At 35.7% G+C, this 233,026-nt stretch overlaps 26 protein-coding genes and 2 long non-coding RNA genes across 50 annotated transcripts in view; 14 read left to right on the top strand and 14 right to left on the bottom strand.

The window, feature by feature from the left end:
• LOC130993957 (cytochrome P450 71AU50-like) overlaps positions 1–1,427 on the bottom strand; it is a 2,109-nt gene extending 682 nt beyond the window's left edge. Inside the window, exons 1-2 of the mRNA XM_057919000.1 lie at positions 389–1,427; positions 1–90 (exon numbers count right to left, since the gene is read on the bottom strand). The exon at positions 1–90 is cut by the window's left edge and continues 682 nt beyond it. Coding sequence (XP_057774983.1) covers positions 1–90; positions 389–1,276 — 978 coding nt within the window. The 5' untranslated portion in view covers positions 1,277–1,427. The remainder of the gene's footprint in view (positions 91–388) is intronic.
• A 3,882-nt stretch (positions 1,428–5,309) lies between these two features.
• LOC130994704 (uncharacterized) lies at positions 5,310–7,174 on the top strand. The gene is made up of 3 exons (XR_009091889.1): positions 5,310–5,475; positions 6,525–6,604; positions 6,957–7,174. It is a non-coding gene; the product is annotated as an uncharacterized LOC130994704 (long non-coding RNA).
• A 4,335-nt stretch (positions 7,175–11,509) lies between these two features.
• LOC130994200 (acidic endochitinase-like) lies at positions 11,510–12,515 on the bottom strand. The gene has a single exon (XM_057919235.1). The coding sequence runs from the start codon at positions 12,483–12,485 to the stop codon at positions 11,598–11,600; it is 888 nt and encodes a 295-aa protein (XP_057775218.1). The 5' UTR covers positions 12,486–12,515; the 3' UTR covers positions 11,510–11,597.
• Positions 12,516–16,619: 4,104 nt separating this feature from the next.
• LOC130994694 (uncharacterized) lies at positions 16,620–18,140 on the top strand. The gene is made up of 2 exons (XR_009091884.1): positions 16,620–16,712; positions 16,746–18,140. It is a non-coding gene; the product is annotated as an uncharacterized LOC130994694 (long non-coding RNA).
• Positions 18,141–27,108: 8,968 nt separating this feature from the next.
• On the top strand, positions 27,109–34,674 carry LOC130993655 (E3 ubiquitin-protein ligase RKP). Of its 2 annotated transcripts, none has more exons than XM_057918640.1 (11): positions 27,109–27,427; positions 27,821–29,447; positions 29,819–30,649; positions 30,973–31,133; positions 31,568–31,706; positions 31,890–31,973; positions 32,555–32,836; positions 32,939–33,070; positions 33,158–33,357; positions 33,750–33,945; positions 34,033–34,674. In XM_057918640.1, exons 2-11 carry the CDS (start codon positions 27,945–27,947, stop codon positions 34,339–34,341), a joined length of 3,837 nt encoding a protein of 1,278 aa, XP_057774623.1. In that variant the 5' UTR covers positions 27,109–27,427; positions 27,821–27,944; the 3' UTR covers positions 34,342–34,674. The 2 variants fall into 2 exon arrangements, with proteins under 2 accessions (XP_057774623.1, XP_057774630.1); XM_057918647.1 differs by having other exon boundaries at positions 27,113–27,427; positions 27,716–29,447.
• A 9,435-nt stretch (positions 34,675–44,109) lies between these two features.
• LOC130994322 (uncharacterized) lies at positions 44,110–46,252 on the top strand. Of its 2 annotated transcripts, none has more exons than XM_057919369.1 (5): positions 44,110–44,627; positions 44,958–45,008; positions 45,270–45,403; positions 45,497–45,588; positions 45,682–46,252. In XM_057919369.1, the coding sequence occupies exons 1-5, from the start codon at positions 44,373–44,375 to the stop codon at positions 45,858–45,860; spliced, it is 711 nt and encodes a 236-aa protein (XP_057775352.1). In that variant the 5' UTR covers positions 44,110–44,372; the 3' UTR covers positions 45,861–46,252. The 2 variants fall into 2 exon arrangements, with proteins under 2 accessions (XP_057775352.1, XP_057775357.1); XM_057919374.1 differs by having other exon boundaries at positions 44,182–44,627; positions 45,693–46,252.
• A 275-nt stretch (positions 46,253–46,527) lies between these two features.
• Positions 46,528–48,231, bottom strand: LOC130994476 (uncharacterized). Its single transcript, XM_057919522.1, has 2 exons — positions 47,830–48,231; positions 46,528–46,883 (listed from the first exon to the last, which is right to left on the bottom strand). The coding sequence occupies exons 1-2, from the start codon at positions 48,043–48,045 to the stop codon at positions 46,662–46,664; spliced, it is 438 nt and encodes a 145-aa protein (XP_057775505.1). The 5' UTR covers positions 48,046–48,231; the 3' UTR covers positions 46,528–46,661.
• A 3,076-nt stretch (positions 48,232–51,307) lies between these two features.
• On the top strand, positions 51,308–52,527 carry LOC130994331 (protein MIZU-KUSSEI 1). Its single transcript, XM_057919381.1, has one exon. It carries the CDS (start codon positions 51,538–51,540, stop codon positions 52,240–52,242), a length of 705 nt encoding a protein of 234 aa, XP_057775364.1. The 5' UTR covers positions 51,308–51,537; the 3' UTR covers positions 52,243–52,527.
• A 5,327-nt stretch (positions 52,528–57,854) lies between these two features.
• LOC130994380 (stress enhanced protein 2, chloroplastic) lies at positions 57,855–59,413 on the top strand. Its single transcript, XM_057919427.1, has 2 exons — positions 57,855–58,248; positions 58,897–59,413. Exons 1-2 carry the CDS (start codon positions 57,958–57,960, stop codon positions 59,164–59,166), a joined length of 561 nt encoding a protein of 186 aa, XP_057775410.1. The 5' UTR covers positions 57,855–57,957; the 3' UTR covers positions 59,167–59,413.
• Positions 59,414–62,357: 2,944 nt separating this feature from the next.
• On the bottom strand, positions 62,358–62,794 carry LOC130994569 (monothiol glutaredoxin-S6-like). The gene has a single exon (XM_057919613.1). The coding sequence runs from the start codon at positions 62,722–62,724 to the stop codon at positions 62,413–62,415; it is 312 nt and encodes a 103-aa protein (XP_057775596.1). The 5' UTR covers positions 62,725–62,794; the 3' UTR covers positions 62,358–62,412.
• Positions 62,795–65,931: 3,137 nt separating this feature from the next.
• LOC130994184 (uncharacterized) lies at positions 65,932–69,259 on the bottom strand. The gene is made up of 10 exons (XM_057919219.1): positions 68,924–69,259; positions 68,299–68,394; positions 68,131–68,205; positions 67,935–68,003; positions 67,672–67,748; positions 67,425–67,513; positions 67,190–67,319; positions 67,013–67,103; positions 66,365–66,430; positions 65,932–66,265 (listed from the first exon to the last, which is right to left on the bottom strand). Exons 1-10 carry the CDS (start codon positions 69,077–69,079, stop codon positions 66,146–66,148), a joined length of 969 nt encoding a protein of 322 aa, XP_057775202.1. The 5' UTR covers positions 69,080–69,259; the 3' UTR covers positions 65,932–66,145.
• A 5,618-nt stretch (positions 69,260–74,877) lies between these two features.
• Positions 74,878–77,335, top strand: LOC130994100 (F-box/kelch-repeat protein SKIP6). Of its 2 annotated transcripts, none has more exons than XM_057919143.1 (2): positions 74,878–76,167; positions 76,865–77,335. In XM_057919143.1, exon 1 carries the CDS (start codon positions 74,990–74,992, stop codon positions 76,082–76,084), a length of 1,095 nt encoding a protein of 364 aa, XP_057775126.1. In that variant the 5' UTR covers positions 74,878–74,989; the 3' UTR covers positions 76,085–76,167; positions 76,865–77,335. The 2 variants fall into 2 exon arrangements, with proteins under 2 accessions (XP_057775126.1, XP_057775120.1); XM_057919137.1 differs by having other exon boundaries at positions 74,885–76,167; positions 76,861–77,335.
• Positions 77,336–77,473: 138 nt separating this feature from the next.
• LOC130994206 (shikimate kinase, chloroplastic) lies at positions 77,474–81,730 on the bottom strand. 9 transcript variants are annotated; one of them, XM_057919243.1, is made up of 12 exons: positions 81,529–81,590; positions 81,398–81,434; positions 80,502–80,846; positions 79,607–79,665; positions 79,387–79,441; positions 79,225–79,297; positions 78,919–79,006; positions 78,392–78,474; positions 78,171–78,300; positions 78,000–78,078; positions 77,848–77,912; positions 77,474–77,755 (listed from the first exon to the last, which is right to left on the bottom strand). In XM_057919243.1, exons 3-12 carry the CDS (start codon positions 80,710–80,712, stop codon positions 77,720–77,722), a joined length of 879 nt encoding a protein of 292 aa, XP_057775226.1. In that variant the 5' UTR covers positions 80,713–80,846; positions 81,398–81,434; positions 81,529–81,590; the 3' UTR covers positions 77,474–77,719. The 9 variants fall into 9 exon arrangements, with proteins under 9 accessions (XP_057775226.1, XP_057775243.1, XP_057775237.1 ...); XM_057919260.1 differs by having other exon boundaries at positions 80,502–80,794; XM_057919254.1 differs by adding an exon at positions 81,213–81,313 and having other exon boundaries at positions 81,398–81,589.
• A 7,775-nt stretch (positions 81,731–89,505) lies between these two features.
• LOC130993773 (ABC transporter F family member 5-like) lies at positions 89,506–93,803 on the top strand. The gene is made up of 9 exons (XM_057918813.1): positions 89,506–90,630; positions 91,499–91,840; positions 92,004–92,144; positions 92,343–92,522; positions 92,609–92,764; positions 92,877–92,978; positions 93,061–93,189; positions 93,286–93,390; positions 93,480–93,803. The coding sequence occupies exons 1-9, from the start codon at positions 89,728–89,730 to the stop codon at positions 93,573–93,575; spliced, it is 2,154 nt and encodes a 717-aa protein (XP_057774796.1). The 5' UTR covers positions 89,506–89,727; the 3' UTR covers positions 93,576–93,803.
• Positions 93,804–94,691: 888 nt separating this feature from the next.
• LOC130994272 (SH3 domain-containing protein C23A1.17-like) lies at positions 94,692–98,555 on the top strand. 4 transcript variants are annotated; one of them, XM_057919325.1, is made up of 3 exons: positions 94,717–94,991; positions 95,494–95,579; positions 97,100–98,555. In XM_057919325.1, the coding sequence occupies exon 3, from the start codon at positions 97,115–97,117 to the stop codon at positions 97,889–97,891; it is 777 nt and encodes a 258-aa protein (XP_057775308.1). In that variant the 5' UTR covers positions 94,717–94,991; positions 95,494–95,579; positions 97,100–97,114; the 3' UTR covers positions 97,892–98,555. The 4 variants fall into 4 exon arrangements, with proteins under 4 accessions (XP_057775300.1, XP_057775308.1, XP_057775311.1 ...); XM_057919317.1 differs by lacking the exon at positions 95,494–95,579 and having other exon boundaries at positions 94,692–94,991; XM_057919328.1 differs by lacking the exons at positions 94,717–94,991; positions 95,494–95,579 and adding an exon at positions 96,441–97,015.
• LOC130994165 (small GTPase LIP1-like) lies at positions 98,366–101,977 on the bottom strand. Its single transcript, XM_057919200.1, has 7 exons — positions 101,174–101,977; positions 100,169–100,260; positions 99,943–100,084; positions 99,460–99,764; positions 99,333–99,386; positions 99,128–99,255; positions 98,366–98,858 (listed from the first exon to the last, which is right to left on the bottom strand). The coding sequence occupies exons 1-7, from the start codon at positions 101,268–101,270 to the stop codon at positions 98,666–98,668; spliced, it is 1,011 nt and encodes a 336-aa protein (XP_057775183.1). The 5' UTR covers positions 101,271–101,977; the 3' UTR covers positions 98,366–98,665.
• A 661-nt stretch (positions 101,978–102,638) lies between these two features.
• Positions 102,639–105,524, bottom strand: LOC130994349 (probable WRKY transcription factor 51). Its single transcript, XM_057919399.1, has 3 exons — positions 105,221–105,524; positions 104,962–105,111; positions 102,639–102,970 (listed from the first exon to the last, which is right to left on the bottom strand). The coding sequence occupies exons 1-3, from the start codon at positions 105,487–105,489 to the stop codon at positions 102,808–102,810; spliced, it is 582 nt and encodes a 193-aa protein (XP_057775382.1). The 5' UTR covers positions 105,490–105,524; the 3' UTR covers positions 102,639–102,807.
• Positions 105,525–110,512: 4,988 nt separating this feature from the next.
• LOC130994169 (protein SLOW GREEN 1, chloroplastic) lies at positions 110,513–113,162 on the top strand. Its single transcript, XM_057919204.1, has 4 exons — positions 110,513–111,229; positions 111,791–111,937; positions 112,195–112,275; positions 112,650–113,162. The coding sequence occupies exons 1-4, from the start codon at positions 110,618–110,620 to the stop codon at positions 112,815–112,817; spliced, it is 1,008 nt and encodes a 335-aa protein (XP_057775187.1). The 5' UTR covers positions 110,513–110,617; the 3' UTR covers positions 112,818–113,162.
• Positions 113,163–113,463: 301 nt separating this feature from the next.
• LOC130993918 (violaxanthin de-epoxidase, chloroplastic) lies at positions 113,464–116,065 on the top strand. 2 transcript variants are annotated; one of them, XM_057918955.1, is made up of 2 exons: positions 113,464–113,879; positions 114,596–116,065. In XM_057918955.1, exons 1-2 carry the CDS (start codon positions 113,574–113,576, stop codon positions 115,910–115,912), a joined length of 1,623 nt encoding a protein of 540 aa, XP_057774938.1. In that variant the 5' UTR covers positions 113,464–113,573; the 3' UTR covers positions 115,913–116,065. The 2 variants fall into 2 exon arrangements, with proteins under 2 accessions (XP_057774938.1, XP_057774942.1); XM_057918959.1 differs by lacking the exon at positions 113,464–113,879 and adding an exon at positions 114,350–114,454.
• A 603-nt stretch (positions 116,066–116,668) lies between these two features.
• LOC130993935 (tRNA(His) guanylyltransferase 1-like) lies at positions 116,669–120,834 on the bottom strand. 5 transcript variants are annotated; one of them, XM_057918974.1, is made up of 14 exons: positions 120,626–120,834; positions 120,348–120,538; positions 120,133–120,264; positions 120,013–120,057; positions 119,478–119,647; positions 119,251–119,336; positions 119,061–119,171; positions 118,565–118,821; positions 118,296–118,427; positions 118,168–118,212; positions 117,920–118,089; positions 117,726–117,811; positions 117,160–117,273; positions 116,669–117,076 (listed from the first exon to the last, which is right to left on the bottom strand). In XM_057918974.1, the coding sequence occupies exons 2-14, from the start codon at positions 120,449–120,451 to the stop codon at positions 116,918–116,920; spliced, it is 1,611 nt and encodes a 536-aa protein (XP_057774957.1). In that variant the 5' UTR covers positions 120,452–120,538; positions 120,626–120,834; the 3' UTR covers positions 116,669–116,917. The 5 variants fall into 5 exon arrangements, with proteins under 5 accessions (XP_057774957.1, XP_057774965.1, XP_057774961.1 ...); XM_057918982.1 differs by having other exon boundaries at positions 120,377–120,538; XM_057918978.1 differs by having other exon boundaries at positions 120,348–120,540; positions 120,645–120,808.
• A 1,506-nt stretch (positions 120,835–122,340) lies between these two features.
• Positions 122,341–123,279, bottom strand: LOC131010081 (uncharacterized). The gene has a single exon (XM_057937475.1). The coding sequence runs from the start codon at positions 123,277–123,279 to the stop codon at positions 122,341–122,343; it is 939 nt and encodes a 312-aa protein (XP_057793458.1).
• A 2,824-nt stretch (positions 123,280–126,103) lies between these two features.
• On the bottom strand, positions 126,104–127,932 carry LOC130994004 (glucan endo-1,3-beta-glucosidase 8-like). Its single transcript, XM_057919043.1, has 3 exons — positions 127,374–127,932; positions 126,644–127,303; positions 126,104–126,575 (listed from the first exon to the last, which is right to left on the bottom strand). Exons 1-3 carry the CDS (start codon positions 127,715–127,717, stop codon positions 126,128–126,130), a joined length of 1,452 nt encoding a protein of 483 aa, XP_057775026.1. The 5' UTR covers positions 127,718–127,932; the 3' UTR covers positions 126,104–126,127.
• A 4,652-nt stretch (positions 127,933–132,584) lies between these two features.
• LOC130994175 (S-adenosylmethionine carrier 1, chloroplastic/mitochondrial) lies at positions 132,585–136,922 on the top strand. The gene is made up of 13 exons (XM_057919210.1): positions 132,585–132,680; positions 132,815–132,889; positions 133,303–133,407; positions 133,737–133,819; positions 134,241–134,317; positions 134,536–134,626; positions 134,754–134,807; positions 134,989–135,084; positions 135,332–135,421; positions 135,619–135,670; positions 136,166–136,227; positions 136,310–136,390; positions 136,632–136,922. Exons 2-13 carry the CDS (start codon positions 132,835–132,837, stop codon positions 136,755–136,757), a joined length of 972 nt encoding a protein of 323 aa, XP_057775193.1. The 5' UTR covers positions 132,585–132,680; positions 132,815–132,834; the 3' UTR covers positions 136,758–136,922.
• An 818-nt stretch (positions 136,923–137,740) lies between these two features.
• On the bottom strand, positions 137,741–157,470 carry LOC130993606 (uncharacterized). Of its 4 annotated transcripts, none has more exons than XM_057918544.1 (27): positions 157,330–157,429; positions 157,210–157,246; positions 156,665–156,853; positions 154,472–156,574; positions 153,726–153,801; positions 153,372–153,494; positions 151,823–152,078; positions 151,267–151,755; positions 151,006–151,191; positions 149,624–149,914; positions 148,269–148,916; positions 147,578–147,968; positions 147,319–147,461; positions 146,735–146,905; positions 146,328–146,540; positions 144,752–145,306; positions 144,593–144,652; positions 144,139–144,461; positions 143,526–143,955; positions 142,572–143,042; positions 141,911–142,027; positions 141,513–141,634; positions 140,680–141,388; positions 140,098–140,352; positions 139,656–139,838; positions 139,054–139,395; positions 137,741–138,956 (listed from the first exon to the last, which is right to left on the bottom strand). In XM_057918544.1, the coding sequence occupies exons 3-27, from the start codon at positions 156,843–156,845 to the stop codon at positions 138,207–138,209; spliced, it is 9,588 nt and encodes a 3,195-aa protein (XP_057774527.1). In that variant the 5' UTR covers positions 156,846–156,853; positions 157,210–157,246; positions 157,330–157,429; the 3' UTR covers positions 137,741–138,206. The 4 variants fall into 4 exon arrangements, with proteins under 4 accessions (XP_057774527.1, XP_057774546.1, XP_057774536.1 ...); XM_057918563.1 differs by having other exon boundaries at positions 154,472–156,571; XM_057918553.1 differs by lacking the exon at positions 157,210–157,246 and having other exon boundaries at positions 157,330–157,470.
• Positions 157,471–195,436: 37,966 nt separating this feature from the next.
• LOC131010072 (uncharacterized) lies at positions 195,437–197,149 on the top strand. The gene has a single exon (XM_057937467.1). It carries the CDS (start codon positions 195,437–195,439, stop codon positions 197,147–197,149), a length of 1,713 nt encoding a protein of 570 aa, XP_057793450.1.
• A 6,455-nt stretch (positions 197,150–203,604) lies between these two features.
• On the bottom strand, positions 203,605–207,783 carry LOC130993667 (systemin receptor SR160-like). The gene has a single exon (XM_057918658.1). The coding sequence runs from the start codon at positions 207,446–207,448 to the stop codon at positions 203,843–203,845; it is 3,606 nt and encodes a 1,201-aa protein (XP_057774641.1). The 5' UTR covers positions 207,449–207,783; the 3' UTR covers positions 203,605–203,842.
• A 20,805-nt stretch (positions 207,784–228,588) lies between these two features.
• On the top strand, positions 228,589–229,062 carry LOC131010054 (uncharacterized). The gene has a single exon (XM_057937450.1). The coding sequence runs from the start codon at positions 228,589–228,591 to the stop codon at positions 229,060–229,062; it is 474 nt and encodes a 157-aa protein (XP_057793433.1).
• An 823-nt stretch (positions 229,063–229,885) lies between these two features.
• Positions 229,886–232,204, bottom strand: LOC130994609 (UDP-rhamnose/UDP-galactose transporter 5-like). Its single transcript, XM_057919668.1, has 6 exons — positions 232,109–232,204; positions 231,491–231,626; positions 231,064–231,240; positions 230,766–230,974; positions 230,480–230,641; positions 229,886–230,400 (listed from the first exon to the last, which is right to left on the bottom strand). The coding sequence occupies exons 2-6, from the start codon at positions 231,618–231,620 to the stop codon at positions 230,068–230,070; spliced, it is 1,011 nt and encodes a 336-aa protein (XP_057775651.1). The 5' UTR covers positions 231,621–231,626; positions 232,109–232,204; the 3' UTR covers positions 229,886–230,067.
• Between the last annotated feature and the right edge of the window lie 822 nt (positions 232,205–233,026).

Raw genomic sequence — 233,026 nt, 5'->3', positions numbered from 1 at the left:
CTTCTTCATCACTGTCGGATTCTTCATCAATTCCGACATTATCCAATCCACAGCTGTCGATGTCGTGTCAATCCCTCCGATCAACATATCCTATAAGGAAGAAAAAAGAGAAAAAGGAACATTCTCATGATGATCGGCAATTATTATACTTTCTCCATCCATAAAAATGATAGTGTGTTTTGAGGGCTCACATTTTAATAAATAATTGAAAGATATTTAAATGATTGATTTTTTTTTTAATTATTAAGTGTGAATAAAATTTAAAATACAAGAAATAACTTTTTTTTTTTTAAATTACAAATTTTATGAATAGACAAAAAGAATAATAAAGAGAATATATAGTTCACTATATATAGCATTTGGAGAACCTCATACTATAATTTATTACCAAAAGCATGGCCTTGACATGTCGGCGGTCAAAGTCAAATCCAGCTGCTCCGGACTCCATGATGCCCATCATAACATCAACAAAATCCTTATCTTTTTTCTCCTTCTCTTCTTCGTTTTTCTTGACATGATCATCGATAATCATGTCAAGAAAACCATCAAACGTCGCGCTGAGTCTTTCAACGCGACGATTGAGCCCTTGAAGATCGAGCGGCGCCACCAACGGGAAATAATCCCCAAGATTAGGCTGCGCGGCCACACGTGTGGTCTCCTCAATCACATCCTTAAACCCTAATTCCTGATCCAAATCCCTATCCACAAACTTCCTCCCAAAAACCATCAAACAGTTCATATCCCCAACGAGGCCCGAAACCCTAGCGCTAACATCCACCACCTCCCCCTCCTCCGCAGCCCGCCGGAGCCCGTCCACCGCCCGCATGATCTCGGCCCGCCTCATGGGCTGAAACTCGTCGATCCTTAGCCCGCTGAGCAGCTCGAGCGTGCAGAGCTTGCGCATGTTGCGCCAGTACGGGCCGCAGGGCGCGAAGATGACGTCCCTGTGGCCGTACGTGAGGCGCGTCGTCGACAGGTAGTGGGGCCGGTCCGACAGAACGGCGTCGTGCGTCTTCAGCACCAGCTCCGCCGTGGCCGGAGACGACACGACCACAATCGGGAGCGAGCCGAGGCGCATGTGCATGATCTCGCCGTGCTCCTCAGCAAGGCGGCGGAAGTCTTGGTGGGGATTCTTGCCCAAGAGGTGGATGTGGCCGATTATGGGGAGCCCTCGCGGCCCCGGTGGAAGCCGTCGTGATTTCTTTTTTTTCTGGTTCCGCCACTCATAAAATAATGCGACTAATAATAACACTGCTAGTGACCAAAGCCACGCCATTTTTTGTACGTATTTTTTTTAGGTTAGTAGAGATGTGGAAGTGAAGAGTGTTAATACTTTATTGTGAAGATCTTGTATGTATTTAAAGAATTAAGTCGTAGACTCGTAGCGGTGGATTTTTATTTCATTTTCAATCTTGACTTCGTTGAGACTTTATTTATATAGTACTATTTCACCTAGTCAATAGTTAAGTCGTCGATTTTTTCTTATTTTAATTTCTTTTTTTCTTTTTTGTGTGGTTAACTTGATTTGTTGGCCGAATCATGCTTGTGGAAATGTAGTTCAAAACTGCAATAAATAATGTTGATTTTGGCGAAGACTTGGTCAAGATGAAAATAACGTCTAGCATTATAGTTTCTTGAATGAATATATGCATTGAGACTCATGGCAACAGATGATTGCTCAATACGAAATTAATGAAAATTAAAAGAAAAGGACTTGAATAGGAAAGATTTTTGAAGAAGGAGAGTCGTATAGAATTAATTAATTGTGGACTTCTATTTTCTCAATAAGACAGATTTAGAAAAACTGACTGTTTCCACTTTCCACCGACGAGAAGATTCTGAAAAAAATTGGACAGAGGAAGGCAGTTGTGTTCGATATTATTGTATGTTAAAATGAATACTTTATTTGTACAGCGTAATTTTTATAACAATTTCGGATAATTTTCTGATAATTTGTATGTTCGATATCAGAAATTTTATAACAATTTCTGATAATTTTTAATACAAAAGTATTCATTTTAACATACAGCGTACAAATAAATAATATTATATATAGTATGTATGTTGATTTTTTTTTATCAAGAAAAAGAATTTTATTGCCTTTGTGGTACCAGCGGTACCTCTCAACACTTACACAATAAGAGTTGAAATCTCTTGAGAACACCAAAGCGAAAGATTTTGCTCATGATTAAGCAAGTCAAAGATTTTGTCGGTCCAGCTCCACATTCGAGTCTTAATCTCAGCAATCAAACTTTTAACATCCCGCCTTTTACCTTCGAATCTACTATCATTGCGTACCTTAGTATGTATGTTGATATACAACACATATTTGTATTTACTAGCTGAGATCACGTGCGTTGCACGTATAATCTCTTATTTAGCATCTAAACAGTAATATATTTGAAAAAAATAAAATGATAACACTATTAATTGTTAATAATTGATTTTAATAAATATTTGCAAGTACGTATAAGAAAGTATACACAAAAAATGAACACAAAAGTTAATATATGTACAATTAGGACCCTCAAAATTATATGATACTCATTATATATAACTAATCTGCTTGAGAAAGATAAGAATAACAAAAGACACATTGCTCTCATCTTATATAGCACTACTAATTCTTTAAAAAATTTCTAAATCATAAAGCTGATTGTTATTTTGGCTAGCTACAATTATTATAGTTGCATATCATCCAAAAAGAGAGTTAATTATATGTCGTTCCTTCTTCAGAAGTGAAGAGGAATAATGTTATTAGGAAAGTCTTTTTTAGAATTCAATTCTTGATTCTATTGTATATTGTTATTCATTACTTTCCACTCAATTGCACTATAGACCTCTACGTCTTTTCGTAAGTAAACAAACAACATAATCAATATTAAAATTAGAGAGAACACCTTTGTACGCCTTTTTAACATTAGATTCTTTCTTCTTATTGTATTCTACGCTCATTTCCACATTTACATTGATTGTGTCCTAAAGCTCTTGACTAAGTCTCATACTTAAACCTAAATAATTTTATTTTTTACACTATGTATTTTAGATACACGATATCATTCTATTCTCATATCACATGTCAAATCTTAAGTATCTTATAACGGTCTATCCACCAAGATGAAATTATACAAATATTAAAATTAATACTCCCTTCGTCCCACTGTATCTGAGACTCTTTCTATTTTAGGCGTCCCACTGTAAGTGAAACTCTTTCCTTTTTGGGTAAAAGTTTTTCCCTTTAAACACCTTTTCACTTTTTCACATACACACAAAATACACCGTACCTTTCTTAATTCCCGTGCGCAAAAAAAAGGTCTCACTTACAGTGGGACGGAGGGAGTATCAATTATTTTGCTCAACATGAGTTCCACAACAACCGGTCCTTTTTGTAAAATTTATTTTCAACTTTTGTCTTATGTGAAGCTTTTTGCCATCCTACTGTAAAAGAATAGTTTTTTTTCTTGCTTTTTTAGTTTTCCTACTTTCATCTCTAAGACCTTTGTTATTACGCTTTATGTCACAGCCCAAAACCGTTTAGTTCCTTTGCAATTTTTATTTGAAAATTATTAAAGTTTCGAGTTATTAATATATATATATATATCTATGAGTCGAATTTATGAATATTGTCTAATCGCGCCCCTAGTTAAATAAATAAATTTAAAGATTTTGACTTTAGAAATAAAAGTTATATTCTCTCATATTTTTAAGGGTTAATTACGTGAAAAATCATGAACTTTGGGCCTATTTTCAAGTTTGCCATGAACTTTTTTTTTATCAAATTTTCCCTAAACTTAAGGGGCTGATCAATTTTGCCACGGTTTTTACCTCCGGTGAAGGTCCGGTCTTAGCTGGCGCCTACATGGCAATACAGAGCTGATATGGCGCCTACGTGGTAATACCGAGCTGATGTGGCGCCTACTTGGAAAAAAAAATAAACAAAAAATAGTCTCTCTTCGGCTTACCACCTTCGGAGTCTCTCTTCTCTTCCGGCGACTGCACCGCTGCCGCTCTGCCCCCCCTTTCTCTCTCGCCATCTGCCTCACTGAACCCGATGGAAACCGCCTCCACCTTCCTCCTCCTTGGCGACGGCGAGGCGTCGCCGCCTCCCTCTATCTCTCTCCCTCCGATTGACAGCAACCCAGCCGCCACCGGAGCCCTAGATCCCCAATTCCATTCGCCGAGCCCTTGCTCGACTTACCACCTTCGGAGTCTCTCTTCTCTTCAGGCGACTGCACCGCCGCCGCTCTGCCCCCCCTTTCTCTCGCCCTCTGCCTCACTGAACCCGGTGGAAACCGCCTCCACGCCGCCTCCACCTTTCTCCTCCTTGGCGACAGCAAGGCGCCGCCACCTCCCTCTATCTCTCTCCCTCCGATTGACAACAACCTAGCCGCCACCGGAGCCCTAGATCCCCAATTCCATTCGCTCAAAATCCTCTCTGAAAACTCTCTCCCTCGGCTCTCTTCTCAGGTTGACGGCAGCAAGGCAGCGGCCGTCGCCTTTCAGCCCCTTTCGCGTGGAGAAGACTCGAGGGAACTGGAGAAGACTCAAGGGAGGGCGGTGGAGGAAAGGCGGTGGATCTGTGATGGTGGTCAGGGAAGGCGGTGGAGGAAGAGGTGTGGTGGTGGGAGAGGGCAGCGGAGGGAGCTAGAGAAGACGCAGAGGCGGACGGTGGAGGAAAGGCGGCGGATCTGTGATGGTTGTTGGGGATGGCGATGGAGGAAGGGGTGTGGTGGTGGCCGGTGGGGGGGGCAGGAGCGGCGAAGGTGTATCGATCTCTGCTGGGTGTGTGTGTGTGAGAGAGAGAGAGAGAAAGAGAGACAATATACATGACAAAACGACGCCGTTTTATTAGTCGTCCGGCAATTCCACATCATTTTTTCGGTAACTTAAAATGTGCCGTGTCAGCTTTGAATTTGGGGATTTTCGAAAATCATGGCAAAATTGATCAGCCCCTTAAGTTTAGGGAAAATTTGATAAAAAAAAAAGTTCATGGCAAACTTGGAAATGGGCCCAAAGTTCATGATTTTTCGCATAATTAACCCTATTTTTAATGCAAATTTGGGTCTTAGATAAAATATTTATATAATTTTACGTGTTGGGCCTGATTGAATTCAACATGATTCTTCAGATCCATAAATATTTTCATATATCATCTCACAAATTTTCTGATTTATTAGTAATTTTAACAAAAAGGTGGAGATTTACGTGTTACTTGATGCTTCAGCCACATAATATGTCCACACACGTTTCATTTCCAGAATTTATTTAGCATATATTTTTGCTATCTGACTTTATCCAGCCCATTTTTCTATGAGATCAGCCAAATCAAATTCAGCTTGAAACTCCCATTATTTAGTTCATTCACCGCCTTCACCATTTCATTTTTCTGAAAATTTGACAACACGCAGCAAACTTTGATTCTCTGTCTTTTTTTTCCTTGATTTCCATTTGTTCTTTCCAGTGCAGGCATCAAAGGTAAACTTATTATTTTCAAAAACAAACAAAAGTTCCTTTTAATTCATTATGGCTATCTTCTTCAATTTTCTCCTATGCAGACACAATATATTGCCAGAAACTCTCACAATTTCTTGTTTTATGTTAAAAAAAAAAAAAATGTTTCTTTTGAAAAACCATTACATAGCATATGCATAATCAAAAGAAAAGGAAGGAATTAAAAGAATAATAGTAAGGGATTAGAAGAAAAGAAAAGAAAGGAATAGGGGAATCGTTGGCGAAAATTGTTGTTGCCGGAGAGGTGAGAGGGGGCGGCTGAATAGCGCCACCGCGCGCTGCATGCACCATGGCGGTCGGCGGAGAGAGGCAGGGGCAGTGGTGGCGCCGGATCTGGAAAGGGAGGTGGCAGGCCGATTAGCTGCTGCTGTTGCCGTGGTTGTTGTCGGCGAGAAGGAGATGAGAGGTGGGAGGTATAGACGGGGTGATGGCGCTGGCAGGTGGCGAAGGTCGCCGCCGGAAAAAGGAACGGCCGCAGCTGGCGCGGCGAAGATGGTGGCAAGGGAGGAGGAAGAGAGATGAGGGAAGAGAGCGAGAAGTGAGGGGTGAGAGGGAGATAGGAAGAAGGGGGAAGAGAAAGGAGGCCAGAGCCGCCGGCCTCCGGCGACTGGCTGCCGTCCGGTGGCGGCGGCAGGGGGAGACCGAGGGATAGAGGGAGAAGGGGAAATGGGGGCTGCGTGAGGTTGTGAAGTGTGGAGTTGTGTGTGTGATTTAAATTAGGGTGGAGATGTGGTATGGGCCTCATATATGATGAGTTAGAATGGGCTTGAGTTTGGGCTCAAGGGTGGGCTAAACCGCTAAAGCTTTAATTTATTATTGGGCTTGAAGTGTGGGCTAATTTTATTAATTAATTGGGTATGATTTTAAATTTAGATTTGAACTATTAAAACAAGGTATTTAAGTATTTTATAAGACCAATGGCTTTTAAAAGTTTTATGAAATTTTCTTTAATTTTAATTATTTTCAAGTACGTTTAGGCCCTTATATGTTATTATTTGAATTTATCTTACTAGGTGCGGCGCGGCTAGGACGTTACTTTTGACTTAAATTATTCAAGTTAGCATTCAAGTTGAGATTCAAGTTCAAAATTCAGGTGTGAGATTTATTTAAGTACATGATGTGGTTAATTGTTGTTCATTTTAATATCATGTGTTTGCAATATGTGAGTTAAATTATATATCGATAGGGGCCCGTTGAATGGGTCCAGGATGGAAAGATCCTTGGTATGCCACAATGCGATTAAATGTAAAAGTCATGGTTGCAACCAGTCGCCAGGGGCCGGCTGAATTGGTCCAGGACGGAAAGGTCCTTGGTATGCCACCGTGCGACTTGCAGTTATGAATGTTACGATCATATGCGTTACCATTTTATTAACATGGACAATAATTGCATGTTTTCCACACTGAGTGTACCCTGTATGCTCATCTCATACTTAACATTTTCAGGTTTTAAAGGCCGGAGACGCGTGGAAGGTCGCATGGCGAGTCAAATATTTTGAATTTAGTTTTACTTAAAAATGTTATTTTGAGCAAGGTATGTTTAAATAAAAATTTATTTCCTTATTTTCTCATTAAATATTTATTTATATTCATAGTTTTTCCGCGTGCGTTTCCATGTAAAGATAAATTGGATTTGGGTGTCACACTTTAACCCAAATATTTATGACAAGAATCATCTAAAGAAACAACAATAATAACTTATGATGGATTATGTTATATGTGAAAGATAAATTTCAATGGATGGATAGCTTGCTATTTTTGCATATATAATGTTAAGTTTTTTAAAGATCTCTTGGGGTAATCTTCAAATTTGAGTTTCAGGGCATAAAAGCATCTATTGAATAGAAAACAACTCAAGCAAATCTAGCTAAATGTACAACGTACGTGGATTAATTAATTGTCATGACTTATCTTGATAATATTTCATGAAGTCACAAAATAATGAACTAATGTTAGTCTACCTTAAAAAATTATGTGAATAAAAGTATAATATATAATTAAGAACATTTACTTTTCATATTGATAATATACACGATTGAGTATATTTATTAATCTTCATTATTAGGATTTCTCCAATCTTACTCCTTTCAATTGGATAAGAATCAAGCAAATTAGCTCAAACTATAGAAATTAATTATCAAAAACCTTGGGAGATATTCCAAAGTTTCAATCCATCTTAATAAACAATGAATTAATCTATATTTTTTGTATATCAGGCTATTCCTCATTAGTAAACACCCTCTTACACTATTAGAGTGCATTCTCTTTGGTTGTAAATTTATTATCGGAAAATGAGGTATAAACAAAATTTCACCATTTAAATCATTCATTTCTTTTCCCTCATTTCCTACAAAATAGAATTTGATCCTTACTCATTCTTCGTTTTCACTACAAAGGAGGGATAATATTATCCCTCAATTTTTAGTGTGATAATATCATCTCTTCTTTGTAGTGAAAATGAGGAATGAACAAGGGTCAAATTCTATTTTGTAGAAAATGAAAGAAATGAATGATTTAAAGGGTAGAATTTCCTATGCATTAATGTCTTCTTTCCAACCACTGTCATGAATATTTTTATGAATTGTCTTATTCCTAACAAATGTTATGCATATATATTCCTGTAACTTGGTGAAGCTATAAGGTAGCATGGGCCTCCTGAACGTAAAATTTAGAAAACTCCTACTTATTTATACTCACTAAATCCATTACACATATGTAATAAATCTTCAAAACGAATCATCCAAGAGCTTATAATTATTCAGAAATACTTAAGTATGAAGGCTAAAAATAAATGTATAACTCCACACAAAAGATTTTCTCAAACCAATTAATTAATTTAGGAAATTGAAAGTTAAAAAAATATTAATGGACTTGAGATTGGACCAAAATACATGATTACATAAGAAATGTACAATTATTAGTTAAAGCCATCATCGATTGAGTTTTGAGTATATCATAATAGTAATCCATATATACTTATTTTTTAGTTCATCTCATAGGCATCAGAATGAGTTGAAATATTTTGATATAACTTAAGGTTATTCCCAATATTCAATGAAATCATTAAGCTAAATAAAGTTTGTGAAATTAAGCTTTATCTAAATTTAATTACTTAATTTAGTGAAGCAAAATATTAACAAAGTGAAATATACAAATCGTACACATTTTCATATATCTTAATGGTAGTTAGTAGATTGGATGACATGTCGATGTCAATCCTTTGTTCTTAATGTATAAAAGATAATGGTATTTTTTTTTATAATAAGAACTATTCCCTCCGTCCCACGAATCTTGATACGTTTTCTTTTTTAGATCGTCCCACGAATCTCAACACGTTTTCATTTTGGGTAATAATTATTACTTTCTCTCTCCTACTTTATCACTTTTATTACTCTCTCTCTCTCTCTCATACTTTATCACTTTTATTATTTTCTCTCTCCTACTTTATCACTTTTATATTTTATTAACTACACACTAATCTACAACTCCTTAATTCCCGTGCCGAATCCAAACGTGTCAAGATTCGTGGGACGGAGGGAGTAATGGTTAGCTTATTCCCAACATAAATTGGAAAAAAAAATCCAGAACACAATAAATAATATTGAGATAGTTAATTGAAATAAAAAATTAATCCAAATTCTAAAATATTTTTAAATACAAATTTGACCCATTTCATATTTTTAGAATAATTGGATATACTGCAAGTGGTCATAACATCTATTATCTATAGTATATAAATTAAAATATGATATTAAAACAATATCAAAGTGCTAATATTCAAGATCCAATTCATTATATATACTGTATTATTTTATCTGAGTTTGGAATGATATTATGATGATAATTAGCTTACTTTTGTTAACTTATTCAAATCTTTATTTTGATGGGTAAATTATTTTTTCTTTTTGTGTACTAATTTAATGTGATCTATATTCGACACTTTTAATATATATTAATGTATAACATACAAATAATATCTAATAGTAGATGATAGATAGAATTTTAGTAAGAAATTAAAAGAATTAGAACTTAAATCAAAACCGTAGAAAATCAGTATAAAATAATTCAAGAATTCATTAATACTTAGTCAAATTTGCAAAGTAATTAGATCAATCATTTTAAATGACAATGATCCTTTATACATTGATGCATGTGCAACTTTTATATATTTATCTAATTAAAATTTCTCTGTGATTTAATTTTACTAATATTATTTCCATGAACGGGTAACAATACTATTATGTTATATTATTATATTACCAACTTATATTTCCCTTAATGCTTAATGCGTCTATGTTTTTTTTTTTTTGGATATATATGGTTTGAAAGTTATCATTTATATATAAATAGTGGGTGATTTGAAAGAGTATTTAAACTTATTTAGAATTGTCATAGGAACGAGATTCTTGTATGTTTGTGGTTAGGATAATATTAGTAATATGATATTACATTGTTGCCCTTAAAATAGATTTAAAAATAAGGACAAAATAGGCCAATCAAATTTTGTAAAATAAGACACTTTTATAATAGGTATAGATTGACTTAAATGCCCTTCTAACCTATTCATGAAACCAGTCGCAACGTAACGCGCCCCATATGCTCATGGGCACCCTTTCATGATGCTGTGGGATAACTTTCTGGTTTCAAGGGGCAAAGATGTCTTTTTAGGTAAGAGGCAACATGCTAAAGATACCCGGCCCCCATATATATACATATGCAACTTCTTAAACAATGTAGCGAAGATAATTGGTATATACATCTAATTGGTATTAATCAATGAAGATATTTAATAAGGAACGAGAGTTTGCAATCAACAAGCAATTTTCTTATGTTCAATAATAGTTATATACTTAAAAGATGAACAATTTTTTAGGTATTTCATATATTCTGTTTATACGTGTCTGGAATCAAGAACATCAAGATTAAATATTTTACTTCATACGATTGCTACGTACTCTTTTGGAATGCATACAACATTGGTATTTGAAGCTTCGAAATCACATCAAAGAGCCAAATTGTATGTCTAGGATCTATTGTGATAAAAATTACAAATTTTGGGCAATTAATGGTAACTAAATGTGACAGAAAATGGTCAAACGCATGGAGAGTTAAGATACCCGCCACTAATGTCCCCTTGGGATGGCCTAGTGGTTGGGGTGGTTGCCTGTTGTCCAAGAGGTCACAGGTTCGAATACTCTCGGCCACAATAACCACTAGGTGGGGTGTGTGTGTGGTTTGTATTATTTATAATGTAATTTCATCAAAAAAAAGATACCCGCCACTAATCTATTATCTATGCATGGGAATCTTGGTTCATAAACTTTTGTATTAAAAACTATCAGAAATTGTTATAAAATTTACATTTTAATCACTGCAACATCCATCTGGACCATCTTACAAATTACTTGATGCTGTCAATATTTGAGCTTTCACCTTACTTTTACTCCATGAATGACATGCATTTATGCTTTGTTTCTTGCATAATCAGACAAGCAACATTAAGTACTTTCAATAATATATAGGTTGCTAATTCTGGGACATTTAGGGGGGGGGGGGGGGGGGTGTAAAAATTTATTTATTTGGGAATAATATTTTTTTTAGAAAGAGCATTAATTAGTTTAAGATACTCCCTCCGTCCCACGAATTTTGACACGTATTCTTTTTTGGGCCATCCCACGAATCTTGACACATTTTCAAATGAGGTAATAATTAGTCAAAAAATAAGGGGTTTTAATTACATTCTCTTTCCTACTTTATCACTTTATTACTTTCTTTCTCCTACTTTATCACTTTTATATTACCTACACACTTAAAACACTAATCTACAACTCCTTAATTCTCGTGTCGGAACCAAACATGTCAAGATTCGTGGAACGGGGGCAGTATTTAAGAATATAAGAAAATAATTGAAGATTTATTATCATCGTGAAAAAAAGGAAAAGGGATGGTATTTGTAAATCACAAAGTTTTTATTCACAAGTGATAAATATACATACACGATCACAATAAAATAAAACATAAAAATCACACAACCAAACACATAATAGTAATAATACGCGACACAAATACTCAAACAACATCTTCAAATTAAACATGATTCTTAATGGATGAACTATATCCACTTTGATCATCATGGTACTTATCCCACAACATCACCCCACCATACTTAGCCGAGCCCTTTATCGCCGGAAGCACCTGCGAAGTAAGATCGCCGGCCGGAATGAATCCACTGCCGGCAGCAGAAGCCGAAGCCGGCAAGCCAAGAAATATCTCAGTGGCCTTAATCGAGCTCCATTGCTTCCACGCCGCCTCAAGATTCGCCATGCCAGACGAATATTGGCACGGCGGGTTGTTGTAAAACTGAACCCAAACATAGTCAAAAAGACCCGTTTGAAGGGCTTCCCCGATCCATGCATCGGGGAAGGGGCACTGAGGGGCAGCACTCAAGTATACTTTCTTGCCCCTCTTGCTATAGGCGGAGAGATACCGTGCTAGGTCATCCCAGTGCTGATTGGTCCCTCCCTCGATATCAAAGTCAACACCATCCAAAACCGCATCCCCTAGTGGTCGGGTGGATGAGCTCCCGCCTAAAAAATTGTCCCACAAATAAGTGGCTACTTGCCTGGCATCCTGAGCAGATGTCAGGTAGTAGCTGCCGGCCGCACCGCCTATCGAGAGAAGGACTTTGACGCCTTTAGCCTGACACGACTTGATGTCGGAGCTGAGGCCGGTGCAGCCACCGGCGGTGGGGTCACAGTGGCCGGCGAGATTGATCGCCGGAGTTTGCCCGTTGCCGAATGTTGCAAGAAATGCTAGGTTGACAAATTTGTAATTTCCCGAGGCACAAGTTTGTGCCAACGTGCCCTCTCCCCCATTTTGGCCCCAATAGATGGCTATTTTGCCTGCATGAGAGGGTGAAAAAAATAGACATGTGGAGATAAGTAACGCTAGTGAGATTCGTGATTGAAAGGCCATGATTTTGAATTTTGATTCGAGTCAAGCTTATTGTTTGTTTGATTTTTTGATTTAAGGTCATTAAGCCTTATATAGAAGGTGATCTCTTAAATGTGAACAAACTAGAGCTCAAAATTGAGAGGGGCGTGGCGTTGCAGTACCTCTTAACTAGTGCTAATTGTTGACTCCTTCTTAGTTTTGTAATATAAGTCGAATCACATTATGTTATTTTAATCAATACATGTGATTAATTTAATTATCTCATATATTTTAGATAACTAAATATAGAAAGAATTCAACCAAATGGTCAAAGAATATTAGTAGTAATTAACTGCAACGCCGCGGCGCCTATTCTATTTTGGAACTATAATTTCTCTACATGATTTAGAAGATTCTTGTTGATTGTTAGCAACTTAGTATTCTATTATGTTGTTATCTATGAACTAGAATATGTAAAATGATAGATCAGTTTGATCATACTTTGTTGCTATCTATGCAACGCATGTGATTATACATCAGATATGCAAAAATATATATGATGACAATTAATATACTCATAATTTTGTGTAAATTGCATAGAAAAATTGGCTTATAGAAATCTTGGACTTAAAACTTTAGAAACATTGATGCATGAAGACACGGGAAGTTATTAAACAATCAATTAATCATTTTGGGCCCTAATTCATGGGCCAACATAACTTGTTTTGGGCCTTGTAAGAAAGGAAGTGGAATATGAATTACTTGGGCCCATTAAATTTGAAGATGAACAAGAAAAGGAAGATTTCAGTAAAGCTTTCTCTTATGTGGATTCTCTTGTATTATTTGTGAACTATTATACATAATGAAATTTATTCAGAATTCATCTTCAAATGGTGCTTGTAAACTTCCCATAATAAGTAGAACTGCTCTCTCTCTCTCTCTCTCTCTCACACACACACACACACACACACACACACACACACATTGAAGAATGGCCATTGAATGAGCTTCACTTTCAATGGCATTAGGCAGCCAAAATGGAATAAACCTATCTCACTTTATCCACCACTCTTACACTGTGCTGTATGACTCACCTCTTGTTCATTCCACCAAAATATCTACCTTTTTAATTAGGTCTCAAATTTTAAAAAATATGGAGAATGTTTTTTTAGGGTCATCACTTTCCTACATTTAATACAACTATATTATTTTCTCTTTCAAGAAATTTCGTTCCTCAATTATATTGTTGACCTTTTCATGGTATTCCCCCATCTAGTTTTGATGGAATCCAAATAACTTTTTTATTAATCGTAACTCAGATACTAAGTACAAGCATATACTTGAAAGTTGAAACCTAACAAGAATTGTACAAAATTAATTAATCTAATATACTAATACACCCATCAGCATGAACTCGACCGGTATGCGATATTTTGATAGTTTATTGCTAATTGTGGTTAGATGGATATAATGCAAAATTAATTATATTTCCCGCATGAATTAATTAAATAGTTGATGTACAAAGTAAGATAGTCAAACATTATTTATATTTGTAATTAGCTCGTGAGATGTAATGAGAGCCATGTGAGGTAGAAAAGTAGGTTATTGACCTTTCTATTTTGGCTTCTGCACTTGTGTAAGGAAGCATATATAATTCATGTGGGATATTATATGCAAATTTAGAGAAATTTGATTGAAGTTTGATTGTGATTGATGCTTATCTTTTATGAAAAGGTTGATGCTTTTGTCACAAAAAAAAAAAAAACAAGTGTTGAACTTGTATTTGCCGTTGTTTTTTTATAATTTTGATCATTTAAAAGTCAATGACCTTTCCAATTCTGCTGGAATTTCAATGTCTAGTGTTTTATTTCTGTATTTTGATTAAGTAAGCTATTTAGTACTCCCTTCATTCCATCTGAAATGTCTCATTTTTTATTTTTAATTCAATTTAAAATAACTCAACCTAAAAAAAAATCCTTAATTTTAAATTGTCTCATTTGAAATATCTCACTTTACACTTTTATCATACAATTCTTAATCTTTGTGCTTTTTTTTTTGAGACATTTTAAATAAAATGGAGGAAATAACAATGTAGTTATGTTTAGCTCCATTAATGCAATTAACCCTCCCAATTCTCAAATGTCCACATAAGTAATTCAAACATGGAACTTCTGGTAACAAAAGTAAATTATCATTTAATCAGTTCCTATAAAAAATAATTAAAATAAAATGTTACTTCCTCCGTCCACAAATTCGTGTCTTAAGGGAAGGGGGGACGGGTTTTAAGCAAAATTGTATTTATTTATTTGTTGAGTGGAGAAGGAAATCCACAATTAATAAGTATAGTTGACTAATGACATTTTTTAAGATTAAAAGTGATGGGTCCCTCAATGACATATGTGTAAATAAATGTAAAATGTAAGGGTAGTAATTAAGAAAATAATTACTAAAAATAAGTAGGATACGAATTGATGAACGAACCAAAATGCTAAATTAGAATACGAATTAGTGGACGGATCGGATGGAATACTTCTTACAACCCATTTAGGAATTTAACCTAGAAGTTGAACCTTTTTTGCCTAATGCCATAAACACATAGGACACATCGAATACGATCATATTTATAACATTAAATATCATTAGATAATGCACATGTCACTGTTTTAATGCTCATTCAGTAGATAATACTTCTTCGCATACATACGGTACATTAGTTATTAGTTTACTTAAATCGTACATTATTCATAACAATCTAATAGTTTGTAGAATGACAATCTTACAAACCTTCATCAATACACATTAATTATTAATTTACTTAAATTATACATCTAGGATTCGTTGCTATCCATAATAAGTGTGTGATAGATATCTATAACACCATAATATGTTGTTTGTTTTATAAATTAAAGCTCTTTATAAATTCATAACTCGTTATCTATTATTCATGTTTTTTAGATTTTATATCACTCACATCTCAGTTAAAAATATTATACATTGTCATATACCACGTAACTGAGAGTCCTTAAAATAACATCTAGTAGATAGCAGAATGAAAATGATTGTCTTCGAAAACTACTTACCTTGACCAAAGTCCGATACAATCACATGCATTTGGTGGGTAGGGAATCGGATTCGGATCCTTCGGCAGATTCTGGATTATTACTCTTACTTAGCCTTATCCCAACAAACAAAACCCAAAAAATCAGCATCGACCCGTTACTGTGACCCGTCGACCCGACCCGATGGATCGGCCCAATCCCCTTCCGCCATTTCCGCAGCCACACGCTCCATCAACACGTGTCAATCCAATTCTATGCCGTCAGCAGCCACGCGCGAAGAAAAACGCCCAACCCCCGCTTGGGGGTTCCCTCCAGTTGCTTTCCTCCAGTTACGTCATTTTAGAACTGAAGCCGCCTTTCCCCTTAGCTTAGGACACCGCTCTTCAAATTGTGAAATTGAATGGTTGTTTGGAGTATCTAATAGGGAACTTATTATTAATTGAAACGTGTTCGTATCAAGGCCACACCTAAACACATGTGATTTAACTAAATCTGGAAAATTGTTGGGCTAGTTATGAAGATAACGTGGATAAATTTTACTACTATTTTTTTGTACTATATTTGTCCATATTTTATTATTCCTTCCCTCCATGCAAAAAATTATCACAATTTTTTTTTATTAGTACATAAAAAATTTATCACTTATATTTTATAATTATAAAGTTCACACAATTATACTCACATTTAAAGTGAGACTCTTAATGCATTAACAATTTCATTCAAGTTTTATTAAAACTCATGTCATCCATAATGTGACACAATTTTTTTGTGAACAGAAAAAATAGTACTCCCCCGTCCCATTATGCTTGTCCCATTTTTTTGGACACGATTATTAAAAAGAGTATGATTAGTATAGTAAAAATGTATAAAGGTGTGGGGCCATATTATTTGTAGTGTAAAATTATTATCAAATATAGAAACAAGACAAGATCAATGAGACAACCTTAAAAGAAAAACATGACAAAATTAATAGGACGGAGGGAGTAGTATATATATATATATATATATATATATATATATATATATATACTTTTACACATATAAAGAAAATCTTTTTCATATACATAAAAAATCAAATTATGTATATTATTTTTACATGTCTCCTTATTTGTGAAAGATATTATGGACTAGATTAGGATATATTTGATATATTCTAATACTAAGTAAGACAGTTCAAGTGTGAATTCCTTAGTCGTAATTGTTGACTCAAGTGTGAATTCCTTAGTCGTAATTGTTGACTAAGGAAGACAAGACAATTTAGAATTGTCTTCTTCGCTTATAAATAAGGGAGCTTGGTCTTACGAATCGATATATGAAAATATACGAAAACATTAGAAGAGAAAACACCTAGAGAGTACTATGGTTTCAATCAGAGATTTCCTAGCTGTCGAAGATTGAAACATGCATTGGGAATTGTTCCTGCATCGAATCGACATGCACGTGGATACCTCTAGTGATGGATTCAATTCGCGGGAATCGAGACACACGTTTACTACACAACGAGTAAGTTAATTTTATTGTTGTGTACGTTTGTAATCTCTACACATGAATCAATTGTAAATCTAGATCTAATCCTTGAATGTATATTCCGCTGCGTATCATTGGATGATGTCAAGGACAACCAACAGTGGTATCAGAGCCCAGGGCTCGATTTACAATTGCTATTGTGTTCTAATTGATTATGGGTTAATGAAATTAGATTTTAGAAATCTGATTTTGAAGTATGAATTTAGAATCGAATAATTCATTGAATTGGGATTGTTTTTCTTATGTTGCTGAGCAACGAAGAACATGTATTGGAATTAGAAATTTTCGAAATTTGATTTTGAGAATTGGTTTTCTGAATTTGGGTGAGAATTGCTGGGCATTCGAACCTATCGCTGGATCTGAGTCAACCTCCGCTGGAGGCGGTGACAGGCGGCTCGGGGCTCGCTGTTGTACTGCTCCCGACCGTCTTCCGCCGCGGGCGTTGCATCGCGGCTTCGAGCCGGCGTGCTTCTGTCCCTTCGAAACTGTTTCCCACCGCAAAAGCTTGAACGCCGGAGTGGTGCGGAAATGGTGGTTGAATGGCGAGCGGCGCGCGACGGGAGTACCACTGCCGGTGGAGTTCTTGCGCGGCGGAACTGCTCTGTTGCGGTAAGAACTCCGCTGCTTCCTCCGCTGAAAAGGCGCTTCCCTCCGACGCGGCTTCGAGCCGCTACCGGCGTGGAGAACTCGCACGGTCGGATCTGCAGAGGGCCGGCGACGACACCGCCTCGAAGCGGGGGCGAGGAGTTTATAGTCCTTCGCGATTCGCGTCAACGACCGGTGAGGGGCGTGCGACGCCACGTTTGACGTGGCCACTTCGCACGGCGTGACGTCTGGAGACGTCGCGAACCTCCTCCGACGTGGTTCCGGCCACCGGCGAGAGAAGCGATAGCAGCGGCGGCTGCAATCTGTGGAAGACAGCAAACCCTAACTGGGGTCTTGGGCTGGGCTGCAGATGTTTGGGCCTTGGGCTAGGCTTGTCAGCTCTATTAGTTGGGCTGCTACTGAATGGCTTAAGCTGGGTCTGCGAAATTTATTTAATTACAGCCCATCAAAGGTTGTAACAGTTTTATTATAAATAAATAAAAATCTGTTATTAATTTAGAATTAATAATATTATTCCCAATTTCAGAATTAAGTTTATTAATTAGATTAATAAATCTTGATTACTATTATTTTAGAAATAATAATAATCATTGTGTGTTTATATTAATTTGGAATTAATATAAATTAATTAGATTAATGAATTTTATTTAGTATTATTATTTTGAAATAATAATATTGAATGTATATTTATATTAATTTGGAATTGATATAAATTGACTAATTCATTAATTTGATTTATAAATCATGAATTATTATTATTGAAATAATAATATTTGATGAGTTTTTATATTAATTTTGAATTAATATATGAAATTATTATTTTTGAAATAATAATGTTGTATTAATTTGGAATTAATACAAATTGATTAACCCATATTTTAATTGGAGAATAAAATTTTAATTGGATTAAGGAATTTTATTCGTAGAGATTCTATGTTGTTTTGTGATAAGCATGCTATTTGATTTTATGCTTATTATTTAACTATAGTAGTTAGAGACCGCTTTAATGCTTGGGTAGGCGGCGCCCTGTATATGTAGTCCGCGTTACTATGTATGGGTAGGCGGCACCCAATACGTGTGGTCCGCATTTCGTATGCCTGGGTAGACGGCACCCAGTAATTGTGTTGCTATTTAATATTGGATATTAAATATAAGCAATTAATATCACATGCTAAATCCTCATTAAATATAAGTCTTTGTTTGAGCACAAAACGCGTCGTCCATCATAATTGTCTGAGCAACCCATCCTTTTCGATCAAAGAGTATTTACATAAAATTGTATGCTCTAATCTACAAGGCCAAGGCTCATTCATAGGTTGGCACCGTGTGATGGGGTTGACTTACTTAAATCATTTTGGAACGCAAAGCGACCAAGAATAATTTAAGGACGCAGATTAATTGGATTAATCAACCAAGAGTTGCAAAATTGTTGTTGCAATTGGCTTAGAGGCCTACTAAGTGATATTATTGTAGTCATCAGCAAAGCAGATGCTGCATAATATTGACTTGGATCTTGGACCACTAAGATTTATATTGATTATAAATCCGTATTTTATGTTGGGGGCATAAGATATGTTAAAATTAGTGGGAGCTAATCAAAACAAAATGCCTTGTTTGATTAGTAAAATAAATGTGACTTTTTGATTTGATTCATTTTACTGTTTTCTTTTATCTCTGTTTTATCTGCAACTGTTTTGTTATGTTTGTTGGATACGGTAAATTGACTAGGTCAAACTTTCTGGATTAACCGCGTAATTTGCGTTTGGTGCTAAGGCTAGACAGGATTGATTATGTCTTGGAGAAATCAATCCACATCATCCTTAATGTGACTTTAGAAACTTTCAAAATGTTTGACATTGAAAGTTATAAGAAACATATGGATGATGTAACTTCTGCTAAATATGTCATGATTGTGTCTATGAGTTTGGAACTGCATAAACAACGTGATCATATGTTTTCGATTGAGATGTTGATACACCTGAAGAGTGTTGATGCTTTAGAAGCTAAGACCATAAAGTATAAGATACTCATGGATCTCTTCAGGATTAATCTACATGGAGTAGACAAGGTCTCTATGAATGTCTTGAAAAGGATTGAGTTAATTGAGAGGATGGCCACGATTGGAACGAGACTATTCGATATTTATCTCAATCAACTTAATCTTGCAGTAATGATCCGTCTCATTTGTGAACTTCATAGTGAATTAAAAATGAACAATAGGACAGTGACACTGCCATGAGTTTCATGACATGTTAAGGAACGATTTTGAATCGTCTTCCACTAAGGACAAATAAGTTCTTATGATTAATGCTTCTGCCAATTCTAACCCAAAAGGAAAGAAAAGGTAAAAGAATGATCAAAGAACTAAATTTTGTATCCTAAGGTGGAAACCAAAAGAAGCAGAAGTTACCCAAAGATGAAATGCCTTTTTGTCAAGAAAAGGACACTGGAAGGAATAATGTTTGATGTTCAAAACATTGGATGTTTTGATAGCAGGATTTGGTATGTTTATCATTGAGGTGAACATGTCTACTAACAACTCATGCTCCTGGGTATTAGATACGAGTTATAGTTCACACATTTTTAAAATGTGTGTTGTCTAACTAAAAACAGGAGAGTGGGACCAAGGAAATTTGACTTACGCATTTGTTTTGAGCAATAGTTGCTGCTAAATGCATAATGTCTTATGGATTTGATCTATCTCTGGGTTTGTGGACATGTTAGATTGTTATTTTGTTCTTGGAATTACGAGGAATATAATTTACATTCTCGTGTTAGACATTGAAGTTTTTCTATCCATTTTACTTATAGAATTTATTCTACTTTGCTTAATGGAGATGAAAATATTTCACTTGAGAATACTTTATATTTGCTCAATACGAACAAAATATCCTCAGTGTGTAAAATAAACCATCACAAGCAATGCGAATAGTCCGACTTAACTTTGGCATGTAGGCTTGATCACTTAATGAGAAATGATTAACAAGATCGAGAAAGTTAGACTATCTCACACTTTTGACTTAAAGTCTTAAAGTGCTTGTGAAATCACATCTCAAGGTTAAAATGACCAGCGAGCCACTTTCTAGGAAAAGAATACAAGCTAAAGAAGTACTTGAGTTGATTCACATAGTGATATGTGGACCATTTCTACCTCAAGCACAAAGTGGATATTCGTACTTCACAACTTTCACAGATGATTTCTTAAGGTATAGAAATGTGTATCTTATGAAACACAAATCAGAAACTTTGAGAAATCTATGGAGTTTAAGTTAGAAGTCAAGAAACAACTTGGAGAAGTATTTAATCTCTAAGATTAGATCGAGAAAGAAATACTTAAGCCATGTGTTCGTCGATTGCTTGAAGTCATATGGAATCCATCCACAATGGACTCCTCTAGGGATACCTTATCTGAGTTGGGTATCCGAAAGGAGAAATCGAACATCATTAGATATGATTCGATCCATAATGAGCTTCTCAAAACTTTCAGTGTATCTTTGGGACCATGCCTTGTTTATTATTGCTTATATTCTGAACCAAGTTCCACTTGAATTAGTTGAGTAAATATCATATGATTGTGGTATTGAAAGAAGCATAGTTTTACACATATGTGAACCTTGGGTTACACTACATATGTAGAGAAAATGCTCACTGATTAGTTGGAATCAAAAGTGAGAAGTGTTACTTTGTGGGATATCCGAAGAAAACACGAGAATACTACTATTTTCTTGGAAAATATAAGTTCTCAGTTTTAGGATTGCGATGTTTCTTGAAAAGACTTGGTCTATAGAGAACAAGATCGTTATGACTTAGATCTTGACAAGATTTGAGAGCCACAAAGTCAACATGGAGGAAGAAAACTTGTTAGATGGTCTAAACAAGGATTTAGTGGGAGCTGTTCATGATCTTATTGGTACTGATGCACTACTTAGAGCGTCAGACACATCCAATAAGAGCAGTATTGAAGATTTTTGCAGAAATGCAATATTCTTCAATACGGGGGGAGATATGACATTGGATGTCGAAGATCCTTCATCATGATATAACGGATCAACTTCCTCAAGTTCTTCAAGTTCAGAATAACGAAGAGCCTGCACAAATGCAACGTCGTATAAGTTCTAAAGAACGTAAACCAACTAAATAATGTATCTATTGATCTAGGATCAAGATGATAAAGAATTTGGAATTGGTGATGAACTTAGAACCTATGCGAAACTATGATAGTCATAGATTCTTAGAAGTGGCAAGAAGCCATAAAATCTGAATGGACCGGTTAGACCATAAATAAGTTATCATTTGGGGTAATACCTAATTGATGCTAATGATAATGTGCAAACCTGCAAGGCAAGGTTAGTGGCAAAAGATTATAGTCAGTGCGAGAGCATTGATTATGATGAAATCTTTTCGCCAATTGCAAAAGTCAAGTCCATTGAGATGTTACTTGTTGTTATGAACTAAAACAAGCTTCTAGAATATGGAACAAATGTTTGACAAAGAAATCAAATCGTTTGATTTTGGTCAAAAGTAAAGAAAGTATTGTGTTTATAGGAAACACAAGAATGAGAACAAAATTTTCATCATCATTTATGTATGACATATTGAAAATGAAAATTATTGTACTCATGATGCAATCCATGAAAGACTAGTTATAAATTTCCTTCATGGTGAAGGATTTGAGTAAAGCCTATTATATCCTTGGGATCAAGATCTATTGAGTTTGAGCTAATAGATTGTTAGGCTATCAAAATCCACTTACATAGGCAAGATGTTAAGGCGATACTCCATGAATAAGTTCGAAAGGACATCTACCGATGGAATATAGCATCTATTTGTAAAGAAAGGATTGTCCTTCTAATGACAATGAGATTTAACGCACAAAGGATGATCCTAACGCTAGGGCAATAGGATGGTCATGAATGTCATGATTTTCACTACACAAGGTGTAGTCTGTGTGCTTAACATCGTTGACAGATTTTAAGAGATATTAGAAACAAAAGATTATGTTAGATCAAGTTCCCACATAAGAGGACATTGCTAATCATTTTGACCAATTGTTATGCATTGTGAATCATAACAAACACTTTGAGTGTTTGGGAATTGGATATCTTCGAGACTGGCTTTAGTCAGTGGGAGTAAAAGTAATATGTCTAGAAATAATCTGTGTTGAGACTTATTACTTGATCACATTTATGACATTTGATGTCACTAATGGCATTATGCATTTATTTGATTGATTACTTTGATTATTTGTTTTCATTCAATTAAATGTTCCCATGAGTTAATAATGTTGCTAATTTAGTGGGAGATTAGCAATAGAGTATAACTCTTAAAGAGCCCCAACTGAGGATCATCAAGATTGGGATATTGATGATATGTTATAAGTTGGCATGCGATCTGTATCACATTCTTAGAGAATATAGTTGTTCCCACGACTATGAGATATTAGATACTCGTGATAGATGCATGGATACTTTAGAGAGTATTGGCATACCCAACCAATATATCATTTGTTTTGGTGTCTATGATTATTGGTGTGTGGAGTTTGTGACAGTCCTTTGACTTGAGGGCAATGCTTATCTTACTTATTGAATGGTATACTTTGACCAAGTACAATGCTTGCACTCCAACCAAAGGGGTAGATACGGCTTGTGTTGGGTATATCGGGATATAAGGGAAGGTGGTAGTTGTGCCAAGATAGGATTCATTCATCGATTTACATTTCGAGAAGAACACTCAGTTTCTCTATATTACTTGACCGTTAAGTCACTGGCCAGTGCAATTGATATGTTCGAACTTTAAAAGTTGAACATGATCGATGGAGGTCATTTAATAAAGATGAGATAAATTGATAGAGCTATTAGAAAGACACAATGGCAAATTCTAGGCTCTATCAAGTGGTTCGTGAATGAAAGGATGTTACTATATCTTCGCATAAAGGTTTTGTTTACAGAATCCACGTAAACGTTATTCATATATCAAGTTCGCTACACAACGCAGTCTAGGAGTTTTGTGTAGACTTTAATTTGATTATCGACGATAATGGAGGCCTATTGGGTCACACTTTATGTGTATTGTTGATTCGCTTAAGAGTGCAAAGTTAGTGCTTGGTGTTTAATCTAATGCTAGTCCAAGTGGGAGATTGAAAGATATTATGGACTAGATTAGGATATATTTGATATATTCTAATACTAAGGAGATGATTGGTATGATGGAATGGAATGAGGGTGGAATGGAATGAGGTTAGGAATGGAATGAAGGGGGGAAAGGAATGGCAAACCTTGATGATTCCTTTGCTTGGTATGCATAAGGAATATAAGAGGAATGAAATTGTAATTCCTTGTTTGATTCCATTCCTATGATTGGTATCTAAAAATAAATTCTAGGAATGGAATGAAATTATTTTGTTTTACTAAATTAACATTTACATCATAACTAGCATTTGCACTTGTGCAACGCACGAATTTTTTTATATATTTTATTATATATAAAATTTATATTAATTTGATTTTTATATAAAAAATTCTAAATATAATAAAAAATATTGTAATTTAAGATAAATATTTTAGTTTAATATGAAAAAATAAAGAATAATTCACATTAATAATTTTATTATAATCACAAATTTGCCGCTCAATTTTGTTTGAAATCAATTTGAAATTGAGAACTCCATTTTTAATATAGTATAGATTTATCAAATTGGCATTATTTTGCATCTCTCATCTCTATTTTGTGTTATATTTGTAAGGACAAACCAAAATTTGCACTGGGGTAAAATCGGAAAGAAAAAAAAATTTCTTGCCACCCACAACCCCCCCCTATCTTTTTATTAAATTTTTCTTGCCACCCCCAACCCCCTTCCCCCAAATTTTTGTATATTTTACTCGCCACCCCCACACCTCCTCCCCCCCCCCTTTCCCAATTTTTTTAGGGTAAATTTGGTTTAAAACAATAATAAATTTTCAAATTTTGGTTTTTCCCACAAATATGGTTGAACATCGGTTCAAAACCGAACCGAACCGACCCGATTTATAAAAACTGAATCTTCTATTTTTCAAATCATAAAACACATGCTACTGTCATTTGACTCATTTCAAATAATTACAAAAAAAAGCGAAAAGAACAAGAAAAACATGTTGCTGCCTCACATCTCGAAATCTGAAGAGAAAAAAATCCATAAACATCAGCGATTCAATTTCACACATATCAGTCAATTCATAAAACAAGAAAAACATATATTAACAATTCATTCTTAAAACAAGAATGCTACTGCGTGGACGTGACGACGCAGATCGCGGGCTGCTGCTGTTGCGGAGGAGAGGCCGGGGAGCAGTCATCGTCGCCGACTCGCCGATAGGGTGCTGCTTGCTGCTGCTGTAAGACGGCGGTCTGCTGGCAAATGACGGGAGGACGCAGGTCGTGGGCTGGGCTACTGCTGTTGCATGGACCTGGCGAGATGGCGCCGGTCTTCTGGCGTGGCGACGGAGGGGAGGCCGGAGCGGAGAAGGAGTAGTTCTCTAGGGTTTCACTTTGAAAGTTCAGATTCTAGAATATGGGTGTGCGGCACAGCGGTAGTTCACTTTGAAATTGAGAACTCCATTTATTTTATTGCATGTTCAGGTTCACCAGCAAACGTTTCCCTAAGAACTGGATCTTGAGTTGCAATACCAATGAGACATGTGTCTTCGTGTCATTTCTGCATTATGATGGATGGGTGTGGGTGTGGGTGTGGGTGTGGGTGGCGAGTAAAATTTTTAAAAAAAAAATTGTGGGGGGTGGGGAGAAATTAAAAAAAAAAAAAAAAAAAAAATTGGAGGGTAGGGGTGGGTGGGTTGGGGTGGGGAGAAAAACAAAAAAAAATTGGGGGGAAAGGGAAAGGTGGGTGAGGTGTGGGGGTGACGAGAAAACTTAAAAAAAAAAAAATTGGAGGGTGGAATGGCGAGAATTTTTTTTAAAAAAATAAAAATATTTTTTTTTGGTAGAGGGGGTGGGGTGGGGTGGGGTGGATGGGGTGGGGTGGGGTGGGGTGGGGGTGCAAAATATATAAGGATAATTTTGTCAAAACCTAAATTTAGGTGAATTAGAAATGGAATGGAATGGAATGGAATGGGTAATACCATGTGGGAGGGAAGGAATGGTGATTCCTATATGTAAAGGAATGGTGATTCCCTTAAAAATGGTGATTCCTAAAATAAAACTATACCAAGCATAGGAATGGAATGGAGGTAGGAATCACCATTCCATTCCCACCTCCATTCCATCATACCAATCACCTCCTAAGTAAGTCAGTTCAAGTGTGAATTCCTTAGTCGTAATTGTTGACTCAAGTGTGAATTCCTTAGTCGTAATTGTTGACTAAGGAAGACAAGACAATTTAGAATTGTCTTCTTCGCTTATAAATAAGGGAGCTTGGTCTTACGAATCGATATATGAAAATATACGAAAACATTAGAAGAGAAAACACCTAGAGAGTACTATGGTTTCAATCAGAGATTTCCTAGCTGTCGAAGATTGAAACATGCATTGGGAATTGTTCCTGCATCGAATCGACATGCACGTGGATACCTCTAGTGATGGATTCAATTCGCGGGAATCGAGACACACGTTTACTACACAACGAGTAAGTTAATTTTATTGTTGTGTACGTTTGTAATCTCTACACATGAATCAATTGTAAATCTAGATCTAATCCTTGAATGTATATTCCGCTGCGTATCATTGGATGATGTCAAGGATAACCAACAATTTGCTCTTCCATAATAGTAGAAAATTGTTGATTTTAAAAAACTCTAAATAATGATTCATAAAAGGGAAATTAATATACATACAAAACTAAGGAAATGATATAATATTGGAACGGACAAAATGAAAAATAGATTTCACTTTTTGTAACAAATTGTGTAGTGATCAATCGTATATTCTATCTTTTTACAACCGTTCAGTTAATTCTTTCCTTACGAGTTTTAATCGTGAGAAGGATTAAATTTGCGGATTATGAGTAGATGAAAATTGTTATGAATTATATATGTAAATATATTAATATGCAGATAAATGGACCATTGAGTAAGTAAAAATAAGAATATTCCTTTTTATTAAGAAAAAAATAAAGTTATTCTAGTGAGTGTAGAGATGATTAAAAGAACTTTTATATCTATTGAACTTTGCAATATTTATATATTAATATAAAAAAACCCCTAAGAAAGATATACTAAACACAAAATGAAAAGTATTAACAAAAAGAGATGCTAAAAGAAGAGAGAACAAAAAACAGCTCCTTATGAATAAATCTAGAAGGTAAATGTATTTTTCTCCAAGCAAAGTACGAGTAAACCTACAAGTAGTAAAATAACCTTCTTAAATAAATTCTCACGCGACTTTCTTTTATGGAAAGAATTGAAAGGAACAGCAGGTAAATGGAACTGGAGGGGAATGCGACTCCGACCCCGTGAAAACCGTTGATTTTTGTACTCATTTTGTTTTATGATTGCTCTTTTTCCCAAGTTCTTGCGAACAGGAAAATTAAAGAGAAAAAGAAAACCCCAAAATAATTATGAAAAAAAATCAAAATTAAAATTCAACCCTTCATCTCTCTTTCTCTCTCAATCTAGCTTTGTTTCTCTCTCTGTCATTTTCCTTCATTTATAGTAATGGCGTCTGTCCAGAACCCTAGTATTCAGCAGCCGCCGTTTCTGTTCCCGGGAAGAAGATTCGTGCTAGCATAAACAAACCTTCTTAATTCTTCTTAATTTTCTCCGAGCTTCTGTTCTTTTATATGTAAAATTCGCTGACACAACACCTGTAAGTGCTTCAAAGCTCAATTTTAATTAATACTATAATATTATTGTATATGATTGGTATGAATATTTTAGCACAATTTTTTTTTGCTGGGTTTTGGATTTTGGGGATTTGGTGTTTATTTTGCCGATAGCGGGAGCAATTGGGTATAGGTCAGTAATTGATTTGATTAAGAGTTTTGTGTTGTGTGAGTTATTGGATTTTATACTAAAACGGTTAGGCAGCTTGGTAGTGGATTGGATGGTTTGTTCGGATGAATCACCTGAATTTCTTTCTATTTATCTTCTATAGGACTCTTAATAGTCGATGATTAAAGAGCTCTAGCTATTATTTGTTGAAGGGCAGTGTGCTGTAATCTCGAGAGAGTGACAGATTGATGTGGATTTTGTTTTCCAGGTTTAGGAAAGGCAACTGATTGCTGTAGTCAAGTTTGTTGTGGAAATATTCGGTGGTTCCGATATCCAGTATAAAGTGGGAGATTGGGCCTGGCTCGAGATTTTATAGCCTGCTATAGTTGGCAATGGCCGATGACGGCCTAGGTCTTGGTGGGCTTTCTTCAGGACTAGCTGTTGTATTGAACGGTGGGGATAAGAGAGAGGGTTCTGGGAAATCCCATTTAGTTTCATACTGTGAGGGTTTTGGTGACCAATCTGTGGAGCGGACACTGGAACATATTTTTGGTCTCCCTTACAGGGCGGTTAGTCAGTTGAGTTGCCCAATTGACATTGGTGCTGTTCGTTCCATAATAAAGAATGAATTTTATGAGAACCATCCAGAATTAAGAACTGTTGTACCTAGAAACAGTGATGGGGTATCTACAAGTTATGGAGATTCACAACTCCAGACTGTTGAGCTTGATGAATGTAGTATTTGTGGTGACGTTCGAATAGTAAAAAAGCCTTTGTTTGTTGAGAGTCATGCTTTATTTAGTAGCGCAAGGGCCAATGCATGTGTTTGGAGAGGAAAATGGATGTACGAAGTTACTCTTGAAACTTCTGGTGTACAGCAGATTGGTTGGGCTACTGTTGTTTGTCCCTTCACTGAGCATAAGGGTGTTGGGGATGCGGATGATTCTTATGCATATGATGGGAAAAGGGTTAGGAAATGGAATAAGGAAGCTGAGCTTTATGGTCAATCTTGGGTTGTTGGTGATGTGATTGGATGCTGTATAGATCTGGATTCTGATGAGATATTGTTTTACAGAAATGGAATCTCACTTGGGGTAGCATTTTGTGGCATTCGAAAGATGGTGCCTGGATTGGGTTACCATCCTGCCATTTCTCTATCTCAAGGTGAACGTTGTGAGTTAAATTTTGGTGGAGTTCCTTTCAAGTATCCAGTCAAAGGATTTCTTCCAATTCAAGCTCCTCCATCTTTAGAACCTCTTGCAAGTAATCTTTTGGACTGCTTTTCACGGTTGTTGCAACTAGAATGTGTGGAGAAGGCAGAAGCCAAAACTGTTGAGAAGTTGAGCAGACTGAAGCGGTTTGCTCCATTTGAAGACTTGTGGCGGCCTGTCTCTCAGGGAATCTGCGAAGAGTTACTCTCTGTTTTAAATTCTGAAAGTGGCAGTGCAGAGTATATTGGCCGTGGTCCCTTTTTCTCGTTTTTGATGGACGTCTTCAGGGTACATCCACCACATGACTATTTAACTTTGGATAGAGTACTTGATTCGATTCTTGAGTTAAATGTGTCAAAACTACTGTTTGAGCATGTGTTTGAGGCACTTTCATCAGGATGTAAAACAGCATCCTTGGTTCTTACAGAATGCCCTTATTCTGGGTCATACAGTTATCTTGCTCTGGCATGTCACTTACTGAGGAGAGAAGATCTAATGACTGTCTGGTGGATGTCTTCAGATTTTGAGTTCTCATTTGAGGGGTTACTTTCAAGGAAAGGCCCAAATAAACAGGATCTTCAATGTCTCATACCTTCTGTCTGGTGGCCTGGCTCATGTGAGGATTTATCTAATGAGAATAGCATGGCGCTGACAACTACAGCTTTATCTGAAGCTGTAAATATGGTATGTTTTTTTTTTTTTGTTCATATTGGCAAGTTCTATTTGTGATTTTATTGAATACCGTACTTGCTGAGTGGAGCCTTTTGCATCCGTGACTAAATTTTTTATATCTGTGAAAAAGTTCTGAAGGGGAGATGAGTCTTAATATCTACACTCCATCAGATCATGAATTATGTGATGAAATTTTTATCACTCAATTACTTTCCTGATTCTCTTTCTAGCTTTTAATTTTAAAGAAGTTTGTCTTGTAAGCTGAACTTACAATGATGGTTGTGAAGTGTCACTTTCTTCTTGATTCAACTTACTTAAGACAAATCTATCATGATTTTTCTGATACCTATTTTATTATTTTGGCGTGGCTAATGATACTTCAGATTGAGGAGAAGCAAAGGGATCTCTGTCGTTTGGTTATGCAATTCATACCACCTGTAGCTCCCCTGCAGTTGCCTGGCTCAGTTTTTAGGACATTCTTACAGAATATTTTACTGAAGAACAGGGGTGCAGACCGTAACATGCCACCTGCTGGAGTTTCAAACAACTCAGTCCTTGTCTCCTTATTTACCACCATCCTCCATTTTCTGTCAGAAGGCTTTGCTGTAAGGGACATCTATGGCTGGATTAAGGGATCTGGAACTGATTCTGGAGCTCATGTGGGTTTCCTTCACAGGGGTGGCCAGCAAAGTTTTCCTGCTGGCCTGTTTTTGAAGAACGATCCTCATCGGGTCGATATACCAAGGCTTGGAGGATCATATGGTCATTTGTCAAAGTTCAATCCTGTAAATGGTGATGAGGAAGAGGAAACTATTCGGTGGGAAGAAGGGTGCATGGATGATGGTGAAACCAGAGTAACACATTTGAGCAGACAGAAGCCTTGTTGTTGTTCTACTTATGATGCTGAATTATCAAACTTTGCTAAATATCCTGTGAGGTATTCCGCCAAAGGTTGTCGAGGAAGTGGCTGTTCTATTCCAGACAGATCTGCACATGTTACAGCTGAATGTAGTGCAAGCAATCTTAGTGATGAGATAGCTGATAAACCCAGCACCAGTGATCACTCTGATCCTGAGCTTGCTTTTCGACCTATGCAACAATTGAGGATATTACCTAGCACAAGCTCAATGTCTTCAGCTACTTTGAAAGAGGAGGAGCTTTTAGATGCTATGCTTTTGCTGTATCACTTGGGTCTTGCACCACACTTTAAGCAGGTCAGCAACAATATATTTTTGCTGCCAAACCCTCCTTCACCCCCACCCCAGGGGATTGAAACTTGAAAAATTGATGTTTGGTAACAGATTAGAATGTCTTCGATCAACTTCCCAAGTAAAGTAATGAAACCTAGATTGTTTAGAATACCTGCATGTAAATGTGATTATATTTAAATGCCTACTATTGTTCCTTTTCCCCTAGTCATGGAAGAAAGAAAAGCATGCAGGAGTCTGATAGGTGTTTAGATTACATAAGTATATTATGTGTATTTCACCTGCCAAAAAGACTAATAGGAGTTTTGGCTCAATTCATTGCATATTAGGTATCTTCTTTTATGTCTCGTCAATCGCAATCTGTTTCCCTCTTGGAGGAGTCAGATAGACAACTTAGAGAGAGCATTTATGGGGATCAAGTGAAGCGCTTGAAGGAAGCTCGTAGTGGTTATCGGGAAGAGGTTATGGATTGTGTCAGACATTGTGCCTGGTACTATTCCATTCATGAGTGTCAATAAATACAATATCTCATTACTAATTAGTTCTTTTGCTTTGTTTTACGACTCTTTTGTCATGTAATGAACTTATGTTTATGCTCCTAGAAGTCGTGGATAGCTAAGGATTCTCTGACCTTTTCAGAATAGTGCTTGAAGGCTCAACCTTCCATTGTATTTACATTATCTGTGCTGCTTTTCTGGATGCATGCAGTATGCTATGTAGTCTTGATGCTCTATTATTATCTGTGAATTATCTTAACATATGTTAAACTTGTCCACATGTAACTGTTTCCACATTCCCATTAATAAGTCGTTGAAATGCTTGTGGATATATATCTCTTTGTAGTTTTTCCCTTTTTCTTTTTATGTCCTGCTGTGCACAATTTTCAAGCTGTACTCAATATGCAAATCTGATCTTATTTAACAGGTATCGCCTTTCTCTCTTTTCTCGTTGGAAACAGAGGGGAATGTACGCAACGTGCATGTGGATTGTGCAATTACTTCTAATTCTTAGCAAAGTGGACTCCATGTTCATCTATATTCCTGAATTTTATCTTGAAACTCTGGTATTTTTCACCTCTCTCTACACGTGTAATGGAACATCTATTTCATGGGAGGAGAAAGTTATCATATATGTCTTTGGAGCTTTGACAAACTTACCAAAAATAAGTAGCAAAAGAACTATCTTTTTTTCCTGGCAAGAACTTATTGACTGTGTTTTGTTAATGTTATTTTGTTGTCTGTGGCAGGTTGATTGCTTTCATGTGCTGCGGAAGAGCGATCCTCCATTTGTTCCAGCTACAATTTTTATCAAGCAAGGGCTTGCATCTTTTGTATGTCAACTCCTCTTTCTTTTTCGATTTGACTATTTACATTGCTCCGGTATTCAGTTTGACCTCATAAAAGGCTGCATTACCTTCTATACTTAGTGGTTGCTGGCTTGCTGCATGGTTAAACAGAACTTCAAATTTTTTGTCAATCATTGCAGAAACTGTTATCATAATGTTTACTTGAACTTATTTCCATTAATGCTTTTCTCTAAGATTACTTATAGTCTTCTCATAATTTATCATTCACAGAAAGCTTACCTGCAATTCATTCATTTATTTCTTTCATTCCTTTTTCTTATTCTGAGGAGTTGTATCTATTGTCCTCTGGTTCTACAGGCAGTGTACTGTATACTCTTTTCATTAAGTGTAGTGGTGCCCTAGAAGTGGGATAACAAGACTAACTCAAAATTATGCAATTGTGAAGAAAAAGGATTGGAGCAGATTTCATATGTTTTTGTGATCCTAATATTGATTTTCTTATGTACCCAAAATAAGTTGCCCACTTTCGCTTCTAGGATATGGGGTGTATTATGGTTCGTTTATCATGGCTATTAACTGGAAATGATGAAGTTGTTTTTTATTAGGTCACTTTTGTTGTTACCCACTTCAATGATCCAAGAATATCTAGTGCGGAGCTAAGGGATCTTCTTCTCCAGTCTATATCTGTCTTGGTGCAGGAGAAGGAGTTTTTGGCTGCTTTTGAATGCAACGAAGCTGCTAGACAGAGGATGCCAAAAGCTTTGTTGTCTGCATTTGATAATAGATCCTGGATTCCAGTGACCAATATACTTCTTAGATTGTGCAAGGGTTCTGGTTTTGGGTTTTCAAAACGTGGCGAGTCATCATCCTCATCTATCCTATTTCAGGTGACGACTAAATTTTTCTTTCTTGCTACCAATTCAATACTGCCTGTTGCTTCAACATTTGTATTTAATGTGTGTGTGTGTGTTCTTTTTATAAACAAATAGCAATTACTGCGGGAAGCTTGCATCAGTGAAGACGTATTATTCTCGGCTTTTCTCAATCGTTTGTTTAATACTCTAAGCTGGGCCATGACTGAATTCTCTGTCTCAATACGGGAAATGCAAGAAAACTACAAGGTATGTTATGTTTTTGTAAGGAAACATCATACTCATTCTTCCTTCTTTTCTTGTGTTCATTGAAAGTGATTTTTGCATCATATTCAGCTGATGGAGTTCCAGCAAAGGAAATGCAGCGTAATATTTGACCTTTCCTGCAACCTTGCAAGGGTGTTAGAATTTTGTACTCGAGAAATACCGCAAGCATTTGTGTCTGGAATGGATACGAATTTAAGAAGGCTGGCTGAATTGATCGTCTTCATATTGACCCACTTAATTGGAGCAATTGATCCAGAAGTTCTTGACCAGTAAGTACGGGTTGATTTAATGTCTTGCCTCTCTCTTCATCCTTGCCCCGAGTGTCTGATTCATTGCTATCAAATGTGTTTGCTTCCACCTTCATTTGAAGAATGACACTTAAATATCTGCTTTCCTTCTCGCACTATATGGCCAGTAGGGCTTTGCGTTAGATAAAGTCTTCGTTCTTTTGTTGATGTAATGTATGTTCATAAATGGCATTACCTCAATGCTCTTTCGACAAGTACGAGACATTCTGAAAAAATGCGCATACTTTGGGATAGAAAGTGATATTTTCCCATTTCAATATATAAGAATAAGAATTAGGTAGGTTTCAGAAGTTGATATTGCTCATGTACCTTGACTACCTTCTGATCTCATCTTGTCGTGTTATCGGCTGCAGATCGCTCAGACGACCCGGGCAGTCCTCTGAGAAGCTCAACAGCGGCATGATTTTAGCACCACTTGCCGGCATCATACTAAATTTGCTGGATGTAAGTAGAGAGACGGACAACAACGATATTGTCACAATCTTTGCTAGCATGGACTGCGCGGATACCATCCTCTACGGGTTTCAGTACCTCCTCGAGTACAACTGGGTCGTTATCTTTACTCTCTGCTTGTTCATCTCTCCGACTGTACTCGTCGTTCATTTCTGACAGTGCTTACTTCTATGAATCTACCAGGTTGGCTCGATCAAGGGGGACGATTACATCGACCAACTGACAAAGCTAGAGAAGTTCTCGAGCCTCTTGATCTGTCAGACGGAGCTGCAAGCCCTCGAGAGGAGGGTGCGAGGAGCAGAGCCAGAAACTGACGACAGCACATGCTGCTGCATATGCTACACGAATCAAGCAGATGCTCAATTTTCGCCTTGCTCCCATGTTTCGTGCTATAGCTGCATATCCAGGCACCTTCTCAACTGCCAAAGATGCTTCTTCTGCAATGCAACCGTCGTGGAAGTCACCAAGCAAGGCGACGATGGTGCTGCCTGAAGATCTTCCTGCCGGAGCTCTCGTTCCAGCCAGCCGCCCGGTTGATACCATCTGCTGGTTATTTAGATTATTAGCCGATATAGGATACCGGAGGAGTAAATTGAATTGAATTGGGAAGGAACAGGAAAGGGAAGAAAATTTTATTATATTTGTTAGTTTTTGTATTTTGTTAGGATCCACTATATATTATATGGTCTAGTGTATATAATATGGGTATGCAAATGTGCAATAAAGCTTTATGGGATTTGAAATTTTTGTAGCCGGAGATGAGGGTCGAGGCCCCATTATTTTGTAAACTTTTGAGGTGGAAATCAAGGAAATCTTTCCAAGTTTCGTCTCTCTCTCTTTCTTTTATATATATATATATATATATTACGAAATTTTATTTGCGAATGTAATCTTATTTAACGGTCTATTTAGTTGTATGATTTCATCCAATATAAGGTTTAATCCCTGTATTCTGGATCCACAACTTGAAGATTGAAGTATCATAGAAATTTATTTAAGATAATTTGAATGGTTGAAAATTCGATAACCATCACTGAGTTAGGTATTCCAATTCAAACACATATTTATAGTTTTGTTGGAGGTGATGAGTCAGATATTTGTATTCAAGCACATTTTTAATAATAATATTATAATTTTAGTAATGTTTTTTTTCAATGTCTCGATGAAATATGATGTTCAAGAGAAGGCACATTACTTTCTTATCAATAAGAGCATCTCCAATGCTCAGGGCGAAGGGCCGAATCGACGCGATAAAACGGACGCACGGCGATGCATCCCCAGGTTGATATCTCGCCTCGGGTCGGAGAGGGTGATGTGTGGGGCGCGTTCCTCACACGCGTCATTTTTTTTTTTGAAAAGGAAAATTCGATAGTTGTTTGAAATTTAGACCGTTTTCGCCGTTTTCATTTTTTTTTTTAAATTTCTTGTGACCGTTTGGAATAAAACGGGTAGTAGCCATTTTTTTTCCCCTTTCTACCTCTATAAATACCCCTATTTATCTCCACCAATTTTCATATTCTCTCATTTTTCCCATTCTTCTCAAGTTATATATTTTTCCTTCAATTTTTTGGCAATGGATCGTGAGTTCGACGATTACCTAGAACAATGCGGCGGAGTTCGGGTGTGCCTACTACTCAATCAATGATGGGGTTTGCTCCATTTTCGCAAGCTTCAAACGTCTTTGGTTCGGGAACAAATCCAACTCCGACAAGGATACCCACCGTTCAAGAAGAAGAGCCGAAGGCGAAGCCTAAAGCCAAGGGGGTGCACACCAACTACACGAGCGAGGAGACAGAGCTCATATGCATATTGTGGGCGGAGGCTACCCACAATTCGATTTTAGGAACTTTCCAAAGGTTGCTCCAATATTGGGGCTCAATCGGTGAGAAATACAACACCCTCAAACCGCCGGGATCTCCTAGGCGTAAGTCGGATCATATCAAATCTCACTTCCAACGAGTCGCAAAGGAGGTGAGACTTTGGGCAGACTACTACAAAGCATGCAAGGATAATTGGGGTAGCGGGATGAGCGACAATCAAATCAGCGAAGCCGCCCAGATGAGGCTCACCACAAGAAGAGATTCAGTCATATCAAAGCTTGGATAGTTCTCCGCGATTGTCAAAAGTTCACGGCGCATGCCACTGATGTCCACTCTGCCAAGAAGTCGAAGGGATCCGACGTCGAGGCAACTACTACTTCATCGGATTCGAGCGTCACCACGAGGCCCCAAGGCACGAAAGCGGCAAAGCGCGATAAAGGCAAGGGCAAGAAGGGGGAAAGCATCTTCCACTTCCACACAGTCGTCTTACTCCGAGGCGCTTGAGAAAGTCGCCATCGAAATGAAGTAACATACGACCCAAATCGGTGGCATCGCCGAAGCCAAGAAGGCGCTCGCCACGGTGAAAAGGGAGGAGCTCAATTTAAAGATCCTCAACATGGGTACTTCGAAGATGAACGAAGCTCAATTGACATGGCACAACCATTTGATCCAAAAGGTGCTCAAGCGTCGGGGAATTATGTAGTTCAGGATTTTTAAATTATATATTTTAAAGTAATTTAAATTATGTAATTTTTAATTTTAATGTAATGTTTAATTTATTTTCAATGAAAATTAAACATTTTAGCAAAAAAATATTGAAATTAAAATTTTGATGGAAATGAGCATTTTATCACCAAGATAAGAATTGTATTGGAGAGGGAGGTGCTTAAGGTGGGGACCACCATTTTAGACCCAACTTAAGCACCTCCCATTGGAGATGCTCTAAATATTCCTATTTTAAAAGAGTATTACATGTTAATTTTTTATTTATTTATATTTAGAAAAGAGAACGATGTAATTTAAATTTTAAACCTTATTTTTTTAATAACTTTAAATTTCACTACTAATACTGAAGGTTTTCATCGTTCAAACGTCGAGTTAAAATGTTAAACTTTTTTATTACATGAAAAAAAAGTGCTAGCCTCTTGTAAAAAATTATATACCATTTCGTTACATAAGAAAATATCATATTTTCTATTTTTATTTGTCTCATAAGAAATTTCCACCTTTATTTTAGGATCCCACTTTTTATTTTTAACCATAATAATTGATTTTTATATAATTCTAACAATCAATTGTTACAACCGGGTACACGATCAAGATATTACAAAATATTTATTTTGAGAAAATACTACTCAAAATAATTGAAAAATTACAAAGTAAATAATTTGAGAAATTACAACTCAAATAATTTGATACAACTGAAATACACTGTATAAATAAATTATACTTATAAACAAAGTCGAGTCGAGATGAATCTCTTCCCGCAAGAAGATTATCGCCCCGGTAGTGCTCTTCGGTTAGGCGTATCTTCCCCAAAGGTAAAACGACTTCGTCTCGTTGGATGTAGCACCACAATCCGGCGAGCTCCGGCGAACTAAATAGGATCAAGAACTGAGCACAAGTGTTTGCAGAGAGTGTTGTATGTAAATGGCAGAATGCAGGATTTTGTAGTTGTTTTCTGGGTGGTTTCTGCATGCTCTCCACAAGCCTATTTATAGGCATGTGGTGAGTATGAATTCAATTCATTGAATTCAACTCCAGTGGCTGGAAGCTGTAAACGTTGAAGAGGTGGCCGGTGGGCGCAGCCATTGAAGAAAACTTAGCTGCAAAATTGAATACGCATGCAGAAGTCGTAGCATGCGTTCTTCTGCTGCTGCTTCTATTTTCTGCTGCTGCATGCTGATGTGGGCTGGGCAGTTGGGCCAAGAAAATAATTCTGTTGGGCCAAAAAATAAAAGCCCAATGGAGTTGGTCCAAAAAATAGTTTGGGCCCCAAACACCACCCCAAAGCACCAATTGCCAAGATCCAAGTCCTTGGCCGCGGCCCGTACCCGACCCGCCCGTCCGGCGGCGGCGACGACGTCGTCGTCCGTCCGATCGATCGTCGGCGGCGGCGCGCGTGTGTGTGTGCGCGCGAGGCTAGTACTTAGATCAAGCCCACTAGCAAGCCCACAAGTCAATTTATCAACTCCATGTGCTTTGCTATTCTTATACATGAAAAACATCTCTATGTTTTCCAATGTGGGATAACATAACATAAATGTTATTTTCCCTCTTCAAACATCCAAACTTTGACATACAATATCTCACTCATCGGAAATCGGTTTTGAGACTTCAAGTATATCACGTTGATCTACTCGAGATGTAGATTAACATCCAATCATTATTTTAATTAAATAATAAATATTTAATTAAATAATAATTTCCAGATATGGCTTTAAAACCATATTTCCAACAATCCCCCACATGAGTGAGAAAACAGTATGCGAAGTATGCAAACACTTAGCTCAGTCCTCTTAAGATACAACATTGCATTTGGAGAGGTAGCTTGTGGCTTTGAACCTGCCATAGTCAATATTATCGAGTATACCGGCGGCCTAGTGGATTGTGTTCCTTGAACTAGTCCTCCTCGGTGTATACTTAGTCAACAATATTGACACAATATTGCTTCAATCCTTATTCGTTCTCACGTTTGTGTCCATTACAGGCCTTGGAACACCTCTTTGGATTCATAAGTGTTTCAATCGAAGCGGCCCCACTTCACACTTACATAGGTAACTCTTAACTCAAGTATCCTGCTATACTTGTCCTCTTCGAGGAGTTCTAGAGTCATTAAAAGTCAAAGACTTAACCTCACCACGTGCAGGTTTCCGAACACTCACTGTTCTACAAGGAATAGGCAATTCGAGTGTTCAACACACGGATTTTCATAGCTTAGTTGTCCCATTGAACCAAGTTCTTGGGATCCTCCAGTCATCATGGTTGGGTTGCCACTATGATTATCCTTAATTTGTGGACTTCAAACCCATTCCCCCTAACAGTTTATACATCTGATCTCGATGGATACTTTTTGTCAAAGGATCCGCTATGTTATCAATTGATCTTATATAATCAATTGTGATAACTCCACTAGTGATCAGATGTCTCACGGTATTATGACGTCGACGAATATGTCTCGACTTACCGTTATACAAATGGTTTTGTGCTCGTCCGATAGCAGCTTGACTATCACAATGAATTATTACGGACGACACAGGTTTCGACCAACATGGAATATCTTCGAGGAAATTTCTAAGCCACTCGGCCTCTTCACCAGCTTTATCCAAAGCTATGAATTCTGATTCCATGGTCGATCTAGCAATACATGTTTGCTTCTTGGATTTCCAAGACACAGCACCACCCCCCACAGTGAATACATAACCGCTCGTTGAAAACGAGTCTTTGGCATCAGATATCCAATTTGCATCACAGTACCCTTCAAGTACAGAGGGCTCCCTAGTATAATGAATCGCATAGTTTTGAGTATATTTCAAATATCTCAAAACCCTTTCAAGAGCTTTCCAATGTTCATTACTAGGGTTAGCTGTAAAGCTGCTCAACTTGTTGACCGAGCATGCTATATCGGGACGAGTGCAATTTGTTAGATACAACAAGCTCCCAATAATCTTCGCATATTCTATCGCGTCAACAGGTTCTCCCTTGTGTACACTCAAATGCACACTAGGTTCCCATGGTGTCTTAGCTATTGGCTTGTCAAAAGCGTTGAATTTCTTTAACACTTTCTCAACGTAGTGAGATTGTGTTATAGTAATACCATCAGGTCTTCTTAGAATTTTAATTCCAAGGATAACATCAGCTAAGCCCATATCTTTCATGCTAAAATTTTTACTTAGCATGCCTTTGGTTTCTTGAATCACTCGGGAATTACTTCCCATGATGAGCATGTCATCTACATAAAGACAAACAATAACATATCCGTTATTAGAATTCTTAATGTAGACACATTTATCGCACTCATTGATTCTGAATCCATTTGACAACATTACACTGTCAAATTTTTAAATGCCATTGAAGCGGTGCTTGCTTCAACCCATATAAAGACCTTTGAAGTTTGCATACTTTGTGCTCTTGCCCAGGTACTACAAACCCTTCAGGTTGCTTCATATATATTTCATCTTCCAACTCGCCATACAAGAACGCAGTTTTCACATCCATTTGGTGAATCTCGAGATTGTGCAAGGCAGCAATAGCGAGAAGCATCCGAATAGATGTTAGTCTGGTCACAGGTGAATAGGTATCGAAGAAATCGTACCCTTCTTTCTGCCTGAAACCTTGAACGACAAGCCGGGCTTTGTACTTATCTATAGTACCATCAGATTTGTACTTCTTCTTTAGGATCCATTTGCATCCTAAAGCTTTACTTCCAGGTGGTAGATCCACTAACACCCAAGTATGATTCTGCATAATGGAATCAATCTCAATATCGATGGCTTCTTTCCAGAGAGCTGCATCTGAGCCAGACATAGCTTCTTTAATCGTCACCGGTTCGCCATCTAGCATCAAGACAACATAATCCGGTCCATAGACATTAGCTTTTCTAACTCTTTCCCCACGTCTCGGTTCTACATCCATAGGTTTAGACCTTGGTCTTTTCCTATTAGGTGGTACATGATTAGAACCCGTGGCATCATCTACTTGAGTAGAATTACTTGCTACTTCCATAGGTTTAGAACCTGTAGCATCACCATCAACTCCATCATTAGAGTTCGATGTACATTTAACCTTGTTAGGATAGATATTTTCAAAGAATATAGCATTCCTTGATTCTATCGTTGTACCAACATGTATATCAGGTATCTCCGATCTGTGCACTATAAAACGATAGGCACTGCTATTAAGTGCATGACCAATGAAGATACAATCCACCGTTTTAGGTCCTATTGTAACTTGCTTTGGTAAAGGCACTTCTACCTTGGCTAAACACCCCCACACTTTGAGGTATTTATACGAAGGTTTCCTTCCTTTCCATAGCTCATAGGGAGTTACATCTTTCCCTTTGAGTGGAATCTTGTTCAAGATATAGTTGGCCGTTAAGACAGCTTCCCCCCACATGTTCTGGGGTAATCCTGAACTAATCAACAAGGCATTCATCATCTCCTTAAGAGTTCGATTCTTGCGTTCAGCAACGCCGTTAGATTGTGGTGAATAAGGAGCCGTCGTTTGATGGATTATACCACTTTCGTTGCATAATTCAGCAAACGGAGCTACATATTCTCCACCTCTATCACTTCGAACCATCTTAATTCGACATCCAAGTTGATTCTCGGCTTCATTTTTGAAGTTTCTAAAAGCTTCAATAGCCTCATCTTTACTTTTCAATAAGTAAAGGTAACAATACTTTGTGCAATCGTCTATAAAGGTGATAAAGTACTTCTTGCCACCTCTAGTTTGCACGAACTTTAAATCACAAACATCGGTGTGAATAAGTTCCAATGGTTGAGTGCTCCTTTCTACCGATTTAAACGGTAACTTAGCCATTTTGGCTTCAACACAAACTTCACATTTTACTTGTGAGTTGTATTCATCAACTTTTAGTAAATTCATTTTTACTAATCTCTTTATAGCATTTAGATTAACATGTCCAAGTCTACAATGCCATAAATCTGAACACTCAATCAAGTAAGCAGAAGAGGTTGATGCATCTTTATTGATTTTAGCCTTGGCAGGCTTACAAGCTCTTACACCAAGTTTGAAAAGTCCTTCGGAGGCATAGCCTTTCCCTAGGAACTTTCCCCACTTGCGTATTACAACATAGTCAGATTTGAAAAACAATTCAAAATCCTTATTCGTAAGCCTAAAGCCCGAAATTAAATTCTTTCGGACAGTTGGAACGTGTAATACGTCTTTTAATGTGATCTCCACGCCCGACGTGAGTTGAAGAATCACATCTCCCATGCCAAGAACTTGGGATGTCCGTTCGCTAGCCTCCATTATCGTTTTGTTTTCCACTTCTTTGTAGTTGTGGAACAACTCACGATTTATGCATATATGGACGGTAGCGCCGGTGTCCACGAACCAAGCGTTCGGGTTGTCCACATGATTCACCTCGGAGATCATGGCAGCAAAGTCATCGTGGTTCCAATCGTCGAAGTCCTTCTCGACGTTGTTCACGTTGCCATTTGCTTTCTTCCGCTTTGGCTTGCGGCAATCCTTAGCCATGTGACCTTTTTTGTCACAATTATAACATACACCATCAAACTTTGATGGTTGATGTCCGCCTTGCTTCCATTTACCCTTATTATTAGGGTTAGGGCGACCACGTTTGTTGGAGGGTCCACCTTTCTCGGTGAGATTGGCCTTTGCCTCCATCGGAGTTTTTCCCTTTTGATCACGACTTCTCACGTGATCCTCCATTTGAAGCTTGGATATTAATATCGGCACGGACATCTCCGAGCGCTCATGCTTCAAAAGGTTTTGAAATTTCCTCCAACTAGGAGGTAATTTCTCTATGATGATTGCAACGAGCAATGCATCCGCCAAGGGCATCCCTTCGGCTTGAACCTCATGTGAAAGATTTTGGAATTCTTCCACTTGGTCCATCAATGGTCGGGAGTCAACCATTTTATATTCCAACCATTTGGCGACAATATACTTGGTAGTATTTGCCTTGTCCACTTGATATTTCAGATCAAGGGCCTCCCACAATTGTTTCGCGGTTTCATGAACCTTGAAAACACGGTAGAGCCGTTCGTCCAGAGACATGAGAACGGTGTTACGGCACAAGTAGTCGCCGCGACACCAGTTCAAATATCCGGTACGAATTTCTTGGCTTGTCTCCCCTTCCCCTTCACTCGGGGTTGGAGGTTTATCCTCCATTAAGAATCCGGCAAACCCCACGGTTGTGAGGTAGAATAGCATCTTCTCTTGCCAATATTTGAAGTTCTTGCCTGAGAACGTTGATGGTTTCTCGGCAAGACCAATAGTTCTAGATGTTGACGATGAAGCCCCCGTTGATACAAACGAGGAAAAAATTGACGACGTGGTTGAACCGATGGTTGCAGAGGTGGTGGAGCCATCCATATTGACGTCGGTGTGAGCCATTTCTCGAACGTGTATCAACGGCAGAGAAATAATCTTCTTGCGATTGTTACAACCGGGTACACGATCAAGATATTACAAAATATTTATTTTGAGAAAATACTACTCAAAATAATTGAAAAATTACAAAGTAAATAATTTGAGAAATTACAACTCAAATAATTTGATACAACTGAAATACACTGTATAAATAAATTATACTTATAAACAAAGTCGAGTCGAGATGAATCTCTTCCCGCAAGAAGATTATCGCCCCGGTAGTGCTCTTCGGTTAGGCGTATCTTCCCCAAAGGTAAAACGACTTCGTCTCGTTGGATGTAGCACCACAATCTGGCGAGCTCCGGCGAACTAAATAGGATCAAGAACTGAGCACAAGTGTTTGCAGAGAGTGTTGTATGTAAATGGCAGAATGCAGGATTTTGTAGTTGTTTTCTGGGTGGTTTCTGCATGCTCTCCACAAGCCTATTTATAGGCATGTGGTGAGTATGAATTCAATTCATTGAATTCAACTCCAGTGGCTGGAAGCTGTAAACGTTGAAGAGGTGGCCGGTGGGCGCAGCCATTGAAGAAAACTTAGCTGCAAAATTGAATACGCATGCAGAAGTCGTAGCATGCGTTCTTCTGCTGCTGCTTCTTTTTTCTGCTGCTGCATGCTGATGTGGGCTGGGCAGTTGGGCTTGGGAATTAAATTCTGTTGGGCCAAGAAAATAATTCTGTTGGGCCAAAAAATAAAAGCCCAATGGAGTTGGTCCAAAAAATAGTTTGGGCCCCAAACACCACCCCAAAGCACCAATTGCCAAGATCCAAGTCCTTGGCCGCGGCCCGTACCCGACCCGACCCGCCCGTCCGGCGGCGGCGGCGGCGACGTCGTCGTCCGTCCGATCGATCGTCGGCGGCGGCGCGCGAGGCTAGTACTTAGATCAAGCCCACTAGCAAGCCCACAAGTCAATTTATCAACTCCATGTGCTTTGCTATTCTTATACATGAAAAACATCTCTATGTTTTCCAATGTGGGATAACATAACATAAATGTTATTTTCCCTCTTCAAACATCCAAACTTTGACATACAATATCTCACTCATCGGAAATCGGTTTTGAGACTTCAAGTATATCACGTTGATCTACTCGAGATGTAGATTAACATCCAATCATTATTTTAATTAAATAATAAATATTTAATTAAATAATAATTTCCAGATATGGCTTTAAAACCATATTTCCAACATCAATTTAATCATAATCACTCAATTTTATTTAACACATTATTTATTAATTTTTTTAAAACTTGTATTATTTTATATGTGATATTATCTTACGGGACGGGGACGAGGGAGTACTAATCTTGGTCTGTCTACATTATGGATTTTCCTTCAGAAATTAAAATAAGTGTAAGCTTTGAAATTTTAAATCATAAAGTCGTATATGTATGAACGTATGTATTAATTCCGAAGGTTAATTATTGTGTCTGGAAGTCTGTATTTTGGTGCCATCTGTTGGAAACGGAGTGTGTTCGGAGACTGCGAGAACGAAAACTCCCACCCAAAACCAAAGTTAATACAGGGATATTTACAAACAATATACGGTACCTGTGTTGCTCGGAGATGTTGAATGCGTTGAGGTTGCAGGCCTCCAATCCGGCGGCGCTCCGTTCTAGCTCCGCCGCAGCTTCCTCTCCCCGCCGGCTGAGTCTCCGGCTGCCCGCCCCCCGCCGTTTTGCTTCTTTCACTCTTCTTTCCGTCGAGAATGCGACATCGGACCCCTCCGTTGCTCCACAACTCACCTCCACCGTCGGATCTCCCTCTCAGTGGGCCCTCTCTCACCGCCACATTCAATTCCTCAGTCTCACCGCCTGCGCCGTACTCTCTATCTCTCTCTCTATGCTCAGCTGTGTTTAATTTGGATGATTCTACCTGAATTTGGAATATATTGGCTAGAGCTACTCTGTTTATGATTGATTGATTCATTGCATTTTTATTGGAGATTGCTTACTGCATTATTCAGCTAACCAGATTAAACTGAGTAACTTTCCATGATGAATATATCCAGATTTTGAAAATTTAGGGTTCTTCATTCCTTATATGTTTCATCCTTTGTTTTTGTATATAGATATTTTCTTCAATTTCTTCATTTATGATACAAATGGTTGAAGATGGGGACATTAGCCCTAATTTGGTGTTCCTTCACAGGCAGCAGTTTCTGCTACATGGCTTTTCTGCGCTGCGATTCCAGCCCTACTGGTTAGTGATTTTTTTTCAAATTCTGTAAAAACTCTAATGAAAGTTTTAAGTTAATGAAGAAGGATCTTTTTGCCTCAAAAAAGAAGAAGAGGGATCTTTCAATTCTCAAATGGATATATTGGATTTAAGTATTGATCAATGGTTGAAAAACGCAATGATTTTCTTCATCTGCTAGGATTGGATCGTATGCTATTGCTATATTATCCTCTATTTTACCTGCATATGCTTTCTGATGATTAATGGTCATAAGGTTCATTGAAGGCCTTCAAGAGAGCTGCAGAGTCGCTGGAGAAGCTAATGGACGCCACAAGGGAGGAGCTGCCCGACACTATGGCTGCTGTTCGATTATCTGGGATGGAGATCAGCGACTTGACAATGGAGCTCAGTGACCTCGGGTTGGTGCCTCAACTTCGAGCTTCTTGAACTACAGAAAATCTTTTCTTTATGTTGTTATCATGCTTAGGGACTTTGTGTCCTTTCGTTTGCAGACAAGAAATAACACAGGGAGTTAGAAGCTCTACTCGCGCTGTTCGTTTGGCAGAGGAAAGATTGAGACGGTTGACAAGCATAAAACCAATAGGTTAGTATGTACATAATTTGCGTGTTTATATTCATTTTCTCATCTCAACTTCATTTTAAAGTGATGAATTCTTCTTAATCTTTACTTGAATAGTATCTGTGCAGGAGGTCGCCCCAATGAGAGCCCAGATAGGCGAGCCGGTTCTGGCTAGAACTGCACGGGGCATGAGGGAGAGCATTGTTAAAGGCCGTGGAGTCGTGCAGATGCTCTTCGCTCTAACCCGGTATTCTAAAATGCTCCTTAACTACTTCACTTCCCGTTCGAAGGCATAAATCCAGGTTCTGGTTTCATATGCTAGGGTGAATTTGAGGCCAATCAACCTTTGTACATACTCTTGGTGTTGAAAAATATGATTTTTTTTTTTGGTTGCAAGTCTTTTAGGAAGTGCTAGGTAGAGTTTTTGGAGCTCTTACAGAGCTTAAGAATGGAGGCTAGGCACAGTAGAGAACTCGTATTTGGCCTCCGTAGCATGCATCTCTCTTAACCTCTGATCTTTACGCAGCGGCTGGCAATTGTATGAGTTGATTTTATTGCTAATCAAGAGCTGAAAAAAGACAGATCTTAAATTCTGCAGGAGATTGTTAAGCCTTTGAGTTGTTAGGACTCTGATGAGTTATGTGTGTTTTTCTACTTTGAATTCTTCATATCTCAAAAATTTGTGAAATCATGGAGGGTTGAGTTTGCTTCCCTTCTCTGTCCTATGACGCACTCTATTTGTTGTTGAGGCCAACGGCCTAGGTACCATTGGCACGAGCGACTATATTGAGATAGTCTTGGTTCTTGCTGCATAGTATAGAGGCAAACTATGTCGTCTCATCCACTAAGCCATATCCCATGATTCACCTCATTCACTGAAGTTTTAGATGGGCTTCATGGAATGCCAAAAACTGCTGCACAGAGCAAAAGAATTGGACCTAGTAGATCTATGCTACAAACAAATGATAAAGCATCTTCTGCAATGCACAGAGTCACAAAACACAGTTTTAGAAACTAGTAATTTTGCACTAGATCCTGAGTGATTTTTCCTTGTGTGCATCTGTTTGCATACAAGAAAGGGGCTGCTCAAACCTAAGTCAATCACGTTTCTCATGTTGTTGGCTTATGGAGCTCTCGGAGCTAGAATCTAACCCGAAACACTTGAAAAGAGCTTGCTTCGCCATCCCAAAGTAGTTGCAAGGGTGGCTTGGATGTTGGAAAATGCTCAGAAACACGGTATCCTTTAGAGACAACTCATCCTCTTCTCTGCTTGACCCTCCACTGCTTCCTGCATCGCCTCCGGCCCTCTCGTCTTCCACCTGCCAGTTCAACCGATTTAGACGAGGGCGGCTAAAAAACCTGAGATTTGATCTCTATTGAGATATTCAAATGTTACAAATTTATCTCTCTCTCTCTCTCTCTCACACACACACACACACACACAGTGACACGGAGATTCCAAATGGGGAAAATCTGTGCTCCGAGTAAACTTCAAACTTCGTTTAAGTGTAATAATTCACAAATTATATAAAAGTTACCTTTCGCTTTAATCTTGATTCTTGACACAAGAGTTAAAAAAAAAATCAGACTCGAATAGTTTTGCGGGTCACTGAAGCATTCTCAAAATCAAATGTAGGGACACTATTTTCCATTCAATATTTGATAAAAAAAATCCAACCTTTTTCACCTTCATGTCTAAGACTCGAAGTAAATAATAAGAGGGCAAGTCATGTTACTGAATACTGATCAAGGAAAACCCCACCTACTCCACCCCCACCTACCTCACCCCTCAATCAAGATACTGTAGAATACAAGCAATTGCAAATTAATCTTCAAAGCAAGCAGCTAAGCACGACATAATAAAGCCAAAAAATATTCTACACCCTAAGAAATGTTCATATCATCGATAAACGGCTATTTGTATAAAATGATATGGAATTGATAAATAAATAGATCGATTGAACTTCTACTTTATTTATTAATTTATTTTCTGTAATTGAGCCTTGAACTTGCATTTGATCCAATTAGCTCAATATAACCTAATGCAAAGTCCAAGAATCCAACAGAAATAGAAGAAGTTCAAAATCCCAATTACGAAAATCATGAAAGTTCAAATGCATATTAAACTCTAGAGAGAGAGAGAGAGAGCGCGATTTTCTAAAAAGAAATCAGCCCCATTTTGATGTTATTTCCCCCAAAACGAAATGTAACAATAAATAATTATCCAAAACCAGATTAATGGGCAGGAAAACAAAACCAACCAACCGTAATTAATCCGTTTGGAGAAGTGGAGTTGTTCGGGGCGGCGTCGCCACCAACTGACGGCGCAGCGGCGGCGGAACTAGTAGAAGCGTCGTAAGTGAAGGCGGCGAAGCCAAAAAAGAGGCAGAAAACAAGAAGAATCGTAATAAGAAGTTGGATCCAAATTAGCCATGGGATTTTATAGCTCTCTATTATAAAATCTTCCCCAAAATCCACCATTTCTTCTAGTAAACGACCCCCGAGAATGTTCAGCTTCTAAATACGATTTTGAGAGGGAGAAATGGATTTGATCAGGAAAACGTAGAGAGAGAAAGAGTTGGTCTGTTGAAGGGCAGAAGAAGACGAGTGGCAAAACTGTCGTGTGGGAAACCAAATACAAATAAAGGGTCCGTTAATTTCAATAAAAGAGTGAAAATAGCTCATCCACCCCTATATTTGTTGTTATTCTCAACTAGGTACATTTTTTTTATTGTACTTCTACTTTATTGTGAATAGTAATTTAGTATATATACTATGACTAATTTACTACGTGGATTTACTTAAAATCAACCAGATTCAAGTTTCCATAAATATCTGAAAGGAACTTTTTGATAATTACCCAATACATTTGAACCAAAAGGAGAGCTCTTTCTATTGTGAAAAGAAAATTTTAATTATGAGTTGTAGATTTGAGGAAATTTTGTGTACGCTTATTGGTCTAACAGTGATGAGCTAAATGTCTAATATTTAAGTCCATTACTTTAAAAAAAATGTTACGAGGGGTAAAATGGGCTAATGAATACATTATACTATATTATAGATACAATTTGGGTTTCATTTTAATAAATTAGTAATCTCAATGTAAATCGTTCGCTTGAATTTCTTTTTCGTAGCATATACTTGAAATTCATGTCCTATATGTATCTCATGGGTATGCATTATTTTTACAATATGTTATATCATTAACTATAGGATAAATATAACTTTAACCCCCGAATTATTTTCGCAATATTAATTATAGTATTATTTATTACAGAAAATATTTTTAAAATTTTGAATTATTCATTTTGTATTAACCGTATCTTCAGTCCCCTTTTTTTTTACTTCAAAAAATTTACATGGTTCGTCTGATGTGTCATTGTGTATTTTAAAATTATTCTTTTAACTTACATGGCACAAAACAACCTCTCGTTTTGTGCTCTACTAATTAAAATAATTAACCTTTTGTATTATGTAAGTTAAAAACGTTGCCAGCATTAGGGCTGGAAAAATATACTGAAAACTCGGTATACCGGCCATACCGTACCGTAAAATACCGCAAAATACCGAATTTAAGGTATACCGGTTTTTTTGGTAAGGTATGATACCGTACCGAAGATTTACGGTAAGGTAAAGGTATGGATTTTCCAAATACCGGGGTATACCGGTGTATACCGATACCGCGATATATACCGAAAAAATCAATAAATACCGTATTAAAGGTATATACCGAAATACGGTATGATACCGTATTACTGGTATACCGAATATTACTGCATATACTGGTGATGCGGTATCATACCTTATTCTGGTATACCTTAATATTCGGTATATACCGGTAATAAGGTACAATACATTATTCTGATATACCGCAGTTGTCCGTATATATTGGTATACCGAAAATCGCGGTATATATCGTATCAAAATCTATAATTTTAAAATATATAATATTTATTTTTATGTTTATATTTTTAAAAATATTTATAAATTTTATAAAATGATGTATATAATCTATATTATGTGCATATATACAATTGTACATGAATTTATAAATATCATCAAATGATACAAAAATAAATAAAATATAGTATATAGTATAAGTCATACAATAAAATAAAATTGTTTATTTTGATATTATAGTATAGTTATAATATATAACTAAAATTATTGTTTTACAATAGATTATACATCTAACTTATACTCCTAGTTACATATATAATAGCATAGTTATAATATTAGTATTATATTATAAATAATATTATGTCTAACATATAAATTACATGTAACTTATAACATCTATATAATTTACTATATATTACATGAATGCATACAATGCGAATATAAATATCATCAAATGATATAAAAGTGAATAAAATATAATATAGTATGTAAGTTATATAATTTTATATAACTGAATTATTTATATTGATATCATAACACAGTTATAATATAATATTCGATATTATATAACTAAGATTATTGTACAGTTATAATATAATATTCTATATTATATAGCTAAGATTTTTGTTCTACAATAAATTATACATCTGACGTGTAACATCTATATATATATATATATATATAATAGCATAGCTATAATTAATATTGATATTATATTATAACTTAGATTACATACAACTTATAACATCTATATAGTATATACTATGTACTATATACTATATAACTTATAAATTTATAAATATCATCAAATGATACAAAAACAAATAAAATATAGTATATAGTATAAGTTATACAATAAAATAAAATTATTTATTTTGATATTATAGTATAGTTATAATATATAACTAAAATTATTATTTTACAATAAATTATACATCTAACTTATAATAGTTACATATATAATAGCATAGCTATAATATTAGTATTATATTATAAATAATATTACTTCTAACATATAAATTATATGTAACTTATCACATTTATATAATTTACTATATATTACATGAATGCATACAAGTATGCGAATATAAAGTACGGTATACAAATTGAATTTTTTCGATTTTGATAATACCGATTATTTTGGTATACCGTTAAAGTGCGGTATACCGTGAAAGTACGGTATACCGAAATTCGGTAAGGTATACCGAAATAAAGGTACGGTAAAGGTTTTGTATATTCTCCATACCGTACTTAAGGTATACCGAACTAAGGTATACCGTAGGTAAATGTAAGGTAAAGGTATGAATTTTCTCCATACCGGAGGTAAAGGTAAGGTATAAGGTATGATCGATTTAATAAGGTATACCGTACCGTGCCACCCCTAGCCAGCATCTGGAGCTAAAAAAATGGATCGGATGTACAAATACCATTGATACAAAATCGCAATACCATTGATACAAAATCACTAATTAATAATTATATTTCAAAATATAATTAATAATGTGCAAATAATTTGAAATTTAAATTAATATTACTTTAAATACATAATAAAATGGGGCATCCACTATAATGTGATTAACCTCAACCATGAAATACATGCATTTTATTGATGATTAATTTATATAGAATCATAATTATAATACTAGTCTCCCCATAGCTTCTTGATCCGAATACATTGGGTGACTTCTTCCCCAAAATCTAGTTCATTCCCTTCCTTACAAACTATATTTCATTTTCTATCCTCGTACCATACACACCACGTGTTGTCGATTCATAATCCCACGCAAACAATACAAATTTCATATGCATATATTATAACTTATACACTATTTAGAATCAAACATCTTTGATGGTCCAAATTCAACATAAAACAGAATTGCACAACGAAATCCACATTTTCATTTTCCAACTCCCCCCCATTTTTTCAATCTCCACCACAACATCTTCCATATCGCCTCCCATCCTCCGCCGTCCGCCGCCTCGATTTTGTCTCGTATCTAAAAAGAAGCAATTAATTAATCAATCTCCCATGGCACGGTCGGCATCACCATCTCATTGCTGATCTGGTGATGCATGGAGGACCCCGCCGCGCCGTCCGCCCCTTCTCCTCCGCCGCTGGCCGCCCTGACGCTCCTGCAGCCCTCCGGCAAGAAGAGGAACAAGCCGGGGCGAGTCCTCCGCGTGTTCCGTAACGTGTTCCGGTCGTTCCCGATCATCGCCCCCACGTGCCGCTTCCCGGCCCTCCCCGGTGGCGGCGGCCTCCCCGACATCCGCATCTCCGGCGGCAGCCGCGTGACGGGGACGCTCTTCGGGTACCGCAAGGGGCGCGTGAGCTTCTCCATCCAGGAGAACCCCCGCACGCTGCCGACGGCGGTGGTGGAGCTGGCCATGCAGACGCACGTGCTGCAGCGGGAGATGGGCGTCGGCATGGTCCGGATCGCCCTCGAGTGCGAGAAGCGGCCGGAGAAGGCGGCGGAGGAGCTGCTCGACGAGCCGCTATGGACCATGTTCTGCAACGGCAAGAAGAGCGGCTACGCCGTCAAGCGGGAGGCGAGCGAGGACGACCTGCAGGTCATGGAGCTGCTCCGAGCGGTGTCTATGGGCGCCGGGGTGCTGCCGGGCCGCTCCGAGTCCGAGGGCCCCGACGGCGAGATGGCCTACATGCGGGCCCACTTCGACCGCGTTGTCGGCTCCCACGACTCCGAGACGCTCTACATGGTCAGCCCCGACGGGAACACCGGCCCCGAGCTTAGTATTTTCTTTGTCAGGCTGGGATGAGCGTGTTTTAGTCTCGTATTTTATCGAAGAAAAAGGAGAAGAAGAACTTGTTAACAAATTGGGATCATTGATCAATTTGATTAGTGGATGAATGATTAATCTTGAGATCGAATGTTTAATTAGTTTGTTATTTCTACCTAGAGCTAATTATATTCTTTAATTATAATGGTATCTTTTCCCTTTTTTGTTCTTTGATTTTCCTTTCCTTTGGAGGGCAAACTTTTGATGAAAAATAGGATTGTAAAATTCTCTTATATCAATAAAAGTTCAAAGTTTATTTCCGAAGTGCCCAACTATTTTAATAAGAGTTCAACTATTTTTTTTTTATTTCCTCGTTATTTGTTTGGAATTTCAATTGATTCAAACTTTACATATACATTATCTCCCTTGTTCCGTGCATATATTCTATGACTGTGAGTAGAAGATGAAATTAAATATTATTTGTAAAGTATATAAAATTTTCTATATTATTTGTACATGATATATATGTGTATATAATTAAATTATTTATATATGCACTATTTTTAAAGTTTATAAAATTTTCTATATTATCTGTACATGATATGTGTATATATGCACTATATATGGGCTCTGATATGACAAAAACTTGTTCCATTTTCTTTAATAAAATCCAATAAGTTTTATATCAATCAACAATCATTATTTGTTAATAATAAGAATTTATTAATTTTTAACAGTTAGCGTGCATGCATCCAGATATATTAGAAAATGTCTCTAAAGAAAAAGTCACATTACATTAAGCCCCGGGGTAAGTTAGGGGCTGTTCCAACGTATCAAATGCTTCGTTTTTCAATTCAAAATTATGCACGCTTCACAAAGCATAACAAAGAAAATAGTAAGCGGTAGAAAAGAAACAGATGATGGACAGCTCCAACGACAAACACTGCAACAAATTGGGTCGATACCAACGGGAAAATTTCGTCGGTATCTTCCATTCTTATGTTGCTAAATATAATCACCGACGAAATACCGATGCCGATCGTCACCAAAACTGTCGTTAAAACAGTTGCCGGTGAAAATTTGTTTCCGTCGCTAAAACACCGACTTTGATGACGACGAAAAAGTCTTTGGCGACCACGGGTTGACGCCGTTCTCATCGGGAATCTTATGCGCCGTTGTCCGTCAGTAATGCCATCGTCAAGAGCGATGGTGAATCGTAGATGTGTTTTTCGTCGTGACATCGTTGGAGATTCCGTCGGCGGTTAACAACGGACTCCTTCCCGTCGGTAATGCCGTCGATGTCCGACACACTATCTTGTAGGCAAAATATAATTCAATTACTATATTTCATTTTCAATGATAAAACATTTCATTTGTTCATCAAATGAGTATTTATTTGGAGATAAAGCGGACTTTAAGTAATTAATTGTGTGTGAGGGGAGAATAAGATCTATCATTTTTTATTGTGAGTGAGTTGCGTCAAATCGGATCCCTTGTCCTCAATATCGTGTCCCACACCCACTCCATGTCCCAGCCAGGGTCGGCCCTGCTTTGTTTTTAGTGGGGCAATTGCCCTGGGCCCCAAAATATTGGGCCCAAGTATTAATACCCTAGTAAAAAAAAAAATTTACTAAGCCCATAACAGTGCAGCTGTGCAGCCCAGCAATTAGAAAAAAAAAATATTGTGCTAAGTTACTAACGGTAGGAAAAAGTGTGCAGCACCAACTAGATTTTTTTTTTATTTCACTAAGTTAGTAAATACTAAGTCTAACGGTAGGAAAAAGAAATACGCTCTCTCAGTGACTCTCACGGCGGTTCTAACTTCCACGACAGAAGGGCATAATTTAATTATAGGTGTGTTGTTCCAAGTTTTAGTTTAATTGCTTAATTTGATTTTGAAATTGTTGTGCATAAAATTGTTTGGAGTTGTGTGAAATTGTTAATTGTTATTGTTGCTTTGCATATAGAAATTTGATTAGTAAAAAACTACAATCTAAAGATATGCAAATTGATGTTGCAATAGTTATCTTGAAATGTTTGATTTCTTATTTTGAAAAATATAGAAAGGATGGTTTTCAATCTGCCTTGACATTAGCTAAGGAGCTTGCATCTAAGATGGAAATTGATCCTATTTTTCCACCAAAACGTATTATTCGTAGGAAGAAACAATTTGATGAAAGTTGTCAAGAAGAGATTCCATTATCTGATGAGGAGTCTTTTACACTACAAGAAAATGCGGCTCTAACGACCGAAATTTCGGTCGTTAAAACCCAAAAATCGGTCGTTAATATTATTAACGACCGATTTAACGACCGTTTTTTTCGGTCGTTGTTTGCATCGTCGCCCGAGTTTTAACGACCGTTTTTTCGGTCGTTAAATTTAACGACCGATTTTTTATTTTTAACGACCGAAATTTCGGTCGTTAAAAAGAGAAAAAAAATAAATAATATAAATAAAAAAAATTATTTTTTTTAATTTTTTTTAATTAACGACCGAAATTTTATTTTTAACGACCGAATTTTCGGTCGTTAAAAATAAATAAAAAAAAATATTTTTTTTTTCGAAAAAAATATATATATTTTTTTAAATCTCTTTGTATCCCACAAGTATTTTTAGTGTATTTCTAATGTATTTTGACCTTAATTGCATACCATTTGACGAACTTCCCAGTAGGTCACCCATCTTACTTGTGCTCTAAGTCAAGCACGCTTAACCTTGGAGTTCCTTTCGAGTAGTCACCAGTACAGAACACTCGTATTATTGATATATATAGTACCTATTAATTCATTTAAACTCTAATTCAATATAAAATATCATTAATCATTCATAACCTTATAATATGTCGAGATAATATAAAATATCATTAAACATTTACGATAAATATACGATCGAATTAAAAATAATAAAAAATTAATATTATCGTAATTAAATAAAGAAAAGAAAATATGAGTATGAAAAATAATAATCGTATACAACAATAATTCAGAAAATCTAATAAGTCTAATAATTTATTATAATAAATCTAATAATTTATTATTATTTGAAAATTAATAAAATAATTAAATTTGTAAAATAATTAAAAATAATATTAAATAGAAAATTAATTAAAAATAAATAAATAGAAATAGAAAAATAAAAATAAAATAATAATCGAAAAATAATAATTAAATAATTAATTATTTCTATAGAAAATAATAATTAAATAATAATCGAAAAATAATAATTAAATAATTAAAAATAATCTCTATAATTTGAAAATAATAATTAAATAGAAAATTAATAAAAAATAATTAAATATTTATATATAATCGAAAAATAAAAATTAATAAAAATATAAATGAACTTTAAAAATTTTTAAAATTTGAAAAATAATATTAACGACCGATTATTCGGTCGTTAATAAATAAAATAAATAAATAAATAAATTAAAATAAATAAAAAATAAATAAAAATAATTTTAACGACCGAAAAATTCGGTCTTTAAAAAAATAATTAAAAAAATATTTAAAAAATTAAAAATTAAAAAAATATAAAAAAATAATATTAACGACCGAATAATTCGGTCGTTAAAAATTAATTTTTTTTTTCGAAAAAAAAATTATTTTTTAAAAAAATATATTTTTTAATAAAAAAAATAAAAAAAAAATATATTAACGACCGAATTTTCGGTCGTTAAAATTAAAAAAATAATTAAAATAAAAAAAATAATTTTTACGACCGAAAATTCGGTCGTTAAGAAAAATTAAATATTAAAATATTAAAATAATAATTAACGACCGAATTTTCGGTCGTTAAAAAATAAAAAAAATAAAAAATAAAATCGGTCGTAAATCGGTCGTTAAGGCCGCAAAATTAACGACCGAAAATTTCGGTCGTTAAAGGCGCAGTTTCTTGTAGTGTTAGGATCAATTATTTTCTTATTATAGTGGATATTGCTATTTTATCTTTAAAGACTAGATTTGAACAATTGACAATTTTTGAAGATATTTTTGTTTCCTCATAAGATGTTATCTTTATGGGATAGTGATAAATTGCATAAGTGTTGTGTTAAGCTTCAAGATGCCCTGAAACATAATGATAAATTTGACATTGATGCTGAAAATTTATATTCTGAATTGCAAGTGCTACAAATGTGTTTACCATCTGAAACCAGGGGTGGATCCAGGATTCAATGTTAGGGGGGGCTGAATCTATTGGACTACGGTGCTAGAAAATATTTACACGGGGGTTCGGGGGCGGGAGCCCCCGAAGCAAATTTTTTTGAGCATTCCGTACACTTCATTTCATACATTTTTTCAACAATCACTTAATATAATAAGATAATTGTTCGCAATTCAATTAATTCAACATCAAGTAGATTGAAAGCATATAAAAACGTACTTTTATTCATTTTTCTTAAAAAAAAATTGTTTCATCTTCTAAACAAATAAACTAATTTTCATTGTTAGTAATTAGTAATTTTACTTTTACCTTTAGAATTGACTCAAATTTAACATTAAAAATTAACTAAGAAAGAAAAAATGATAAAAAATAATACTATAAATGTAACAACTCAATGTGTTGAGCAATTAATTGGATAGTTGGATACTATATATAATGTATTACTATATTTTTTCTTGTATTTTTTTATTTATATACACATATATATAGATATAAAACAAAATAATAAATATATATATCTCTATAATTTAAAAAAAAAAAAACTCAAAAATTGGGAGGGGGCTGAAGCCCCCCCTGGATCCGCCACTGTCTGAAACAAAGTCGCTTGGTGAGGTTCTTGAATTTGTTAAAGTTTCAGATTGCTTTCCTAATGTTTCTATTGCATATAGAATATTGTTGACTATACCAGTTACTGTAGCTTCAGCAGAAAGAAGTTTTTCAAAATTAAAATTGATAAAATCATATTTACGTTCTACTATGTCTCAAGAAAGGTTGAATGGATTAGCGATTTTGTGCATTGAACATGAGGTATTAGAAAAGCTTGATCTTGAAGAAATTATTGATGATTTTGCTTCTCAAAATGCTAGAAGATCTAAGCTATTTTTGTAATTATTTCATCATTGTTTTCTAGTTTATTGCATTTTATAGTTAATATTATAGGGGCCCTTTTTTTCCTTTTTGCCCAGGGCCCCCGGAATGTCAGGGCCGGCCCTGGTCCCAGCCCAATATTGATGAGTTGGATTATTAATTGATTATCAACATATTTCGTAGAATTAAAAGGGGTGCACTTCTGAAGAAAAAAAGTTACAAAACGACGTAATATTAGGCTGGGACATGGAGTGAAACACGATATTGAGAACAGGGGATCCGATCTGAAATTGCGTAGGACACATTTATCAAAAAGAAATACTTATTTGCTAAACAAACTAAAGCTAAGTAAAAATATGAGTGCTCGTTGGATGGGTGAAGGGGAGATAAAACGTTTTCATGCAATCACTAAATGAGTAGTCAAATTTATTTAGAAGGTAGGTATGTGAGAATGCGTCAAGTCTGAAAAAGGTAGATGACCACTTCCAAATTTCATGTGGGGCGCTTAATAAGTTATGGATATGCATAACTAAATAGGGTGGATTCAGACAAAATAAATTACTAATTATAAGAAGGCGACAACAACGTTAACGGCGAAGTAAAGCGCCACGTCAGTCCGCTGCCGCCTCATCTTTCCTTCGACGTGGACTCTTCATTCACCATTATATTCTTCTTCTAACACACACACTCACTACCTGAATCTTATCCAAGATTCTCAATTTCTCAATGGCCCTCGCTGGACCGCGGCCGCTCTTATGTCGCCTCGGCCCCGAGAAACCGGCGCCGCCGGAGCCCCAGAGGCTGAAGGTGCCGGAGACGGCGGAGGGAGGCGGCGCCAAGATCGTGCTGCAACCGAGAGTCTGCACTCTGCGGTCGTACGGCGGAGATCGCGGCGGCGTGATCAGGGCCGGCGGCGGAGAGGATCAAGTGTCGCGCTTCTTCGAGGTTCTGTCGGATTATGTGGAGAGTTCCAAGAAAAGCCATGATTTTGAGACCATGTCTGGTCGTCTTGCCATGGTAATAACTCTTTTAATTTCTCAATATATATAAATTCTCTCTAGTTTACTTATTTTTATGTTTAAAGATTTGAGTACTGCATGTCGGAACTCATCTGTTCGTCCGAGAGAGAGAGATCAGTTGTGACGAAGAGATAATTTCTGATTAGAAGTTTTGAGATGTCGAAATCGATCAGATCTAGTTACAAAGTTTTGACTACTATATTGCCAGGTGGGATTAAGTGGAATCGAAATTTTAGTTTGAGTTAAATCTCTAAAAGTTAAAAATTCATGTATTTTTGAATAAAATAATAATAGTAATAATAATAATAATAGTGAAAAATCGAACTTTAGGTATAATTATAGTATTTGTAGATGAATTAACCCCTCGATTCAAACTTTGATTTATAAATTTTTAAGTCTAATTTTGATAAGTAAAAAAAAAAGTCTAATTTTGATTTGTTCCGAATATTATACTCGCGTCAAAACATATACTGTAGATATATAAGGCAAAGACCCACTAACAATGGTCAACAGTCAATTCAAAATCTGCATTTGTTTAGAAACTGATAATTAAATATACTAGTACTATTGAAAACTTTGTCCGATGTTAGATTCAACGGAATCTTGTTAATTTGTAGATTCTTTCTTTTCCTTTTTCTTTTTCAAGGTTGTATTTGCAGCAACAGTAGGAGTGGAGATTGTGACAGGGAATTCAGTGTTGAGGAAGATGGATTTGGTAGGGATTGAGGAAGCCGGCGGCGTTTGCGCGGCGGCGGTGGCCAGCGCCGCCGTCTTCGCGTGGTTTTCAAGCAACCGTAATAGAGTGGGCCGGATCTTCACCGTCGGCGCTAACACCTTCATCGACTCGCTCATTGATAATATCATCGATGGTTTATTTTATGATTCCAACTTCGATGATTGGTCCGATGAAATTTGAGTGATGATTTATGTCATGTTATTTTTCATGTTTCACTATAGTAAAACTCTTTAGGTACACATTGTGTTATAGTGTACAAATGTAATAAAATAATAATAGAAAAATTATATACTAGTTGTAAATATTTAGTTTGTAGAAAAATATGTGGGAGGAGGATTAACGACAACCTTGTAAAAATAAGACTATTTGGTGTGTATTATGGTATAATTATTTAATTAAGTAGAAATGCATACAGCAGCATTTTAAAGTTTTGGATATTTATTTTTGAATCAAAGACTTCTCACAAATGAAAGGCGAGAAGCGGGATTGAATTCAAGACTTCTTACAAATGAGAGTTTTTGAATGCCCTAACTTTACCACTTGAGCTAGGCCTCATTGGCAATGCATGCATGTATGATATTAAAATTGCAGTTAGAAAGTGTTGCAATTATTGCATGCGTGGAGTGGTTATATGCTCTATAATTAATTAAGTAGTTTTAATCCTTTTTATCTAAGTGTTTATTACTATTATTATTATTTTTAGAATTTTCTAATTTTAGCTCCGATCCTGATCAATTATTTTCCTGAATCCGTCCATATATATATATAGGTCATTAATCCTTCATTTGATGTTTCAAAATTACTCCCTCCGTCCCAATAATGAAGACACACTTCATTTGGGCACGGAGTTTAAGGTAAGGTAGTTTAGCATCATTAGTGTATTTGATTAAGGAATTGATAAGGCTTTATTAACTTTCAACTCTCTCTCATCTTCTCTGATCACCACCGCCGACCACCGTCGCCGATTCCCTCTGCTATGCCGCCGAAAAATCAAACCCAGAAAATTAAATGCACGCCTATTTCAAAAGTCAGAGATTCTCTCGGCAGAATCGCCGCCGCCCATCATCGCCGACCACAACTCTTCTTCTTCCCTCTGCTACGCCACCCAAAATTGAACCCCTTTCCCACTAATCTATCTCTTTCGCTCAAAACACACACTCACAGTCACAGATCCTTCGGCCAAAAATCGAACCCCTTTCCTTTCGCTGCTGCTCTTTCTCTTCATAGCTCTGCCGCACCTGCAAACCCTAGCCCCCAGATCCGCCGCCGTGCAAACCCTAGTCCACCGGCGAGGAGGGAGAGAACGAAGGAGAGGAGGCAAACGATTCCGTCGGAGGAAGCGAAGCCACCGCTGTTGTGCAGTCGAAAGGAGAAGAGAGGGGGGTGGGTGACGACCGAACAGGGGGGTGGGTGACGGCTGTTCGGCCGGAGCAGAAGAAGCAGGCGGCGGCTGCACCACTGAAGCGACGTCTTCGTCGGGCGAGAGAGAGAGAGAGAGAGAGAGAAGGAGAGAGAGAGAGAGGGCGAGATGGGGATGGATACCGCCGGCCTTCGTCGGGAGGTGTTGCGGTCAGGGCGGCGCCGGCGGCGAGAGAGCCGAGAGAGAGAGAGGGTGTCGATTCTGGGAGAGAGAGGCCGAGTGTAGAAAATTGATTTAGGGTTTTTTTTTGTCTTATTTATACTTTAATTAAAGTGAAATTAACTAGTGTATATTAAAGCCTAATTCTTTCCTTATTTGGAAGTGTGTCTTTATTATTGAGACACCTCAATAAGGAAAGTGTGTCTTCAATAATGGGACAGAGGGAGTAATTAGTAGCTAGGATCCCATGACTAAAGAAGAATCTTGCTTAGATCAATTGATTAAAGTAGCAAAAAAAGTTCTGGAAACAAAAAAATAAATTTAAAATAAAAAATAAAATAAAAATTGAGATAATATCCATGTTGCGGGAAAATAAGACAAATTAATCATGCCATCATCAAAGCAATAACAGATATATTTATTGTCGGGAAGATTGAAACGAAAAAGATAAACCTTTAAGATGAATTGCAGGAGCAAGGCAACAGCAAAAAGAAGAACAAGAAAAATACGACGGGAGAATGATATTGCGGGAACGATAATTATAATGAGAAAATAATGACATGTTAGAGTTGATTTTAATTAATATTAGGATAATTTAGTCAATAATAAATTAATATTTGTTATATTTAAAATTGGTATTACGTATATTGCCTCAGAGGTGGTATGTATAATTACATAAATTAGTACTATTTTATCGGGCTTTTGAATTTATAAATTAAGGACCGTGTGCTTTCTACCAAACAAGATATTAGGATATCATAATTATATTATACACCCTAATCATATACACCAAAACGAGTCCTGAAAATATTAATTGTATAATTGATTTCTCCGCAGTGCCATATTTTATACCTCAATCACAACTGCCTTAAAGTAAATAGAATAACCAACAAAGTATATATTGCGTGGTCCTTACATAATTTAATGGTAAAATAGGAGATACTTCTTCCTACTCTTGTGTGGGTAGTGATTTCATCTGCGTGCGGTTGTTTTCCTACCTTTGTGTGGTGTAGAAGTCTCGCCTGCGTGCGAGTTGATTATTTTATTACTCCCTCCGTCCCATAATAAGTGGTCACATTCTTTTCGGCACGGAGATTAAGAAATTGAGTGTTATATGTTTTAATAGAATGTGGCCTACAATTGTTGACCAAATTAGTGAGTAATTGTTGACTTAATTAAAGTAATTTTGGTATTTTTAGAAAGTGGCCTACAATTGTTGACCAAATTAGTGAGTAATTATTGACTTAATTAAAGTAAACTTTTGTTATTTTTAGAAAGCAGCCACTTATAGTGGGACAGACGAAAAAGGAAATGTGGCCACTTATTATGGGACGGAGGGAGTATATATTAGATACCTCTTGTAATTCTAAAAAAAATAGGAGACACTTCTTAATTTTATTTTAGAAAATAACCATTTTTTTTTAAAAAAATGAATATTTTCAAGATAATCTTTTAGATGAAGACTTTTTAGTTTTGGGCTACTTTAGTGGGCCTGCTGGACCTATGTTTTGGGCTTAGCTTTCTTCTGATCAACATGTTGCAGAAGGTATTGCACTTGAAACATTGCTCATGATCAGATATATATATTTCACTTATATATTACTACATGTGTGTGAATAAAGGATATATATATATCACATCTTCTCATGTTAAATGGAGAAGAAGGGCCTCACTTACTGACTCTATAACATCACAAACATGCTCAAAATTTGACCTATATATACTTCTCATAATTAATTCTAATAACTATAGGCCAAAAAGAAAAGAAGAAAATAAAAAAGTTGTAGCTTAATTATAAATCTAACAACATAAGTTATTAATTAAAGTAGATCTTAATTTGCATGTAGCTATACCCAAATAGCATTGGCCTTGATGAGCAAGGGTTTGAGCTTGCCTCTAATATTGAGGCTTATGATCTCGTTGGAGCCACCCACAAAGTCCTTGTTTATGAAGACGGCCGGCACGCTAGGGTTGCACCCCAATAATGCCATCAAATCCTTCTCCATCTGCTCTCCTTCTGCTAGCTGGTCGAGCTCATAAACCCTAGGGTTCGCTCCGTACCCACGTATCAGTGTGTCGATTGCATGCGACATGCAACAATCGTTTTTGCTGAATATCACCACCGGATTTTCACCTGCTAACTTCATAATGGTATTCATTTTGAGATTTTTTTCTTCTTCTTATGTATGTAAAGTTTGATTCCAACTTGAGTTACATTTGGTGTTCATGAGATTGCTATATATAGAGGAAGGATAAAGGTTAATTAAAAAGTTGACGTCTAATCCAGAGATTTCATCAAAATATGCTGCGATTTTTAGCTTTGATCTTTATATGTGATAAAGTTGCATTCACTACTGGAATTGTTTCTAGATATCACATGGGATAAAATTTCCTTTTTGATATTCTTTGGAATATTTTATCCCTTTTCTTTTATGACATACCATACGTGTCCTTAATTTTGAACAAGACCTTCGATCTAGCTATTTGAGAATAATATTTTTATCTCTAATTATTTCAAATTGCATACTAAGAATGACAAGCAAAATAGTAAATAGGCACAACGGTCAGAGTCAATTCAATATACAGAAGATAGAATGGAGTATTTTGATATAGCAAATTATGTCCACTTCATATAATTTGATGCTTTTATTATATTTTTATGTTACATTTCATGCTTCCCGCTACTAATAAATTACAATATAATAATATATTTAATTAAAATCACGAAAATGTATTTCTTTTTGTGTATATATAAAATAAGTAGAAGTGGTATACATATCAACAGGGCCGGCCTTTAGGAGTGCAATCGCCTATGATCTAGGGATAAATGAGGTTCAAATCAAATTTTATTATAAAAATTGATCATTGTTCATTAATTCAAAATATTAAGTGTTATATAAAGTGCTTTTATTTTTTATTTTGCCTAGTATTGCACCTACCTTGACATAGAATATAGGATTAATTGCATATAATATAACGAACTTTGTCCGAAATTCATTTTCCCCACGATCTTTAAAAATTTCATTTTTTATCAAATACTATGACATTTGTTCAATTTCGTCACGATTTTTTTACCCTCAAATCGAAATCGACGTGGCGCTGATTTGGCTCGCCAGCACACGCCATTCTGATAAATTAAACGATGTGTCTCAGTTTAAACATTAAAACCCTCATTTCAGCAATCAGCGCCACCAATGGGCGAAGCACCGACGCCAACAATTGACGCGTTGGTTTGGAAGATTTGAAACACGAAACAATTAATCAATGCCAGCAATCGGCGCCACTGATTTGGAAGACCTCGACACAAAGACTACCACACTGGTTTCGAGAGGAACCCTTCGACAGAGGTGGTGGAAAGGAAAGAAATCGTTTTTTTCTAGCGCCAAAAGCAATCTTTGATTTCCTTTTACCCGATAAAGATGAGAAATTAAAAGAAATTTGAGTTTTTTTTTATTATGATTTAATATTACATGTGTAATTTAAAATTCATATATATTCAACGCCAGTGTTACGTGTAAAATTAAATCCACGTCACTGCTATGTTATTTTTTCGGTCATCGAAAAAAAAATTATAGAGAAATTGAACAAATATCAAAGTATTTGATAAAAAAAGAAATTTTTAAAGACTGTGGAGAAAATGAATTTCGGACAAAGTTTGTAATATTACATGTAATTAACCCTAGGATATATATGACATGAGACACAATACATTTTATATCATGAATTTATTACTTTCACATTATTTAATTTCACAATCACAGTACTACACAAAAAGAGTGGACTAGAAATTTTCAGTATCAACTAACCCGCGGACGAACAAATCCTCTAATTAAAACACATGTATGTATATATGTAATATTGATTGAAGACAACTTGAGAGTATCAAATTCTATATCCGCAGTCAACATCAAAAAAATAAAAAATATCGAACAATATAACCTGATACAGTGATACTACTACCTATATTTTGCTGGATACAACACGCAGATGAAACAATATTGGAGTATATATATTTGATTTATTTTTCTGAGATATCCTCACATCGATCCCCCTATATTTGATGCTACGATGCAACTACAAAAGTAAAAAAAACAGATCGAAAAAGTTGTGCAAGCTGCCAATGTTTATCTTATTTTGTTGATATCCAATTAAAAGTATATTCGAGTAAACCCAACCCAAAAATACTGAAAATAAAAGTGTCTCAATGACTCTATATTCTTTAAATATGACTCTTGGAATTCGCAAAAACCAGAAACAGCATGTCCGTACGTACGTACGTACGTACTTCAACAAGTACTCCATGATCACACGAATTTCACCATTTTTTCAAATTATTTTTGCTAATAATATTTATTTTTATATATAATCTAATCTTATTTATTTTATTTTAATTTTGTTTTTTTAGTTGGGCCCTATATATTGTGAATCATTATTTGGTCAAGTATTAATACCATAAAAACGTTGCACGAATTAAAAATAATTATCATATTTAAAAGATTTTAATATGCGAGATCGGCTCGCATAAATTTTTCCCACTTAAGAATTAAGATCTAGTGTACCAAATTTTCCATATTATGTTCAATTTTTTTTTCTTATTTTTTCTTCAATACCAATTTTATATGCTTTATTTTAATTTTATAACTATCAACTAGGATTTATTCCATCAATTATGGTATATAATTACTTTGATTAATTAATAATTTATTACATAGCTTCTTAATAAAATTAGAGCATGTAAATTCTTTAACTTCAATTTTTTGATATAAACTTAATAATTCATTACATAGCTTATAAATCCAAAATTAGAGCATGTAAATTTTTTAACTTCCATTTTTTAATATAAAAGTTTAGTAATATTGACGATGAAGCGCAGTTTGTTGGTAAGACGCTTCTCCTCCAACCATTAGGTCAGGGGTTCGAGTCATCTAGAGAGTTAGAGTGTAAGTGCGTTTTTCCTTTTCTGGGTAATTACATTTTAAAAAATATATATAAGTTTAGTAATATTATAACAATATTTATTTTTATAAAAAACATTAATATCAAAATAATTGATACTCCCTCCGTCTCATCTCACTTGGCCTAATTCTCATATTTATTATAGTGAAAATTTATTACTTAAAAATGAAATAGACCAAGTCAGGTAGAACGCCAGAAAATAAAATTAATTAGGTCAAATGAGATGGGAAGAATGAAGTATAATACAATGCAATGACACACACGAAATTATGAAACTCCGAATCTCATCCGCACTTTACCCGACCTTTCGAGCTGTGTTGAGTCATAACGAAAGAGACATATTCTATTGTACGGAATCTATATATCAATTGACAGCATATCTTTGTACCTTGAAGAAATGGACGGCAACATTTGCCTCTGTAAACAAAGATTTTGTCATTTTGAGATATCACGAATTTCCCTACAAGATTCGATTTCATCGACATTTTCGACTACCAAAGAGAATACACGAAACAGGGTCGGGTCAAACACTCGAGATCCGACAAAACTGTAGTTGGATATCATATGATATTTACATACAAACACTATTTTTTCGTGCGATAAAAAAATCATAGCTGTATTCACTCACTCAGCCTTCTCAATTGCTTCTATGCATTCAACAACTGTTGCCTTGTTCGACATCGCTGCCATCAGAGCTTCATGCATAGCTCCATTGTTCTTTATCAAAGATGCAGCAAACAAAACCTGCATATATATATATATATATATGCATATCGATTCAAGTAAAACTCAAGAAGAAATTATTGTATATGCCATGAAAATGTAATGAAGAAGCGAAATTACCGCCCATCGCGTCAGGTTCTGCTGCTGATCTTTGCTCAGCTGTGGCTTAGACCTGTTTATAAACCTCTGCCAAAAATAAGGGGTTATATGTGTGTAAATACACAAACTTTCAAAGTGTTTGGATTTTTCTCGCGATTTTTTTTAAATATACAAACTTAGTGTTCCTCTAAACTTTCCCATGTCAAGCGATTCCGATCAAATTGAATCTAACCTTGCTTCTACGTGGTATATTATTGTCATACGCCTGTTAACAATATGGGCTAAGAAAAAACGACGTTGTATCCTTAAGTAGAAAACAACGTCGTTTTTCATGAAAATTGAAACAATTGCACTTACATTTTTCATTTAAAACGACAAGCTTTAGAAGAAGTAAGAGTTGTATCGTTTTGACCATCAGCCAATTTAGGCACGTTGGCAGCTCCGGCAGGCACATTAGTATCAGTTTGGGGAGGGGGGAAAATGAATTTCGTGGAAAAGATCATACTAGCACTAAGTTCGTGTATTTGAATTCTAAAAAAGAAGTTTGCCAGAAAAAAACAGAAAACGCTGAAAGAAGAAGAAGATTGCAATTTGAAAATGAGTTAGCTAGATTTTGGCGTAGTGTGATTTGTTTGTGTCTAATTTTCGTGCATTTTTGAGGTATCAAACCTGCAGGGTGAAAAGATCGGCTGACTGTCCAACCACTTTGTCGTATTGTAGACCTTCTGCAGCCAGTCCAGCCATTGCTACGACTGCCAACCTTTAGAGGAGTGAAGCAAAGTTTAGATTAGATTTCATGCAATGAGACATCAGAAATGGAGTGTGCAAGAATAGGTTAATTGATACCTGTCTAGTTCCTTGGCATCGAGCTGTCCACTGTAAATAAGCTTCTCAAGCCTCTCATCGATGAGATTGACATTCTCTTTTCCGATGTCCAGTGAATATCCGAGGATGGGAAGGCCGAGTAAGTATGCAACTACATACATGAAAAGTCGTCTTAAGGATGAAGCCACAACAAGAGTTGAGGCACAGCTAAATTCATAAATGTGAAATGCTGTTAATGTCTCTGTGTGTTTGTTACCTAAGAAATGAGCTGCTTCATGTCTAGCAATCCTCTCCTTGTAATCTGGGAAGAATGAAGAAAATCCTCCGATTGCAGCCTGAAGCAGCCTACATACATTTTGTTATAGGTAAATTCAAGTATCTCTAGAACACGAAGAAGATGAAAGTTTAGACGAGCAAAACTTCTAGCAAGCTTCTTCACTTGACAGTTATATAATCAATGATCTCTAGATTCCTGTGAAATGGCAAGATGTTCGACTACTTACCCCGGGGAGATGCTCCCTATAGCGAGAACTACCAAGGAAATGCTCCCGACCAAGTATGGCACAAAGAAGCCCCAATCCTAGGAAACAAGGGAGTTGGTTACATATAAAAAATATCAACAACCTCAAGTTATGATTCAAAGATTTATCATGTGAGCTACAAAATGCATATGATTGGCAGATCATGTCACACGCGAGAAACAAAAACAAACAAACAAATGAACTAAGTTATCATTTGTATATTTAGGAAGGTTAGCAGAAGCTACCCCAGGAAGCTGGCCTGCAAGAATACCCAAAAATCCAGTTGAGCCAACCACAGTAAAGAGAAAAGCTGCCTGCATCACTGAACAAAATCAACTCAACATACAAATAAAAAGTTCATTCCAAGCTTTGAGACAGAAACCAAATAAAATGGTCATACTGCAAGAAACAGAACAAGACACCAAGTTCCATTGAGCTTACGTCGTTTCTGGTGCTAGGTATAGCAAGCTCCTCCGCGTTCTTCAGACCTAAAGTTGTCAGCTCTCGGAGAGATGTCTGTAACGGAAATGTTTAGTCGCTAGCATTATATATAAACTCTTGTCAATGATGTGCATATTATCAATACTGAGAGTGGTTTTAGAAACTCACTGTACGACGCGATATATATGGTTGAGAACTCCATTTTTTGGCCCATCCAATTTCCCTCAACTGATCAAGTGCCTCTCTCACTCCATCACTATCTTTCTGCAGTGTACCACACCATTATACTAAGAAATATTCAAGAAACCATATATGTACACTCTCACACATATACACAAACACAAATTGATCTTTCAAGTCTTTCAATCTTGTTCTGTAACTGTAAGGAAGAGTATCACAGACCACATTCCTTAATCCTTGAAATCTGCCTTTACAATCTAATAGGAAACTCTTAGAATAAAATTCTGTAAGACTATTTATTTACAGATTTTGATTTCATCTTTTAATTGTCATTTTAGATAAGGTACTCAATGAGGTCCATATTCTTTTTATCAGTTTTTCAATTATTAATTTCAATCTAATTAGGTTTGAATTCCGTTAATGTTAACACTTATCACTTAAACTTAACTGTAAAGGCAATGTTTGTTTGGATTCAAGGAATAGCAATCAATTTAACAAAGAATAAATCAAGGCATTTCAAATTGGACAGTCCAACAATTAACAAGCTCGTGAACATTCATACACAATTTGTATTAGTGTGTGTTACCAAAAAGCAACATAGAAGAAAAGGAACCTTAGCAATGGCGGATTCGAGGGTGGAAAAATCGATACCCGGAGCAGCTGATGACGAAGCTCGAACAAGAAATCCACCGGATCTCGACAGCAATTCCGGATTGAACGGCTTGTGTTTGTAGAGAGAGAATGCGAAGGATGAGAGAGAATGGGACATGGCTGCGAATGTTGCTTTCGCCTCTCTCTAACTCTCTCTCTCTCTCTCTCTCTCTCTCACACACACACACACACACAAAGTTCTGCACATCCAGTTATAATAACAGATAAGCCTTGGCGCCAGTTTGCTATACCGTTGGCGTAATATACATCACTTCTCGTAACTAAAAAATATGTATGTAAAATCATATTTTCATTTTTTTATATATATAAACAAACAGTTTAATCAACAAGTTTCTACGTAAAAAAAAGTTTAACAATTCGAATCTCACCTATATTGTCTTCGTCACATCAGAAAACAACATTTTCACAACTTATATTTTCTTTATCATAACGTGAAAATACATTTTCACGATCCTCTAAGTTTTTTTTTTTTTTTGAGAATTACCACGATCCGTTACGTTATAAAGTTATTTCTAAATTTTAAGTGGTGATCAAGCTAATCAAAGCTCGAGGAATTTACCATGAAAAAAGACCAAGCTCAAATTAAAATACTTGAATCAAGCTCGAGCTTTGATAAAATAGGAGTAGTATAATTTTAGTTGATCGAGCTATCCCGTGACTATTGGGCTAATTGGGCTTACAAAATTTTATATGGGCCAGAAACCCAAAAGCTTGGCTTTATGGAAGCTCCAAGCCCAATAAAAGTAAAATCTACAACGAAAATCCCAAATTGTATTTTTATTATTTTAGGAATTTAATTAACAAGCTACTACTTGGTATACATTAATAGAATTCAAAGGAATAATCATCCAATTGTATAATAAATTCCACCAAATGTACTTATCTCTATAGGGCTATTTTGGATCCACATACAATGCTCTTCGAACTGCATAACATTCAGTAATATTGTCGTTAATTCGTTTTCGATTAAATTAATCATAGGAGTTAGGAGCGCGACTATCATTTTTATGTAGCATGAAAACGAAAAATAAAAAGGAAATAATTTTTCTAAAAGAAAAATAGAAATCATAGCATTATATTTATAAAGCCCATGAATCATAAATGGGTTCATTTATAAAAAATAAATAAATAAATAAATAAATACCAAAGTAGTTTCCCTAGGAAAAAAAATGAAAGTATGAATTAACGTTGCACGTCTTTTTTTTTTCCTGCTATAGGGCGTGTTTGGTAACTATACTTAGAAATGATGTGCTTAACAAAATTAAGATAAATAAATATAAAAAAATGAATTAATTGTTTATTTGTTGTAAGAATCATTTTGAACCCTTAGATCATCAAGATCTACGGTTGATTTGTAACCTTGTTGGATGATCAAGATCTACGGTTGATTTGTAACCTTGTTGGATGGATTTATGGTCATGAGTTCGAATCACAAAGGTATCAAAAACTTATTTTTCACAATTCATATATTTATATAGCGAATTCATACGTAGTCTACATAAAATTCATACATTGAAAATTGTTCTTATTTCTTATTTTAAGATGTGTTCTCACGGTAGCCAACCCCTATATATATATATATATGAATAAGTAATGTACAATAATAATAAATAATATTATTTACAATACTCCCCCTTAGATATTACTTGATTATGTTTATGCCTCTCTCGCTGAAAAACTCTGTGGGAAAAAACAGTCCAAGAAAAGAGTACACGTGATATGTATAAATTTGTGTTGCATTTGTTGCCTCATTAAAAACTTTAACTAAAAAAATCCAATCGGAAAAACTTAGTAAGGAAAAAGAGTACAACAAAAAACACACCTTCATAATGAATTCACCTCCAAAAAATAGTTGTACCACCACAGATGAAAACATAACCAGTATGAGATTTAGCATTATAGGGATCATATAAATAACAAGCATCCGCATAGCCTACCAATGTCGGTTTCTTGGATAGAACAAACCAAGATCTTTTGTACCTTGAAGATAACGAAGTATGTGTTTAATACTATTTCAATGTCTTCGTATAGGAGAAGCACTTAATCTTGCTAGCAAGTTAACCTCAAATGCTATGTCAGGCCTTGTGCAATTTGCGAGATAAAATAATGCTCCAATTGCAGTACTCAAATAAGGAACTTCTGGTCCTAAAATATCTTCATCATCTTCTTTAGGTCTAAATAGGTCCTTATCCACTTCTAGTGATCGGACAACCATAGTTGTGCTAAGTGGATGTGATTTATCCAGAATTTCTCTAAGATCTTACTCACATAAGTTGACTCGTGTACAAAAATTCCTTCAAGAAGATGCTCAATCTGCAGGCCGAGAAAAAACTTGATTTTACCCAAGTCTTTCATTTCGAACTCCATCTTAAAATAAAAAAATAAAAAAATTACGGTTACAGAAATATAGAACACCGTTTTCTCTTCTTCTTTTCTCTTCTCTCTGAATTTTCTGTTCCATCATACTCTCTCCATCCCTGAAATAACTTCCTCTTTTTCCTTTTTGGGACGTCCCCCAAATAACTTCCTCTTTCTTTCTTTCTATTTTTGGAACTAATAACATTTATTTATTCTTACTTTTCACTTTTCACCACTCCCAATAGTAATTATAACATATTTTCACAACTTTCAACAATAATTATAACATTTTTTCTCCACTATCAATACATTTTACAATTTTTTCTTTAAACCCGTGCCGTCCCCAAGGAGGAAGCTATTTCAGGGACGGAGGGAGTATATATATATATATATATATATATATATATATATATATATATATGAATAAGTAATGTACAATAATAATAAATAATATTATTCACAATATTATCTAGCTTAGATAAATGCTCCTTTATCTTAATTCAATAAATCATGTTTTCTCATTTGGACATCTCATTTCAATAGGTCGCATCTTTAAATGGATAGACAAGGCATAACAAACATCCACACATGACTCATTATTTACATTAAATGTCATTGTACCTCACAAACATAATTATCTTTTTTTATTTTCTCTCTTACTTTTTGGATAAATATATATACCATCAAAAAAATTGTTTTATCTATTTTATTTTTATTATAAACTACTCCCTTCGTCCCGCTAATAATGGCACGTTTCTTTTCGGCACAGAGATTAAGGGATAATTAATTGTTTCTATTTTATCAAGACTTTATACGTACAATTTTAATTCAATAATCTGAATAGCTTCAAATTCACATTCAATGACTGAGCAAAAATTAGAGATTCATAGAACAAAATTAAGAAGATCGCAGCAAGATCACAGCCAAAAATTAAGAAGATCGCAGTAAGATCACAACCAATAAGGTCACAGCCAAAAATTTCAAAAAATCTGAAACAAGATTTGGCAACATTTTCGACTTTTCTTTCTTCTGCAACAAGATCACAGCAACATAATCTGGAAAATTCAAATTTCTCAAAACTAAAAATTCCAACAATTTTTATAACAAAAAATCAACAAATTCCAAAACTAAAAATCGAAATTCAAGAACCATATTCACTAGCTGCTATCCATCCGGCATGATGAGGGAGTGAAAGAGAGAGAGAGAGAGGCAGGGGCGGGGCTATCGTCACCTGAAATCGAGTGCAAAAATTGGGGATCTAGGACTCGATTATTTTACAGATAGGGGTGTGAAGTTTGTGAAGTCGCTGGAGTCTGTGGAGCACTCCATCGTCGTCGTTGCTACGAACGCTAGGAGGTGGTGAAGTCGGTATGGGCAGCGCACTCCGACGACGCTGTGTAAGATAGAGAGTAAGATAAAATGAGAGACAGATCTGAGACGGACATGGAGGCGGAGTGAGCGAGGAAGAAAGAGGGAGCAAAGGCGACAGCGTATGCCGGTGCTGCATGCGCCGCCGCGGCTCGCAGTGGTCACCGCAAACAAGAGATAAAGGGAGAGCAGAAAGAGGGCAGGGAGAAATAGATCTCGAAATAGAGAGAAAGAATGGGGTTACCTGAGACATGGTGGAGGCAGCGGAGGAGGGTGGGTGGACGCAGAGTCGCCGCGCCGTCGCCGTGGAGGAGGGTGAGGGCGGCGAGGGTGAGAAAGAGAGAGTAATTGGGAGAGAGAGGGAGAGAGGTATAGTGAGGGTACGTAGGTTTTAAAGTTGTTTTAATTAGGCTTTAATTAGGCTTTTAATTAACATTAATCACTCCCTTATTTTTTCCAAAATAGGAAACGTGTCATCAATAGCGGGACAAGCCAAAAAGGAAAACGTGTCATTATTAACGGGACGAAGAAAGTATATATTTCTTAATATCTGTGTCTAAGCCTTGTGACTTATTAAAGTTATTTTATCTATCCTATTTTATTATAAATTATTTATTTTTTAATATTCATGTTCAAGTCTTCTTACCTATTGAATTAAAATGAACGAGTAATACTCACTTCATCTCACAAAAACATAAATTTTTTATTATTTTGGATTATCGGCCTACTTGTGAGGTTTAGTGTTCAAAGCCTGTTATTTCCTTCCTCGAGTTTTTAGGGGTGGAAAAAAAACGTTATGTATGTGATTTTCTATACCAAGATAGTTTAAATTAGGGGTAATTGCTTGTAAATCCATAACGTTTACTCGGAATTGGTTTTTGCTCCCATTTTCGAAGGTGTGGCCCCTAAATACATAACCTTTTATTTTGTCTCGTTTTTCTCCTGTCACCGGTTTTTTCTTACGCCGGCGCCGAAAATTACACCGTGGCAGCCGGAATTGACAAGGTGGCAGCCGGAAATTGACACATGGACATATTATTAACACGTGGAATAAAAAAATAAAATAAATAAATAAATAAAAACAAAATCCCCCCTCCCACCCCATCGTCTTCTTCCCCCTTTCTCCTTCTCCCCCCACCTGCCGCTTCCACCACATGCCGACGAAGACGTGCCCGGCCGAGGACGCCACCCCTTTCGTCCGTTCACCTCTCTCGCGAGCTCCGTTCACGAACGATATTTTTTAGTAGCATAGCAGGCGAAAGGGTAGTTCATAGGCGAAGGATACTTCGCTGTCAATTTGTGAAAATCAGTAGAGAGGGAGGCGGCTGCTCCCCACCGGAACTCCAGCGGCGGCGGAAGACGTTACCTGAGAATGAGAGGTGTGTGAGACGAGGGTGGAGACCGGATTTGGGGATTTAGGGCTTCGGATTTAAGGGTTTAGATATGGGGAAGATTCAAGGTCTGGAAGGAAATGGCGGAAGGGGAATTGGGTGAAGCTCTCTTCCTCGGAAATGGGGCGAAAAATGGCGGATTTGATGGTGGGAAGGACTGACGGAATTTGGTGGTGGTGGTGGTGGGAAGGGCTGACGAAACTTGGTGAGGTTGACGCCTAGGTTCGCCGCCGCCGCCGCGCGTTTGCCTTGGCTCCCCTCCAGCGAAATAGCCACCACGTCGCCGCTGAGCCGAGGTGAGGAGGGGGGTGGCGGGCGCCGTCGCAGGCGGCAGAGAGGCTGGCAGAGGGTGGGGGGAGGGAGGGAGGAAGGGGAAGAAGATGATGGAGTTGGGAGAATTTTGGTTTTTTTTTTTTTTTTAATTCCACATGTTAATAATATGTCCATGTGTCAATTTTCGGCTGCCACCTTGTCAATTTCGGCTGCCACGGTGTAATTTCGGCGCCGGCGTAAGAAAAAACCGGTGACAGGAGAAAAACGAGACAAAATAAAAGGTTATGTATTTAGGGGCCACACCTTCGAAAATGGGAGCAAAAACCAATTCCGAGTAAACGTTATGGATTTACAGGCAATTACCCCTTTAAATTATTATGACTCTAAAAAAAAAATTGTTTAAATTATTCTAAAATTAATTCCTTGATTGCAATTTAGGAAAATAAATTAGACAAAAACACAAAAGTATTTTAAAAATCACGTTTCATAACTCCATATATATCTAAAAAATCAATCCGAATGTAACGTCCCCCTCCCCAACTCCCCCAAAGTAAAAAAAAAAAATCTTTACAAAAAATACTCTCACACTCCCTCTCTCTCTCTCCGTCGCATCTTCAATGGCGGAGCAAACCGCCGCCGCCGCCAGTTCAGCAACCTCAGCTCCACCGCCTACACCGCCACTAATCCAGAACTTCCCGGACGATATCTCAATCCAAATCATTGCCAGAGTGCCGCGCTTCCGCCACCCCTTTCTCTCTCTAGTCTCAAAACCGTGGCACGCCGTCGTCAATTCGCCCGAGCTCTTCCGCACCCGATCCCTCCTCCGCACATCCCAATCCTCTCTCTACCTCAATCTCCGGATCAATTCTTCTTTCAACTGGTATTCCGAGCAAAATCCCCAAAATTCGAAACGCAGCTTCACCCCCATCCCCTCAATCCCCCAGCACCCCGTCGGATCATCGATTTTAGCTCTGGGCCCCAAAATATACGTAATTGGTGGCTCAATTAGCGATATTCCGTCGAATAATGTCTGGATCTTCGATTGTAGGTCAAATAATTGGGAGATGGGGAGTAGAATGAGAGTAGCTCGTGAATTTTCCGCGGCGGGGGAATTGAATGGGAAGATATATGTGATGGGCGGGTGCAATGTCGATAATTGGTCGCGATCGATCAACTGGGCGGAGGTTTTTGATCCGGAGACGGGGTTGTGGGCTGCAATTCCGAGTGAGATTGAGCTGAGGGATAAGTGGATGCACGCGAGCGCGATGATTGGGACTAGGTTTTACGCAATGGCGGATAGAGGTGGTGTCGTTCTTGACATCGGCCGCGGGGGGTGGGGGAATGTGCCTAAGAGGTTGGATTTAGGGTGGAGGGGTCGGGCCGCGGTGGTGGACAATGTGCTGTATTGTTACGATTATTTGGGGAAGATCCGCGGGTATGATGTGGAGGAGGATGTGTGGAAGGAGTTGAGAGGGGTGGAGAAAGGGCTGCCGAAGTTCTTGTGCAGTTCGACAATGGTGAATTTGGATGGGAAGCTGTGTGTGGTGTGGGAAGGGAAAGGAAATGGGAAAGAGGTGGATATAATGTGTGCGGAGATTGAGGTGAGGAGGGATGCGGATGGAGGTCTGAGTGGCGCAATATTGAGGTTGGATGTGATTCTTGTCGTCCCTAGAGGGGCTACGATCTCTCATTGCTTGGCTGTTGAGTTTTGATGGGTTTAGGGTTTAGGTTTTAGGATTTAGGGTGGATATTGATTGAGGCGAAGAGAGATGCAATGCGGAGATTGAATGATAAGGTTAGGCAGGCTATATGCTTTCTTCGATTTATGATCTATTTTTGCTCGTATATTTTAGTTTTTTGCTGTTTCATCTTCTTTTTAGAAGTTCTGTAGTAATTTATATTGATTCTGTGTTAAGATTTTGTAGGACTTGATACGAGTTAGTGATTAAACACTGAGCTAAACATCTTAATGCTATAAACTCTTTATCTTTTATAAGTTCTAAAATTAGAAATTTGGGAACCTTGCATATATGCTATGTTTGAATACAAGCTGCACTCCACCCATGCCAACTGAGTAGTTGTTTATTATTGCATGTCTAATTCTTAATTCAGGCCAAATTTTGACAAGTTAGAAACAACACAGCAGTTTTAGGTGTCGCATAAATTGGGCGAAACGCTAAACTCCCTCTTGCACTAAATGTTTGATGTTTTAGCAAAAACTAAATAAAGAGTACCGAGTTATTTTACAGTATCACTTAATTTGTATGGAGTCTCCAAAACATCTCAAATATTTAAGAATGAATGGGATATATATTGTAACCATCTTTTATAAAACAAAACTGTATGTGAATATACATTGGGATATTGGAAATATGGTCTTCATTCCTAAAGAACATATAAAGAACTACGACAACCAGTTAGAGGCAGAATTTATAAGCCAAAACATGAGTTAAAGACACTAGAGCTTTACTGGAATTTTCTTGTGTAGGCAGGCTGGAGGAAGGATCATGAGAATGACGATGCTTCAGGTGGAGAACGAACAATCAATATCTAAATTGGAGGGAAGAAAAATCTCCGAATGCATGTGAATGTGGTTGAGTAGCTGGAGAATTGTTCGAGTGGTTCGTGCTGAAGATCTTGAACTGATCAAGGACTCCAGCAAGTGCGCAGCCTGTGAGCGCAAGGCTCTCGACTTTTTGCCATCATCCCAAAGGGAGTGAAGTTGTCTATGCCATTGAGCATCTCGACCAGAAATGACGATATCTTTGTACTAATAATACGTTGATCTCCACAAAGTTTTGTTGTTTTTCTGTATTTCCTCTTCTTGTGTTGTGTCTATACAATAATGTAATAATTTTTAGATTATTGCTCACAGAAAATGATTCAAACGAGAACCCTTAATTATTGTAAAAATTCACAGTTCTTCGATTATCAAATTCTACGGTAGATGTATGATCTTGATAGATGAATGCAACACTTAATTTTGAATTTCATGAATGACGAAAAATTCATTTATGTTTTAAGTATCGTTAATTTCTCAACAAATGTAGTAACTTTATATGTTCGGTGCAGTGAATAGTTTGCAGTATCTGCAAACTTCAAAAAATCAATCAACATAGATAAATTAAAAAATGGAGGTACGAGTTCATAACAATTAAAAAGGAAAAGGCAATACTTTAGTTATTTCACTACAACAAACATGAGCGAAACTCTAGTTGATGATGGAGCCCAAGTTCTTCCACATTTATTCATGCCATGTCTAGCAGCTGAAAAATCGACACAACACTCTCCTACACAACCAAATATCAACTCCGACTATACACCATCCCAAGACGATAACTTCTTACCTACTTCGTCAAGAAATGCTCGATTTCTACAAGTGCCTGGAGACGAGCAACGTTACATGTTAGCCATATTTATCAAACACGCAAGCCAATGATGAAGCAAAACTAGAAGAGGAAGAAGGAAAGCAGACCTCAATCGCAATTGCAGTTGGAGAAATATCGGATACATCTTCATATCCAAGTTTGGCTGCCATGTCTATTATAACACATATATTGTCAAAAAACTAGCAAAATTCTGAGAACATGAAATAGCAAAGGAGAGCTGTGTGCATTGAGAGCTTACCTTCAAGAGAAACTCTCACATCAGCATTGGCATACGCTTCACCCCTCTGTTCAAAAAGGCTAGATAATCGCTTCATAGTCTGCACAAAAATTGAGAGTGAATTGTGACAAGTTTCCGTTATTGACCCTTTTCTTGATGATATTCTGTATAATCGACAAAGTAATACCCTACCTTAGTATATGGATCTCCATCTCCATGATGCAACAGGGGACGAGAACCAGTTCCAACAGCTACAATTCTACGAGCTAAGGCTTCCAAAGGCACGTCCAGCCAAACGCTGATACCCTTTCTCATGTGTCTCCTAGCATGAAGAACCAACGAAGTTTACACTATGAATCGTATCAAATTGATCGCACGAAAGGAAAGAACAGGATGACTTCACATATTATTACCAATTGACTGGCCGTACAACTGCACCCCCACCTGTTGAAACGACTAACTGATGCATCGAAGACAACTTCTTCAACACTTCAGTCTAAAAATCAAAAGTTCGAACACAAGTCAGTGACGATGGATAGGATTTGAGTCTTCAAGTCTTTAACTTGTTAGCACTCAGCATGACAATATATCCCCTCACAAGTCTTGTAAACCATTTTAATAAAAACAATCAAGAATTCCATTGTAAGTAGACATAATTTTCCTTGCATCCGTTAGGAGATGCAGACATGCAAAAGAGGAATAAAGGGGTATAACTATTTAGGAAATTCCGAAAATAAGATGCTCAATAAATAATTTCTTCTGTTTTTGCTAACGCATACCAGCCACGGAAACACGAGACGAGAGAGCATTCTAAGGGCAATAGATGCATTGTCAAGGGTTGAAAGAAGACAAATAAAAAAAATCTCTAGTTATTTTTGTTGTAAGGGTCTGGAACGACCCATTTTACAGGAGGAAAAGTTACAGTTTAGTGCTGGCTAACCTCATTATCTCTAAAGAAGCTCTCGCCATGTAACTTGAATATTTCTGCCACAGAACTTACGCCAACAGCCTCCTCTATTAGTACATCGCTGAAACAGTAAACATTGTCTAAGCTTAGAGATAGGTATGGCATGATTTGCAGTGTGGGATGCCAAAAACGACGAGAAACAAATCATTGACAAGACATATATATCCTTCAATTAAACAACCAAATCATTAAATTGCTACAAAACCATCCTTGCTGAGTTTTCCTCTTGTGTGTGTGCGTGGCTGTCCTTTCTTTTTGGAAGTGTTAAGAGGAGCTAACCAGTCAAGAAAGGAATATCGAAGGGCTTCTGACAAAACCTTGCCCACCGTTGTTTTCCCGGATCCCATCATTCCTGCAACATATGAAAAACTTCAATTGAAATGCAAATGAACTTAAGCAGCTGATTTTTTTTTCTTTCAAATAATCGATATGTTCACCCACCAACAAGATATATGCAACGTCCATCTAGATTTGGTTCAACCTCTTCAGCTTTATTCTGTCACAGCAGCAGCACTGAATCAATATCTGATTCAAGAGTTCCCAGTATCGAAAACACGCCATATTTTTAAAGCTTAATCTAATATGAATACAACTCAAGACAGTTGTTTGCAACTAAAAAGATTTCGCGCATAGGGGCATTGAAAATGTCGCAAGAACTTGCCTTTATGATATCTGATTCATCAAGGAATGCTGTAGAACTTTCAAATTCCATCACTGAAGCTGAAAACAGAGAACACCATAAGATGTTAGTGTGCCGTCATTGCATGAAAGTTGATGGATCAAGCTTTTTCTTTCTTTTTATATGTTGAACGAGGGGAAAAAAACCAAAAACTTCTAAAAATATAGCAAGCAAGCATTTTAGTCCACGTTCCTTACACACACACACACATATATATTAATATATATATATATACGTATGCACACATGTTTATATCTATGCAAGTGCACATCTTCCTACAACAATGAAACAAGAAAATATATAATTGGGATCAAATGCAGGAGTGGATCCGCACACATTTGCCCAATGACACAGTTATGCATGTGTGATGACTTGCGAGAAATGAATATTCACATGACCACCAACAATAAGCAACGAATAACACCCAGAAGTTTTACATAGAGAACAAGCAGCACATAGACAATGAAGTCAAACATACTACTACTTCCCAAATCCAACAATGAATTTTGTTAACTAAAATCCATGGTTCAGACGAGCTCTCAACATTTTACCAGGACATTTATTAGTACGACAAAGGTAATTTCTGTTGGGAAGTGAAGGACGCTGAAAAGTCCAGTAGTGGGTTGTCAAGCAATGAATTTGAAATGAAATTATGCTACATGTTATTCGAATGTTCAGTCGGTCTGGAACACCAATCACTGGTTGATACCACGATTTGAAAAATTAGGAACTTGAACAAATCATAACAATATTTTGGCACAAAAAAAAGAACTAAATGTTACAATAATGAAGTCAAATAAGAAAACCACCAACAAATATCCACGTGAAATTAGCACAAAAACCATCAGAGAGTATGTCTAGTGAGTTCACTACCTACCTTGACGATTCTCAGAAACACACGAGACCTTCAAAGTTACAAATCCATGCAATCGTTCTTTAGCACGTGGAAAACGAGAAACTGGCATATGATACAACCGTTGCCCCCCATACTTTCGGAGGAGTTGCAAAGAACCAGCCGGTTTTCTTGCAATCTTTTCCGGGTTTACCCAATTGGGTAATTGCAAGCCTGATGAAACTCTAGCCTCCATGCTCTATCACTCCTTCTCCCAAAATAATCAAATCACAGTGCCAAGAAAATGAAGCCACTATTACAAAATTTGAGCTTATCTTCTGCAAAATGACAAAAACTTCACTCCTAAACAACAAAGTTTGAGTTGATCTTCTGCAAATGATATAAACTTCAATCAGAAATAACCTTCATAGTAATACATAACCTAAAAACTCTAAAAAAATATCCAATCTTTAGCATCCCATTTCATCAAATCGCAAGAAATTCATGCTAAATAAACCATTTATATTCATAAAATCGAATAAACAAGGCAGCTCAAAAAAAACCCATATGATGAAACTCTAGCCTCCATGTTCTATCACTCCTACCAAAAAAAATCAAATCACAGTTCCAAGAAAACGAAGCCACTATTAACGAAATTTGAGCTTATCTTCTGCAAAATGACATAAAACTTCACTCATAAGCAACAAATTTTGAGTTGATCTTCTGCAAATGACATAGGCTTCAATCAGGAATAACCTTAATAGTAAAACATGACCTAAAACCCCTAAAAAAAGATCCTATCTTTAGCATCCCATTTGATCAAATCGCAAGAAATTCACGCCAAATAAACCATTAATCTACATGTAATCGAAAAAAACAAGTCAGCTCAGAAAAACCCAAATGACAAACAACATCAGAAATGGAAAATAAACAGAGCCCACCTGCCAAACAATTCGACGCACCAAATTATCTATTCTCCTTCAAGTAGAGGTGAATGAAAAGAAAGCAGAGATATAACTAAATGAATCGAAGAAGGGATGAAGGTGAGAGTGAAACATAAGCTTCTACCTACCAGAAATCCAAACGACGGTTGTAGTTGAGACGAGAATTGGGGTAGGTGGCCTCAGAACAGAAATCCTGTCAACTTTTGAAATGGAGTTGTATTTATATTCTACTCAAACATTAAACTTCACGTGTCCATTCGTAATGGTTGGTAAAATCGAAACCAAATGAGATAAACATGTATGTAAAATCCCTAAAAAAATCTTGATTCAATTTTTTTTTTCATTAATTTTAATTTCTTGTGCGAATTATTAAATAGGATTGATATCTAAAAAGGGTGAAAATAATTTTACATTTAAATTTCTTTTTATAAGATGATAGTAATTGTTATATATAACACCATAATATATTGTTTGATTCAAAAATCAAAATTCTTTATAAATTAATGATATAAATGATCCGTACATCTAAGAGGTGTGATAGCTAATTTTTTTTATATATATCTTATCAAATATAATACTATTAATATCTAATAAATTAATAAATATTTTGATAAAAAATATCACTATTATATTGCAAACGAGCCCTAGGTATACAATTTTTAAGCTTCAATTGTTTGCAACTGTAATAAGTGTTAATTGGAATTTATTGTACAACAACTTTTATTTTACTAATATAGTAATTGGACAAGGACTGGACACCAAAATGTCGGGATAGATGATCCGAATCCGAATTAGTGATGGTCATTGGATTTCCAATTTGGACCATATAAATAACTTTTTTTTTTCTTTTCAAAAGTTTTATATTTTTTTTTTATCGGTCAAAGTCATGTTAGATGTTAGTAATTAGTTCCTCCATTCACACCAAGAACCACCTTATCTCTCCATTCACCAAATCCACCTTATATCTCCAATCTCCAATTCGCTCCCAAGAGGGATCGAACCCGGGTCATCAAAAGTTTTATATTTGTATCCAATTTAGTTTTCATCCATCAAAATAAATATTCTTTTTTGAGAGGAATGAAAATAGAAATTCAGTTGTACCGTGAATGTTACTACTAATGATTTTCGATTATAACATAGCACTGAAGCAGTATCAATTTGGTGGTATGCGCACCTAGTTAATCATTGTGGTAAAAATAGTAGTCTACATTAAACATGGATGGTAAATTCTCAAACTTATTGTGCGACTAGCTCACTGCTTCATAATTATTATTGCAGGAACGCTCAATGATAAATTCAACGCTAAAGAAACCCCGATAAATTCATCGTTAAATTCGTTAAATTTAATTTTTGTGGTACAGTAGAGTGATAAAATCTTGAATTACATAATCAAAATAGTTATCACAAGAAAGCACCAATTTTGCATCATGTTCAGGCTTTGACACAGCAGTTGAAGTAGCTGAAGAAGCTCCTCCTCCCCTGTTGCAAACATCAACATGAAACACGATTATTACTCCATAACACAATGGCATAAAATATCATAATCATTTAGGTATTACTATTATCATACCATTAAGACAAAACAAAAATCTCTTCCCTATTATCCACAATTGTGGTCAAACAACTAGGCCAGCCCTAGCCCATCGGGCTAAAAGAAGAATTTGGGCCGGTCCAGTCTAAATTGCACGGTCCGACCGGCCCGAAATCTAGGCTTTTACTAAAAGTTAGATTTTTCAGGCGGACGGGGACAGTCCTAAGCCAGGCCCAAAATCATGCCGGCCCAAATGAATGTGATCCAACCAAAATAAATGAATGAAGATATACATTTTTTTAGGAAATGACTAAAATACCACCAACTCTTTTTCTCCACCCCAACCACATCATTTTTTTAGGAAATGACTAAAATACCCCCAACCCTTTTCCCCAACCACATCCATTTCCCCCTTCACCAAAGCATATCAACTTTCAACTAACAACAAAGCTATCAACTTGCACAAAATGTGTTGTGTGTGTGTTGTGATGCCCAAATTAAACCCCAGCAATATTAAAGAATGACTAAAATACCCCCACTCTTTTCCCCAACCACATCCATTTCAACTTTCACCAAAGCACATCAACTTTCAACTAACAACAAAGCTCTCAACTTGCACAAAATGTGTGTGTTGTGATGCCCCAAACCCTAGCAACTCCCGAGTAACGACTACGAGTATCTGGTATCAACGTGAAACGGACAGGAATGCGCAAAATGTTGAAGAGGGAACGAGAGGGCATACAGTTGGAGGGCAGCTCCGGAGATGACTGTGAGCGGAGGTGGAGCTTCTTGTCGAAGAGATGAGCTCCTCCTCGTTCCCAATGCTGGCCCTTGATGGATCCATCTTGTTCTGCTTCCTCATCTCTCTGATCTTCGAGAAATCCATGGAGTAGTCCGGTATCACGCCCTTCTGATCCCACTCCCCGAACTGTGGGACGGACAGCCACGGGGCATTCCTCTGCATTCACAAACACGAGTCTCATTCCGTGTTTGAAAACTTTGAAGAAACATAAATGTATAGTATATGATTCCAAAGTTTGTAAAAATGAAATGAGATGTGTGTTCGTCTAATTACTTGTTATTACAAGGGAAAAGAATGAAATGAGATATTGATTGGCACAATTATTGTGGACTCATTTTGATTAACAAAAAGACTCTTTCCCTTATTATTCAAGATTGTTGTCTAAGATATTCTTTCTACCCTATTCCTAGTTTCTCCATGTTTGGAAAAGTAGCATGAAAAAAGAAATATTGCATCAGAATGTATGTAGGTATTAATATTATTCCAAAGTTTCTAAACATGAAATGAAATGAGATACTGATTGGGTCAGGGATTTTGGACTCATTAACTAACAAAAGATTCATTTCCTTATTACCTTACTCAAGATTACAATTATTTTTTTGTATATACTTCGATTACGCCTAATTTCAACATTATATTAAATAACATCATAGATCTAAAATAATAAAATTAAATAGTATAAAATTTCTATTTCATATGAATTCAACAACTCAAAAAACAAAAAAAAAAAACATCTTTACAGGAAAGTTTAAGCAGAAAATCAAGTTTAACACAATTCTGTCACCCACTCTCTCTCTCTCTCTCTCAAGCAAGAACTAACACGATGCATTTAATTCAGACATAAACTCAAGTGAATCCATTTTCTGCAAGCTACATACACTATACATATGTGTATTTTTGAATTGGGAATTCACGAAAGATTCAAACTTTTTTCCCTGAAATCTTCAAGTAAAGCATAAATGAAGAGAAATAGTTGAAAGAGAAAAGCCCTTTACCTCCTTGTGGTCCATTCGCTTGACCGAGAAAAAAAGATTGGATTTTTCTTGGAGAAAAATTGACTTTCAGCTAAAAAGAAGACTTTTTTGGGATGAGAAACAATGATGACGGAATGTAGAGAGATGAAGAGGGAAAACAGCTAAAAAATTCAAATTAGGAAAGAGAAGAGAGAGTATATAGATTGTAGAATGTGTTGGATATATATATATAGGAGGAGGAAGTGGAAGTTTATGAGATAAGGGATACTGCACTACACGGGATGCCATTGGAATTTCACACGGTTTTTCTGCACCACCACTGCCACTTGCCTTTCTCACACCACCTAGCCTACCTATCCCTCTCTCACTCTATTTATATACACTCATGTTAAAGAGCACCCCACAAACTAGTTAAATAAAAAAAATGTTTATTTAATTTATTTTTAAAATAATAAAAAAGTTATTTTACTATATTATACTTATTTTTGTAATTTTTTATCCTTCAAAAATGATTTATTTTTATTTTTTTGTAATTTTTTATTCTTTAAAAATGTGTGTTTAGGTACAATTGCTTCTATATATGTGTTGTGTGAGAGAAGGAAAGAGTGAAGAAATTAAGGTCGGCGAGTATAGATGAAAATTGTAGTTATACAACTCATAAATCTTATCACTCTAACACACGTTTCATATTGTGATCTTTTAGGATATGTGATTTTGCATGGGAGATGCTTATGTGAACAACTGCGTCGTATATTTAAGAAAAATATTTTTTCCAAAAATTTTGATGGATAGTTTATTCAAATTTAAAATATGTTGTGGCGAGATTGATGCAAAGATACTCTAGGAAAAAAAATGTTAACTTGTTAGCCGAGGAAGAACGAAGAGTGAGGTTAATTAAGCAGGGTAAAGTTTATTTATTTAGTAAAGCATTGAACATTGGACATGATTGTCATACAGAAATAAATCCATAAGTACATTGAAATATGATGCATTGAGCCATTGATAAATGATATATTGTCCAAATAATTAAATAAATGCAGAATCATTTTGGAATAGTGTATGGAATATTTCAGAAAGCATACCATATTTTGTTTTTTTGTGTAAACTCAGCCGTGTCCATGTGCCCTCAATTATGCAGAATAAGAAAGTATATTAAAAAGGAACATTCCCTATTAATTAAGATAATCAATATATTTTTTTTCTTTTTCTTGAGGAAATCAATATATCTTCTTACAAAATAGATGTTGATAATCCCATAGTTGCTATGTGAACTGGAATTGAAAGAAACAATAAAAAGTAGATCAACAAATTGCATGCCCCAATACCAAATCCTACCATACGGTTGTTCCCAATGTACAAAACAATTGGCTCGATTTATTCGTTACATTTACATGTTATATTTTATATTTAATTTTTTTCAAGTTAGATCTATGATGTATGGATGTTATTAATACTCTTTTCAACTACAAAAGATATGGTATTTTTCAAGTTTTTTTTACCTTCTCTTCTGATAAATTGCTAAATACACGAACTTAGTGTTTTTCTGATTTTTCCCAAAATTTCTATTTTTCCTCAAATTGATGCTAGCGTGGTCGCCAGAGCTGCTGACGTGGAATGACCGTCATAGTTATAAGTGGTGATTAAGAACCTACCTATTCGCCATTACTCCAGCCGACTTTGACGCCTTCGGACCACTAACAACACTGTCGGGCTAAGTTTATCGAAGACTAATTCTACCCCCAATTAAATACATAAATTAGAGAGTGGAGATAATTGACAGAAATTAGCAGAGAATGTCAACAATAATTGATAGAATAATGAGTTTACCTTTGTTTTTTGTTTTTTTTTTTTGTTTGAAGAATTTGTGTTTATTTACGCAAAGAATGGGATGAATTATATGGCTTTATTGCTTTTTAAGAGTTTTTGTTGTTTTATGAAGTGGGTGGAGAAGGTACCTCTTTTAATTTTATTTCATCTTTTATAAAAAAATATATAGAAATTAAAATTTTGACATGTATATGACACTTAAATAATAATAGGCCACATAGACGCCAAATCAGTTTTAATTTGATTGAAATTGTTTGTCATGAGAAAAATAAGAAAAACACTAAATTCGTGTATTTAGATTCAAAAAATAAAATTCGTGGGAAAAACTAGAAAATGCTGAAAGTTCGTGTATTTACACGCTAATAGCCCTATTTTTTTTCCCCAAGTACTTCCATCTATTCACAGTTAATTTAATATTTGCAATTTCGTTTTTACTAATGTGAACAGACAAACATGCAACAATCTTGATGCTCAAATTAAGTTATTTAACGATCTCCTAATATATTCGAGGGTTGGAGAGAAGACTTTAAACTTCTCTTTTTGTGTTTAATTTCATATAATTATATACCTTGCACATATATTTGTCTTTAAAAATTGAATAAAGTATATATTAATATCGTCTTTTCAAAACTTTTTAGCTATAAAGTGAAAAATAAAAAGTCCAAACGCATTGGGCCACAGGCCTAAATCATACATCGAATTAATATCATAGACTGCAATATTGGGCTTTCAACACATTTAGATAATATTGGGTTAAAAGTCCAAACTATAGTCTTGTTTCACTTATTTATTTTTTAGGATTATCCATTTATATTCCAAAAACCATTGTCTCGCATTATATATTTACTTCTAAGCTGCATTTCGATTTTATTTTTTAAAAATTAATATTATATAAACGTGCTTCTCAAAAAAAAAAAAATACATAAACGTGGGCGCTGCACAATAATTTTTTTCCTTGATATATTTTATTTTTTCCAAACTTTAAAAAAGTTATATTTGCTCCAATTCAGCGTCTTAACTATAAGCATTGAAGTTCAATGTCATAGAAGGAGAAGCAAATGTGATCTCTTTTTATTTGGATTTTTTTTTTCCTTTTTCGATACAATAAATCTACGCAGCCACATTGTGGCCACCCACAATTTAGTTTAATAGGAAAAATTTCAATTTATTTAATTTATTTTTTAAAATAAAAATAAGATTTAGTTATTTTATTTTATTCTCTGCATTATAGTTATTTTTTGTAATTTTTTTTGCAACTTTTATTTTTAATTTATTTTGTAATAAAAATAAAAAAGTTACAAAAAAATTATAAAAAAATAACTATAATGTAGAGAATACAATAAAATAATTAAATCTTATTTTTATTTTTAAAAATAAGTTAAATAAATTATTATTTTTCTATTAAAGTGAATTGTGGGTGGCCACAATGTGGCTATTTAGCATTAGTCTTTTCGATACACTGAAAAAATGTGGCTATACTGTGTGGCAAACAATAAAAAATACTAGTAGTATTTAGTGATATTTATGGTATTCTTATTGTCTTTAGTCTTTACATTGAAAAATAAACTCAAATGGTGTCTATGTCTCAAGCTCAACTAGTCCTCTTTCACATCTACACCATACAAATCTATGCCTATTAAAAAATAGAAATAAATATCTTTTGTCAATAATTTACATTTATTTTTCGTAATATATCATTAGTAATGTAAATTAATATTTATTATAATTATAATTATTATATACTTCACATCTATAACAAATAACAAGTTTCTACAATATGTCAAACACATCGTCTCATTCCCTTACGACTAAATGAAACATGACAAATAAATATCAAATGTGACAATGTATGATATATCTCCATAGATACGAGTGGTCGATGCACCATGTACGAATCCCTTTGTACACATGGCATAAAATGTGAGGTTGCAATCATTTGCTTACTCACAATTTGGTTTAGACCACAAAAATACTTTATCTATAATCTACATCATCCACATAATTTTGCCGAGGCCCCAAAATTGTCGTTTTTCCCTCTCCAAAACAAATAATTTTGGAAGAAAAATCAAATTTCCCCACACTTCTTTTAAAGCGTGTTTATACATGATATATTTATTTTTTCCTTAATATATTTATTTAGAATGATAATTTATTTATTTTACTTTTTATATCATAACTAAAGAGATAAAACATAGTATAAAATTATACATTGTCCAAACAAAAACATGCTACCCAAATATGACATATTCAAAATTAGTAATATGTCTAAACGAATTATAAAATGGTAAATAAACTTTATTTTATCTCTTTCTTGTACCATAAAATAAATACACCCTATTAATTTAATCATGACGTCATCCTAAATCAGCAAATAACCATTTATTTTTTCATGCAAGGTTATTATCATTAGATATAAGTTTAAATAACTTGAATCCTCGACTTTATTAATTGAATAAGAAATATCTTATCAACATAACCTTTAATCGTCAGCGTCTCACAAATTAATTCGAACGATGGTTCATATGATTACTTACTTTTTTTAATAATCAACAAGAAAGAATAATATTATCTAATAATGATCGTATTTGCTTGAAAAGACAATAGAATTGAGACCTAAGTATTAAGCAGTTTTCAATATCCATAAATTAACATATACTACTACTTTCTGTTTTATAATAATGAAGTAAAAGTCCCCAAGAAGATATCAATAGGTGTGATTTCCTATGTGTAATCAATGAGGTCCCGTGTTCAAATCCCACTGCTACTCTCCCCAACTTCTCCAAATCAAAAAAAATATAATAATAATAATAATGAAGTAAAATTCAATTGGTACAATATTTCCATTTCGAGTAATATACTTTTTCTATACCAAACTATTTATTCATTTTCTCATATGAGAAAAAGATAAATATTTGTTTTCTTCTGACGAAAAAAATATTTAAATCTCCATTTTTTATGGAAATGACAGTTTTGCCCTTGGAGTGATGACGTCTTCTCGTCCTCTATAGTAAGCTCCAACTCCTCTGTGAAGCAGAGAGAGAGAGAGAAATTCGCCACAGAGTGATTGTGAGAAACGCAGCTTTCTCTCTCCAAAACCTCTCTCCAACACCACAACAACACTAACTTTTATTGAATACATCAAATTTCACACTCTCCATTACAGCACATTCAAGTCAGAGAGAGAGAGAGAGAGATGGACTTGGCATCAAAGCTCCAATTTTTGGACCTCCGGTCGACATTCCTCGCCGGCGCAGCACCACTCTCTCACTCCTTCCCGGCGGCTCTCCGTCCCCTCCATTGCTCCTCAACCACCACCATTACCTCCTCGCTCAAAACCACTGCAATCAGCCCTAACAACAATCTCTTCAAAAACCCGCTACGAATTTCCCCAAAATCACAAGCCATCGCCACCGAAGCATCCACCTCGGCGAAGACCCTCGAGGAGGAGAAAGAAGATATAGAATCCCTTTTATCAGAAAGCACCTCGGAAGCCTCAGAGATCAGCTACAAGCGCGGCAGTAACAAGAATTCCACCGGCGCCTCCTCAATTTCTTCCGGCGTGAGGTTAGAAAACGTGAGCAAGAGCTACAAGGGCGTCACCGTGTTGAAGGACATCAATTGGGAGGTGAAAAAGGGGGAAAAAGTTGGCCTAGTGGGCGTTAATGGCGCGGGGAAGACGACCCAAATGAGGATTATAGCGGGTTTGGAGGAACCCGATTCGGGCAATGTGATCAAGGCGAAGAGCAACATGAAAATTGCTTTCTTGAGCCAGGAATTCGAGGTGGTGTCGACGAGGACAGTGAAGGAGGAGTTCTTGAGCGCTTTCAAGGAGGAAATGGAGGTTGCGGAGAGGCTGGAGAAGGTGCAGAATGCGATAGAGAAGTCGGTTGATGATTTGGAGCTGATGGGGAGGCTTTTGGATGAGTTTGATCTGCTGCAGAGGAGGGCACAAGCTGTGAATTTGGATGAGGTGGATGTGAAGATCAGTAAGCTGATGCCTGACCTCGGGTTTTCACCCGAAGATGGGGACCGGCTTGTTGCATCCTTTAGTGGAGGATGGCAGATGAGGATGTCACTTGGGAAGATTCTTCTGCAGGTATATAACTGAATTTGTTGATACGGTTGTTATGTATAGGTTTTGAAATGTTGGTGCTTTGATTGTGCTGCAGGCGTGAATGAATTGTTGATTTGGTTGTTTGTAGTTGAATTGTTAAAAGGTTTTGAATGTTGATGATTTGATGTGTTGGTTTTAGCTAGTTCAAAGATTCTTGTGCAGGTATAAATGAATTGTTGATTTGATGATTGTAGTTGAGAATCTATAGGTTTCAAATGTTGATGCTTTGGCTGTGTTGGTTTTAGCTAGTTCGAAGATTCTGCTGCAGGTGAATGAATTGTTGATATGATTGTTCGTACGCGAGGAATTATAGGTTTTGAATCTTGATGTTTTGATGAGTTGGATTAGCTGTTTCAAAGATTCTGCTTCAGGTGTGAATGAATTGTTGATTTGATTGATTGTAGTTGAGGATTTCTAGTTTTTGAATGTTGATGCTTTGATGTGTTGGTTTTAGCTAAGCTCAGAGATTCTGCTGCAGGTGTAAATGAACCGTTGATATGATTGTTCGTGCTCGAGGAATCATAGGTTTTGAATCTCGATGTTTTGATGAGTTGGTTTTAGCTAGTTCAAAGATTCTGCTGCATGTGGAAATGAATTATCGATTTGATTGTTTGTGGTTGAGGATTTTGCATCTTTAAAATGTATCTATGAATTGTTTGGAGCTGTTGCAACTTTGTTTTTTGTTAGACTCAGAAATAGATTGATGTGCGCTGCTAATTACTATCTTTTCTTGTTTGAAACTATTGGTGTGACCGTGTGAGATCATCTGTGTTGCATGATCGTGTAATTACTATTTGTCATGGTTTTGAAACTGTATCTTTCGTGATCATATGTCGACGTGATGTTGCAGGATCCGGATTTGTTGCTTCTAGATGAACCGACAAATCACCTTGATCTTGACACAATCGAATGGCTAGAGGGCTATCTGAATAAGCAAGATGTGCCAATGGTCATCATATCCCACGACAGGGCTTTCCTTGATCAGTTATGTACGAAGATTGTAGAAACTGATATGGGAGTTTCCAGAACATTCGAAGGAAGCTACTCAGACTACATCGTTGCTAAGGCAGCATGGGTCGAAACTCAGCTTGCAGCATGGGAGAAACGACAGAAAGAAATCGAACACACGAGGGACCTTATAAGTAGGTTGGGTGCCGGAGCAAATGCTGGCCGTGCTTCTACTGCTGAAAAGGTCTCTCTTTGATATGCTTGTTTCGTCTTGCTATATATACACGGCCCTCTAGAGATGCATAACACGCTTTCTGCTGAAGCTCGAACTAAGAGTTGTTTTATTTTGTATTGTCTTTATATATATCATTTTCTCACTATCCTTTTTAAAATCTGGGCGGCAACAGAAGCTGGAAAGACTCCAGGATGAGGAACAAGTTGAGAAACCGTTCATTCGGAAGCAAATGAAGATTAGGTTCCCGGAGCGTGGAAGAAGTGGCCGATCTGTCGTGACAGTAAAAGGTCTCGACTTTGGTTTTGAGAACGAGGTACTTAACTTACTCGATATGAAATGAAAATGCTTATTATAGTGCTCTCTTAGTAGTTTTGCATTTATCTTGAAAGGGACTCGTATTTTCTTCCTCTTCTCTGCTCTCTCTCTCAGAAAATTTACAAGTATTTTACATGAGGTCATAATTTTTGATAATTTTTATTTGAGCCATCCTATGTATCTTTGCTGTCACCAGGTTCTGTTCAAGAATGCGAATCTAACAATTGAAAGGGGAGAAAAGATCGCGATTCTTGGTCCTAACGGGTGTGGAAAAAGTACACTGCTTAAGCTGATTATGGGCATGGAATCACCGGACGGAGGGGAAGTTCTGATTGGCGAACACAATGTGTTACCAAACTATTTCGAGCAGAATCAGGTTCGCCACCTGCACTGCTTGAATTCGCATTATACACTTTTTTCCACTTTCTTCTGCTGATTGGAGATGTTCGTTTTGTTTTTCAGGCGGAGGCGCTTGATTTGGACAAAACCGTGCTAGAAACTGTCGCTGAAGTTGCAGAAGACTGGAGGCTTGATGACATAAAGGGTCTACTGGGCCGTTATAACTTCAAGGCGGATATGCTCGACCGGAAGGTCTCATTTCTAAGTGGCGGTGAGAAGGTTAGAATGCTTGTTCCCTCTTCTTTCCCATATCATGATTTGCTATTGTATATGAATGCTCTGTTCACAAAAATTGTTGTTGCTATAGCATCACATTTTCCTCATATTGCAGGCTCGTCTCGCCTTCTGCAAGTTCATGGTGCAACCGTCAACTCTTCTCGTCTTGGATGAGCCGACCAATCATTTGGATATCCCTACAAAGGAGATGCTCGAGGTGGGGTTCCTCGTCCCTTCCTTTCCCGCCTCAAGAATCTTTTCCAGTTTCTCTAGCTTGATTTTTTTTCGTGTTTTATCAGGAGGCGATAAATGAGTACGAAGGCACCGTTATCACAGTTTCACACGACAGATACTTCATAAAGCAGATTGTGAACCGCGTCTTGGAAGTCAAAGATGGGACTCTACAAGACTACGCAGGAGACTACAACGTGAGTCCTGGTTTTTTCCTTCTGTTTCCATTTTTAGCCCCGAACAAAACTGTGTTGTGAGATCTAATAACACGGTGACTTTCTTGATGGCGACAGTATTATTTGGAGAAGAATCTTGAAGCGAGAGAGAGGGAGCTTGAACGAGAGGCGGAGATTGAGGAGAAGTCTCCGAAAGCAAAAGCTAAATCCAAGATGTCTAAGGTACAAGAGTTTCGCCCTAATCTTGCTCGACTCATTTAAGGTTCTTCAACATTGCCCTAACACGCATGTATATACGTCGTCTGGTCTAGGCGGAGAAGGAGGTTCGTAAGAAGCAGAAGATGCAGGCGTTCCAAGCTGCCAAACAGAAATCGAAAGGCATCAAGAATTCCAAGAGATGGAATTGAAGACAAGATTCTTGAATCGGTATGTCAGAACTGATCTGTGATGAAGAAACGAACGTTTGTATATATGCAACACATAGAATAGGTCCTCTTGATTAGCCATTGTTGGAATGGAAAAAATGCAGCTGGTTTTATAAGTTGTTGATGTTGATAATATCGAATCAATACCAAGCGTTGTAGCTATGTTTAATCTTCAATATTATCCGCATCTCGGAGGTGCCTTTCGATGAATTTCTGTTTTTCTACCGGCGTGTATGTTGCGTTGTTCGTTTCATCAATGCATGTCACGTGTATTGTAATGTGTCGTTACTCGACCTTCTATGGTAGTTGTGAAGATACATGTGCTTACACCATTAAGCATGCACAAATTTCATCTTGGTAAGAATCAATGAGCAATTAGGCATGACGCGGTTGCAGTGGCGGCGGCGGGGGGATCAAGACCCGTCGTTGGAGAGGCGTTTGATTCTTGAGAGAATGGCAAGAATGTTTGGCCGGATGAATTTGCATTGTTGGGAGAGAGATTTTGAGGGTGGTTGCTCCAATAATTTCTCTAACTCTTATCCATTTTTTAGTATAAAAATATATATAAAGAAAGAAAAAGTAGAATGAGAATTGTGTGTGAAGTTGAATGGGAAGAGGGAGGAATGTATAGAAGGAAAAAGATAAATTAAGAAAAGAAAATTAAATTAACAAAGAGCCGACTCTCTACTGAAAAGAAAAGGGAATCAACCATTAAATTCGAATTTTTCAATTTTTCATTTTTTTTAATCACTTCCTTTTTTCTGATTGTGCAAAACACGCCGTGTAAAACACGCGCCCAATCCATCTCCATTGTGCACCAGGATCGGAGGGAGGAGCTGGGTGCAGCATTGGTGGAGGGCGGTAGCGTTGGCGCCCCCACTATGGATGCTCTAAACCCTACATTTATATTTATACATACCAAAAAAAGTAATAAAGTGACAAAAAAAACTAAAAGCTATAAACCCTACATTTATACTCCATATACATATATAAATACAAAAAAAAGTAATTAAGTGACAAAAAAAAACTAAAAGCTATAAACCCTACATTTATATATACATAAATACATAAAAAAAAAGGTAATAAAGTGACAAAAAAAAAAAAAAACTAAAAACGAATTTTCTATTCTTAAATCTTGGCCCGTATCTCTCAACCTTCAAAGCTATAAAGTAGACTTTTCTCTTTTCAAAGTTATAAACCCTACATTTATATATACATACATACACACAATCAGACCTCTCAACATTCAAAGCTATAAACCCTACATTTATATATACATACATACAATCAGACAATTGGAGGGTGCTATGATTTCCATATATATATATGCATACGCAGAATCAGACAATTGGAGGGTGCTATGGAATCTTATGCAATTGGAGGCTGCTATGCATGAAGGTCTTATGCAAAAATTGAAAGCTTTTTCCAATTTAAACGGTTTCTATGATTTCCAAATATATATATTAATGTATCGGCTCTAAATTCTATTGTTTCGGGCCTTTTTTTTTTATATATATATTAAATAGATTTATTTTCAGGATTTTGATTCCTCCTTCGTTTTACGTTTATAAATACTTTGTAGGAGGATTGGTTTTACGTTTATAAATACTTTGTTTTTCTATTTTAAGGGACATTCATTGTTGTTGTTTCACAAGTTAATTTGTTTTCTGCGTGTATCTATTTGCATTTACTTATAATAACTGGATTATTACTTAAACGATCAATGTTGGAAGATTTCTTTTTTATTTTGAAGTAAATCATCAGATCCAGCGGGTTTTTCAATATTTTGTGCCAACACTTTTTTCTTCATCTAGCAGATATCTCATTTTCTTGGGCGTATAAATTACGAATATATTTTGTGAAAATATCACATTTTCTCTTGATTCTTTTCTTCATCTAGGAATATAACTATGGAAATTCCCAGCAACGGTATAGTTTCCAACTGGAGCTTATTTTCAACACAGAAGAAATGGTCTCCGTTGTCAGGTGCGATTGTTCAAATTTTTCCGACCACAAAAATTAGTGAGCAAGATCTAAAGATGAATAATTATATGTAGATAATATCTCATATTTTATTTTTTATGAAAATGAGCCATATCCAAAATAGAAAACTTTCTATTTTTAGAAAACTAAGCTACTTATTTTTAAAGGGACGGTTAAAGAAGAAAAGTCAAACTGAAACACAACAAATTCTTGAACAAGACCAAAATAATTCAGTAAAAAATGGAATCAGTTTTATTGTTCTATGACGCAAATTTAATATGAAAAATAAATCACAGAAGTATATTTTTTTTTTATAAAATCTGAAATCTGATTAGTTGAAAAATTGAACAGTTCAAGGTGCCATCTAGAGTAGAATTAGGGCTTGATTTAATTAATCAACGATAATATACAATGTAGACAATGAAGGGATAACAAAATTTTCAATAACATATAGTAGAAAAAAGGAAACATATAAAAAGCATATAAAAATTTCAATATACTATTACTACCCTCTTAAACCCTTTGTCTCTTTGCTTATCTTAATTTTTTTTTTCGATTTTCGGATCCTCTTTTTTTCTTTTTCATATTTTGTTACTTCAATTTTTTATACAATAATTATCTAAACTCATTTCAACCACTATATATTTATAATTAATTCTTGTGCTTTTTCACCTTTCAATGTTGCAAACCAATCTATACTAATGGAAAAAGTGCTTTGGGAATATAGATGACCTATTTTATCTCTATTATATATTTTTTTAAGGTTAATTTTATAAATATATTATATATTTATAAGAATGTATAATTAATTCATTATATATTACACTAAATCTATTTGATATATATTTAATATAATCTATAACTCAAACAATTTAAGTCATGTACACGAATATAAAGTGACTATCAAATCCTCTTCGTTGGCAAAATAATTTGGTTATATTTGTCTCAACAGCTTTTCTCTAAACACGTGACTAATTAAAATGCTTTTCCAAATATTTTTTTTTTCTCGTTTCTTGTTATGCATGAGAAAATCAATATGATCCCAAATGTGTTTGCATTTAGTTGCCACAATCCGAAATTTGAATTCAAATGATCGCGCCAAGTCAGAAGATTTTTGTATTTTCAAGAAAATCATCATCGTAATTCAGCTGCATTGAAGTAACTTATTTTAATTCTTTTATTTTCTGTTAAGCAGCTTGTTAATCAGTTACAAAGTCAGTTAGAAAGTGTGTTAAGCAAGCAACTAGAAGCTTCTAATTTCTCTCTGTATATAGCTTCGGTTCTCGCTTAGTTGTAATCAGTTTAGCATAATGAGAAATCAGTTCATCACAAAATATCTTTTCTTCTTCTGCTTCTTTCTCTACTGCTCTGCTTCTATTTCCCTCTCAGCTCAGCTTTGAATTCTCACAAGCTGGTATTTCCTTTTGCCTTTTTCAAATGTATACCAACTAACCCTTTTCTTGATCATCACATGATTTTCTTGATCGCACTAACATAATCTTGACTTGTTTATTTTGATCCAGGAAAGTAATTCAACAATGGCACCTCCAAAGGGGAAATCAAAGAAGACTGGGAACTCGAGAGGAACGACGTCTTTGAACCCAGGAGCACCAGCATATACACCTACTCCCAACCACCCGAGACCACCACCAATGCCTACGCCTGCTGTGAACCACCCGAGACCACCACCAACGCCTACGCCTGCTGTGAACCACCCGAGAGCACCACCAATGCCTACTCCTGCTGCGAACGTGAGAGCACCACCAACGCCTACGCCTGCTGCGAACGTGAGAGCACCACCAACGCCTACACCTGCTGCGAACGTGAGAGCACCACCAACGCCTACGCCTGCTGCGAACGTGAGAGCACCACCAACGCCTACGCCTGCTGCGAACGTGAGAGCACCACCAACGCCTACACCTGCTGCGAACGTGAGAGCACCACCAACGCCTACTCCTGCTGTGAACGTGAGAGCACCACCAATGCCTACGCCTGCTGTGAACGTGAGAGCACCTCCAAAGCCTACACCTGCTGTGAACGTGAGAGCACCTCCCCCTCCTCTGCCTCCACCTGCTGTGAATGTGAGAGCACCACCAATGCCTACACCTGCTGTGAACCCGAGAGCACCAACGCCGCCAACACCTGCTGTGAACCTGTCTCAGATGGGCGAATGGTCTCCGTTGTCGGATGGCATTGGCAGTTCAGATCCACTGGGAGGGCTCAGTGAGCAAGAAATGAACCGCCTTGTAGAGGCTGCCCTCTATGGCACGACCAAGACTTCACTGCCAGGTAAGCTGTGCGGAAAGAAAGAATAAGTTTCTTTCATCATGTTGATCACCATATAATTCTTCAATTCATGTAGTTAGTTTTGTGTTTTGGGATCATGTCTTGACTCTTGGTCTTGGAAAATGTTAAGTACTCTGCTGTTGATGTTAGAACTCAGTGCAGTTTCTGTAAATGTTGTTTGATTCTTTCTGTATGAAGCTCCAAATTTTAGTTGTCTGCTGTTGATGTTTGAACTCAGTGCAGCATGTTGTTTGATTCTTTCTGTATGAAGCTCCATATTTTAGGTTGATTAATTGTTGTTTAAATTCGTATTTTATTTCATCGTTTCGCTACATATCTCGTTGGAATAAGTTAGTATATAGTGATGAATAAGACATTTTTTTACCAAAATCATTAAATCAACAGCTAATGCATATATATATACACACAAGACTAAAGATGAAATACCAAACTGAAGCATAACAAAACCATGAACAGTTACCAAAATGATTGATTCTGTTTCATTGTTTTGAAATGGCAAAAATAGATTTCACACTAATGGGTGTTATTACATAAATTTCAAGTGTATCTCTAAAAATAGTAAAATGTCAAATAACAAAAAGAAGCCTGAAATTCAACATTCTCCCTTACATAATTGTTGAAAAAGAACCAAGGAAATACAAGAATGGCAAAAAATGGCTGTGCCCAATCAATTTTCATTTCACATTTAAATGAATAAAAAAAACACACTATATTGCAAGAGACCGTATCTACTGCAGTCGAAGATGCACGTGATGAAGAGCACACCAGTGGAACGTCGTTAGCTAGACATTGATGTCCATACGTTTTGACCTCGTGCTGGTGATCTCGTGGGAGCTCGTGAGGGCAAATCTGGGGATGCTGTAATTGTCAGGAGTCGACATGGGCTGCTGTGGGTAGAGTGTGGGGGGTGGTGTCAGGTTACGTTGAGCAGGAAGGGGAGGAAGCACGTTGTACTTGTACGAATCTCCAATCAGGCTGATAAGCAATGCGAGACACAGAAAAAGAAAAGCTCGTTTGAAACTTGATGAGAGAAGGCTATGATGGCTTAAATACGGTGCGACTATAATAATGACAATCATAAGGTATTGTTCCTCTAGCTCCCAATGTCAAGAACATAACATGATCTTTTAAAATATCAAAATAACGTATTAAACTGAATGATACACGTAAATTCAAATAAAGATGGCAAGAAATACCAAATCTTGAAACCATAGACCATAGTTATTCATGATTTTATATCATACCTCGAATTCTTGTACAGATGGTCTTCGTCACTTGAGATTTCGCCAGATTGTGGCATTGGTCGACTATTTGGGGTGGACCACGGGGCTGCACCGGGTAATTCATCCGAGAAGTACCTTCTCCTGATCAACTGGATACGAAGCACACCTTATTTAGGAGATCATACCAAGAGAAACGAGTGTATGATGTAAGAGTCGAGATACTGACCATTTTGAAAAACTTCATCACAGCTTCCTTGTCATATCTGGCTTCTTTGGCAGCCTAAATTTTGAGACCAACATTATTATATTTTTCATTAAGTAGCTACGAAAACGTATTTTAAATCTAAACTTACTGCTATAAGGCCTCCGCCACTAGGGAAGCTCTCGACTAATGGAAGTTCTTCACTTTGTGGAAGTAATCCCTGTTTCTCAGCCCACTCACGGGCTACATCAACGAGATTGCCACTACTGACTCGAGTGCCTTCTTTTGGAGCAATATCAGCTTTATTACCAACGACAATATAAGGAACGGGGAGCCCACCAGGACCTCCGGATGCCAAAGGAGCTGAAAATGTTCCAGTTGCTGCTATCTCAGCAGCCCATTTTTGTAAACTCGACTTTGTCCTTCTTTGAGAACGGTCATGAACAAACACAACACCTAAATAAATCGAGTTGCCATCAGAAAAGAAGAAAAAAGGACTTACGATCAAGAAGCTTGATTTTTTTTTTTTTTTTAAATTAAGAAGCTTGAATTTCAGATATGAAAATTCCACAAAAAGAGAAACTCAGAGAAGGATACTTTTTTGCTAAATCTGAACAAAATAAAGATTGCTAACCATTAATTTGAGAGTAGAACAGAGACCGGCAATCTTTATAACGTTCGTGCCCTGATATGTCCCAGAGCTCAACAAAAAAGTCTCTCTCAGACTCACCTTTCAAGCTACTAGACGAGCTACCAGAATTTCCATAGGTTGTATGCTGCAAAGAAGAAAAATACACGAACTTAATACAAAAAGTTCGGCTACCAATTGGTTCAAGGATGGCGGGCAAAAGGCTACTTACCTTAACACTTACGCTACAACCAACAGTTTGAGAAGGGCGAGAAACGGAAGAACCTTTCATTATCAGATGAACAAGAGAAGTCTTACCGACACCTGAGCAAAGACACAGTTAATTTAGATCTTAATAAGGTCACTAACAATATTATCATCAACTAAGTAGCACAACTGCACAAGACAAAACTTAAATTATTACAGTTTCAGTTTAGGTCCCAAGCACTTCAATACTATTGAAGCTAAACCTTACAGCCATGGCATCATGCAAAATTATGAGTTAATCCACATCAAATCTTGGTAACTTATCTATAGCACTTTTGACAATTATGAGTTAATCCACAGCAAATCTTGGTAACTTATTCTTTAGCAGTTGGACAAATTGGTCACTAGCACGCACTTGTACTCCTAATTTGATCATAATATACATTGTATACTATAACATTTCAAAGTCACCAACATTTGCAGATTTAGGGTTAAAGTATAATACCTAATGTTGTGCCAAGGCATATGATTGGATTACAGGTGTGCCCATTAATTAAGCCATTGTGATGTTCCACATTATCAAGAGATATAGGCCTGCATTTTTTTTACTAACAGATATAACTCAGTCCCACCTCCCACACCACTTACATTTCTTCCACAACACGTTCTACTTCTACCTATCTGAATAAACAATTCACAATTAAACGGTTCACTTCATCTAAGCAATGGCCTCCTGATACACACGATTCTTGAAATCTTGTACTCATATTTACACCATGTATAAGGCATGCTCTGATTCCTAATTAATATACTCAAACACGACGAATAGCAATATCAAATCATGACCATCTTCCCACTTCGGACCCAAGATTGAAATCAATAACGCATTACTATAAAGTTCAATTAGCAACTCTATATGAGCAAACACCAAAGATCAGCAAAAACATCATAAATCACAAACGGAGTATGCAAGAAAATGGCAGAACGAGGCCACAAAAAATACGGTGTCCTGAAACAATATCGAGGTTACCTGAGTCCCCAACAACAAGCACCCTGACCTGCCCAACAGGTGGCCCACCATTTTGCTCTTTGATCTCCCTCTCCCTATCTCTCTCCCTCCAAAACATTGCTATCTCTCTCTCTCCTCACCCAGAAACAGAGAAATGTCTCCAATTAAGAAACACCGAGTATCGAATAAACACTCCACTCACTTCACTACTACTTCAACTTCATCAAGAATCTAAAATCTCCACCAAAAACATCACTTTTTCTGAATATGGGACTTTCAGATTCCAATCCAAAAACCATTTCACACAGGCAACAAATTCAACCCCTGCGACACAGCATTGCGAATCCCAATAAGATTTAAACAAGCACAGATCTTTCAAAATCTTCAAGTAATCACCTCCAATCACAACACCCGCCACAAGCAAATTCTCAAACCAAAAAAGAATCAGCTTTTCCTTTTCAACTTAATATGCTAAAAATCAAAAGGGTTCAGCAAAAAAGCTCGTCTTTTCTTCTTCAAGGCACGAAGACGCAACTAAGATCTGCAACAAACGGGATAAAACTTCGATTTCCTTCGAAAATCTAGCGGGTAATGAGTTTCTACGCTTGCGCGGAAATCACAGAGATTAAATAGGAGCGATCTAAGATGGGATTGCTTCAGCTGCCGACAGTGATTTTGAGTTGGAAGCATTTGGGATCGGAAATTATGCATTTTGATCGACAGTTTGAACGGTTGGATTTGGGATTGCTAAAGAAACACGACTACAGTTGCTCATCAAATGCGACTTTTGGCGGTGTTTAAAAGTTTTGTTTAATTACACTTTCATCCTCGGGGTTCATGAAATTATGAATTATCCCCTCTCATAAAATATGTTCTCAAGATTCAATGTGTGTTATCGAAATTTAAAAAAAAAAAAAAAAAAAAAATCCTGAAAATAGAAAATTTGAAATGTACTAGACGGTTCAAAATCGTTATGTTTATTTTTAATGGCTAAGATTTTAGCCCATTTGTCTCACTTCAAAGCGTATGGGATTTTAAAAATCTTTGGGCCTTCGAATGCTCAATCTCAAGATAGTACATATTTTCTTCAAAATTTTTTATTATTTAATTTTATGTTTTTTTTTTCATGGTTTCGTATGATCTATTTATTCATAAAATTTACGAGCCAGTCTAACTATCTTAGATCCATAAATTGAAAACACTTACATCTTCATTTGAATTGTTACTTTTTATATACATACAGAGCTTGAATAACTTTTGGAATTTATATAATGTATGGTTTAATAATTATCAATCAATTATATATAGCTAATTCAATCGTAAACTAGTCTTTCTTAACTTATTAGCATGTGTTTCAAATCACCTCTTTACATTACTGACATTCTCGTTCCAACTTCTTTCATATAATTAATTAAAATCTCCCATCATACTAGATTTCAAAATATTAAATGGGCAAGACCAGGAAAATAAATATTAAAGCCACAAATTTACCGCAGGTATGAAAATATATTATATATGATCTTAGCACGTAGACATTTACCTAGATGCACAAAGTTTTTAATCATAATATATCACATACAATACCCATATTGGATGATATCAATTTTTCGTTTACCTATCTATAATTATGATCCATATATATCAGAGGTTGGCAATTAATCAAAGAGAAATGATTTTGGATTGCAATAAAGTACACAAGTAGGGCTCTCATGATTGTGCACTCCTTCATAAGTTGTTATCACAAAGCGTGAATCATTTGCATCTCTTTCTACTCTTTTCTTCACGCTGCATTCTCCATTTGAGCATTTGAAGTAATTCCTGCAAAATTAAATTTCATATCACTTGCTGCTGCATATTAAGAGGCTGTTTCGTTGAGCTTATAAGCTCTTCAAAACGACTTATAAGCTGTTTAGGTGCTTTTGGTAAAATAAGCTCTTAAACAGCTTATAAGCTCCAAAAATAAGTTCCCCAAAGATTAAGTTCTTCACCCCAACTTTTTTTTATAATCTTATATGCAACAATCATTTTATAAATATTTTTCAACTATAATTTATTATTTTCATCATATATCATTCAAATTTATTTCTCTTTGATTTTCTCTCTCTAAAAAATATTTTCTCTCTCTAGCAAAAAAATCTCTTTCTAATTTATAAACTCAATTATTCAAACACTTTGACAACTTATAAGCTTTTAAGAAACTACATCTTATAAGTTGTTGGAGCTTATAAGCTTAGCCAAACACCTTCTAAGGTGATTTAATTATCAATTATCGCAGCTTAAATTGCAATATGCATTATCGTGTTTCAATTTCGCATTAATTAGTTCATAGTTAACAAGACTATAAGTTGTAGTATTAATTATGAACTAATTAATGCAAAATCGACGATGAAGCGCAGTCAGTTGGTAAGACGTTTCTCCTCTAACCAATAGGTCGGGTGTTCGAGTTGCCTAGAAGATTAGAATGTGAGTGTTTTTCCTTTCTTTGGTTTAACAATTTAAAAAAAAAAAAATACATGACTATAAGTTATTTTAATGTACAACGATAATTACTTTTTAAAAATATAAACTATGAATTCATAAATTTTATATAGAATATGTATAAAATTATTGTGAAAATATATGAATACAAAAATAAGTTTTGGCTCTTGAGATTTGAACCCAAATCACTAATTCATTCAATAAAGTGGTGAATATTCCAACATAAATCTTTATTGTCTAAGGATTGAAAATGGTCTATTGTTTATATTTTAAAATGAGTTTTATTAATTTTAGCTCATCTCATTACTATCACATATATATACGTATATATTTATTTCAAAATATAAACTAAGAAGCATTAATATTTCCAACTTTTAATTAGATTATAAAGATTTTTGATATATTCACCACTTGACCGAATGAATCCATAGTTTAAAATTTCACTCTATATTTAATATACAAAAGGACAAAGTTTATTCACAAGTTAAACAGATAATTAAAAAGAAAGCCAAGGAAGGGACAAAGATCTTATAGTATTAGAAAACTAGGCATACAGAACAGAAGTAGACTAGAAGTCTAGTAGTGTGTTTTATCGCATAACTGTTTGCAGATAACTAAATTCATATATATATATAGGTAGTGAGAACTGAAAACCATAAAACAAGCACATAAAATACATGAATAAGAATATATATCTTGAATCTCATTTTATTTATATAGTATAACATATACATATTAATGCATATACGGAAACAAATATATATATATATATATATATATATATATATATATATATATAGGGAGAGGTTCAAATAAGAACCACTAAATAAAATTAGTATATATCAAGTTCATGAAATATTGCATTCATTCCAGCTGGTTGCGCGCGTTTCTTCTCTACTAATAAAATTGCACAAAAAATTAATATCTATATAAGTTTTTTTTTTTGAGAAAATATATATAAGTTCTACTTCATATATTCCAGTTTCGTATACTTTATTTTATTCTCTATACTTTTATATATATATGCTTGTCGCTTGATAGATGTGAAATATATTACTCAAAGTTTAAACGTGCACACACACACACACACACATATATATATATATATATATATATAGGGGTCTAGCTATAGGCTGCTGCAAATTGATTAATTTCAATACTTTTTTTTGTCTCATATAGAAAATGAAAGCTACAATCATTGTTATAGACCTTCAACACACATGATAATATGTAAGAGAAATAGGGTAAAAGAATAGAGAACTTTAATCATATTTAGTGAAAACTTATGTGCTAAAAGATTTCATAAAATATATATTGGGAAAACGAATTACCTCGGATTAGGACTACTCTTGACCTTCTTTTTCCCATATTTTCTCCATTTGAAACCATCATCCATGATTTCAAGCTTCGATTTGGTCCTAAATGCAACCCTAAAATCTTGTTTTTCCTTGTTGTAGTTCTTCACTATTCTTCTATACTCTCTGCAATACATGAACATATAAACTAAATAAATAATATGTTCATGAAACGATCACGATTTCAAAAATTTCAAGAAAAAGGCTTGAGTTATATCATATAGATAAAACTTACTTGTTACCAATCGAACTTGAAGATTCATCGTAAATACTTTTATTTTGAGATAGATCTGTTTCTTCCGGATTTTCCTCGGACATGAGGTAATCCGAAACATCTTTGAAATAGATTTGGTCATCGAGATGAAGGATGTCGTGCACAACTTCATCAAAATTAGGGTTAGGGTTAGGGTTAGGGTTAGGGTTAGGGTTAGGGTTATGGGACTTTTGAAATTGAGGGTTGATACCAGCGTCTATTGCTGAATCAAAATTGAAGTTGAAGAACATTTTGATGATAAGAAAAATGGTATTGTGGAAAATGTAGCATTCGATTCCTTTTTATAAATAAAACTTGAATATTTGCTTTTTAGATTGCATGAAGAAGCTTCATGGACCCTTTCCAAGAGGCATACAATGAAGGTGCTATAATGTTACGTGGCACTAATAGAGTGGATAAGATGACATCATGTGCTGACATCAAGATCACTAAATTGATGGGGATGGATCTTAATGAATGAAATGATTGTGACTTTGAATAATTAATGAAGTAGTGATCAGATTATGTTTAAACATAAAATCAATTGTTATTTGTGAGAGAAAATTATTTTTCGTACGTATGACTCTTAAAGTGAGTTCCTTCTTTTGCTCTCTCTTTTCAGAATTGTGAATTGAAATAATACATTAATTAATTGATTAATTATATATGGTATATCCCATTATCTAATCTAATCTAGTAACGGTTTAAGTTTTTTTTTTTTTTTTGGTTTATATTTCACGAAATTAATCTTGACAATAATGTATGAGGTATAAATCAAAAAAAAAAAATCATGAATTAAGCGTCAATATTGCTCAAAACATAAGTGTTTACGAGTCATGAATAAAACACGACATGTCGGTACTTTCAATATACGAGACATGCATGAAAAAAATATAGAATTCCTCAAATTAGTTTGATCATAAAACTAATTCTTGATTAGAAGTTGCTTGAATTTTGTTAGAAAGCAAAGGAATTAAAATTCGTCGACCATTCATTCAACAAATCCCATAATCACAAAGCCACTAACCAATTAATTTAATATTATTCCGTGAGTCAGTGGAATCAAATTAAATTGTCAAATGAAATTAGTGATGGTATTTTCTTTTAAGTGATTATACTTTGTTGTCATGAGAGAAAGTGCATGGAAATGTGGTGGCTGCTAAAATTCCGTTATATATACTAGCGAATGACCAAATCAAAGATTTTTCTCCCAAGTCTTCACGGCCGAAGAACCTTCCTCCAAAACATATCTTGGAAAATAAACAAATTAACAAATTAATTATATACTTCAATATCCTTTTAATCAAAATATGTCAACATCTCAACCAACAAACAAAAATGCATTTTCCAAGGGGATGTAGACTTGTCTCAAATTAAAGTTTAATTATAAACAATCTATATATTGAAATGGATCCTAATATTAAGTTGCGTCCACGAGCAAATATATTTCATTGCCACTATTACCCCTTTCCCAAATAAAATATACTTTATTTTTAAAATGAATTTTATTAAAACCAAAAAAAAGGAAAAAAGAAAGAGCGAAGACAGAGAGAGCGAACCACCTAAAAACCTATGCTAAAAAAATCGAGCAAAGGGTCTGCAGGCCTCATTAAAACCTGCTTAATGAAAACCCAAAGTGTAAAACATCAAGCAGGAAAAAGAGTGTCTGTCTAAAAACAACCAAAAACGAAGACACGTAAAGATAACTTCCAAGTTTCGGACTAACCATCACCCAGAAACTATCAACACAAACAGACCCGCTCAACCAAAGATTGAAGCAGTGGCAGAGCTTCGGACTAACCATCACCCTATCACAACTCCAACCCTTAGCAAGCGGCCACGGCCACAGGTCACACAAGACCAGGCCAGCAGCAAATATGCAGCCACCAGGAGTGGCCAAGCCACGCCCCAAAAGACCGAAACCTGCTGAGCACACCCTCCAAGTGTTTGAAAAAAAACAGCAGCAAACCCATCCATGCACACCCCCAGAGCAAGCACCGATCCCTGTTGAGCACGCCCTCCAAGTGTTTGATCAAAAAGCCAACAGCAATCTCAGCAGCAACACTGAGTAGCAAACAAGCACAACTCAAGGGGAGAAAATTCATTGATGATATCATCATTCAACGAGGACTTCTCCTCATTCTCCACCTCATCAGCCCAAGTAAAATATACTTTCTCAGTTCATAATTATAAATACGATGTGGATTAAAAGATACAGATTTTAAAAAAAGTACTCCCTCTGTCCGCCAAGATTATGTAAAAATTTATGTCACTTTCCTTTTATGGCAATGGTCCCGCCATCCTCTTTAATATTTTATCCTTACTAACACTCTTTATTTACAAAAAAACCCACTCAAAATTCAATCTCATCCACACATTTCATAAAGTGGTGGGACCCTTTCTCCACTACATCAAAATCATCACCAATTTTATTAAATCCCGTGCCCAAGCAATTTTACATAATTTTGGCGGACGGAGGGAGTATTAGTAAGAGATATGTACATTAATTTGTAGAGACTTAATAAATAATTTGTGAGATGAATTTTTTGTAAGTATTATACAGATGTAGGTACAAATATAAGGGTATATATCTAAAATATATAGAAAAACTACACTTATTATAAACGAATGAAAATAACAAAAGACCACACTTATCATGAACGAGAGGATTATATATTAGGGATAATATTATATATAGAATTTACTGTTAACATAAAAGGTTACCATTTGAATATTTCTGAATGAATATAATTATTAGGAATAATATTACATATATAGGGAATGGTTCCAATGAGATCCCTCACATATTATGAGATCTTAGATTGATTTGTATGTGTTGATTTAATGTATCATATGTAGGGCTGGGAAGTTCGGGATCGGGTATAGGGTACTCGATTATCCGACCCGAAAAATCGGGTAACGGGTACCCTATACCCGAAAAATTCGAGATCGGGATCGGGTATTTAGGGTATGAAAAATCGGGTATCAGGTATACCCGATCAGGTATCGGGTATACCCGAAATACCCGAATTATTTATTGAATATATTTTAAATTATTTAATTAAATTTAATATGAAACTTAAAATTAAAACTAAAGTCTAAAATCGGGTATTAGGGTACCCAATACCCTATTAAGGGTATATTTTCAAAAAATAAAATAAAATAGAGGCTATATATATATATATATATATATATATATATATATATATATATATATATTTTTAAGTAGAGGCTATATTTTCGATTTTTTTTAAGAAAATCGGGTATTAGGGTACCCGAATACCCTATTAAGCCAAATCGGGTAATTCGGGTACCCTAATACCCGATTTACCTGAATTTACAGTTTGACTTTGAAAATTGCCATTTTGACCGGGTAATTTAGGGTACCCGAATATCCGACTCGGGTACCCGAATATCCGACTCGGGTACCCGAGTCGGGTATTAGGGTACCCGATTAAGAATTCGGGTTCAAGATCGGGTATCTATCCTCGACCTTATTCGGGGTCGAGTATCCGATTTTTTACGGTAGGGTACCTGATCCCGACCCAATTCCCAGCCCTAGATTCATATGATTGATATTTACCTGGAGAGAGAAAAAAAATTACTTATGTTCGAATTTTGGAGGGAGCGAAAATGTTACTAATTTTTTGAATATCGATATTCAACATTAAATATTGTCTTATTCAACAATATATACTGACTTATTCATTATTCTCATTTCTCACGAAAAATAGAAATCTCACTAGAACCTATCCCTACATATACATTTAAAAGGAGATTTTCTGTGCAAATGTGTGCACGATGCAAACCACGTGTTATTTAAATATGTAAGTGATCTACACTGTGCAAATGTATATTTTTGTATATTTATTAGATTTAAAAGTTGGAAAGAAACATGGGTTAATTCAAAGCATATCAGGTTTAAAATTATAGCTGACAAAAGTAACCCAATTTGATGGGTTGGCTCGCCCTGCTTGTATTTAGGGATGGATTGGGCTTAATAAAATGTAGGCCCAAAAAAGCTGGGTCTAAAAAGCCCGTTCAATTGGCCCGTTGGGTTGATCGGGCTTTAAGGCTAAAAAGTCCGTCCAATTTTTTTTTTATTTTTAAATAGATAATTTTTAATTTATAATTTTATTTCTTGTTAAACTTATTTTATTATCGTTATTCACTCTCAGATTTTCTTTCTTATTTCTTACAAGGCTTATTTGATTTTTTGCAGAGAAAGTACCTGACCAACATGATATTAATAACCAATAAAAGACTTGACAAAGAGATATCACACAAAAATGATTGACAACCTAACCAATAACCAATATGGTGTAACTTTAATAAACCAGATTACGAATTTATATCCAACTTATTCGCGAACTTAAAAATTTAATCCTACAAAAATTAATATAATAACTCATGAAAAAAGTTTAATCAAACTTATGTATATATAATACTATTAAAATAATGGGTTAATTGCCCATAAAATACTGAACTTTCATCCATTTCTGATTTTGCACACAAACTTTGAATTGTGGCCTGATAATTACTAAACTTTTGATTTTATCTGATTTTGCTACTAATCCAAATTCCGGCCAAATACCAAGCTAATATATAATACGGTGTGCCAATTTTGACGTGGCGTATTTATTCTTGCGTGACAATTAGTTGACAAAATAATATTTTTTATTTAATTTCTTATCAATAAAAAAAGAACACAAAGCAAATAACTCAAATTGTCAATAAATTAATATATCAAATCAAATAATAGTATATTTTTAGTTGAATTAATTAATTGAATAAATTCAATAATGGTAAGGGGATTCTTCGAATTTAGGTATGTCAGCCAAAGAACATTTTAATTATCAATAACTTAATATATAGAAAAAAATTATTTAGCTAAGTAATAAAGTTTATTAAATTTTCATTATCCAAGGATTATTTTTTTATCAACTATATATATTTATACTATTTGAACGACTTCTATTTTATATATTGGAGTAATCAGTTGTGTAATAGTGAACAAGAAAAAAATTGATTTAAACTTGAGAATTAAAAAAATATTATTATTTGATTTGATATATTAGTGTCCTTTTTTTAATAAGAAATTAACAATAAATACGTCTCGTCAAATATTGACACGTCATATTAGCATGATATTTGATCAGAATTTGAACTAGTAGTAAAATCAGATAAAATCTAAAGTTTAGTAATTTTCACGCTACAGTTCAAAGTTTGTGTGCAAAACTAGAATTAGACGAAAGTTCAGTATTTTATTGGCAATTAACCCTAAAATAATTTGGATGTATAGTATCTGCAACTGCATATCTCCTCCCTTGGGTTCCCGAGCCGCCATCTCCGCCGCCGATTTCAGAAAGAAAACAAAAAATGGCTGCTTCATCTCTCATCAATTTCTCTCTCTCCTCTCACCATTACAGAAACCACACCCTCAAATCTCCACTCCCCACAATTAGAAGCCCCTCAAAGACCCTGAATTTCAGCTCCTCATCTCCATCTCTCCACCGCCACGCCGCCGCAAAATTCCCCATTTCACCTCAACCCATCACCAACCCTTCAATCCCACCCCTCTCCTCACCGCCCCAGAAGAAAATTTTGAGCTTTCTTTTAGCAAAGATAGCAACTTTACTATTAGGGTCACTGATTTTCTCGGGCTGTGTGAAGGCAAGGCCTTGTTTGGCAGAGCCGGTTCAAGAAAGTGAGGTTTTTGATAATGAAGGTGAGGAGATGTGCGAGAGATTGTTGCAGGAGAATCCTAGAGATATCGAGGCGTTGAAAATGGTTGTGAATGTGAAGATGAGGAGAGGGAAGAGTGGTGAAGCTGTGGAGAATGTGGAGAGGTTGATTGAGTTGCAGCCTAGTGAGATGGAGTGGAGGCTGCTGCAGGCGCTGTGCTATGAGATGATGGGGGATTTGAGTAAGGCTAAGAGCTTGTTCAAGAATATACTCGAGCAGAAACCTCTCTTGCTTAGAGCTTTGCATGTATAATGTCTTTAGCTTGTTGGATTTGTATTTGATCTGTTTTTGGTGATTTAGTGTTCTGATTGTTGATGTTCTTGATTGAGTTTGTGCAGCTTGGATGAGGGTGGTAGCTTGATCTTGGATTGAGTTATATGATCTATGCTGGAATGTTGAATGATTTGGAGATGAAATATTGTTGTATATTTTGTGCTGTAATTACATTGTTAATGTTCTTGGTTGAATTGTGGTCCGGTTCTATTAATTTAGTGAAGGCGTAGATGGGGTAGGATGTTGAAATGGTGATGATCATGATTAATATGATGATTATATATTTTGTGTTGTAATTGTGATTGTTAATGTTCTTGATTGATTTGGGCTCCAACGTTATCTTTGTTAGTGGGAGGCGTAGGATAGGAAGGCTGTTGAAATAATATGATATTCTTGTTGATCATTTATATATTCGTATTGTCTTGTTCTAGCCAAATTTCTGCTATTTTCTGTAGTTTGATCATTCATTAATTTGTTGGTTGTGTCGGTAGAGATAAATGAGGGGTAATCTTTGTGTTGTCCTTTCTTTGGTAGGGTCTGGCAATGGTGATGCATAAGAACCAGGAAGGAGCAGCTGTTTTCGAGATGCTAGAAAGGGCTCTAGAGGTTGCTCGTCGGGAGAACAAAGTCAATGAAGAACGAAATATAAGAATTTTAGTTGCACAACTGCATCTAATAAAGGTGACAATTGTGGCATCCTAGTTATTTTGATCTATTGTAGTTTGTTTCTGATTTAGTTCATGAATTCAAGATTGTTGAGTACAAGGTAGACGTGTCTACAAGTAAAACTCAAAAACACAAGCAAGATATAAGAGGAAATTAGAACATGATAAAACAAGAAAAGTAGTGTGATGTTTGTGTGTAATTTGTTAGGCATTTTGCGTCTATGGAGAAGTTGATGTTTCGTTCTTCCTTTTTGTTGCTTTCGGGTACTGCAGGGAGATTTGGAGGAGGCATTGAGCAAGTTTCAAGCTCTTATTGATGAGAATCCAAGGGATTTTCGCCCATATCTTTGCCAGGTTAGTTGAGTAGCCATCCCTTATACGTATCTTAAGCTCGGTTTAGTTGTAGATTATACTAAAACTACTAGTTTTGACCAGTTCATGAGCAGAATTTGAAAACAAAGATTGATGAGTTGCTATTACTCAATAATGATTATATAATGATAATTCTTTAGTATCTCATACATAAGAAATAGAAGGGAAGTTATATAGTATAATGAATTTATGATACTGATGCTGTTTTTGTTACAAGAAATTTCAAAAAACTTTAGGCCATTTTCCCATAGTTGTCACTTGTCAGCATATAAGCTTGCTCTGCTCCTTTCTTTCCATTGTGGGTTCGTGCAACGAGCATATTGAAATCACACGATGTGGTGTGAGACGTGTTTCAGGGGATCGTATACAGCCTGCTGGACAAGAAAGAGGAAGCAGACGAGAGCTTTGAGACGTATCACAGCCTCGTCCCTCAAGAATTCCCTCAGAGAGGGTTCATGGATGATGTAGTCCTAGCAGCAAAAACAGAATCGAAACAGAAGCTTCAGAAGGATCTGCAACGCTAAATCAAGGAAAAAAAACACCTTCATTTATTGTCAATGGTAAGAGATTTTCCATGAAGACACCATTTTTGGTCATCGTGGTTCTTCTTAAAACTTGATCATTTGCAAAGTGTTATTGTGGTTGGTGACGAGGGAAATGCTCATCACGTCTAAAATTTTGCTTCCGTGTAATAGTCTGCAAACCACGCTGAAGAGTGAAAAGAAAAAATTTAGTTGATTTGCTGTTTGTGATACAGTGTTTAGAAATTGGAATTTACGACATATATGCCTTCCCAACCATGTAATTTGTTTGAAACAAGACGTGTATATTACTTTTATGAAATTGTTTATTTAATTTTTTAAGGATAATTTAGTGATTTAATATATGTATATATATGATTTATTGGTATAATTAAAATAAGAATAGATTTTGTATCTATATAATAACAATATCGCAAGCATAATTCCCTTAAAAAAAAAATCGCAAGTATAATACTCCTAATTTTTTAAAAATTACTGTTAAAAGAAATAAAAGAAAAACTGACGCACGCTAAATTGAAGGCGAAACATCTTAAATAGGGTGAAGTTTGAAGAGTTGAATGTGGGAAGAAAACTAAGACCGCATTAAAATAAACGATTCAAATTGGTGCCACGATTCTCTCAAAGAATCAAGCTGAGATGTTTCCTGAATCTCCAATTTCCAGTAGTTTCCGAGCTACCTAACCTAACCAAATTTTCTCAAACTCAGAAAAATCGATTCATTTCCACACCTGCACTACGATGACTAGTCTCAGCAACTGCGCGCCGCCGCCGCCGTCCTTCCTCCGCCGCACAACGGCCGGTTTCCACCCCAACCGCCGTTTCTTCTTCAGTGCCAACTCCCGCGAATTCTCCTGGTCAGCGGGCTATTCTCCACATCGCCGCCGCTCATCGTATTGCTGCAGTAGCTCCGTGAAGGATACGACGGAAAATGGTGCTGCGGCGGCGGAGGGGAGTGAAATTCCGGTTAGAATAGTGGCTGTCGTCGGAGAGGGTAGCGTCAGCCCTCTCAAGTCCGCGTCTTGGTACGACGTCATGCTTCACACTGTAAGTAGATAAAATGAACTCCACAAACAATCCTCTCTTTTTTTTGTTATCTGCCTGCAAGTTTTATTGAATTAAAATTTAGATTGATTGGGAAGTTGAGATTTGATCAGTGCATTGTTTGGCTGTTTGAGAGCTCTTCGTAGCCATTTATGCACGTGACATGAGTTAGATGATCCAAGATTAAATATTACGATTTGCAATGTAGAATTTTGAGTAAATTATTTAATTAGTTGAATTGTACTATATTAACTTATGGTCATTGCATTTGGTGTGAAATTAATTGCACTTCAAAAAATGGATTTTCACCCCTTGTGTGATTCGAAACTAGGTGATACATTTATTTATTAAGTGCAGTTAATATTCACCGTGAATGCAATGACTATACTTTTTACGAGATGTAAGGATTATCACGATAACCAACCCCTATACTAGTATATTAAGATCTACTTTTTACTTTGTGGCTGCTGCAGAGCTTTGTCATGTTAGGCTCGACTTAGAAGATGTTGACGAGATTCAAACTTATGACTTAAGCCGCCCCAACGAGGCAGCCTTCTCCTTTTAGGGAACTGTGAAAAGTTTGACTCTTCTTCTTTGAAAGCTCTAAATCTGTTGTTTGCCTTCAATTTTTTTTATGATAGTCACTGCAAAGTGTTCATAGATTTTTGCGAAGTAGATACCACTTTCTGAACTGATTACAGCCCTTTTGATCTGATTAGGCCAAGAGATTGAAATGGGTTGATGAAGGGTACGAAATGGTGGTGTATGATGACAATGCTTGTCAAGGTGAGAATGCGATCACGGAGCCGCTTCATCGCGACGTGAGGCAAGCAAACATCTTGTTGGTTGTTGCTGTTACTGATCAAGAATCCATCAGATGGATTCAGTCCAACAGTCAAGACGTTGCGAATATCATATGTTTCGACTCCTCTCCATCTCTAACGAACAAATTAGGCGGATCCCTCGTGCAGACCAGAGCTGCAGGGAGTATCTTTGGTAACATCATCACGTTGCCTCAACCTAAGAAGGTGAAGGAATCGGAGGAAGTGGCTAAGTCAGTGAATGAGGCGTGGAGCAGGCACAACTCTGATGATATAAGGTTCTGTTTGTTGGTCGTCGTGAATGCTTTCATCAAGCCGGTTCCTGTGCTGAAGAACCTACGGGCGAAGGGCTTCTCGACGTTGAGCTGCATGGTGAAGAACTGCGGCCCTCAGATCTTAAACTGTTTGCTGGATGAGAATTGCAGGAAGGCCCTACAATGCTTGAACCGTTGCAGCCCGGTCGACCAGGTCTGCAACTATAAATGCATCGCCTCGTATGAGAGCCGGGAGCTGGAGGAGTTCTCGCTCTGCGTTCTGCAGAAGCACAACTGCCTCGAGCTGGATGCGAGGATCCCGGAGAAGCCTGTTGTTTTCCCCATGGTGCAGTTCCGGGGGGAGGAGCTGGACCACGAGACTGCTGAGGATCTCTTCGTGGGCTGGCTGGGGCGTCTGGAGTGGAGCTGGCGCGTCGTTGCCGGGCAGAATCCGGCATACGACCAGTTCCCGTGCCAGTACCAGCTGTTCTACCGGGGGAGGGCGAAGGGGTCGTTCTGGTACGAGCCGGTTTTTCAGGTGCGGACGCTGGACGGTGATCTGGTGTGGAGGAGGAGGAGGTACCGTGTGAAGAGGGGGAAAAGGCCCGGGACGTTCGACTTCAGCGTGCTGGACAATGGCGTCGTGTCAAACGAGATGTGGACGATTGTGGACGTGGCTGATGATCTCGGGTGGGGTTTGTTTCACTACCACGGAGCGGCTCGGGTGGCGGGGCAGTCGTACACGGGGGCTGTGCTTGTTAGCCCGACCGGGCTCTACCCGGACGGGAGCCAGCACCGGAGAGTGGCGGCTGCACTGGAGAGATGCAGCATCAAGGAGTGGGAGGTTTTTGATGTTGATAATTGCTCATGCCATAATCCACCTTTGGCTCTGCCAGAAGATTCTAGATTGCATTGTAAGGTGAGAGTTGTATCTTTGGAAGATACTTCTGCAAGTGTTTGAAGAGAATGTCTGAATTTAGACACAGAAGAATGTTGTGAATATTCTGAATCATTTTTTTTTTTGGAAACAAATATTGTGAATCATTTATATGTTGTAAGTTCCAAATGTGTAATGTGATATTATAAAGTTTGTAAAGTACTAGAATTCATTGTCGATTGGTGCCATGAAATCAGTAGCAGTGAAAATAAAATTTATTTTTGGTTTGCTTTGATTTTTGAATCTTATTGTTGTTTAAGTCATCACGGTATTAACAGTTGGGACAAATTGTTAAATTGTGTATGATATTGTTAATGTTCAAATTATTCTTTGAGAAGAATCTTATTCTTAATTTTGTATGATATTTGTTAATGTTCATTTTATTCTTTGAGAAGAAGCTTATTCTTGTTTAAGTCATTCACCTAATATTTATTAAAAATCGTATCGACAAAAATAATAGACATGTTTATGAGTCAGGGAAGTATATATTACTCTTGAATAATTATTAATTCAATTTAATACAACATTTAAGAAAAATACAATATAATTAGTTTTTTCTTGAAATTTCAATTTTATAAACTTATGGCTCTCAACTTTAATTTATAAAGCATATTTACATAAATTTTATTTTGACTTGATTAGTTTTATTTTTTGCAAATAAAGAGACAAACATAAAACATGCTTATGATTTTTCTTCTCTTAACAAATTTCATATTTTCAACAATTTAATAAAGTACAAAATATAAAATTAAATCACTCGCTAATAATATCAACAACAAATAAATCAAATTTCCATCAAGTTCAATAATAGATTAAATTATGAAGAGTGTGCCAAACAAAATAGGGATATGCCCATTCAATTCCTAGTCCATTCGTGCATATGCTAATCATACCGCAATAACAGATGATGCAACAAGCAAAATTTCAAAGTAGATGAATCTTTTCCTTCACAAAGTAAACTGTTACCTAACTCTGAAACCAAAAACTGGCCACTGAGGTAGTTTCATGGCGGATCCACTCGAACCATTTTCATACAGTAGCCCTTTGAACAGCTTTGAAACGATTATCATCTAGTATGTGAGGGTGCGCCTCCCAAAAGCCTGTCTCGATTATGTTGCAATGCCTTACAACTACTATCCTGCGCGACTTACCAGCAGCGCCTTCTTTGTCGTCCACCATCTTTGTCTCCTACATACACAGATTCTGCAGCTTCAGCCCATAGAGAGAGAGAGAGAGAGAGAGAGAGAGAGAGAGAGAGAGAGAATCTTCACTTTGTCCCAGTAAACGGATGAACCCAGGCGAAACATTGGTGGCAACGTGTTGTAATAGTTGATGATTCCAGAAAGTTGATCAAGAAGTTCATTTTTCTCCTGAGTTTGTGTCCCCTGTAGTATAAAAATAAGAAAAAGAGGTATGAATATTACTCCCTCCGTCCCACCGAGCTTGAGTCGTATTCCTTTTCGGGCCATCCCACCGAGCTTGAGTCGTATTCCTTTTTTGGCAAAATTTAAAGCACTAATTTACAAAACTAATTGCACCCCTTATTACATTCTCTCTCCTACTTTATCACTTTATTACCTTCTCTCTCCTACTTTATCACTTTTATACTACACACTTAAAATACTAATCTACAACTTCTTAATTCCTGGGTCCAAAAGAAACGCCTCAAGCTCGGCGGGACGGACGGAGTACAATATATAGACAAGAATAGAATGAAAATGGTCAAAACCTCAAACAGGACTCGAACAATTCATGGCATCGTCATCAATCATCACAACATCATTTTAATGTGTCCAACAACTATATTGATTGAAGGCATCCAAAAGGACAGATTTACCTTCAAATAACTTTGTGCATCACTCTTGCTCTTTCCGGACTTCACAAGCAACCAGAAGCAAGTATTGTACTGATTGTTGATATGACCTGCAAATTGGGAGTGGCAATTCTACCATTACAAGGATGGATCTTTTTCTTTTTGGACGTAGACAGAGCTTCCATTTAATTACACAAGTATTAACAAACTACTCTTACAATCAACTTGTCTCCATGCTAGATAATCTTTAATAATCTCACAGGAAGGGTAGCAAACAGCACGGCCATCAAAATACGGTAGGTATTTCATCTCTTTTTGTGGAAAAAACTCATTCCATCTCATAGTGTACGTTGAAGAAAAGAAGGATACAATAGCAGAAACTATCTCACTGCACCAGAAGTGAAGGTATTTTAGACGAAGAAGATAAATTCGAACAGTGGCAACAAGATCGTAACAAAAGAGATACCTGGCGCATCTTTGATATAGCTGGGAGTCTTTCTTCAAAACAAAGCTGAAAGTACCAAATAACTTGTCAAACACATACATTAATATTTAACATAAATAAAAGCAGTGATGTGGAATCTGAGTAATGACCTGTACTCATCACTAACACCGTAAGCAAAAACAACATCCCTAAACTCTTCCAGTACAGCAATGGCGCATGCATTCATCAGATCGAGCGCTTGTGCATCATTTGGCTTCTCAAATTCATGAACGTCGGAAAACCTACCATAACCCCAACAAAATAAAGCCACTGAGTGCTATAGTCTAATTATATGTTATCATGGGTCTTTTTGAAAGACAAGTCAATTAACTTGAAAAAACAAATACAATTTTGGGCCTCAGTTCAAGTAAGTAGTTACCTGTGGAAATGACAGCCATCAACACGAACAACAATCCAGGTGGACAACATCAATCTGCTTTCATATTGGAAAGACTTAATGTACTCAGGTCTAGTTTTGTTTAAATCTTCAGTAAATTGGCCCAGCTCTTTCAGGAGGCACAATTTTTCATTCCAAAATCTTTTTGATGCAATATTTTCTGAGTGAACTGTTATGACCTTCCTCCTTCGTCTTTTGACAGGACAGCCATCATCTTTGTACTTCACAATATCTTCAACCTAGTCATAACAAAGAGATAGTTTAACTAGTTGAAGTCGCATTAACCACACATGATCTAGTTAAACTCCAAAATTGAGCCATTCCTGCTTGTTTGAAAATCAGCAACCATAGAGTTAGAATATTAGATATCATAACAGCTACAGATTCAGCATAGTTCTTTAAAAAGTCAGTCGCATTCTTTCAGTCATACAGAACAGAAACAAAGAAGGGGGAGAAAAGAAAATGAATTAGCAACTACCTCTGTCTTGAGAGTGCATGTACCTTGGCGAAACATCTCCGGAATGTCTTTCTTGTAGTTAATGTTAAAACACTGGTAAAGCAATTCATTTTTGTCTTGTTTAAGAGACCCCTAAAATCATATTGCCACTTCAATCATCCATTTTCAACAGATACAAACAAATAGCAAATTCAAACAATCTCAAGTTTACCTTCAATGTGGCTTCTGCTTCCTCTCTTGTCTTTCCACTGTTAATCAGCTGCCAAAGACAGGTATCATATTGGTTATTTATGTGACCTGCCAAAAGGATAATAAATCTCAATTTTACTCATGGAAAGACCTCAACAATGTAAACAGATGTATTTTGTTAAGTGCATGATAAGATCTAGAAATTTATCACGTCGATTTGCACCAATAAAACAAGTAAAATTAGCTTACATTCATATTGTCGCCATAAAAGATATGCTTGAAGAACCTCCATGGACGCACAGCAAATAACTCGAGCCCGAAATGAAGGGGCATATTTTAAATCCTTCTGAGGGATAAGAGACCTCCACTTGGTGACATAAGTGGATGTAAAAAAAGATACAATAAGGGAGAGTATCTTGCTGCAAAGTATACTTTCAGTCAGCAATCATGATCCTGATGCAGACAGAAGGAATGATTTGGCATCATGCTTCAAACCTCATTTGCATAATATAATAGAATAAATACAATTTAAAATGTGTTTTCCACTAAATTAGAAATTTAGTTTTCAGGGAGGTCAAACTCCCCTTGGCAATCAAAAACATGAATTTATACAGAAACCCATATTCCACTTCCTAGAGTAGAACAATCCTTAAGTTTTTCTTTTTCTTTCTTTGTAATAACACAACAAACATTTAACATTGTCGGAGTAAATGACACATTTTTCATTTAGAAACAATGAACCCATCTTTTAGAAGTTTGCGAAGTAAAAATCCTTTGAAAGAACCTGCCGCGCCGTTGATAGAACTTGGTTTCCTTTCTGAATATGAAACTGCAAACAACCAAATAAAAGTATCATAAACCAAACAATGAAAGAGATTCATTTGTAAGATATGTCACAATTTACCTGCACTCATCACTGTAGCCATAAGAGAATATAACATCTGGGAACTGCTCCAAAACAGCCTTTGCACACTCATTCATCAACTCCAATGCTTTCTTATCATTTGGTTTCTCAAACTCGTGCACTTCAGAAAACCTACTCCAAATAGGACTATTATCTCAAGGAAGGGATCATACGAGACGTCAACACTTATTTAGAAATTATGCTTCAAAACATACCTGCAGAAATCACGGGCATCAACACGGACAATGATGATGTTGGGAAGCATGATCTCATCCTCCACCTCAAATGACTTGACATACTCGTACTTGCTGTTTGCCATTTCACTAAATTTAACCAAAAATCCTTCCTTTGTTCTTGCAGTTCCTCCGAAACCAGTGGATTTGTCTCAAACCTCAGTCTTCAATACCTATCGCAAGTATACTAACTTCGTCATTTATTGGTTGAATTGGACTGGATTGCATATTGCCGTTCTAGGGTAGGGCTGCCGCCTTACCTGCTGTTGTACGTTGGCAGCTGTTGCTGCTGCGGGCGGAGGAGCCGCGGGGCCGGGCGAGGACGACCGGAGGTGGCGGCGGCGGCCGGAAGAGAGAGGCCGAGACGAGAGAGAGAGTGAGAGTGTGAGAGAGGCAGAGAACGGCGGTGGGTGGGTGGCGGAGGAGAGAACGAGAGTGAGCGAAACTGAGAGTGATTAATTTGATTTCTAATTTTTTTTAAATTAAGGCAAAATATATACTCCATGAATTGTAATTTTCTAGTGAGTTTCGCTTTGAGCGAAATTAGAGTTTAATCGTATTCGAAAAAAATCAATTTTTAATTTAATATTTAATGCTTCGATTATTTATTTATTATATTTTGCATATAATACAAAGATTTGACTAGGGTTTGAATTAAAAATTAACTTTTTTGAATTAGATAAAGCTTTAATTTTTATTTTTATTTTAGGAAATAAACGAATTATATTAAATCACGATGCGCAATATCAGTAAGCCAGATAAAAAAATCCGACTTCCAGATAGTTACACCAGAAGATGTGAAGCTAGAAAAAAGCCAGATGGGGCAGGTGGCAAGTTCAAATTTTATCAGAACTAGGTTGTTTCTTCGTTGTGTTGTTTGATCGAATTCGCTAAACAATGACGTCTCTATTAGTCTAGCCTCCCTACGAACATATAAAAAACCAAGGACCATAACCTCTTTAGCATGAACAAAGACTTCTAACAACTCATCGCTAAGGAACTCCACCCTTCAAACTTATTTTTAACAATGTGAATAGTGATCAAAGAATCTGTAAACACCACAATAGGACCCAACTTGTGCTCTAAGCAGAACTCGATATCTAGCAGAAAAGCATGAAGTTCCCCCATCAAGAATGTCTCAGTTCGACCAACACGATGAGTAGCAGCAGCTATGACCAACACGACTATCTCAGATTAAGCTCTAATTTCATCAGAAGTAAAATTCCGATGAAAATTACAATTAAACTATAAATTTATGTATTTTTTTTTGGCTTAATTGAGAGTTCGTGTGAAAATTACAATTTTCACCAAAGTTTTTTTTTTTTTTTTTTACATAACCCCTTTTGATTTTTTATTTTAACTAGGTATTTAGGGTAGTGACATTGGTAACTCCTTAAACTATCCCCATTAGTGACTTTCCCTTAACCTAACCTTCAATTAAAATATTCATTTCTCTATCTTCTACATACACAACCCAACCTTTATCTTAAATCTACTCCCATTAGTGACACTCACATGACCTAAATATCTTTTTTATTTTATTTTATTCTTATATTAGTTACAATAATTTTTAAATATTTTTTGAAAAATTAAAATAATAGAGAAAAAGTTAAAAAAAAATAAATTTTAAAATTTACTTGATCATACAACAAAAATTACACGAGTTAAACAAAACTAAAAATACATAAAATAAATTACAAATACATATAGAAAATTAAAATTACAAGTACAATAGATGCAAATTACATATTCAATTAGTCGTGCCGAATTTTGCCCATATATGCTCAATTAAGTCCTTCTGAAGAGCTTTGTGAGCTTCGCGATTGCGAAGTCGATCCCTGTTTGATCATGTAATTAGACAAACTTGCAATTCTTTCAGTTGAGTAGTGAATAGATACATTCATCTGCAGGTAAATCCATCAAAAATTATGTGGGATCATAATAGTTTTGGTATGTGTCTCGTTCATCTTCACTATCATATTGTGCATGATGATACAATACAAGCCACCATAATTTTTCCCATCAAAATCATATCCCAAATGAGACAAGGATGTCGAATAAATGCAAATCGAGCTTGTAGAACTCCGAAGGCTCTCTCGGCATCTTTTCTTATAGCCTCTTGGTGTTGAGCGAACAACTCGTGCTTTCGGAGCACTGAACTTGAAATTGTCTTGACAAATGCAGCCCAAGATGGATATATGCCATCAGTGAGATAATAAGCTCTATCATTTCGACGACCATTGACCGCATAACTTATCTTCGGTGTTCTACCTTCTAAAATATCACTAAAAACTGGAGATCGATGAAGTACATTGATATCATTGCACGAACCTGGAGTTCCAAAGAACGCATGCCATATCCATAAATCATATGATGCAACGGCTTCCAAAATGATTGTTGGTTTTCCACTTCTTCCTGCATATTGACCAGCCCAGGCAGTAGGACAGTTATTCAATTCCCAATGCATGTAATCAATGCTTCCAATCATGCCAGGGAAACCACGTTGTTCCCCAACATAGAGTAGTCTTTGCAAATCTTGTTGATTGGGCCTTCTAAGGTATGTGTCACCAAAGCAAGAAATGATACCTTCTATGAAATGAATGACAGCATCCCTCGTGACTGTTGAACTCATTCGTAAGTATTCATCAACGGCATCGGTTGTGGTTCCATAAGCCAACACCCTCATAGCTCCAGTGCATTTTTGTAGTGGTGAAAGGCCTTGCCTACCCGTACAATCGGGTCTCTGTTGAAAATATTCGTCATTAGCAGTAACAGCATCTACTATACGAAGGAACAATGATTTCTGCATGCAAAATCTACGCCGGAAGAGCTCCGAAGTATACGTTGGATTAGGGACAAAATAATCACTCATAAAACTTTGCTCACCAACTTCACGTTCCCTATCACAATACATTTTTTTAGTGGTGGAAGAAGAAGTTCCTAAAATAAGATTGAGATTGTTTATGAGCATATCGTCAATAATGCGATCAATTTGACGATTTTGTTGATAATGTCGTTCTTCCCATTCATCTGAAGATGAAGATGAAAAAGACATTTTGGCTTTAGAATGAGTTAGGTACTGGATATGATGCATGTTATATAGAAAAATAAATACAGTGATAAAATTAAATTTTAAGTTATCTGACATGTGCATGTGAACCATTCATTTGTCGTTGTTGAGACATTTGGAGGGCAAATTGATATCAATAAATCAAAAACACATATTCAATCAACTATGTACAAACCCTATGTTTAGATAAAAGAATTAGCTAGACATCATAAAATAAAATAAAAGCATAAATTAAAGAAAGCAATTGAAATAAATAAAATAGATAAAATCTGGAAAGAATTCAGGATGAACTGCTGGAATCTTGAATCCTGTAGAAAATAAATCTAATCTATGAAAGCTATAAAATTCTAAGTCTAAAATTAAAAAAAAAAAAAAAGGTGAAGAGATGTGTCTAATAGGTCAGGAAAATGACCTATATATAAGCACAGGAGAAAAATACAGTACAGAGCTCAAAAATACTGATAAAATTTCGAAAATTCAAAAATTTCCGTTTGACACTATTCACTATTGCGCGTGACTTTCTTGTTCTGGCCATATCTTTCTCATCTGAACTCGGATTTGCAAACCGTTTGCGCCTACGAACTATTATCGCGATGATCTACAACTTTCATTAAGATCACTTGTCCAAATTCAGACTTCATAATTCTGTAAAATTCATCAAAGTACGAGCAAGTATCATATTTCACAAGATAAAGTAATTTAAGCACAAAACAATGATCAAGCACTCAATTCCCTATAAAATTGACATTATAAGAACATTAAAAATGAAAACATAAGTGTTATCAGTAACTTCAGTTTAAATTATGTATTCAATCATAAAAATTCACCTTTAATTTCTAATTTTAAGTTTTTTTATGAATATAATGTGCAATTATATGCTACTAATTAATTAAATCAAATTAAATTTTATATATATATATATGGTTATGTGCTAGTGAGATTGCTATTTTTGATGAAAAGTGAGAATAATGAATAAGCTAATATATTGTGTTGGGTAACTAAAAATTAATAAAATTTTCGTTTCATCCAGGATTCAAAATCAAGTAAAAATTTCTCATTTCAGGTAAATATCAGTCATATGATACATTAAATCAACACCTACAAATCAATCTAAATGAGAGTTCTCATTGGAAAATATATGGTATGGTTCTAATGAGAACTACAATTTCTGTAGGAACGTGCTAATTATTAAAATTATTGCATTTACTGTAAAAATTAACATTCGCTACTAAATTTATTACATATATCCGAAAAAATAAAATTTTTGCCCTCCCTTCAGAATTCGAGCTCAAGTGTTGCATTCATCTATCAAAATGATGTTTTCACTGTAAATTTTAATGATCTCCGTTCTTATTTATTTAGTGGTTCTTACTTGAATACATATATAATAATCATATCCTATATAAGAATGAGATCATGTAGTACCATGTCTTGGGTAGTTTGTAGTACCAATTATGGACCACACATTTTACCAATGTGGCGCATCAAGAACGTGACCCATGGTAGAGGCCTTTCAAGATAAAATCCGCATAGGGGTAAAATCTAAAAAAAAAATTGAATATTAAAAAAAATCACTTTTTTAAGGTTTTTTGAAACAGACATGTTTTCCATGCAAAGTTTGACATAAAAATGCATAACATTATACACAAAATACATTGCATTTTCGACCAATCTGGTATTTCTCGCCACCCCAGGCCCTGGTCATTTTTTTTGTGCATAACTTTGCTCACAAAAATACATAATATTGCACACAAAAATTTCGACCGAGAGCGGTGTGGCGAGAAATACCTGATCGATTGTAAAATTAATATAATGCATTTTTGTGTACAATGCTATGTATTTTTATGTTTATACAATGAATAATGCAATACACTTTTTATACAATTTAATGTATTTTTGTGTGTGGAGTTATGCATTTTTCTGTTAAAACTTATGCATCAAAAAATGTTAGCTTAAAAAAAATCTAAAAAAGTATATATAAAAAAATATTTTCAATTTTTTTTCTAATATCCAAACGTTATATTCCGATTTTACTCCTGCGTGAATTTTGCTTTGTAAAGCTTTGGAAGCTCCTTACCACATGTCACAGTCTTGGTGCGCCACATGTAAAAAATGTGTGGTTTAGATTGGATACTACGTACTACCTAAGGACACGGTATTATCAAAAGCCAACCCTATATATATCTTTAATTTAATATCTATATTGAATATTTTTTTATAAATCAACGTTGATGATTTTCAAAAAAGAATAAAGAAAATAGATAAATAAAGAGAGAGACATTTAGGAATTTAAGCAAAATTAATAATGTAAAAAAATTAATTAATTTAATTAATAAATCAAAATTGAAAAAAAAATGATTAATTAATTTAAATTTTAGTCTTAAATTTATTTTAAAATTAATTACTAATTATTTAGATGTCCACTTAATCATAAATCTACAAACATCCTTAAACAATTAAATCTTGTATCTCCTTAAATCTGGTGCATGTCCAAATGAAACGCCTCAGGTATAGTGCGAGTACTATATATCGCGAAAAATAGCACGAACTGACAAATGATTAGTGGTTAGTACAAACTTACAATACGAAATTTTATTGTACCACTAACCATAAAAAGGCATTAAATATAGTAGTAATATATTGAGAATATGGTGTGATAAGTGTGACGCTATGTCGTAGAGAATTTTGGATCTCATAATCCTAACAACAACAGCGAAAGCAACAATCCGGTGAGAAGAGTGGACTTGAGCTGAGCCCCGACTCTCCATGCCCAATCGGTATCCAATGCGATCGGAAAGAGGCAATTTCCGACCGTAGCATTTTTAGTCACGATCTTCGCAATTCCACCGTAATCACATGTCTCCACATCTTGATAACTCATTTGAAAAAGCATGTTAAAAGCGTAGGAAAACTTGGATGAGTTATCCAATTTACTACAAGGACCCCCGTAATTGAGTGCCGTGCAGTCGCCGAGTGTGCAAGCATAGTTCATGCTGCTGGAGACTTCGTCTGTGCTTGCACCATTGTCCACGTAGACGCACCATTTCCGTTCCAGATACTTGACATATTTCGCCCCCACGGGCATCTTATTGCTTCCATGTCCCGTGAAGTCCACCGGGAACTTAGGTTGCCCGTCGTACCTGTTACATTTATTGCGTCACACTCCCTCCGTCTCACAAAAATAAAAACAAAAACATTTTGTTGGTACCTGAAAACGCCCCAGTGGCGCTCGAAATCGCCGGGCGCCACGCTCTTCAAGTTCTCATCGGTCAAACCGAAAAGGTAATACTCAATTGATTTCTTGTAAAGTGGCGTCCCTTTAGTCGTCGATAATTTCTTGAAAAATCCGTCGTAGAATTTCTTCGCCATGTCGACGGTTGCATACTTGTCGCCGTCGGTGGGCCAGCCTATCTCGCCGACGATGATGGGGACATCTCCGCACCCGGCCTTCCTCAGCGACCAGAGGAGTGTGTCGAGGTTCGCATCCAACACGTTGGTGTACGTGATCCCGCCGTCCTGCACCGGCTGCGCGCCACCACTGAAGAAGGCGTATTCCACCGGGAAATCAGGGTTGAGGGATAAGCTGAGGAAAGGGTAGACGTTGACGACGAAAGGGGCGTTGTTGTCGCGCAGGAACTGCACGATCTGCTTCATGGTCGCTCTGATGTCGGCGCGGAAGTCGCCGTTCGACGGGCCTTTGCTGCCGGAATCGTAAACGTCGGCGTTTTGGGGGATCGTCGCCTTGATTCTATCGCCCAGCCCGGCCTCGTTTATCGCCTTCTGAATGTTCCAAAGCGCCGGATAAGTCGTCTGCAGGTTCGACCCGTTGTAGGCTTTCAAGAAGGGCTCGTTTCCGACTGCCACGTACCTGTCAAATCGCATTCTCGTATCACATGATTATCAAAATGCTGCACCTGCATGCATGTATATATACTTACTTGATATCGACGCCGCCTTCGTGGATATGCCTAGTGAGGTTGGCCTTCACCCATGCCTTAGCATGTTTATATCGATCAGCCAAAGAGGCTAAATGCAGGTTAGGAATACCAAGCATGACTTCAATTCCTGTCCCAGCAAAGTGCTTCACAACCCAAGCGTCGGAATCAAACAATTTAACCTTATTAATATTATTGTCCTTCAACATTTGGACAATGACTCTAGGATGTAGGTTTTGGGCCGCCTGATTTCCCCAGTTAACGCCGAGGCCCTCCGCCACGCCCACGACCTGCGCCACTGCCACCGCGGCCACCATGGCCGCCACAACCCATGTCGGTTTCTTCATTAGCTATGTGAGAATTATGTGTGTTGGTTGGGACTTGGGGCCCTCGAGTGGAACAAGAACTCGATCGATCGAGACAATATAATTAATATCATGTGATTTTTGTGTGTGAAAAAACACACGAGATCCTTTATTTTTTATCAATCGATCAAACTTGTCGCCACGAAGTGCGTCTATGGTTTAGTTGAGATTAATACTGAGATGTGAATGAATGGTAACAAAATGTGATGAGTGATGAGGAATGCGAATGGATGTGAGTCCTTGAGTTTAGAGGAGCAAAGTGAGAGAAAATAGGTGATATTTCGATCTCTTGTGGTTATGAGAAAACTTGGATAAATTAAAATGTTTAAAGATGAAAAGAATTTTAAAATGTTATTAGCAAGTAAATGGTGATTTTTTTACTATTTTATTTTTCTAATAGGTATCATACTACTTTTGTTCCACTTTAATAGTTCATGTTGCTTTTTTACACGTATTAAGAAAGGATTGGTATTGAGTGCGGCCGGGTCGCCCTGCGCCCCTTTGACTCACGCACCCAAATTATTACATTTGTTTATAGTAATTGTTACTTTTAATAAGCATAAGATATATATTTGTTCGCATAAATATATACTTATGTAAATATAAGTATTCACCTTCATTCAATATAAAGTATTACTATATTTTCTAAACCCTAAACCCTGAAACCTGAACACTAAATCCTAATAGGAGTATTTACTTTTAATAAGTATAAGATCTACATTTGGTCGCACAAACGTATACTTATATTAATATAAATATTTACCTTCATTCAATATAAAGCATTATACATATCAATAATTACTTTTCCTTATGATAATAATTATTTGATCAAATAATAATATCATTATTTATGTTTATTAAAAGTAATCATTGTTATGATAAAGAGTAATAATTGATATGGAGAATGGTAATGTTTCAAAAATATTATATTTATTGTAATTATTGTTATAATAAAAAGTACTAATTATTATTATAAAGAAAGGTAATGTTTTTGAAACATTACATTTCTTAACAATATTGATGTTAACTACTTATATTAACATAAGTATACATTTGTGCGAACAAATATATATCTTATGCTTATTAAAAGTAACAATTATTATAAACAAATGTAATAATTTTAGGTGCGGATCAGGGGCGCGGGCGACCCGGCTGCATGCTATATATGCGGCCGGCCGCACCTAATAATTAGTGATTAATAAAATATAATTGGTATTGTTTGTAAAATATATAATTTATATGTAATTATTCTATTTTGCCCTTATTTATTGTTTAAATATTATCTTTATAAATATTAAATAAGGTTATTTTAATAAAATAAATTTTAATATAATTTTAATTTTTAAAATAAGCTATATCTTGTGACATCCCTCGAAGAAATATGGGACTATCAAACGAAAGGACTATTATTTTTCTTGATTTTTATAGGTACTAGTATAAAGAACGTACGTTGTACGTGTAATTAATGTTATTTTATTTGATAATTTATTATTTTAAAAAATTTATTAATTCATTATTTTTATTAGATAATTTATTGAATGAATATATTTATCTATAAGCCTTATCAATAGCTATAGATATATATCACATAGATTAAGTGTAATATCTAATGAATTAATATATTCTTATAAATATATAATATGTAAAATAACCTTAAAATAAAATATGTAATAAGGGTAAAATAGACAATCCACAAGTTGTGCCTTAGGATGGCTTAGAGCATCCGCATTGGGGTTACATGATAGCCTACATGATAGCTTACTTAATGAGGGGAGACCATATTGAATAAGGAGGCCGCATTGAGGTTACATGATAGCCTACATGATTTTTTTAGTTTTGATTTTTATGTTTTCATTTAAATTTAATTGTTCAATTTTAAATAACACATTTTACTATAATTAAATTTTCATTAAAATAAAAATCCTAAAAATTACATAAAAAAACTTAAAAACATAATTAAAATTACATAAATTAAAATCCTACTCTAGATAAGTCCACGACGCTTGAGCATTTCTTGTACCATGTACTCGTGTCTCATCCTTTGTGCATCGCTCATATGCGTCATATCCAAGCTGAGGAGCTGCATATCGAGCTCCTTCTCCTTGAGCAGGAGATCCTTCTTCTTGAGCTCGTTCTTCTTGGCGTACTCGGCGGTGATTTTTTTCAAGTTCTGGTCGGACCGCTCCAATGCCTCTTTGTATTCCGATGGTTGCTCGGAGCTTGCCGCCTTCCCCTTCGCCTTCGCCTTCGCCGCCTTGTTCCCAATCGGCCGGGAAGGCGGGATCTCCTCGCCCGACGCCGAGGTGGTGAAGCCGCCCTCCTCTGTAGTCTTTGTCCTCTTGGAGGAATGCACGTCTCCCTCGAGATACATCGACTTGAACTTGTGGTTGACACGGAGAATTTTCCACGCGTTCCAATAGTTGAAGGCGATTTTATTTGGGCTCCGACTTTTGAAGAGGATTTGGGCCTTATCACGGAGCATATCGTTAGAATGACCGGAAGGCCACCAGGTGCGCGTCTCCACCCAAATACTCTCCCAAAGCCGCACATCTTGGCTCACTCGGGCCCAATGCCTTTGAATTTGGCGGTGCTTGAGGTTGGCGCCGATGAGGGGGTTGACACGGTCGACAATCCGTGTCCAGTACGTCACCCCCTTTTGATCGGCCCCATGGATGGCGTCGTTGGTCTCCTCCGTCCAAATTTGGACGATGAGGTCCGTCTCCTTGAGGGTGTAGTAGGTATGACGGATAGTCCTTTCTTCCTCCGTCGGCGTCGGCGCCTGCTTGTCATGCTTGATCTTGTAGGCAATTTCCTTCCTCCGGCTACCTTTCTTCGATTTGGCGGCACTATGGGCTGCCGGTGGCTTCTCCTCGCCAGTTGGAGGATCATCCCCCAAGTTACATCCCTCCATATCGGGATGATAGTCGCCGAAGAGATCGGGGCACCAATTTAGATTATAGTAGTTTGGGTTGTGTGGATCCATGAAAATCGTAGAGAGAGGAAGAAGATAGAAAGTTGAAGTTGAAGAAAGAAAGTGAGGAAGAAGAAGAAGGAAAATAATATATAAAGAGGAGAAGAAAAAAAAAATATATCAAACGGTCAAAAAGGTCCGCAATTCGAGGCAGTCAAAACTGCCACATTTTCAAATTTTGATTTTATTTATTATTATTTTTTTTAAATATGGCGCGTGTATAACACGCGCCGAATTTTGAAGGCTATCGGGAATACACGACAGAATGTGTAGCCCTAGAGTAAGGCGACGCTGCATCGCCCTACACGATCTCACCCTTACTCGAGTAGGGTGGATCGTGTAGGGTGTTACCAATGCTCTTAGACTCTTTTTCTATTATGATGCATTCTCTTTGATTGTAAATTTATCATGGAAAAATGAAGGATAAACAAAATTTCACCCTTTGAATCCTTTCTTTCTTTTCCCACATTTCCTACTTGACCCTTACTCATTCTTCATTTACACTATAAAGGAGGGATAATATTATCACACCATTTTTGGAGGGATAATAATATTATCCCTCATTTGTAATATAAATGAGGAATGAGTATGGGTCAAATAGGAAATGAGGGAAAAGAAAAGAAGAATTTAAAGGGTGAAATTTTGGTTATTCCTTATTTTCCCATGATAAATTTACAACCAAAGAGAACGCAGCCTTAGTATAGATATAGATTTAGAATATAGTCTTGATTTTTTGTTTGCCAATTGTGTTGCATTGTAGTTATGAAATATATACGGATTAAAATATGAAAAGCACACCAGGTAAATTATAACGTAAAAAATACATTTAAAATATGGTAAATAATAAATATGATAATTTTAAAAAATAATAATATTATAATTAATATATTCATTATATATAATATCTATATAACTAGTAAGTCTATAGCAGCCTTAGCATTGCCAAATTGAAAGTTCTACTTCGAAAATCTACTCCAATTTTATTCTTTTGAATAATTAGCACCACCTATCTACATTCTAGTTTATACTTAATAAAATTATCAATGCTGATTTATCTTTTCTTTTATTGACCAAAATATATAAATTAGTAGTAACATCTTTTTAGAGTTACAAGATAGAGATCACATCACGAAAACATAACGCAACGAAACTCAATTAGTACGATAATTCGTCAATTTCCTTAAATTATTAAATTAGAAGTTCAAATTATTATAGAGAAAAATAGAGAATCATTATTGATATAATGATATTTGTTCAATGAAAAAGAGAAAAGAAAAAAATAATCACTAATAAAAAAACTAAATACTACAACTATTAAAAAAATTACGGTTTAAAGGATTAGATAGGACTAGATTAGATTAATGTTATCATATCTTGTTCGATTCGGTGGATGCGGCACGTGATTTAATTTTGGAACAATGCCACATAGGAATAGTCCTGACTTATGAGTCTTGGCTTATTCCCTATGACAAAATTAGTCTTGAGTCAACTCAATCTTAGGTAATATCGGGCTAATTTAATCTCGGCAACCGAACGCCCCCGTATTAAATAGAATTAGATTAAATTAATCTTATGCTTATTAGGTTGGATGAATACAGTGCCACATAGGAACAGTCTTGGATTAGTCTTGGTTTACCTCTATAACAAAATTAGTCTCGAGCCAATTCAATTTCAAATAATCTCGGGCTAATTTAATTTCGACCACCTATATTTTCAGACATTAAACTTTAAAAAATTATAGCAAGATCAAAATTTCAACCGAACTTTATATAATAACTAATAATAAATAAATAAAATTTAAATTTTCTCCTAAAAAAAAAATAATAAATAAATAAAAATATATATACAACTGAAATGGCTTAATATGCATATATAGTCAGATAAAATTGCATAATAGTGTAGCAAGAAATCGATGCTTATTTAAACTGTTATTATCCTCCCCTTTCTTGCTTCCCACTCCCTCACTCCATACAGGTCCGCCTCTCTCTCTCTCTCTCTAAATGTATTTGGTTACACTTGTGTCTGATGCGAAATGCTTGTATACAATCTTCAGCTGAGTAATATTTTGTTTTGATTTTTTGAAATTTTGTGATGTTTGCTTTAATTAGCATCCGAGTTTTAGGTGCTGATGGCTCCGTTTACATTAGCTGTTGATGCAAAGAGCTCTTCTGCGTTTTCTTCAGGTAATCTATCCTTTTTTTCTGAAACCGTATAATATGCTGAACGCTGGTTCGATTTCGGCCGGCATTTGTTGGAATGCGTGGTGCGAAATTGAACAGAGTTTGGAAATTCATTATTAGTTTGTTGAGCTTTTTTATTTATCCTTTTGTATTTGGTATTATTAATGACTTAACAAGGTAGAGAAATTAATTTTAGGATTGCTTCAAGCAGCGATAATTGTAATGGTGTTCTGTATCAAAAATCTAAATTATGTGATGAATGCCTTCTAATTGCACTTTCCAAATGTGATTGCCAATAAACTATGGTTGAAACTTGTTTATTTATGCTTAATTTTACATGTTACTATTAACTGTGTTTTAATCTAGTATTTTTCCGGATTCCTATATCGTATTTGAATTGCTAATTTGCTTTGCAGAATCATCTAAGAGGATGCAAAACCTTCAGTTGGAACCGAAAAAGTTCTTTGCCTCAGTTAATGCGCAAGAAGAAAAGCCATTTGACTTTTTGCGACTACTTTTTGGTATGGTTGAAATATAATTCTGAACTTCTTTTGTGCTCAATTGTGAATATATGCACCGGAGGTTGCCAATAAAACAACCAGTTGTGCGAATTTGTAGTTTCTTCTTTTGGAGGACCTCTATGCTTTAACTGTTGGTCATGCTTGTACAGTTGTACTCATAGCTTATAATTAGCAATTTCATTGGAGTTAAAATAGTTAGTTCACTGATTCGTGGGAAAAAGAGGTTGCATATTAGTATTCATGCTTTCACATTATGTGCATCTTGCACATGCTACGCATTAGATTTTAACTAATTCACTCTATTAACTTTCTAATAATACTTTTTGCAGAGGGTGTTATAGCTGGTGGCACAGCTGGTGTTGTAGTTGAAACAGCTTTATATCCTATCGATACAATAAAGACACGATTGCAGGTCATCTCTCACTAACACTATGTTATCATAAAAGAAGATAGTAGCAATCATTGTTCTGTTTGCTGAACCTGCCAGATTATTGTAAATGATTCTTTTTTCATAGCTTTCTCTTGATTATGCTAAGTCAGTTCCTGCTGGTTGCATGAAGTATTTTTTATATTTGAGAGGAAGAGAAAGGAAGATTGCTAAGCCATAATTTAAAAAAGAAAAAATGTATTTGCATGGTAACTGAAGGCGGTTCTTTATTTTTATAAGATTTATCATTTTCCGTCATCATTATAACTCATAAAACGCCTCTTCCACTCAATTAAATGGGAAGGTGAAGTTGAAGAAGAATGTCTTTAATTTTGCCTGGCAAATGTTTGTGAAGAAGTTTCTTCTATACCTTTTATTTGTTTTAGTAATTTTCATTCCTTTCCAGGCTGCACGGGGTGGCGGTCAAATAATTCTCAAAGGGTTATATTCTGGCCTTGCTGGAAATCTTGCTGGGGTCTTGCCGTAAGGACTTGTCTAAATCTGTTTGTTTAATACTTACACAAGGTTAAGTTGTGAAATACAGGAATGGGTTTGTTGACTTCTCACATTCTCATTATGCTAATTATTATGGTATGCTTAAGGACCTTAACAAATTCATTATAGTTAATAAGTAGGCTACATCATACAAATATATGCAAAATATGTGTGAGTTGTGGAATGATTCACAATTTTTTTGATAGTGCATCTGCTGTTTTTGTTGGTGTTTATGAGCCTGCCAAGCAAAAACTTTTGAGGACTTTTCCAGAGAACCTCAGTGCTGTGGCTCATCTGGTAAGCTGCACCATGTTTACTTATTACTTATACATTAGCATATCTAATAGGTATGTGAATACACGTATGTTTCCTTCTTAGACACTTGCAAATGCAATCTTAATGCGAGTTACTTCTTTTTATGTAGACTGCTGGTGCCCTTGGAGGCATGGCTGCTTCTTTCATTCGTGTCCCCACCGAGGTAGATGTTAAAAAAAAAAAAAAAAAAAAAAAAAAAAAAAAACTCTTCTTTTTATTATTTGTCTCCTTTCTCTTTCTTCTTTCAGGAAAGTTTTTACGGATCTTTTAAAGAATTGACCTGTTTTATTGTCCTTGGATATTTAATGTTATTGCTGTTGTCATGCCTAGTCTTGATGCTTCAGGTTGTTAAGCAACGAATGCAGACCGGCCAATTTGCTTCTGCCCCTAATGCTGTCCGAATGATTGTTGCCAAAGAAGGCTTTAAAGGTCTCTACGCGGTATGATGTTTTTCCATGTTTCATCTTTTTCGGTGAATCAACTTGCCCTACTGTCTTAAACTTTAGGACATCTGTCCCCTTCATTCCATCTCTGTTTCTTCTCTTATGTAATTGCTAGTATTACATTTCTGAGGAGAGAAACTGATGCTTTATCTTCATCGAACATCATTGATGCAATTTTTTTTCCATGTTACTGCTCAGATATCAGCCTAGCATGGCATTTGAAACTAACTTATCTTTATTACAGGGATATGGATCGTTTTTGCTAAGAGATTTGCCATTCGATGCTATTCAGTTCTGCATTTATGAACAACTTCGACTAGGTTATAAGTTAGCGGTAATGATTCCCTCTCTCAAAGCTTTCTAGTTGATAGTTTTAAGCAAAGGCTTCTTTTAGACTAGACTATGATTTCTGACTGAAGTGGTTTTTTGTTATAAGAACTACCCCTAGCATATTCAAAATAGGCTGTTAAATACCATACCTCCTGAGATTTCAATCTGACACTGCTGTTTTTGCATGTAAACTCCGACCAGGCCAAGAGAGATCTGAAAGATGCAGAAAATGCTGTAATCGGTGCGTTTGCTGGTAAGTCGGCTTCCAAGAACATTCTTTGATTTATTTTGTCATATTCTTATCCAACATGGTTTTACATGACCCTCAGCAATAAGAGGAGATCAAATATTGAATGTGTTTGAGACACACACTAGTTTGCACAAGTTACAGTTCTTCCAGTTGAGAATTCGACATAGCACAGAATCGCAACGTGCTCCACTGTCACTTGTCTTACACAGAACCACAATTGAATCATCAATCTAATCACTAAACTTTCCAATAGTGAGGTCCAGATATCTTAATGATGATACATCAATATCTGACCTCCTGAAAAACCAAACTCCCTTGTAATCCTGCTTGTGTATCCTTTATTTAAATTTGAAGCTTTTTTATCTGCTTCTCATTGTGGCTAAAGTGAAACAAAAAGAATGAAAAATGAGTGTATTAGCAAATGCAAGTAGCATTTCCCAATAAGAACTCCAATAATTATGTTTTCATCATCTCCTACTCTTCTCTTTACCATTTTAGGTGCTCTTACGGGAGCCATAACCACTCCTCTAGATGTGATCAAGACTAGGTTGATGGTTCAGGTATAACAGTTTTGTCCTCTGCATTCGTGTGTGTTGATGTTTTGGCTGCTCGATTTTAACCTCTCTCTATGTTTGCATACAGGGATCAGCAAACCAGTATAAAGGCATCTTCGACTGTGTACAGACTATAGTCCGAGATGAAGGCCCTTCCGCCCTACTCAAGGTATGCCATATATTCCCCGCGTTTTCCCCTTGAATAGGAATCAGTGGTCCACCAACTCATTGTGCTAGTCGATAATCTCTACATACTGCAAAAGACCAGTCTAGCCATGAACCATCCTCTTTTTTGGCTTTCTTCACCTTCGGATTCTGTACATGCATCCAACCGATCCTAATCGATTCTGTGAACTATAAATATGAAGAAAACCTTTGTAAACATGTTTTAATCGTGTTTTCCATGACAGGGAATCGGGCCGAGAGTGATGTGGATAGGCATCGGCGGCTCCATCTTCTTCGGAGTTCTTGAAGGGACAAAGCGATTCCTCGAACAAAGACGTCCGCAGAATCGGACAGTTTTGAAACCAGAGTAGCTCAGACAATGATCTGTTATATATTCTTGTTAGGCCTTTTTTAAAAGATACAAACGTCAAATATAGCACAGGAACACCACACGTTGGAAGAGTTGTAGTTCTATAAATCGTCTGTGCTAGATGTTTATCAAACACAGAGTCAATCCAAGAAACTCGGTTACATCACTCCTACAATATTCATCGTGTATATTTTTAGGAGTATTTACTTCGAAGATTAGCTTAGATAAATAAAAATAGTAAATCCTTCGTCCACGAAGATTGTACTCCCTCCGTCCCAAAGGAAATGTCCTCCTTCTTTTGGGCACGGTTATTAAGGATGCATAATCTGCCTAATCTAGTAGAATATTAAGGAAATTTCAGTTTCTACTAGATTAGGCAGCATATAAGATTCAATGACAGATTATGCATCATTTCAGTTTCTACTAGATTAGGCAGATTATGCATCCTTAATAACCGTGCCCAAAAGAAGGAGGACATTTCCTTTGGGACGGAGGGAGTATAATGAAGCTGAGAGTATGACTCACCAAAGTTGATGTGTTAAATGATTGGATATTTTGTAAATATTGAGTGTAAATGGAGTTTAAAATATAAAGGATAATTTTCGAAAAAATGTAAACATACAATCTTTAAAAACAGACGGAAATAGTAAGAAACATACTATCTTCGTGAACACGGATGAAGTATATATTAATCCATTGTAACTAATAAAATAAATTAAGACTTCGAGTTATTCCAAGGCTATTAATTTTTTTTTTATCATTTAACACAATTTTGCTTCATTCATACTCCATTAAAAGTGTAGGATTACAATAAAATACTCAACCATATTTATTATCAATAATAAAAGGTAAATACTTTTATACACAGATAATTAAAGTATTAAGGCCCCGGACCAAGTCAAATTGAGATTTTGGGTTGACATATCGAAGTAACAAATAACAATAGTGAAACACGACACGACATGAGATGCCTACATGCCGAAAAAAAGAAGCAAACACTAGAGCGCGCATTTTATTATGTAGAGAAATGATATATATACATATTGTAAATGTTTTACAATGTATAATTTTCGCCAAAAAGGAAACGGATGCTTCACTCACACAACAACACTAAAATATGCCCTCATTTCGAAAGAACTCGAAGCAAAAGAATCAACCTGCTGCCTAAAACCGCATGTCAAAAAAAAAGAATTTCCTCATCAGCACTACCTACCTGCATCGTTTTTCCACAGCTCTACACTACGTAAACTATAACTCCACGGAGCAAAAAACTTGAAAATCGGAAATGTAATTGAGTAGCTTTTACCTCATGTATTCAAGCGACAGTTTCCAGCAGCACCAACTGAGCCCGAACAGGCTCCATTAGTGAACCAGACAAAGCTCTCAGTTATCGTGTCGTATTACTTACCTTGCACGGAGACAGGTGACTGCTCGTTGTACGTAGAGGCAGCTACATCAGAGGGAGGTACGCCCCTCCGTGTCCTTTCCTCAGGATAAGGGGTCCAGCAGTTTCAGGGACCTTATCCAGTTCCTTGTTGGTTGTTTCGACTATGTCATTGAATCCAGTGGCTGACATGGCCAAATGTTGTTTTAACCTGATGTCTCTAGTCCTCCTCAGCAAGCATCTGAAAGATCTACCAAGATACTTTGCCCAATCTGCAGGCAAGCCTCCTCCAGTGAGCCATACCGAGAACTGGGACTGGTCTCCGCGGGCTTGCATCTCAGACCGGTAAAACCTTGCAAGTTCAGCTAGCATTGATGGCTGGAGAGGTAATACAGCGACAAACTCGGCTACAAACTGCTCAGTGAGCTCGGGGTTGAGCATCTGTTCCCAGAGAACCAGAGCCCACTCACTTGGCTGGTTGAGGCCGTAGGCTTCAGCGACGATTAAGGCCTCCTGAAACCGAGATTGTTCAACTAATATTCTCCGCGCATTAGTTTCAGAAAGATTGAGCCATTTTGTATCCGGCATTCGTATCTGCAGCGATACAAGTGATGCCTGAGCACAAGCTTTGCGAGTTTTGTTGCCAGCGTCAATGGACGAGTGCACTTCTGCAGCCTCAATGAAATAATGCATTGAGTCAAGGAGCTCTTCATTTTGATCCTTGTCGTAACGAAGAAACCATTGCTGAGACAATTGATTTGCACGTAACTCCAAAAGTGCAGCGGTTTCATGCTTCATGTCAAAGTGATTATAGACCTGCAGAAAAAGTAGAGAATGCGGATATCATGGTCTTAACCAGAGGATGATCCAAATGTGAATTTCGATTACTGAAGGATCAGGGGAGGGTACGAACCATCGCAAACGCATCGAGATCAGTTGGATTAAACTGCTTGAGTGATGTCAGAACAGCCATTCGGAATCCTCTGACCGCCTCAGCAGTTCCACTATTAGCATCGGCAGCTGCTGAATATTTCTGAAGGAGGAGATCCAGTTGGCCATTTTCAATCAGAATCCCAAGTATGAAATTGAGTGCATGGAAGTTTCCAACTCCTGTTATCAAGCGAGCAAGACACGAGAAATCACCCTCCCAGACATAAGCTTCTACCCTGGTTGCAGCAAGAGCTACGAGCACATCAACTCCATCAAGGCATGCTGACAACTTATAGAAGTGATGAGATAGAATAAGAAGCTCAACCTGCATCAGTTTGGGAAACATCTGTGTTATCATCTAAAACAGAACTGACAAAGTGACAATTGAGGGCAGTTGCATTGGAAGGAATCATTCACATTTAGTAGAGCAAAAATATACAAATATGGATCATGTTGATTTGGGACATCATTACTTGATGAATAATTCACCAGGTCCTTAACCTTACAAGTTATAACTGATGCCTGACGCTGACAAAATTAAAGATTTCAGCTTTGCGCCCCGTTAAATTGGAGAAAAAAAGTTACCTCGCATGCGTGGGGTATTTCTTGCCCTGTGATTACTAATCTCATCAATGCATGGCCAATTTCTGAATCAGAAGGACAAAGCTCAGCCCATTTAAGGAAATCTGAAATTCTCCATAGCAGTGGAGCAGGTCCTTCATCCTTCTGAAAATCCATGTAACCCCCACGATGTGCTGCTAATAGACCCTGAAAGATTTTGACAGAATGGCATTAGATCTCAAGAATTTATCAACATTGCTGAAATTGTCGGCTCAATGATTCAAGTTTTTGTAGCTCATTTGGCTAGTAAAATACGTGGTATAAGAATGTCAAGGGTTCACCGAAGAAAAAGGTTTTGCATTGGAAAACGAAAATATACAAGCAACAACTGCAATTGTAGAACCATACAAATATGTACAACAATTATTTTTTATAAAAAAAGCAAGATTACAAGCATCAGATTCACCTTTAGAAAAGATTCGGCGAGAATTTGGGCAGTACTAGCAGCTGGCATTGAGTGTGTTTGAACTAGAAGATGGGCTTCCTCAAAAGACTCTTGCGCTTTGAGCGAAAGCAATTGCAGCAGCTCTATTGGCTGTTTCTCGAATGCCTCTGAAAATGTTAGACCAAGCACATTTGCAGCTTTCACAACAGAGATTATCCTCCTGCATAGTCCACGTCCACTACCCTCCTTAAGAAGACTTGCGAAACTCTCCAAGATCTATGTTATGCAATTGAAAATTAAAAATGAGTTCTGATACAAGAAACATTCGAGCAAGAACAAGAGATAAAAACGAGAAATATAATAAGGCATCTTCTGAAATCTGCCCTAAATCCAAAATTCTTGAGACAAATATCTCAAGCAAATACCATAGATCTAAACATAGCAGAAGTTGTTGTAACTGGATGCATCAGTCACAATTCCGTTGTACTGGAGAGGAAAAGATTGACAAGCACTAAGGTATAAATGAATTTACAGGCAAGCTGAAACAACTGCAATAAGAATTTCCAATTATAACAATAATACAATGGTAACACTTAATTATACCTGCAGGGGATCAATCACTCGCTGCTCAGCGCGAAGATTGTATGCCTGCATAACAGAGAGTACATCATTGTCCAGCATTGACATTGACACCTTGTTGCATGGAGTTGAAAGAGCAGCAAGCTTCAAAGCCGCATCAATAAGAAAAAATTCAGATGGCATGCTGTCTGGAGAAAGTTTATTCTGCAGTTGTCTAGCAGCTGTTATGTGTCCAAAGTCCAACAGTGAAAGAACAGCTCTTTCGAGCTCAGCAGGTTCAACTCTTTCCTCCCACCTCGATAATGAGGCATCAATTTTTGAGCTTTCATCATGATAATGTGTCTCATCTCTCGGGTTGAGAGGTATAGATTCAGGCTCGTACTTCTTATCTCCTGAATCAGAGACAGGTTTTCTTGATGATCCAAAGCCTTTCGCTCTCCTTTTTGTCTTTAAGCCCCCTCCATCACCAGTTTGAGTCATCCTAACATGAGTCTGACCATTTTCTCTATCATTCTTCTCAGAAGATTTGAGCCTCTGTCCATTCATATGATTGTCCATTTTAGCAATAATGCTTGCTGTGCGATCCATTAAGTCAGAACTCTTGCCAGCTCCAGGCTCCCGGGTGGGTGAAATTAGTGAATCTTCAACTTCATTCTTTACCAGAGCTTCCGATTCCACAGCTAAGAGCCACACTCTGGTCTCAATTTCGCGTAAAAGGTGTGGTGGATAAACTCTGCAGAGATTGATCGTTTTCAGTACCTCTATCGTTCAGTAGAAAGCAAGATTAAGCAATCTGGAAGACATAAAAGAAAAAAAATTAAAATGAACAACCAAAACAAAAGGAAACAGAATCTCACGGGTTTGACAAAGTTATCATTCCACTCAGCCACTGCAGAGCAAGTAGCAAAATCTCATGAAGTTCTCTTGCTGAAATATCCTTTTCTGCTGCTTCAGCGTGTTTTAGGAAGAACTGTCCAGCCTAGATACAGACAGAGGAGGACAGTATTTTCAGTTAATGATTGACTTTACTCAAATACAGATACAGAGCATGTAGCTGACAAGCAGCCACATAAACCTGTCCTACAAACACCACTCCCATCAAAACGCTCTTACCCCACCCCATCAAAGATTATAGGAAGATAAAAACAAACAAAAAGAAGAATTGAAAACGTCACAATTAAGAGAAAGATAGATACCCCACAATGAAGGATTTTGTGATGCCATTCCTTTAACCTCAGTTGTGAAATAAGCTTACCTGCAATGCTGGGAAGGAATATCTGATGAAGAGCGTCTGGCAGTGGCTCCATAAAGCAACCCTCTCTTCTGGGATATCCCAAAGAAATTCCTTCCATTCTGCAACCATGGCTGCAGCCTAGACAGTTGCAGAAACACATGAAAATTTACTTGGATAAAAATAAACGTGATCTGAACAAGACATCCAATTCTAATGAGTTGAATGTGCATCCATATCACTGTCATGCACCAAGTGATTTAAAACTAAATTATCTTAAGTGCCAGATAAATGCATCACCTCATCTAGAACCTCGTCTCCTTATAGTTATAGGTCACACATGCATCATTCATGAAATCATGACATTTCCTACAGCAGCACTATTACCTGTCCCAAATAGATATTTTTCTACTTGGCATCCATATAAGATGAATGCCAACTGGATCTCACTATAACGCACTGTGTAAAGTATATCAGACTATCTTGTAGCATATTGAGTAAATAATCCTATGCATATATATAATTGGAAAGTTTAGGTATGTTAAGCATAAGACAAATTCCAGCAGATTAATAATATGAAGAGAACTATCATTGAAAACTCTTATAAGCTGTACAGAGTACAGCAAACTTAATGAGATCTTTTTGCATGTATAAATAGAAGACAAAAGTTTAAAAATCATGTTACCTGCATTTCAGTTACATGATTAGCTGCAGATTTCCAACATGATTCACCACTAGTCTCCAACTTCTTGGCCCAACTGCGTGCTTGTTCCCAATACCCATTCTTTTCCAATGCAGTTAGAAGTGAAGCGTCATCAAATGTTTCATCTCCTAGGAGGGGGCATTCATCACTCCGCAGAGAGGGTTCAGCCATATCTATTTTCCAAGACTGTTGCCCATATCGTGAGGCAATAGACCCTCCATCACCAAAGTCAGTAGCAGCAAGGAGCCTTAGCAAGCATCTTTTTTCGTATGGAGATGGGCAAGTTAAAAGAATAGCATCAGCAGCTTTGACAGCGGTGGAACTCGTCCATGAGTTCCCAACTTTCCCTTCTCTTTCCCAATTAGGTAGTGTAAGAGGAGACTCTTCCTTAATTATGGTTGAAAATAATCCAAGATGTGCTGAAGCCTCTGAGAGGAGCATTTGTGAGAAAGCCTAGGAAAGAATAATAAATCAATTGATGAAATGGTCCAGCTGAACATTGACAGCAAAAATTGAAGTACTGCAAGGTTATTATGGCTTCTTTTAAAATAAAGAAAGAAAAGGCTCAGGTGCTCTCGTAATTTGAAACAAGACTAGATGATAGTACTCTACAGAATCCATACACATATAACCTCATAAATTCAGGTGTTGAAGTAGACCACTCCAAAAGGTGAAATACTGAATACATATGGCTTCATAATGGATAGCAGATAATGATCAGGGTTGGAGAAACTAAGTTTTGATTCAGATTTCAGATTATGAAAACGTACTGAAGAGCTCCTGCCTAGTAGGACATGCACAGATTCTTCTTTTACTCTTCTTTTTCTTTTCTTTTTTTTTGGGGGGGGGGGAGGGGGAAGGCAAGATTTAACTTTTGCAATTTTACCGCCGACACTTTCTACTTATACTGATAAACTGTGTTGTGCATTAGCCAACCTGAAGAGCACGAATGAAAGGTAACAGCGAGCAAGAAGGTAGAAATATTTCAAAAGCTTTTAGCAGAGGAAGGAACAGGCGCTGCTCACAAAGCACAGCTACCATTCTTGACAAGGTGCTAGCCATGCTATTAGAGTCAGTCCGGAACTTGGTATCTTCATCACCTATTTTCTCCCTTTCCTCTTCATGGAGAAAACCTTGAGTATTAGAAACAGTGGAGCTTTTAGAACCTATAGAATCTGCTGAAGCCAAAGAATCCAGTGGAACAGGTTCCTGAAGGCGCCTACGCTTTGCGTTTTTCCTATTATAACGAAATGTTATGGCTCTAGCTCTAGCAGTAGTGGAAAGGGTGTTAGTAGCCTCAACAGCTGCTCCAACATTTTTTGAAATTTGAGATGCAATGTCATTAACTTTGATGGCAGAAGTCTCCCTGATAAGAAAGGAAAAATTGCATTATATTCTTCTCCAAACTAAAGAAAAGAGTCGAGTGCCAGAATAAGACTTTATATTATGATATGGAAAGACCCATGAGACTGATTTCCAGAAATACTTGAAGCATAAAAGAAAATCAATTTAGAGCTCTATGCTGATAATCAAGGATGAAAATGAAAACCTTGCTGCAGTTATTTCCAGCCAAACAGTCAGGCAGGACAACGGGGAAACATCAGGAAAGCAAGAAGCAACCATAGCCAAAATAGACCAGCTTAAGTTTTTTGCTTTCAGGAGAAGAGCCTCTCCAGGTCTTTCATGTCTCTCACATTCAGCTATAATTCCAAATAATTCAACAGGCATGCAAAGATTCGCATTTGACAGAAAAGTTATGTCCTTTTCTCCAGTATCTATATTCAATGGAGCAGTTTTTTTCCTAGACAGCATGCTTCGCAAAACTGTTGAAATGTGAGACTTTAAACGGGGGTCACTGAACTCCTTTGATGCCTGACACATGGCACACAAGACAAATATGGAATGGCATCAGCTACTATCATATAAAAAGAAAAAGGAAAAAAGTAGCCAACCGCAGGGTATATTTTTTCTTGAACACATTCATTCTAGGATATGAAGCTTACCACTTGGATTACTGTTTCAAAAGGATATTTTCCAACTTGAACTTCGGACAAAAAGCCAACCTGTTTCAGGGTTGGGGACATAAACGACTTTACTCTTGGCTACCAAAAAGACATTAATAAACAGCTCATGTATGAGGAAACACACATTAAATAGCGTACCCAATCATTATCCCTTGCTAATACAGCAAGATATTTAGTGCTTAAAGGAATATTATGCATCTGACAAAAGGCTGTGACCAATTGCCAGTGCTGACTTGTGGCTTTTTGTTGAGACCTTAAGTCAGCTCCATTTCCATTTCCACTTGACAACCAAGACCCACAGGTCATGCCATTGGATGACAATGGAAGACTTGACTTTTCCAAGTGCTGAAGAACAAGCAATAAAGCTCGTGACGGTTGATTCAAAACGCTATTGTTTCTGTCACCTTTCTGCATTACACTACTAGAATATTTATGAAGATAATCATCTGCCAGTGCTCTAGCTATAGATTCTGTTACATCAACTTCAACAGGTGGCTGAAGAAAAGCAGGGCTCCTAGGAGATAGTTGCCTGTACTGATTGTTCTCTGCAGACTTGTAGAAAGAAGATATTCTTCTCAAGGCAGCAATATCCATTCGGAGGGTACTAGCAGATAAACCACATAATTCCAAAAGAAAAGCGCATGAAGCCACCAATACAGAGTCATCAAAATGCTGAATAGCAAGGGGTATAACCTGAACATCAGAAGGGAGACAGAAAGTGAGGGCCAGATTGACAACTGAAACAGAAGGTAAACCAGACTATTTATTTGAGTTCTAATATCCAGTTTTACTTTGAATGTTTGACCAGCGATTTTACGTCGAGAGAATATGACAGTACTATGAAAAGTTAGAACCAAGGACTTTTGCTGGGGAGGAATATAAAAATACTCAGTTAGGTTTCAACATAGCACCTCATGGATTCCCCTCTATCATAAGGCTATTGTATTGATTGTAGTTAGATCCATCCAGCTAGTATTTCTATATGCATAAGAACTTAGAGGAGCAAAAGTACAATCTACAGTTCTTGAGGTCCAGTTCCTCCACAAATCCAATTACGCAATGAAAAATGCGACTATGATATCCTTTCCAAGTGAAAAGTACATGATTGCACAATTAATCTATGGAATAAAGACTAAACAACTTTAAAAGATCTGTATCCAGAGAAAGGTAACATATCAACCACCTAAGTTGACCTATTGAAGGGAGGGAACCCCATATAGTGAACTATGGCTAAAAAAAGCACACCTAAGGAAAATATTCTTATCATTTATAATAACCTCAGATTCAGTGATTTCAGCCATGCCATCTAGATTAGATTTGAACTCCACGAACTACAAGATATCATCATATTGCTGAATAAATGCTAAACTTCAGTCCTTGAACAACTCTTAAACTTTTATTGCTCAACTGGCAACCAAAATAGATCATCCACCCAGTTCCCGACTTGACACAAATAATGATGTACTTATAAAACCTAGACAAATCTAAGACAGAAATATACATAAACAAAAAAGGAGAAAAATTGAGGTGATTGACATGCCATGATAGTATTAGCATTAACATTTTTTTCTCTAGAGCTAAGCATATTTAATCATTATTTCATATTCCATCAGAGCCAAAACAGTAAACATGCAGAAAAGCTCAGTTGGTTTTCAGGTGCATCTTATCAATGATAACTTCCTCTTTGCTATGCAAAGATTAATTTAATTCTTACAGATGAGAGAAGAGACTCTTCACTCTCAGTTATTGGTGAAAGGAGGATCTGCACATCCGATTGTACATTTGTTTGGCCAGTTGATGGAGATTCAGATTGCCCCCAATGATTATTATCAGATTTCAACTTATGGACCCTTGCTGAAAGGAGATGATTTAAAGCAGCCAATGCACGTCCACGATGCAAATGGTGTTCAAGTCCAACATCAGCTCCCTGAAGACAAAGCAAACTACAGTATTGCACAATAATAGAAAGAAGAAAGAAACGAAAGAGTACTTTCGCAATATTTGGACGCTGATAATATTAAGAGGTGTGTTTTGAAAAAGGGACTGACTGAAGAAGCATCTCAAAATATTAGAGTTTTCCAGTATGCATGACTGGATTTTCCAGAGACAGAGATCAATTACCTCTAAAGAAGATGCATAGAGTTCCTCTTCTATATGTCTCTGGATGACAGCTTCCCAGGATGTGGCGCTAATCTGAGCATGACCACTTGAATTTACAACGTAATAGATGTCTCTCAGAAGAGAAAGTTCTTCAGTCTCTGAATCAGCTAATGATTGCCAGCCAACTGGGCCCTGTTCAGATAAGAAAAAAAATAAGGAAAAGAACAGGAGAATTGAAGTAGAATAATTGAACACTTAGTTCATGATTCGTCAATGTCTAAAGTAACCAGGAGATAGAAGCCATGTTGTAAATTTGTAGAACAGTAATTTAGTATAAACTACTCTCTCCGTCCCTTAAAATTATGCATTTCTTTCCTTTTTGGTACTTCCCCCAAATATATGCACTTGTTATTTTTGGACACTGCCCCACACATTATTTGACAATTTCATCCTTAATGTGGGACCCTTTCTCCACTATCAATACTCTCAACAACTTTTTATTAAAACCTGTGCCATAAATATGGGGGATGGAGGGAGTATTTACATATAATGAGGAAGCAACGATTCATCAGATAAGCAGATAACCAGTCCAGTGTAAGAATAACCTGCACATAGAGCTGAATCAATCTCCGTACTGACTTAGGGAACCAGCACGGGATCATCTGAAGAATTGAAGTGTCCCGTACAGAAGAGAAGAATACACCCTCCCTCCAGTTCAAGTAGTCTAACAAATCAGAATATCCTGACACTATACCAAAGGAAATAGTTAGAAAGTCAAGAGAATGTACAGAGTGATGTTCAATCATTCAATATGTCATGCTCATGCAAACGGCAAAGAGTAGAGTACAAGGTTGGAGAACTTACTTTTTGTCTTAAGAGTCAAATTGTGGCAAGCAGGATCTTGACCAAAACATGCTGCCACAAGGGTGTTCCACAATGTAGGGAACCGATGAAGAGCTGGTCTAAGGTTCTCCAAGGTGCATTGAGCGGAACTACAGTGCCTTTTTACACTGCCACTACTAAGGCATTCTTGTAGAGGAGCAGGAGCAAACATCAATGTGGCTAAAGCAGCCATTTCCCCTGCTCCTTCTGCAATGTCATCAACAGCTTGGATGATGTCATCCGTCTCCACAGTAAGTTTATTGCCTGGAACTGAATTTAGGGCAGCAACTGCACGAGCATTCGAAAATGATGCATCATATTCTTTTCCTTTAACCCTCATCAAGAGCAAGAACTTTACCCACTCATTATCACCCTGAAAAAACAATCGGTATGAATAAATAACCTCAAATTGTTTGATGTGGCATTACGGCATTACCCTATAACAAAAAAATAGATTTAAAAAAATCTGAGAGATACGCGAAATGAATTTGCACAGATCTTTCCAAGAGCATAATTTGAAAGGGCAAAAGTTATGTAACAGCCATCATCTACTTCATGTGAGTGACAATGACTCAGAAGCAAAATATATTATGAAACGTCTGCTACCACTACTCGCATCTCCTAAAACCAGAGAAGACTGAATTAGAAACAAACAATAATCTGCTGAACTTACTGCTGCGTCCAATAAAAAGGTGAGGGAATCATGGTCAATAGCCAGTTTGTGAGTGTCAAGATAAATGTCCAGGAGGTACAGTAAGTTATACTGGGCGCAGAAGTGTATAACAACTTTATGTAGAGATTGGATTGCATCTGGATCAATAGATGCATCACCAATAACCAATAGCGAATCAGATGAACTATCATTTGCTCCATCCAGAAAAGAATTGTCACGTATGCCAATCATGAAACCTGACTGGGCCAGCAAAGGTACAATATCTGATGCACTGCTCCAGTAATCCACCAAAAAGATAAATTTGTTTGCAAGCTGCTGCTCCATAAGCCTTTTTAGCCACACAGAAGATGACCTGTTTGTAGGAAACCTGAAAAGTCTGATGTTTGGCACAGTCATGCATACACTGTCCAACTCTTCAAGGAAACTTGGGTATTTGTTGAATTCAGGAGGCTCCTGACCATACTCAATGACTGAAGCTGGATGTATACCATCCAAGCTGATGCTAAGGCTTCCAGGAGATAGTGCATATGGTGGAACTACCTCTACTAACTTGGAAACTTCTAACCAGTCATTATGGCATGCATGGTACTCAACTTGAGATTCCCACGATACATTGACGCCCATAAGAAGAGGTTGGTCCAGAAGTATCTGCGCAAGAAGAAAAGATGCTAAAACTGAACAGCAGTTTCCCGTCGGAACATTTTCAAAATATTATTGATAATAGAACAATGATACTGCAGGATCTATATAGGATTTGGCCCTTCGAATATTTGATAGCATTTGCATTTGCATCTGCATAATCGATCACATACTTGAAATTTTGAAATAGCTACAAACTGGAATCACAAAGTCAAAAGAATGAGACTGACTAGGAAATGAAAGCAGTTCAATACGTGATGCATATTTTATGATCTTTCTTTTAAGATAAACCAAAGTTGGGAGGGGAAAGAAAACAAAACCTCCAAAAATACCAACAGAATTGTACAGGCTTCATAGTCTAGGAGGAACAAAAGAGCCGCGGCGGACAATAGTAGATTGCTACTTCAAATCAGCACATGCAGAAGTTTGAATAGATACTAGCATGTCATGTATAAAGTATCCTAAAGAATAAAAGTTCAACTATTTAATCTATGTGGATCATTGCTAAGAAAACAAAAGCAGAATACATAACAGTTCTCCAGTATATTCTATTTCTAAGATGAAATCTAAATGTATATTTTCAATAAACAAAAATATACACCAGAAAACACAGCTATATACAGTAGCTGGACTATTTGTCAAGGCGAAAAGAGAAAATTGATGGTAGACTTAGCCAAGATATTATATTTATTTGAAAATTGCATCATCTAACTTACACGGTCAACAACTCTTTGATCCCAGGCATCCGACCAAGCTGCAGCAGCAGCCCAATAAGCAGCATGGGTGGTGTCATCATCTACTTCAGCAGCAATAGACTGTTTGTCAATGGTCGTCCATGAACCCAAAACAACTCCATCAATCTCTCCACATGAAATGACAAGATGGTCAAATAGTGGATGCAATAGGTCCAAACTTATCTCCCTGAGTGGCTCTTCATTAGATACTCTATTAAGCCCCTTTCGCCTGGTAGCTGACGTACTGAAGAAACTATTACAAGGATACACCCTCTTTGGAAGAAAATATTAAAGTGTTAGCCCATCAGAAATTTCAACTGCCAAAATGTCATAATCCCAGAGCACAAATGTATAAACCCATGTCTTTTAGTGAAAATGCAAATGAACTCCCCATTGAAAATTGGCATAGAATCGTGTCATAAAAGACATGCAAACTACACTGCTACTAGTCAAGGCCAGGTGTTGGATTGCTTTTCAGGAAATGCATAGGCTTCATTTTCTTTAATTAAATCATGAATCTGAATTTGAACATTGACTCGAATAAGAATATGATGACCGTAGTACATAACTTGTCCTATCACCCACTAGATCTCTTTTTGAGATGACATTTGATAACCTATCCTGTCATTTGATTAGTTTAGAAAACAAAAAACATATCATCTACTGGACCTTATGGGAGAATAAAACGGAGGAGTTTTTACTTTTTATTCTTTTATTCTTTTTTTATTTTATTTATTTATTTATTATTTTTTTTTGGGGGGGGGGGGGTAAGTGCTTCAAATCATTGCTATTTGACTCGGACCTGTTCTAAAAAGTCGAGGTATTTCGAATTGTTTGTTGACACGGACAAAGTCAGGGAAAACCTCTGAAATTAATTCAATATTGAACCTCGGAAACATAAGAGTTCCGAATCAAATCTCTTTAGAAAGAAGATCTTTTGTCTCATGGTAGCCAGCTCCAGTCCCCTTACGAAACTTTCGTTATTGGGTTAGCCATACACTTCCCATGTTTCTAGCCATTCACATGGCATCATCAAATGATACAAGTCTTGGATAAGAATCTACAACGCACTAGAACGCCCTTGTTGACGATCCTTTATTCCGACAGCATCTAGGGTTCCTCGAACAATGTGGGGGAGATCCATTACTTAATTAATTATATTTATTTTCTGTGCAACTAAGAATAACTATTTATATGGGCCACGGATTTTGTTGCTTAAGCACTATCATTATTTCTTAGTAACTGTTTTGTGCATCTACTCTTAGAGCAAAAAATAAATGAAACTGAAATGCAACTGTGCATTTCACCACAACATGGCAGATTATGCATTGTACTCAGATTCAAGATCTTGGAAAGTTACGTACCTCTACTAGTGATAACATTTCCAATATCTTCAATTCATGTGGCCCAAGGTATTTATATCTTTTCATCTCTTCTGCAACTAGCACCCGCACAGATCTTCTGACAGTTCCAAAAACTAACTGTTTCAAGGTGGTTTCAACATCCTCCCCAAGCTTTTGCAGTGTCGTTATACCCAGCCCAATCTCACCCTATCCATTGCAACTTGGAAATTATTAGGACACAAATGATAAATTATTTCAACTTAATAACCTGGATCAACTAACCTTTACAAATAAATCATATGCAATCGCTCTTCCAGCAATGCGGACATCATTAAAGGTATCACGAGTTTCTGTGCCAGGTAACAAATTGTTCACATGATGAAGATGCAATCTAAGCACGGCTAGAGGAAGACGACCAGAAAGCAATGCATCTTTCACAACAGTTTTAATGTCCATATTATCCAACTCCCAGCGTGCTATCATATCTTTAGGATTCTCTATTCTAGAAGTTCTTTTTCCATATGTGCTTCCTTCAGAAACTAGGACTGCCTTATCAAAGCTCTGAAAATCTTGGATTTCAGCACCAACTGTATCGACAGGCATCAGAGCAAGGTTCTCTGCATTACTCAATTCAGTTCCAGAGGCAGGAGCTGCAGTTCCACGTGGATCTGATCTAATCAACGATAAAGCATCTTCTGAAGCAGCAGGAATCTTGGATTCATCCTCTGATAGACCAGTACTGACCGTATTCACCAACCCAGCATTAACCGTCTAAAACAGAGTTTTCATTAATTGTGATTCTCTACAGGAAAGATAAGCAAAATACTGAAGCACTTACCAATACTTGTCCTGGTCGTCTGAATTTTTCATTCAATTGCTGCTGCAAACTCCGAATAACCACCAAATATCGTGCTGTTTCCATAAGGGTTCTTGAAGTTCCCTCTTCATCATGCTCTTTATCAGTCAACTCCAATAGAGGATAAGAACCTTCATTACTGGTAACCTCCAATGGCTTCTCGGACACTTTCTTATGATGCAATAGGCCATATTTACGTATGACCCTAGTTGCATAACTGGTGGCCAATGCTAGAAGCCTGCATCACAGTCACTGAAACCTAGTTATGGAAATATAACCAAGCCATCAAAAAGAAAATCAAATGGAATTTTTTAGAGCACACTAAATATGATCATCTATAACCACTATGCAACAATGCAGGTGTGCAAAAGAAGTTGTGTTTGGTTAGAATGGGAGATGGCAAGATGATGATAGAACTGGACAACATGTTTATTCCCCCAACACTGATGGGAGAGAGCATTCCCCCAAAACAAGATATATAAACACAATTCATGCAATCATTCCGTGTTACTCAAGCATCACTTTTCATTCCTTTCACCTTACCTAATCTCCAGGCACATCAACCAAGCACCCTCTAAATGTTCCAGAACCAACAAACATAGTGGTCCAGAGTTGAAAGAACATATGCAACAGATTCAGCTCCTCCCACCCCTCCCCTCGCACACAACATATGCAATAGATTCAGCGTCTCGTATGAGTCTAAGGGCTCGTTTGTATAGGTGATTAGGGTGTATAAACCTATTATACCCTAATATCTTGTTTGGTACAAAACACACAGCCGTTTATAAACCAAAACCCCGTTTATGCAGATTTGTGTGATTCTATATATCATCTCCCAGGTGGTATACGTAATACAAATTATAATTATAACTATAATTCTAATAAATATTAATCATATAGTATAATTTTAATACATCCTACCAAACATGACATTCATATGTTTTATAGTAAAAAAGATCTCAGTCAAACATATCACACCTTATCCCATATAGTGTACCAAACGAGCCCTAAGAAAACATTCATGGTCGGTGGTCCATCAAACAAACTCACCATTGTGGCCCACACATTTTGCAACGATAATCTTTTACTCGGTGCCTTTGATGAGGTGTCAGATATATGTGTCGGCTATAAGCTATATTAATAAAAGTTTGCGTCTAATTGGGCTGTAATTTGTGTGTCTTAATCTTAGATGAGGCACTTTTGGTGCTACTAGAGAAAACTTGATGGAGTTATACTTCATTCAGGTCACTGGTTCAGTCTTGACACCTAAAGGTAATACTTGTGAGGTTAATGAATTATGTATTGTAGTAATGAAGAGAAAAGCAACCCTATTCTCAAGCTGGAACTGCCTTAGATGGAAGTGTCAAGACATAAGTCTACTATGTATATTTTTTAATATATTATTATATAAACCATCATACATTGCAACTTTTTTCCATCTTAGCACTAATGCAAGCATAAATCATACCACTAAGTATTTCAGATATTTGAGATACTGCAGCTAAGAAACCAGATGTACATCACATCATACCTTGATGCAGCAGAAACCTCATTGTCGTTGCTTACTTTATTGAACATCAAATAGTCAGCAGCAAAGAGCAACCTCAAGATGCCTTCCACTGCCATATCAACCCTCATAAGCATTTCCAGAGAACTGGTTGTCAAATTTAGAAGCACAATTTCAGATTCTCTATCATAGCATTCCATCCATTCTCAGGACTTATCAAACTATACCTAGATTATAAAACACTACGCATCCATTCAGGAATACCAGTGATGTGCAAATCTCACAGTAACTTCAGTTTTTTCGGTAATTTCATATCACCTGTAATTATCATACTGATTAAGCTAAAGTAAAAGAATCCATAAAAACATGTAATCTTACTTCTCAATTTCATCAAATTCAAGATAAGCCAAAGCCAACTGCAAGTGGCGGATCCGAGAAATCCCCAATTCCCAGCCTGAAACATTTCAATGGCAGCTGTCACACATATTGTTATGTCCTTATCTTTCTTCATTATTGAAGAAATCCATGCAAACTTATCACATTCAAAATCACATATGACTCCTTGGGAAGAGGAGTATTAGAAGATAAGTGGAAAATGCAAAAGCAAAAGCTTAAATGTGGTGATAGCACATTTAACTTTTCATCATTACCTTCGTGCGCAATCATAACAAATAAATAATTTAATGGATACAATATCAAGTTGTAAAAGATTATTCCACTATTACACAGTATCAACATTAAGCTATAGGTCAATAAGCACACAAGTAATTCCATATTATAGTAAGATCACCCAGGCATCAATCAGGACAGAAACATGTGACTGTAGAATGACTTTGATAAATCTTTAAATCTAGAAGAAGCAGCAAACATTCTAGTTAATTATGTAAAGTTACAAGTTACATCAAGGTCTCCTTCTCACACAACCCATGTCCCACACTTAAATCAGGAAAAAATATATTATATATTGATGCGCACATACTTTTATCTACCTCCCCCCCCCCCCCCCCCAATTACCCCTCAAAAGCAAAAGTTGAATTTGTTGGCAATAAGGATTATATAAACTAGAGCGACCATTACAAGAGAGAGAGAGAGAGAGTACTAAATACTTTTGAGGAGATTCTTACCATTTTCCAAGCATAACTTTTCTGCAACTTCAAGGCCTTCGTATTGAAGAACTCTATCCAAAACCTCCACTTTCCAAGGTGAGAAGGATTTTTTAGTTCTACCAAGTTCCATAAGATCACCAGCCCCGTACTTTACGCTACTAGAATAATTTGGTAAACAATATCCAATTGCCTCAACAGGAAAGAAATTTGGGGTAGCTGAAATCGAGGGAAGAACAACCGAGAGACCTCTTCTCGTCACTAAATATAAGCATCCACTGAAATTGCAGCCAACAGCTTCACTAGAAGATGTCTCCCCAGCAGGCATGACATAATTTATGTCATCATTGACAACAAAATCTAATTGTAGATTGGCATGCACAACTTGAAACCGTCTCTTCTCGGAACTATGTCTCTTAATAAGGCGAGTAACTCCAAACTGAGAACAACAAATAACATCATCTTCATTGCATCCAGAAGGGGGTATAAAAGCTTTCCTTATGAGGCAGGATGGAAAATCAGAAAGCATTAACTTATTCTCATTCAATATCTGGGTTGCATTAGAAAAGGACATGAGATACGAGCCATTGTGACTCTTTGTATGACTATTTTCAATTATTAGATTCTCTTTACCACTGAAACGAGAATTCCTACCATGTCCTGCTAATCTACTAATACCCTGAGCCTCTGATGTATTGGAAAGTACCCTTTGGTAGCCAATCTCAGCACCCCCTACCTCCCAGCCCATTAAAAGTCCAAGATCTGAATAGTATTGATAAGGGAGGACATCTTCAAATGAAAAATGGTCCTCGTGGACATGGTTATCAGTAGGTATAACAAAGATTACACCAGATTCATCCATCACACCCAACAATAAGGAATGAGGAAATACAAAGAGTCTTTTAAACTTTCTTTTGATGGTAAGACTACTAATACAGTGCCAAGAGCTTGAAGAATAGCCAGGTCCATTAGTCCTTAAAACATTGAGTGAGGCTATATATTTGCCAGTCGTTGCACCATACAATGAGATTGTGCCAGATGTACTGAGACAAATAAGAAATCTATCAGAAAAACTGAAGTCTATCCACTCAAATGGGCCTGTATCTAGTTTTTCGTCAAGCTTTGCTGTATATAGCCACTGTATTCCCCAGCTCACGGTTCTGGCCACTGAAACCAGTGTTTTAATGTAGTTTCCATCATTTAAATCGCTGGTATCAACAGGCGTAGAACTAATATTGACTAGAGAAAATCCAACTAAACGGTACGAATTGTTAGAGAACACTTTTGTGCACTTATACGAACCACTAGTGACAGCACTTCTCAAGCTAGATATACTATCACCCAAAACTGTTGTGACTGATGAATTAAAATCCGTATCTGGTTTACTGATCATGTGTCCCACAACTGGCATGCTGGGATTGGTTTGATTTCCTGATGCTGTAACACCAGGAGACTGGAGGTCTGAGAATTGTGATTCCTGGTCAAATATCCTGAAAGAAACAACTACATCGTTAGGAAGTAATGGTCTCTTTGGAAACCTGGTATAAATGTAACCACCAGATGTTACTCTTTCAACTTTGGTCAAAAAAGTTTGCATCCATATCTTTGGACTAGCTGACCGACCATCCTCAGCAGGGGCTTGTACATGAGAAGTACTTTTCCGGGAGGTCTTATGATGAGATTCCTCTTCTTCCTGACACTCGACATTCGGAGATAAGGTTGTTGAGGGTCCCCACTCCATCCACTTCCCTTGCCCAACATCCTTTGCTTGCTCAGGTCTTATTACTCCACTAAATTTACCAAATTTAGAAAACGCATGTACGACTACGCCTTGTTTTCCAGAGACAAAAAGTAGCTCTTGGAATGAAGCCTCCTTGTGCTGATCAAATGTATCCCCACATAGACCCCATGCCACTGAATCTACATCAGATATAAATGCACCAGTAGATCCTTGAAAACTATCTCCTGATGCATAGCCCGTCTTCCCATCCAACTCTATAGAGTCAGAAGAGCCAGAGTTGCTTTCCCTTGAGCATGATATACTGGGCTTACTTGATTCTAGTGGATCAGCAACTGTTCCATCAGAAGAATTTTCAGAATCTTTCTTGTTTATACACCGACCTGCTGTAAAAAATAAATGAACAAATATACATTATTCTTTGAAGTGAAAGGGCTATGCCTTCAAGATCAATGTTGAGTAAGATTTGAAGTCACCTTTAACTAAGGGAAACCATAATGCCTCAGAATCATAAGAAAGTAACAACAACGACTTTCTCGTTGGAGAAATAAAACCCTCGCGAAAACTAGAAGGGTTGTATGGAAATTCAGAGGAGCCCCATTTCCTCAACTGCAGTACTGGGAGACCATCCTCAATTGGACGGGAATCAAGATCCATACAGACCCCTGCATACAAGAGATTACCCAAAAGCAATTGAATAAAATCGTCCAGCTAAAGAATAAAACATAATACTCTCAAATTACATCAAGCGAGTTATATATTGAGTTACAGAATTTCCATTAATCATAACTAAACTTGAACTAAGCAATAAATTCATGATCAATCAATACAAATTAACACTCAAATCAATCCCGCAGCACTGAAGTAAGCAAAATAAGTTCAATCCCAGCTTAAACATTCAAAGCAAAATCGTCTACAGAACAAAATCAAAATTGTTTCAACAGCGTCACTGTTTTTCTGCTACATAAAACAAGCTAGACAGAATAAATATACATAAATCGCAATAAATCAGTAACGCAACTGATAATTCACCCTATCCTTCAAGCTCAAGCAATAATCTGAGAAAAAAAATAGAAAAAAGAAAAAACATGCATATGTATACACATATCATATATGAAACAGTAGAAGCTACGGACTGAACCTGATACGACGACGTTCTAGATGATCGGTTTCATCAAGGCAAATGCAATCTAGATTTTTCTCAGCCAGCTTCTGAGATTGGAACAACGGAAAATTGAAATTCGGAATTTTTGGGGGCACGATGTCTTGATTTATTTTATTATTTGTGTAATCTATTTTTATCTATTATTACGTCATTTGCATTTATTCGAAAATTGAAATTTCGAAGCGCGGGCCCCTCTGTTTGGATATATTGTATAATAGCCCCAAAAAATATGAGGAATATTTCAAGTAGGTCCGCATAGTTATTACTGTCACATCATAAAAAGAACTTAATTTAGTTTAATTTAGGGTTATTAGTATGTAAATATGCGAACTTTTTATATTTTCTGAAATTTAACATGATTTTTATTTTTAGTTCACAAATACACGAATTTAGTATTTTTTCTGATTTTTGACATTGACATGAAAAAATTATATTTATTGTTGAGGTGGAGGCCGTAATACATGACATGGACTATGAAATATGCACTTAAATAAAGTAATTTGATTCATTATTTTGATTAGAGAGTGAATGAGATGGTATATCGGCCTTCACGTTAATAGTAAATTAGATTTTTTTTTGTCAATGTCAAAAATCAGAAAAAATGCTAAGTTCGTGTATTTGTGGGCTAAAAATAAAAGTCATGTTAAATTTCAGAAAATATAAAAAGTTCGTGTATTTACATGCTAATAACTCTTTAATTTAACTTGAATATTCTAAATTAGAAATAGTTAATAGTGTGAATAATTTGCTCTGAATAAAAATTATAGTCAATTCGGTTTCCTAATCCCACAAGATATATTGAATTTAAAATTATTCTAATTTTGATTTTTTTAACTGAATCGAACTAGTCTATTAACTATGGCTCATTTAATTCGACTTTATAAAATTTGAAGTGTGATTTCCATAAAATTTGTTTTAGTGCAGATTTTTTTATTTTATTTAAATTTCCGGTGTTTTTTTTCTAATTATATGGCTAAATAAAATTATAAGAAATTTTTTAGTTTGTCGTCAAATTTATTTTATATACTCCTTAATAAAGACGTTAAAAAAAGCGGTTAAATGGGCCGTTAAAAATACTGCCTTAGCGTTTGCGTGGGCTTCTTCTACATCCAATAAGTAATTATTAGAGTGTATTTGTTCGTTTTAAATTTATTTTATTATGGATCTCAGAGTAAAATGAATTATAAAATATCAAATACGCTGGGTCGCTGGGTCGCTGGATCACCATTAATAAATTTCCAATATCATAGTACATACTTCAAATATTTAATAACAAGATTAAAATGATTAGCACTATGGGCTATACACGAAAATCAGCAAGGGCTGTAATAGAGCTAGGACAAACAATGGGTTATACCAAGGGCGTGTTTGTTGGGGGTTACAAGGGGGAGATAAATAAGCTAATACCCCCTTGTAACCCCTAACAAACACGCCCTAAATAGTTTATTTCAAGAAGTAACATCATACTTGGGGCCTGTTTGATAGTTGGGATGAGATAATGGATAATAAATAAAACCTAGATAAATAATATAGATTGAGTGAGATTGTTAATATGTTATAGGTGTTTGATAGTTAAGATATAATCGTTGAGATAACTAATATTTTTGTTTGATAGACAATATATAAGTTAAGATTAAATGAACAAATTGTCTCAAAAAAAAGATTAAATTAGTAAATTACCTTTTTGCCCTTTATTTAAGAAATAAAAAAAATATAAAAAAAAACTATCAAAAAATCTGATAGTACACGTACCCCTCACCCCATTTTCTTCTTCTTCTCATTCTCACCACCCCCCCACCCCAAATTTGTTGTGCAGATCATCCCCCCCAACCTCAGCCCAAATTTTCAGTGCAGATCCTCCCCCCACCCCCCCAACCCCTTTTCTTCTTCTTCTTCTCAGCCTCGCCAACCCCCATCTGCCCAATTTATTCAACGAGAATGCACCCCCTTGCACCAGATCCAACCCCATCTGCCCAACCCCCAAAGCGAGGCGAGGCGGCGGCGACTCAAATGGAGGCGAGGCGGGGCCCTATCTTCGTCGACTCTTCGTCGTCCGCCGTCCAAAGGGACGAGACTCAAAGAGAGGCGAGGCGGCGGCAACTCTTCGTCGTTCGCCGTCCAGCCGCAAGAATGAGAGCGGGCAAGGAGGGGGCCCTATCATCGGTCGGCAGCGGCTGATGATGGAGGCGATGATGGCGGCCCTCCGGCTGACTGAGGCTGTCGTGGCTGAGGGAAGGGAAGGGAAACGGCGGCGTGGTTGACGGAAGGCGAGAGGAGGACCGTGAGAGAGACGAGGGAGACCAAAATTGGAAGACCCAAAATTAGTGTCATCTACTATAGAAAAGGGATTGGGGGCGGGGGGCAACATAAGTTATAGCCTCGGCCCGCAAGAAAATCGAGGCCCGCTGTAATTCTACTGTTACACATGTTTGATAGGCAACATAAGTTATAGCCTCGACCCGCAAGAAAATCGAGGCCCGCTGTAATTCTACTGTTACACTTAGATTATGGAACCCTGCCCCCCCCCCCCCCGCCCCCCAATCCCTTTTCTACAGTAGATAACACTAATTTTGGGTCTTCCAATTTGGCCTCCCTCGTCTCTCTCACGGTCCTCCTCTCGCCTTCCGTCAACCACGCCGCTGTCTCTCTTCCCTTCCCTCAGCCACGACAGCCTCAGTCAGCCGGAGGGCCGCCATCATCGCCTCCCTCATCAGCCGCTGCCGACCGATGATAGGGCCCCCTCCTTGCCCGCTCTCATTCTTGCGGCTGGACGGCGAACGACGAAGAGTTGCCGCCGCCTCGCCTCCCTTTGAGTCTCGTCCCTTTGGACGGCGAACGACGAAGAGTCGACGAAGATAGGGCCCCGCCTCGCCTCCCTTTGAGTCGCCGCCGCCTCGCCTCGCTTTGGGGGTTGGGCAGATGGGGTTGGATCTGGTGCAATGGGGTGCATTCTCGTTGAATAAATTGGGCAGATGGGGGTTGGCGAGGCTGAGAAGAAGAAGAAAAGGGGTTGGGGGGTGGGGGGAGGATCTGCACTGAAAATTTGGGCTGAGGTTGGGGGGGATGATCTGCACAACAAATTTGGGATGGGGGGTGGCGAGAATGAGAAGAAGAAGAAAATGGGGTGGGGGTACGTGTACTATCAGATTTTTTGATAGTTTTTTATATATATTTTTTTATTTCTTAAATAAAGGGCAAAAAGGTAATTTACTAATTTAATCTTTTTTTTGAGACAATTTGTTCATTTAATCTTAACTTATATATTGTCTATCAAACAAAAATATTAGTTATCTCAACGATTATATCTTAACTATCAAACACCTATAACATATTAACAATCCCACTCAATCTATATTATTTATCTAGGTTTTATTTATTATCCATTATCTCATCCCAACTATCAAACAGGCTTAGCACTCACTACAAGGGTATCATGCTTAAGCCTACGTAATTCTTGAAAAATATTACTCCCTACGTCCCACTTATCTTAGCACATTTATTTTAGGTACAAATATTAAGAATAAAGGATTAAGAGGATAAAGTGGATATAACCCACTTATTTTATGTGTGTAGAGAAGATAGAGATCACATACTATTTTTAAAAAAGTGTCATTAAAAATGTGAGAAACTAAAAAGCAAAGTGTGTCAAGATAAGTGAGATGAAGATAGTATAGTTTTGTTTATGATTTTGAAAGTACAAGTGGTTACAAATACAAATTCTCTCTTTCAATATAAAATTATTGATTAAGAAAATATTATAATATATATGTATATACACATACACACACATATATATATATGGGCGCGCTCCAGTAAGACCCCCTATTTTTCGTGAGACACTGAGTACAATGAATAAGACATATATACTGATGAACAAGCACCACAAGGCAGTATATACTGATGAATAAATAAATTTAAAAAATTGGCAATGAATAAAGACATATAAACTGATGAATAAGATAGTACTAGATTTGCCATTCGTGCGATGCACGAAAAATATTTTATGTTTTTAAAATTTTAAATTATATTTATATAAAATTATATGAAGAGTGTGTGTAAGGAACTTAAAATTATATGAATAGTATAAATGTGTAATCGTGTAAAAAATCTAAAATTATAAAATTTTTAAATGTTGATAGAAAATATATATATACCAATCAAATTATTAAATCTATTAAAAATTTACCAATCTTTAATTTTATAATTTTTGGCTTAGTATAAAATACATGGAAATATGTAAAATGAAGGCTTAGCACATACTAACTTATAGTCACGTCCTATAAAAAAATTAACGGTTTGTGGCCACTAATGAACGGTTATTTGTTTACATAATTAATAATTAATGAATGATATTAATAATAACTTGTATTAATGTAGTTATTTGAATTTTACATAAATTATAACTATAATTTCTTCATAATTTACAAAATTTCCATCTAAATCAATTTCAAATTGAAAACTCCCTTTTTAATATAGTATAGACTTGTAGTATAAACTACTAAGAGAAAGGAGAGAGAAAAGAAAATAACTTTGAAACTTTTAATTTGAATAAAATTCTTATTTTAAACTTATTTTTTATATATTATATATCAAATTAAAGTTTTTGTCATGATCTTTAATTTGATATGTATATTGAATACATTTTAATTAATCAAAATGCATAATTTTTAGAAAAAACGAAAATTCTTTAAATGAAAAGAAACCGAAAAATAATTTAAAAGAAATTACAACAAAAAAACAAATAATAAAAATGTAGAATGAAAATATGGTCAACCCATCATCTCCATTTTTTATGCAACACGTTTTTTTTGAAATTAATGGAATTTTTTGGTTATATATAGATTTGAGTTTTGCAAAAAGTATGACTTTAATTTCTTCATTATTTACAAAATTGCCATTCAAATCAATTTGAAATCAATTTCTAATTGAAAACTGCTGTTTTAATATAGTATAGATATCCTGATGAACAATGTGGTATATACTGATGAATAACGAAATTTAAAATATTTCGCTCCCTCCAAGATTCGAACCCTGAGAAAAAAAAAAATTCCCCTAGATACATTATCAGCCATATGATTGATGAAATAAACGCACGAGATCGTGCCTAAGATCTAACTAAAAATAGGGGGTCTCATTGGAGCGCTCCCCTATATATATAGTGGCGGATCATGTGGGCTAAAAAGGGATTCGGCGTGTGCACGAGATAAGCAAGGAGCTCAACCTCTTTTAAATATAAAATATACAATATATATTGGAGTTTTTCTTTTATTTATACAATTCCATATTAAAAAAAAAAAAACAAACAAACAAAAACAAAAACCAAAACAGACATATAAACTTCCAAACACAATAATTAGTCCAATTACTATTTTTGAAATTGACAAATATTATGACCATTCAAGGTAATATAGATATCACTATGGGAGAAGTTGAACTTTCTGTTACTAAAAATCATGTATGGGGCTGACTCGTGCAGAGTGTTGGAAGGTCAAGGAAGTTGGTGACCTAATAACAATAGAGTCAGCGATCGAAGTATTGGTGAGCAAAATTTTATGTCGGTAAGTTCTGACCCAAATGAGAGGCGTAATGATCCGGGCCACTTGACTTTTTCAGTGATATGAACTTATCTAAGTAAATGTCATTCAGCCTTTTGAGCAATCCCAAATTTTGTCTTTTTTTAATAATAAAATACATATGTATATATATATATAAGATATACGAGAAAGATAATATAATACGTTGTTTTAATAATCATAGCAGCTAATTGTTTAACCTTTTGCAGTGGTTTGTTGTAATTAGTTTATTAAATTTTTGTTATGTTTGTCTCATTCCTCTTTCTTAGATAAATTTACAATGTTGAATTTGAGTCAATCGTCTAGTTAAACTATGAACTATAAATAATGAAAATTAGCTTATCTTTGTAGAAAATTGAACAATTTTGAAAAAACCCGCATAAAAGTAAATTTTCGTGTGCTTGTACTTGTCGTTAAATCAATAGAAACCAAGAGAACAACTATTTATTAATTACTCCATTCATCCCATAACAAGTGTTTATATTTCATTTTTGGGTGAACAAGTGTATTGTTTCCTGACATGGAAATAATTAGGGCTTTAATCAAACTTAATTAACAGTTCATTTACAGTAAACCAAACAACCTTAATTATTCTCATTCTTATTTTTTTGCATTTATATTCTCTCTCTCTCCCCTCCCCCTTCCCCCCGCCATTGCTATTGTCTTCTCTGTTGTGAACCCTAATCTGTGTGTCGCTTCAGTCCGTTTCTCTTATGTGAATTCTAATTACTCCCTCCGTCCACCAATTCAAGGCCTACTTGCCTTTTTGGGACGTCCACAAAAACAAGACCTACCTATTTTTGGTAAGTTTTTATTCATTATTTAATCAAAAAAGTCAAAGATTCTTTACAAAAAGTGGGACCATTTCTCCACTTAACTAATAAAAATACATTTTTTCTTAAAAAGTGGGACCCTTTCTCCACTCAACTAATAAAAATACACTTTTTTCTTAAAACCCGTGTTTTTTCATAGAGGCCTTTAATTGGTGGACGGAGGGAGTATTATTTTCTATACTCCCCTTCTCAGCTTCTCTGACGCTTCTCTTAGTCTCTCACCGCCCCACGCCGCTATGATGAAACAATGTGGCCTCTGTTGTCTTCAATCCAGTAGCCTTAGGCGTAATTTTCTGAGCGGTGTTGGTTGCAGCGTTGGTGATTTGTCCGAGGAAATCGTCAATTCAGAAGCTATACCCACCCCACCCTCCCTCCTTCAATGAATGAGTTGACTCAGATGCTACACTCTCTTCTTTATTGTGATGAAATGCCACCCCTCTTCGAAGCCTCATATACTACACTCCTCTTCTTCGTAGCAGTTAAATAGGAAAGTAAAATGGAATTAATATACCTTAAATCACGTAGGATTACACACTTTATACACTAAACACACTCGCCTAAATTTATGTGCCGAAAAGAATCAAGACACTTATTATGGGATGTAGAAAGTATAATAAGTGAATGAGTTCTAATTTTAAATTCATTAAAATTTTACTTGAACACAACAACAAATTGTACGAATTATAAAAAAAAAATGACTCGAGACTTACCGCTAGGGGTGAGCAGTCAGTCCGGACTGGACCGAACCGGACCGAACCGACAAAACCGAGGACCGAATTTTCAATATTTTTTGGATCGAACGGGACCAATTGAACCGAAATCGGACCGAAACCGCCATCAGTTCTCGGTCCGGTTCGGTCCAAAACCGACCATTTTTAAAATATTAAAAATTAATAAAATATTAAAAATATTAATAAAACATTAGAAAAATAATAAAAGTGTTAGAAATTAATAAAAATATTAATATATTAATAATATTAATAATATTAATAAAAATATTAAATATATATATATATTCAGTTCGGTCCGGTTTTGGCCTCCCCGGGACCGGGACCGAACCGAAATATTTTCGGTCCAAGAAAATAGAACCAGACCGGACCAATACATTGACCAAAACTGACCCGGACCGAAAAAACCGATCGATTAGATCCGGCCCATCGATTTTGGTCCGGTTTTGTTCACCCCTACTTACCGCCTCCAAACCCTGAACAATACCTTAGGCTCATACTTCGACAAGTTTATTCTTGTAATGTTATTAGATCATCATTTTCCTTTTTGCTTATGCAAAAGCTCTTGTCGTTAAATTTGAAGAAAAAATATCTTCTAAAAATTTCAAACTTCAAATTTAAAAAAGTTATAGTCACTGTGAAGAATTTGTGTGTGATCGCCCCTATAATATCATGTCATTCAATATTAATGCAATAATTAGTATATGCCTCCTCATGGAATATTAAAATTAAAGAATCGGAAAGGCTCTGAATGGATATAGTAATCTTTTTTCAAGTTATAATAGATGGCTAACCTATATATATATATAGTTCCCATTGATTAAATCGATAATTAAATTAGCTTTAAAAAATCAGGATATATAATATGAAATGGTTGATCAAGAATGTATTATCGTACAAAGAAAATGATTAATGAAGTAGAAAATGAGCTTCTCTTTCCTTTATTGTTGACATGAGGATTTTTGTATTGTAGTACCTATAGTTAAAAAAGTAGTACCGCTACTACTAACCTATTGATTGCCCTCCATACTTTTGGCGCTGTTGTTTTTTTCCCATCATCTTTACTTGACATAAACAATATTCCCCTCAATGCAAAATAAAACAAAAATAATTCGATTTTCGTGTCTGAGATATGCTTGATGACATGTACACTGAAGGAGCTATTATAGCATAGGTGCACACAAGATAATTATCTTACTGTGAATAGGGGAATCTACCCACATTATCTTATCGTATAAAAAAGTGCCTAAAAAGGCAACCATATTCTCCGAACGTATATACATTTCCCATCTCAGCAAGAGCAAGATAAACTCTAATCAATCTTTCTCTAAGTTCTATAATTTATTTTGGGCCACGTATTCTGGGCCGAATCCTTTGGGCCCACAAATTAAGCCATTATTTTGAACCTGAAAGCCCAACGCTAGAATTTTCGAGAGCTCAGCTCAGCAACTCCTGCTCACTTAACTTTATTTATCATAGTCAATCTCGAAAGTGAAAAATAGTTTTCTCGCTGACAACTATCTAGTATTTATATAGATACACTTTTTCTCAGAATATCATATTTTTACTCGCAAACAAACCATTGAACACCACTAAATCAAACATTTTTCGAAAATAAATATTTATCGTTTCGATATATAAAATGGATACACATGTGTGACAGTATATATATATATAAAGTAAAGCATCAGGTGAAAATTGATAATCCTAAACAAATACATAAAATATATGAATAAGAAATTATCAAATCATCAACAGTTGAATATAACACATCTACAAGATCCGATCATCTTTTATTTATATATTTTTTGTGTTTATTCATATTTCTTAATTCTCATGAAAATATGGTTCTCACTTGAACCTAATTATATATATGTGTATAATCTTATTGGTGCTTATATTGGCAAATATATCATTAAAAATAAGTTTAAATCTAAACATAACAATATATAGAGTGTGATTATCGTGATATATAACTATATTTTTGTGAACACAATGAATTTTCCTATAAAATTAATGCATTCATTATTAAATTTAATGCATCTACAGTAGATCTTCATGATTGAAGAGTTGAGAATAGTTATTCGTTCTCATTTTAAATAAAAGTTCTCATTTGAACATCTCTCTATAAATATACAAATATTCAAATAAGAGCTACTATATAAAATAAGAAGCGAATACCATTTTCAATCATTCAATTATTAAAATTCACGGTGGATACACCATTTTGTTGGATGAATGCATTATTTGGCTTCGAATCTTTGAGGGAACATTTTTTTTTTTTAAATATATGTTAGTTTTTATAAAAAAATATAGTATTAAATTTAACAATGAATACATTATTCTCATAAAAAAGAAAAAAAAAATTCTGGTTATAACTACACCCTCTACCTATATATACTTATATATTGCACGTTTCAAAATTGTAATTGCAAAAATCCATGAATTTGGTCTCTTAAAGGGCAATTTGGTGGAGCCCAAAAGTGGCGAGTTGCAAAGGGAAATCGAGGCATATGACTTTGAGCAGAACAAGGCTTAGAAACAAAGCCCCAAAAGTTGTGGCAATTAGAATCCAAAAAGCTTAGCAATTTTTGTATTGCAACACAAGCTACCATAATTTATTTTATTCCCTGCACATAATACAAGACATTTTTATTTTACCATGACTAACTTGTCTCGTGCCTATAGTCTTTTGAAATATAATTTGTTTATTAATGTATGTATCTCCGAGAAATATTTACTTTTACTGAACCATATCTTACGCATGTGACCAATACGATGTTTTAAATATATAATTTTTAATTTACTTAAACTCAATATTTATCATTTTTATAATACTTGTACGATTTTATAGATACTACACGATTTTACGCATATGCAATTTGATAGTGAAGCATGTCACATCAATTTTTCAACTAATATAAAAATTTAAAAATGTTTACTTTAATACAATTGAAAAAATAATGATATTATTACAACATTATAAAATTCATATACTGTATAAAAATTATGAAGCGAATGAAAATTCATACATTTATGTCACAATAAAATACAAAAATTGCAACAACCTTAGGAATTAACCAAAATATCTGACTCTTGAGAGAGAAGTGAGGGAACAAGCGCACGTGAGAGGCTGCATTTTCAAGGGTTTAGAGTAATGAAATATTGGAGAAACTTCCAAAACAGCCCTTGGATTATTATTATTTCTTTTTTTGAAAGGTAAGGTCCTTGGATTATTACATCGTTTGAAAATATATATGTATAGATACACATAGACGTATAGAGACAGAGAGAGAGAGAAGCCTCCCCGGGGTGCTACCATAGACCACCACGTGGTCCCTCGTGACCCGCACGTTCGTTATCCATCTTAATAGGCACTGTTTATTTTATTTTATTTTTCTCCTCCCATTTTTTACTACATTTTTTCACAAGTTTTATCGTGTTTCTTTTGATTTAATTATGACTTGTTACTAAAATCAAATATTATGACCCGTGACTTGGTCAACATACTCGAACGGAGTTTTTTTTTTCATGAAAATGAATGTGCATCCTTCAAACAAAAAGTCAATAAAAAAAAAATGCATGTGCACAAATTGTAATCACGTATTAAATTCCATTACGACACTTCGTATGATTATCTTATGGGAATCCAAATTTCACCAATATTTTTAAGTCGTTCCATCACGTACAAGTTTATTTATTTTATTTTAAATATTCTTTCTTGATTTTGATATTTATTTTATTTTAAATATTCTTTCTTGATTTTGATATATTATGGAAGGGAAAATCAATCCAAAGAAGAATAATGAAGAAGTCTATATCATATACTCCCTTCACTCATAAAAATAAAAATAGTTTTCTTTTTGTCATTTTTAAACGTTTCCAAAAATTAATTTTTTTATTTTTATTTTGAAAAATATCTACAACTTATTATTCTTAATACATCTACTTATTTACATTTTCTATCACATGGCGATAATACAATTAAAGATCACTATTAACACTGCATTTTAAATGGATTCTTTCACACCTACAATATATCCAACATTTTTTAATTAAAATTCATATCATCTTCTATATATATATATATATATATATATATATATATAGGAGGACTAAAATAAGTACACTTCTTAAGATATAAAATAATAATAATTTTCAGCCCTTAGATCATTAGGATCTACGGTTGATTCATCATCCGTATATTTTTCCATAAAATATATATACATACAATATTCTACATAAAATTCATATATTTTTTTTAGTTCTTATTTCTTATTTTAAGAGGTGCTCTTACGGTAGCCCTTTCCTAATAATAATAATAATAATAATTTATAGGGTCGAGTTAAAATGAAAATCACCCTTTAAAAAAAACGTACACTAATCTACACCCTTAATCAATAAATAATTAATGGTCACAATTTAACATTGAAATCTCTAATTAAATACAAAATAAATTATTTATTAAACTATAAATGAATGTGTTGTAAAAAGGGGAGCATTAAAAGCTCACGTCTTCTTCAAAACCTATATCTTCATCTTCTTCAATTTATGGTCTTTTACGTCAATTATCATTAAAACAAAAATAAATAAACACCGTCCACTTCTTCAAAACAAAAAAAAAACAAAAAAAAGAAGCTTTTTTCAATTTCATATTTGATTTCATATTGCATGCAGTTGAGTTATTCTTCATGTGCAGTCAGGTTCAACATAAACTAATTCTCACATAAACATAAACTAACATGCACACAAACAAAACCTAATTCGCATGTAAGCATACACAAATGTGCACACAAACATAAATTAATTCGCACACAAGCAGAAATTAATATGTACACAAATATAAACTAATATGCACACAAACATAAACTATTTATTGGATTTTAAAAAATTTACAGAACTAATTCTCACACACACATAAACTAATATGCACACAAATATAAACTAACATGCACAAATCTATACTAATTCGCACACAAATATAAACTAATTTGCACACATAACTATTTGTGGATTTCAAAAAATCTACAAAACTAATTCGCACACAAACATGAACTAGTATGCAATGTAATATAAATTTATCAGAAACATTGAATTCAAAAAAAAAAAAATCGAATTCAAAAAACTAAGTAACTAATTGCATTCATCTTATGTGTTGTTTGAAGAACAATGAACATGATACCAGAAATAAACTGAAATCCAATAATAACGGAACTACAGATTATATTATATAATAAATTTACTTATTTAACACTCATTAAATTATAAAAAATATGAATTTAAAAAAAACAGAAATTAATCTTAACCATTAAAAATTCAAAATAAATGGATAAAACTGATTCTACGTTCTTACAATAAAAATGAGTTGTTATTTGAACTCACCTCATGATATATATATATATATATATATATATATATATATATATATATATATAAATATCATGATTAATAGATTACCATATTTAATTTGTGTTATATTTTAATATAGTTTCTACCGATTTGTGTGAATAAGGGCAACTTTGGAATGTGAAGAGACAACAATTACCGATCAACACCTTAATAACCTCAAATCCCTATAATTTCGCTTCCCCAAAGTTACGGCTGCCATAAATATGAGATATAGCACAAAAACATCACTTTGCTTATATCAATTCGTGGAAGACGCAAGAAGATAACAATACTCCCTCCGTCCCATTAATAATGACACGTTTTTTTTTGGGTTGTCCCGCTATTGATGGCACGACGTTTCCTATTTTTGAATAAAATAAAGAAGTGAATAATGTTAATTAAAACCCTAATTTTAATAACTACTCCCTCCATCCGTCCCGATAATTACTCTTTTTCTCTCTCTATCTCTCACAGCTGCTACACCCTTTCCGTCTCTCCTCCTCCACGGCGACGGCGCGGCGCCTCCGCGTTCACCCATCCTCCTCCACTGCCCTCTCTCTGCGCTCACTCTCGATCTCCTTTTCTCTATTGTTCGCGGCAGCCGCTGCGAGCTGCGGCGGCGCATGCAGAGCCAGCGGTCACTGCCGCCTCTGCTCTCTCTCTCTTCCACTGATGTGCCGCCTCCACGCTCCCCCATTTTGTTCGTCGGAGTTCTGTGAAGGTCGTCTTCTCCGCGATTTGAGTCCTTCCTTCCCGTTGCTGGTTCCGCCACTAGTTCCGCCTCCAAAAATTAAGGCCCGTTGTTCAGCCACGCTTTGATGTGCTTCGCTGGCGACGACAACGAAAATGGTGGAAATATGCTCAGCCACATTCTCTACTCCAGCGGAAATGGAGGAAATATGGGTTTGTAAGCTTTGATATTCAATCAGTCAAAATCTGGGTTTGTAATTTTGTGAGAATTTCTTAAAATGCTTCGAGTCTTACTTTTTGGTGATTGGAGATGAGGGTAATTTTAGTGTTTGAAAACCCATCTCTCGCATTTCTTCCTTCACTCTCTTCCACCACCTTCCTTCTGTTGTCGTCGGAGTTCTGTAAAATGGAGGGTCGGTGGTGGCTTCTCTGCATCGGCCAGACCTGATAGTACAGGCTTGAGTTGAGATCTGAAACCGGTGGCTTTATTTGCAGAATTTATTGAATTTGGGGGAAACACATTTGTTGGACAGAGATGATGAGGACAGACGAGACGAAGGGAAGGCGGCGACGGCGCCACCGCCGGCGGCCTCGCCGGTGTTGATGAAGAAGAGAGTTATTTTATTAACTATATTTAACACTAATTAACAATAACATTAAACATGTGGTCCCTACAACTTTTCTCTTAATAACGCTCTCCGTAATACCCGTGTCGAAAAGAAACAAGCCATTAATAGTGGGACGGAGGGAGTAATATTCAACGAGTTTGAGATAATCACCAGTGATTTTGTGGAAAAAAAGATATGAACAATGAACCATTATTGTTTTAATATGCATTTACCTTATATTGTTGAATATAATTCTAAATAAATTTTGTAGTCACGAATATGATTTTTCAGAAACTATAAACTGATTAAAAATTTTGAGTGGTGGTATTTGTGGACCACTACACATCTATTAGTTCATGACCAAACAACGCATCAATTGTGATTAATTTAATTATAATTGCAATTTTAATGTGTTTACACACATTTTGCAAATATTTTTATGGAATCACAATGAGCAAGTAGTGTTAATAGTCACACTCTACCTCATTCATGATTAAATAAGCAATTATGATGAATTATACTATAATTTATGTTGAATGGATGTTTATATTTTGAAATTTTATTGAACTAGTACTGTTTTTCTATTTTTCATTGTACGAATAGTGAATATTATTCTTATCTTGGTGAATAGTGATGCATTCGATGTTTAGTGTGATTTGTCTTGTCTTGTATTGGTTTTGTTACAAATTTATATGTTACTTTTTATGAATAATTTTTTTATTATCGAGAATAAATATAATTTTCACATGAATAATATATTTACTTTTAAATTTTTTTTAGATTAATACTGTTTGAAATTTTAGAATATTCACACGAACAATTTGAACATATGCATGAACAGTTTGACTTTTGATTTTTTGGTGCACATAAAAGGAGCAGCTATGAGAACGACGCAAGGATTCATGAAGAAGCGGCAATGTTCATTCTTTCATATTCATTGTTCATGTAGTTTATATTTTTATTTTCATGTTTTTCAATTTTTTGTGTAATGTTATAATGATGTATTTTGGTATATGTATCTTCTTTATTCGACCTAAAGAACATTTGGTAGCATCTGTTCAGATTGTTCATGTGAATATTGCAATATTCAAATGATTGTGCTCAATGTTCATGTGTTTATGTAGTATAGTATATGTAATTAATTTTTAAGATATATTATCTGAATATTGTTACTTTTAAATTAAAGTGTATTTATGTAATTTTAGAGTTCATAATTTAGAGTTTTCTAAGTTTTCAATATACAAATAATGTTCATGTGAAGTAGACCATTATTCGTGACTATTGTATAATAATGTTCATGCATTTGGGATGCATATGATTTAATTGCATTTTGCTTGTTATGAACAAATCTCACAATAAATGTGAATGTCTCAATGGCATACGGTAAAAAGTCGAGAAATATTCAGCGTTGTGATTGAAGCAACTTCAGGATTCTTAATAACGCACAACATGTATTATGAACAACATGTATTATGGACATACCCTTAATCAACTATGAACAATGACATGTATGATAAATGAATACTAACATATAACGCGTTGCGAATTCTTATATTATAGTAGTAATTTTACTTACTTAGTATTAAATTTGATGCACAGCATGACATTATATTTTAATTACCAGTAATATATATGACTTAAACTATTTAGCAAACCTGGAGAATAAAGTTGTAGTTTTGAATTAGTGAACATATGAACATGTAATATTAATTCATGAACATGACGAACAACAGCTATGGACTTGTAAAATCAATGTACAAGACTATATGTAATATGACATAATTAAACGTTGAGCTATTACGAAAATCAGATGATGAAAATTTGCATTTAATGTTCTAATGTAAAACATGAAAAAAAAATATACACAATTATGCGTGCCATATATAAAATCTTATTTGCCTGAAATACGTCTTTTCATCAAAATTATTGATATGTTCAACAATTCCAATTTTGCAAAATATTTAAGAGCACCCGCATCGCGGGTCCTCGATGGGGTACTCGAGGAGGCCATCGTCCTCGAGGAGGGCGATGCGGCGAGGAGCTCCTCGAGGACTCCTCGAGTTATCGAGTATCCTCGATAGGGCGAAGGAATGGCGCGTGCAATGCACGCGCCCAATTTAAAAAAAAAAATGAAAAAATCGAAAATTCGAATTTATATACACTTTTTGACTGCAGCTCCTCGGTCTCCGCACCTTTGACCGACGGATTTTTTTTTTTTTTTTTTTTTTTAATTTTCCCTTCTTCTTCTTCTTTAAAACACCCATCTTCTTCTTCTCTTCTCCACACCTCTTCTCCTTCTTCCTTCATCCTTCTTCCTTCTTCTCTTCACACCTGTTCTTCTCCTACAATTTTCTCAGTCATGGATCCACACAACCCTTTCTACGATCCAAATTGGTGCCCTGATCTCTCCTCCGATTATCATCCCGATATGGGAGGAATCAACTTGGAGGAGAGCCCGCCCGAGGAGGAACCGGTGAGTGCTCAGCAGAGTGTCTCCCCACCAAAAAAAGGCGGCCGGAGGAAGGAAAAGGCCACCAAAATGAAGCACGACAAACCAAAAGTTTACCGTCATACTTACCTTCCACAGCATACGGATCTCATCGTCCAAATTTGGGCGGAGGAGACCAACGACTCGATCCGTGGGACGGATCAGAAGGGAGAGTCATATTGGGGCCGGATCCGCGAACGTGTGTGCCCCATCATCGGCGTCGACCTCGGCATTAAGCAACTTCAAGGCCACTGGTCCCGGGTGAGCGCGGATGTGCGTCTCTGGGAAGCTGTTTGGGTGGAGACGAGCAACAATTGGTCGTCCGGTCATTCGGATGATATGATTCGTGAAAAGGCCCAAACCATCTTCAAGGCTAGAAGCCCAACCAATGCCTCCTTCAATTTCTGGAACGCGTGGAGAACTCTCCGGCACAATCCCAAGTTCAAGTCGATGTACCTCCTTGGAGACGTGCATGCCTCCAAGAGGACAAAGACTACGGAAGAGGGCGGCTTCACCACCTCGGCGTCGGGCGAGGAGATCTCTTCTGCTCGGCCCATTGGCAACAAGGCGGCGAAGGCGGCGGCCAAGGCGGTGAATGCGGCGGCGAAAGGGAAAGGGAAGGCTGCAGCGTCGCATACGAGCTCGGATCCTCCACCACAAATTGTGGAGAGGTTGGATAGGAACGACGCGCAGATGAGGGCATTCACCGCCCAGTACCAGCGGAGGAACGATCTCCGGGAGAGGGAGCTCGATATGCAGCTCCTGAACACGGATACGACGAACATGACGGACGCACAACGTGCATTGCACGCGTCCATGGTCGCCGACGTGCTCAGGCGTCGTGGTCTATCCTAGGCTTTTAATTATGTGATTTTAATGATGTTTTAGGTTTTTTAAATTTTTATGTATTTTTTTTTATGTTTTAAGTAATTTTAAATTTTATGTTTAATCCAGTATTTAAATATGCAATTTAAATTATGCAATAAAATTTAAATGAAAAACATAAAATCAAAACTAATATTATCAAGGAGGCTATCAAGGAACCCCAATGCAGCACTACCTACTCAATAACACAAACACTATCAAGGAGGCTATCAAGGAGGCTATCAAGGAGGTCCCAATGCGGATGCTCTAATTTCCCAATAAAACTTTTACACACACACACACACACACACACACACACATATATATATATATATATATATATATATATATATATATATGCGATTGAGTTCCACTACAAACTCATTTAATGTAAAAATTAAGAACCTTGCACTTAACCTGCAAAGTTACTGCACTTAACCTCTAAAGTATCTGCATTTTCGGGGTAATAAATTGAAATGTAATTGTGTTCTTTTTGGGATTCGAATTCAAGATCATTAAAGTTCAGATACTTTATAGGTGAAGTGTAATTATTTTATAAGATAAGTGTAAGTGATTTGTATTTTGTACGTTAAGATAGTTTTTTTTATTTGATCTAATCCCTATGCATGTATATGAATTGAATAGAAGATTATAATAATGATTTATCGTTTGGAATGATAATAAACCGGTTGGCAATTATAGATCCCTGAAATTTAAAGCAACAAAAATGCCAAAAATAAATAAATAAATACGTTGTGGTGAAGTCAGAAGTGGGTCTCACATGCTGGCTTTCGCACGTGGGCGGATCCAGCCGAGCTCAAAGTCTTCAATAATTCTGCTGCCCCACTTGCCCCATGCACTGCCCGTGCCAATTTCCACTCTTGCCCATAACCCCCCGCCACCCCCTTCGGGCAGCCGCTGCTGACACGTGTGAAAATGCACAAAATTCTCAGGCCTCTGATGTGTCAATTCGACAACTCAGTTTCAAGCCAATCGGATTACTTAATAGTTATTGAATTACTGAATTACAATAATTAGGAGTATTATTTCTTTCAATAAATCTATGCAGCCACATTGTGGCCACCCACACACTAATATAATAAGGACAATCTTGATTTATTTAATTTATTTTTTAAAATAAAAATAAAATTTAGTTATTTTATTATATTCTCTATATTGTTCTTATTTTTTTAAATTTTTTTTACATTTTTTATTTTTAATTTATTTTTTAATAAAAATAAAAAAGTTACCAAAAAATTGTAAAAAAATTACTATAATGTAGAGAATGTGATAAAATGATTAAATCTTATTTTTATTTTAAAAAATAAGTTAAATAAATTAAATTATTTTCTACTTAAGTAAATTGTGGGCAGCCACAATGTGGCTGTTTAGCATTACTTTATTTCTTTTAATTAATTTGTTGTTATTTATTAATTAAATTTCAGTTTGCTGACGATGCACTTATTACGCAAAATTTTGCATGACTTGAAATAACTTTTATGTATAATCCAACGTTGATCGATTTTGTTAAAATTCATGAATATATGTCCCATTGTATTTATTAAAAAAGTCGGATAGCATTCACAATTTGAACGAGAGTCGATATTGTTGTTTGTTAATGTCAAATGTAGAAAAACGTGAAGAATAAACTAATCCATTCTTATTGTGTAATCTGTAAATTATGTACAACGAGTTTACTTTATTTTTTTTGATAGGAAAATTTGTTTTAATCACGCGACATTAGTGAAACTGGAATTCCCCTGTTTCAATCGCAAACCCCTCAATCCACTACTAGATGAATTCCAAAATCCATATTAAAATATTAATCTGCTGAATTGAAAATTTTATTGAAAAATAGAGAGAAAGGAAAAAAATTGGGCTAGCCCAAGGAAAATACAAGGTCCAAAGACACAATCACAAAGGAAATCCAAAGGATGTGTGCCATGGAACAGAACCACAAAATGTGGTAAAACAAACAAAAGAAAAAGAAAAACAAGAGGACAGCTCTTGAGAAACAGAGCAGGAGAATCCGCACAGGCGGATAGCTCAGGAAGCTCTGCCTTGCAGCTCAGGCGAGAAGGTCTGGCGGGCAGCTCTAAAGCCAGTCAGCTCCGGACAGCTCTGGCGTGAAAGCTCTGGCGGTCAGCTCTGGAGCCTCCGCTCGGATATGACGTTCAGCTCTGCGGTCAGCTCTGGAGCCTCCGCTGTGGGTCAGCTCTGTTGGTCTGCTCTGGCAGTCAGCTCTGCAATGTCAGCTATGTCGGTCAGCTCTGCAAGGTTAGATCTGTCGGTCAGCACAGCGCGGAAAGCGCTGGCAAGGAAATCCGCTCTGGCGGAAAGTACTGGAGGGGGCAGCTCTGGCGGGCAACTCTGAAGCCGGTCAGATCCGAACAGCTCTGGCGTGATAGCTCTGGCGGTCAGCTCTGGAGCCTCCGCTCCGGTATGTCGTTAAGCTCTGCGGTCAGCTCTGGATCCTCCGCTGTGGATCAGCTCTGCTGGTATCTGGCGGTCAGCTCTGTCGATCAATTCTGCGCGTACAGCTCTGCGGTCGGCACTGCACAGACAGCACTGGCGGTCAGCACCGTGAGCTCTGGCGTGTCAACTCTGGCGGTCAGCTCTGGAGCCTCTGCTCTGGTATGTCTTTCAGCACTGGCAGTCAGCTCTGGAGCCTCCGCTCTGGAATGTCAGCTCTGGCATCTCCGCACTGGCGGTCAGCTCTGGCGCCTCCGCTCTGGAGAGACGGTCAGCTCTGGTACCTCCGCTCCAAAAGAAAGAGAACAAACAAAACAAAATAATCATCAGGAACAAAGAAGGTATCGGGATCCTTATTATGCAGCCATCCAAACTTCTCCGTGAAAGGATTGGCCAAATTGGTCAACGGAAAGTTATCGAGTCCACACATTCCCCCGGCCGTCCAAATCCCTCATCACCTCCCACAAACAGCTGTTGCACTGAGGCACCTGCTGCAGATCGGCAATGGAGTCGGAGCCGGAGGAGAGGCACCTGCTACAGATCTGCTGCAGATCGGCTGATGGTGCTCGGCAGATCGGTAGATCAGGTAAATGCCCATGAAAACGATGGGTCGGAGAATACGCCATTGAAAGTCGTCTGAAAAGGTGGCCATCCAGGCGTGGAGTGCATCGAGGGCGCCGCTGAACTGAGGCGGCGGAGGAGGAGGAGGTGGTCGGAGGGAACGCCTCCAAGAGAGAGAGACCTCTGGTGGTTATCACCAGATCGGATCGAGGTCGCCGGTCTAACCTCCAGCAGTCCACCTCACTCAGATCCACCGCCGCCGTCGTCAACTGTCTCGGCAACCGCGGCCTCTCTTGGATCCGCCTTGTCAAGCGGAGGTCGACGCTTGCGTAGGGATCGCCGGCGGAGATGGCGAGGCTGGCGGAGGGAGAAAGGCTGCGGTCTGCAGGCTGAGCACGGGAGGGTGGGAGGGGCAGCGGCGCCGGTGGGAAGGAGGCGCCGAGCTCCTTGGTTGAACGATCCAGTCGTATTTACTCTACAATCAAACAAGCGGATGGCGGGCTGACGGGAAGTCAACGCCGGGCTGGTGGCGCTGCTTTTTCTTCTTCCCATAGCGCCCAGAACTCCCTAATCGCCCCCATACATCTGCTGCGAAGGTGCACACCAGATTTTTGGTGGAAGATGAACAACCTAAATCTGAGAAATTGAGGGTTTGCTGGTTCAAATCGACGTCACAAATAGGAGGCGCAGTATCGCCCCTTAGTTTTCGCCGAAACTTTCGAAGGAGATCCGAAAAATCGAAGCCCAAGATCGGAAACTTGAATCTGCTGGATTTGGATCGAAGGGGAGGGGCAGCGGCGCCGGTGGGAAGGAGGCGCCGCTGCCCCACAGTTATATAATCAGGAAGAGTTCTGTGAGTGCGTTGATGCAGAGTGAGAGAAAGTAGAGAGAGAAAATCCACCCGACATATTAAAATATTAATCAATGTTACAATATCATGCATATTGATCTAAAAGCAAAATCAACTATATTCTACAATTTATTCCAAACGTAACTAAGAGCACGTTTGGTTGAGCTTATAAGCTCCTTAAAATAGTTTATAAGTTGTTTAAGAGATTATAAGTTGTTTCAAAGTATTTTGATAAAATAAATTTCTAAACAATTTATAATCTGTAAAATAAGCTCCAGGAGCTTACAAACTCCCCAAAAAACAAGTTCCTCTACCCCAACTTATTTTATCATTATCTTATAAGCAACACTCATTTAACAAAAATAACTTAATTATGATTTTTTATCTTCATCATATATCATTCTAATTTTTTTTTTCTCTCCCTCACAAAAATTTTCTCACACTAACTAAAATTTCTCTCTCTAACTTATAAGCTCAATTACTCAAACACTTTGACAACTTATAAACTCTTAAAAAACTACATCTTAAAAGCTCTTGATACATTTTCTAAGCTCCAAGAGCATATAAGCTCTTTAAAATAAGCTTAGTCAAACACCCGCTAAGACCAATGCAAGATTCTCTTAATATTCATCGGTCTCGTGCATCTGCGCCGCCACCTCCGAACACGTCAGCCGCGGTCAATGGCGGAATTACAATGGCTCACGGGCATGGGCCCCTCAATTTTTTTTTATTTTTTATTAATAGTATTATTTAATAACTAAAATAATACTCCCTCCGTCCGCCAAGATTATGTCACTTTCATGTACAAATTGTACATGAAAGTGACATAATCTTGGCGGACGGAGGGAGTATTATATTATGACATTTTATTTAGTTGATATAATATTGTTTTTTAATTATAAGATTGAATTTCAATTTAATATATGGTGAAACAAGAATTAACACCCTAAACAAAACGATAAAAGACACGAAAATTTACGTGGTTCGATCATGAAGATCTACATTCACGAGTGGATTTTTGAAAATTTTCACTATATATACTTTGTTTGTGTTTACATTTTACATGATGAAGAAAAATGAATGAAAGTCCCCTAAACCAATAATAAAATATCCTCTTTATAGGCATGAGAGGAAGCTTGGCCCATTAATTCAAGTAGTTGGGCCTAAGCCCCTATTATATTAGTCTTAGGCTGAATTATCAGAGTCGGAGCAGAGCCGAATTGTCGAGGCTGGGAGCCAAGACTGAGTTTATCAAGACTGAATTCTCTTTCCTTCGAAAGATATTCACATCCCGACGCCACATACGACCAGTCCTGTGAAAGTCAACGTTTCACATAATATTTAAAATGACAATAATAATAGCATTAATAATGATAATTGAGAGAAATATTTCAGCCCTGTTATGCAAAACGTTGACGTATATTTTAGTCCTCATCAATATCCATTGAGGATTTGTAGTGGTATTTAAAAATCAATTTTCAACTTTTCTTATTCTTTAAATTAAGATTTGTGATTTATTCGTTAGTTTGTTTCACTCTAATTTTGTAGTTATTATTGATCGGTTAATTAAATACTACTCTCTCGGTCCCAATATAAATGTCCTATAATTTTTGGGCACAAAGATTAAGAAATGTGTAGAAAATAGATAAAGTAGTTGGTGGAAATTATTTAAATATTAGGTATAGAGAGAAAATATAATATTGCTAAAAAAAAATGAGGTATTTATGTTGGGACGTCACATTATAGAAAGTGAGACATTTATATTGGGACGGAGGGAGTATATGTTAAATAAATTACATTATTTCTAGTTTTGTATGCTTCAATACTTTGAGGTTGTGTTATCCACTCTCTGTTCCATTACAAATGTTCCACTACTTTTGGCACAAAGATTAGGAAATGTATAATTAGTAAATAAATTAAGTGAGTTGGTGGAAGTTATTTAAATATTGGTACATAGAGAGAATATATTGCCAAAAAATGAATGATACATTTGTAATGGGACATCTCATTATGGAAGTGAGGCATTTGTAAATTGTAATGGGATGAAGAGAGTATTATTCAAGAGTATTTAATTAAATGAAGGGGTTATGGCAAAAAAATACACAAACTTTGAACAAAGTTGTAATTTTCATCTGAACTTTCAATTAAGCCAAAAAAAAATACATCATTTATATTTTTATTGTAATTTTCACCTAAGTTTGACTTTCAATGAAATTAGAGTTTAATTGACAATCGAAATTAAGTTAAATATACTATTAATTTTTGCATTCTTAGACCTACAAGCTTCTAAATACTCCTTATCATCAGAAGTTAGACCAACATCAGGTGAACTTCCGACTGCCAACTAAGCTATAATTTCGTCGAAAGTCAAACTCAGGTGAAAATTGCAACAAAAATATAAAGTCATGTATTTTTTGACTTAATTGAAAATGTTCATTTGAAAATTACAATTTTTTTCGAAGTTCGTATATTTTTTTTGCCATAATTCCTTAAATGAATATATATGTGTAAGCATATAAAGTAAATGATTTTAACTAAACAATTCCTTCTTTTGTTTAGTACGAAAGTTCTTAGCAAATCTTGAATGTTGATTGTAAAACTTTATAGTCTTATAATTTCTCATAAAAATATTGTTTTAACAATATATAAAATATGAAAGAAATATTATGAAGTGATCGTGCTTGAATTTATTTATTTTTTAATTTTAATATATTTAAATGATAATACGGCTGTAGAAATTTTTCTATTTCTATTATTTAAATTTTCTTATATACATGATTTTTTAAAATTATACTCCCTCCATTTCGATTATAACGTCCCAAAAAAGTGGAGCACATAAATTAAGAAAATTTAGACAAAGTAAATGAAAAAAAAGATAGAGAAAATAGTGAAAAAGATAAGAGAAACATAAATACAGTAATAAAGTAAAAAAAAAATTATGGTTAAGACATTATAAATAGAAGATTCAAAGAAGGAAAATTAGAACGAGACAGGTAAAGTATTAATTTGCTAATATGTCGGCATAATTTTTGGCGTCGCCGTTGATTGTGACGGAAGGAGGTCGGCGGCAAGACCTCCAGGTCAGGGCAGCGGTTTGAAAACGGCCACCGAATAGTCAATAGCGCTTAAAATCTCGGCCGCTTTTGACTAATTAGAGGCACTATTATTTTAGTAAATAAATTTTGTGAGACATGAAATTCAAGTTTTTAATTAAATTTATAATTTTACTCCCATCTTTAAAATTTTCAGACAACAATCGTATCTTTTAATTTGTTGCAAATTGGACACATCGAATTTTCTCTACAAGATTACCTTGGATTATTTTACCTTTATCAATTAAACCGAACAGGCAAATATTAGAGGGATAGAGGGAGATGTCAATTTGTAGTCAAATAATAATAATCGATTTCCTTAAAATAATAATAATAATAATAATAATAATAATAATAATAATAATAATAATAATAATAATAATAATAATAATAATCGATAAACAAATTTTTTTCTTTCCTAATGATGCATTTACATTGATGGATAAATTTATTATGGAAAAATGAGAGATAATAAAAATTTATGTCTTTAAATATCTCATTTCTTTTTCCACATTTTACATTAAAGAGAAGCTCGACCATTTTTTCTTCATTATTTTCACTTAAAGGATGAATAATATTATCCATTCAAAATAAGGAATGAAAAATGATGAACTTGTCTTTTATGTAAAATGTGGGAAAAGAAAGGAAATATTTAAAGGAATAAATTTTTGTTATGCCTCTTTTTCTCATGATAAATTTATCCATAAAAGTAAATGCACCCTAAAAGATTATGAGTTTAATAATCTTTATCAACCTTAGTTATAACTCATAACCTTAAGTTTGGTAAACATGTACAATTGCTAATGAGGCCTAGCTCAAGTGATAAAATTGAGTCACTCAAATACTCTCTTTTGTAAAAGGTCTTCGGTTCAATTCCGCTTGCATGCGATATAGTTTTCTCACTTTTGTGTGGATAGTGGTTCCGTCTGCGTCCGATTATTTTTGCATCTGTATGTTCCCGCTTACGCACGAGCGACTTATTTGATCATATAATAGGTACTTTTTATAATTTTTTTTAAAAAAAAAAAAAAACATCTTTTTATCCTATAATCTGATAATCCAAAAATAACTCGGTCAAAATTTTGCCCATTTTGTTTAACACGAACCCAAATGTCAAATGTGTAATAGGTAAAAATGCCTTAATCTTTAAACTTTAGATGAAAAATACATTTTTTTTTAATAAACACAAGTACTCCCTCCGTCCCGTCCAAGATGCTACATATTCCTTTTCGGGCCGTCCCAACGAAGATGCTACATTTCTATATTTGGCAAAAATAAGGAATTTTAAACACTTAATTAATACTAATTAAGTATTTCTTTATTACTTTCTCTTTCTTACTATATCACTTTATTATTATCTCTCTCCAATTTTATCACTTTATTATTACACACTTAAAATATTAATCTACAACTCCTTAAATCATGTGCCGAAAAATAAATGTAGCGTTTTGACCGGGACAGAGGGAGTATTTTATAATCAAATTAAATAAACAAACTTAAATATTCTTTGATGTTGATTACTTTGCTTGAATTTTTTGAAAAAGTATTATATATTTGATCAATTTGACGACTATCAGTGAAAAGATGTGTAAGAAAAAAAAATTAAAAAATAATTTGACACCTATAAGTTAAAAATTTATATTTGACTTATAGGCGTCAAATTATTTGTTTTTTAATTTTTTTTTTCTTACACATATACAAGTCATAGACGTCAAATCGATTAAATATATAAAATTTTCATAAAAATCAAATAAAATTATCAACGTCAAAGAGTAATTAAGTTTTGAACATAGAATGTTTGTACTTCATAAGAAGATATTTTTCATATACTCACACCGTTCCACTGTAAGTGAGACCTTTTTTTTGGGCACGAGAATTAAGAAATGTGTATTTTGTGTGTAGGTGAAAAAGTGAAAATGTGTTTAAAGGGAAAAAAATATACCCAAAAAGGAAAGAGTCTCACTTACAATGGGACGCCTAAAATAGAAAGAGTCTCAGATACAGTGGGACGGAGGGAGTACTGTAAATTAAGGAGTGATGCATTTTTCAATCAATTCAAATTATATTTAAAACGAAATAAAAGGAAATGAAAATGCAACGTCAGCAGATGTTGCTAAGGGTGCCTCCAACGGCAGTTTCTTCCAGTTTTTAACTTTGGAAACTAGCATTGGACAAAATAAAAACTGGTTTCTAAAATTTGAGCAAAAAACTGGTTGCGAACTGGAAGCTGGTTTATACTGACAAAGTGGGGCCCTATTTCACCGTATAAATAATAATGCTTTCCTAAATTAATTGGGATATATATATATATATATATAAAGGGAGTGTGTATAATGGTGGGACCCTGAAATAGTAAGAAACTGGTTTATTGTTGGAGGAGATGTGAGAGAAAAAAGTAGGTGGGTTTCTAAAGCTGATGTGGCACTGATGTGGCAATTTTAAAAACTAAAAACTGGCTTATGGTTGGAGGCACCCTAAAAAATTACGGTAAAGTCCATGCTAGATCACCCCTAATGAGGATCACCCCTCCGATTGCGACACGTGGCATGTCTTTAGAAGGAATAAAACCCATGAACCACCCCTTTCAAACCGGTTCACATGTAAATTAGCCCAGCCGACACCAAATCCCTATTAACCCAGCCTACACCACTAATAATAAATAAATTGTCATAAATGGTGTGCCATTATTTATGTTAAGTCAATATTGTAAATACTAATGTGCTATTATGATTTTCTCCTTACCAGTTATTATTAGTATTATTATTCTAGTAAAGCTATTTGATCGCAATTAATACTGGGACATTTTTATGTCTTACCTCTTCATATAAGGTCACAATAGAAATTAAATTAGGATTTTAGTTATATTCGTGAAATTCAAAATATAAGCTATAAACCATACTTTATATTGTATACTTTATGGTCATTACAAACAAAAACTTTGAACTATATAAAAATCTATTTTCGTACCTAGTATATTTTTCAAAATATACTATCAAATATACAATATTTTTAAAATATTAATGCAAATCATATACTCTTTGATAATTATTAAACAACAACTTTGAACTATAAACAACAAGCTATAAACTATATACTATAAAATGTATAACTACTATAGAACCTAAATGTAAACAACAAACTACAAACTATTCTCAAATTTAAACTATACATTATAAACTATTAATATATTGTCTTAATATTTCATACCATTAATATTTTCCACTAATATGAATCATTTATTAACATTATAAATATAAGTTTAAAACTTATACTTATAATTTGATATTAATGAAATAACAAGTGAATCATTTACTAACATTATGAATATAAGTTTTAAATTTATATTTATAATTTGATATTCATGAAATAACAAGTGAAGCATTTACTTACATCTCAAATATAAGTTTAAAACTTATACTTATAAGTTTAGAACTTAGAATTATAATATGAGAATCATAATTTAACATAAGAACGATCAACACTATTAGTGATACCATTAATATTTTTCACCATTTTTTTATTAGGATATTATCTGAAAATATTTTCCATTATCATTCTTTATTAATATATTTTCTTAATATATCATACCATTAATATTTTTCACTATTTTTTTATTAAAATATTATTCAAAAATATTTTGTATTAATATATTGTCTTAATATTTTTTACCATTAATATTTTCCAATAATAATTTTTTATTAATATATTATGCAAAAATATTTTTCGTCAATATTTTTAATTGATATATTATTTTAATATATCATACCATTAATATTCTTCACTTATATTTTTTATTATAAATTATCCAATCTTTTTTTACTATTATTATTATTATTAATATTTTATCTCAATAATGAGTATTTTCGATTAATATTTTATTAATATTATTAATATGCCGTCGGAGTGTCTATCCTACATGTAATGTAATACTTGAAATTAAGTATAAAGTATATAAATTTGAAACTATAAACTATAGAATAAATTATATACTGTGAAGTATATACAATAAAATATATACTATAAAGTATATATAAAATAAAGTATAAAGTATATAAACCAAAGAGGGAAAGACATAAGAAGTTTAAACTTTTTTGTAATTTTTTTCAAAAGATCTAATAAGTTTAAACTTTTTTTAATTTTTTTTATCTTCTTATTTTCTCTTTTTTTCCTGATATTTTTTTGATTGATTATATATGCATTTTTATTTATTTTATGTATAAAAAATATTAATAGAACAAAATAAAATAACTATAAAAAACATCAAATTATATAGTAATACTTATATAGTTTTATTTTATGAAGGAAATTACATCACGGTCACATTACATAAGGATGTTTGTAAATATTCTATAAATAATAGTAGTAGTAGTAGTAATAATAGTAATAGTAGTAGTAGTAATTAACTAATTATTGAATACATTAAATAATACTAAGTATTAAAATAAATAAAAATTAAAATCTAGCAACAAATAAATTATGTGGAGTTAACTAACCAAAATAGAGAAAGTTAATGATTAATTATTATGCAGTTAAATTTTCTAAAGATGATTGAAAGTTACAACAAAAAAATTAAAATTTAAAATTAGAATAAATTGTTATTTTCTAAGAAGGGATTAGAATAAATTGTTTTGAAAATAAAAAACTACAAAATAACTCACGAATTTATACTCTTTTGTAATTTTAATCATACTTTTAAATATATATCGAAATTTTCTAAATTTTGTCATTGAGATTTCTTCAATTTATTCGACGATCGGAAAGATGACTCGAACACCACTACTGAGTAAAATTCGGTAGAGAACGAGTAAATAGCGTCGTTTAGTGTAAGCACAAAACTGACAATATTAGCGTGTCGTATATTTTACTTTTAATGACCTTTGAAAGGTTTTTTGTTGATTTTTCTTTTTTTATTTTGTTTGATAAAATCTTAATTCATTGAGTATTTTATTTCAATTTTATACTGAAAAATCTCAATTATATGGATTTGGTTGCAAAAGTTTAAAATTATGGTGTATTTTCAAAAGTAGTATAAGTTTGTAATTTAATTTACAATTAGTCGTTATAATTTGAATTTGCTCAGACTTATTTTTGTTAAATAAAATATTTTATTTTCTAATGCATGTTTTTTATATCAAAACAATTATCTTGATATGTATTGAAAGTAGTTTCTATGTCTTGTGATTAATGATTTTTAAAGCCACCTAAGTTTATATCACTAATTTTTTTTGAATCTATATATATTTGCATTTTGTTATTTGTTAATGATTTTAAATCTATAAATATTACTCCCTCCGTCCGCAATATCGTTTCCACATTTGCCATTTCGGTCCGTCCGCCATATCGTTTCGACTTCCATTTATAGAAGTAGGGTCCACAAACTTCCACTCACAACAATTGTGGAACCCAAACTCCACTCACTACATATCCACTACAATCCACCACTTTTCTTAAAACTCGTGCCGTCCACAATGTGGAAACGATATTGCGAACGGAGGGAGTAAAATTTAAATTTAAATATTATTATATATAAAAATAAAAATAAAAAGAGAAAAAAGATGAGGGCAGGATGGAGGTTGAAGACATTTGATTGGACTGATACAACTCTATAAATTGGCAGAAATACACCTACGGCCGGAAATCGAGGAAGAGAGAGAGTGTAGGCTAGCTTATTTTAAATTTGAACCCGGTTCATGAAAGGTGTGGTTCATGGGTTTTTTTTCACTTTAAAGACACGCCACGTGGCGACATCTGAGCGGAGATCCTCACTACAGGTGATCTAGCATGGACTTTACCAAAAATTACTTATGTTAGGAGTCAATCGAATTAGCTGATTCGCATATTCTCCTTTTCTTTTCTTATTTCCGTATTTATAATAATTTTGGTAATAATCGTGGGCCCCCACAGAACTGTAACCCCATGTGTTTACTCATAATATTTCCAGCCCGATGATGACATGGCGCCACTCATCTCACCAGAGATAGTGATCGAGTACGCACGCGCTCATGTCGTTGTACTCCGTGGGACCCACGTGGGCTGAATCGTGCGGCTGAGATTGATTGAGAAGACGGCTGGGAACCATCATGCTCTTCCCGGTTGTCGAAGATACTCCCTTCCCTCGTGTAACTTCCTATCAGATACCCCTTCCATACATATAACAAAAATAGTACTCCCTCCATCCATGAATTAAAGCCCCACTTTAGTGTGGGCACGGAGACTAAGAAAATTGAAAAATGTGATGTGGATGAAATAAAATGGTAGGAATTAATAGATTAGATTATTTTTACTAATCTTAGATTAGGAGATCACTATTGCTTTGTTAATTTATTCTCTTTTTTCTCTCTCTGTCTCTGTTCTCGTTGATCTCTCTCTCTCTCCCTCCTGCCGCTGTCTGCACATCTCAAGTGAAAATATTGAAGAAACCAAGTCAAACTAAAATGACCAAGATTTTGTCGGGATTAAGTTTTGGGCAGCAGATCAAATCCCACAAATCCAAGATAACTACGCCCAAAACCCCCAAGTGAACAAATTTCATCAAAAAAAAAAAAAACCAACCGCGGACAAAACTAAGAACACCACATTCAAGATCAATTGAGAAAGAGAGGTAAGAAAAAACTAATCCTTTGAAAATTCAGTGAATACCCACTTCACAAAACAACTCGAAGCAGCCAAACAACACATAAATTAGAATTCTAAACAAATGCAGAGCCCCCAAGGATATACCCTCAAGGACATGAGCCCTAACTCCTTTCTTCCCGGATGAATTCCGGCCTTCAATGGCGGCCTGGGCTCCGATTAAGAGATTTTGAAAGCTTCCACTTTAGATTCCAACAGGAACAGCTCCGATTCAGAGAGATCGAAGCCGCCGCTTCGGATTCAGAGAGATCGAAGGTTGGGAATTCCGTCATCGTCTGACAGATTCAGAGAGAGGGAAGCCCTCAACTTCGTATTCCGGCGATTCAGAGAGAGGGAGGCGCGCTGCTTCGAATTTTCGGCTGCATCGCCTCCGATCTAGAGAGAGGGAGGCGCGCTGCTTCGGAACGGCGCCGATTCCAGAGAGACGAAGACAAAGAGAGAATGGCTGGTAGATCTAGGGTTAATTCAAGAGAGAGAAAAATGAAGAGATCGGATGGAATTCTCTAGAATGGCATAAATGAAGTGCGGATTTTTAACTTATTTAATTAGTTAGTGTTAGTGAATTAATTAAATGGGTTAAAAAATGAGGAGGAATAATTAATGGCAAATGATAGTAATTTTAAATAGCAAGGGAGGGTAAAAGGGTATAAAAAGCAGAATGGGGCTTTAAATTGTGGACAATTTTTTAAGGGCAAGTAGGGCTTTAAATTGTGGACGGAGGGAGTAGTATCAATTTTTGAACCATATGAATTTTAATAAAATAGTTGAATGTATTATGAGTGTACTAAAAATCTCACTTTATTATAAATATAAAATTCACTAAAAATAAATTGTATACATTTTATGAAGACGAATAAAAATGATAAATTTAATACATTTTATGAGGACGGAGTGAATATTAAGTCACTAGTGGGCACGTGATATATATACTCTCTCCGTTCCAACTAACCTGAAACAAAATTTTTGAACACATGATTTAAGTAACTGATGTTTAAAATTCGTACTTTAGTTACTCGTCCTTACAAAAAATTAATGAAAAATATTTAATATGCATTTTAAATTTAAATTCGTAACAAAATCTTTAATATGATATAAAAATCTTAAAACATAAAAGTTAAGCTGCGAAGATATAAGAGATAAAATAGGAGAGAGAGAAAAATAGGGAGTAAAGAGGAGAGATACAAATATTTTTGAAACATTAAATACATACTCCCTCTGTCCCGATTCAACAGGCCACAAGCTTTGGACACGGATATTAAGAAACAAATAATTTATAATAAAATAAGAGAAAGAAAGTAACTTTTGTTGAGGACATATGTGTCCAAAAAGTATGAGAGAGAAATAAACAAAAGATAATTATATGTGAGGTACAATGACATTTGGTGTATATAATGAGTTATACGAGGATATTTGTTATGCATTGACTTTCCATTTTTGGAAGTGACCTATTGAATTGGGACGTCCGAATAAGGAAACATTACCTATTGAATTGGAACAAAGGGAGTATATATTATTTATTTTAATTTTTATTAATTATTTTTATATTAAATTACAGATTTGATCATGATCTTTAATTTAAAATGTATATTAAATATTTTTTCTTATGCAATATAAAAATTTTACTGTAAAAAAAGGTTCATCTCCCAAAATGATATTGTTTTATCATTTACTTCTTAAAAAATGTGAAGTTTGATTTATGGAAAAAAATTCAATATACATCTTAAATTAAAAATCATGATAAAATCATTAATTTGAGGTAGAAATAATCAAAACTGTAGTTAGAAAGAATAAATTAAGATTATTTAAAGTTTCAAAATAAACCTTTTTTCTCTATCATATTTTCTCTCTCCTTAATGTTGAGCATATAATAGTTTTTTCTTTTGTTTTATATATTTATTTTATTTGATTAATTGCCGTAAAATTCAAAAGGTTTTACAATTTTCACGATTTTCTCATGACCTTTAAATTCACCTCAGGAATACATAAACGATTTTTTTTTAATGTTCCCCAAATTAGAAAATCCAGCGAGATGACATGGCAAACACCTATGACATGTCAATTACATGGCAATCAACTATGACATGTCATTATTTTATCTTTGGGTTAATTGCCGTAAAATTCAAAAGGTTTTGAAATTTTCGCAATTTTCTCACGAGTCACGACCTTTAAATTCAACTTAAAAAATACATGAATCAAGAATTTGTTCTTAATGTTCTCAAAATTAAAAAAATTCCCAAAATTGAAGCTGACATGGACTACTGTAAATACAGTTTGATTTCTTAGATCTCTGCCGCAGTGGCAGAAAGCCACCCACTGCCGCTCCACACGGCGTGGCCTCCCTCATTGCCGCCGCCGTGCCCTATGCCCCAAATCAGACACCACCGCCTCTTTCCTCCGCAAATCAGAAAGCCACCGCCTCCCTCATCCCTCGTTTTTCGGCCTCCCTCATTCTTCCCTCTGCAAATCTGACAGCCATCGGCCCATCGCCTCTCTCCCTCAAAATAAGACAACCACCGCCTCTCCTTCTTGGATTTGGGCGGCGGTCCACGTGGCGTGGCCTCCCTCCACGCCGCCGCTGTGCCCTAGGCCCCAAATCGCGGCCTCAAAATCAGACACCACTGACCTTTTCTTTATTTCGATTTGGGCGGCGACAGCTCCGGGGGTTTGGGAAAGGGGGTAGGTGGAAGAGGTTTGAGAGGTGGTGGTCGGGGGGTTTGGGGATGGGGTAGGTTTTTTTGTTTTTTTTTTATAAATTAATTTATTAATAAATTATCATATTTTATTAAAATAAGATTATTAAAACTATAAAACAATGACATGTCATAGGTTTTTGTCATGTCATCTCGCCGAATTTTCTAATTTTGGGAACATTAATAAAAAAAATATTGTTTATGTATTCTTAAGCCGAATTTGAAGGTCGTGAGAAAATCGCAAAAACTGCAAAACCTTTTTAATTTTACGACAATTAATCCTTTTAAAAAACGACATCGTTTCGTTACGCCGCCGACTATGCCACGCTGTATTTACGGTAGTCTACGCCAGCTTCAATTTTTGGGGGATTTTTTAATTTTGGGAATATTAAGAACAAATTCTTGATTCATGTATTCCTAAGCCGAATTTAAAGGTCGTGAGAAAATCGTGAAAATTTCAAAACCTTTCGAATTTTACGGCAAGTAACCCTATTTTATATTAATTTTTATGATTTTATTTACATATGTATTAAGTAAAAAAAATTAGTGTAATGAAGGACAAAGAAATTATATTGATTCGTTATAGAACTCTTTAACTTTGAAAAACATAAAAAATAAAATAACAATGAATAAATAATGGTAATTCAGAGTTTTAAAATAATTTTTTCTCTTCCCTCTATGCCCTCTTTAATGTGTTTTTCCTCCTTAATGACATATTTACTTTTTTTTTCTACAATATAAATTTTCTTTCTTTTTCTATTTTTTTTTGTATTTCTTAAAAATAAAAAGTATGTATCATATTTTATGTTTTACATTTTTTTTAAAATTATAATAGTTCATAATGTAATAAATGTGAAGGAAAATATATTGATTTATTTTATAACTCTTTTTTAAAAATAAGGTTTTTGTATTAAAAAAAATAAAACTTTGTAGGTGAATTATTAGTTTCATAGTATATTAAAAATATAAGTTCAAATATGACTTTGTATGTTATTTGTGTATGAAAATATTTATTTATCAATTATGACAGGTAATACTCTATAATAATAACTATTACGTCCTCTCGTGTGATGTATGGAAAATGATACTCCCTCCGTCCACGAAAGAACTTCCTATCTTTCCTTTTTGAGACGTTCACAAAAGAACTTCCTACCTATTTTTGGACTATACCCCACCACTTATAATCCTCTTACTTTTCACTTTTCACAACTCCCAATATTAATTATAACACATTTTCACCACTGTCAATACACTCAACTACCTTTTATCCACTCTCAATACACTTAACAATATTTTTTCTTAAAACTCGTGCCACTCCCTCCTAGGAAGTTCTTTCATGGACGGAGGGAGTATATTTTATTATTGTAAAATTTTAAAATATATAAAAATATCAAAATACCTTACTTTTTTATTAGATTAACTGTTAACAAAAAAATGTTAACCTAAGTGTTAATATTTTATTTAAAATAGTGTATTTTATTAAATTAATGAATATAATATTAAATTTAATGAGTATTGTATAATAATAATAATTAAATTTATAGACGGTAAAGCAAATAATTTAAGTCATTCATATTTGAAGCAAATAACACTAAATCATCAATATAACAAAATTAATAGACGTTATTTAATATAACCATTTTGGACTTTTAAAAGCCCAAACTATATTATTATTAAAAGTTCGTGCTTATATAGCTTAAATCTAATTAAAAACTTAAGAAAAATACGAATAATATAAAAATAAAATATAAAAACATATATATATATATATATATATATATATATAGTTCAAGGGTTTTTTAGGACAGTAACTTAGATTGATTTGGAAATTAGGACAATAACTTTCGGATTTGTAAAAATAGGACACTAATTTTTTTTAGAGTAAAATAGGACACTAATTAATAAAAGTTGCATCCGCAGGACATTTTTCGGCCAATTATTGACCGAGAAATGTCCTATTTTTACGATGCTTATTAATTAGTGTCCTATTTTTACAAGTCCGAAAGTTTTTGTCCTAATTTCCAAATCAACATAAGTTACTGTCCTAAAAAATCATTTGACTCTCTCTCTCTCTATATATATATATATATTTCATACCCATAATTAAATAAATCTATATAATATTTTACATTCAAAGTTTTAGATTTATAACAAATTTTGTATTCATATTACAATTAATATAAATTTTATTCTCTTTAATTGCATTAAAAGCTATTGTAATTATAATTAAACAATCATATAATATTTTTTGAAAGGAAACATTGTCATCTACCAAACAAAATGGAAAAAAATGATGATGTTAAACATTAGAGATAAAGATATAACAAAAAATAAGTTCGACACCTTAAATCATCATAACTTATTTCAAATTCATTTTTTTACATCGAATTAAATATCTTTTTGTAATCTTTAACTTAATATCCATATGGATATTTTTTCATGAATCAAAGTTAACGATTTTTTTAAAAAAATAATTAAAATAGAAGAAAAGACAAAAGAAAAAGGAAGATAGAGAAATTTTGGCGGTAAAAAAACTTTTTTTTAATATATTTCATATAGATAGATGTGTAAATTATATCCTGAACTATCGAAAATAATTTTAATATATTAATATATTTTTATTAAACCTCAAACTATTTTCGCACTATCAATTATATCCTGAACTATCGAAAATAATTTTTTAAAGCTTGAACTTTCAATTTTGTATCAATTGTACCATTTGTCCATTTTTTTAGCTTCAAAAATTTGACGTGGCTCACCGAATGCCATGGTGTATTTAGAATTATTCTTTTTTTTACAATCCTTATATAAAACGACGTGATTATATACCTTACTAATTAAAAATTCAAAGGATGAAAAGTGGATAAAAGGTACAATTGATACAAAATTGATAGTTCAATGTTTAAAAAAATATTTTCAATAATTTAGGATATAATTGATAGTGCGAAAATAGTTTGGGGTTTAAAGTGATATTTACTCTTAATTATTTAATAACTATAATTATTATTATATTTTATATAAAATTAAAAATTTACGTTTTCAAATTCATAGTTTTATTGAGTAATTGGTGTAAATTATTTTATTTTGTATTTATTTATATTTTAATTCCATTTAATAGTTATATTTATTTATTTATATATGCAGTTTAATTTCACTATTTGCCATACTTTGCATGAAAGGACGTACTAATCTATACTTGTATATCACATATAGAATGTGTGGATGAGTGATAGGATCGATGACACAATTGGCTGGCAAAATAGTGTGATTTTTTAATAAATTTTTTGAGGTGACAAATCATAATTCTTTAGAACTTATATAATTTCGCAAAAGGAAGAATTGTCTAACCGTTTCGAGACTTGGGGTCAATCGGATCTTCCCCACTTGCTATAACTATTTTTGCGATCTACCTTATTATCTCAATAATTAGACCAATATATCATTAAATATTTTTCATTTGATTTTTTTGCGTTGAGACAATATAAGCAATGCTGTGAAAAGAACAAAAGACAGAAAAAAAAAACTTCTTGCTTTTTAGAGAGAGTAATGATCAATTGTACTTTAAGTTGCTGAGATTTAATGTTCCTCAATTTTATGCGACATTCCGCTATTATATCTGTTATTTTAATAATTTTTTATATAAAATATTTTATTCAGTTTCACGAATTATACTTAATTTTTATTTTAAAAAATTAAAATTTTAAAAAGTTGTATACCTTAACTTCGAATTTAACAATATATTAACTAAAAAAAGTAAAATTAAATGATAAAAAAATAATAATTACATATATACCTATCATGATGAAAGAAAGCCTAATGCGAATGCAGACCTATATTTTACTTGTAAGTGTCATGTTGGATGCAAAAGATTGAATTCGAGTTTGTTAATATAAATCAATCAAGTTTAATCATAACACAAATTTTTGAAAAGGCGGGCGGTGAACTCCGGCACAAGGAAGGCGTCCGACGAGATCGATCAAGGCCGCACGCCTTCACGCACAGATCGGTCTCGAGATTTCCGGACATCACCACCACCTCAGTCGTCGTTCCTGTAGTTCTCCAACACACACCTTCGCGAACGAGCAAAGCTGCGCACAGATCCGCACCGGTCGTTGTCACCCCTACCAAGGTTCCGACCTCCTCCGTGAGCAGCGTGACCAGCGGAGCAGTTGTAGCAGCCGGCGTGAGCAGATCCGTTGCAGCAGAACAGCAGCAGCAGTCGGCGTCCTCCGTCCAGATCTGCTCCGGTCGTTGACCTTCATCGACGCCTGCATCTGCGCCGGAGGAGCAGCGACAGCCGCTGGCGCTGCCGCCTGACTCGGAGCTCGCTGCGCGACTTCCGTCTCTCGCCGACACACACCTGCGCGACTGCACCGCGGCTCCCAGGTCGACTCTCTCACGGCCACCGCACCCAGCAACGGCGAAGCCGTCACCTGCCCACCGCAAAGGAAAACCGCCGTCCGTTTCGCACAGCGCCGCCCCACCCTTCCGGCTCACCCTTCCGGTGGATGGCCACCAGTTCGCCGATCAGCGGTCGAGATAAGGGGGGTCTTAACCTTCCCCCGGTTTCTTCCAACTTTGATGTTCGAACTAAATCTGATCTCTCCCATGGTATGCGTCCGCCTCCCAGGGGGTCGGGTACTGATTCCGACGCGGTTGCCGTCGGAATGCGATCTACTGGTAATTCATCAAATCTTACAGATAAGCAACCCACCCAGATTCTCACTTATTCCGACATCGTTAGCATCTCCCCTAAGAATGACGATAGAGTTTCTTATGCGAAGGCTACTGGCAAGAAGCCGGTGAAAATACAGGATTTGGCTGCTCACATTTTTCATGATCTGCGGCCTACTAAGGAGGGCGATCAGTTCTCCCTCAAAATACCGAAGGATCTATATCTTAACGAGATTAAGGCCTTTGAATTTGCTTTGACAGGACGTTTGTTTCTTCAGAAAGGAGACAAACCGAGATCAACTATGGAACTAAAGTGGGAACTCCAGAGATTATGGAGTTTAGCCTCTGATTGGCAACTAATTCCTTTGGGAAAAGGTTATTTCACTCTCCGATTTACTACGGCTGAAGATAAGGCTACAGCAAAGGGAAAGGCAGTTTGGGAGCTCTCAAAAGGGCTCCTCCGACTCCGTGAATGGACTCGAAATTTTGATCCTTTCAAAGAGAATTCCCCTTTGGCGGACGTTTGGGTTCGCATACACTATCTGCCGATAGAATACTGGAACCCACAGGTTATTTCTGGAATTGGCAGATATTTGGGTCACCCCTTAAAGATCGATGGAGCGTCGGCACGACGTGACTTCGGACAATTCGCTAGAATCCTTGTGGAAATCGATATGTCGCAAAATCTACCTTCTACTCTTTTAATTGATGGTGAGGATACATCATTCCATGTTGAATTTGTCTTTGAAAATTTGCCTCTTTACTGTCGTCGTTGCAAAATAACTGGGCATTCTCAAGAAACATGTCGAAAAAAGCGACGTGTGGAGCCGGTAGCTATTCAGGAAAATCTGACGGCTGCTCCTAACAATCAGTCTGGTGTGGTGACTTATAAACAATGGCACATTGTGGAGCAGGGCAAGAAGGTTGTTGTCCCAACCACGGGGGAACAGCAGAACACTTCTATTTTTGGCCATTTGGCGACGGGGGTGCAGCAGCATGATTTCCAGAATAAAGGCCATGAGATGGCTGGCAGTAATACAGTTCTGGATTCCAAGAGGGTTGACGATCATGACTCTGAGGAGAAAGCGTTAGACGAGCCGGAGGCAGCGGTGTTGGTTTCGGTTGATCAGGAGCTTCATAAGACGACTGGTAGTGAGGACGAGGTGGACGAGGAAATTGAGATGGAGACGCCGGCTGGGGATCCGACTGAGATTGTTACGGCTGCTACTGATTTGGATGAAGCTCGCAATTCTGAGCAAGCTGGAGAGTTGGTTGGTCAGCAGGCTAAAAAACTGGATGGTGATTTGGATGGGCAAAGCAAAGACTCGCACACTACTGCTCCAGAAGATATTGATAGTCGTATCAGTCGGTTAGAGGCGCAGGTTAGCCAAGGAATGCAAATGCTTGTTGAGCAAGCACCGCCTAAGCGACGGGGACGTCCTCCAAAAGGTATGGAACGTCCGCGCGTTCCACAGAATCAGGAAGATAGCATAAAAAGCCGCCTCAGAAATGCGGAGGATATGGGTCAGAAGCCGAGGGACTTCGTCATTGATCATAGCGGAAGTGCTAGTTTGCGTGTTATGAATAATATCGCCACGGGCCGTTGGTCGGACGAAATGGAGGTGGACGATTTTTTTTTTAATGGTTTTTAAATAGCTTATTGCTTAGTTTCCTGTTTGACGAGCTCCTTTCCGAGTCTCGTGCCTCTAGTCTGCATTGCTGTGCTTTCAAAGGCTTTTTTCTTTTTCTTTTTATAAAAAACCTCAATTTAATAAATCATAACACAAATTTTCTTGTGTTGTGCAAATATGTGCATGACACATACGAAAATTGGTGTTAAAATAAAATCATGACATATTTGGATATTCACACATATATAAAAGTTTGTGTTAAAGGTTAAAGTTGAATTAATAATAATGATTAATGATTAAGAAATTGGAAGAGCAATAATATTGAAAGAGAGCGCGTAGGCCAATGAGACAATGGGGGGCCCGCATGCGTTTGTTTTGAGGTGTATTCGTCGCTCTCGGCATACATTTCATACTTAAACTTGTCCCTCAATATCCCTTTACTGTATCTCTCACTCGCTCTCACACACGTGCATTTGTAGATTAGCAACACACCTTTTCTTTCAAACCCTAAATTATTATTACTACTCTTTTTCGTCCAAAAAAACTTGTCCGATCCATCAAATAATGATGTGAGTAGAATAAATTAAAGTCTCATTTTTAAGAATTCAAATTTAAGTGGTGCTATTTGGTCATATATATGGTGGGCAGTCATAAACTTAAAATTTTCAGTTCAAAACAAAAGAAAGATTTATCTAGTTTTGTTGTTTTGTCCATGTTTTATAGCTCTATTTTCTTTTTGGAATTAAAAAATATTACAATAAAGGAAAAAAATTAGCTACTTTTTCATTTTAAACCATTTTTCTAAAAGGAAATCGAGTATTTTCTTTTCTTTTTGAGCAGTTTATGATCACAATTTGATTGTATAGATTTATTATCAAAATTAAATGATTGTGTCGAATAGGTTTATTAAAAATAAAAATGAATAAATTTATTGGGGATTGACCAAAATAATAAAATGAGTAATATTTTGAGAGACCGATGGCATACTATATATACTAGGGCTGGGAAAAGATACCGAAAACTCGGTATACCGATCATATCGTACCGAAAAATACCGTAAAATACCGAATTTAAGGTATACCGATTTTTTCGGTATAGTATGATACCGTACAGAAGATTTACGGTAAGATAAAGGTATGAATTTTTCAAATACCAAGGTATACCAGTATATACCGATACCGAGGTATATACCGAAAAAATCAATTAATACCGTATTAAAGGTATATACCGGAATAATGTATGATACCTTATTAACAGTATACCGGTATTTACAAGGTATTAAGGTATAATAACTTGTTCTGATATGCCGCAATTGTCGGTATATATCGGTATATCGAAAATCGCATTTATACCGTATCAAAATCTATAGTTTTAAAATATATAATATATATTTTTATTTTTATATTTTTAAAAATATTGATAAATTTATAAAATGATGTATATAATCTATATTATATGAATATATACAAGTACATGAATTTATAAATATCATCAAATGATACAAAATCAAATAAAATATAGTTCATATAGTTATGATATAATATTCACCTTATAAATATAATCAAATGATAAAAAAATAATCAAAATATAATACATGAATTTATAACATAGTTATGATATAATATTCACCTTATGTGTGTTATATAGTTATATTTTATATTATATAACTAAGATTATTGTTCTACGATAAATTACATCTAACTTATAACACTATATTTACATGAATATATATATATATATATATATATATATAAATATGATAATATAAATATTATCGATACAAAAATGAACATAGTATAAGTGCGGTATACCGAAACATGATACGGTATACCGAAACCGTGGTATATATATCGAAATACAGTACGGTATGCCGAAACAAAGGTACGGTAAAGGTATGAGATTTTTCATACTGTAATTTAAGGTATACCGTAGGTAAAGGTAAGGTAAATGTATGAAATTTCTTCATACCGGAGGTAAAGGTAAGGTATAAGGTATGAACAATTTATTAAGATATATCGTACCATCCCACCCCTAATAAATACTATAAAACCGTCCAAACACACACCAAATTATAAGAAAAATACCAAATATCTATATGATGTAATTGGCTAATTATCGTTCATTTGTAAATATTCAAGCAGTAAGTAGTGGGCCTTCTGTTTAATAAATGAAGAGATATCGGGTTAAATTTTGAAGAATTTTTAAAAAATATTAGTATTACTACCCTCTCTATCTATGAAAAATATGGTCCTTTTGGTTATAGATGGGTCAAAAACTGATATTTATTTAATATTTTTTTATTTATTTTAAACTTCTTTTATATTCAATATTTGCAAAAAAACTCAATCATTTTTCAAATTAACTCTAGTGGTCCTTTCCATTGGTACATAACTTTCATTCATCTATTAAAACTAATAACCTTCAAATCACACACTTCAATTTTTGTGGACGGTACTTATTTATGATTCCAATAACGCAAAATTCTTGTGTGCTCCATGAAGCACCGTGCTCCATGACACTAACACTTGTATTAAATAACACTAACATTAACACTATCTTGAAATGACACTAATATTATTTTGTTTTACAAATGACATTATCATGTTATAGTGTTAGTGTAGTGTCATTTCGTGACAGTGTTATTTATATAACATGATAGTGTCATTTATAAAATAGAATAGTGTTAGTGTCATTTCAAGATATATAGTGTTAGTGTTAGTGTCATTGTAAACAAAATAGTGTTAGTGTTAGTGTCATTTAATGCAATATTGTCATTTGTAAAATAAAATAGTGTTAGTGTCATTTCAAAATAGTGTTAGTGTTAGTATCATTTAATGCAAGTGTTAGCTAGTGTCATGGAGCACGGTGCTCCATGGAGCACACAAGAATGCATCTTCCAATAATTTTAACGATACTAATGAGCAATGCAAGAAGACATAATTTAATATACAAATCTACGAAAACAACTTTTATTTTAATGACGAATGCAATAGCCATAATTTGGATAGCGATAATACACAAAAATAGTACTTGCAATATTGATAAATTGTATGCCTCGAATTCATTATTTCTACAAAGTACACATAAGTATTATATTTTCTATAAATTACTCTGTCAATACTCAAAAACAACTCATTAAAAGGTACAAACAAATTGTTAGAGGCTCCAGATCATCGACTACGTGTACAATGTTTGCATCCAAAAGGATTACTCCAATAAAAAATGATACTCGATCCCTAATTTATACATCGTACCTTTTCATTTTTTTTTAAAAATGGTACCTTTAATTAATTTTGTTTTATTATTGAGTGCACGATACTTTCCCATGCAAGTGTTTTTGTCATATACATCAAACTAGTTTAAGAGACAAGTCCAACATGATTAAGGGATTTAATTAATATTTAAACTTCTTAATTAGTTAAAATTTAAGGGAATAAATAAATCTATGTGTATATTATTGGTTGTACTAATTTTGTACGTAAATTAGGACAGCCGTATGCCACATACTTCTCTGATCAAATGACAGATAACTAAATAGATAGTTGCATTAAATTGTAAGCCACATGTGATGGGACTAATTAAATAAAGATTTTTAAATGCTAATTAGCTAAAATTGATTTGTAAATTGATTACTATTACCGGTTTGGTGGGAGATTTGTCTGGTTGGCTTTAAATTAATTAAAACCAAAAAAAATAAGATATTAATTTTATTTTGGGATCTGAGAAAATAAACGTGTATTTGTGTTACTAAGAAAAATAAATTAATAACTAACAACTGGATAATTTAAAATCAATAATGCAAGCCGAATAAGGGAACAAACTGCAATTATTTAAATCGTGAAGTTGGAGAGATGAAGAAACAAGCACAGCTGTATTTGCAGGAAGATGTTTAATTAGGTGTCCACATTTAATTAGGTTTGCATTGTTTTTGCTGTAAAAATTGTTTGGTTGTGTGAAAGTGAAGCAAAAATTTCATTTTTTAAAATTGTCGTTTTTTGTTAGAGTATATGTTAGTTTTCCATGAAATTAAAGTAGAAAAAAATAAAAGCGTCCAATTAATCGAGTTATATTCAAATAGCTTTTTTTATCAAAAAATAATTTATCTGTTTTCATATCTAGTTCAACACGAATTGAAATATGTAGATGACAAATGAAATTGCGGAAAGAGAAAAGTTATTCAAATATTAAAAATATTATCAAAGTATGCTTAATAAAACAACAAAAGAAGTATTTATATTCGAAAAATGAATCAAAAGAAGATAATAAATTACTAAAAGGGCTTTAATAAATTTGAAAATGAATGATTTTGGGCTCCAGACCATGTACATCACTGAAATATTGTATGTCTTGCTTATCTAAGATATTATAATAGCGATTTCGAGTTCGAAGCAAAAAAATTACACTTATTTCAAATCATGTCGACGAGCGCTTTTCACTAAATCCTTGACTATTTATTAAATTTTTGTGATCTTTTAAACTCGATGTATATTTATTTGGCATAAATATAAATTTTGGTGGATGCAACATCAATCAAACATCTCATAGTCTATTTTTAATTTTAATTTCTACTCCGAAAATAAGAAAAAGAAGAAGAAAACAAAAACAATAGAAATAAAAATAAAAATAAAAATAATTAAATGGGTGATCCATGAAAGGTGTTGAAGAGATGAGGACAAATCTTGAAATTCTTAAATTATAAAAAGATACAAAAATTTTGAACCAAGTGGGCAGGCATTAATAAGGATAGAATAGTTTGTGCCTTGATGCATTGAAACTATGAGATGGTTGGACTATTTTATATATGGTCCACTCTTGGAATTGAACACTATGGAATATTTTAATTCAATAGCTATTATTTAAATAATTTGCAAAATAAAAACTATATATAATATGGTCTAATGTATGTATGAAATTTCCAAAATCCTTCATCTCTTCTATTTTTGGTGCGGTTTTGATAGGATATATTTTCCTACATCAAATTCAAATCAAATAAATTTGTTTGAGTTCAATGTTTGTATTAATAGCAATATGCAAATATTTTCTATACAATTACCCAATACCTTAAAGGCTTAAACACAGCATACATCAATAATAAAACAATAAAATTTGTCTCATAAATAATTTAGTCTCGATTTCAAATTTCACCAACATTTTTTAAGAAAAAATCTGTCAAAATTACTACAAATTTTGCCATCTAAAAAGATAATAAAATAAATATATACATAAAATATAACACAATATTGTAGCAAAAAATTTTCTTACACTATTAAATTAAATTGAGTAGGACATATAATTGGACTTTTTTGAGTTTGAAGTTTGATAACTTTAAGGTGAAAATGTGCACTTTTATTGGTAATTGAGCACCCAACCTTGCTTTGCGGAATGCATAGTCTTCAAGCAAGACTACACGTGCACATGCGCATGCACACGCGCACAAACACACTAAAAAGAAACAAACAAACACACAATTATATAAAATACAAACTATAATCTAGAATAATTTTTTTGAAGGACCACTCACTAATCTTAAAAGTAGTGTTGGAATATGATGACAAATTATATTCCACGAAAATCAGTACATATGTCATATGGTATCTCTTATAGTCATTTTAATTTCTAAAAGTTTTTACTTTCAAGAAAAAGAAATATGGTACGCACTTATATGTATGATTATAGCATATATGATGACAAATAGTAATCCAGGAAAATGAGTGCACAATATATCTTCTCAAAAGTGAATCACTTGAGATTTTTCTTTTCCCTTTACATTTTCCAAATATATGATGGCAACTCGTGGATTTATGATATATGAAATGATTATTATTTTGTCCCATTTATAAATCTTTACATGGACCATATTATATTAACTAGGGTCAGATTTACCTTTAGCCTTTTTGTTACAAAAAATTTATAGCCTCCTATTTTACAATTTACCTTGAGTTTCCACCATTATGATCCGAAATTATTAAATATTAAATCTCCTATTTTATTCACATAAAAAGGCTTTGACTAGTCAAGGGACTATGCTTTCTTATCTCTCAACAATTATTGGATAATGATACACCCTGTTTGGGAAAGAAAAGAACAAAAAAATATATATATTTATAATATATGCACATATATTTATGAAAAATAGCTGGAACATTACAGTTGTCAAGCATGAGAAATGGACCTACAATTTCCCAGTTTTAAATGAAAGGATTTGATGTGTGACTTGCATGCATGTAAGAACTACCACAGACATTTTCACATTTATTGTAATTTCAAGCCTTCCTCAATAAATAATAAAATAAGTACAATAATTAGCTGAGAAAAAAATTAAAAATTGGAGGTGATGAATAGTGAATGTGATATGAAAGAAAGTTCCAAAATTCACTTAGTCACTATCACAGTGAAGTCAGAGAAATCTAAAAAATTTGCATCTGAATCTAAAAAAACAACAAATGCTCCGTTTTCAGACAAGAAAAGAAAAGCCATGAAAGAAAAGAACTGTAAAAAGATTCATAACAAACTCAAACTATATCTGTACAACATTTGTTACAAGTTAAACAACATCCCTTTTTATGTGTAATAACAATATTTTTTTTTTCTGCTACTAGCTACGTACAACAATCTCAGGCACAAGTACAAGTCTATACCATTTTCTTGAGGGGAAAATTTTGAGAGCTGAAGAAGCTGGCATTCATCAGCATCTCCACAAAGAATCCATGATCATCACAAATGCTTGCTAAGCTCATTGCCTTCCTTGATGCTCATCCCCACCCCTTCGACGGTGGTGAAGGTGTCGTCGTCTATGGCGATGGAGGAGGTCGAGTCGAGGCCGGACCCCGCCTGGATCTCCTTAAACATGGCCATGACTTGGATGATCGTGGGGCGCTTCCACGGGCGGTCGTCCAGGCACGCGCACGCGACCTTCAGATGCTGCAGCAGCTCGATTTCGAGTGCCGGGTCCTCCTTGAGGAGGAGCGGGTCGAAGACGTCGCTCACCCTCGTCTTGGCAACGAGCTTCACCCACCCGACGAGATTGTTGTCCCCGAAGTCTGGGGAGTCCGTGGGCTGCCTCCCTGTGAGGAGCTCGAGCAGCACGACCCCGTAGCTGTAGACGTCGCCTTTGGTCGAGCAACGGAAGCTCTGGTAGTACTCCGGGGGGACGTACCCCGGGGTGCCGGCCAGGGTGCTCACGCTCAAGTGTGTGTCCATCGCGCTCATCAGCCTTGCCATCCCAAAATCCGAAACCCTCGCCTCGAGGTTCTCGTCGAGGAGCACGTTGCTCGACTTCATGTCCCGGTGAATGATGTGCGGAATGCAGTTGTGGTGGAGAAACGCTAAGCCCCGGGCCGCCCCAATCGCAATCTTCCTCCTTGCGGACCAGTTGAGGCTGATCCCCGCCTTCCTCCGATCATGGAGCACGTCCTCGAGGCTGCCATATTTCATGTACTCGTACACGAGGAGGCGCTCGTCGCCCACCCTGCAGTACCCAAGCAAGGGGACGAGGTTCCGGTGCTTGATCTTCCCGATTGTCTCCATCTCGGCCGTGAACTCCCGGTCACCCTGCCCGCTCACGTGTATGAGCTTCTTGATGGCGACAACACTCCCGTCCTTCAGCTGCGCTTTGTACACGTCCCCGAAGCCACCGGACCCTATCAATGTGTCATTGTGGAAGCCGTTGGTGGCCTCTAGGAGGTCAGCGAACGTCAGCTTCCTCAACGGCTTCTCAAACGTGGCGAGATTGATGCTCAGGGCATCGCGCGCGCTGAGCTTCCAGTTGCTCTGCAATGTGGCCGAGTTCGAGTGGTTCTCCATGTACGCCTCAAGGGCTGCCTCCTTCTTCTTCCTCCTCTTCTTCGTCTCCACGGCCACAATGATCAAACCAAATATGCAAAACAACGAAAACAGCAGCCCCATCGCCACGCTCCCTGCAAGCGAGGCTTGCTTCCTATGTGACTTGGCATGCTGGCCTGAGCCCCCTCCAGCCCCCACCCCGCCTCCACACAAGGGAAGAGGGTAACCACACAGCCCCGAATTGTTGCCAAATCTGTAATCCGGGAAGGTGTCAAAGGGCGCTGATTCGGGTATAACCCCGGACAGATTGTTGTTCGAGAGATCAATATCGCCGAGCAATGTGAGCCCCGTCAACGACTGTGGGATGGTGCCATTGAGCCTATTGTAGGACAGATCAAGAATGGCAACATTCTTCAAATGGCCTAGCTCCTGAGGGATTGGGCCGGAGAGGTCGTTGTGCCCCATATTCAATATTGACAAGTAGAACATCGTCCCAAGCTCTTTGGGTATGCTCCCCTCCAACACATTATACGATAGATCAAGGAAGATCATCGATCCATTGTGGTTAAATGTAGGCTGCGTGATGCCCTTATACACCCGGGTGAAGTTGCACGGGTGCCTAGTCGAGATCCTATTGAGCTGCTCCGCCCTAATCCCCCCAAACTCGAGCAGGTTGCCAGCCCCGTGGCACTGCTTGCTCCCGTCGTTCTTGATGTACACGTAGCTCTTCCCCGTGAGCATGGCCTGAGCAATGTTGCCCGATTGCTTGAACAGAGCAGGCGGGATCATGCCATTGAGGTAGTTCGTGTTCAAGTCAAGCCAAATCAAGCTCTGGCAATCGCCCAACTCCCCGGGGATGCTCCCGGATAACGAGTTGTTGCCAAGCTTCAAGATAGCTAGGTTGCCTAGCCGCCCCAACGAGGCCGGAATCTCACCGGAGAGATTGTTATTCGACAGCGAAATCCAGTTCAACCTAGTGCAGTTGCTAAGGCTAGCAGGGATCAAACCACTCAAATCATTGAAATCAAGAATCAGATTCTCCAAACTCTGCAAATACATAAACTCTTGTGGGATTTCACCGTGGAGCTGATTCAACCACAAGATCACATCCTTCAAACCAGATAAAGATCCCAAACTAGCGGGAATTGTGCCACTCAAGTAATTGAAGCTAAGATCAAGTGATACCAAATTCGAACAGTTGCTCAGGCTTTGCGGGATTGTACCTGTGAACATGTTGTTTTGAAGGTACAACGTCCTCAAGCTGCTCGTACCATCTTCCCCACACAGCGTAGCAGGGATCAAGCCGGAGATATTGTTGGAACTCACATCCAAAACCTCCAAATTCTGCAGCTTCGACAAGGAGTCCGGCAAATTTCCGACGAAATTGTTGAAGGACAGCACCAGATTTCTCAAATTGCTCATTTTTAAGAGTGCTGAGACGGGCAATTCGCCGGAGAAGTTGTTGTTGGAGGCATCGAGGAGAGTCAGAGCAGAACATGCAGCGAGGGTTTCCGGCAAGGAGCCGGTGAAGTTGTTGAAGGAGAGATCCAATTCAATTAGGGTTGCGCAGGAATCGGAGAGTGACGGTGAGACGACCCCTTGGAAGTCGTTTTTCTGGAGGTATAGATACTGCAGGGCGCCGGCGGACGGCAGCGAAGGGAGGGCGCCGGTGAGGCGGTTGTCGGTGAGGTTGAGGAAGGCGAGGCTCCGGCACGAGGAGAGGGAGCCGCCGACGTCGCCGGAGAATCTGTTGGAGGATAAATCGAGGTGCTGCAAGCTCGAGCAGTCGCTGAATTTGGGGAAATTGCCGGAGATGTTGTTTCTAGCGAGATCCAAATGCGCGAGGTTCTTGGAGCTGAATTCGGGGAGGATTCCGGCGAGGTTGTTGAATTGGAGTGAGAGGTGCTGCAGGGAGGGGAATGCGGCGGCGGAGAGGAGCCATGCGGCGGAGGTGTCGCCGGAGATGTTGTTGTGGGAGAGATCGAGGGTTTTTAGGGAGGGGATTGCGGCGGCGCGTGGTGGGGAGTGGGGGAGTGGGTCGATGGAGTTTGCGGAGAGGTTGAGGAAGGCGAGGGCGGGGCAGGCAGCGAGGGCGGGGAGGTCGGAAATGGGGCCGGAGAGGGAGTTTTGGGACAGATCTAGTGAGGTGAGGGCGGCGCCGCAGGGGAGTCTGGCGGCGGCGGAGATGGAGCCGGAGATGTTGGAGTTTTGGAGAGTGAGGAACTGAAGGGTTTGGAGGGAGAGGAGGAAGGTGGCGACGGTGGAGAAGTCGGTGTCGAGGTGGGAGTTGGAGAGGTCGATGGAGGAGACGCGGGAGGAGTTGCAGGAGACGCCGTGGAAGTTGCAGGGGGAGATGGTGGGCAGCCATGAAGGGAGCTGGGTGGGGTCGGAGAGGGAGTTTTTGAAGGAGATGAGCTGCTGGGAGTCGCGCACGAGGTTGCTGTTCTCGGCGGCGGAGGAGAGGAAGGGGAGGAGAAGGAAGAGGAGGAGAGCTTGGCGTCGGCTGCGGTGGGGGAAGAGATTGGTGTCGGCTTTCATCTTCAAGGAGAGAGATGTGTATGGTGGATTTTGGGTTTAGCAGTTGAGCTGCAGTTTTGCTTCTCCCATTTCTCAGAGAGGGAGAGGACTGAAAGTGGATTGGTCAGTTTTGAGGAGAGAGAGAGAGAGAGGTGAAAACTGAAAGGGGAGTCAAAAGCCGAAGTAAGGAAGGTAAGGGAGATATATAGTGAAATTATGAGCATTATTTTGTTTAAGGAAGAGAGGGGAGGGAGGTGGGTGCACACAGCTGTTCACATGGCATGTGACACAAATTTCTCTCACTTCTATCTCTCTATATGTATAATGGTGTGAGAGAAAAGGTTATTACAAGAATCAGTTTGTCTCTCTAGGTTTGCGCGTACGTGTGATTAAGAATGGATGGAAGTGTCTATTTTAATTACAATTGTCTTCATTCATGATCTCAAGAATAATTAAGATTAATTCTCAACTTTATTACAGTCTGGCCCTTGGACTATCATTAATTTCGACTTAAAAACTTGTAACTCTTTCATCAACACTATGGCTCTTGCCTGCCTTGCTTCTACGACGTTTCCTCCCTCTCCTTTCTCTCTCTATAACTTGGGATGCTTTCTAGTTTCTCCAAATTCAATCCTTCACCTATACAAATATACCTCAGCCAATCATAAAAATAGTACTAATATAAAAAAATAACACAAATTTTAATAAAAATAATTGAGTATAATTCTTTGAGGCTAAAATAATTATAAATTTTTTTGTGAGAATTAATCTACACAATTAGTGGCGCTTTCTTCTTTTTCTAGGTATAATATTTAATATTGGGGTTTGGATATGATATACTATAATAGTTTTATTCATTTTTAAATTTATAACACGGTTTTAAACTATTAGCATAAAAATAGACATTTATAATTTGTATGGTTTATACATATAATCGAAATACGATGAATTTAAAGTTGATATGGATGTTAAGAAAGTACATTTATACTGGTTGGCTAATCATTTTAAATGTTGCTATTGTAGCTTTTTTCACGTGTATAGCTAGTTCACATATATTATTCCGGCGGCCAAACAAACTTTGTCTTGACCGAAAATGAATCGACGCTGTAAGTCATATGCCTTGTAAATGCAACACTGTTTATGTCAATATTTCAAAATCATGTTGTAAAATAAAAAATAATTAAAGGTGATGTTACTATATACAATTAGCCCTATATATTGAAATACCATTAATAATTTTCTGAAATTTCAATTATTTGTGAGCATCCATCATAGTTAAATTAGAGGTAAGGATGCTTTCTGCTACAATCTTTTTGAAGTTTTCTCATGCGAATATTTTGCATGCACGACGAGAGGCCAATGTGGCAACTCATAGTCTAGCGAATTTACTTATAATAATAATTACATGACTTGAAAATTTGATTTTTCTGCGTGACTTTGAGATATCGTGACCTCTGATTTTCTTTGGCAATAGTTTATTTTCCCTTTGCAAATATATATAGTGTTTCACAATAATGATATAAATGTAATGTGTCAGCACTATTGGAGTTATTAGGCGAAGCTCCTCTCAAAAAGCTTAAATGTTATGAAAGGTAGTTGTAATTATAGCGAATATAGTACTTTGAAATATTTATAGCATAGGCCCGAAAAAAAAAGCCCGCTATAATAACTCCACACACAAAAAAAAAAAAAAACACGGCTCGGCCCGATTTCTTCCACATGTGTATTTGACACATCTAGTTGCAATACACATGTTATACCTCAACATTTATAAGGAGACGTGTTGAAAATCATATAATTACGTACGCAATAATGCTAATCAATTTTTTTTTTAACATGGAATAAAATTCATGCAATATTGAGGAGTTTGTTACGCTTTGTCATGTTGAGTTATTGAAGCAATTACTAGCTTCTTTGAACATTAAGGTTTTGTCACACTAAATGCAGATATTTTAAGTGACGTCATCGATTTTTATTTTTATTTTCATTTAATTGAATGGTAGTTATGAGATTTTATGCATCAATAAGGACTGCAAAATCCTTCTATTTATTGAATAATAAAAATGGAAAGAGGTCTTGCCAAATTATTTTTATGAGCCATTATTGTATACCTTTTTATAGACAAAAAATACTACTATTAGTGCACCAATTGCAGGATAGCCTTTATTGGACATTCAACCAAATATGAAATTACTATTTTATGTGCCTTACACTCTTAAGTTAATTAAACACCTTATTTGGTAAGTAAAAGTGTGATTATTGAATAGTGGTTCCCTTTAATTGAAGGTGTATTTGAACTAAATTATTAGTTTGTTTGTATGAAAATAGTTTCAATCGCTATTTTGTTCCAAATTTATATGTTACACTCTCTTAATATATGCAATAAATATACATGTTACTAATCAAGAATTTACTTAAACAGATGAAATTTACAAACACCGTTTGTGGTATGCTTTGAATAAACATTCTACTTAAGATACTGTTTTTTGAATTTACGATATTTTTAATCATGAATTCAATCATCCACTTCACTCCACCACCAATTTTTTTTTCTTTCAATTTTCAATTATCATATTAATATTTCAACGGGTTACACACTAGTATTTTCAATTATAAAGTGATTTTTCGTCGAATGTCGACGGGTTACACACTAGTATTAAAATATTCGAGAACCGAGTTTTAATTGTTACTTTAATAATTTATCGCTACGAATTAATCCCCACAGCAATCGACCCAAATCTTGCTTTCTTAATTTCCCAATATTTTTTATTTATTTATTTAATAACATAGCTAACTACTTGGTAGCCAACATGTAAGTGTCAATTAAATACATATATTAACTAGTTTTGTTATCGAAATTGTGATTTGTGACCATTTTATTTAGAATTTAAAATTTATTGATTGACATCATATAAAAGGCAACCTAAGCCTTGCTACATAGTCTAAATCTATCAAACCTATTAATTTATCCATATAGAAATAGAAACTTATATAAGGTAATCAAGATAAAAAGAATTCAAAAAAGAGGAAAAGACAAAAAGAAAATGTATAGCCTTAGCAATATGTCAATAACTATTTGAATGATTTTTCCTCTTAATTTATTTTTATTCTCATTTACTTAATGTTTAAGGATCATATATATATATATATATAGAGAGAGAGAGAGAGAGAGAAAGAGAGAGTTAAAATGCAACTCCTTTCGTCCACTATACATGTGGTGTGGATGAGAGGCACAAGTTTTAAAAAAATAGTGGAAAATGTATGTATAAAGTTGAGAAAGAGTCACACCAATATTGAATTGTTAGTTAATTAATAAATAGTATTTGAGATGATTTTTTTTAAAATATTATGTGTGAATGAGATAAAAATATATAAATGTATATATCTTAAAATAGAAATACCACACTTTTTATTGACGAACAAAAATAATAAAAAAAGCAACACTTATCGTAATAGGAGGAAGGGAATATTTTTAATTAAGTTAACATCTTGGGTAGGTGCATCTTAACTTTGACAAGTCCAAGCGTGATATTGGTAAGGGTGATTCTATTCGTAGCCCCCGTTTTACTCTGTATAACCCCTCATTTAAAATAATAATTATGAATTTACTAATTTACCCCAAATTAAAATCTCAAATTAAAATCTTTATAGCGTATAACCTCAAATTCAATGCCCTAGCCCATAGCCCCTAAAAAATTTATAAAAGAAATATGATGCGAAGGGTTTTTGTGGTTTGGACTAAGATTTGCCTCTGCTTTTAGAGCAATTGCGCAGTTTGTGGTCAAGGATCTGTGGACGGATCGAAGGGCATGGTTTATCAAAAGGTAGCATCTTCTTCGAGCCATAGCCGGAAAGGGGTCTCGTCGAAATCAACTCCGAGCGGGATAAAGACGTCGGCGGCGGTGGGGCATCAGCTAGACTTGAGCACCAAGGTGCAGAGCTTGAGGAGTGATTTCTCCTATCAATTAATTAAACTTTCTGCGTGCACGAATTGAAGTCAACTTTGATTGTGATTTTGGTTTAGATGACATTGGCAACTATTGCTAGTCTGCTACAAATTGGCCATGAATGACTGCATGCCTACATTTATGTTCGAGTTTGATAGTTTGGATTCTTGAATCAAAAGATGTAGACAAAAGTTTGAGATATATGAATGTATTGGATTATTTTTAGGAAAATGAGGGGCTATACAGTTTCAAGATTATTAATCCATAAAACTATAGGGGTTGTACAGTTCCTAGTTTCGAGATTATTTTCTGGAGAAAAGATGCAATTTCGTGATTATTAATCCACAAAACTATTGTTTGTGTGCGTGTGAAATGGAGTAGAAACATGGGGGCTATGGAGGTTATGAAAAAAAGGATAAAATAGTAAATATCTAATTATTTTTTAATTATTATTTTAAAAAAGGGCTATAAAGAGTAAAATGGGGGCTATGAATAGAATCACCCTATTGGTAATGCGTTATGCGTTCAAAAATGTGAATATTAGTAGCTTAGGGCCTGTTTGATATGAGTTTAAAAGCAGGATAAGTTAAATTAATATGGATTTATGTAGTGTTTGATATTATGTGTTACTAATATGGTCAACTCTAGGTTTATTCCAAAACTCTGGCTTATTTTGTGAGATTAATCCATACTAATTATTCCACCTCCCCCATGGGATTAACCCACACTAATTATTCCACCCCCTCCATAGACTACTAATTTAGGTATTTGATATGTTAATCCAACCTATTTCAATGGATACCAAACACTTTTGGGATTAATTATCAATGATATCAAACACCCATCTGAGATTAGAAATCATGACTAATCCACACTAAATTATCAGAATAATTTATATCTTGCTTAATCCAATACTGAAAATCAAACGGGCCAGTATTTCAACAAAATGCGAAAAGAAAAGGAAGCATACGCATAGTTGAAATTCAAATACTCCCTCCGTATTGTGAAACTTGATCAATATTCATTTTCGAGTTATTTCATATAACTTAATCATTTTTTATGGTAAAAGTTTTTTTCTTTATTCATATTCTTTTTCAACTATCACACTTAACACACTAAATACTAGATCCTTAAAATCCGTAACGAAAATAAAGTGATCAAGTTTCGCGGGACGGAGAGAGTAATAAAAGATTTGTCGTCATCCAAACTTTTACTCATTTTTATTTTTAATAAAATTATTCTACATAATCCCATAAAAATAAGAGCATTATTCTACTTAAATCACTTTATTACGATAATTAAAAGAAATATTTCATTTACAACACACTGAATCATTTTATTAAACTTAAATATAATATATACTCCCTCCGTCCACGAAAGAACTTCCTATTTTTCTATTTCGAGACGTCCACGAAAGAACTTCCTACTTTTTCCTATTTTGGGACAATACCCCACCAAAGACAATTTCCACCACTCAAATAACATTAATTAAAACAACACAATAAATTATTAATACTTTTTCACAATTCCCAATACACTTTACAACCTTTTCTCCACTCTCAATACACTATACAACATTTTATTAAAACCCGTGCCACTCCCTCCTAGGAAGTTCTTTCATGGACGGAGGGAGTATCATTCTTAAAGGGGTAAAGAATTGGAGGACGAAAAGACTGTGGCAATATATTTTTTTTTCAATCTAATCATTTATTTAATATTTAAAGATTAATTTTACTTTATGATCTCATCTTCCTCCAAATTCGGGCAAAACGGTCAAAACATAAAATAGAACTGATGTCCGACTGTGTACGCACGCGCCGTCGTAAATTATTCGGTACGTCGCAATCCAGGGCAGCATTCAGTCATGGGCCCACGTGCGCACAATCTGCACCGTTGATGACGTTAGGACAAAAGGATTGAACAGTTATTTCACTATATATTTTTATAGACAAAAATAGCAAAAATTTTGCATTTGCATTGTATTTGTACCCCACCGCTATACAGCAGTAAATCTAGCAAGACCAACCTGAAATTACCAAAATACCACTTCCATAGTTTTACCATGGTAAATTCGAATCCGTGCGCCTTGAAGTTTTAGCAGATGTTAGATTTTCTTTGTCACCAAACATTATATTTTTGGTCGTAAAAAACCTTTTGTAAATTAAAACAGTTATTTTTCTCAAATAAACATTGTATATTAGTCCTAAAAATATAAGATGTCAGAGTTTTATCATAGAGAAGTATTTTTCAAGATAATGTCACTGGAAAAATACTAAACTACATGTAAAACAAATAAGAAACAAACAAAAATACAAATAAATATTTCCGAGTGAAGGAAAAGGACCAACCAAGTTCGTCAGTGGAAGAATATGAAATGACACTCATTACGAAAACACTTCAGTAAATATATATTTGGAAAATACCCATATCTAATTTTTTAATATACATTTTTTCCAATCAGCATTATAATTCATACACCGTAGATTTAAATTAATATTCTGAAAATAAAGATAGAGCAAATATAGATAGAGCCATCAATATTAGTAATACTAAAATATACCACAAGTGTAGAAATAATAAATAAATAAAAAATTGTTCATGTGAAAATTTATTTTTATCTTAAATTTTATGTATGACGACACAATAATATACACATTTAACAATACTTATAAGGTATTTCCATTTTCTACTTAAAAAAGAAAAGAAAAAGGTAATTCCATTTTCTACGAAATAGAAAAAAGTTTACCAACAACACAACGTAGAATAGTAGGTACGATTTTTATTCGTCACAAAAAATAGAAGAACAGTTAATATAAATAAGACAATTAATTTTGTATTAACCTACATATGTTATATCCCACTATTATTTTACCTTCACGTATTTAACTAGGCATAATTATTTTTAAATAAAAGTATATAATTATTTCCATTTTTTGTTTCTTTTTTCTTTTGAGGGAAATTACTTCCGTTTCATCGCAATAGTTTTTCGTCCCTTTTTTATTTCGCCACAAGTTACGTGGACGGAATATTGTATTTTCCTCAATTGGATAAAATAAAAATATATATACATATATTTGTGTATATATATACTATTATTTAATAATTTTACTTTGTGAAACACATTGAATATATTTTCTTAATATGTCTAAAAATAGACGAAGTTAATTTAATAATTAATTCAAAGATAACATTGAATTAACCGATATCGTCTACATGCTTAGCCTAAATACATATTCACTATTTAGTGAGAGTAACATCAATTGTATCCACATAAGTCAGTATAGATAACTGACTTTTGTGGTGCTCAAGAAATTAATAATAAATAAGAAAAATGAAAGAAATAATAAATAATAAAATGACGAGCAGCGTCATAAATTGACTGATATGATTAAATGACAACTAATAGTTAATTATAGTTTTCGACAAATTTAAATTGGTTTAGACCTGCCTAACTCTTGAAATTCAAACAAGAAACCAAATGCTTATTTGCTTGTAAATATATAGAATCCAAAATACACACGCACGCAAGTCGTGAATTATAAGAAAAAAAATGTTTTAGTTAATATTTATGGTAATATGCAACAGTATTTTTCAAACAAAAAATGATCCGCTATCTTACGTCTGATTAACAAAAAAAACAAATAGTAGTATCAAATTTAGAAAACAATTTAGATATTTTTTTTAAATTACCAGAGATATCTATGCAACGCACGCAGACGAGGCCTCACCACCACCCAAACGGTGGGAAAATATCACCGCACGCAGGCAAGACACGTAGGCGAGAAGCGCCCTGCGTGTGGGACCTTAACACCAAACAATACAACATCGCACGCAAACAAGAATACAACACCATCTAAAGTGGGAAAACATCACCGCATGGAGGCGAAATTGAACCCAAGACCTTTCATAAATAAGAATTTTTGAGTATCTCAACTTTGCCACTAGAGCAAGGCCTCACTGGGACAATTTAGATAGTTAATTAGCACGCACTTGTAACATATTCCAAAAACTATGATAAGCCTTAATTAATTATCGTATACGTGATCAAGGAAGACTGTCACGACCGGACCTAATTAAGGATAATTAAGCCGGAGAAAACCGTGACTAATGGAGGGAGATTAGAAGCGGGGGTAGAAAGGGGAATAATCAAACAAGAAAGGATCGCATTTCATCATTGTTAACAACATGGATATTTATAATATAACGGAGTTTTAGTCGTATAGACTCAAATAACTAGTAAGTTCAGATAACTCTGACTTAGCCAAAATAACATAAACTTCTGAGTACGCAGCGGAATAAGGTTCTGATTACATGTATGAAGACATGTAACCCTAGAGTTTTTCATAGCATATAATATTGCGACAAAAGAGGATTCCACTCGTCACTTCATCACCATCGTCTACTGCTCAACCTGCACATTTAGAAATACATGCAGGGCTGAGTACAAAGGTACTCAGTGGTCACATATGCCTAAGTATAAAATACATGCTTCAAAACTGTAAATTGTCATGCCATAATAAACAGTACAGCAAGGGAGTTTTTCGCTAAAAGGCCCAAGCTTACTAAATTCATTTGTGATTCTTAAAGTTCGACTGATCAGTCTAAGTTCTCTTGTAATCTATCATATCTGGAACTGTGTGCCGGAGAGGTGGCCACCTCTCACGGTCACTTGACCGGCCAACCCGCTAGATGACTCACGGTCACTGGTGTACACTAGCCCTGGCAGGATAGCTATCAACTGCTCAAGACCCGAATTCGATTACATGATTAAAGTCACATCAGATAGATATCATACTGAAATTTAAACATTTTATGGCAAGACAATATTTGAAATAACTTCAATTAATTTAGTCATGAAATAACTTGCTTGAACGTAACATTTAAACTCATTTGATATATATGAAAGTAATGCCCACCTGATAGAAATTTTCTGTGGTACAGTAGCTCCTTGACTGATTATTAATCTCGTGTTTGACCTTTATTACGAGAATATAAATAAGATACTGCTCGAATAAAATCCTCAATTAATGAGAATGCGTAATTTAACTATGCATGACTCATATTCCGATAATTATTATTCTGAGATAATAATCTGGGAAATTCTATTATAAATCCTAATTGTCGAAATAAAATAATTTAAATAAGGCTCGTCACATGAGGTCGGATAGATTATCATAATCAATCCGTTCTCATCGGGTGTTCTAATCCGTCAATTAAATAAACCCCGTTCCTCGTAGTCAATAGAAAATAAATACTTCAACTTATTCGCTTTATAATCTCATAATTAATCGGGCTTAATAAATAAGAACAAGTAATGTTATAAAATTAAAAAAATAAATAAAATAAAAAGGCTCAACATAAGGGCACATAAGAATCACAATCAAACATCATCAAAACATGCTCTGCTTTTACACTGACTCAACTTCAAAATTTAATCTGTTCTGACTCCGACATCTCCTGGACTCGAGACTCATACCGAAAGAAAGATCTTCGAGTCTAGTTTCATATAAAAAAAAAAATAGAGTCGAAAACTCCAAGTGGTTTGAGAGATATGACGTTTTTTACCACGATCTACCATGTTCGGCAGTTTTGAACAACCGAAAAACTTGTATTTTTGAAAAAATAGTAAACGTTGTCAAACTGGGCTCAACTTTGGTGGATATCTAAATAACACAATAAGGTTAATACCATAAAAATTTGGAAAGCTAGATCACCCAGGAAGCTACTGAAATAAATGACTCTTTTCTCTGTTCTCTGAAATTCTCAGTAGTAATGTGCAGTTTAGGTTTTGCATTTTAAAGAAGTATCATACGAAGTTGGAATGGCTTGAAATTTTTACCAGGGTACTCAAGACTCATGTAGGGACTTGCTATAAAATTTGCAAAGCTGTTAGACATCGACAAACCGTCGATCACAGTAGGTCAGTAGGCCTACGAAATTCATATTTATAAGTCCTTAAAATAATTTATATAAATCAAGAAATAATAGTTTAATCCCAAAATATTCATAAAAGTCCATCCTAATTTAAATAAAGAACGGACCTCATTTTAAAATAAATAGTCCCAAACTTGTTACGCACATATACTAAATCTTTCACGAAACATCCTTTAAAATAAACTTTGATACATAGAAAATAATTCAACAACTTGAGCTCTTAAGGGGTTGTTTTACAACAGACACCAAATCTACCTCGGATCTCCAAATGAGGCTCCAAAAGACATTCTGGAAACTAGACATTTCAAGGATCATTCTCCAATTTGAATCGAATGAAAAACAATTCAAACGAGCAAGATATGCCCTCTCAAAGATGGGTATTTAACAAGCAAAAATCTGTAAATTTCATATTTCCAGATTACAACCAAGTCAGTGGGCTTTCTTTAAAATTCATATCTCCCTTTACAAAACTCCACTGGAAACCCCAAGGTCAATCTGGAAACTAGGGAGAGATCATAACACTCTCCAGTTGGATTTACTCTAAGAACCTCATGGTTTAGAAGATATGACTATCTAAAGTTCAGTGCACAAAAGAGTTCAAGTTTGGCAGATTCAGAACATAAATCGGAAAAAACCACTTTAAGCTTCACCAAAATTCTAAAACTGAACAAGTAAGTTCCCAACATGTCATGTGAATATTCAGTAGAAAGATAGGCTTGAGAATCAAATATTTAAGTCGGCCTTTTCCACCTCAAAGTCGTAGGTTTGTAAAATCTACTGGATGGTACATGGAATAAGAACTAGATTTCAAGAATTTATACCGGTTGTTTCCCTTACTCAAAAAATGGTGAGGCCGATGTCAAAAGAAAGATACGGGAGTCTAGAGTGACATATTCAAGTTTCAAAGGTTTTCACCGATTGAAACTTTACTTATGATCTCCCAAAGATTGTTTACCAAAAATGTATTCCAGATGGGCAGTGATGTTTACAAATTCATAAATAAATCATGCGAGCTCTAAATATTCTGAAATTTTACCAAAATATAGAAAATGTATGAAAGATGATACACAATTAATTTGAGAATTTTTGGGAACAGTTTGGATGATATGCAACTGAATTCAAAATAAAGAAGCTTAGTATATACCCTCTTCAAGTTACAATTTGGAGTTGGAGGAAACTCTCTCTCCCTTTCTCAACTTCTTCTACACGTTTGGTGAGGGAGAAGAAATGACTTGATGGCTGGAACAATATGTGGTTGTTGCATAATTGAGTTGGTGGTGAAAGTGGTGGGGAAAATGGTGGTGAAAGTCAAAAGTAGATTTAGTGGTAAAATGGAGTGGGGAACAAAATTAATGGAAAGAAAAGAGAAGAAAAAGAAAGGAAAAAAATGTAGAGGAGAATTATTGATGTATTTCTCTGTCTCGGTGATTCTGTAACTGTAAGATGGATCGTGTGCTCGTATATGCTTGATACTGTTTATTTAAATAAATCTCGTATTTCGACATGTGATTTCTCGCTTAAATCGATAAATTATAAAATGAATCTAAATTAAATCCGTAGATTTAATTCGTTTGTTGTTCTAATATTTAAATTAAATCCGCAGATTTAATTAACTCACGAGTCAGAAATAAATCACGACTTGAATAAAGATAAAATCTAATTTCATCTTGCTTAAATAAATAACGTGACTTTGCTAAGTCAGTTATAACTCTGAAATAATATCATTAACTGCTTAACAATATAAATTCAGGATCATAAGCTGAATTCATATTAGGATAAAAACCGTTTTCATTCACTGATGACCAAAAATAAACACTCATTACTAGATTTAAAATATATAAAAGAGCGGGTCACTACAAAGACTCTTTTTGTTTAGAAGAAATAAGTAATTCAAAAGTGTGGGACGATAAATTCGAATCTAAATCCTATGGTTTATATATGAACTATTCTATCATTAAATCAATATACGTATACTTAAACATTATAGTAAAAACAATATATTTTATAGGGTAAATATCATGAAAACCCCTGAACTATACCCATTTTATCAAAAAAATCCTGAAACTTTCAAATGTTCTCTAAACCCTCAAACTATCAGGTTTTTATCAAATATATCCTATATCTATTTTTCGGTTACCAAAAATGTGATGTGGCTCGCCACAATGTAATTTATATTCTATTTTTAAAATGACATGGAAAAACAACTTCATTTCGTACCATATTCTATCGTGTTTATCCATAATTCTAGGTTATTAGCGTGAATTTCAAACACGATATGAATGAATTTTGAATTTCAGAGTGGATTTTTTAAATGACATGGTACGTAACAACGTCGTTTTGTTATTGTATTTAAAAAAATAGAATATAAATTACATTGTGGCATCCGGCGAGCCACATCACGTTTTTGGTGACCGGAAAATAAAGCAGGATATATTTGATAAAAATCTGATAGTTTGAAGGTTTAAAAAATATTTTAAAAGTTTCAAGGTATTTTTGATAAAGTGGGTTATACTTAAGAGGTTTTCATGATATTTACTCTATTTTATAATAGACCCATACGTACGAGCTTTAAGATTAACATTAATTTCTAATTATAGATGAATAAATAACTAGCATCCTACGAATTTGTTTGTCCATTGTAATACATTAATTTTTTTTTTCTTTTTTCGTTTTATGAAGAGGTGCATTGTAATAAATTAATTGTACTTTGTTAACTAATCATAAATTCTACAAGTGGGACATATAAGAAGAATCCTATATATGTAACAAACTCAACTTACAAAGTGATCGATGAAATTCTAACTAAATACTACACTATTCGTTTCATTACAAATGTACGGAGATTAAGAAATATGTAGAAAGTTGATAAGGTGAGTTGATGAAAATTGTTTAAATATTAAATATAAAGAGAAAATATATGTATAAAAAACAAATGAGGGCATTTGTAACTTCTGAGACATCCCATTATAAAAAGTGAATTATTTGTAACTGAACGAATGGAGTGATATATTTTGATAACAAGCACCCCACTCGATTAATAGGCAGGCATATAAGGACATCAACATCATACATCAAATATCCCGCTAAAAAGTACGTAAAAGAAAATATACAAAATAAAGGTTATTATTAAAAAAATACGTAAAGATAATTATAACTCCCACAGCAATATATCAAAATACTTAAAAAATAATTATAACTCCCGCATCAATATATAAAATACATAAAAATAATTTATAACTCATTTATATAATCATGAAATGTACAGTTATTAAAAAATATTAAATATGCATGATGTGATTGTGGAGCACCGACCTCAATAAAATAATTTGAAGATATGTATAAAATGAAGAAAAATAATTATCAAAGTTGATTTATTAGATAATTTTTAAATAATTTGTTAAATAAATTATTTTATAATATTAAGTGTGAATGAGATTAAAATATAAGGATATATGTATTAAAATCGAAACACCAAATACTTAAAAAAAATCACAATTTTTATGGAGGGAGGAGGGTAATAAACAAAATGGAGGGCAATATTGTAAATCCAGAGAAAATGGGGGGGCTATTTATTTATGCGATTTGAAATCAAGTGTGATTGTTCTGCTGAAACAATTTCTTAGTGTCAGCTGTTTTTGCCTGGGGTGAAAACGTTGTAGGGACAATATTGTCATTTCACGTACTCACTGTTGTCGCCATTTCGCAAGCTTTGGAAAGGCGTCGCACGTGTGACCGTGTGAGGCTGCTGTCATTTTCCACGTTGAGCCTTTTTCTTTTCTTCATTACTTCACTATTTCCTTTTAATTAACATAGCTGTGATTAATTAGAAATTTAGAATTAGTCTTTTCATTTATTTATTTATTTATTTATTAAAGTAAAATGAGTGTTATCAGATAATATAACAGAGCACGAGTGCATTATTTATCGCATATTAACAAGCTTAATTAACAGGTAACTTTTTTTAAAAAAATGTTATTTTAGCTAAATTTTTTAAAGATGTCAATTTAGAGTGTATTTTTTTTGCAAGTTTTTGTATCTTGCAAGAAAGTACTATATTTGTGAACTATTTTAACAAAATTTGCTAACTTTTGTATCTTGTAAGAAAGTATATGTTAGGCCAAAGTGAAATATTGAGTAATTCATTAGTGACGGCAAGTTATTTGGTCTATTCAAACTTGATTAATTCGCAAGTTGGCTAGTCTTTAAAAAAAAAAATAATTAGTTTTTTAAAATCATGACTAAATAATTTGCGTAAATAATTGGATTTTCTCGACAAAGGTCTTTTTATAATATTAGAGTATACAAATTGTGTGATCTTATTCTTTTGATATTTTAACATTATATTTCCAAACATCACATCATTTTTCAAAATTAGTTCACACTTTGACAATCCTAACGTTTTTAAGTAGTTTATTTCTTGCAAAGAATAAAATAGCTTCGTAGATAATTCAAAATAACCATATATAATTATAATGATTCATAAATACTTAGATACATGGCGAAAATATACAAAAATATGTAAGCAAAAGCAATACTTTTTCCACAATATCAATAATTTTACATTCTTCAAATCCTCCTTCAATAGTAATATAAAAAATATGATAATTCTAATACCTAATGAAATTCAATAATTAAGTTAATAAAAGTTTACTCAAGTACTACTTTTCAAGAAATTGAACACTTTTTCATGATATGACTATCTCCCACCAAAAAATTAAATAATTTCTTAGTATAATTTATCTAGGACCCCACATAGTAGACATCAACATTCAAGTTCCCCAAACTTTTATGACCTCCTCACATTCATTTTTGAATAATTAGGCACTGAATATCTTAAAAGTGGAAGGAAGTCTCGAGTTATTTATTTTTTTCTTTTCTTGTTATCTTACTTTTTCTTATATACTCCCTCCGTCCATGAAAAAGAGTCCCATTTTGGGTTCGGCCACGGGTTTTTAAGAAAGTTGTTAAAGTAGATATAAGTGGAGAGAGAAGTAGTAAATTATAGGGTAGTGCTTCGTAGTATGACTTTTAAAGCTCTTAAACCTCAATACAAATTCAGATTTCATTTCCAACCATTTAAGAATCAAACATCAAACATTAATTTCAAAATTAAAGTGTAACTATTGAAATATAGTAAGTTCATCAATGACAAAACGATAAAAAAGATTTGCTGTCTCAGATAATTCAATACAAAGAGCTGAAAATACTAAGAAAATTTCAACCAAAATCAAGATAATCGGTCCAGCCCCAAAGCAAAACAGATTAAACAGTTTGCTGAATCACAAACTCACAATCACTTCACTTGTACCTACTTCTTGTCTTCCTTCTCAGCTTCGGCTGCCCTCTTGGCTCTAACACCAACGTGGCGTGCATTCGTTCGCCTCCAGACGCAGCTTGTCGTATGCCTTGAATGACTTCATGTCTTGTGTGATCTTCACAAGCTCAACATTTGGTGATGAGCAGGGGGACGACGGGGAGCTCCTCCTAGCTCTGTACTGCTGCCTGTAACTATATTAAACAAGGCATCCATTTCATTTCCAACAATTTAAAACTCCACACTGATTTCCAATTTCTGGGTAAAGAAATTCGGCAGATTCCAAACAAAATTTAAAGCAGTAGTTTGAGCAAACAAATTCAACAACAATTTCGATTCCATCAAGAAATGAATTTTAACGACAAATTCAAACAAAATCAACAAATCAATTCCACCAACAAATTTAGGAAATTACAATAACAAATTCAACAAATCAAATTCCACCAACATATTTAGGAAATTCCAACAAGAAAATTCAGAAATTTGGGAGAAAAATTCGAACAAATTTAAAAATCGAATCCAGTAACAAATTCAAAACAAATTCAAAAATAAATTCAGTAACAAATTCGAACAAATTCAAATCGAATCCAGTAAAAAATTCAACAAATTTAAGAAATTCCCCTAACCAAATCGAGACACGCTAGCTTCGCCTTGAGGCTACTCACGCAGGCGAGCATAGGTGGAGCCGGAGTCGCGTACAACGGCGGAGAGGTAGGGCAAAGAGCGAGTTCCCGTGGTGCTTTGAGAGAATCGCGACCGGTCGGAGCACTGGCAGTGGACGGGGATTCGAGCTCAGAGGAAGACGATGAATTTTGGGAGACAGCGTCTTAGGGTTTCGAGCTCAGGGAGAGCGAGGCGGCGAAATCAGTGAGGCGGCGACGACGACCTAGCTGCTCCCGGAGAGGTTACGGGGAAGAAGGGGTGTAGGTCAGATCTTAGTCTCGCCGAGGAGGAACCACGATGGCAGATTGGTGAGAGAGAAGAGGTGGTGAGTGTCGTGTGCGTAAAGGAGAGAAGGAGAGAAGGAGAGCATGAGAGGATTTTTATTGTTAATTGAGATTTTTAATCAAGTTAAGTGGAGAGAGTTTTAATTATTGAGGGTGGGTCCTCAATGGCAAATGAAGTAAATACATAAAACTATAAAGGGGTGTAATTGTATAAAAAGTGAAACAGGACTCTTTTTTGTGGACAAAAAAAAGAGGGGAAACAGACTCTTTTTCGTGGACGGAGGGAGTACAAAGCTTTTGTTTTTTCCCTATTCTTTTTTCTGTTTTGTATAGGGAAAGATACAATGATGATGTGGAGTCCACGTTTCCTAAAATAGTGAGCAATTCAGTTTCATGTATAAGCTTGCATTAACAGCCATTGATATTTTTTCTTCGAAAAGATTAACAGCATTGATATATATAACAATATATTATTGAAATGAGTACGGATTTATCTTTTAATCTTTATGAGGTAAATATTACATTTAAGAGTAATATTACTCTTTGTATTCAACGTGAGCATCTACTGATGTGAATGTCATATCATTTTCTATTTCAACGTTATCAAACATTTTTTCATATGTATTCTAAAAAAAATCATATACTATATGTTATTGATGCAATATAAGTAGACATTCCTTATATTTAAGCGTGTTTCATTAAATAAAGATAAGGATTCAAGTTTTAGTTGACCATTATAATTGCCACTTCCAACTGAAAATTAAACATGAAACCAATCCAGTCAATTAATTTTACTTTTTTACATCTCATAAATATTGTATATTGAAATTGATCCTAGCTAAGATTAGGGAAAGTGTTTGGAGGGTGGTGGGTAATGAGGCGAAAGGTTGGTAAGGATTATTACGGTTGGGGAGACAATAATACATATAGAGAAAAAAGATTAATAGAGAATGGAGAATGAATTTTTGATCGATTCAAATACGCCAATAATTTTACTGAATACGTCAATATCTTATTGAACAAGTATTTTCGCTTAGTTCAAAGCTTGGAGGGGACATGTTTTATACGTATGTGTCTGTTAATCCGTATATGTCTGTTCATGCAATCTCTTGATTTATTCAGAAAAGTTATTGACTTTTTTGAAAACGATCAACAAAGAATTCTTCATTGAACCTAATCTTATATATATATACACCATTGAACCTAACACACACACACACACACACACACACACATATATATATATATGATTATGTATAGTGAGATGGCTCTTTTTCTATGAAATGTGAGACTAATGAATAAGCCAGTATATGGTGATGAATGAGACAATATATAATGTTGAATAACGATATTAAAAAATAGTAAAATTTTCGCTTCCTTCAGGATTCGAACTCATGTAAAATTTTTTTTCCCTACAAATAAATATCAATTATAGGATACATTAAATCAACACCTACAATCAATCTAAAATCTCACACTATCAGAAATCTAATTGAAAACTTATTTTATATTTTAAGAGAAGTTTTTATTTTAGTATATTTGTTTAATGATTGTATTTAATAAGTCGATGATGATTATAGAATCATAAATCATAGTGGGTGAGCCCATGTGATTAAACTAGTGTTAGTATTGTGTATATGATTGTGGGACAAATTTCCTATTGGCATTCTCTTTAGAGCCTAAAGCCCAAAGTACAAAAGCACTATAGCCCAAAGTACAAAAAACTAGTTAAGAATGAAAATCAATGACCCACAAAATTATATTGAGAAGAGAGAGAGAGGGGTATTACTTTACTTGTATTATTAGTATTATTTTTTCCAACAACGATTAAGAGAAATCGCAATCGTTATCGTGCTCTCTTTGGTTGTAGGGCTTTTTAATGGTCCACTTAATAGTATTAAGTGATAACAACACATTTTACCGCATCTCTAATTTTTCAACAGTAAAACGACGTCGTTTCATCAACACACATCACCGAGATTTCGCCTGTGTTCCCGAATTGGGAAATTAGGGTTAAAATTCCCAATTCCGAAGGATCAAAAGCTAGAATTAGTTGGAGCATGGAAACAAAGAGTGGGCTCCAAATGCAGCTGTCTCTGCACCAGCATCTTGTCATTTCTTCAACAAAATCATTGTTCCATGCCTAACCCCTTCAATCTTACCATTCATGGACCTCACCCCCACATTTTCGGAAAAAATAAATATATAAATTTTGATTTTTATTTATTATTTTCAAGTGTTACAATAATTGCCTGCTACGAAAAAATCGAGTACAGTAGATATCTGCATTTATATGTCTGTGACATGAAATTAAATCCAAGCCCCATTTACCAATTACGCAATGGCATGATGTACTATATATACATCTGGTATTGATTAGACTGGATGCCTCTCTTATTAAATTGTGCATGCATTCATCTTATCGTAATCAATGCATCCAATTATACTTCAAAATATGCACGATTAATAACAGTATGAAATATTGGTAATAGGTACCTAAATAAATGCAGCTTCGTATATAAAAGGTCGTTTACCAAACTTAAGGTTATGAGTTATGTTTATGACTAGTTTGATAAAGATTGTTAATCTCATAACCTTTTATATAAAAAAAAAAAGTTTATCGATGATTATTATTATTATTATTATTATTATTATTATTATTATTATTATTATTATTATTATTATTATTATTATTATTATTATTATTATTATTATTATTATTATTATCTCCATTTTGGGCTGAAGTTCATCTTCTCTAACATGGCTTTAATTTTCTTTTCACCCAGAGATATATAGAATTTTGATAACTTCATTAGAGGAAACGAGTTGGAGGAGATTCGGTTGCAAGGCAGGAATTTTACGTGGTATCAGCCTCAGGGGCAATATATGTAAGACCAAATTGGACAGGTTTCTGGTGAACGAGAAGTGGCTGTCAATCTGGCCACACATAAAGGCGAGAGGATTACTTAGAACGGTATCAGATCACTGTCCGATCCTGATGGAAACAAAAGCGGTGGATTGGGGTCCGAAACCCTTCCGATTCATCAACGCTTGGACAAGCCACCCCGATTTTGAGAAGGTGGTAAAAGAATCTTGGCATAGGAGTGGAATTTCAGGTTGGAGCTGTTTTGTGTTCAAGGAGAAACTGAAAAGATTAAAGGAAGATCTCAAATGCTGGAACAAATCAAATTTTGGATCGATCGAGGAGAATATCAAAAATCTGAAATCATAAATCCATAAATGGGAGGTTATCGATGATACTTTGGGTTTGGATGAAGAAGAAGTCGCGAAAAGGAATGAGACCGCGGCCAATTTGATACTTCAAATGAAGAACAAAGATTGCCTTCTATCCCAAAAAGCAAGAACCCGCTGGCTGAAGGATGGCGATTTAAATAGTGGTTTCTTCCACAAGGTGATCAAAGGAAAAAGGCTAAAGAACAAATTTTTCGGCTTGCTAGTGAACGAGAGATGGGTCGACGAGCCTGTTGAAGTGAAAAGAGAAGTCAGAGCTCACTTTGTTTCTCAATTTACTGGCAGAAGTTGTGAAAGGCCAAACCTCCTGGAAGATTTCATTCAGAAAAAAATTCCACAGGAAATGAGAGAATGGCTCGACTCTCAGTTCACCGAGGAAGAGATCAAGGCAGCGGTATGGAATTGTGATGGTGGTAAAAGCCCTGGGCCTGATGGCTTTAATTTTCTTAGATATCATGTTAGAGAAGACGAACTTCAGCCCAAAATGGAAACAATGAATTTCGGGTTGCCTCAGCTCGGCTACCGCCAACGTCTTGGTTAATGGCAATCCATCAGGAGGGTTTTTTCTTCAGAGAGGTCTTAGACAAGGCGACCCCATGTCGCATTTCCTTTTTCTGATCGTGGCGGAAGGCCTGAATCTGCTAATCGAAAGAGCAATACATAAGAATCTTCTGGAACCGGCTACAATTGAAAAAATAGGTATTCAAATCTTCCACTTGCAATATGCAGACGACACGATGTTCGTGGCCTCGGAGAAGAAAGAAAATGCTTGGGCTTTTAAAAGCATACTCAAACTCTTGGAGCTGCTTTCGGGCCTAAAGGTCAACTTCGACAAAAGCATCATCTTTGGGATGGGGATCGCAAGATCCATCGTGAAAGATATGGCGGAGCAACTTAACTGTCGGGTTGGCGACCTGCCAACCAACTACCTTGGGATTAAGATTGGCACGCGTTTATCCCGGGTGGCGGACTGGAAGTATCTTGTCGAGAAAATAAAGAGAAAAATCAACAAGTGGAAAAATCGAAAGATTTCTTTTGCTGGGAGGGTAACGCTGCTCCGATCTGTTCTGATCTCGATTCCGATCTATCAATTGTCCTACTCTATCCTACCCAAGAGTGCTTTGTCCGAAATTCGAGCGGTGATGTGCAACTTTCTCTGGGGGGGAGGGGGGATGGAGGAGAAAAAAAATCCATTTGGTCAAGTGGGAGAAGCTATGTGCCGATCAGAGAGAAAGGGGGCTTGGTTTCAAAGATTTGGAAAAGTTCAACAAGGCCTTAATGGCGAAGTGGATCTGGCGCTACCTTACTGAGAAAGAGTCCTTCTGGGCTCAAGTGGTTAGGGCAGTTAAGGGTGATATTGATTGGGATGAAGGAGGATTTAGTATAGAAGGGGGAAGGGAATTGGGCCCGTGCTGGTGGAAAAAGGTACTAGGATTGAGTTGGGGGAAGAGTGGGAGATGGTTCAAGGAAAACATCGAAGTACAGATCGGCAAGGGGGAGTCTTTATCCTTTTGGCACCATTGTTGGGGCTAGGGAGACGAGGTTGAGAGATCGGTTCCCAAGACTCTTTCGCCTTAGTAACAATCCGGGAGGTTCAATTAGAAGCATGGGAGGTTGAGAAGAGGGAGTTTGGGGTTGGTCTTTCGAATGGAGTCGCGAGCTATTGGATAGAGAGAAAGACCAGGTGCTTCATCTCATGTCTTTCATCAACAATTATAAAGTGGTCGCAGGTAAATCAGATGGATGGAGGTGGAAAAACAACGCCGGATGGGAATTTTCACAGTCAAAGTGGCGTACAAAGCTCTTAGCAACGGAGCAAGCGATCATCAAAGCAAAAACTTGAATTCTCCATCTTTTGGAACGCTCCGGCATCGCATAAGGCAAAAAACAACTGCTTGGAGGATCATGGATGGAAGATTGGCTACGTGTGATAATCTTCTGAAGAGGCAGGTTTCAGTCCCGATCACGGAGACAGTTTGCGCCCTCTGTAAGCTGCAGCTCGAAGACACAAATCATCTCTTCTTTTCCTGCCAAAAGACCACTGAAATCTGGTACGAAGTACTCCTTTGGCTCGGCAAGCAGTTGGCACTACCATCCAATGCGAAAGACCACCTTTTCAACCTTCACAAATCTTGGGTGCAAGAAAGACGTAAAATTTCTTTCCGGAGTTCGGATTTATGTTGCATGGGTGCATCTGGAATGGAAGGAATGATAGCAGATTTGACCAAGGAAGTTGGGTAAAAGAAAAATTGGTTGCAGAGATTAAATCAAGGATTTGGCGTTGGTTGCAGGCTTACAACCAGAAGTCATCCTCTTAAGATTTTAGATCATGGTTCTCAGCCGTCAATTTTGAGGATTGAAGCCGTTCCTACATCGAATTTTCTTTCCTTCTTCCTTTTTGTTGTTCTCTGTTTTCCTCTCTGTATTCTTGATTTGTTTTTTGGTACCTCTGGTGCCTTCAGAAAAAAATTATTATTATTATTTGACCTACATATTGACATCTCCCTCTATATATCCCTCTCGTATTTGCCTATTTGGTTTGATTGACAAAGGTAAAATAATCCGAAGTAATCATATAGTATTTGGTTAAAATTATTTGACTCTTGATGGATAATTCAAATATGTTAAAAATGTGCTTCAATATTCACTTAGATGATAATTTATCAGTTCAAATTTGAGTTAATTAATAATCATCCTTCAATTCATAAAACAAAATTTCAAAAATACTTTTCACCAAATTCATGTGACTATAAATTATAGGAAAATGTCCCTTCCATCAAATGAGCAACCTTGAAATTATACTGTACTTTAGTCACAATTTTTCAATTTATTTACACCACAATCAAGACACAATTAAATAATCCGAATTATCCTCTCATACACTATTTTAGTCTGGCGTAAGCTGGATATAAAATAAAATGCATCTTTCATATAACTGCATTTAATTACATAACTCAAGATTAGGCATGGAAAATTTTAAGAAATTTTTCGATTTTCTTTTTATCATTCAACGACTTTGTAGATATGCAAATTCTGGGCATAGGCAAAGAGTTGAAGCTGAAGATGCAGAAACAATCTCATCTCACAGAAAGACTGGAAATCAATTTAAATAAAATTCAAGTGAATCTAAATCAAGAATGACAAACTCTATTGTATATATATGTTTTATAACAAGATAGATTGTATAATTCTATACCTCTACAGACTAGTGCCAAAATTCAGCTCACAGAAGCTTCTCTGCCATGGCTACACCTCCTCCTCCGGCTCGTTGGACTTCACCAGCACGACCTCTTCCTCGTCTAGTTTGCTGCTAGACGAGGGAGAGGAGACGCGCTCCTTCCCACCCGGTTGAGAAGAGGCATGACCGTACCAGACCATCCCGACCACTGCCACCACCATCCCAACAACCACATGTAGGTTGAGCCCCTCTTTCCCGAAGAAGAGAAACCCTAACGTTAGCACGAGGATGGTTTTCATGTGCCCGAGCACTTGAAACGAGACCGCTGTGAATCTTCCTATGCAGATGAACTGGCTTAGATTGGTTCCTATAGCAATGGCACAAGATATCCCAACAAACATCTGTAAAAGAGAGAGGGTCATTGTGTGTAACGCGATAAAGACTTTGGATTATCGCGTATTTTCTTGTTAATATGCTCACCACCGATGACATGGTGTAGTGATACGCATCCACCCTCTTGCTCGTCAGCCAGTAATCCATCAACGGCCCGACCAGCAGCAACGATGCGGCTTGAGGTGGTGCCGTGTGGCCTAATAAGTTGAACGAGCCGATGGAGTGCTTCCGTTGAAGATAATGAACAAACTGCAATGCTCAACAGAAACATCAGAAATTAATCACACATCTTATATTCTTATCCAATTAGATGGATTTGATTTCAAAGTTTTTTTTTCATAACTAAGTTGAATGGAAACAAACTTGGACTTACATACTGCTGCAGAGAAGTGCTCCAAACGGCTATCAGAGCAGCAACGAACCCCTTAGCATTGACACTCACGTCGTTGACTGTGCAGATCGCCACGCCTAACAGAACGACTAAGATGCTCAGCTTGGTGTCCCTCGAGTATCTCACTCTGTCCAGCACCACTTCGAGGAGGCACGACACTGGGATCATGCTCAACTTCGCGATCTGATAGAGCAAATAATGGAAGCCAAAATACGAGATCAGGAATACATATCAATATACTATCGAAATGGCAAGAAAAAAAATCTACTAGACTGATAGAATCCCACTGAGTTCCACATCAAGCTCACATTCATCCCAACGATAGAAAAATTCGCAAACAAAACAAACTTCACAAGATCCGACACTGGCAGAGTCGAGCTCTGGATGTATCCATGCCGTTTGAGGATGAGAGTCATCATGGTCGTGGCAGCAAAATGCAGGCCAGTCAAAGTTGTAGCTGCGAAAGCATAAAACATAACAAGCAGAGTTTTTCAGCAAATGTTACACGATTTGCTAAAGAATGTCACACTAAAATAGTCGAGTTGGTTAAACTAGACCATTAGAGACTTCTTATATTAGACAAGTATGCTAATAATGAGGAACAAACAAGATATTGAGGAAACGTACACACGCAAAAATCATAATTATAGATACGGGCCTTTAAGCTTTCGAGGATATGTTGTGGGGGATAGACATAGTCGACATACCAAAAGTGAAACCGTAGGAAGCCATCAAAGTTTTGTTGACAATGATGATTCCAACCGAGGTGACAATGTTGAACAACCATGCTGCCAAATCAAGAGTCACCTTGTTTTCCTCCTTGCCTTTCGGAGACATTCTCTTCTGCTTCAAGAAAACAAAACTTCCATAAAATCAGATTGAAGGAAAGGGATTTATGATAGTTTTCTAGGGTTTATCTAACTCGAGCTCGTTCCAATCTAGGCCAACTAAACAAGGAAAGTGAAATGAACCAAGCCATTTTAGTGTTGTTGAGGCAAAATTCTATCAGAAAACAAAGGACACACTGAAACACATGCATTGGTTATAAAATGAAGTTACTCAATCAAATTGGTATTTCTCCAACAAGCCATGAAATCTCCATAATTCAGTCTTCAAAGCTCAACTTCTCTGAGATTTAATTTTGTCACTGATACTGCCAATTCCCCACAACCATGAAAGAGTCAATGTAGCATTCAAATCATCACCTTTTTTGTGTGGAATTCAAGCATTCAAACATCAATACATCAACCCAAATTCATCATTTTTCGACTAAAAATAGATTACACTGTAAATTTAAAGGGGGGAAAATTGGAATAAATACTTGCCCACGATAATGTTCTTGAAATCTAGGCAGATAAGGTATTACAGAAGTTATAAAGCATTTGCTCCTTTCCCCTGCACCTGTCCAAGCAACACAATTTCTAAAAAATTAACCTCGATTTCGATTCAATCAACAATAAAACAGTGGAAAAATCAGTTCTTGGGAAAACACACACACACACGCACAATCACTAAATTGTAACCCTCCTCATGAAATATGCTAAATCCATATTTCAAGTCAAAAAGTCAAAATTTGATCTTCATCTCAAAACTCGGAAACCAGAAACAAGGATGCAACAATAATTTGGGAACTTACTTCAGTTGTGCATATGATTGGGAGTTCTTGCAGATTGGTACGATTATGTGGGGGTGCAATAAATCCAAATAAGAGTTGAATTTGGGTTGATGAATGAGCTGTATTTATATGAAATCAGTGGAGATATTATGGAAAAAACGTGGACTCTGTGATGCAGAATTCCAGCCGTCTTGTCAACTAGTCGTCTCTCTCTCTCTCTTTCTCTCTCTACTATTATTCTAACATGGGTCGTGAGTGCCGGCCTTGTCTAGGAGTCGGGGATTTGATTAGGGGAAGAATTTCTCAAGAATCACTCTGCAAAAAAGATGGAATGTTTTTGTTTTTGGTGTGATGATCACAGCGAACAGATGAGCTAACTGCAAACTACATTACTCATAATTGTAGACTTGTAGTGATTTTGATTTTTGCATAAAATATTGGTGTAACTTTTTCGGTTTAATCTGTTTTGTATCTCTAGTTTTTTAATGTTTTTTTTTATAAAATATTCTTTTAACTTCTGTGTCCTAATTTTTTGCATTTTTCAAAAAATATAATGCAATTTATAATTGGACAACATGAGATATTCCAAATTCTTTGCAGCTAGAAAAAGTGTTATTGTGGTTTTTTG

This window comes from Salvia miltiorrhiza, chromosome 1 (assembly GCF_028751815.1).
Source record: "Salvia miltiorrhiza cultivar Shanhuang (shh) chromosome 1, IMPLAD_Smil_shh, whole genome shotgun sequence".
Taxonomy (NCBI): domain Eukaryota; kingdom Viridiplantae; phylum Streptophyta; class Magnoliopsida; order Lamiales; family Lamiaceae; genus Salvia; species Salvia miltiorrhiza.
The sequence above is the reverse complement of the archived record's forward strand: the minus strand, read 5'-3'. Positions and strand labels throughout refer to the sequence as shown.

Bases quoted from the DNA above. Each gene is read 5' to 3' on its own strand.
- LOC130994200 (XM_057919235.1), bottom strand. From the start codon at position 12,485: ATGGCCTTTCAATCACGAATCTCACTAGCGTTACTTATCTCCACATGT.
- LOC130993655 (XM_057918640.1), top strand. From the start codon at position 27,945: ATGGCCGATGACGGCCTAGGTCTTGGTGGGCTTTCTTCAGGACTAGCT. The intron at 33,071-33,157 runs GTATGTTATGTT...CATCATATTCAG, and splicing joins AAATGCAAGAAAACTACAAG to CTGATGGAGTTCCAGCAAAG. The intron at 33,358-33,749 runs GTAAGTACGGGT...TATCGGCTGCAG, and splicing joins GATCCAGAAGTTCTTGACCA to ATCGCTCAGACGACCCGGGC.
- LOC130994322 (XM_057919369.1), top strand. From the start codon at position 44,373: ATGTTGAATGCGTTGAGGTTGCAGGCCTCCAATCCGGCGGCGCTCCGT. The intron at 44,628-44,957 runs GTACTCTCTATC...GTTCCTTCACAG, and splicing joins TCAGTCTCACCGCCTGCGCC to GCAGCAGTTTCTGCTACATG. The intron at 45,404-45,496 runs GTTGGTGCCTCA...TTTCGTTTGCAG, and splicing joins ATGGAGCTCAGTGACCTCGG to ACAAGAAATAACACAGGGAG.
- LOC130994476 (XM_057919522.1), bottom strand. From the start codon at position 48,045: ATGGTGGATTTTGGGGAAGATTTTATAATAGAGAGCTATAAAATCCCA. The intron at 46,884-47,829 runs GTTGGTTGGTTT...TTGAACTGGCAG, and splicing joins CTCCAAACGGATTAATTACG to GTGGAAGACGAGAGGGCCGG.
- LOC130994331 (XM_057919381.1), top strand. From the start codon at position 51,538: ATGGAGGACCCCGCCGCGCCGTCCGCCCCTTCTCCTCCGCCGCTGGCC.
- LOC130994380 (XM_057919427.1), top strand. From the start codon at position 57,958: ATGGCCCTCGCTGGACCGCGGCCGCTCTTATGTCGCCTCGGCCCCGAG. The intron at 58,249-58,896 runs GTAATAACTCTT...TTCTTTTTCAAG, and splicing joins TGTCTGGTCGTCTTGCCATG to GTTGTATTTGCAGCAACAGT.
- LOC130994569 (XM_057919613.1), bottom strand. From the start codon at position 62,724: ATGAATACCATTATGAAGTTAGCAGGTGAAAATCCGGTGGTGATATTC.
- LOC130994184 (XM_057919219.1), bottom strand. From the start codon at position 69,079: ATGTCCCATTCTCTCTCATCCTTCGCATTCTCTCTCTACAAACACAAG. The intron at 68,206-68,298 runs GTGAGTTTCTAA...TTTCCGTTACAG, and splicing joins CATATATATCGCGTCGTACA to ACATCTCTCCGAGAGCTGAC. The intron at 67,104-67,189 runs GTATCAATTAAC...ACTCCTCTAAAG, and splicing joins GATGCCAAGGAACTAGACAG to GTTGGCAGTCGTAGCAATGG.
- LOC130994100 (XM_057919143.1), top strand. From the start codon at position 74,990: ATGGCGGAGCAAACCGCCGCCGCCGCCAGTTCAGCAACCTCAGCTCCA.
- LOC130994206 (XM_057919258.1), bottom strand. From the start codon at position 80,712: ATGGAGGCTAGAGTTTCATCAGGCTTGCAATTACCCAATTGGGTAAAC. The intron at 79,442-79,606 runs GCAAGTTCTTGC...CTGCTGTGACAG, and splicing joins ATGAATCAGATATCATAAAG to AATAAAGCTGAAGAGGTTGA. The intron at 78,301-78,391 runs GTAATAATATGT...TCTTCATGCTAG, and splicing joins GTTGTACGGCCAGTCAATTG to GAGACACATGAGAAAGGGTA.
- LOC130993773 (XM_057918813.1), top strand. From the start codon at position 89,728: ATGGACTTGGCATCAAAGCTCCAATTTTTGGACCTCCGGTCGACATTC. The intron at 90,631-91,498 runs GTATATAACTGA...GTGATGTTGCAG, and splicing joins TTGGGAAGATTCTTCTGCAG to GATCCGGATTTGTTGCTTCT. The intron at 92,765-92,876 runs GTTAGAATGCTT...CTCATATTGCAG, and splicing joins TTCTAAGTGGCGGTGAGAAG to GCTCGTCTCGCCTTCTGCAA.
- LOC130994272 (XM_057919317.1), top strand. From the start codon at position 94,920: ATGCATACGCAGAATCAGACAATTGGAGGGTGCTATGGAATCTTATGC. The intron at 94,992-97,099 runs GTCTTATGCAAA...ATTTTGATCCAG, and splicing joins GGAGGCTGCTATGCATGAAG to GAAAGTAATTCAACAATGGC.
- LOC130994165 (XM_057919200.1), bottom strand. From the start codon at position 101,270: ATGTTTTGGAGGGAGAGAGATAGGGAGAGGGAGATCAAAGAGCAAAAT. The intron at 99,387-99,459 runs GTAAGTTTAGAT...CTCAAAATTTAG, and splicing joins GTGGCGGAGGCCTTATAGCA to GCTGCCAAAGAAGCCAGATA. The intron at 99,256-99,332 runs GTCAGTATCTCG...CTTCGTATCCAG, and splicing joins TGATGAAGTTTTTCAAAATG to TTGATCAGGAGAAGGTACTT.
- LOC130994349 (XM_057919399.1), bottom strand. From the start codon at position 105,489: ATGTTCTTCAACTTCAATTTTGATTCAGCAATAGACGCTGGTATCAAC. The intron at 105,112-105,220 runs GTAAGTTTTATC...CATGTATTGCAG, and splicing joins TCAAGTTCGATTGGTAACAA to AGAGTATAGAAGAATAGTGA. The intron at 102,971-104,961 runs GTAATTCGTTTT...TTAATTTTGCAG, and splicing joins AAGAGTAGTCCTAATCCGAG to GAATTACTTCAAATGCTCAA.
- LOC130994169 (XM_057919204.1), top strand. From the start codon at position 110,618: ATGGCTGCTTCATCTCTCATCAATTTCTCTCTCTCCTCTCACCATTAC. The intron at 111,230-111,790 runs GTATAATGTCTT...TTTCTTTGGTAG, and splicing joins TCTTGCTTAGAGCTTTGCAT to GGTCTGGCAATGGTGATGCA. The intron at 111,938-112,194 runs GTGACAATTGTG...CGGGTACTGCAG, and splicing joins CACAACTGCATCTAATAAAG to GGAGATTTGGAGGAGGCATT.
- LOC130993918 (XM_057918955.1), top strand. From the start codon at position 113,574: ATGACTAGTCTCAGCAACTGCGCGCCGCCGCCGCCGTCCTTCCTCCGC. The intron at 113,880-114,595 runs GTAAGTAGATAA...TGATCTGATTAG, and splicing joins ACGACGTCATGCTTCACACT to GCCAAGAGATTGAAATGGGT.
- LOC130993935 (XM_057918974.1), bottom strand. From the start codon at position 120,451: ATGGCAAACAGCAAGTACGAGTATGTCAAGTCATTTGAGGTGGAGGAT. The intron at 120,265-120,347 runs GTATGTTTTGAA...TATTTGGAGTAG, and splicing joins GATGCCCGTGATTTCTGCAG to GTTTTCTGAAGTGCACGAGT. The intron at 118,090-118,167 runs GTATCTCTTTTG...CTTCTGGTGCAG, and splicing joins CTATATCAAAGATGCGCCAG to TGAGATAGTTTCTGCTATTG.
- LOC131010081 (XM_057937475.1), bottom strand. From the start codon at position 123,279: ATGTATTGTGATAGGGAACGTGAAGTTGGTGAGCAAAGTTTTATGAGT.
- LOC130994004 (XM_057919043.1), bottom strand. From the start codon at position 127,717: ATGAAGAAACCGACATGGGTTGTGGCGGCCATGGTGGCCGCGGTGGCA. The intron at 127,304-127,373 runs GTAAGTATATAT...GCGATTTGACAG, and splicing joins GAAGGCGGCGTCGATATCAA to GTACGTGGCAGTCGGAAACG. The intron at 126,576-126,643 runs GTACCAACAAAA...TAAATGTAACAG, and splicing joins CGCCACTGGGGCGTTTTCAG to GTACGACGGGCAACCTAAGT.
- LOC130994175 (XM_057919210.1), top strand. From the start codon at position 132,835: ATGGCTCCGTTTACATTAGCTGTTGATGCAAAGAGCTCTTCTGCGTTT. The intron at 133,408-133,736 runs GTATGGTTGAAA...TACTTTTTGCAG, and splicing joins CTTTTTGCGACTACTTTTTG to AGGGTGTTATAGCTGGTGGC. The intron at 135,671-136,165 runs GTAAGTCGGCTT...TTACCATTTTAG, and splicing joins TGTAATCGGTGCGTTTGCTG to GTGCTCTTACGGGAGCCATA.
- LOC130993606 (XM_057918553.1), bottom strand. From the start codon at position 156,845: ATGGATCTTGATTCCCGTCCAATTGAGGATGGTCTCCCAGTACTGCAG. The intron at 149,915-151,005 runs GTACGTAACTTT...TTTCTTCCAAAG, and splicing joins AAATGTTATCACTAGTAGAG to AGGGTGTATCCTTGTAATAG. The intron at 146,906-147,318 runs GTTATTCTTACA...TTATCTGAACAG, and splicing joins TGATTCAGCTCTATGTGCAG to GGCCCAGTTGGCTGGCAATC.
- LOC131010072 (XM_057937467.1), top strand. From the start codon at position 195,437: ATGCGTCCGCCTCCCAGGGGGTCGGGTACTGATTCCGACGCGGTTGCC.
- LOC130993667 (XM_057918658.1), bottom strand. From the start codon at position 207,448: ATGAAAGCCGACACCAATCTCTTCCCCCACCGCAGCCGACGCCAAGCT.
- LOC131010054 (XM_057937450.1), top strand. From the start codon at position 228,589: ATGGGAATTTTCACAGTCAAAGTGGCGTACAAAGCTCTTAGCAACGGA.
- LOC130994609 (XM_057919668.1), bottom strand. From the start codon at position 231,620: ATGTCTCCGAAAGGCAAGGAGGAAAACAAGGTGACTCTTGATTTGGCA. The intron at 230,975-231,063 runs TCTATCAGTCTA...TCCATTATTTGC, and splicing joins GATGTGGAACTCAGTGGGAT to TCTATCAGATCGCGAAGTTG. The intron at 230,401-230,479 runs GTGAGCATATTA...TCTCTTTTACAG, and splicing joins ACTACACCATGTCATCGGTG to ATGTTTGTTGGGATATCTTG.